General features: G+C 40.9%; 9 protein-coding genes, 1 non-coding gene and 1 pseudogene across 18 annotated transcripts; 6 read left to right on the forward strand and 5 right to left on the reverse strand.

The window, feature by feature from the left end:
- Positions 1 to 25,079: 25,079 nt before the first annotated feature.
- Positions 25,080 to 29,129, reverse strand: LOC149500400 (uncharacterized). Its single transcript, XM_089736681.1, has one exon. It carries the CDS (start codon positions 29,062 to 29,064, stop codon positions 28,441 to 28,443), a length of 624 nt encoding a protein of 207 aa, XP_089592807.1. The 5' UTR covers positions 29,065 to 29,129; the 3' UTR covers positions 25,080 to 28,440.
- A 4,541-nt stretch (positions 29,130 to 33,670) lies between these two features.
- On the forward strand, positions 33,671 to 79,139 carry MFS9 (major facilitator superfamily transporter 9). 2 transcript variants are annotated; one of them, XM_028170539.2, is made up of 11 exons: positions 33,671 to 34,026; positions 61,987 to 62,167; positions 67,680 to 67,798; positions 69,163 to 69,277; positions 69,819 to 69,993; positions 71,592 to 71,692; positions 73,650 to 73,800; positions 74,284 to 74,456; positions 75,172 to 75,275; positions 75,883 to 76,003; positions 76,925 to 79,139. In XM_028170539.2, exons 1-11 carry the CDS (start codon positions 33,977 to 33,979, stop codon positions 77,129 to 77,131), a joined length of 1,497 nt encoding a protein of 498 aa, XP_028026340.1. In that variant the 5' UTR covers positions 33,671 to 33,976; the 3' UTR covers positions 77,132 to 79,139. The 2 variants fall into 2 exon arrangements, with proteins under 2 accessions (XP_028026340.1, XP_028026339.1); XM_028170538.2 differs by lacking the exon at positions 33,671 to 34,026 and adding an exon at positions 37,681 to 37,951.
- Positions 79,140 to 80,617: 1,478 nt separating this feature from the next.
- Positions 80,618 to 83,884, forward strand: LOC114240123 (putative RNA-binding protein 46). Its single transcript, XM_028170564.2, has 4 exons — positions 80,618 to 81,555; positions 81,754 to 82,244; positions 82,651 to 82,858; positions 83,129 to 83,884. The coding sequence occupies exons 1-4, from the start codon at positions 80,899 to 80,901 to the stop codon at positions 83,291 to 83,293; spliced, it is 1,521 nt and encodes a 506-aa protein (XP_028026365.1). The 5' UTR covers positions 80,618 to 80,898; the 3' UTR covers positions 83,294 to 83,884.
- Positions 83,885 to 84,032: 148 nt separating this feature from the next.
- Positions 84,033 to 222,724, reverse strand: LOC114240171 (zonadhesin). 5 transcript variants are annotated; one of them, XM_089736677.1, is made up of 12 exons: positions 222,579 to 222,724; positions 220,904 to 221,122; positions 220,309 to 220,512; positions 169,384 to 169,572; positions 168,591 to 168,785; positions 168,116 to 168,304; positions 167,759 to 167,953; positions 167,034 to 167,231; positions 124,520 to 124,717; positions 105,427 to 105,624; positions 88,860 to 89,045; positions 84,033 to 84,409 (listed from the first exon to the last, which is right to left on the reverse strand). In XM_089736677.1, the coding sequence occupies exons 1-12, from the start codon at positions 222,634 to 222,636 to the stop codon at positions 84,156 to 84,158; spliced, it is 2,283 nt and encodes a 760-aa protein (XP_089592803.1). In that variant the 5' UTR covers positions 222,637 to 222,724; the 3' UTR covers positions 84,033 to 84,155. The 5 variants fall into 5 exon arrangements, with proteins under 5 accessions (XP_089592803.1, XP_089592802.1, XP_089592801.1 ...); XM_089736676.1 differs by lacking the exons at positions 84,033 to 84,409; positions 88,860 to 89,045 and adding an exon at positions 97,964 to 98,358; XM_089736675.1 differs by lacking the exons at positions 84,033 to 84,409; positions 88,860 to 89,045; positions 105,427 to 105,624; positions 124,520 to 124,717 and adding exons at positions 149,816 to 150,203; positions 152,373 to 152,558.
- On the forward strand, positions 89,043 to 92,883 carry LOC114240172 (aspartate--tRNA ligase, mitochondrial-like). Its single transcript, XM_089736672.1, has one exon. The coding sequence runs from the start codon at positions 90,560 to 90,562 to the stop codon at positions 92,444 to 92,446; it is 1,887 nt and encodes a 628-aa protein (XP_089592798.1). The 5' UTR covers positions 89,043 to 90,559; the 3' UTR covers positions 92,447 to 92,883.
- Positions 124,781 to 148,765, reverse strand: LOC149500401 (inducible metalloproteinase inhibitor protein-like). Of its 3 annotated transcripts, none has more exons than XM_089736684.1 (3): positions 148,609 to 148,765; positions 144,207 to 144,392; positions 124,781 to 125,139 (listed from the first exon to the last, which is right to left on the reverse strand). In XM_089736684.1, exons 1-3 carry the CDS (start codon positions 148,664 to 148,666, stop codon positions 125,033 to 125,035), a joined length of 351 nt encoding a protein of 116 aa, XP_089592810.1. In that variant the 5' UTR covers positions 148,667 to 148,765; the 3' UTR covers positions 124,781 to 125,032. The 3 variants fall into 3 exon arrangements, with proteins under 3 accessions (XP_089592810.1, XP_089592808.1, XP_089592809.1); XM_089736682.1 differs by lacking the exon at positions 124,781 to 125,139 and adding an exon at positions 142,049 to 142,442 and having other exon boundaries at positions 148,609 to 148,747; XM_089736683.1 differs by lacking the exons at positions 124,781 to 125,139; positions 148,609 to 148,765 and adding exons at positions 142,049 to 142,442; positions 148,256 to 148,411.
- Positions 159,338 to 162,399, forward strand: LOC149500402 (aspartate--tRNA ligase, mitochondrial pseudogene; annotated as a pseudogene).
- LOC114252277 (inducible metalloproteinase inhibitor protein-like) lies at positions 173,419 to 190,622 on the reverse strand. Of its 2 annotated transcripts, none has more exons than XM_089736679.1 (5): positions 190,477 to 190,622; positions 186,430 to 186,627; positions 185,789 to 185,986; positions 185,154 to 185,345; positions 173,419 to 173,582 (listed from the first exon to the last, which is right to left on the reverse strand). In XM_089736679.1, exons 1-5 carry the CDS (start codon positions 190,532 to 190,534, stop codon positions 173,434 to 173,436), a joined length of 795 nt encoding a protein of 264 aa, XP_089592805.1. In that variant the 5' UTR covers positions 190,535 to 190,622; the 3' UTR covers positions 173,419 to 173,433. The 2 variants fall into 2 exon arrangements, with proteins under 2 accessions (XP_089592805.1, XP_089592806.1); XM_089736680.1 differs by lacking the exons at positions 173,419 to 173,582; positions 185,154 to 185,345 and adding exons at positions 177,947 to 178,340; positions 179,838 to 180,023.
- A 6,158-nt stretch (positions 222,725 to 228,882) lies between the features above and the next one.
- Positions 228,883 to 232,726, reverse strand: LOC114240131 (uncharacterized). Its single transcript, XM_028170573.2, has 3 exons — positions 232,567 to 232,726; positions 230,849 to 231,037; positions 228,883 to 229,187 (listed from the first exon to the last, which is right to left on the reverse strand). The coding sequence occupies exons 1-3, from the start codon at positions 232,622 to 232,624 to the stop codon at positions 228,973 to 228,975; spliced, it is 462 nt and encodes a 153-aa protein (XP_028026374.2). The 5' UTR covers positions 232,625 to 232,726; the 3' UTR covers positions 228,883 to 228,972.
- Positions 232,727 to 242,676: 9,950 nt separating this feature from the next.
- LOC114240129 (cytochrome P450 4C1) lies at positions 242,677 to 252,383 on the forward strand. Its single transcript, XM_028170570.2, has 10 exons — positions 242,677 to 242,882; positions 243,858 to 243,947; positions 244,901 to 245,011; positions 245,858 to 246,043; positions 247,155 to 247,351; positions 248,499 to 248,565; positions 249,209 to 249,401; positions 249,978 to 250,129; positions 251,486 to 251,665; positions 252,027 to 252,383. Exons 1-10 carry the CDS (start codon positions 242,726 to 242,728, stop codon positions 252,209 to 252,211), a joined length of 1,518 nt encoding a protein of 505 aa, XP_028026371.2. The 5' UTR covers positions 242,677 to 242,725; the 3' UTR covers positions 252,212 to 252,383.
- Positions 252,384 to 257,074: 4,691 nt separating this feature from the next.
- On the forward strand, positions 257,075 to 257,191 carry LOC114240231 (U5 spliceosomal RNA). The gene has a single exon (XR_003624492.2). It is a non-coding gene; the product is annotated as a U5 spliceosomal RNA (small nuclear RNA).
- Positions 257,192 to 260,239: the final 3,048 nt, after the last annotated feature.

Consider the following 260,239-nt stretch of genomic DNA (forward strand, 5'->3'; position numbering starts at 1 on the left):
CGAACAATGTATATCGATTGTCGCTACACGAACAAAGAAGCCGCAAACATTTGCGTTCTGCCTCATACAAATATTGTCACAGACGAGTACTAAAATAACATTATAAATGTTGATTTTGGAGAGTGCCACTGTCTTACGGGAGTACGCGGCTTACGAGCATCCATTGGGAATGTAGTGTACCTACTGACAAATGACGTCACATGTCACGAGCGCTCCGAATGACATGACCGTAAAGTGATTTGTTGTGTTCTTTTATTTATAACCAGCTGACCCGGCAGAATTCGTAGTGCCTCAATCGATAAATAAAAGACCTAAACTTTTGTATAAAATAAACTTAAAACAAACTAAAGGAATCCGTCCAACGGGGGACACATCAGAGGGAAAACAAAATTGTTATTTTTATTTAATTCCGAGCATTTTCATATTTATCTACATTTTAAACCTTCTCTAGACTTCCACAAATTATAATTCAAGACCAAAATTAGCCAAAACGGTCCAACCGTTCTCGAATTTTAGCGAGACTAACGAACAGCAATTCATTTTTATATAACTAGTCACAGGTCATAAGTATTGTCACAAAGTAAAAACGTTTCTTTTAGAATCCTGGCCACAAAAAAGTTTATTGAATTCGAATTTCGAATTGTTCATGAAAATAAAAATGTATACTTTTAGAATTTTACTCATTTTTAAATATGGAGTGGACGCCTAAAGAAGACCGTGTTGCAGTTATTGCGTTGCATCGTTGCGGTTACGCGCCAATTCAAATTTTTAACATACTGAAAAATTTGAATATAACCAAAAGATTCGTTTATCAAACGATACAATGATGACTCTAGTGTAGATGACAGGTCAAGAAGTGGTCGCCCTCGGTCTGTTAGGACTCCAGCAGTGATAAAAGCTGTGAAGGCGCGAATTCAAAGAAATCCCAAATGTAAGCAGAAACTGTTGGCCCTTCAGATGGGGTTAAGCAGAACCACGGTGAAAAGGGTGTTAAATGAAGACTTAGGGCTTCGGGCATATCGAAGAAAAACAGGACATCGTTTGAATGCTCGTCTAATGGACCTGAGACTGAAGAGATGCCGCGCTTTGTTGAAGCGGTACGCGGGAAAAAAATATCGGGAAATTCTTTTTTCGGATGAAAAAATTTTTACCGTAGAAGAGAGCTACAACAAACAAAATGATAAGGTGTACGCACACAGTAGTGAAGAAGCGAGCAACCGTTTTCCGCGTGTCCAACGAGGTCATTTTCCATCCTCGCTCATGGTATGGTTGGGAGTTTCTTATTGGGGCTTAACAGAGGTACATTTTTGTGAGAAAGGTGTAAAAACGAATGCAGTTGTGTATCAAAATACAGTCCTGACGAACCTTGTGGAACCTGTTTCTCATACCATGTTCAATAACAGGCACTGGGTATTCCAACAAGATTCGGCGCCAGCTCATAGAGCGAAGAGCACACAAGACTGGCTGGCGGCGCGTGAAATCGACTTCATCCGGCACGAAGACTGGCCCTCCTCCAGTCCAGATTTGAATCCGTTAGATTACAAGATATGGCAACACTTGGAGGATAAGGCGTGCTCAAAGCCTCATCTCAATTTGGAGTCACTCAAGACATCCTTGATTAAGGCAGCCGCCGATATTGACATGGACCTCGTTCGTGCTGCGATAGACGACTGGCCGCGCAGATTGAAGGCCTGTATTCAAAATCAGGGAGGTCATTTTGAATAAACTTTAGTGTCATAAGAATCTATGTTTTGTTAAGTTCATTTTGGTATATGAATGGTTGCATAATGAATAAACTTGTTTCAATTATTTTACATTAAACATGTGACAGAATTTATGACCTGACTAGGTATATAGATTAAACTATTTTTTACCGTTTAATAGTTTCGAATATGTACATAGTTTTTGTGGCTACGGATGGCAGACGGTTAATTACTATTTTTTTTATTTATTGCTTTGATGGGTTGACGAGCTCACAGGCCACCTGGTGTTAAGTGGTTACCGGAGCCCATAGACATCTACAATGTAAATGCGCCACCCACCTTGAGATATAAGTTCTAAGGTCTCAGTATAGTTACAACGGCTGCCCCACTCTTCAAACCGAAACGCATTACTGCTTCACGGCAGAAATAGGCAGGGTGGTGGTACCTACCTGTGCGGACTCACAAGAGGTTCTACCACCAGTATTTGCACTACTCTCTATATGCTATCTTTATCTACATTTTAAATAGCTGTACGACGCTGTATGAAAGCAATTTAATGTGTATGTTTATACCATATATACTAGATCCACCGGGAATTCCCATTAAATATTAACATAAAATGTACATACGTTTGATTCAATAAAGAAGAATAGGGTGAGGCTAAGGATTTTTATCTGTACACGATTTCTTACGAAAAGCGCAAAGTGAAGGTATAATGCGCGACCATCGCTAACGAGACAATGTAATAGTACCTATGTGTAACAGAGGATTAATGTCGCTTCTGTCAGACGTAACGGATCCGCCAGAAATTTGCAGAAATAACAATAATAATGTTCCCTCTATGTACTGATTCGAGTGGTTTTTATTACGAAGTAAACAAGTAGGACGGATTCGATGTTATGAGTGTTAGTGTGATGTGAGTGCGGAAAAAATGTTTTTTGGCCTAAAAACTTTATAGCGGTGTGGATGTTTATTTTGTCAGTAAAAGATGTGTTTGTTGGTTTAATGTGTGGCGAAATATTTGCTCTATTAGAATAAAAGGGAACTTGGAAAATTATCTTTAGTTCCCGAGACGACGGAAAATCAAACTTTGTAATAATGATCGCCTTCTCGTCTGAAGATGTTGCGTTAAAAAAAAGATCTTAGACACCGAATTAGAAATGAGGAAATGCGTAAGAAAACTAAATTAACTCCAAATCTGATTTTAGGTGGTAATAGAAACATTATTCGTAGGACAACTAGGCAAGCAAGAACTGTATGAGTCCACAAAGCGGACTGACAACCAGATCAAGATCGTAGGAGTCCGCACTAAGCGCGTAGCACTGGGTAGAACTGCCATCTGTTGCAGCGACGTAGCACGTAGAAGGATTTTTTTTTAATGCATAGATGGATTAATCTATACTAATATATAAATCTAGAATCGTTTTTACGGATGTTCCGTTATAACTACTGAACCATGCATCCGATTGACTTGAAACTTGGTATCCATGTAGAAAATACATGTACTTGATGGATAGACTAATATTAATATGAGTGTTGGACTCCCTACATCAGTTGCGGGGGCATTAATGATGAGAATCTTTGTGGGGGTGAGAAATAATAATGTTAATTTTAAATGCCCAGCGAAGCGGACGTGTACAGCTAGTCTATAATATAATAATTTAATGGATCGGTGGACGAGCTCACAGCCCACCTGGTGTTAAGTTGTTACCGGAGCCCACAGACGCCTATAACGTAAATGCCACCACCCACCTTGAGATATGAATTCTAAGGACTCAGTATAATTACAAAGGCTGCCCCACCCTTCAAACCGAAATGCATTACTGCTTCACGGCAAAAATAGGCAGGGTGATGGTACCTACCTACCCATGCGGACTCACAAGAGGTTTTACCATGGTCAGTTACGCAAATTATAATTTTACGGGTTTGGGTTTTATTACACGGTGTTATTCTTTCGCCGTGGAATTCAATTGAATTTGATTGGATTGGAATTCAATGGAATTCAAAACAATCGTGAAGATTTGTTAAGTACGTATTTCATTAGATAAATTGGTACCCGCCTGCAGGATTCGAACACCGACCGCTAGATACGAATATCCCGGACGTCTTATCCTTTAGGCTACAACGACACAAGTTGGCATCTTTCAGCTGATAAACATGTATAATCGGAGTATTATTATTTTGGTAACAGTGGTTAGAAAACAAAGGAAGACCTTCTTCTTTAAATAGGGGCATAAAATGATTTCCCCGTCTGTGTACATTTTATCAACGCCTGCATGCGTGTACATGGATCGCTAGGCACACCAAAGGCAGGGAGCTCGTAAAATAAACTGAGCGATGATCACGAGCAACATACAGTACGTGACAAGGCGAAGCGTTGAGAGCGACTCCGTTTATTAAAGTCATTTCACTTTGTGCGTCCCTTTGTTTAAGCAAGGTTTTTCATCTTCATTTTAATAATGATGTTACGCATGATTCAAGTTGCTCTGCCTTACTTCTGAAGCGTTTTACGTGTTTGTAAATACTTTTGTTTGAATCAACAGAGAAAACTCAAATATAATTCATTTTCAAACAAAGAATTTCGTCTTTTATATTGTTTGAGGTAATCCCATGATTTCCTTTTACCATCAGTGAACAAAGCAATGTTCGTCTGCACTAAGTAATACATCCTCGTCTTTTTTATTTTTTTATTGCTTAAGTGTGTGGACGAGCTCACAGCTCACCTGATATTAAGCGGATACCGGAGCCCATAGACATCTACAACGTAAATGCCGACACCCACATGAGTTCTAAGGTCTCACTTTTAACTATAGCTGCTCCGCCCTTCAAACCGAAACGTATTACTGCTTCACGGCAGAAACAAGTAGGGTACCTATCCCGGGGGACTTGCAATTTTTTATTTTGCGGGACTCTGACCCTGAAACGCCTCGCTCCCTATCCAGATTCATTCTTACCCAGAGAAGTATTCTGGGGGTGCGTATGGCGCCATCTAGGTGATTTTTGGGTACCCTATCGACCAAGAAGCCCGGAGGCTGTGGCATTAAGACACCGCGGTCCAGTGTCGCCTAGGGGCAAGTTGGTAAAGCGAGATGAGTTTGACACCAAATGTCACCTCGTGCAGGCGAGGCTGATTCAATTGAGTTCTGCCTCATCCAAAGCTTGGAAACAGGTTAAAGATAAGGGATTCTGGTAGGTCCGACTTCAAATTACTCTGCCCATTACCCCCCAAATGCGTGAGTGGCGTTTCAGAGGTTTCCTCTTGACCCAAAAAATGTAAAGTATTATCCTTTTTTTTTTTTTTTTTGGTCAGGAGGAAATCGCCGGGCTTCCGCCCTCCACTGGGGACGGCGGGCGGAGCATGTCGGAGTCGAACCGACTAAAACCTCCTGTCGCTCAACAACCAACGTCCAAACCTCACATGATACAGAACTCATGAAAAGGCAAAGGGGGGAAAGTGAAGTGTTTAGTGCGGAGCACATCTCTCCCTTCACCCTCCCCCTCGGGACGCCGGACTGGCGGTCGTCGGCGCCACGACCACCAGCCCTCTCGGTCGGCAGGCTATCCGGAGCCCGCCTAGATGGCGCAGGTTAGAGTGAGCTATCCTACGGAATACCCCGCTGGGTCAGAACCAGCGTGGGTCGAGGATAGCCGGCCTTCCATCACCCGGATGCTCTTGCGTAAAACGCGTGCAGAGCAGCTTGCACGACGTCTTCTTAGGTCCCCCTCGCCGGTCCCCAGACCGACATATGAGGGGGACCCGAAACACTTAGAGGGCCAGGGCTTGGGCGATATCCGCCTCCCTGGCCCCCGCTCGACGGCGGCGGGCTTGCGCGTCTCTAACGCGCCCCGCCGCCTCCTTCTGCGAGATGGTGCACTCGCAGAAGTCGAGCATCGCCTTCCACGACTCGTCGTCGCCGAGCGTCGATGCCACAACACTCGGCAACGACAAGTCGTTTCCTATTTTTGCGACGAGGACACGGCGCCACCCCTCCCATGCGGGGCAGGCGACGAGCGTATGCTCTGCCGTGTCCAAGTCGCAATCACAATGGTGGCACTCTGCCGTCGGCTCGGCTCTGATCCGGTGCAGGAACTCACCGAAGCAACCATGCCCAGTGAGAACCTGCGTGAGCCGGAAAGTGAGGCGTCCTCTGTCACGATTCACCCAATCCATAAGGACTGGGCGAATCGCCTCGACGGTCCTACGACCAGCCGAAGGATCGGCCAGCCGCCTCGACCATGATTCCAGCACGGACCGCCGAGATTGGGCCCTCCGCGCTCTGACCACACTGGGGCTGGGACGCGCCACGCCCCGGGCACGAAGGTCAGCCCGCCACTGATAGTCAGCGGCGAGCGCCTCCGCTTCCAGAACCCAAGGCGGCGTCCCAGAAAGTATTATCCTGCCTGTTTTACGCTTTCGTTGTAAATTTCTTCCTTTTTTTTATTGCTTGGACGGGTGGACGAGCTCACAGCCCACCTGGTGTTAAGTGGTTACTGGAGCCCATAGACATCTGCAATGTAAATGCGCCACTCACCCTGAGACAAGTTCTAAGGTCTCAGTATAGTTACAGCGGCTGCCCTGCCCTTCAGACCGAAACGCATTAATTACTGCTTCACGGCAGAAATAGGCAGGGTGGTGGCTTCCTGATATTCTACCTTCTAAATGATATTCGATGTGTTATATGTGCATTTAAAACCCAAACAAGTCGACTCCTTATCCATTTGTGTCGCTTTCGTGTTTCATGTGTACTGATCTAAAAGTTGGAATAGTTGGAATAGTATGAAAATACGATAGGGACTTCCTTATCGTGTTTTAAAGAGGGCACGACATTCGCATTGTTATGTTTACGAGTTCCGGCAACTATGTATAATGTATGCCTATTTCTGCCGTGAAGCAGTAATGCGTTTCGGTTTGATAGGTGGGGGCAGCCGTTGTAACTATACTGAGACCTTAGAACTTATATCTCAAGGTGTGTGGCGCATTTACGTTGTAGATGTCTATGGGCTCCAGTAACCACTTAACACCAGGTGGGCTGTGAGCTCGTCCACACATCTAAGCAATAAAAAAAAAAAGTATTATTAAAAAAGCCGTTAGCGATAAATTAAATATTCCATATTATTTTATTTTTTTGAGCGTGGAGTGCTCTCGGTGAGCGTTCAAACTGATTTGGTAAAAATATTAACGCTACCTGTTATTATTAAAACAATAAATATTTCATAAGCTCTGCCTGTTGTTTATTATCGAAACATAAATCAAATCGCGAATGTAAATCAATCGTTCTGATCGATAAAAAGTGTTTACTGAGTAGTACTATAAATTTGTTTAACCGCTTCGGTGAGGTGTGCGTAAGTCTAATTCTTTTACAGTTTTTTTTTTCAACAATCACGGTGTTATTATTTCAACATGAAAAAAAATGCTTTGAAACTAAAAAGAAGCACTAAAAGCAAGCCGAAATAAAATATATTTTTTTATCTTGATGACCCTGGTTAGGGATATTAAGCAGATAAAGTAATAAAATTATTGTATTGTCATCGGTATTGATGAGTGTGAAAATTTTCAAGTTTATCGAACATCTTCTGTGCTGTGTGTGTGTGCGAGTATCTGTGTGTGAAAAGATAGTCATAAAATAACCTTTTTTTTGAACAGGAAAAATCGCCGGATCCTTATCCACCACCCGTGTGGGGTATGTGGAAGTTAAACCTTACTAAAAACTCCTGCCGCTCACACCCTACCCCGGACCGGGCCGGAGCCCAGTTGGGGCTATTAAGATTGAGAGGGCGGAACAGGGTCTACGCAGAGGATATTACATCCATCCTGCCGACACGACCACCGGTCCCTTGGTCGACGGGCCGGGAGCCAGCCTTGATGGCGCCACGCTGCAGATAAAAAAACCTACGCGTTTTTATTTTTACATGCCTTACGTTGAAATCACTGCTAGCTCTTGTCTTCATTTTTAAAAACGGTCCCCTTACATCTTGTTACTTAAAAAGAAATATCTCAAAGTAAATCTCCTTAGTTTGCATCATATACAATTTAATAGCACTAATCAAAGGCTAAGGTTTTCAGTTCTCCGTAAATCCCCAGGTAAAAAGGTTAACACACGCTCCGGGGCTTCGCTTCTCAATTAATCCTTCGCAGAAAAAAATACGTTCCAAGCATTAAGGGTAAGCTCGCGAGGTTTTACCGGCAAAGCTTCTGATACGGACAAAGCTCGAACACTGTTAACATTCCGTGTTTCTATTACTTTTGTACGCTTTATGTAAATTGGACAAGTATATTTGAAGCTATTCGTTTGTTATATTTCGATCGAAATTTGTAATAATTAGGCCTCAAGTACTTACGAGCGAATGACAGGGTATTAAAAATACGTATTACGTTTTTTTTTTAACATATCGACGCTTGAAAGGCAGTCGTGACTAAGCGACGATAACTGCTTTGTACATAAATGATAGGCAATAACCATATTCGATGCGTAAAAAAATATATATTTCTAGGTCTATTAAAATCATTTCAATATTACAGCTAGATTCGTTAAAATAGATTTTTTTTCGGGTATTTCAACTTTAAATTAGTCTACTGTAAAGGTCACGCATTGTCGCTTAGTCACGTTTGCCTTTCAAGCGTCGATATATTTAGGCGTTTGTATCAACAAAGAAAAGATCTTCCACTGAGTGGGTGAAACAGCTCGGTAGACCGACGCATAGATTATACACTTAATACATTTGGACCGACGGTTCGAATGTCATCCGTAACTTTGATAAATAGCATGATTCAGGCATTTGCAAAATACCTTTTCTCTTTCTCTATCTTTCTCTCTGTCTCTCTTCTATCTCTTTTGTTATTGTCTACTGTATTCAACTATGGTTTAAGAAAAACAATTTTATAGGCAGCGCATGCACAATGTCCATTGACATGGCCATCAATCATCAAGTAGATCTTTAGGCACTCTTCTTCTAAGTCTTCTTGCAGTCATTTTGTCCATTACTTTAGCAAGATTATCTGTGTGGGTTTCTTATCATTGTTAATTTAGGTTCTATGGATTACTTCATCTTTAACTTTTCTTATGGCAAGATCGTATTGGATTCTTATCATAGACTTTGTAGCATACCATGGCGCGTTCAAAATTATCCTGAGCGTTTTTGATTTAAATCTTTGGAGGATTTCAATATTAGTGTTTGAAGCGATACCCCACAGCTGGACGCCATAAGCTCAAATCGGCTTGATAATAGATTTACATAGCACTAACTTGTATTCAATCTTCTGCGATATCTTCTACTTTCATATCTCCTATGATAGCTACCGCTACAAGGATTTTTGTTGAACTTTAAAGACATGTCCGCGAAATTGATTCTGATTCTTTTAATATCATAAAATCCGTCGCAAAAACAAAATATCCCGTCCTTGTGTTTGGAAAAGCAATACTGAGTATGTCGTGTTCGTTTCCCAGAGGTGTCATTTACAGATACCAAACTTCCGATCAGGGCACATGCTCGTTTTTCTGCGAGTCACGTGTACTTAAAATGTAACGTAAAACCTTAACTGGCAATAGTCAATGTAGGCTAAATTATTCGACAACATTTAGAAATACATGTAAACCAGACATCAGGTAACATCTAGAATTCAAAGGCCTCAAGCTAACCATTTTCCTTCAATATTTTTTGAATTACCTCTTGGAATAGTATTAAGCGGTAACTTGTGGCCATACAAAAATCAATGCTGCCTTTTGGAGAAGTGAGATCAAAGTCTCAATTGTCTTCTAGAGCGACTGTATCATCCTTCGCAACAAAAAGTAGGTAGTTTATTAGGTCGTTTTATCAGGTCCAATGCTGTATGACTTTGTATTAAGACATTCAGTACTACATGCAGTGCGTTGGAGAAAATGTTATTCCACTCGGTCCTATCCAGTTCTTTTTCATTTTCTCTTCAAACTAAAAACAAATTGAAAAACATAATATTATTATGTACATTGCCATGATTATACTTTTTCAATGTTTTTTATTGCATAGATTGGTGGGCGAGCTCACAGCCCACCTGGTGTTAAGTGGTTATCGTGGAGCCCATAGACACCTATAACGTAAATCCCGCCACCCACCTGGAGATATGAGTTCTAAGGTCTCAGTATAGTTACAACGGCTGCAACATCCTTGAAACCGAAACTGCTTCACGGCCAAAATAGGCAGGGCGGTCGTACCTACCCTTGCGAATTGACAAAAGGTCCACCAAAAGGAGTTTCGTCAAGGAACCACAATCACATTAAAAACTTTAACCTTACACTGGTTTTGGGTTTATGTGACCGTATAATACACTAGTTGAAGACTAGAGACTAGATAATGCAATACTTGGACTTCGTATATCTCACGGTGGCCGGAATCCGCATATAAAAGTATCTGTTATCCAGTTAGAATCATTGATATCAGCTCGTGTATTTTCGCTCGGTGATAGTAGATCAATTGAATAGAATGACATTTGAAATTCCTGAACAAAAGGCTTAACGTCCCACGCTCATAATGTCGGCATTGACTTCATACAATTTCCGTGATTTATTTTGAAACAGAACCAACTTAAAGGTTTACACACGTGTATCTCTTCAAAAGACATTATTCAAGTATATTTCTGGATCCGCCATTACCAGATATCTAATTATGGTAAATATTAATTTTCTTTAGAGAATTGATTTATGTACAGGAGAGATGAATTATTTTGAAAACTTTTACCTTAATGATTTATCGGTTTGATATTATGGTTGTGAAAAGTTATGTATTTTTAGTTCAAAAGATGTCCTAAGAAAATATGCTTATAAATAGCCAAAGTCAAAAAATTCAGTGCCATTTTCTTCTCGGTTTGTCAATCGATTTTCTTTTTCTTTTTTAGTAACTATTGACGAGAAGTGCTATAATTGTATTATTTTTTTTCACGATCACTGGTGTAGTCAATTCCTCATTTGCTATTCTCAGTTCGCAATATTTATGAATAAATATTTTAAATCTAAAGTATATTAGATCCATAAAGTTAGGGTTGCCATATTAGTGGTGTCGTGGTTGTATTTGGCGCGATTATGAAAAATATAATATAAGCTTCGTTATTAAGATACATTTCTCTGTAATCTACTTACTCTGAATAGCGGTCACGTTTACTGATCGTTGTTGCTTAATAGATGTCGGCGACAATTTCGTTAACACTCTTGAAACAGTTATTTAAAATCCCACTTGTTTAATTCGAGCTTTTTTGTGGCATCATCATCGTAGTGCCTATAGTCTAATCTAATCTAATCTAATCTATATATATAAAAATGAATTGCTGTTCGTTAGTCTCGCTAAAACTCGAGAACGGCTGGACCTATTTGGCTAATTTTGGTCTTGAATTATTTGTGGAAGTCCAGAGAAGGTTTAAAAGGTAGATAAATATGAAAATGCTCGGAATTTAATAAAAATAACAATTTTGATTTCCCTTTGATTCCTGCGTCGGACTGATTCTTTTTCTTTGTGTCTTTTATTAATCGACTAGCGACCCGCCCTCGCTTCGCTTCGGAAACATTAAAACACACAAGAAAAAAAAAAAAAAAAAAAAAAAAAAAAAAAAAAAAAAAATGTAGTCTATGTTCATCAGGGACAATGTCGGCTTCTAATGGGAAAAGAATTTTTCAAATTGAGGCACTACGAAGTCTGCCGGGTCAGCTAGTCTAGCTATAGTAACTATAGTTTTTTACGTTTTATAAAACGCTAAAGTTGATGCGTTATCAGAACAGAATGTCAAGAAATGAAAAGTTGTTCAGGGCGAAAGCGCGTCTTTAAGTAAACCTCATTGAATTTAAAAGCAAAAGCTTTCGAAAAATTCGTTGATTTGTTTCGCTCTCATCATACAGTACGATGGTAGTCATCTTTCCAATTATTCGCAAAAGTATTCATTGCGAAATGAAAAAAGCGATATCGACTATTTTACTATGAGTATGTCATTTAAAAATACATTGTTATAAGAAACGGTTGTACATATATCATTCATGAATAATTCTACAGAATCTCAATCCGAAATTACTAACTACAATAAAGATGTATTTTATTTAAAACGACAAAAAAAACCCTCAATCATATTTCCAAATGATGTTACTGAGCAAACAAAACATCGTTGAGTTACTTCGGTTTACCAAGACTCATAAGAACACATTTCTACATACATATTCTATTAACATGTCTGGTTACATTTTCAAGCAATATCAGGTTTTGTTTTCTAATTATCACAATTGCTAGAACTATGAAATTTCAGACCGTAATTTTTGACATGCCGTCACACTATGTACGGCTTAGTTCTAGACAGGTAATAAGCTATTGAAATCGAACATATTATTTCAACGATATGAGCGTCTGTCGATTATCACTTCAAAAACTAATAGAGCCCACTATTTTTTTTCCTACCTACGCTGCTGGCCTTGAGTGGCTATTTCAGGTTCTTCGTGACGTGTGGGTGAGCTCACGGGGTTCTAACCGGGAATGTTGCTAACATTGGCCCTAGCAAAAGCAGTGCTTCGCAGAATCTACCACCGGATCGGAAACGCGACCCATTGAGAAGATCCGGCAAGAAACTCAGTGGGCAAGTCCTCTAAGTGACCAATCAAACAATTGATCCGGAAACGCATGTGGTGATGCGTACACGAGCGTCCTGTTTCTAGCCGATAAACAACTTTACTATACTATACAGGGTGCTATAAATCTGATATGGTAATACTATATTAAAATAAGGTCAGGTCTTTTTTTTTTTTTAAATATCGCTTCCGTCTACAATATCCTTTGTTTTTTTCTTGGGCTACCGTTAATTATCTTTAGATCAACGGTATAAAAAAAAATTATGCTAAAAATGTCGTATACATATCATAATATAATAGAAACAATTAGGTACAACTTGACATATTTAACTTTAAAAGTCATTCAAACTTTAAAAATAACTTTCTATTGTATCATTTTAGTGATTAACGTTTTATGAGTTATGACTGTTTAAAAAGAAAGAATTGTCATCAAGCTAATTTTCACAAGCTTCGCTACAAGTCTCGCGTAATAGGATCGATTTTTTTTTATTTAATAAATCATACTTACATTTATAAAATACTGAAAATTCTCAGTATGTCTTTCATCTCAAATTGGATTATTATCAAGCCACAAACATTTAAAGAGAAGAACAAAATAAAAGTAAAACAAACAGCCTTAGACAAATCTTCGGTAATCAGTCAATCAGCTCAGCAAAAACTTATTCAAAACATACTCAAAACTTATTTTCAGATTTCGGCTGGGTGATAATTTGTTAACACCCTGTATATATCCTTTGTGGAATAGTCAATAGTAATCAATAGTCACTCGGGCTTTGTAGTTGCTTGCTATTATGACTAACGCGAATTCGAATTATGCCAATACCACCCTAATCTAGTTTCGCCAAGCAACGATCGGGCCTACTGATTCGAACAAAAGATAGATTTCATACTATTGATACTATTATGGTCGTGTGTCTTGAGGTAGCAATTCAAAACTAAATTAGCTCTCCAAGCCAACTGACCGAATTGTCTTCCCGATCCATGAAAACATAGATATATTTAGACCATAAAAAATAAAATGTATACATTCATCCACATATGGTTAACAGCCTTTTTGTCAGCGTTTTGTGGATGCCCACTAATCTCAACAATGGTTGGACTAATTTAGACGTCTCACAGTGATAAGATAATCTCGGGATAAAATGTATTGTTTGTTTCCTTTGAAACAGTCTAAAATGTGCAAATCGGGAAAATTATAACATTTCTAAGAAACATGTTGACTGTGTCGTTAAGAAATACCATACATGAGTCGACTATTATCAAAGCCGGCAATCTGACTTTTGGACAATGATTAGTAAATCAGAAAAACGAATTATTGACTTTGTATTCCATTGGCAGTCACAAAACTCTTAGGAACGACATCTTAGATAAATAACAGGTTAACTATTAACCTTTATTTAATGCAGGTTTTGAACCGTATTCTTTGAAGGAGACGATTATATTCAAATCAATCTGTATTGACATATCAATAAAAAATTTTTGTCCAAATGCACAGATTGCCACCTTTGATAATAGACGACTCACATATGAAATGATTTAACGCTTCTCATAAAAGTAAAAAGGAAAATCTCGGACTTGTACATCGTTACTTACAAGTCTGTGTTTTTAACAAAACCGCTAAGTAGATCAACTCGAACAACCTTACTATAACTTTATTTTCAATCTGTGACATATGAGTTCATATTCTAGATAGTATCACGGTCTATTATCCTATATTTCTACCACTAGACTTTTCTCAGGTTATCATTATGATCCAAACCTTGATGAGCTTAATATCAATTTTATGACCAAATCACGTCTTCTCCAAAACCACGAGACTTCGTTTCTTAGTATTGAATCTTCGGGAATTTTTTGGCATAAGAAATACTAAACAATAATGTATTTTAGTTCGTTTTGCCGAGTGACACCATAAGCTAACTTAATTACATAGTAAAACAAAATAACGTTTGAAAAAATCAGGTTTATTTATTGTTATGTTGTTATTCAAAATTAGTATTTTGGCATGAAAGTCCTGTGGTACCAACATAAACGAATTTTTGGCAACATTTCTGATGGGCTGTATGCAGAAATTTTAATGTACTCTTACTACCATTGCCGATGTCTATGAAAAAGACTAACCACTTGCGATCACAGAAGTCATATAGTATTTTTTACGATTTTGACTTCTCGTAATAGAGTTTAAACTAGTTTTACGATTTAATCTTACTATTTTCACTAGTGATCGCCCAATTGTCGAAATTCGATCATAATTATTAATTTAAATTATGTTTCAAATTATTATGGTTCTATTGTCAAAGACTTTACTTCTTTAATTACAAATTTAGCCAAGGCTACACTATAGACAAGGAATATTAATCTATTCTCAATTTGACCACAGACTTTAACAATAAATAATAGAGTATATATTATAATATATGCGTTTGTGTGTCAAACATATGGTAGTGTGTGTAATGTGTTTTTTTATTGATATAATGTATTTTTTATGCATATTTAAAATAAAATATTAGCATTCTACACTGCTTCTCTATATAAACTATAAGTGTGGAAAATTTCATACCCCTCCGTCCACGCAATTTTCGTAAAAAGGGGTACAAAGTTTTTGCTTGACGTATTAATATATAGATTATCGTCATATCCTTGCTAACATTTCGAATATTTACAGTTTTCGTGGCCACGGACGTCAGTGGTCCTAATTAAGACAAGTGATAGTCTACTTTGCCATTGCAAAACTGAAAATTCATTTTGAAATAGTATTTCACAGTTAACAATTTTACTGCTTTTTTTTAAATGCGTCACAAAAAAGATCAAAGCCAACAACGACTGGCTTTAGATGGTGTTTTACAAAGAACAATACCTTAATATGTCTGTCTTTGAAAACTGAAACGTTCGGTTTCACATTGCAGTGACCCTTTAATCCCGTTCTGATTTTCGTGTTCAGTCTCGAATGAGAAACCAGAGTTTGAGATGTACTTCAATAAGTTCGAAGAGATGCCTATTATTAAGCTATTGCATAGCGTTTATCGCGGGCTTTGAGCGCGGCGACCGAATCAAGAAATTCCGTAACGAAAATAAAACCTTACACCCCCCACTCCGCCTACCATGTAGCTCGCGTTCAACACTTTCACACGTTGCGCTTGTGTAGTGTTTGTGAATAAGCGCGCGGCGTGACGTCGCACTGGATGCGCATCATGAAAATTCTGCCCATCTCTCTCTCGCGCGGTCTAACTTATGAGTGTGAAGGGGAAAGTTAATGTTTTGCTTTTGTTAATGTTTATAAGTATAGCGTGGTCTTATTTTATTATCTTTTTAATATTAAATTATTATTGTCTAATTATAACTGCATAAGTTTATAGAAAATGCTATGCAATAGCTTTACTGCAGCAGTCCCCGATTGCCACGCGTGTTTTTTTTTAACTGGTTTTAGGACGTTTTGTGATGCACGGACAGACACCACCGTCCTGTTTTTCTCTACCACAAAACTATCTTGAGCTCCAGTTCGATGAGTAGGACAACCGCTGTCCAATAATATCTGTGCCATCAAGCTCGAGATAGGTTTTTTTTTTTTTTTTTTATGGCTTAGATGGATGGACGAGCTCATAGCCCGCCTGGTGTTAAGTGGTTACTGGAGCCCATAGACATCTACAACGTAAATGCGCCACCCACCTCGAGATATAAGTTCTAAGATCTCAGTATAGTTACAACGGCTACCCCACCCTTCGAACCGAAACGCATTACTGCTTCACGGCGGAAATAGGCGGGTGGTGGTACCTACCCGTGCGAACTCCCAAGAGGTCCTACCACCAGTGACGGCATTCACCTCATTAAATATATAGGATCCGGTAGATCAGACTTAAAATCAGTTGGACTATGAACTGACCACTAAAAACTCACATGACAATAAAAAAAATAGTTATTGAACTTTTTGTTTTTTTTTCTACTTAAGCTGATGGTCTAGAGAGACGATGTCAGCGTCGCTGGGCTAGTAGGTGAGCTCACGGGGCTCAAACCTGACGATGTTGGTAACACGAACCCTATCAAGAGCAAGTGCTTCGCAGAGTCTACCACCGGATCGGAAACGCGACCCACTGAGAAAATCCGGCGAGAAACTGAGTGAGCTGTGTCTGTGGGTTAATTTACTCGCCGAGCCTTTTGTCGCAAGTGACGGGTTCGACGAGAACGATGACCGGTGCTTGGGGTACCTAAAAGCACCGTTAGTGCATCGAGAGGATCCGAGATGACGTGTTTTGGGCATTATTGAACAATTCAGTTTCAAATGTGTTGAATCGGGGCCAATTCTTTTTTGTCAGATTGGGAAAACTCAGCTTAGAAAGACCCTTACCTAACTCTACAAAAAAAACACCTGAATTCATCACGCCAAACCAAGCCAGCTCACATAAATAGATGGAAAAAATATAACAAGTCACTTATGACTTTATTATTTACCGTCAAAACACAATACAGTCTGGCACATCTTTCAGATTCTTGTGCATGAAGGGTATGTTAAGCGCCTGATAGATGCGACGGCGAGATTCCCCCAGAGCGATATGAATACGAGCAAGTCATGCAATGAAATTTCAAACCATAAAGTGCGATGAATCTTTATTTTCCCGGTTTCCATAAAGATTACATGAGTCACGTTACTTAAAAGTCTTTGCCATTTTTTGACAATGTAAAATACGTAATTTATGTAACTCAATATGCACACACATGCACTTATATATGTTGTGGGCTTGCTTGTTCATACGTTCGGTGTTTATTCAATTGAATTAAAATGTCTTTGGCACCTCAACAGTGGTTTCTGTCTGCGTTATTAATTTCAACAAATGGCTGCACTACATATAATAAAATATTGAACTAATAGAACCGTAGCTAGGATTTATTAGTGAGATGTAAAATATCTCTGCATCTCGACAGCAATAATGATAATTTAATTAAAAAAGTCAAACTTAGAACATGACCTAATGAGGGCAAAATTGGAACGTATCATTTTTTATTTTGGTGCGCAACAAACATTCTTTCCCGTTAGAATTTTAATTTGGTCACAGATATATATATATTTTTGGACTGTGGACTCCTTTGGGTTTGAGTAGCAGCAGACAGAAAGCAATGGAAAGAGTTGGACGAGGCCTTTGCCGAAAGGCACTCCGAGACAAGAGACATTTTGTAGTTTAAGTGTAGATTTTATTTTTTATATTTTGTTTTAATTTGTTATATTGTTTTTAGTTATTTTTTAGTCTACTTAAAATTGTTAGCTTAAAATGAAAAATTTTCGGGAAATAAAGGCTTTATTATTATTATTATATATATATTTTTAGGTAGCGGATTCAAATAAGGATTAATACATATGTAACCTTTTCGCAATAATTGTGACTAGATGGCGTTACCTGTTACGTTAAGTATACTGTAAGTATATCTTTTTTCTACTCTTAACTATTACGCTTATAGCTATTCTCGTAAACAGTTCAGGAAACTGGAAATTACAGTAGATACACTGTTTAGTCTGAGACCGAAACCATTTAGGACCGGCCTCAATCTAATTAATACTTTAGCAAAATTCTTAGTAATCAATGTCAATTATTAATGATACTATCGTGATGAAAATCGATATTGTGTCAAATCGTAATCGATCATGACCTCTATCCAATATTGAACTAATACAAATGGAAGTGTCCGCAGGGGATGAAATTGTTTGATCTCGGACCCACGTAATTACGGGTGATCAATCTTTGCTTCGTAGTTTCGTCTTACCCTAATGCTACTCGATTCGCGTTCATCGTCTCACGCAATAACTACGACTATGTAGTGTATGACTATCTGCAGTTATCGATTCTAGAAATTAATTCCTTATCATTGATGTCGAATATAAATAAGGTACATTTGAAATAATCTGTGGTGTATTTGAAACAATCCTTAGGACTTTTTGGCGGGAACACGAGAAGTGAATTTGTGTGATTTGTTTTATTTAGTCTATTTAGTGTTTCTTCAGGTTTAAATGTACAATAATGGTGGTTTATTAACTATGTATTTAATGTCTGTGAAAGTGCACAAATGTAGGAAAATGAAATAAAAGCCGCTGGATGTAGCTTCTCGTCGAGATCCTCCAAAAAGTCCACTGAAAATATCTCAGTAAATGGCCACCATTTTACTGAGATTATATTTCATCCCATTTCATTTCATTTAATTTCATTTCACTCCATATTATATTTTTTCATAAAAATAAGAATGTAAATTAAAACAAGACATGACTTAAATATATAGTTACCAGGTCATAAAATCCCTTTAAAAAAATCCTTAGTGGAACGGCCTTTTCAGAAATAAGCTGACTGACTGACTGGAGCAAATTCAAGTCAGAAAAGATCGTGTATATGACAGAAACACGTGGGCTTTTATTCCAATTCGGAAATTGCTTAGAGACACACAAAGACACATGAAAACTTTTCTAAATCACTTTGTCGATGTATTACGTTTCTTAACTTAGTAACGAAGCCAAGAAATACGAACGCTGAAAAAAAAATGCTTACGAAATACTTCCACGATGAAGTAGGACCATCAGACAATCGAATACAATGTATTTGAGCCTTCGACCTCACGTCTCAATAAGGTATTCGACGTAGGCCGTGACCTCTATTTCTTATCTGAGCAATCAGTAAAAAGAACTCGCGAAATAGGTAATGAAGTGAGTCGCGTGCTCATCTGCTTCGAAAACGAAGCAACTAGTGCTATTACTGGCAGTGTCAGTATGTCTTCTGAACCTTAGACAAATTATTAGCATTAATATCCCTTTCTGACTTCTCTTTCTGAATGTTTTAACTAAATTGGAATACTTCATCAGCTTAGAAATCCTGTGATTGTCTCGTCAACCTCTGAAAAAAACTATCTTTTCTGTGTTCTTCTGTTTTTTTCTGTCTGTTCTTTCTGTCTGTTCTGTATCTGTTTTTTTTTTTTACGGAAACCTTGGTACTTACAAACTCTTGCCAATGAATCATGCCGACAAACCGCAAACAGTCTGGTTTTGTTTATCCGGAAATTTGGCTAACGAATCGTGTTACATAAATTTTCCCGCCCTTTTAAGTAATTTTTTAAACACATTACGCAACATGGGTAATGGGTTTTAGGGATAAGTTGCCGTGGTTTTTCTTTCAACATAAAAACGTTGTAAATTTGAAAGTACTCATTTTAATATCACCACATAGCAACGACCTGACGATGCTCGTGTACACTTTACATAATATTCTGACACACATCAAGTGATATTGATAATATGTTGATTTTTATGTTACGCTGGCAAAATAAGTCCAAAACCGATAAATTTTTATGGGTTTTCTAGAAATAATACTCACTAAAAACTTTAACGCGTAAATTGATTCCATAGCTGAAAAGCAAGAAACTTTATTGTACGTAGTGCGACAAACACTACATATACTAACACTACATACACACTACATGACACACATACACACACAAACACACTACACACAAACCCACTAACACACACACACGTACGTACTATATTCTTACAGATCGCTCTTCCTGGTTAACTTACTTTACCTGGTGACCTAGCACTGAACCACTGACTTTTGTAACACAGGTTTTCCTAGCATAAAAGTCAGGGAATATTGTTATTGTATACCTCATAAAAAAAGCCATGTATATTATTATACTAGTGTTAAGAATTCTTGTACGTGTTTGTATTTTAAGAGGCTTGAATAATTATTATTATATTATTATTATTATTATATTATTAAAAATATTATTAAATTTTTTTCATTTAGAAACAGAAATATGTATGCACTAATTAGTATGAATTAAACAAGTGGCAAAAAAAAATTGTGAAATCCGATTTCCTTGATTACTAAGGCTTTGGTCTACAACAGCGGTCGGGGAACCAGGGTAAATTACCCCAAATGGGGTAAAATGAAATTTTGGGCGGTAAAAATGAAAAAAAAAGTATATATTGAAGTGAAACTTCTTTAAAATCGTTGTGATTTCAAACTCGATGAAACGAAATGAAAAAATAAGTCCCTAGAGACACAAACACATAAATGTATAGGATTCAGCCGGCGACAGAATGAGATAGAACACATTATTTGAAAACACAAAGTTCACGTGATTGACTAGTTATTGTTTTATTTTTCAAAATTATCATGGGGTCTATAATATGAAAGATGCTAAGAAGAAGCGATTTCGTTATTTTTTTGTTCTCCGCAATGGGATAATATCAACTTACATAAAAAAAATTGGGGTAGTAATTAATAAAGTGTCCCGACCGCTGGTCTACAATAACAAATTGAAAAATTTCACAATTATCAATCACATAAAATATCATACTAAACAACACATAGCCCTGTTTTAATTAAATTTTGTGTCTACGAATTCATTCTGGTAACGAAACTCGAAAGTGAAACCCTAAAGTTGCCAGTAACAAGAACAGGTAAATTAATTAGTTTCAACTTTCCGCCATAATAACTCTATTTTGCTGTAGTAAAATTATGAATTTATTTACGGCCAGAAATAGCTTTAGAACGAAATAATTGCCAACCAATATTAGAAGCCAAAGTGGTTACAAATATTTATACAGCAGAAAGCGGTCCACAACAGACTCTTCAAATGCCTCCTAGCCAAGAGTATACCGCTACATACCTGCTATATCTTTATCTTTTCCAGAATTATGAAACGGTTAATTAAACGGTAAATTAAACGGTTGTCTGGAACAGATCGCTTTTAGCGATAAGACCGCCTATTGGTACCAAGGTATCTGCTTGTTGACTTTTTATTAATAGTCATTGTAATTTGGTGTGCAATGAAGTGTATTCTCTCTCTCTCTCTCTCTCTCTCTCTCTCTCTCTCTCTCTCTCTCTCTCTCTCTCTCTCTCTCTCTCTCTCTCTCTCTCTCTCTCTCTCTCTCTCTCTCAGTGATATGAATCTAAGTGTGGCAACATGAGTACAACTGCTTTACGTTCCTTTACTGCACTGGAGGATAAAAGCTTAGTCTATTAGCTTAAAAGCTTAGACTGTTGTCTAGTGGGAGGGATTCTTGGTTACTTTTACAGTTTTTTTGCTTCACTCAGCTAAGGCCGCTTAGGTTACTTCCGTAGATTACTTAGACCCTTCTCACAAGTCATATCAAAACAAAACTCACTATTAATCGAAATAAATTTTAACATTTCCTAATTTCAATTACTATTACTATTTCGAAGTCGTCATGGCCTAAAGGTTAAGACGTCGGTGCATTCGTATGACGCGATGCACCGGTGTTCGAATCCGGCAGGCGGGTACCAATTTTTCTAATGAAATATGTACTTAACAAATGTTCACGATTGACTTCCACGGTGAAGGAATAACATCGTGTAATAAAAACCAAACCCGCAAAATTATAATTTGCGTAATCACTGGTGGTAGGACCTCTTGGGAGTCCGCACGGGTAGGCACCACCACCCCGCCTATTTCCGCCGTGAAGCAGTAATGCGTTTCGGTTCGAAGGGTGGGGTAGCCGTTGTAACTATAGTGAGACCTTAGAACTTATATCTCGAGGTGGGTGGCGCATTTACGTTGTAGATGTCTATGGGCTCCAGTAACCACTTAACACCAGGTGGGCTGGGAGCTCGTCCATCCATCTAAACAATAAAAAAAAATAAAAAAAATTATTTAAACAACAAAAGTTTTTTTAAACCGTAAAAATTTATTTTCATTATGTCTACGATTCGCGAAAACCGAAGATCAATTATTTTCTGATTAATTTAAAAAGCAAAATTTCAATGAAATAATTAGTCATTCCTATAAGAATGCGGTTTAATGCTACTAACATACTAAAAACTTAACTGTATTCACTCGTTCTCCAGAAAATCTGGAAGACCTAGTCTAAACTATACCTATACCTACACGATAATGTCGCTTCTCCTCACTCGCTCACTGACCAGTTAGTACCTTAATTACATTTTAATGCAAGCTTATCAATCGGACCATTCGCCAAGAGAAACTTACGATAAAAACCCTACTAGCGATAGGGTATCGGAAACTTTCACATGAAAGCGTCACTGACGAGCCAAAATTGAATAAAATAACGAACGTTCTCTCGATTCTCGTCAAGTTTTTTCAACAAAAACCCCTCGGACAAATCCCCATAGAGCCCTGCATGTGCGCTGTAATAAGTTGAGTAATAACTTGTGGAAAAATTAGGTCGCCCATATTTTTGGGGTCTTAACTCGATGGCAAGTGTTAAGGGTCTTACATTCTGCCACATTTGAGGCGCAGATTTATGGGTTCTAAGACTATCTGAAAAGTTAACAGAAAACAAGGGATTGTTCTTTAGAGTAGATTGTGTTATATTAAAATGTTTCAAGTCAAATACTTACAAAAGCAGCAAATTATTACCTGAGTTACTGCCAGTTTTTACCGATCCTCGCTACAAGATCTTGTAAAATAATTTGCAGTAGTTTTCTTATTTTTTATACATTTATTGTTTTTTTTTATTGCTTACTGATGTCGAGCTCACGATCCACCTGGTGTCAAGTGGTTACCGGAACCCATAAACATCAACAACGTAAATGCCGCCACCTACATTGAGACATGAGTTCTAAGGTCTCAGTTTTACAGTACAACTGTTGCCATACCTTTTAAACCGAAACGCATTAGTGCTTCATGACAAAAATAAACGTTTTAAAGGCTCCATACGTAAAAAAAGCGAATTGTGGAGTACTTCGGTCAAACTTCAAAACTTATATCAAAGTAGACCAATTTGCGGACAGCTTCATACTTAGTGTATATCAGATTTAGATTAGTTAGACTTAGCTATTTAAAAAAAATATAACGTGAATCCCAATTGAGCTCAAGTGTATCTCATACTAAGAGGCTCTGAAGACCTTAGAGAACAGAAATGTATAGAATATCTCCTGTTGACTCCACGAGTCCTAGACATAATTAAAGATACTTTTACGGTTTAATCACTTGTGTCACTACGTTTATTGTGACACATTAAATAGCGTCACTCATCATGAGGTTGAAGTCACAATTGAATTGAATGACAAAGGCTATAGTAATGTTACCCAAAGTTTTAAAGTGAACATAATAGGCAAAAAACATTACAATGTTCACTTTTTAGTTCTATGAACTATGCACTAAGAAAATAGCAGATTACAAGACTCGACGGGCCGGTCATTTATTTCTTTGACCATAAAGTAGGCATCCGTTGTGGAAAAACTTACTTTTTAAGTACAAAACTTTTATAAAATGGAAGTGCTTAAACTTAAGAAATGAAACTTGGTCTCTGGGAATAGCTAGGTTTTTTTTTACTTTCGTAGATTTTTTATAAGTTTATAAGCTTTCTTTTTCTTGTCAAGTTCCTTCATAAATGACATTATTATAACAATGTTTCCGTTTTTTACCTACTTATTTGTTCTATCGGTGATCATTTATGATAGGGATCATTTATTATTAAGAGACATGACTACTATTTCATCAAAGTAGATATCCGTTGATACCGACGGGCCTTTGTAATTAGTTGTGTTTAAATACAACTCTCTCATATCTTGTGAATAATAAGGCAAGCCTACGCCTATTGTTGATCCAAAATTAAACATCAATTTGCGATAGCGGTTTTATCGTAATTTTTCACATTAAATTAGTTTTCAATACTTCGGTGCTGTTGTAAGCGGTGTGATTAAATGCGAACTGCAGGTAGGATGTTAGGGGTAGACAAATCTGTGAACCCTCTTTTCAATCCGCTCCGTCCATAAGGTCCATTGTGATATGATCCCTATTTATACTACTGTCTGTAAAGGATCTTGTGATTTTGGAAAACTGAAGAAGCAAGACAGAAGGTGTAATGTGAAATGTATTATTTTGTGAATTTAATGGTTTTTTTTAAGTAACCCTTAATCGGGCACAGGGAACTATTTTCCCACCCTCCCAATCTAGATAAAATTTCAACCTGAAAAGTTTGATATTCTTGAAATGTCAAACTTTTCAGGTTGTAATTTTTACCGTAATACCGTACCTATATTCTTAGATAATTAGTTAATTACAAAATGATTTAACTGGCAGCCCCATCCTTACAAATGTCACGTGTAACGTCAGAATCAAATTAATGTCATTTTTGAAAAAAATTGCGCGATTTTTACATAGTGGAGACATAAATCTATAAAGTTTCTTCAAAAAATATTCTTGTAAGTAATTATTTGATTCGGTACATACTAATTTATTATATTATGTGTAACTTTGTTATGTTATTCAATGCAAAAACGTAGTGGTATTGTGTGGTTTTCATTCATTTGAAATATATTTTTGCAAGTGGGAAAATAGTTCACTTTGTCCATTCTCCGACTCCGTTTTGCGTCACTATAATATATAAAAAATGGGGATTTATTTCTGTCAACTTTTTAATTTTGTCAAGTTATTTAGTTTATTTCAAAATATTGGTTTCAAGTGTTTTAAGCGCTTGATATTACCTACTAAATCTTTCTGATTTATCTGACATCGATACTGATGATGACGATATTTATGGCGATATGGCGATTGCCTGATAAGTCCATCCTAATAGTTTTTATTGTTTATTTGATCCTTTATTTGCACACTGACACTCCACCTCACTTCTACTGCATAATTCTGTGCACATTTATTGAGGAAAATAAATTCAAAAGCAGAGTCAGGGTAAATTAGTAATCTATTTAAATTTACAGACATAATCGGGCAAAGGGAAATTATTTCCCACTTTGATTGTCCATGAACAGGCAAAGGGAAATAATTTCCCACCCGTAAAACATCATTATTTTCAGTTTCAGTAATATATATTATATATGATTTTATGTACACTGATATCCAACACGATCCAAGAGCATATACTCAACCCATGAAAAAAATTGTTCTGCCCGATTAAGGGTTAATGCTACGCAGCAATACCGTCTTTACCATAAGGGCACACGGGGCCCGTGCCCAGGGCCCCCATTCTCAGGGGGCCCCGAAGGACCGGCAATTTCTCTCACACATTTATTCTCAAAACATTTTTGTCGGGCACATTACACTTTTTTCACAAATCAGTAATCTTATCAGAAGCTATTTACAAGGCATATACTACGCCATTATATCAAAGACTGTGCTATTCCTACTGTACTAATTAATAATATTGCCGAACGCATCCTACCTAATTTACTATGTACACCATCTAGCGATCACTCACGCAATCACTCCGATTCCAAAGTCAAACTGCACCGCTTAAACAAGGCCTAACATAAATGTCGACATTGCTTATGGTTGAGGGAATCCCCGAATTATGTATTGAACTTTCAGTCTGATAGGAATGAGTGGCGTTATTTTGTTTCGTTTGATATTTAAAATTAAGTAAGATAAACAGGAGTTTTGATTTGTTCTTTTAAACATTATTTCTTTATGTCGAAAAGAACATATTTAAGTGGTTCACAAAAAAAAATTATAGCTCAAAAAGAAATAACGGAAAAACTTCCAAAGCTCACTTCGTTTTTAACGGTTGAAGAAACAAATAAGCCGAGGGATTATTCATCCTCATCACCAGGAAAAAGAGGTTACGTGTGACGAAAATGACAAACACACATTAGATGCTGAACCATCGACTTCAAGCTACTGTGAATTAATAACTGCAAGCTTAGAGAATGTATTTGTGTCTCCTGACCGTGGTACTTACTGTGACGACATTTTACCGGAAGAAGTCCGTGATATTTGGATTCGAAAAGGGCCAGAGTTTTCCAAAATATAAATAGTGACTTCTTCGAAAGTTCTTCAAGTTTTCCAGATTCAAATGGTAAAACGAAAACTAGATACTTGACTAAAAATATTTTTATTCGTAAACTGACGAATGATGAGTCTTTAGAAAGATAATGGCTCCTTTATTCACCAGCAAAGAAATCTGTATACTGTTATTGCTGCTGTCTATTTAATACTACTACTGGTACATACTGGACATAATTTAAGTTCTCCCAATGGATATAAAGATTGGAAGCATTTAAGTAACATATTGATAGAGCATGAGAACAGTTTACAGCACAGGGAATTTATGATGAATTATGTTGCAAGAATGAAAACGACTGGACGAATTGATACTGAGTTACTGTCCCAATATAATACAGAAATTAACTATTGGGAGCATGTGCTTAGGAGGATTGTTCCAGTAGTTAAATTTTTGGCTTCAAGACGTCTTGCTTTTCGTGGTGATAATGAGATATTAGGATCGGAAAATAATGGGAATTATTTGGGATGCTTAGAACTGATTAGTGAATTTAATCCTTTTCTTGCTGATCACATACAAAACTGCGTAAATCGTGGAAAAGCAAGTACATCATATTTATCGGCAAATATTTGTAATGAATTTAATGGGACAGCAAGTTTTGGAGACCATTGTCAAAGAACTTAAATCAGCAAAGTACTATTCTATTAGCGTAGATTCTACGCCAGATCTGTCCCACGTTGACTAACTGACTTTCATAGTTAGATACGTAAAAGACGGACAGCCTATTGAGAGATTTTTGCAATTTTTGCCTATGGATGAACATAATGCGCAATATATAGCAGATACCATTTTAAACTTTTTTGAAAGCCTTGATATTCCTATAAAAGATTGTCACTAGCAGAGCTACGACAATGCATCAAATATGTCTGGAAAGTACTCTGGTGTTCAGTCAAGAATAAAAGAAGTTTGCGAATTTGCGATTTACGTTCCATGTGCGGCACATTCGCTAAATTTAGTGGGTGTTTAGGCTGCTGAGTGCGTTACTGAAGCAGTAAGATTCTTTCAATTTGTACAAAAATTGTTCAATTTTTTCTCGGCTTCGAAAAAACGATGAAAAATTTTGACAGAGCATTAAGGTGCAAACAGAGTTCTGAAGTCTCTTTCGGAAACTAGATGGTCTGCACGCGCCAATGCTATTAAAGCTTTGCAAAATGGTAATTAAATATGTCTGAAACTGGGACGGTTGGGCGAGCAGGAACTCACCCAGGAGGCATAGAATTTTCTAACAGCTGCCCGTGCACTTCCGAACGATACATGGCAACTCAAGGGCAACTGTTTTACAAATGAATCTACTACCGGATCTCATTACAATACCAGAGGGCTTAGAGGTGACCAGGAAACATAATTGATGTACAAACAAAACATGAACGGGGCGAGGAAGGAGTGAAAAATGTGCACAGTAGTAGAAACTGTATGCATAGATTCAATAAAAATAGTATTATGCTATCAAATTAAAATAGACAGTGATGTTTCATGAATATCATACAATTTCAGAATGCTTAGGCAAAGACAGTCTCTTCTGTGTTCTAGTGACGGTCAAATCGATTATAAATCTGCAAATCTGGATCTGAGTGATGGACACTGAATTATTATTAATGAGGTATTTTACAGTACTGACCATAACTTTCACTCAACGAAATGCATATATTATCAGCGTTGCCAACTCTACCAACTTTTAGTGTCGTAATCAAACCTACCACTTTAACTACCAACTTTTGAAGTTTTCAAAAAGTTCAAATCCATCCTCCATGAAAATAATATTGAACAGAATTGAACTCTATATGTAACGCGATTCAATTAACAAATAACTGATTGTAATTTTTAAAACGTTTCAATTGAACACTATCAAAATGAGTGAAAGTGAAAACGAAAAAAAATCTCCTCGAAAATTAAAAAAGATGCATTACAATCAAAAATATTCTCAACTATGGGAAAAAGAAGAATATTTGGGAAATATGTTGTCAACTGTCGTCGTTGCGGATTAAACTCAAACTGCAGTATAGGAAGCACTTATTTATTCCACACGCACCTTAAAATCGTATACATTACCAATCAATTGGTTTTTATCCTTTGAACCTTTTAAAAACGTAAAACACAAATTTTTATCTCAAGACATTTTTCCCTCAATCTGACAGCCTGTCTTTCTTTTATTCCGGACGTCTCCCGTTGTTAATCTGTGTGTGAAAAACCATTCACCACACCACACCCCCACGGAGAAAGATACGCCAGATGAGAGCCCTTAATCAAAATTGTCACTATACTCTTAATATTACGCATAATTAGGTATACGTGCGAATGTATTACAAGAATAATTGTATAAAACGAAGAATTATAAGCGAAAATTACAGGTAACAAGTAACAAGTACAAGGTAACGATAGGTAACAACAGGTAACAAGATACAAGTAGTTCTTATAAATCAGTCATTTTTTTAAATCTGACACGTCTGCCTGAGCGTGTGGTATAAGGCTCTTTTGTTTTCTCACCTTGAATTTTTATTGGAATTGACAGCGGCCTTGTTGGCAGCGGCAACAGCGGCGGATTTTCCAGATCCATTGGTCGTAAGGCTTGATTTTGCTGAGAAGACAAAGGCTCAGCTTGCTTCCGTTCATCATCAATGTGATCTATGAAAGCCGGCTTAAGTCTGTCTACACTCACGACAACTTTGTTATTTTTTATGGACAGTGTGAACGTTTTCCCATCAGGGGAGCGTTCTAATACTTTAAATGGACCTGTATATGGCGGCTGCAATGACCTGCGGATGGTATCGTCTCTCAGGAAAACATGAGAAGCGCTTTCCAATTCCTTGAATATAAATGGAGAGTTTTTACAATGTCGAGAAGCAGGCACTGGGCGTATAGATGACATTTTGTTACGCAATTGTACCACAAAGTCGGTGGCATCCTCAATTTTTTCTATTGACGAGGAAGCTATTAACAGCTCTCCAGGGAGTCTTAAAGGTTCACCGTACACCGTTTCTGCGACTGTGGCTTCCAGATCTTCTTTAAAGGCTGACCGCATTCCCAGCAAAACCATGGGAAGGGATCTTACCCATGAATCTTGATGGCATATTAATGCCGCCTTGAGCTGTCTATGGACACGTTCAATCATTCCATTTGCGCAGGGATGATATGAGGTAGTCCTTATACGCTTGGTGGCGAATCGAAGCAGCAGCCGGTTAAACAAATCGGATTCAAATTGGGATCCTTGGTCTGTTGTGATTATTGACGGTACTCCAAAACGGGAAATCCACTCCCTGGTAAAAGTTTCCACCACTTCCTCTGCCGTGATGGTGCGCATAGGCCACACCTCTAGCCACCTGGAAACCCTATCAATTGCCGTCAAACAATATCGGTATTCGTTGCAAACCGGTAATGGCCCTACAATGTCTATATGCACGTGCATGAAGCGACCGGATGGTGTGTTAAACTTTCCAGTAGGAGCTGAGTTGTGTCTTGAAACTTTGCTACGTTGACATGCGTCACAGCTTCGAGACCAAATACGGCAGTCCCTTTTCATCGATGGCCAAACGAAACGTTCTGACACGAGGCGTGTGGTAGCACGGATACCAGGATGACTCAAGTTGTGCAGTTGGTTGAACGCGGTTCTTCGAAAGGAAGGGGTCAAATACGGACGCGGCTTACCTGTAGAAACGTCACAATAAATTGCCGATTTCGCTTCTGGAGGGCTGATTTTAGTTAGGCTCAGGCTAGAGCCATTTTGTAACAGATTTTTCAATTCAGAATCTGTAGCCTGAGACTTCGCGAGTGCATCGTGATCTTGATCCAGCGCGATGGCGTTGATATCGATGCGTGACATTGTGTCAGCAACGATATTGTCCTCGCCCTTAATATACTGTATGTCAGTCGTGAATTGGCTTATAAAAAACAACTGGTTTAACTGAGGAGGTGGCAGCTTCTCGCGTCTCTGTAAGAAAGCATATAAGAGTGGTTTGTGGTCGGTAAAAATTGTGGCATGCTGGACTTCTAAAATATATCGAAAATGTTGAACACTTTCGTATACCGCTAATAATTCTCTGTAGTAAGTCGGCCACTGTCTTTGCTGGGGTGTGAGTTTCTTACTAAAAAAAGATAGCGGAAACCACTTACCATTTACCTTTTGCTGAAGGCAAGACCCAATATGAACACTGGAGGCATCCGTGAACAGACCTAAACTAGAATTACTCACAGGATGTTGTAATAGCGTCGCCGAGGACAAGCTTTGCTTGCAGGCTTCAAATTGCTGAAGTAGCTCTGGGGACCAAGGAAATGGCCTGGCACCCTTGCTCTTTGTTGCTACGAGAGCCTCAATTAGCGGTGCCTGAAACTGAGCAGCATGTGGAACAAAACGCCGGTAGTAGTTCAGCATACCGAGAAATCGGCGCATACCTTGTACCGTCTCAGGAGGTGGAAAGTCCAATAAGACTTGGATGCGAGCCTGAGGAGGGCGTGTCCCTTCACTGTTTATGTGATAGCCCAAGAAGTTAACTTCATCTACTCCCAGAGTACATTTGGAGGGGTTAATTACAACTCCGTATTCTTGTAGACGTTCGAAGAGGGTTCGAAGGTGTTTCAGATGAAGATTCTCATCAGCTGAATGAACGAGGATGTCATCAACGTAGGGAAAGCAGAAATCAAGGCCCCGTGTGACCTCATCAATAAATCGCTGGAATGTCTGTCCCGCGTTTCGAAGCCCAAAAGTCATGAATGGGAATTCGAAGAGGCCAAACGGTGTAACAATTGCTGTCTTCGGCACGTCCTCCTCAGCGATCGGTATCTGGTGATAAGCTTTTACTAAATCGATGGTGCTGAAAACTTTTGAACCAGAGAGGTTATGAGCAAAATCGTGAATATGGCGCACGGGGTACCTATCTGGAACTGTTCTGGCGTTTAGGGCCCGGTAATCGCCGCATGGACGCCAGGTGTCGTCTTTTTTAATTGTCATATGCAGTGGTGATGACCAGGCACTTTTGGATGGTCGAGCTGTACCAGATTGCACCATATCCTCGAACTCTTTCTTAGCTGCAACTAGTTTCTGAGGGGCTAAGCGGCGGGGACGGCAGGCAATCGGAGGCCCATCCGTTGTTTTAATGAAATGGACCGTATGGTGCTTAACGACTCGAGGCAGCCCTGGTGGTCGTGTAATGTCTGGAAATTCTGCTAATAATTCAGTAAAAATGACCTTTCCAGATGCAACTGCTCGAACACTTGGTTGATCAATATCAGTGGTTGAGGCAATTGATGATAGTCCTGTGGTCCCATCAACTATCCTTTCATTTCTGCAATCCGGTAAAAGATTGTAAAACGCTAAAAAATCAGATCCGATAATTGCAGAGTTAATTAAGTTAATTCTTCAAACGAGGCTTGTGGAGAGTATTAAGCGGTAGGCAGCGGCTTGGCTCTGCCCCTTGCATTGCTGAAGTCCATGGGCGACGGTAACCACTCACCATCAGGTGGGCCGTATGCCCGTCTGCCTACAAAGGCAATAAAAAAAAAAAAAAAATATAAAAAAAAAAAAACGTCGGCTATGACAAATTTCCAGACAAAGTTACGGCGTAGCCCGAAGTTTAGATTTAAATTAATTGTGCCGAAAGTCCGAATGCAACTACCATTGGCAGCGCTTAAGTCGTATTTGGTAGCCTTTCGCTTTACTGGTAACCAGTGATGGGGGAAACAACATAGGTCTGATCCAGTGTCGATTAAAAAACGGTGCTTGGTCACTTGGTCAATGACAAACAGGCGGCGGCCAATACTATGGCAATCAGTTGCCGCCATTACTGACTGCTGTTTGGGTTTTCCGCCTTCCAGGTGCAAGGAGTTACACATTTAGTTGCATTATTGCCCCACCTCCGATGATACCAACAAATTTTAGGGCCGCGAGATGATGATCTGTCACGATAAGGGCGGCTCTGTCGCCTAGATAGGGCAGCAACTTGGCTACTGATCTCTTCTAGTTGTTTGGCTAATGAACCAAGGGTTAAACTGTTCGAAGATGTTGCGGTCGAACATACCATAGGAGGAGTTTGGGCCAACTCAAGAATTTTGTCGGCTAGTTCTGACAATTTGTCAAGGCCAAGGTCAGCCTGTGCTGCCAGTATAGCTTGAGCCTGATGAGGCAAGCGGCGTAACCAAAGTTGGCGTATAATATTGTCGTCTGTGAGTGTGCTTCCTGCAAGAGAGCGTAGGTGTCGGAGGAACTGTGATGGTTTTCTATCCTCAAGTTCTTCATCACTCAGAAGTTGTCGAACTCTTTTTTCTTGTGATACAGAAAGGCGCTGAATAAGTATGCTTTTTAATTTTTCATATTTTTCTTCAGTTGGTGGGTTTGTTATTATGTCTTCAACCTCTCCAGCTATTCTTTGGTCAAGGTGACCTACAACATAATTATATTTAGTAGTATCTGTCACAATATTGGCAATTTGGAATTGAGCTTCAATTTGAGCAAATCAAACAGCTGGTTTGTCAGCCCAAAATGTAGGCAATTTGACTGTAACTCTACAAACTTTTGTTTCTCTCTCATTTCCTTCAAGTTGTTTTTGTAGCGCTGCATTTGCAGCCAAGAGTTGTTGCAGTTGTTCCTGTATTTCTTGACTGGCCATTGTTAAGAAGAAAAATATAAACTTAGTTTAATAATGTAAAACTGTATAAATAATGATAACTATACCACACGCTCAGCAGGAATTATACATATAACTAATTATAGTATTATATTACAATACAAAATGGTATTAAATTTTTTTTTTAACTAAAATTAATATTGGTTAATACATTCACAGAAAAATAAAAAAATTAAAGGAAATAAATAACATTATGGTTTTTAATACGAAATTCTATTTTTTATTAGAGTCCCTAATATATAGACTGCAGCACTGATGGTGTTCGTATTAGACCTCACTAATACTTGCGAAATTGATAATTAAATTGTCGAAAAAATGTTCAGGCGTAATAAGGAAATGAACATTTGCGATTAATTTCTGTGGTTCTCCGTGGATTTATTGAAAGCAGGCTTCTATATTGCGTTATTACATCCGTTATTACGTCCGCGGCTTCAACGGGACATCTCAATTTCTCGTGTCGGGGTCACCATTTTGGGAAATATGTTGTCAACTGTCGTCGTTGCGGATTAAACTCAAACTGCAGTATAGGAAGCACTTATTTATTCCACACGCACCTTAAAATCGTATACATTACCAATCAATTGGTTTTTATCCTTTGAACCTTTTAAAAACATAAAACACAAATTTTTATCTCATGACATTTTTCCCTCAATCTGACAGCCTGTCTTTCTTTTATTCCGGACGTCTCCCGTTGTTAATCTGTGTGTGAAAAACCATTCACCACAAATATTAGCGGCCTGTAATTCTGTTTTATCATTGGATTTCTAATAAAAATAGTTCAAATATGTCTTATCCAATCGAAAAGTAAATTAAGGATGCCAGATTCTTATTGGAGGGTCTCTAAAAGACTTGAAAAGTATGGGTGGTAGATCTACCAACTTTTCATAGTAGGGTTTGTTGGAAACTACCAACTTGTAAAACCCTATCTCCCACCTTGACGAATTTCGAGTTGGCAACGCTGGCATATCTGGGCTGTGTTCCCTTTGCCTGCAAAATAGTAAAAAAAGACTTGTTTCAGTTGTTTGTTTAGTTTCATAGACATGTGTAACAATAGTATTTTTTATTTATTTATTTCTTTTTATTTACGTACTGTTTAGTTATTTAGCATTAAAAGTCTAATATGAATAAAGAATATAAAATATCACACACAGTAGTTTGAAGACAAACATTCTGAAAGTTAACGATATTTTAAAATAAGTATTAGTGAAATTAATATTACAGGGTTTAAGAGTGCTTAGTGCATCAGTAGAACATTGCAGTAAAAATAAGATTTGATCCCTGTTCATTAAAGTACAAATTTAAAATTAAAACTATTTAACAATTGTGAAAAATATGAAAAAGTACGCACATCACAGCTACACATATACACCTCTTTTGGACGCGTAAGTTTTTTTTTATGCCAACTGATTTATAGTTATGGACACCTTTACAAAACCTTCCGCAGCCTTAAAATACGTTTATAGCGTGCTGAATAGCGATGTTTTGAAAATTTCCGAACATCCTACAAACAGTTAAACATGCTGATGATCTCTGCTAACAATATTGTTCACTATTTAAAGGCTATTTTTGCAATATTAAGATCAATCAATCAATCATACAATAAAATAAAGCATGATAAAAACTGATGGACTTTTTTCAAATTAAACAATCGTCTGATAGCTCTTCTTAAAATTATAATTTAGAATTATAAAAAAAGTAGATCTAACCTTATTAATTTAAAGATCAACTTTTTGCAAAACTTCTTGTGTGCCTTACTGCCAAGACAATACACCTATATTATTCCAATCTCAATATAATTTTCTACCCTTATTTAAATAAATAAAAAATACAGAATAATTTCTTTTTTTCCATTGTAAATTCAAACTCCAAATTTTCATAATAATAGACTACTTTGCTTTTATTTTAATAGTATTAATATAATATAAATAAAATAAGTTACTTTTAGTATTTGAATTGAATAATATTTAAATCATGCAGCAAGAAATGTAACATGGGACGCCCCCCCCTAGGTGCTGTGATTACCTTCGATGGTTAGCAGGTAAGAAATGGATGGGGAGAGCTGAAGACCTGGCTCAGTGGTGTGGATTGGGAAAGGCCCATGACTGATAATGATGATAAAAATTTATAATATTTTTCAAATTAAACATCAAATATAAGTAATTATATTAAATCTAGTTTGCAGCCTAAGTGTATGACATTTGTATAGTTAATTGATAATAATTAATGACAATTATGGTATAAATTAAAAAAAATATGACTAGAAACCATCAGATTATATATAGTATAATCTAAACTGAGTCCCAGTAACTATACTGAGACCTTAGAACTCATATCTCAAGGTGGGTGGCAACATTTACCTTGTAGATGTCTATGAGCTCCGGTAACCACATAACATTAGGTGGGCCGTGAGCTCGTCCACCCACCAAAGCAATAAAAAATAATTCTGTAAATAAATAGATTACTAAGAAACATTTTTATCTTAAGCTACTTTATGCCAAATCTATGTGAGTTCATTTGTATAATGGTTTAAAAATTTCTAGCCGTAATGTAATGAGTGTATCTTTTTATATTTACTATCATTACTTTTTTGTACAATGTAGAATGCAACCAAATATTATATAAAAAAAATCTATTGAATACCACAGACAAAAAATTTAAAACAATCACTTAACAATTTCAATTCCAGGAAACCCTATGTGGATAGAAATTATTTAGCTTAATAGTGCTGAGGTGTATTGTAAAACTGTTTAAAGATGTACCACCATCCTGCCTATATCTGCTTCGAAGCAGCCATGCATTCTGGTTTGAAGGGTACAGCAAATATTATGAAACAAAATTAGTACTTTCACTACATCTGTCAAAGCAGGTTGCGGTATTTGTCAATGACCCTTTAATACCAGATGGCCTGTGAGCTAATTACTGGTGGTAGGACCTCTTGTGAGTCCGCGCGGATAGGTACCACCACCCTGCCTATTTCTGCCGTGAAGCAGTAATGTGTTTCGGTTTGAATGTGGGGCAGCCGTTGTAATTATACTGAGACCTTAGAACTTATCTAAAGGTGGGTGGCGCATTTACGTTGTAGATGTCTATAGGCTCCCGTAACCACTTAACACCAGGTGGGCTGTGAGCTCGTCCACCCATTTAAGCAATAAAAAAAAAAAAAACACTAAAATAATTAAAAATAGTAAATGATGGTAATTTTTCAGTTATGAAGTACAACATTTACAGTTTAGTTTTAAAATACTTACACAAATCCTTACCTGCATAATTTTTTTGCGTAACTACTAATTATAGAATGTGCTATTTACCCATACAGATTAGTACCACTATACTGCAATTTTTTTTCATTTTCTAATAGATCTTGTCACTGTAGATGTAACGATAGATTCTACAAAAACTAACAACATCATTTATTTATTTTTGAAAGCCTTCGTTTTTATTGTACTGCAGAAAATCACAAATCACAAAGGAAAATAATTGTGAGTAAATTTGTAAATATTAGCAGATTGAAATGTTTTACCTGAGATAAAACCCTGAGATATCATTGTTTGGACTACAAGCTGGCTAACATTACAGTGGTAATTTTTTTATGTTTGTTTTCATTATACCAACATAAATATTAATGTTAGTATGTCAATTGATTGGCCTGGACAAATTTGCCAGGTTTAACAGTGGGTATTTGGGTACATTTCTTTATTTTTAAATTTCTGGAGGCCAATTTTGCTGATTTATATCTACAAAAGAGATCCCTTTCTCATCAACCTCATGAGGTTTTAATTTCAATTTTCCCAAGAACCTTCAATTACTTAAAAGTCGCCTAAACGCAAACGTTTTTCCTGGTCTTTAGATGAGAAATTAATTGTTTCATCAACTGTGAATTGACGATTCAAACTTACAATTTTTTTCACCATGAAACAAAAAAAGTAAGATCTAGAACTAGATTTAATTCTTATTATTCAGTACTTACTGGGAAAAATAAAACTAAATCCCACCCTTTTTGAGATTGAACCAAACCATTGCTTTGTGGCGGGTAGCCATCATACAATGCAAGATATTTGACAGATGCCTGAATCTCGCTTACGTCATTTTCAAGATAAGCCTGCTTAAAATGCAAGTTCCGACAACAACATTCGGACCGTCGGTCTACCGAGCAATATCACCCGCTCGGTGGAAGATCTTCCTTTCGTTGTAAACCTCCCAAAGCTTCATGGAGAAATAGTCAAGATATTAACCCCCTCACTTCTCAGAATACACTTTAATGACTACTAGTAAAAAGTAAAAAAAAACCGGGAAACAGACTGTAAACAAATGATAATCAATCTCTTGGGTTAATGGCGTTTCCTTATAGATTTCGCCAATGTCAAGTGTATATAATACTCTGCTTTATAAAGCGGGCTTTGTGGACGAACAAGGTCACAGATCGTAACTAAGAATTAAGAGAGTAGCTAAGAATGTTTGATAACAGGATCGCTGTTGATTTACCTAAAACAAATAAGACGCACACAATATATATACAGGGGTTAGTTGGTTAAAAGATAGACAATCTAAAACAAATGATAGAACTTCACGTGCTAAATGTTTGACATTCAAATTGCCACTTCATCCTAACGACCGCTATGAACTGCTGTATAAATAAGTATTACAATTGTTTTTCAAATAATTCACATTTTTTACTTCGCACAATGAGAGCAGCTATACATGTCCGCTGTAGGAACATTTAGATTAATTTGTAATATATTCTAACATCGACTTATGGTTAATACTAATTTATTGAACTCGTTATGATGAATTCCTTCCAGAAATATTACAAGATAAAAGACTAACATGTTTCCTAAAAACAACACAAATAAAAACAAAATATAATTTGAGCATAAATCCTGTTTCATTTGAATTCCGTGTGCTCGAATAACGGTTGTTAATGGCTATTTTAATACTCCTATAGTTTAATGAGAAATAAAAATCACGTAAAGAAAAAATATCGTGTCGTCCACAACAACGAAAACACAGTATTAAATAAGCAGAGAGGGGGTGTCACACACCGCGAGTGGGTGATCCAATAGCTCAGTGCGCGGACCGCGAGCTAAAGTAAGAGGCGCGGGCGTCGGGCGTCTACTTTGCAGCCTAGAGAACCTCACCTCTAAATCCCCTGCCACGCCATTCAAAACTTTATCACACCACTAACAAAGATACTTTTTATGGAACTAAAAACGACAGTGACCCCATTGTGCAGTGCAAAATGAACGAAGAAAACACCGTCGCCGAAGACTTGAAACGTCAAGCAGCTATGTTTTATAATACAACAAGAAGGTTCGTTACAATATCCAACGCGTGTTTTACGAACGTACAATCATTTAAATAGTTTACGGCTGTTTACGTAATATGTTTATAGCTATGCGCGAAACTTAACGGATATTCCAACATGTTTTTGAACAAGAAATTAAGTATCGAACTTAGAAAACGATTCTGGAACTAACGAGAAAGTTGAAGATGAATTTTGGAAAACAAGTACTTCGTCATGTGGACTATATATAGTGTCAATGATTCCATAAAATCTCCCTAATACATAATTTATCTTATTTTGACAGATAGTCACGCAAAACAAACGTGAAATTAAAAAAAAAGAAACTCACAACCATTGCGTTCGTTTCCCAGAAAGCGTGAACATGTAATCACGGCAGAATATTTATTTCGCATAATTTTAAATGTCAAATCATGAATCTTTTATGTAACGACCTCGTTTGCTCATCATTCTTTCAAAGAAATATTATGCATATGGGTATATGTACATGTATATTAATATAATCTTCTGACTTTCGTACAAACATGAATACGACATTACGTTGATAGTTTCTCAAACGGACGTAGCATGTCATTGACAACTATTCATATCGAAAAGGCTGTTGACATTTCTATTAGGAAAAAAAAAAGAGGACTACTAGTTACTATCTGTCATTTTAGAGTAGTCAAACCGTAATAAAATTCGTCATATTATATATAGAATTTACTTATAACTTCGTTTGTGACCTGTACCTCTAGTTCGTCGGGGTTCGATCTTGATGGGTCCTGGGTGTATTCGTGACAGTATTACCCAAGAAAAATTCATATTAGTTTCGTTGGAAACTGAATCGTTAGTTAAATTAACATTTTAGTTATCAGAATCTAAGCATTGTGTAGGTTTGTGACGTTTGTGTAATCATTTCAGGCTGAACTTTAATACAAAACGCCCACGTATGTCTGTTCCACCATTGTTCATTGTACGTGCAACCACAAGCCGTGAAGACAGGGACGTATCGTGGACAGATCGTGGGGGGTAATAAAGGCCATTTGAAAAACTGAGATATTATATATTTTTGATGTTGGTAGATCATTAGGTAGTAATGAGTCCGTGTTGGGCTTCTAGACCCTATATATATGACGCATATATGCGTCATCAAGTGAAATATATAATTTGCATAATCACTTTCAGACTAAACGGGTACATATAATATTTGCAACTATGTTACTTCTTTGCCATTGTTAGATATAATGTATGTAATAAGTAATTAGCGTTAGTGCAGCAAGGCAACCATAAAACAATATACCTTATACAGTTAATTAGCAATGGCTTGACATTGTCAATAATCTAGGCGACAGTTGCATTTAAATCTAACGCATCTTCTGACTCCTACCAAAATCACTTAACTTTTGTTCTGTTGTAAATTCTTCAACGGACCGTCCCTGGAATCCATCACGTTCGTAAACACGTCTCATATTATTACTTTTACAACGCCAAAGCCGAGACCGAACTCGATAAAAACACATAAAAACTAATCATCGGAAAAGTACAGGGTATGAAAACACTATTAGTAACGACTTTGGTCGTCTAATAACGTTACATCAAATATCAATTCACTCTGACGTAATTAAACATTTCTAAATTAGGTTTCTTTTTTTCATACCTATTCTAAAGCGTTGGTAGTCAACGCTGGTAGTCTAAAAGAAATGTTTTAGCTACGCGCGAACGGGTAAGTGAGCTCGCGGGTTCAACCTCTTCGCAGAATCTACCGCCAGATCGCGACCAACTAAGAAGATCAGGCGAGAAATTCAGTGGGCATCTGGGAATCATTCAAGATGATGGTAACCACATGCGGGCTCCTAATTTGCCCTGCCATCAGTACTTACTAACTACAGAGTTACAAGATTTCCTAATCTAAAACGAAACTCCTGGACAGCCCGACTACTTCTCTAAATAAATCTAAATCGATATTTCTGAGTAGTGCATTGACTCTTTTCGGAATCACTACTTTTTTTTACCACAACTCAATCATAAGTATTATGTTCCGGTTTGAATAGTAGGGCAGCCATTATCGCGTTATGCTAATGTACGAGTAAATGCTCTAAAGTCCGACCTTGGGTCTCAAGGGTAGTGGCGGCGTTCACATTACGATATCAACATAAAATACTAGCTGCTACCCGCGGCATCGACCACGTGGTCAACGAAAATTGTCAGTATAGATTCCCATGCAAATGAGCTATTATTTCGGGATAAAAGATAGCTTATAGGTACTAGCCTCCTGGTCTAAAACTATCAATCACACAAAAAAAATGTGCTGCTTTGTTTCGATGTGAAAGAAAGACAAACAAACACACTTACACATTTACAATATCAATAAAATAAAGAAAAATATATATTGTATGGTTAAGTGTGGATACGGCTGCTGCTTCCTCCTCCTCGCGTCGTTTCCTCACTGCTGAGGGTCGTGACCATTATAATTCGACATGATTTTACTCCTTATGATGTCCCGCCAGCGCCTCCGACCATTGGCCGCATGAAGGGCTGCTGCTTAGTAACTCCTTAACTTGAAGTAATCCTTGACACAATACGAGGGCTGCACTAAAAGTATCGGGAATGGAATATTTCCACTGTTCCTGTCATATTAAAATCTTTTTAATTGAAAACTCCTTGGTTTTAAAAATCGAATACCATTTATTTATTTACAAAAAGATTCTCGGTCTTGTCACGAGGTTTTGTCAAACTTGTTTAGTCGTTGAGAACATGGAATTGACTCGAGAAAATTCAAGAGCGATGATTTATTATGACTTTCGAAGTGGTTTAACACAAAAACAGTGTGTTGACCGGATGATTTCTGCATTTGGTGATGAAGCCCCATCTAAAACCACAATTTATCGCTGGTTTGCTGAGTTTCAACGTGGACGTGTCAAGCTCAGTGATGATCCCCGTCAAGGTCGTCCAAAAACTGCAGTCACCCTAGAAAACGTTGATGCTGTGCGTAAGCTGATTGAGGAAGATCGACATGTGACATACCGCGAAATTCAGGCAACTTTAGACATTGGCATGAGTCAAATACAAATAATCTTGCATGAACAATTAGGTGTAAAAAAGTTGTTTTCCCGATGGATACCGCATTCGCTCTGTGAAGAGCAAAAAGCGGCTCGCGTTACTTGGTGCGTCAGAACTCTCGATAGATTCCACGCAGGATCCTCAAATGCTGTATACAACATTGTATCAGGTGACGAATCCTGGATATACGCGTACGAACCCGAAACAAAAAACCAGTCACGAGTTTGGGTGTTCGAAAATGAGTTAAAGCCAACAAAAATACTCAGGCTTTGTCTAAAAAAGTATAAAATATGCATTTCTAAGCAACACAATTTGGAAAAAGGAAATGTTGTCATACATGTAATATGCCGTAGTTTGATATGATGCATCGCATCGCAGTCCGCAGCCACCGACGCGTCGTCCCGTCCTCCTGGTGCCAGCGCGCTAGAGTGACGGTAGCGTGCGGCGCAGCCTCAACCCCCTTAGGTCGCCCCGTGACCATCACCGGGAGGAGACTGCCTCCTCATAGGGGCCGGAGCAGGACAAACGCCCTCCTCCGAACCCCGGCACGGCGCCGAGAGGGAAGAAGAGCTCTCCCTCTCCCGGTCCGCCGCCTCCTTCTGCGAGATGGTGGACTCGCAGAAGTCGAGCATCGCCTGCCAGGACTCGTCGCTGCCGAGCATCGTAGCCATGACGGTCGGAAGCGACAAGTCCGGAACCTAACTTAGCCTAACTTAATGTAAATTAGAGCAAAGTGACGGCAACGCGCCGCTCCTGCACTACCTGGAGTGCCGGGGCAGCGCGCGCCGTCACACCTAAGCCTTAACCTAATGTAACTTAACCTAAGATAACCCAATATGGGGGCGAGAGCGAATCCGCACTCCACGCTAGAGTCCTCTCCCCCTCTCCCCATCATTTACAATATTGATGGGGGAGAGGACTAGCGGGTATGAGAAACCCCATCCCTAAAGGGGGTGGGGGTAGGGACTAAGCCCCCAATGGAAATGAGGCTGCAGCTACGGGTCGCAGCCGTGGTCCCCATACGAGGGACCCGCCAAATGGGCAAGAGGCATGTGGGACAAGAGGCTGACGAAACTCAGCTCCGAGAGGGGCGCTCATAGGTCCTCCCCGGCCTTACAGCCGGCGAGGAGCTTTATCTCCGAACGATCGTCGGGGGTACCAGTAGCTCCCGCGGCAACGCCGTACCATCGTGTGGCCTGGTGTGTAGCGGGGCTATGTTGTGGAGATGCTCATGGGGGCCATTTTCGACTCGCTCGTATATATTACGAGCGAGCCTAGTCACGAACTCCCTGAGCGACTCCACACCTAGGTCCCGGGCGGTGACGTCATTTCTGAAGTATCGCCCGACCCCGACGATTGTACGGAGGCAAAGACTCTGCTGGGCCTGCAACCTAGATCGCTGGGACCGCGACAACAGGTGATACCAGGCCTCAGCAGCGTATGACTAACTTTTTCTCCGAATCCTCGTCTTTTGTAGCACCATAATACTTTAAAAGCGTTTCCATTGAATCAACGAAAGGGCTGGCATTTCACAATATTATTTAGTACAACTCTCTGGTATTGTACGTCAGCGGTGAAATAAGTTACAAGTTAATGTAATTAATATTCTGTGCGAAGCATGTTGCGTTAGCTGTAGCGAGATTGAGAAAAAATACGGTCGGAATTAAAAACTCCTTCAAGAGACTTAAAAAGTGAATGTGACCGTTTCAAATTTAAAATCATTGTGGATATCTGAATTTGAATTCTCTACGTCTTTATTAGATAAATTAGTAAAGCATATAAAAAAAACTCTTAAGTCGTGGTGAGTAAATGGAGGCGTTCATCCAGCTATGTGTCTATATTAATTTTTAATTAACCGGCAATTTTTGGAATAGCTAAAAAGCCGTTAATCTATACTAATATTATAAAGAGGAAAGATTTGTTTGTTTGTTTGTTTCGAATAGGCTCCGAAACTACTGACCGATTTGAAAAATTATTTTTCCATTAGAAGCCGACATTGTCCCTGATGAACATAGGCTACTTTTTTTTTTTATTTTTTTTATTTTTTTGGTTTCATGTGTGTTTTAATGTTTCCGAAGCGAAGCGAGGGCGGGTCGCTAGTGTAGTCTAATAAAGGTGGACAAATGAACGTTTGTTCTTTCGTATTCCACGCGTCAAGCATCTTTTATCCGATTGAATAGAAAAATTTCTGTCGTGAGCAATTCAGAGAAGATATCTTACTTTCATACTTAGGTTTTTTTTTTTATTGCTTAGATGTGTGGACGAGCTCACAGCCCACCTGGTGTTAAGTGGTTACTGGAGCCCATAGACATCTAGAACGTAAATGCGCCACACATTTTGAGATATAAGTTCTAAGGTCTCAGTATAGTTACAACGGCTGCCCCACCCTTCAAACCGAAACGCATTACTGCTTCACGGCAGAAATAGGCGGGACGGTGGTACCTACCCGTGCGGACTCACAAGAGGTCCTACCACCAGTAATAATTAGTACCAAATTGCGATTAGTTGCGGGCGAATTGTTTCCGCAAATACATTCAGCAATTTCATAGTCAGCGTGGAAGTTCGGCATTTATTCACTAGACAGTTTATCTTCTGAGTCGGTGTCTTTATTGCTGAAGAGCGTGTCTAGCTTGAACTATGCTTCTCCACGTCTTCCTGCCCTCGGCAGTCTTTATGTAAAGCCTCGGTTATTGGCATTTTAAAGCGATGCTCACTAAGTAAACATATTATTGATAAGTTATTCTTGACTTTTTTTTTCTCAAGTCCTGATTTAAATTCAAATTCAAATTCAAAATCATTTATTTCAACTTAGATGTCAGTATGACACACTTGTTGAATGTCAAAATACAAATAACAATGTTAACTCTACCACCGGTTCCAAAAAAAAGCCACAGTCCTGAGAAGAACCGGCGAAACAAACTCAGCGGGCTTTTTTTTTTTGTTTTTTCTCAAATATTTTCTTTTTTTTTAAATAAATAGAAATATTCACAATAAAAGAAAAAACAAGTCAAAAAAATACAATTAAATCATAATAATAATTAAAAATGAAAAGGCCAGGAGCGAGCGCCTCATTCCCACGTAGTGCCATCTAGTAAATAATCCTTAACTTTATAATACGCCTTGTTGCACAAACGTTCCTTAACAGTTTTCTTAAATCTATGAACAGGTAGTAGTTGAACGTTTAGTGGGATCTTGTTGAAAAGCTGTACACCCAGCCCCCTAAAAGAGTTGCTTATTTTCTTAATTCGAGCCGCCGGCAACGCAAGCCTATGTTTGTTCCTAGTGTTCACATTGTGCAAATCGCAGACTCTGGGGAATTCTTCAATGTTTTTACGCACGTACAATAAATTTTCAAAAATGTATTGGGACGCTAAAGTTAGAATTTTGATTTCCTTAAACTTGTCCCTCAAGGATTCCCTCGGGTGCATATTATAAATAGCACGAATAGCCCTCTTCTGCAGGATGAAAATCGTTTCGACATCGGCAGCATTGCCCCATAGCAAAATGCCATAGGACATAACACTATGAAAATAACTAAAATAAACCAGGCGTGCCGTATCTTCATTAATATACATTCGTATTTTTTTTACCGCAAACGCTGCAGAACTAAGCCTACTCGCTAACTTGCATATGTGAGGACCCCACTGCAGCTTAGAATCAACTGTTATACCAAGAAAAACTGTCGAATCCACAAGCTCCAGTGTCTCTCCACTTACAGTAATATTAGTGTCAACTTGTCTAACATTAGGTGTGGTAAATTTTATACATTTTGTTTTTTGTTATTTAATAACAGATTATTAACACTAAACCAATGTACCACGCGCGAGATAGCATCATTCACATCGTCATAATCTTCCAAATGTCGTTTAATTTTAAACAATAATGATGTATCATCAGCGAATAATACGACCTCGTGACGGGTTTCAATAAACTTAGGTAAATCATTGATATATACAAGAAATAGGAAGGGACCCAATATGGAACCCTGAGGAACACCCATATTAAGTAAGACACCGGAAGATCTGGTTCCTTTAACGTCTACCTTTTGGATTCTTCCGGTTTACTTAATATTATATAATTCCGGTTTACTTAATATTCGTCCGATTTACTTAATAACATTCAATCTTTAAAATTACTCATACATTTATTTATTATTTCAAGTATTGAACCTGTCAATGTATTATGGCGGTCAGTGCTATACTAGGGCTAATTTAGTGAAGAGAAGAAACAAACTGGAAAAGCTTTGTAGTACTTTGTAAGAATTATATATTGCTACGACAAGCTATAGGTATCACGTCAAACAATATATATAGCAAGCTATAGGTTCCGGACTTGTCGCTTCCGACCGTCATGGCTACGATGCTCGGCAGCGACGAGTCCTGGCAGGCGATGCTCGACTTCTGCGAGTCCACCATCTCGCAGAAGGAGGCGGCGGAACGGGAGAGGGAGAGCTCTTCTTCCCTCTCGGCGCCGTGCCGGGGTTCGGAGGAGGGCGTTTGTCCTGCTCCGGCCCCTATGAGGAGGCAGTCTCCTCCCGGTGATGGTCACGGAGCGACCTAAGGGGGTTGAGGCTGCGCCGCACGCTACCGTCACTCTAGCGCGCTGGCACCAGGAGGACGGGACGACGCGTCGGTGGCTGCGGACTGCGATGCGATGCATCATATCAAACTACGGCATATTACATGTATGACAACATTTCCTTTTTCCAAATTGTGTTGCTTAGAAATGCATATTTTATACTTTTTTAGACAAAGCCTGAGTATTTTAATAAATTAAAATTGATTAGTTCTGTTAGGTAAGTTAACTCTTGTTATCGAATACATTAAACTCCTTAAAATATATACCTAGGCGGCACTGAAAATTTCGGGACTTAACGAAGTGACACAACATTACTATGTAAAAATGTATTTATTGCTTTTCGAAGTATTCTCCGCGAAATTTGACACATTTTTCCATACGATGGAACCAATCATTGAAGCAACCATTCCATTCGGAAGTTGGGGTCTCCAAAATGGCCGTTTTGTAGGCGTCCACAGCTTCTTCAGGTGATGAAAATCTCTGTCCACGCAATTTATTCTTTATTTTAGGGAAAGTATAGAATCATTAGGGCTTAGGTCGGGCTGTACGGCGGATGGTCTAATAATTCTATGTTTTCTTGCTCGAAAAACTCTTTTGTTCTGTGCGCGGTGTGAGAACTCGCATTGTCGTGATGGAGGATCATGCGGCGGTTGCAGTTCTCTTTACGGAGTTCAGAAACGACCTGTGGCAAACAAATGCTAGCATACCATTCTGCATTAACCGTTCTTTGTCCCTCAAGAGGAATAGTCGTAACATAGCAAGCTACATATATTGCTACGTGGGTAGGTCTCCCACGAAGGGGACGACGATCTGTTGAGGCTCGCGGGAATCCGCTTGTCGCAGGCGGCGCAAGTCCGGTCGTTGTGGCGAGGCTTAGGGGAAGCCTATGCCCAATAGTGGACGTCTGTGGGCTGAAAGATAGATAGATATCAAGCTATTCTTACCTTGAATGAATATTAAAAAAAAAATAAAAAAAAACTATACTTAATAACATTTCAAAAAAAGACATGCCCGCTGAGTTTCTTGCCAGTTCTTCTCAGGACGGAGGCTAGTTTTTGTGAATTGGCGGTAGTTCTTTTTGACGTTCAACAAGTGTTTACTTTAATTTATGTTGAATAACTTTTTTTTATTTTATCTTTTTTATTTTATTTTTTTTATTTGTCGATTTGTTGATTTAACAACGGAGTTCATTTTTCAGACCGAATTTTCCAGAACGAAAGTGTTAAATCCAAAACACGTCCCCGCGTTTGTTATTGTGTTATAACTATAGAACATATAATTGTTAAAGGTCTATCACGTCTCTCATACATATAAATACATTATAATACAATAATAAACATACTTGTCCTAATTATAATTTTGTGACACGACCTTCTTATTTCCTGATCTCATACAAGCGGCTTCATATTATTTTTATTATTATTGCGTAAACGAACAATAATTATTGCCTCATTTTTTCAAAACAAAATCAAAATACACTAAATGCTAAAATATGTTCCAGAAACTTCGAAGAGATTGAACAATGAAAATAAAATCAAACATATACCGTTGAGAAAATTTTGATATTTCAGTATTATATTTGACATTTTTTTTTCCTTTGGGTTATCTAACGAAATAATGATTCACAGTCATTATCGTCCCATGATGCTATACATATAACAAATGACCCTAAGAATGTTACTCATTTCCGTAAACATGTTGCGGAAATTCCGCTACAAAACGTTATCATTACCAGAAAAATTCCCAGAAATTTCACGAATAACATACTTCATGTAAATAATTTATCCCGTATTAATATGCTCTTATTATTTGATTCGATTTCAATGTAACTGTGACAATGTAATTTCAACAAGACAAATGACAAATTGAACAATGTAATTTCGAATCTATATATTAATACGTGAAGCAAAAACTTTGTATCCCTTTTTACGAAAATTGCGCGGACGGAGGAGTATGAAATTTTCCAAACTTATAGAGAATATAGAGAAGAAGTGCACAATGCTAATTTTTTTTTTAAATAATGCATAAAAGATACATTAAATCAATAAAGAAAACATTACACACACTACATACCATGTATTTGACGCACACGCGCATGCATACTATTTATTGTCAAACTTTTGTTCTTGACGTCTGTTGTCAAATTGAGAATAGATTAAATATTGTTTGTCTTTGTAAATATTTTTATAGTGTAGTCTTGGCGAAATTTGTGATTATAGATGTATAAAATACAATCATAATAGTGTACAAACTTACAATCCTAATTAATTATAGTCGAATCTCGACTACTGCGGGGCCACTAGTAGGTATAAAACTGTAAGCAGCTTTCTAAGTTTACTAGGCTGCACTAAAAGTATCGGGAATGTAATATTTCCACTGTTCGTGTCATATTAAAATCTTTTTAATTGAAAACTCCTTGGTTTTAAAAATCGAATACCATTATACCATATTCGAATACCATATTTATTTAAAAAAAGATTCTCGGTCTTGTCATGAGTTTTTGTCAAACTTGTTTAGTCGTTGAGAAAATGGAATTGACTGGAGAAAATTCAAGAGCGATGATTTATTATGACTTTCGAAGTGGTTTAACACAAAAACAGTGTGTTGACCGGATGATTTCTGCATTTGGGGATGAAGCCCCATCCAAAACCACAATTTATCGCTGGTTTGCTGAGTTTCAACGTGGACGTGTCAAGCTCAGTGATGATCCCCGTCAAGGTCGTCCAAAAACTGCAGTCACCCAAGAAAATGTTGATGCTGTGCGTAAGCTGATTGAGGAAGATCGACATGTGTCATACCGCGAAATTCAGGCAACTTTAGACATTGGCATGAGTCAAATACAAATAATCTTGCATGAACAATTAGGTGTAAAAAAGTTGTTTTCCCGATGGATACCGCATTCGCTCTGTGAAGAGCAAAAAGCGGCTCGCGTTACTTGGTGCGTCAGAACTCTCGAAAGATTCCACGCAGGATCCTCAAATGCTGTATACAACATTGTATCAGGTGACGAATCCTGGATATACGCGTACGAACCCAAAACAAAAAACCAGTCACGAGTTTGGATGTTCGAAAATGAGTTAAAGCCAACAACAATTGTTCGTTCACGGAGTGCTGCAAAAAAAATGGTGGCCACGTTTGTCTCCAAAATCGGCCACGTTACGACTATTCCTCTTGAGGGACAAAGAACGATTAATGCAGAATGGTATGCTAGCATTTGTTTGCCACAGGTCGTTTCTGAACTCCGTAAAGAGAACTGCAACCGCCGCATGATCCTCCATCACGACAATGCGAGTTCTCACACCGCGCACAGAACAAAAGAGTTTTTCGAGCAAGAAAACATAGAATTATTAGACCATCCGCCGTACAGCCCCGACCTAAGCCCTAATGATTTCTATACTTTCCCTAAAATAAAGAATAAATTGCGTGGACAGAGATTTTCATCACCTGAAGAAGCCGTGGAAGCCTACAAAACGGCCATTTTGGAGACCCCAACTTCCGAATGGAATGGTTGCTTCAATGATTGGTTCCATCGTATGGAAAAATGTGTCAAATTTCGCGGAGAATACTTCGAAAAGCAATAAATACATTTTTACATAGTAATGTTGTGTCACTTCGTTAATTCCCGAAATTTTCAGTGCCGCCCTCGTAGCATTATACAATTCCACTCTTTCTTAAATTCAAATTTATAACTCACCTTTGGAGATCTAAAGCGATGCAGAGGTAGATTTTGTGAAAACCCCACAGGATAGCACCATTAGTCTTCAAAAAAGTGTATCTTGCGAAAACAAGATTGAAAATTGCTAAGCACGTCTTCAGTATTGAGTTTAATAGCAGGAATTACTTGGTGTACTGTTGGTTTTCCGCAATAATGACTTAAAATATTTGTTAACGCGATTTTATAATTTTTGAGGGTTTGGATCCTTAGGGTTTTCATGGTCACTGTATAGCCGCCAAGCCGGAAAGACGTTTGCCTTATCAACTGCGGCAATAAAAAATGAGAAACCCTTTAATTTCTCAAATTAATTAATTAATTATTTAATTAAACTACCGAATTAAATGTAAATGTTCAAGCGTTTCTTAAATTAATTAACTACGCCTAAATTGCTGAGAAAGTTTTTTGTTCTAATTTTTTTCTGTTGGTTTATTCAACAATTAACCTAAAATAATTCATCAATATGTAATTAGGCTGGTTAGATAAACATTGATATGTCACTAACACGTTCTGAGAATAATCGATACACAGATAACTTAACAGATACTTTAAAGTATTTTTGATAGTTTCATTTTTTTTTTGTAAGATATTATAACATTCTATCCTACCGTTAATCAGTGCTAGCATTGCTGTGTTCAAAATACTACTATAGACATAATACTATGCTATAATGATATAATGGCATAATACTTTTAGGATGATAAATTTAATTTCCATCAATATTTTAAAAAGCACTTCACTTATTTTTACGATAAAATTATTTTGTTCTTAATCACTATATTTTAACTTATAAAATCATCTACTTTTTAGTTGAGCATGTTAAACTGTCATTTATTTGTGATTAAAACAAGGAATAGTACGGAAATTTGTGAATAAACATTGCGGGTCCTCTGTCCCTTCGATTTTGTGGGAAACATGTATCGCAGTTGTGGCTTACAGCTCTAAAACCCTCCGTTTTGACGTCATCAAATCTAGGAAAAGGTGGAACTAATAGGAAAGCTATGTTGCAAATTAAAGTTATAGGAATATAAAAAATACAAGAGAACGATGAGAAAGTACGTACTACAATTTCAATAACTGGAAACCTAACCTATCGATCCTCCGCCATATTAAGATACACTTGATTCTGGGGCGTAATGTGGCTTTCTATTATTATACTCAGCTCCAAACGTGTCTGTGTAAATAATATTACAGACAGAAAAGTTTTGCTAGAAGACTATTTCGTCTAGTCCCTATTTTAGATTCAAGTCGTAAAAAATGAGTGTGACCTACATTATGATAAGGATAAGCTCGCCCTTCGTACAAACCCTCACGACACGCAGATTTTTCTTCTTGTTTTTATCGTTCAACTAAATTGTTTTATTCGGACAGTTAAGTAAAATGGAGTACAGAATTTCATGATACAATAAAAAAAAGGTTTTTCATTAACACAGATGGAACAATGACCTTGCGAGTAAGATTAGACAACGCAGCTTAAAGCCGCGGCCTACCTTGAGAGCCGAGTTGAGGAAGATAAAGTTATTGAAGGCTATTCTTTAACATCATTGCGTTTCCAAGGGATTGGATGGTGGTAGACAATTCTGCAGGTACACATTGTCGATTTTAGGATCCTACTAACATTGTTTTGTCATGCCAATTATATACTTAAATGACAATTTTGTTAAGCGTAGACAGCGGCTTGGCTGTGTCCATGACATTGCTGAAGTCTATGGGCGACGGTAACCACTCACCATCAGGTGGGCCATATGCTCGTCTGCCTACAAGCGCAATAAAAAAAAACGTCACTTTGTCTTGAAACTAATTACAGAGCTTACGACATCTGAGGTGGCCACTGGGAGACACTGAATGGTCCTTTAAAGGTGCGGAGAATTCAATATCTATTTCTATAATGTTTTGAATTTATCCATGCAACCCTTAATCTTTTGTCCTTCTACCGTTTAGTTCTCAACGCCACTGACTCCTACCTATAGAAAGAACTTGGATAAACTAAATTCTAAATTCAGGGCGTTACCAAAAATACATGCCTAAATCACCTGTGCCTCTCTCCTACTTACATTCAACCAACCAAGATGTAGTTTAAGTGTAGCTATTCACACGTCAGATAATGTTTCGTCTACCAGTGTAAGTTTACAGATAGGCCTATCTACTTGAGGACTTAAAAAAACTTTATAGTTTACAGAACGACTGTTCAAATAATGACATCTCAAAATCCCTTTTATGACTCAATAAAAGTAAGTCTGGTTGTAAAATGATTGTATTTTAGGTCGTTCTTATTTCGGTTTTGTGTTGTGGGATTGAAAGAGATCATTTCCAGAGTTCGTTAGGCAACTCGGTCATTTTTGATTTGAAGGTTTTTCTTATGAGTTTACTTATGAATCGAACCGATATTATTTAAAGTCACCAGTAAAACAATTCAACGGGTAGTAAAACCGAACGATTACAGAAAAGCGTCATTTTTTTTCATTCAAATATAATAATAAATAGATCGTTTCTTAAAACACGTACATAAGTATCTATTTATATTGTATTCAATTGTCAAGTACCATCTAGTAAAATATAGTTCAGTAAAATATCTAGGTACTTGTTGATACTTATTATTGAGTTCGTGAACCAAAATTTGACATATGGCAGTAATTACTTTAATACTATTAGTGTTTTTGCAACGTTTCGGTCTTTTATTAGACCTTCATCAGGCATCTGAAAATTACACATATTGATAACCAACAATATAAAAAAAAAAAACACTTATATTGTTGGTTATCAATATGTGTAATTTTCAGATGCCTGATGAAGGTCTAATAAAAGACCGAAACGTTGCAAATATAATAATGTAATTTGTTATTATGGTCCTATCTTGTCCACATTCCTAGGCGGTGTGTGTACTGGCTGGGACGCCGCCCTGGGTTCTGGAAGCGGAGGCGCTCGCCGCTGACTATAAGTGGCGGGCTGACCTTCGTGCCCGGGGCGTGGCGCGTCCCGGCCCCAGTGTGGTCAGAGCGCGGAGGGGCCAATCTCGGCGGCCCGTGCTGGAGTCATGGTCCAGACGGCTGGCTGATCCTTCGGCTGGTCGTAGGACCGTCGAGGCGATTCGCCCGGTCCTTGTGGATTGGGTGAATCGTGACAGAGGACGCCTCACTTTCCGGCTCACGCAGGTGCTCACTGGGCATGGTTGTTTCGGTGAGTTCCTGCACCGGATCACAGCCGAGCCGACGGCAGAGTGCCACCATTGTGGTTGCGACTTGGACACGGCAGAGCATACGCTCGTTGCCTGCCCCGCATGGGAGGGGTGGCGCCGTGTCCTCGTCGCAAAAATAGGAACCGACTTGTCGTTGCCGAGTGTTGTGGCATCGATGCTCGGCGACGACGAGTCGTGGAAGGCGATGCTCGACTTCTGCGAGTGCACCATCTCGCAGAAGGAGGCGGCGGGGCGCGTGAGAGACGCACAATCCCGCCGCCGTCGGGCGGGGGCCAGGGAGGCGGATCTCGCCCAAGCCCTGGCCCTCTAAGTGTTTCGGGTCCCCTCACATGTCGGTCTGGGGACCGGCGAGGGGGCCTAAGAAGACGACGTGCAAGCTGCTCTGCACGCGTTTTACGCAAGAGTATCCGGGTGATGGAAGGCCGGCTATCCTCGACCCACGCTGGTTCTGGCCCAGCGGGGTATTCCGTAGGGTAACCCACTCTAACCGGCGCCGTCTAGGCGGGCTTCGGACAGTCTGCCGACCGAGAGGGCTGGTGGTCGTGGCGCCGACAACCGCCAGTCCGACGTCCCGAGGGGGAGGGTGATGGGAGAGATGTGCTCCGCACTAAACGCTTCACTTTCCCCCCTTTGCCTTGTCATGAGTTCTGTCTCATGCGAGGTTTGGACGTTGGTTGTTGAGCGACAGGAGGTTTTAGTCAGTTCGACTCTGACATACCCTGCCCAGTATCCCCAGAAAAGGGCGGAAATCCGGCGATTTCCTCCTGACCAAAAAAAAAAAAAAATCTTGTCCACATTCCTGAGATACAAAAAAATATTTTATAATAATTATGGACGACAATATTGATAATAATATTAGTGTATTCATTTAAATTAATAAGTTTGTTATATGTGTAATTACTATATTGACTTGTGATCCAACAGTAACTGAGCTAGATATTTTTATGTATCAAAACATTGGCCCAAGATAACTAACTGCTCAATAGTGCTCACAAAGTTTGAGTGAACTTCTTAATTTTTTATGTTATAGTATTATGCTATGCTATGATAAATAATAATATTATGCTATGATAGACACGCGCACACTGCTTGAAATTTAGAAATATTTCACGAATCTGGTTTCATGAACAAGTTAAAGAGGCTTTGTTTGTACTTATTTTATTTTCGTAACTTGATTTATTGTAATAAATTATATTGCCATGGTCGCTTTCTTGTTGGTACTACCCTTGGACCGCCCCTAAGGGATTGGTTTGTTTTCGTTACACAAAGATTTTAACAGCATAGCAATATCAACATAAAATACCGATTTATTGCCAACTATTAGCTTGAAAGACTACTAAAGTTAGATATATGTTTATTACATAATTGAATTCGGCAGAATCAAAATGCAACAAATATGAAATGCGGGATTTAGAGCTACTGTCCAAAACTTATGAATTCTTGGGCTGTAGATAATAAGGTATCGAATAGTAAAAAAATATATTCTTCAATAGAAAAAATTATGGCAATAATTGTAGAATACATTTAAAAATATAAATTGCTTTCCGGAACCTATCCTCCCTGAAAAACGGATGAAAAGAACAATCGAAATTAAAATAACATTATAAAGATTTAATCGATTTTGTTATATTTCTTTTATTTTAGTAATAAAATATGCTTGCTAGAAATAAGGCTTTAGAGTGGTATGCGGAATCTGCTGCTGTTGCAGAATGGTATCGAATAAAAGATTAGCTCGAGAATGGGAGGAATCCAGGTAGGGAAATAGGTTTGTGGGCCACTTAACGCAGACGCGTTTCCTCCATAAACGACTTTTTATTAAACTTGTTTCATATTCTAGTTTCCGCATTGCTCAACCGAAGGTGGTCGCATTCGTTGCCGCAATGAAGTGCTTTGTGTGTGCAGCCTCGAATGTGAAAGGAAAATATCATACAGTCTTGTGTACGCTTACATTGTGGTATTGTCGGGTTACGTACGCCAACATAGATTGAAGGTTTCTGTAAAGAACACCACTGCGTTTGATAGAAAATTGGTACCTACATACTAGGTTATAAACATTTATTTATTGGCAATAATTGCTGTTATGCGTTCCCTGAATTTTGATAGTGTGTACCCTCTTTTTTTTTTTTTTTTTAAGAGATTTTATGACCTGGTAACTAAGACCTTTAAGTCATGTCTTATTTTACTTTATTTTCTTAATTTTATGAAAAATGATAATATGGAGTGAAATGAAATGAAGATGATTAATTTGAGACATTAATCAACTGGGATGAAATTTAATGAAATGAGATGATATGGGATGAAATATAATCGCAGTAAAATGGTGGTCATTTACTGAGATTTTTTCAGTGGACTTTTTGGAAGAACCCGAGAAGTTACGTCCAGCAGCTTTGTTTCATTTTCCCACATTTGTGCACTTTCACAGATATTAAACAGTTAATAAACCCCCATTATTACACATTTAAACCTGAAGAAACACTAAATAGACAAAATAAAACAAATCACACAACTTCACTCCTCGCGTTCCCGCCAAAAAGTCCTGTGTACCCTCTGATAAAATAGTGTTACCTTCATAAAATGAAATAAAAATATGGAAATTAAAAAATATACGTAATTAGTATTCTAAATCTAACTTAGTGGTTACCTATGTAGATAGATCGTTTGGTACGTAGATCATTTTCAAAATTACCCTCAGCAAATCTGAGCAGCAAAAGCTGCAAATAAAAATGTGAAATTCCAATTCACTCGAGCTCTTTGCTAGCGCGCGCAGACGAGTTTGAACTTAAGTTAAATAAACTTTAAACTGAATTAATATACTTGTAATTATAACACAGAAAACAATCAGGTATTCTGTCGATCAAATAAAATGAAATGTCATCAAGAATGCATTAAAACAGCAATTGGGTCACAACCTAATTAGGTCGGTTGACACTGTCGAATCTCACGGTTGCAATCAGATTAATTCAACCACGGGGAAGTTAATGACGTGTGCGTAAGAGATGAATGTCTGATAATTCTTGTCGAGTAAGACGTAATGTTTCCGTTTTAGTTCACATTGTGATGATACTGAAATGGTGATCAAAGAAAGAACTTCAAAGATTAAAGCCCAAGACACGTCATTACGGATCCTCCCGATCCATTAACGGTGCTTTTAAGTACCACAGGTACCGGTCACCGTCCTCGTCGAACCTGTCGCTTGCGAAGAAGGGCTTGATGAGCGAATTAACCTATAGACACAGCCCACTAAGTTTCTGGCCGGATCTTCTCAGTGGGTCGCGTTTCCGATCCGATGTTAGATTCTGCGAAGCACTGTTCTTGCTAGGGCCAGTGTTAGCACCACTCCGGTTTGAGCCCCGTGAGCTCACCTACACGTTAGGGCGAAGCTGAAATAGCCTCTCAAGGCTATCGGCATAGGTAGGAGAAAAAAAAAGAGTAAAATCTTTATTCAAAAAGAGATGTCATTTTATCGAACTAAAATCGAACTCGGGGCAAACGGGCGACGGTTGTCCGTTATGACGAAATTCGCAGAGGTACCTTACTCGAAATGTTGAAAGTTGAACAGCGAGATGGAGTTGACAAAACTGTTTGTGTATTTGTGGTTGTTTGTATGAACTCGAAAGATCACAAAACTTACTTTCCTTCACAGCCTTCTTTTGTCCTACCAATTGAAAGATTTTTGTAAGTTTCCAATCTACAAAATACTGATGTTCTTGACGGATCCGAAGATTCTGTACCCCAAAACACGCACCCTTTATTCTTCTCAAATAATACGACCATTCTTATACAAGGTTAATATTTTATTCTCTTTACTAGAAATCGTTAATACGAAACAAAATTTAGGTAAACACTATTTTATCTTACCCGTTTTTCTGTTGACTGTGTGACTGTTGTACTCATAACATAGAGAAGCTATTTACCGGATTATCTTCAAGTGGTCTCTTTATATTTTATGATAAAGCTGCCCATTGGTGTATCATTAAAAGCAAAGCAAAATTTTGTCGACAAAAACTACGCATTTTCCTACACATAAATGGCACCGGTGTGAGATGTCGGCCTAAATAGCAGAACCCCCTGATCTACTCCGGTAACAACTTTACAGCAGGTAGACCGGGATTAGTTATCTGCGCCAAAATATATTTAAAAAAGAACTCAATTACTAACACTTTGAATTTTAGCCGAGAAAAGTGAACTTAGTAAAACTTTATATATCAACCTATAAAAGATCGGACGCCGTTCAGACTGTACCCCCAGGGCCATTGATTAAGACTTCTCATTGTGTAAGTACCTAATGGAATGCATTACTTACATTGTATCGTAAGTTATTTCTACAGGTGGCGATCTTTGGCACCAACGTGATTTCGTACAGAGGCTTGTAAAGCCACATTTTGCTTTGTCATTACCTCTGTCTGACATGAATATACGAGTAGAAATAGGCAGGATAGTGGTGGCTACGATAAGTACGGTACAATAACTTATATTGGTTTGGTTGCGATTGATCACGAGTTGATTTCGTTAAGGGTGACCTTAGACGTAAACGTGGTGAACTCTGTGCTTAGTGCGAGTTTTTTAACGTTCTCGATAGCGTAAAAGTTAACTCAAATTTGTATGCAGTTGGAACAGCGCCCCTAGCGGCAAACGTAGGCAAAGGTTTCAACTCCATACAAAGAGTTAACTTTTACGCTATCGAGAACGTTAAAAAACTCGCACTAAGCACACCGTTCTGAAATATATTAATGTGCTGAAGAAGCATAATGGGGATTTTTTACTGGTGGTAGGACCTCTTGTGAGTCCGCGCGGGTGGGTACCACCACCCTGCCTATTTCTGCCGTGAAGCAGTAATGCGTTTCGGTTTGAAGGGTGGGGCAGCTGTCGTTACTATACTTGAGACCTTAGAACTTGTATTTCAAGGTGGGTGGCGCATTTACGTTGTGGATGTCTATGGGCTCCAGTAACCACTTAACATCAGGTGGGCTGTGAGCTCGTCCACCCATCTAAGCAATAAAAAAATAAAAATAAAACTTGGAAATTGCAAGTTGTCAGTGACTCAGATTAATAATAGGTAAACACACGGAAAAGAGTTTGTTAACTAAAAAATAATAATAATATCATAATAATCGTACATGTACTGAGCTGAAGATTTTTCTTCATTCATATCGATCAATTGTTTTTGTAAAATATTGCTTTTACCTTTTTTCAATAAATCTATTACGGAACCACGCTCTGGTGAATGTAAAAATGATATTATGTACATATTTATGCCTTTTATCTGGCGCTTAATTCAATTACAAGCATTCAATCGCCCAGAAACGAACTCGTCAAAGCTCTTAAAGAATACAAACCTACCTGCCTAGTACTTTTATTAAATACTAGCGGTCCCGCAGTAGTCGAAATTCGACTATAATTAATTGAAACTGTAAGTTTGTACACTATTATGATTCTATTTTCAAAGCCTATTATACTTCTATAATCACAAATTTCGACAAGACTACACTATAGGAAAATATTAATAAAGACAACCAATATTTAATCTATTCTCAATTTGACCGCAGACGTCAAGAACAAAAGTTTGACAATAAATAAATAGTATGCATGCGTGTGTGCGTCAAATATGTACATGGTAGTGTGTGTAATGTTTTTTTATTGATTTAATGTATTTTTAGGCATAATTTAAAAAAATATTAACATTCTGCACTCCTTCTCTATATTCTCTATAAGTGTGGGAAATTTCATATTCCTCCGTCCGCGCAATTTTCGTAAAAAGGGATACAAGGTATTTGCTTCACGTATTAATATAGATATTATCTAATATAGATAACAAAAATATATTACGCTGCACTTTGACTCTCATTTTACGTTTGTCTCAGGAAAAATAATGATACCACATTACTTTTATATTTAGATGTTCTGCTGATTTCTATAGCTACGCAATTACATTATCCGGCTGTGGATCTCAGATCACTGGGCCCGCATGAGCTTCGTACATTTGTGCGGAACCGGCATTATACCTTCAGTAATCGAACCTGCAATAACTTTTTTTTCAAGTTTGTTTTTTAACTTTTTTTCTGTTTTTATTGCTTAGATGGGTGGACGAGCTCACAGCCCACCTGGTGTTAAATGGTTGTTGGAGCCCATAGACATCCACAACGTAAATGCGCCACCCACCTTGAGATATAAGTTCTAAGGTCTCAAGTATAGCTACAACGGTTGCCCCGCTCTTCAAACCGAAACGTATTACTGCTTCACGGCAGAAATAGGCAGGGTGGTGGTACCCACCCGCGCGGACTCACAAGAGGTCCTACCACCAGTAACTGACGTTATAACGACGAATAACAGCTGTCATATCCTTCAAACCGGTAACCATTAGTTTAATCATTAAGTATATGTAATAGGTAGTAGGAAATCGTATAGTTATTATTTTTAGCATTCTTGTTAGAATTATTCATATTTCTGCCGTGAAGCAGTAATGCGTTTCGGTTTGAATGGCGGGGCAGCCGTTGTACTGTAAAAAGTGAGACCTTACAACTCATGTCTCAAAGTGGGTGGCGGCATTTACGTTATGGATGTCTATGGGCTCCGGTAACCCCTTAATACCAGGTGGGCCGTGATCTCGTCCACCCATCTAAGCAGTAAAAAAATATTTGATTTTATTAAATGTTAGTTCTAATCGGAGCCGGTAGACTCGATCCTGACAAGGACACCGGGCATCAGTGGAGATTCTTGAGGCTATAACATTTAAAAACAAATGAATTCAAATTTACTAATGCCTTTTGCGTTGCACATTTTATTTACAATTTAAATTCAGCTAACACGCGGTGTTTTCAAGGTCTGTTGTGAGTTGCAACGCGGGACCGCCTACTATTAGCTTTCGCTTTGCGGGTTTGCAAATTGAAACTTGAACAATAAATATTCTTGGGTACGCAAATAAATTTTGCAACATTTTCGTCTCCATGAACGGTTTACTTACAACCTACAGTGACTTTGCTAGTAACATCTAACACGTCGCTCTGTAAATGTTGATTCATTTGCCAGTTCACGGAGATTTTTCATTTATTTTATCTATACTATGTAGGCAGCGGTTTGGCTCTGCCCCTGGCATTGCTGAAGTCCATGGGCGACGGTAACCACTCACCATCAGGTGGGCCGTACGCTCGTCTGCCTACAAGGGCAATAAAAAAATAAATAAAAAAATACTAATATTATAAAGCTGAAGAGTTTGTTTGTTTGAACGCGCTAATCTCAGGAACTACCAGTCCGATCTGAAAAATTATTTCAATGTTACCTAGCCCATTTATTGAGGAAGGCTATAGGCTATATACCATCACAGTAAGACCAACACAAGTGGAGCGCCAATAAAGAATGTTTCAAAATATTTTCACTTTTTACGTAAATGAAGTTGGGGTAAATTTTTACGTTATGCTAAAATAACTATTCCACGCGGACGGAATCGTGGGCAAAAGCTAGTAATGAAATAAAACAATAACCTAAACATTGATTTTGACTCGATATCGATTATTGTACTAAAATCGTTCTTACGATTATTTTCTGTTTCGATTTTGTGTATTGATTTATACGTAATAGCCACAATTATTCAAATGAGACACTTGAAAAAAACACAGCATTGGAATTTATAGGAGGCGCAAAATGAAGCCGCAGTCTTTTGAGTTTGCTTAGTTTTGTTTGCCTGGTTAATGTTTAGGGATTAGCGACGCTACTAATCACGCAGATGTCCAGCTTCGATTGCAAGTTGAAGTCAGCTTCTCTGCTAATTACATTCGGTTTCCGGGTTTCCGGTTCGATCAGTTCTCGTCACATTTATTTTTGGCATCCATAACATGGGAGAATATTTTATCTTCCGTCCGTTGAATGCGTAAAGTTAGTTATTTCATTAAATTAGACACAGGAATGATATTTTCATTTTTTACGTTCTGTTCTGATAAAATTATATACGGCTAATAATGAATACATTGCGCCAGTTGATTAGGAATCTTATCAGGGTACTTGTGGCTTGAGAGTTATATTTAATCATTTGTGGCATAACTTAATTAAGCATTATTTTTTTATTGTCTTTTGTAGGCAGACGAGATTTCGGACCACCTGATTTTAAGTGATAACCGTCGCTCATGGACGTTAACAATGCCAGAGGAACAGCGAAGTCGCTGCCTACCATAAATGTATTTATTTAGTATTTTTACAAATGGTTCTTTTTCCATGAAACTACCCAGGCTTCATTTGAAACTTATAATTCTTATACGGGGTGCTCTGTAAGTACTAAGTATCTCAGATTTAAGGTGTGCACAGGAAGTTAGAATAATCTATTTGCGGGCACATTTATTGTTTTAAAATATATATTTTTTAAAACGTAATCAAATTATTTAATATTGTAATCAAAGTTTCCCACTGTCAAAAATAATCTGCTCTTCATATTTTGTAATAGTAATCGGTATCGTTTTAAAATGTACTTGTCTATTTTATGGTTTTTAGAATTTAAAATATTGTCTATTGTTATGAAAAGATTCAGAGTTTATTCACTTAAGTTTTCCAATAAGGGATATACACAATACAAATGTGTATTTAATTTACAAGTTTTAAGCAAAGATCTAGTTCCAAATAGGTAATAAAAATTTACCTTTAGGAATTAGTGAAAATAAGAAAAAGTTATTAATATTATGTTGAAATTACAAAAAAAAATATTTTTACATACCTGTTCCAATTGCGAGTCTGCTCCACCGATACAAAGTTTTATAGGCGATAAAATATTATGCAAATAGTGCATATCTGATCTGCTATCAGCCTTTCACATATCGATAATAATATAATGATAAAACGCTTCAAAATGTTCTATTTTGTCAATGTGTTTTTCAGGTATCATTTTGAAAAAAGCCGTAGGTACCATTCAACTTTTTAAAACATATTTGGTAATATTTTTAATTTACACAAATGTTACGTTAAATGTAAAGTTAATTAATTTTAATTCTGAGACTCCTACATTGATTATATCATTAATGCGATTATACATCAGGATATATGGGTCCATGATCTGGTCATCTAGCCACTGCTAGTACCTACCATATTAATCCTACACGTATCAACGTCCTATTTTAAAAAAATATGCTAAATGGGTGGACGAGCTCACAGCCCACCTGGTGTTAAGTGGCTACTGAAGCCCATAGACATTTACAACGTAAATGCGCCACCCACCTTGAGATATAAGTTCTAAGGTCTCAGTATAGTTACAACGGCTGCCCCGCCCTTCAAACCGAAACGCATTACTGCTTCTCGGCAGAAATAGGCAGGGTGGTGGTACCCACCCGTGCGGACTCACAAGAGATCCTACCACCAGTAATTACGCAAATTATAATTTTTTGGGTTTAATTTTTATTACACGATGTTATTCCTTCACCTTGGAAGTCAATCGTGAAGATTTGTTGAGTACGTATTTCATTAGAAAAATGCTCTCATTTTAAAATCCTCTAAATTCCTCGCCAAGCGAATCGTAAAAAAATCCGTTCTTTCCGCAGAGAACAAACAAAAGACCATGAGATGACGTGGCGTTTCTGGCGACGGCGGCGTTTAGTGGTAGCGCTGTTGGCATTCTTCGGGTTCTTCAACGTTTACGCTCTTCGCGTGAACCTCTCAGTGGCCGTCGTGGCCATGACGGAACCGGTGGAAACGAAACTGGAAAATGGTACTATTGCTATGGTAAGCATTTTAAAGTCGCCATTTTGTAATTTAAATGCGGGTTTTTTTTTGTTAATTGCTTAGATGGATGGACGAGCTCACAGCCCACCTGGTGTTAAGTGGTCACTGGAGCCCATGGACATCTACAACGTAAATGCGCCACCCACCTTGAGTTCTAAGGTCACAGGTATAGTTACAACGGCTGCTCCACCCTTCAAACCGAAACGCATTACTGCTTCACGGCAGAAAAAAGCAGAGTGGTGGTACCTACCCGCGCGGACTCTCAAGAGATCCTACCACCAGTAAAAACTTTCTTTACCCTTACCCCACTATTAGCGTCATCATCATCCCAGCCTGTCCACAGCTGAACATAGGCCTATCCAACTGATATCCAGTGCGGCCGGTCCATTGTCACCTGCATACAACGCTACCCAGTGATTCTCACTAGTACTTTGGGCCGTCTGGTTGGTGGCCGTCGTACACTGCGCTTGCCAGTATGTTGTCTCCACTCGCGGATCTTTCTCCTCCATCGGCTGTCCGATCTTCGCGCTATTTGGCCTGCCCACTGCCACTTAAGCTTCCTAATCCTGTGGGCTATGTCAGCAACTTTGGTTCTTCTTTGGATCTCCTCCTGTATGATTCGGTCTCGTAGAGAAACACCAAGCATAGCCCTCTCCATAGCTCGCTGCGCGATACTAAGCTTCCTTAAGAGGTCCCTTTTGAAGAACCAATAACATACATTCATTTAATGACAATAAGATAATGCAGTTGATTTAGGTAGGAAGCGAGATTTGTACACATGACTTTGGATAAGTCCATCTGCGTCAGTGATTACTAATCATTTAGCGAGCCATATGTTCGTCTATCTACGAAGGCAGTAAAGCGATTGTAAATCTATATCTTTTTTTTTTTTATGATTGAAGGATTACTGGTGGCCCGGAGGCCTTTCCAGTTTCACCAGGACAGGTGGGCGAGCAAAGGCTCAGCCAGGAGGGGTGGGATTTGCTAACAGCTACCCGAGCGCCTCCGAAGGAGACCTAACAACTCAAGAGTAGCTGCTTCGCGAATGAATTTACTACCGGATCGGAATCGCGACCCGCTGAGAAGATCCGGCGAGAAACTCAGCGAGCTGATTCATGGGTTAGGTTGCACGGCGAACTCTTTGTCGAGTTCGACGAGTACGGTTACCGAGGTCCCTAAGCCTGCTCCTAGAGCTGAAGGCGTCTAGTGCGAAGGTTATTGGATCTGATGGATCCGTAAGGACGTGTCTAGGGCGTCGACGGTGAGTGGCTCCTGCATGATCAGGATTCGGGGAGTAGTCAGCGGCGGCTACGATAAGGCGATTATCATGACGCATAGCCTTATCGAAGTACCGTTCCGACGCTGACTTCATGTATTTCTGTATAGATTCGAGGCCCAGGTCGTCGTGTAGGTCAACGTTCCTCACGAACCACGGAGCTCCGACGGCTAACCTGCAAAAGCGGGATTGTAGAGATTGAAGGGTGTCTATGTGTGTGCGAGCCGCGTGAGCGAACACCACACTCGCGTAAGTCATGACGGGTCTTATGCAAGTTTTGTAAAGTGTCACCTTGTTCCGAAGGGACATTTTACTCCGCTTACAAATCATGGGGTAGAGTCTACCGAGAATAAACGCGGCACGGTCACGGACTAATTTTATATGCGGGCGGAATGTCATCGATGCATCCAGGGTAACGCCCAGGTACTTGACCTTCCTGGCCCAGGGTATGGATTGACTAAAGAGAGTAATCGGGGGTGTGAGATTCCTCCTCCTAATACGGGAGGAAATCCGTGTGGAGCTTCCCCTCTGAAAGAGCACCGCAGTACTTTTCGCTGGGTTGATGTCTATGCGCCATTTTCGGAACCACTGTCCTAGGGCTAGGGCTGCGCTCTGAAGCTTCTTCGCGATTAGGGACTTGTTTCTACTGGAATAGTAAACAGTCGTGTCGTCGGCAAATCAAGCTAAATGGGTCGGCGGCGACCGGGGAATATCGTTAACGAATAAGCTAAATAGGAGGGGTGAGAGGACAGAGCCTTGCGGGATTCCAGCTGTGAGAGGTCGTGGGGAGGAGCGGGTTCCCTCGACTCGATATCGAAAAGAGCGGTTCGACAAGAAGTCCCGTATGATGAGCACGAGACTATCCGGCACACCCATGTTGAATAGTTTGAAAATCAAACCGTTGTGCCAGACTTTGTCGAACGCTTTTGCGACGTCGAAGAAGAGAGCTCCCGTGTATAACGGTTTTGGTCGATTAAGCCCCACAAGAATGTGCTCCGTGAAGCGGTGCACCTGTTGAACGCATGAGTGATTTGTACGGAATCCGAATTGTTCATCGATGAGAATGCCCTTGGATGAGACGAAGTCTCTGAGGCGTTTGTAGAGCAGACGCTCATACAGTTTGCCTAGAGACATGAGGAGGTTGATCGGGCGGTAGCTCGTCGGATGATTTTTTGGTTTACCGGGTTTATGTATGCCGATAACGTCCGCTTCTTTCCACACCGCGGGAAAGATACAGTTCGTCATAGCGGCATTGAAAATAGATGCCAACATCACGATGAGTTGGACGGGTAGAAGTTTAATAACGCGGTTGGATATACCGTCGGAACCGGGAGCCTTGCGAGGACGTAGATCTTTGATCAAGTCTTTAACTTCCATCGGGGTGACGGGTGGTAACGCATCAGAGGGTGGCAAGGAGGCTCTGCGTTCTACCTCACTGTCTACTAATTCTACATGAACAAGGTCCACGGATTGAGTGCTGGGCGTACACTGGGTTTGCAATGTATCGGCCAGCAGCTCTGCTTTTTCGTCATCATCGAACGCCGTGAGTCGGCCTAAGGGGCCTACGAGGGGGGGCATAGTTACTACCGTATCCGATTTGAGAGTACGAGCTAAGCGGTAGTAAGACCTTTGGGAGGGCGCGAGTCCTTCTAAGAAATCAGACCATCTGGCATCTCGGACTTCGGCGATGCGAGACTTTACGTCGCGTTGTAGGGCACGCATTCGAATACGATTTTCCGCGGTAGGATACCTGTCGTAGGCGCGTATCGAGGCGTTCTTAGCTCTAAGGAGTTCCCTAATATCGTCGGACAATTTGAAGCGGTGAAGGAAGTCCTCCGCTACAACTTGTTTCGATGACCTATCTAATGTCGAGGTGATGTGTGACGTTAAGATGTCTATGGCTTCAGCGGTATCCTGAGGAGACGGGGTAGAGTCCGGGCTAAACGGTAGCGATGGTGGATCAGATTCAGCCAGGCTGATGCCCAGCATGTGCCAATCCACCACAGTCCTCGTGACGGGAACGGAATCGGGAGCGCGACCGAGCTTCATAACGACGGGACGGTGGTCTGAATCTAACTCTGAAACTACTTCGATCGAATGTAAGCGCAGAGTTACGTTTTTTAATAACGCTATGTCGAGTATATCCGGGCGTGAGTTCCACCTGATGTGTTTACAATTTAGGTCGCCCGCCAGAATGACAGAGCTCCCCATGCCGAGCAGCGCCTCGATATCACTGCTTAGAACGATCTTATCCGGTGGAAGATAAACGGACGCGATAACGATCGGCGCGTGTCCCGTCAGTGAGATTCGGCACACTGATGCTTCGATATTAGCGAGCGCGGGAGGATCGAGTGGGACGCAATGCAGGGCTCTTCTATAGTAAATGACGGTACCACCACCACGAGCAGAGAGCCTGTCGTTCCTGACCATGTTATAGTTCGCGATTTTAGGGTCACGGCGCGCGGGCTTAAGTAGGGTCTCCTGCACTAAAAAGATATCAATTTGATGGTCACGCAAAAAGTCAGAAACCTGATCACGCTGATTTGCGAGACCGTAAGCGTTAAAAAATCCTATCGTTACGGATAGGGGCTTTATTCTACAAATCTATATCTATATCTATACTAATATTATAAAGAGGAAAGATTTGTTTGTTTGTTTGTTTCGAATAGGCTCCGAAACTACTGGACCGATTTGAAAAATTGAACATATGAATAATGAACATAGGCTACTTTTTTTAATTTTTTTTTAATTTTTTTTTTTGGTTTCATGTGTGTTTTAATGTTTCCGAAGCGAAGCGAGGGCGGATCGCTAGTTTATTAATAATTTGTAGAATTTAATTTCAAATATTTGCATGAATAATCTAAAAATAGATCGAACTGAGCAGAAATGAAACAAACTGTAATAAAAGGGGAACGTTAAGATGTCCATAAATTGTTACAGCCATCGATTCCCCGTAAATTATGGATGGTATAAAATGAGACTTGAACAATTATTCAGTGTTCCATTGATGCTGTTAAGATTAATTTGTTCTGTACTTTAATCAATTATAATAGAACAATTTCTGAGGATTACCGTTTAGGAACACGTATTTTTAATTAATATATCAATGTATCTTTAAGTAAATATACTCTGAGATATGAAGAACCTCTTTACTGGTGGTAGGACCTCTTGTGAGTCCGCACGGGTAGGTACCACCACCCTGCCTATTTCTGCCGTGAAGCAGTAATGCATTTCGGTTTGAAAGGTGATGCAGCCGTTGTAACCATACTGAGACCTTAGAACTTATGTCTCAAGGTGGGTGGCGCATTTACGTTGCAGATGTCTATGGGCTCCAGTAACCACTTAACACCAGGTGGGCTGTGAGCTCGTCCACTCGTCTAAGCAATAAATAAATAAAACTAATTAAAAATATAATACTCTTACGATATCGTATATTTGATTTCTGACTTCGAGAATATACATATTACAATTTTCTTGGCTCACGAATGTTCACGTACGAATAAAGTGTCGATATTTGAATACTGTGTTAACTAATAAAATTAAAATAAAAACGTAAAAACCGTAAAGTAGATTACATTTTGTGTACGACTCACGGAGATTGAATAAAATACTGTAAGGTAATTGTTCTCCAAAATAAAGATTGTTTGGTATTTTTAAAGTATTTGTTTTTGTAAAATCGTATTTTTTAAAGTTGATATTGTTACAAATACAATTTTAATTCCTTCAAATAACCTCATAGTCTATTAGTTGGTTACTCGATTACTTAAACATCACAAAGTCAAGCCGAAGTCTCAATAGTGTATCTATAGCCTATCCTACAGACTAAAAACAAATATAAACAGATGACGAGGTGTCATGTGGCTAATGATATCAGCCAATAAAAGTATAATTACGACTTCGGAGCGATTATTATTCTGAAAAGAGTAAAACGCCTCAGAGAAATACGCAGAAGAAATTGCGCTGCGGAAAATGGATAGATCGATTCATGAATTCTGGATGGTAACCGCTTAACCAATTAGTTGACCCGCGAACTCTTTCACCCAAATAGTAACGCTAAAAAGGAGAAGTCGGAAACCAGGGTCGTATATATTGCTCGTCAGACAAATAAAGCTTCCTCCTGGCTGAGCCTTTGCTCGCCCACCTGTCCTGGTGAAACTGGAAAGGCCTTCGGGCCACCAGTAATATTTCAATCATAAAAAAAAAACAATTAAGTTATATCATATATGTAATTTCCAGATTCCAGAATTCGACTGGAGCACGCAAACGAAAGGTCTCGTCCTAAGTTCGTTTTTCTACGGATACCTAGTCACTCAGCTCCCCGGCGGCTGGCTCGCTGCTAAAATAGGAGGTAACAGGTTTGTTCCATCTATAACAATAATATAAATAACTAGATGTAACCGTCCGCTTCGCTGGACATTTAAAATTAACATTATTATTTATCACACCCAAAAAGATTCTCATCATTAACGCCCCCGCAACTGGTGTAGGGAGCCCAACGCTCATATAAATATTAGCCTATCTATTAAGTACATGTATTTTCTACATGGATACCAAGTTTCAAGTCAATCGGATGCATGGTTCAGTAGTTATAACGGAACATCCGTAAAAACCACTGTAGATTTATATATTAGTATAGATTACAATGATGTGTCCATTCTACATTATCACGATTCTATAAACGCATGTTTAAAATCATATTATTGTATTTTTCAAGATTTATGCCGCCAGCTTTTCTGCTGATTTACGGGAATTAAAAGGTGTTTACAATTCTCTTAGACTCCTCCTCCCCCGGTAATCCGGTCTAAGTTTACCAGTCTGCGTACCATTACCATACCATATACTATTAGGATCGAAGTCGTTATGGCCTAAAGGATAAGATGCCCGAGCCCAGCGCGCGGTGCGACCGTGCCTGTGCTTGAATCCTGCAGGAAGGCACCAATTTGTTAAGAAAGTATTTAACGCATGCTCACGAACGACTTCTATGATTTCCATGATGTGAAACACCAGGAATTGGACGAAGGTCGCCACCGTAGAATAGATGTTTTGCTTGTCTTTCGATAAGATCAAGTTTGTATTATTAACAACCTCCAATAGTGAAAAGTCACCTTAAACAGTATACGAAAATTCGACTGCAGCGTTGATGTCCACGGGCGACAATAATCCCTTACTAACAGGTTAATTGTTAACTCCCACTGAGTTTCTCGCCGGATCTTCTCAGTGGATCGCGATTCGGATCCGGTCGTACATTCTGCGAAACACTGCTCTTGCTAGGACTAGTGTTAAAAGTCCAACAAGGTTGAGCCGCGTGAGCTTGCTTACCAAACCGCGCATAGTTGGACTAGCCTAGACTAGGTACCAAAAATTAGGCAGGGAAAAAAAAATTAACTCTTACAGTGACGTTCAGGAATTTGAACGAAAATGGTGCATATTAAGAGGCTTAACTCCTGGCGCACGAAGCGCGTATGGTGCTAAACGCAACCAACGAAGTTTTTTGTAATCTTCTGAACTAAAGCGGCCTACACACGACCCTAAAATCGTGACCCACCTCGTGTATAGTAGTCGTAACCCGATTTTTATTGTTTACCCTAAACTCTAAAATCGCTTCGGGCGAGCTCACGATTTAGGGACGATTACCCCCACTACCGCTGTCCCGATATCGCCACTGATTTTAGGGTCGTGTGTAGGCCGCATAAACGTGCTACATTTTGTTTATCTGCAGGGTGTTCGCTATCGGCATCGGGACCACGTCGCTGCTAACGCTGTTCACGCCTCCGCTCGCTCACACCAGCACGGCGCTGCTGATCGCCGTCAGAGTTATCGAAGGATTCTTCGAGGTGAGACACTCATGTTACTCTCTATCTCTTTATTTAAGTTGGCCGGCAAAAGGACCCTCTTTATTGACTCTCTCTATCTCGACCCACTTGTGTCGTCGTGGCCTAAAGGATAAGACGTCCGGTGCATTCGTGTTGAGCGATGCACCGATGTTCGTATCCCAGGCGAATACCAATTTTTCTAATGAAATACGTACTCAACAAATGTTCACGATTGATTTCCACGGTGAAGGAATAACATCGTGTAATAAAAATCAAACCCGCAAAATTATAATTTGCGTAATTACTGGTGGTAGGAGCTCTTGTGAGTCCGCGCGGGTAGGTATCACCACCCTGCCTATTTCTGCCGTGAAGCAGTAATGCGTTTCGGTTTGAAGGGTGGGGCAGCCGTTGTAACTATACTTGAGACTTTAGAACCTTATATCTCAAAGTGGGTAGCGCATTTACGCTCCAGTAACCACTTAACACCAGGTGGGCTGTCAATTCGTCTACCCATCTAAACAATAAAATATATATATGATATGTGTGTATATGACGGTGACAGGGCGTGACGTACCCGTGCATCCACGCGGTGTGGGCGCGCTGGGCGCCGGGCGAGGAGCGCGCGCGGCTGGCCACGCTCGCCTTCAGCGGCAGCTACGCCGGCACCGTGGTGGCCATGCCGCTGTGCTCGCTGCTGGCGCACTACACGGGCTGGCCCGGCATCTTCTACGTCTTCGGTCAGTCCTTACCTAACTAGTCGAAGCCAATATACGAGTATTTATCACTAATCAGGCGCTACACGAAATATTTTTAATGTGTCACTTTTTATTACGTACTAGAAGACGACCGAGCTTTGATCGGTTTTTTTTTAAATATTGTGTTTTTTAGAAACTATATTTTAATACGAATTAGGTAGGTACATATTGATATTACATTATATTATTTGTTATTTTCTTTCAATAAAAAAAAAGTTTATGTTTAAGTTTATTAACGACTAGCGACCCGCCCTCGCTTCGCTTCGGAAACATTAAAACAAACATGAAACCAAAAAAAAAAATCAAAAAAAAATTAAAAAAAAGTAGCCTATGTTCATCAGGGACAATGTCGGCTTATAATGGAAAAAGAATTTTTCAAATCGGTCCAGTAGTTTCGGAGCCTATTCGAAACAAACAAACAAACAAATCTTTCCTCTTTATAATATTAGTATAGATATAGATAAAGTTGATTATTGAAAACACGAATAAAACAAAATTTTCTGAAAATAACGTTGAAAATTACGTTGTAGATGTCTATGGGCTCCGGTAACCACTTAACACCAGGTGGGCTGTGAGCTCGTACACCCACCTAAGCAATAAAAATAAAAAATAAAACTGTACTGTACTATATATAATTAAATAAGTATATTCTGCTATACTACATAAAACACTATAGTATAGCATAGTCTGAAAGCAGCTTTAAAATAGATAACATAGAAGGCATATTTTTGAAACTTGACTAATGACACCACTCGTTATCTTTACACGTCATAATAATATCAGAATGCATGATTTCATATGGGTGAATCAAAAATTTTATGAAACAATTAAATGTTAAGGTTTTTCGTGATCATCAAATAACTGTCATAAATTTGAACACTTCCTAAAATTCTCCGATAGTTTGATTAAAAATAAAGCTAAAAGTTTCTCCATTGAGCAACAAAACAGACAAGGTTTTATTTTTATTTTTTTTATTGCCCTTGTAGGCAGACGAGCATACGGCCCACCTGATGGTGAGTGGTTACCGTCACCCATGGACTTCAGCAATGCCAGGGGCAGAGCCAAGCCGCTGCCTACCGCTTAATACACTCCACAAGCCTCGTTTGAAGAAGGACATGTCATAGCGCTCGGGAAACACCGTGGAGGGGAGCTCATTCCATAGCCGGATGGTACGTGGCAAAAAAGATCTCTGGAAACGCACTGTGGATGACCGCAGTGGCTCCAGGTAGTATGGATGAACTCTACTCCGGTGGCGGGCGGTGCGATGGTAAAAACGAGATGCCGGTATAATATCGAACAATTCCTCAGAGCACTCCCCATGGAACATACGGTACAAAATACAGAGGGAACCGAAGTCCCTCCGCAGACCCAGATGCTCCAAACGATCCGTTTTAGGAATCTCCGAGGCGAAAGGCCTTAATCCATCATCTCAGCCTGTCGACTGCTGAACATAGGCCTCTCCAAGTGATCTTCAGTGCGGCCGGTCCGTTGCCGCCTGCATCCAACGTAACCCAGTGGTTCCTACCAGGTCGTCGGTCCATCTCGTACCCTTAATCCGCTATAAGACAATGATGTTTCAGGTATACTGGGATTGATTTGGACGACAGTGTGGTGGATAGTTGTGAAGGAGTCCCCAGAGAAGGACCCGAGGATTAGCGCCGCAGAACTCAAGTACATACAGGTCAGTGTCGGCGCACGAGCGCCATCTGCCTACCTAAAAAGACTTTAGTTGGAACGCGAGGACCGAACTTGTGTTGTATTTTATTTTCATAATTTAGTGCAAGTCTGACCAGATAACGGCCCGTATGTTTTTATGCGGCCCGCGACGTAGGTTTTAATCAGAAAAATATTTTAGATATAAATAGTTTGGATACATTTTAGAATTCTATGTCAAAATATATTATTAATATTTGGTATAATTTCTTAAAATCCTCTTTCTTGTAATATTCTTTTTGAACTGTAACTTCTTTAGAATCGTTGTGATTTCAAACTCGATGAAACGAAAAAATAAGTCCATAGAGACACAAACACATAAATGTATAGGATTCAGCCGGCGAGAGAATGAGATAGAACACATTAGACGTTCTCAATGTAGTGTTTTTAATACAAAGCCATCTATGAGATTTTTTAATACCAACGTGTGTATGAAACCTCTTGTAGTGAATTTTATTTAGGATTATACGTGAAGTTAAAATATCAATTCACAGAGGGCGCTACCTCATACTATAAAAGCTGATTTACAATTATATTTACTAATGACAAAATTTTACATATACTTTGACATTTAGGATAATTGTATTGTAATTTTTGAAGGTTTCACTTCTACCACGTATGAATTGCACACATATTTTTTGTTTTATCCTACCTATGCTAATAGTCTTGAGAGAGTATATCAGCGTTAGCTCGCGGGGCTCAAACCGGAGGTGTTGCTAACACTGGCCCTAGTAAGAGCAGTGCTTCGCAGAATCTACCGGCGAGAAACTCAGTGGGCTACATTCTCATGACATCATTTTGAAAGTGAAGCATCTTTTACTATTATTAGGGGAATTCCGGAAAGTATTTCGTTTTTGAATATATATCTTTCTGCGGCCCTCCGGCTTTTGTAGTAAAATCAATAAGCCCGCATAGGTATGTAGTTTAGACGGTCCTGATTAAGCATCTGTCGCGGTGCACAAATGTGGGGAAAATGAAACAAAGCCGTTGGACATGGCTTCTCTTACAAATGAACCATTAATACCACAGTAAATAACCACTATTTTGTTGAGATTCCATCCTGTCTCATCTCGTTTCATTAAACTTGATGCCAATTGATTAAAGTTTTATATAAATCAAATTAATCTTGTTTCGCTCAATATTATTGTTCATATAATAGAATAATGTACCTATCTATTTAATAATTTAAGGCTTTTATGAGCTCGACAGTAGCAACAATGACGTCGTAAAAAGCTAATTGCCACACTAAGAAAAAAGAAGAACAATAATGTCTTCAAAGCTGATTTGAGATTTAAATGAATACATTGGATATTTTAATATTTTACCTTTTTGAATCCTAGCAACTTTTGCATGTACTAACTACAATACCTTATTTAACGCGCACCCTTCGATAAAAATGACACTTAAAAATGATTTTAGTTTTTTTTTTAATTCTTATGTACTTACTTCAATAAAGTTCAACAACTATAAATAAGTTCTTGCCACGCAAAAAAGTTTATTTCACAAATATTGGATTGGTGTTTGGGTGGACTCACAATACGCACGTTGCTACCGCCAATATAACTGTTACTGCCGCCAAGCAGTAATGTGTTGCGTTAAAGGGTCAGAACAAAATGGCTTCTGACATACACGTCGCTGTTATCCACACTGCGAGGTGGAGGGATACATAGTATAAAACAAAGTCGCTTTCTCTGTCCCTATATCTGTCTGTCCCTATGTATGCTTAAATCTTTAAAATTATGCAACGGATTTTGATAAGGTTTTTTTAATAGATAAAGTGATTGAAGAGCAAGGTTTATGTGTATAATAACATCAATTAAATAGTGGAGAAATCACTAATAAATTACAGTTTCCGAAGCGAAGCGAGGGCGGGTCACTAGTTTTATCTAATTCAATAAAATAATGGTTGTTCCGTGTGGTTTCAGGAGACTCGAGGCACGACCCTGACTGATGGGGCGAAGCACCCCTGGAAGGCGATGCTGACGTCGGGCCCGGTGTGGGCCATCGTGGTGGCGCACTTCAGCGAGAACTGGGGCTTCTATACTTTACTCACGTTCTTGCCTACGTTCATGAAAGGTTTCTCATTATTTGAGTCACGTCCAAAGTCTAAACAAGCGATCATTAATTTACTATTTCCTTTTAGTTTCATATTCATACATTCGTACGCTATAAGGTCCCACAACCTTCTTCTTAGAGAGTTATCGATCATCTTAAGCAGCATATTAGAGTCTGTATGGTTAGATATATGCGTTTTAGAGATCGAACTTGTAATTGTATTAAACAACCCATACACCCGTTTGGTCACCGTTCTCGTCTAACCCGTCGCTTGCGACGAAGGGCTCGGTGAGTAAATTAATCCATAGACACAGCCCATTAAGTTTCTTGCCGGATTTTCTCGGTGGGTCGCGTTTCCGATCCGGTAGTAGATTCTGCGAAGCACGGCTCTTGCTAAGGTTAATGTTAGCAACTCACCTACTTATGCTACGCTGACATAGTCTCTCAAGGTTATTAGCCCGCGGCCGTCAACTCGAGGAGACCAGAGCAGACGACTGATTGCAGATGTGTACAAGTTCGAGACGTCGGCCACGGGCTGGCTGTCGGCCATCCCGTACCTGGCGATGGCGGCCACGCTGCAGGGCGCCGGACACCTGGCCGACTGCCTGCTGCGCCGCGGCCTGCTGTCCCGGACCAACATACGGAAGCTCTTCAACTGCGGAGCCTTCCTGTCCCAGGTGCGCCCAGCATCCGAGCTACGATACAAACGTGTGCCCGGGATGAACTGACCCGTGGAAGGAAGCTCTAGAATGACTTTAGATCGGTTCGATTCCGTTGAAAGTCTTAAACGTTCGTTAAATATACGCTGTCGTATGCCACGCGGGAGGTCACCGCGATGAGACGGCGCGGTAGGACAGCACGGGGGGACATAGCGGGTACTTGTTTCTTTTTATTGCTTAGATGGGTGGACGAGCTCACAGCCCACCTGGTGTTGTTAAGTTGTGTGACTGGAGCCCATAGACATCTACAACGTAAATGCACCACCCAGCTTGAGATATAAGCTCTAAGGTCTCAAGTATAGTTACAACGGCTGCCTCACCCTTCGAACCGAAACGCATTATTACTGCTTCAGAGCAGAAAAAGGCAGGGAGGTAGTACCTACCCGCACGGACTGACAAGAGGTCCTACCACCAGTATTCGACGTGTGATCTATTCAACCCCGAACTACCCGTTTCTGTGATAAATTTCACAAATCGAATCACCAGAGGTAGCTCATTGAGACCCTGCACGGACCGATGCCGCAATCTGGTCAGCTAAAAAGCTGTGACGCGGACTGGGTGTGAGGGTGGGGCAGCGGTCGAAGCGCACAGCTGACGTCAGCAGCCGCCGCCCCGCGACCCCTCGGCTCGTGACGTCACGCCATAATAATAATATTAGTGTTAATATTTGCAGACCGTGTTCATGATAGCGGCGGCCTACTCCACGTCGGTGGTGGGCTGCGTCGTGTGCCTGACTATAGCCGTCGGCCTGGGGGGCTTCGCGTGGTCCGGCTTCAGGTAACGGACTCACTGGACATCACTGACCATTGCGGGTGAACACAGAGCCCGCGCGGTGCAGCGATGAACTGATGACGTAATGGAACAACGTAATGTTATGATGGAAATACCGTCAAAAATGCATTGGTTTCATTTTTCAAAAACTAATCCAGTGGATGATCTCACGGTTGATGATAAGTGGCTACTGAAACTCGTAGACATGTGATTGTCACCACTAACGTTGAGACATGAAGTCTCAACTGTATTAGAGCAACAGTTCCGCTGCCCAGAGCGGCATTTACTGGTGGTAGGACCTCTTATTGGTCCGCGCGGGCAGGTACCACCGCCCTGCCTATTTCTGCCGTGAAGCAGTAATGCGTTTTGGTTTGAAGAGTGGGGCAGCCGTTGTAACTATACTGAGATCTTAGAACTTGCCGTTGTAACTATACTGAGATCTTAGAACTTATATCTCAAGTGGGTGGCACAATTACGTTGTAGATGGGCTCCAGTAACCACTTAACACCAGGTGGGCTGTGAGCTCGTCCACCCATCTAAGCAATAAAAGAATGCACATAGCGGTTAGCAACATTCCGTCGCTCTAAGTAACATGACGTGTGTTCGTTCCCAGCGTGAACCACCTGGACATCGCGCCGCCGCACGCCAGCGTGCTGATGGGCGTCTCCAACACGTTCGCCACGCTGCCCGGGATCGTGAGCCCGCCCCTCGCCGGGAGCATCGTGCTCGACAAGGTACACCCGCACCAATCCGCATCTAGATAATTTTTTTTGCTTAGGTGTTTGGACGATCTCACAGCCCATTTGGTGTTAAGTGGTTACCGGAGCCCATAGACAACTATAACGTAAATGCCGCCACCCACATTGGGATATGAGTTCTAAGGTCTCAGTATAGTTACAACGGCTGCCCCACCCTTCAAACCGCACTACTGCTGCAGAGATACACTACGGCAGAGATAGGCAGGGTGATGGTACCTACCCGTGCGGACTCACAAGGGGTCCTACCACCAGTAAACCACTAGTATTTCTATTAATAGTGAGCGGTGGACAAGCCGATGGTAGCCAGCGCCCGTATAGTAACATCACAGCACCGCGCACGACCTACGATGTACTGTATTTCTCGCCGGATCGTCTCAGTTGGACCCGAGTCTGTGGTAGATTCAGCGAAGCCCTGCTCTCACTAGGGCAGATGTCTTTTTTATTGTCTTTTTTGACAGATGAGCACACGGCCCACCTGGTAGAAAGTGGTTACTGTCGTCCACGGGCCATCAGCAATCCCAGTTTAAAACCTGTTAGCGAGTTCTCTCAGGGTGAAAACCGGAGTCGCTATCTTTTCGGTGAAATCAGTAAAGTCCCGCTATAATGTACAATACTGGCAGCTAGATAGGCAAAGAAAAGCAAACGTACAGTCACAGCGTCGACTGTAATAGTGTATATTCTGCTCTTAGACACAACATGCACTAAAAGTTTTACAAAAACAAACAAAACAATATCGCGTATCTGCCGACAGCTCGGGATAATCCTTCAGTTTCATTTTTACTCCCGATGCCTTGTCGCTCTGTGCGCTCCGCCCCGTCACGCCACGTCACGCCACGTCACGCCACGCCACGCCACGCCACGCCACGCCACACCGCGCCAACGTACACTCTGTTGCAGACGGCGGAGCAATGGCGCGTCGTGTTCTTCATATCGAGCGCGATCTATCTGTTCGGCGCCGTCGTGTACTACATATTCTGCTCGGCCGAGCTGCAGCCCTGGGTGCTGCACGACCAGTCCGACGCCAGCTTCGACACGGACGGCGCCTCCGTCACCACGGCCGGCGGATACGACAACAGGGCCACGGACCACAACTCGGAAATGTAAAAACTATTTTAACTGATAAGCCAGATAGAGATTTGCCGTCTCGTTCACTCGAAACTTTCTGAACTACATACAGCTTTAGTTAGACACGGGTAATTTATTGTAAACAGCTCGAAATACATTATTAAGTAACAATAATCTGTGAAATGGTGATAAATGGACGAGGTGAAGATTCCATCAACCGAGAGAGGGCGCGCGGTGCAAATCTGCCCCCCCACAAATGAACTCAAACCTAGCTTATACTCTTATCAGACAGGCTACGACAAAACTCAACCCGAGCTGCTTACAGTGACCCCGGTCGAGCATAAAGGGAATCGATAGTTTTTAACACCACCTGTGACGTCATACGGGGCTAAAACAAGCTACGGGGACCATCGAGCAATGACGGGTACCTGCTCCATCACGGTGGCTCACGACGGCTATAAACCTATGATATAACTACACCATATTATTATTATAAAGTCTAAAACGCATAGACCATATTATGACGTCATGCATTGTATTCAGTATCAAAAAAGCGTCAGAACAATTAGATATTGTTCGGCGATTTCAAACAAAAATTGTCAATGGATTATCGAATTAACGCAATTATAATGCCGTATAAATAATTCATAGAATATTTTACGATCGGCCTGTTTATTAGAACGCTAAATAAATAAATAAAATTTAAATCGTTTCAAGTATTGTTTCATGATGCATTTAGGTAATATGGAACTATGTTGACGAGTTATCACGATTGACATTCCGTAGAGCATTGACAGTGTTAATGGTGATCACAAATTTCCTACTTTAATACCTTAGCTATGATGCAACAGGGTATTGTACTTTGTAAATAAACAATAGCGTAATTAAATAAATGTGATATATTATTTAGATGTAGGGATGCTATCTCCGTGTTTAAAGCGCCTTGCGTTTAGCACTAGCACGGTCCGCGAGTTTTTTAATTTCTCAATCGTGTAAAAGTTAACTTAAATTTCTATAGAGTCAGAACAGCGCCCCTAGCGGTAAACGAAGGGAATCTGATCTATCTCTGTATACCAGCGGTCGGGGAACCGGGGTAAATTACCCCAAATGGGGTATAATGTAATTTTGGGGGGTAAAAATGAAACTTTTGTGGGTAAAAAATATATATTGAAGTGAAACTTCTTTAGAATCGTTAAATTTTTAGTTATTGTTTTCTTTTCAAAATTATCATGGGGCTATATTATGAAAGACACTAAAAAGAAGCGATTTCTTTTTTTTTTTGTTCTTAGCCATGGGGTAATATCAACTTACACAAAAATATTTTGGGGTAATAATTAGAAAACTTCCCCGACCGCTGCTGTATACAAATTCGAGTTAACTTTTACGTGATCGAGAAGTTAAACACACCGGTGGCTCGGGTCGTTGACCCCGCCCAGTCTCACCGGACGCGCGACGCGAACGTACCACCATTTGTACCAATTTCTAATTGAATATGCAATTTCGAAAAGGGCACATGTCGCATATTTTGACAAATACGTTTTTTCATATACATGTAGTTTTGATGCTTACCTACACCCATTCTATAATAATTCCAGTAATTTTCAATTGCTAATTAACACCAAAATGTATCTCAAAAGTTAATAGGTATTTTAAATTTTACACTGCTTTATAAAACTAATCAGTTTTTTTTTCATTTCCAGAACATTTTACATTTTCAGAGATGTGCCCTTTTCGAAATTGCATATTCAATTGTTTCCGAAACATCTCACAAGGGTAGAGAAATTAAATAGAAATTTAAATTTTGTTGAATCTCACATAATTGATTAAACTGTCTTAAGTCTTAAGAAAACAGACAAATTCCGTTTTAGGTTATATAAAAGGAACGTTGGTCCAACAAAAAAAATTGTATAATTTTTGTTAGAAATATTTACAATGTATATTATATAGAAAATGTTTACATTTCGCTTTGACTGCTTTTAATTTGCCGTGTAGGTATAATACAAGTGATAAAAGAATGTATTCGATTAAAGATATATTTACACAGAAATGTTTTGATTTCACTAAAACCTGTTTGGGGGAAAGCAATAAAAGTATTATAATAGTTAAATCTGACAAAAGATATTACGTATAGTAGGTATCTACACAACTACACACATAAAGTGTTTAACAGCCAGTGCCATCTATCGGCTAAAAACGAAAATATTTATACCAGAATTGAAAAAGACTAGTTTTCGTTATTATATTATGTCCGAGTAGGTACACATTTTACTGGATATTTAACACATTTTTTATATTATACTTAGTATTCTTTTTTTATTGCTTAGATGGGTGGACGAGCTCACAGCCCACCTGTTGTTAATAGGTTACTGGAGCCCAAAGACATCTACAACGTAAATTTCGCCACCCACCTTGATGATTTCTAATGTCTCAGTATAGTTACAACGGCTGCCCCACCCTTCAAACCGAAACGCATTACTGCTTCACGGCAGAAATAGATAGTTATACGCTGTTTTCTTAAAACTCTCTTAAATTCTTACAAAAATATACTTTGCTTCTAACATCCACTGGAGATCATCCTTTAAGATTAATAGTTTTCGTTAATATATCAAAATGATATTACTCGTGGTGGATTGGGTACCAGTGACAGTGGAAAAATAAAAATTCTAATAGAATCTTTCCGTTTTTTATCGTCACCAGATGATAAGCAAAGTAGCTTGTCAACAGCTATTTAGCACAAGTTCATGGTCTGAAAATAGATTTTCACTTTTAGCCAAAGCAAGCCGTCAAACTTAGGGGTTCTTAGACCACCACTAACAAAGCGAACAAGTCTTTATTGCGTGAACAGACAAGCTCATGACCCATCTGGTGTTAAGTGTAACGTCCGGCATCCGTCCGGCTCTGGAATGAATCTACTTTCCACGGTGTTTTTGGAGTGCTATAACATGTCTTTCTTCAAAGGAGATTAACAGATGCTCAATGCTTTGATTACTCGACTCAAGATTGCTGACCTCGTCTGGGCGTAGCCTCCTAGGCTACCAGCGAAAAAGTAGGGGAAACAAATTTGCTGACGTCCTTGAACGACGGTAACCATTCACCATCAGGCGGGCCGTACTTGTGAAACTACAGGGCAATAAATAAAAAATTTGAAATTTGAAAACATTCGCCGCTTAGTATAAAAAAATGCTCAAAAATGAATTATTAAAAACCACAAGTTTCCGGGATCGATTGAAACACGTATTTCAACATAATATTATTATTTTAGTATTTTAATTTACTTGTAACTATTTTAACATCCGGTAAAGACGGTTAGTCAAGAATTTCGATGGACATTCATCTAAAATAATTATGAAACCTAAATTACTTCTTATATAATAATAAAAAATGTTTCAATATTTTATAACTTTCAACTCCTAGACGTATCAACATAAACGAAAGATATAATTAAACAGAAGAAAAATTGTTTCAAATTTGAGATCGTATCCTTTTGTCGTTTATTTCCTTTTAAATTGAAAAATAAAAATATTAATAAAGTATTATAATATAACTTTTAAAATATGTAATTAATTAAACGAATATTAAAATTATTTATAATACGAAAAACTAACAAACAGGCATCAACTAATTGAAATGGTTGTCTACGTCACAGCCGGAGAGTCGGTACTTGTTTTATGAATTTTGTCGGCAAATATAAAGGGTGCCGACACTTTGACTCGCCGACTTTTCGTCGCGCACTCCGAACGAGAATACTGCACAAAACACTTTCAAACGACGTTGAGTTTGTTGGCGACTGAGATATAAAAACTGCAATGGAACCTACGAAAAACTTGACACGGAAACTCTTGGACCTGATGCAGGAGACAGGGTATCCACTGGTGCAGCACAATGGGCAAAGAAGGTACGGGCCACCTCCAGACTGGGTGGGACCACCGCCTCAAAAAGGCTGCGAAGTATTCATAGGGAATTTACCTAGAGAGATCTTCGAGGATGAACTGGTCCCGATATTCGCCACAGTCGGTAAAATCTACGAGATGCGCCTGATGATGGATTTTTCGGGCTCGAACCGAGGTTACGCATTTGTAACTTATACCTCTCGATCGGAAGCCTACCGCGCTACAAGGGAGTTAAATCACCATGAAATTCGACCAGGGAAACACATTGGCGTCGTGAAATCTGTAGACAACTGTCGGCTCTTTGTGGGGAACATACCGAAAACCAAGTCTAAAGAGGAAGTCTATGAAGAGCTGTCTAACCGCGTTACGGGCATTGTCGATGTGATTTTGTACAAAAACGCCTACGACAGGAAACTGAACAGAGGATTTGCTTTTGTGGAGTTCACATCGCACCGCGCGGCTGCTATGGCGCGGCGCGCGCTCATCCCGGGTTGCGTTAAGCTCTGGAATGAAGATGTGATGGTGGACTGGGCTGAACCGGAACCAGACGTTGACGATGAACAGATGAAAACTGTAAGTACGAGTTTAAATTTTACTAAGCGATTTCGATATTTATTGTATGCCAGTCTGTTACCCCGAGACTGTTTATTTCGTTTATAAATAAATAGTAATCCGATAAGTGCTCCGCTGTGGTCTGCGATTCTTTTGTTTATGACTTAGTTTCCAATTGTTTACATCTTGCTGAAGTGCCTGTAACCTTTCGTGTTCCAGGTTAAAGTATTGTACGTACGTAATTTTCTTATAAAAACGACTCCGGACACGATTCAGTCAGTGTTTGAAGCTGCCATTAACGCAAAAATACAACGGATTAAAAAAATTTATGACTACGCGTTCATTCATTTCTATGAGCGTGAGCATGCAGAACTAGCAATGAGGCTGCTTCAGAATTCTGAAATTGATGGTAGCAATATCGAAATAAGATGGGCGAAACCTGTAGTGCGAGAGCTCTACCGTATTCAAAAATTGAACAAAGGCAATGCGAAATTCAATAATACTTTGGACTTCTCCCAAACGCTCTTACTTTATAAACAGCATTTGGAGAAGAAAGAATATGCGAAGTCATTGAAAGAAGACGAAGGGATTGGCTCTGCGTGTGCAGGATCAGTCTGTGGCTCTCCAACTGAAGTAAAGCCTCCAGAGTACAAAAGGATGGACACTCGGTATCCACTAGCTCCTGCCAAGCTAGATTCTATGTGCAAGAGGTTTGTGATTCTGAAAGTTAATCTTCTACTGTCTCCACCTTATCCCATTGGGTAGGGTCGGCAGTCTATTTTTCTATCCATTCTCCTCCATAAGCTGTTGTCTCAAAATTCGCTCCTCTTTCTCACATTTTCATTCGCACACTCCATCAATGTCTTCAACCTCTTCCCCCTTTACCTTGCACTACCATTTCTATACGTCTCCTAGTCACATGCATCTCATCTCTACGTGATAGATGACCATACCACTACAAAATAAAATTCTGAAAATAGTTCTGAAACTCAATGCTGAGGTGGATTAGGTAACTGTAACATCTGTGCTGATAGAGGAGTAGCTGTCATTTTGTATCTAATAACCACACTGCATGCCTTTTTTTCAATAGATTCTACTATAAAAAAAATCTTTCAGATACATGTGGGCCCCGCCATCTTATGAATACCAAAAGCACATTGATGTAGGGGGTACTGAAGTTTGGATTGCGAAGGTAGAATTGCCATATGTGGGACTGCCGTTGCTGACAGTGCCACGCTGTGTTGGACCACTGGTGACGAGAGCTTGTGTCTCTATGCAGCAAGCACAGATAGAGGCTGCTGAAGCTGCATTACATACAATTAAGGTATTTGGTTGTACCAACATAATGTACACGTAATATTTTATGCAGCAAAGAAAGACTTGGAACATTTTGAAATTCATCTACATTGCATAAACTTGAGAGCACTGGTATGCAGCTGCTAGAACCCATATTATTCAGTGTAAATGCCACATCCACAAGCTATCCTACCCTTCAAATTGGAACAACTATTGTCTCCTAGTGAGGTAGTCAGTGACTGTTAATTTTCACCATAATACTTCAGAAGCTTTAGTGTTATTACTTTCTGCTCCATAGGTTCTCCGAGCTGACGTCATTCAGCGCTCTACCATGACTGCAGTGCAACATGTTTATCCATCCATGTTGCCTCAAATGCCAAACTGTGTGCCGTACCCTGCTGTCTACCCAAGTCAGCCTCCAACGATTCCAGTAACACTCCCTACCCTCTGGCGAGCTGTTTGAACCTAGATTTACTTTATTGGTATAGTAATACTGAAATTTGTGTCTTATTCATTTGCAATGAGTCCTAAATTTCCTTGTAGGATTAGTCAGTGTAACATGTTATGTGAATGAGTTTTATTGACGAAAACTCATAACATAGTAGGTGATGGTGAAGTTTCTACATAACTTCATGACATTTAACATTTTCTTGCTTTTATGACATTTTACTGTTGTTTTAAGTTGAATATGGTTACTTTACTTGACTATATGTTTATTGGTTTAATCATTTGTGCTAGTGCAGCAGACTGGTACAACAGTGGATGTTTAAATTTTATTAACTTGATGGTTAATATAAGTTGAATATCTGTCCAGTGGGTTGATCAGTCTGTTGTGCTGGAGTGATTTGTTAAGATTAAGCGTAACAGCTTCTCTGTAATGACTACCTTGTATATCTCTTGATAGCTGTCGGGTGTTATTTACTTTGTAAAGCCGACCTGTCAGTGCTTCCTTGTGCTTATACAGAGGTATATTCAGAGCGAAAGCACTGATTTTTTTTATTTTGTTCTGTTATAATATGTATGACACTTATTAATAAAGCTGTTAATGAGAGAATTTTGTTTAAACTGATTTATTCCCCATGCTTGTGACCATTTTTATCCAGATGAAAGACTTATACTTTTGCATACAACTTAAAATCCGTAGGCTTTGCATGTACAGCAGGGGTTTCGGTATTAGTGGATATTTTATTGATATACAGGCACACGCGTTTAGATATTTATTTGCTTTACATACCAAGTAAAATACATTAATTCTCTTTCTTTAATATGCAGAAACAAAATTGATTGGCTATGGCAAAAACCACTTTTCTTTCTAAGGACGCGTCTTATGGGTATGGTACGGATATATCATTGGTCAATGTCGCACGGCACTCCGGAGTTCCCGCCATTTCTTGACACTGACACGCTGGTATGCACGACGTGTTGTTCTGTTGTCTGTAGTAGCCGGGCTTGCAAGCGCATCCCGCTTCACATGGTTCGTCAGATTTACAATTGAATTTCGCAACAATGGAAATGCACAACTCTGGAGGACATGTTCTCTTGCAATCTGTGTATTCCTCATTCGGTTCAGAGCATTTATCTAAAAAAACGTACAAAGATTTTATATACCTACTTAGTCTGGCCATAAATACTGTTACAATTAAAATGAACAAAATATTGCATTTGAATTTGGAATGTCATTTTTATATGATTGCTCATTGAGTTTTCTCATTTTGGCGCCAATACATCGTAACATATTTCACGATATTAAAATGGAGTGGGGTGATAAAGAGAACCAAATCGCTGTGATTGCATTACACAAAGTAGGTATGGAGCCAAATGCAATTTTTAGAACTCTCCATTCCATATGCTTGGTATTAGTAAAATGTTGGTGTACCGGGCTATTAATAGGTGCAATGAGACCTCCTCTGTTTGTGACACAAAAAGATCTGGCCGTCCATGGGAAAGAATTCGAAGAAGTCCCGTCCGAAAGCAAAAGATTTTATCTCGGGAAATGACGATAGCACCTAGAACCATGTTGCGTATTTTAAAAGATGACTTGGGACTTGCAGCCTATAAGAGACTTACTGGTCATTTCTTAACTGATAATTTAAAAGAGAATAGGGTGGTAAAATCGAAACAACTACTGAAGCGGTACGCAAAGGGAGGTCATAGAAAATTTTTGTTTACGGATGAGAAAATTTTTACAATTGAGCAACATTTTAATAAACAAAATGACCGTATTTATGCTCAAAGCTCTAAGGAAGCTTCCCAATTAGTCGACAGAGTGCAACGTGGGCACTATCCGACTTCAGTGATGGTTTGGTGGGGTATTAGCTATGAAGGAGTGACTGAGCCATACTTTTGTGAAAAAGGTATCAAAACATCGGCACAAGTGTATCAAGATACCATTCTTGAGAAGGTAGTGAAGCCCCTTAACAACACCATGTTCAATAATCAAGAATGGTCCTTCCAGCAAGACTCGGCGCTAGGTCATAAAGCTCTGTCTACGCAGTCTTGGTTGGAAACGAACGTTTCGGACTTCATCAGAGCTGAAGACTGGCCGTCGTCTAGTCCCGATCTTAATCCGCTGGATTATGATTTATGGTCAGTTTTAGAGAGTACGGCTTGCTCTAAACGTCATGATATTTGAAGTCCCGAAAACAATCCGAACGATTGGCAGTGAAAATTTTTCCCATGGAAAGAGTGCAACGTTTAAAGGACTGTATTGCAGCCAATGAAGACCACTTCGAATAAGCTTTTTATATTTTAAATTGTTTTATATTTATGTATTAAACTAACACACTGTAAAAGTAATAAATGTTATTTGCAATAGATTTATTATTATTTTTAATTGTAACAGTATTTATGACCAGACTAAGAACTGTGCAATAAACCTTGTATAATAAAAGTGTTTATTAAGCTCATGGAGGAATTATGGAGAAAGCTGGTGCAAAAACTAGACTAAGGTGGTCACGACCCTCAGTAATGAGAAAACGACGAAGAAGATGTTCATGTCAAATTTTTACTAAAAATACGCTGTTTTGATTCACCATAAAAATTTAACTTTTGATTAAAGGAACATTACTGGCAGTCATGATGATCATGTTCAATGTGGGTGCGGCTCAGTTGTTTAATGTCTACTCTTGATATTTTGAGGAAGTTTTATACAGTAGAAAATAAATTATTTTTATAAACAAGTTTCAGCGTAGAGTATGTACGGTACCTAAGTGGTCGCCATCATAGAGCACTGGAAATCATACGTTAAGCTGAAAGTCAGTAGGTAGGTGGAGCTCAAAAAGATTGTCTAACAAAAGACAATTAAACTTCCTAAAAGAAGTTCTTACATAGGCACTGCACCTGTTTGAACTATTTTGACGGACACGCTTAAAGAACACTATGATCTTCTAGACTGTCCGAGTTTCATCTTCCACGCCGGAAATATTCGTCGTTTCTCAGAATATCTAACTAGCAGAGCTTACTGAACTGTTGGAAACAAACCTACCTAAGGACCTCACAATAAAAAGTATTAAATACCATGATGTTACGAACGAGCCAACCAAAGATTGATACGTGGTTAGCTTATATGCTGCGAAGTAGGAGCGAGAGCTGTGGCAGCGAAATCTATAACATATTAAAAAGCTTTGGCTTGTGTTAAGTTCTATATTTAAACGAAAATCTAACGCCATACTAGCAGGTTCTTATCAAATTTGGCTTCAACTTAAAAAATTTAGAAGAGAAATAGAAAGAATGGAGTTGAGTTTAATGCTCCTTAATAGGGGATATATGATAGATAGATAGGGCCTCTTAATATTATTGACATTCGATCTTCTTCCTGACTGAGTACGTGCGCGCTTACCGCTCCTGGCGAAGCTGAAAAAAACATTCTGTCCATCGGTCTACCGAGAAATTGCAACTTCCCTGTCCATACCTCCAAACAAGGCTTAAGATTAATCGCTGAAGCGCTTTTTTTTTCCTACCTAAGCTGATAACCTTGAGAGGCTATATCAGCGTCGCCATAACTAGTAGTTGAGCTCACGGGGCTCAAGCCTGATGACGTTGCTAACACGAACCCTAGCAAGAGCCGTGCTTCGCAGAATCTACCACCGGATCGGAAACGCGACCCACTGAGAAGATCTGGCGAGAAACTCAGTGGGCTGTGTCTGAGGGTTAATTTACTCGTCGAGCCCTTTGTCGCAAGCGACGGTTTCGGCGAGAACGATGACCGGTGCTTGAGGTACCTAAAAGCACCGTTAGTGGATCGGGAGGATCCGAAATGACGTGCTTGGGGCGACGTCGACTGCTTTCCATTCTGACCGCAGGACCGATCCTGCGGTTAGAATAGCCACGATGAGAGGGTTCTCGTGTCGTGCCGCTTTATCGAAGTGGCGCATCGACGCCGACTGAAGATACTTACTGATGAACTCTAAGTCCAGGTCGTCATTGAGGTCGACGTTCCTAACGAACCATGGAGCTCCGACGGCTATCCTGCAAAAACGGGATTGAATAACTTGGAATGATTTTAAGTTAGTGCGGGTGAGCGAGAGCGAACACTACGCTTGCATAGGTCATGACGGGGCGTATGCAAGTTTTGTAGAGTGTCACCTTATTTCTAAGGGACAATTTACTTCGCCTGCATATCATCGGCGAAACTTTCTAAAACTACTCGCTCTATGGTTTCCCAATAATCTACAGTTTTTCTCCAGACAGCGCACCTAGCATGCCTTTTATTAAATGTCTTCGAAAGAAAAAGAATGACTTTCGCTGTCTCGGGTTGATTTTAAATTTAATTTTGAATTCCGGTACTCAAATTTTTTTTTAAATAGTTTTCGTAATACCAGTGGCATAGCTAGGTAACCAAGGGCCCTGGGGCAAATTAAAAAATGGGGCCCCACTGCTATGTAAACTGATTAGGTTTTATCAAATAAAAATATGAAATATACAAATACTTTAAAAATTCTAAGCTACATTAAGCTCTTTTTTGTGCACTGCAGGGCAGGTAATAAAAATATTAAACAGTAGCAACATAAATTATAATTAATACTTGGTGTAGGTTAGGCTAATAAAACGAAATAGAGAAGATTCAGGGCCTTTTTTTTCGGGCTGGGTCCGAACCTTCTACGAGGTCTCCACGCCTAGGGGGCGCGCGCGGTATGTGGGACTGGTCCGCGACTGTGAGACCAAGGATGTTTTCAGGGCCCTACCCACTAAACTACTCCCCTGCACTCTTCGCACAAGCGTCCGATCCCCTCCGAGGTCAGAACCCGGATGAGGTAGGGGGGTTACCGTGGTCACTACAACCAGACGGCGCGGCGCAGCTCAGCTCAAGGACGCCCGGCCGACGTTTCAGAGCCTTCGATTCGCCTCGAAGGCTCTGTCAGCCGTCTGGGTACGGCAGCCCGTCAGGCCGCCCTGACGGTGCCGCTGGTGTCCCGGAATGCCCCGCTGGACCAGAACCAGCCTGCCGGGTCGGGACGCGATACACTCGGTGTATCTTATCTCCTTGGCAGCGCGCTAGCGTGTTGGTAGCGCACCGCGCGGCCTCTACGAGCTTACTCCTGATACAGTATTAATTTTTTAACCGTTCTCGAAAAAAAAAACTTAACTCGAATTCAGAATAAAACGCACATCGATGAATAATAAAACGCACATATCACCATCCGTCAAATTGACAACACTGGCAACCTACAGAAAGAATTTAGGGGAATTCCCTAAACATAACATTTTAATTTATCTCAACTGAGTTGTCATGATTAAAGTGGGGTTGCAGCCTGTCATATTTATTTTGAAAATAGGTGAAATTTCCAAAAGTTCAGTTTGATCGAGATTTCTGGTAAGGAATCGAGGGCCCCCTGAGCTTGGGGGCCCCGGGGCACTGCCCCGCCTAACCCCTAGGTAGCTACGCCACTGCGTAATACTGTCTCGCCCTAAAATTGCATGCGAATTTTTGGTATCAGATGAAAATAAAAACACGCTCTCTTAGCCAAAGACCGAACGTTGGTTGAAATAATAAAAAAGGTTCTTAAAAAAAGTATTAATGGAATAAATACCACAGTTTTCCTCTTCTATACATTCGTTACTTTCGTTCCGTACGTAACCTTCGTCACAAACGCATTTCTGTTCACGTTTCTGGTCGGCGAGACAACTGAACTTGATCCCTCTGTTTTTGCACGACCGTTCGGGTGGACAATCCATCACGAATGCATGTTTCTCGTGGGGCCGTGTGCAACTCGGTACTAAAATAGTAAAGTAACAATAATTTTCCTAAAGACAGTGTTATTTTAATTGCTACCAAAGAACACTAGCCTGCTCTCCGTTTGATTTTAGTTAAATTAAAATGTCAGTAAATCATTTTTAAGAATGATCATGTGACTCATGATCATGATCAACTGACTGGATAAAAATCATACGCTATCGTCTGGCCCCAAAACATTTTTGTCTGTAATATTGGAACCAGAGACTGATTGATAGACACACGTATAAATTTAAACAAAGAGCAAATATGTGCACGTTATATTAGTGTGCTCGATGTGGGAATCGACCCTCCAGCCAGTAGTTTCCAATATTTTAACGAAATAAGCTCTTAAGTTAATAAATGTTCATGAATTACTTCGATGAAGTATGACGGAATAACATAAATAAATAAAATATAATAAAATCAAACCCGCAAAAACAATAATATACGTATTTATTATTATTTACAAGTCTCTCATCTATTTTCAAATTGTTTTGAACTATAATAAATTCCATTGATCGTTTCGGTTTTTTGGCTGTATGGGCTCTATTCCATTTGCAAAATGTTAAACAGATAACTATGAATTGCACCACAAAGCTTCAGACTTCAGAGATTGTGTACAAACTACAAAATTACAAATTCAAAACTTTAAACTATAAAAGTACCTACCTATAGTCGGATTTTTAATTAGACGAAGCCAGCTGACAGTAGCTAATGTCACTTTGTGAAATAATGTTGCTATATTTAAAGTAATAGTGATGAGTTCAGTTCTTGTTCAATCATATGAATGAACAATGAGTGTGAAGAGTTAATCATTAATTTCAAATTATAAAAGAATATAATTTATATTTTACAATAAAATTGTATTAAAGTGCTCCAATATATGTTACTAGTAGTATGTAACTACAATCAGTTTTTTTTATTTTCATTACCTACCTATAATTGTTATATTTTATACATCTATAGTTTCAACTATATGATGTGTTGGAAATAGGACAGTCTTACAAGCTTCATCGCAATGTTTTTCTTAATGTTTAAAACACTCGATATTCGGTACAGGTAAATACTATAGGAACATAATATTTCGTCGAAAAGTCGTTGGTATGTACAAAGCACGCCTAAAATTCGAACCCCGTACCCGATATCGGCAATTCGGCACACCGACTATTCACTAGACAATCGAGGCAATTTCATTAATTCAGGAGTTTTTTCAATCGTTCACTTTGTCACAACACTTTTTATTTCATCAAAAACTGACAACACAGTAAACGTCAGTTGACTTCGTCTAATAAAAAATCCGACTTTAAGTACAAATGCAATTTGAATTTTTTTTATTCAATTTAAATTTTAAATAAGCAGCCCTATATAGATAGTGAAACCCTCTCGAAAAGTGGAAAAACTAAAAAAAACCCTGTGTATTTCTAAACTATTGTAAAGTGAGGTAAACTAATATCATGCAAAATTTAACATGTCTCTTGTAAATTAACAGGTCGAGTGAAAACTGAAATTGCGACAATGTTGGGACATAAAATTAATCCAAACAAAATAAAAAACGTGTGTACACTATTACGAAGAGTAAACACTTTAAAACACCTGTGTAACAACAATAGAACAATTAACTCATTTATTAAACGAAATGAAAATGTAACCTCTAATATACCGTTTTGCCGACGCGCACATAATATTAAAAATAAACATAAAATTGACGATGGACGATTAATAATTAATGGATTCACGATTAGGACTCATACATGCGGCGAATTGAGACCTAAGAATGTCGGTGAAAGAGTCGTCATATGCGGCTGGGTGCAGTATTCACGTCTGTCCAAATTTTTACTGCTTCGAGACGCCTATGGACTCACACAATGCATTGTTGGTAGTGACGATACTGATTTATCCAGCTTACAACTAGAATCTGTAGTACAAATTGAAGGCATGGTTTCCATAAGGCCCAGAGACACAGTGAACCATGAAATGGCTACCGGTGAAATTGAGGTCACCATAATAAAGTTAAAAGTTTTAAATCCATCAGAAAAAGTAGCATTCAACTTAAGAAACTATCAGAAACCAAAAGAACAATTGAGAATGCAACATCGATACATTGCTTTAAGATTTCCCGAGATGCAAAATAATTTAAGAACTAGATCACAGATGCTGCATAAGATGCGGAGATTTCTAGTGGAAAATTATGGGTTTATCGAAGTTGAGACTCCGACACTTTTCTGCAGGACACCAGGTGGTGCTAGAGAATTTGTTGTCCCCACTCGTCATAAAGGATTGTTCTATTCTTTAGTCCAAAGTCCTCAACAATTCAAACAAATGCTTATGTCTGGTGGAATAGACCGGTATTTCCAAGTAGCCAGGTGCTACAGAGACGAGACCACTCGTCCAGACCGTCAACCAGAATTTACTCAGTTGGATATTGAACTATCTTTTACCACTCTAGAAGGAGTTCTAACATTGATTGAAGAGATGCTATATGATACTTTTACGAAACCATTACCAAGACCTCCATTTAATAGAATTACATATAAAGAAGCACTGGAAAATTATGGAAGTGATAAACCAAATTTACTGTATGATTTGAAATTTATAAACATCAAACATTTATTTGACAAAAAAGAAAATGACAACTTTGGTGCTCTCCTGCTGCCTTACCCCAGTGAGATGGGGAAGCTTACCACCAAATATAAAGAGAAAGTAAAGGATATAGCAAAAAAATATAATGCAAAGGTTGTGTTGAATGAAAATATATCAAAGGAATATACAAGTGATCTACAAGAGAGAATACAAGATGCCATTGGTCAGAATCGTGCTGCAATTATATCTATAAGTGAAGACACCGAAAATGCCTGCCTATGTTTAGGAGAAATTAAAGAAATGATAATATCAGTATTGAAATCTAAGGAGCTGCTAAAAGTTAATGACAATGTTGCACCTCTGTGGGTGATCGACTTCCCGTTATTTGTGAAAGGGGATGATGGACTTCAACCATGCCATCATCCCTTTACAGCGCCTCATCCGGATGACCTACATTTATTAGAAACGGAGCCATTGAAAGTTCGGTCATTAGCATATGATTTAGTGATGAATGGTAATGAAATAGGAGGTGGTTCAGTCCGAATACACAGTCCGCATTTACAAGTTAAAATTATGAAGATGTTGAACATAGATTCAGAGAAATTGAGGCATTTTGTGAATGCATTAAGTAGTGGCTGTCCTCCTCATGCCGGCATTGCTCTTGGTATTGACAGGCTAATGGCAATTGCCTGTGATGCAGAGTCTATAAGAGACGTGATTGCATTCCCCAAGTCTCATGATGGCCGTGACCCTCTGTCAGGTGCACCTAATGTTTTATCACATAGTGATAGAAATTATTATCATTTAAATCATATTAAATGAAAGATTAATATTATAAATGTTTTTTATAAGATATACATGTGTAGATATTAAATACCCACACAAAGACCAAACAAACCTGTTTGTCACACGAAGATTTACCAGATGTGGGAATTGAACCCAGTCGGCAACTAGGTCTGGCAGTCAACAGTGCTAACCACTACACCGACACGAGTCAGGTAAATGAGAAAATGCCAAAAGTGAAAAATGTTAATTAGATGAAGTAGATGTAATATGAATGAAATGAATCAAACATAATTGCATACAATAGCGAAAAGTATTTTTAATATGCTTTTATTAGCTTCAGACGTATGTATGTTAGTATTGTAACAGAATCTTTGAACATGATTTTGACCCCCTTCAAAACGTCGGATTAACTCAAAATTTGGTATACTTATTAAGGATGATGACAATACAATATTTTAAAAAAAAATTAAAAAGTTGAGATTCAACTAAAAAATTAAAATTAAATATGTAATAGTTAAAAACAAAAAAATACGCTTTTATAGAAAATTCAACAAAATAATGGAAAATAAATAATAGTTTAAAAAAACTAAAAAAATGTGTTTCAGGATATTACCAAAAACTATTTTTTATTTTGTAGCCCTTAACTGGGTAAACGTGCTTAGACCCCAAATGTTGTTAAGTGATAATTGAATGTTATAAACACAACATAAATAGAGGTGGCGTCAAACTAGATGTTTATCATTCTACCTTTAAAACCGAAATGTTATAGTTCGTATTGTGTTGCTCTATTTTTTATATTTTTTGTTTGTAAACTAAATCAGAAATTTCTCTTCGTATCCATTGTTCACTTTCTACACGGAATAGATAAATAAGGTATCTTATTTATCTATTAAATAAGGTATCTTATTTATCTATTCTGTGATTTTCTACCTATATTATGTGATTTTGATGGTGGAAACTTATTTGATTATTGTTTAAGCTATTTTTTAATATATGTTTGTTTTATACTGTTGGTTTCCCAAATAAATAAATATAAATAAACACGTGACAGCTTTGTGACAGATATCGACAAGACGGTAGACACGACCGGTGCGAACTCAACCCGCCCATCTGTAATTACGCAAATATTTATACATTTTGTGTGTTGTGTCGTCATTGGAAGAAAATACCCCGTAACTCTCTTTGGCCAGCCCATACCGTGGGCCTCGCAGGTCAAATACCTAGGCGTCACCCTCGACAGAAGGATGACATTCCGTCCCCATATTAAAACGGTACGCGACCGTGCCGCCTTCATATTAGGACGTCTAGCCTATGCTTTGCAAGCGATGCAAACTGTCCCTCCGTAATAAGGTAACTCTACAAAACTTGCATACGCTCCGTCATGACGTATGCAAGCGTAGTGTTCACTCACGTAGCCCGCACCCACTTGAGACCCCTTCAGGTTATTCAATCCAGATTCGGCAGGATAGCCGTCGACGCACCATGGTTCCTGAGGAACGTGGATCTCTACGATGACCTGGAGCTCGACTCTGTCAGTAAGTATCTACAGTCGGCATTATTGCGGCATTTTGAGAAGGCGGCACGAAAACCCTCTTGTCGTGACCGCTGGAAACTACATACCTGATCCTATAGACCGAAGGGTGTTTAGGTACCACAAGCACCGGTCACCGTCCTCGTCGAACCCGTCGCTTGCGACGAAGGGCTCGACGAGCGAATTAACCCATAGACACACCTCACTGAGTTTCTCGCCGAATCTTCTCATTGGGTCGCGTTTCCGATCCGGTGGTAGATTTTGCGAAGCACTGCTCTTGCTAGGGTCAGTGTTAGCAACACTCCGGTATGAGACCCGTGAGCTCACCTAGACACGTTAGGGTGAAGCTGAAATAGCCTCTCAAGGCTATCAGCATAGGTAGGAAAACAAAGGAAGAATTTTGGTTTACGATTGTATTGGATTAATTCTTGGAAGACTAGAAATTCAATTTCTAATACATACTCTTATTTCATTGAAGATCGAGGAAAACTTGTACCAAAGTCTTCGCTGTTAAAAAACAGGAAATCTTACTCTAAGAAAAACCCCGCTTAATAAGATTTTATAATTTTCCTCAATCGTTACATGTTAAATGAACGCATTCTTAACAAGACTATTTTTAGGTTCTTTTTTTTATTGCCCTTGTAGGCAGACGAGCATACGGTCCGCCTAATGGTAAATGGTTACCGTCGCTCATGGACGTAGCGATTCCAGGAGCACGTCCAAGTAGCTGCCTACCATAATAGTATCGCCATTTTATTCCACCAATAGCCTGCTCGTTTCCATTGTTAAGTAATCGTAAGGGCACTTTTAATGGTAGGGCATGTGTACCCGTTTGCCACGAAGCAGTTTCAGTCTAAATAGAAAAATAAATATATTATTTAGAATTTCACGTCACGTTCGAAGTCAAATGGGTGCAATACATATTGCTATTTAAGCACCCGGCCAATAATATTTGCATTTAAAACAATAATAGCAGTACACAATAAATTCATTTAAATAAAATGTATAATAATATAAAATATGAATAGATAATAATGAGAACGTACCGCAGCTGTACACATAATAAACACAACAGAACAATAAAACCACACCTCGCGTCTTCATTTTGCGAACTAAAGTTGAATTCTGATCAAAAACTAGCGTTACTACTCGCTTTTATATATATATATTATATATATATTTTCTTATGTTGTTACCAGAGCTTGCAAACTAGTTTAGATTGAATTACGTTACTGTTTATTGACTATTCTGCGTTAAATGTATGTTTTTATACGGGCAGCTACCACCGTCCTACCAGTTACTGTCGTATCTGTTTGTACCTAAGTGACGGTGTTCAAGCCGTAATTTCTGTAAATCATCATCTATTTCTTCTCTTCGAAGGTCATCGCTATTTTTTCATAAATTATTTTTATGGGCTCTAGAAATTACATATCAATGGGTGAGCTTTAAGCAGCCTGCTCTTCTCCTACAGGAATAAAAAAGAAAACATTTTTTTTGTTATTTTATTATTTATTTGAAGTCGTCGTGGCCTGAATAGACCAGGGTAGAAGCCTTTAAAAATACTAAAAAATGAAAAAAAATAGTAGGATGAAACCCATTAGAAAAGGAGGACAATATTATAAAAATGGAAGGAAAAATATATACCGGCGATCTGAGGTCGGGAAGGGGATGGTGGGGAGGGGGGGGGGTTAAGGGTAAAAAAAAACGGTTTTTCTCGGTTTCCGGCAAAACTAAAAGTCCTATGGAAAAAGTCATTAGGCAAAGTTGTAGGTAATAAAAAGATCTAACACTTTTGTATTTTCACTTTTTCACATAATCTCAAAATTTATGTGAAAAATTCAAAAAACCAAGTTTTTGATTTTTTATTTTTATCTTTTTCAAAAAAAAATCTTTTTTCAAGAAATTTGCTGAAAACTTACCTTTTTATGTCCCAAATACGCGGGCCGCGTGAGCGAACACTACACTTGCATAGGTCATGACGGGGCGTATGCAAGTTTTGTAGAGTGTCACTTTATTTCTAAGGGACATTTTACTTCGCCTACATATCATCGGGTACAGACGTCCTAGAATGAAGGCGGCACGGTCGCGTACCGTCTTGATGTGGGGGCGGAATGTCATCCTACTGTCGAGGGTGACGCCTAAATATTTGACCTTCGGGGCCCACGGTATGGGCTGGTCGAACATCGTGATTGGGCGAATGGCGGGGGCGGAGGTGTTGACGCGCCTAGTCGGGAGGGGCGCCCGTAAATTATTTTTCCTTTCATTTTTATAATATTCCCCTCCTTTTCTAATGGGTTTCATCCTACTATTATTTTTTTTGGTTTTAAAAATTATCGACACTGTTCTAGAATGATAACACGCCCGTTGCATTGGTATCGTATCTCACAGCCAAATACCAGTTTTTGTAATGGCATACGTACGGTACTTATCAAATTTAATGTTCACGACTGACTTCCACGGTGAAGGAATAACATCGTGTAATAATAATTAAACCCGCAAAATTATAATTTGCATAAATACAGGTGGTAGGATGTCTTGTGAGTCCGCGCGGGTGGGTACCACCACCCCGCCTATTTCTGCCGTGAAGCAGTAACGCGTTACGGTTTGAAAGGCGGGGCAGCCGTTGTAGGTACTATACTTATAGGCTTATTACACTTGGCTGAATTCAGCCAATATATCATTAAGTATCAGTAATAACATTAAGTAAGTTAGTCTACTGAATTCAGTAGCAAGGATGGTTTCTGACTGACTGAATCATTTAGAAGCCTAATTAGAAACGCATTTAGGAAGGTGTGCATTAGGTAACATTAAGTTACTGAATGGTTTCATTCAGTCGTCCCTCTCAAATATATTAAGTGTATAATCTATGTTTTAGTTTGTTTTTTGCTTCCGAATAAAAAGTATTAATTTCGGTCGCCTTTATTTAATGTGCCAGATAGTTTTTGTCATCAGGGGTTGGGATATTGAAGAACTAAATTTTAAATCTTGATACGAATTTCCTGTTGCAAGAAATCTTAATGTTACAACCAAATCTTTATTTTGGACTTATACTATCGTAGGATTAGATATCGACGCTTGAAAGGCAAACATGACTAAGCGACAATAACTGCTTTGTACATAAATGATAGGCAATAACCATATTCGATGCGCAAAAAAAATGTATTACTAGGTCTATTAAAATAATTTCAATCCTACAGCTACTAGCTAGATTCTACTACAGCTAGATTCGTTAAAATAAATTTTGTTTTCAGGTATTTCAACTTTAAATTAGTCTACTGTAAAGTTCACACATTGTCGCTTAGTCACGTTTGCCTTTCAAGCGTCGATATGTAATAGTTATATAATAGATATATAACAGACTATCGTAGGATAGTATCCTGCTTTTAAATAAACGGTGTCACAAGGTTTAATATTAGGTCAAACGAGATCGAATCCATTTATAGATCATTTTTGAAGTCTGCTGGTTCTAAATCACTCATAATGTTTATATTTGCTAATGTTTCGCACAGCAATAAATATTTCTTCACCGATATTCTTGTTTTTACTTTTTTTTATTTTGAGAATATGAAACAAAAAAAAAATAAAAAATTTTGGTTGTTGTACAATACTGGGGGCATCCTCTTACGCACACGACCGTCCTACTTCGTCGCGTTGAAACTGACAATTGGTTCAGTAACTGAATTTAGAACAGTGTAATCAGAAGCTTCTAAATTTGCTCCTGAATTCAGTCGACTAAATTCAGCCAAATGTAATAAGCCTTTTAGAATTCATATCTCAAGGTGAGTGGCGGCGTTTACGTTGTAGATGTCAATGGGCTCTGGTAACCACTTAACATCAGATAGGCCGTGTGCTCGTTCACCCTAATAACTATCATAAGCAGGTTTTGATTTTATTGAAGATTTATTATAAAATAGGGCCTCGGTTAATAACAAGGCCCTATTTTATAATTTAATTATAATTCGTAAGGCCCTACTTTATAATTGGGATTGAAGAAATTCACGAAACACAATGAAAAAATAATATCTAATAATAATTTGTCAATTTAATAACAAATAAATATTTTTGTTTACCTATGATGAGTTTTACAATATTTTAGAGCACTTTTATATGAGAATAATTTCTTAATTAACTTGAAAAAATATAGAATAATGTTTTTGAAAGCCATGCTATTATTATTATTTTTTTGTTTTATATTACAATTTTGGACAGTCAGGCGAGCTAGCCATTTGCGGACATTCGCAAATCTTAACACAGGCCGAATTGTCGTCGAGTTTCAAGTAATCTGGTTTGCAAGTGCATCCCTCTTCGCAGGGTTTGGGCTTACTACAATCAAAACGAGCGACGAGTGAATTGCAAGTACGCGGTGGACATGGGTTCGTGCAGTTGGAAAACTCTTCATTTTCGCCTGAACATTCCTCTGGAAAAAAAACTTGTTGTTTAGGTTTCGTACATGGCATCATAGTGGGTAGGTACCACCACCTGTTTCTGCCGCGAAGCGGTAATGCGATTCGATTTGAAGTTTTTTTTTCTCCTACCTAAGCTTATAGCCTTGAGAGGCTATTTCAGCGTAAGCTTAACTAGTAGATAGGTGATCTCACGGAGCTCAAACCTGACGACGTTGCTAACACAACCCTAGCAAGAGCCGTGCTTCGCGGAATCTACCACTGGATCCGAAACGCGACCCACTAAGGCGATCCGGCGAGAAACTCAGTGGGCTGTATCTGTTGGCTTAATTTACCACGAATGATGACCGGGATTACAAGAGTGGGACAGCCGTTACACTAGACCATTGAGACTTAGACTCTTATGTTTGAGACATGAGGTGGATGGTGATATTTACTTTGTGATGCCTAAGGGACCCAGTGGCAGTTAAGATCAATTGAGCTGTAAACTCGTCTGTTCGTCTATGACAGTCTTTCTCAAAGTGGGCGATAACGCCCCCTGGGGGCGTTTGAAACCTAGAGGGGGGCGTTAAGGGGCCCAGGAAAAAATGGGGGGCGTTGATGTGGGTTAGGGGGGCGCTGTAAAATTTTTAATTTTTTTACTTAATTTACCCAATACCGTCCAATGTCAAATAGTATAGTAAGCCTAAACAGCTCACTTATTGTAAACATTGTTTACTATTTTATTTCTATATAATAATACGTTGGGGAAAAAGTTTCTTCGCATTTTTTAAGAACATTCACAACATTTTTTAATATAGTTTATTCGCATTTAAGTAAAGTATGTCGGTACCATTTTGTTCGATAACTTTGTGCCATCTTGTAGGTGGGGACATGATCCCATTGCTATAGAAAATTTGGGGCTTCTGATCAAAATACCGCGACAATTGGTTTTGGCAGTCCTCTCGTGATGTTAACCTGACACTGCCTAAAGAATTCTGAAGAGACCGAAACAGGTAGAAATCTGAAGGTGCAAGGTAACACCTCCCAGCCAAGCTCTCTTAATTTTTGCTGAGTGGCTAAAGATGTGTGAGGTCTAGCGTTATCGTGATGAAAAACCTCACCCCTTCTGTTGATTAATTCCGGCCGCTTTCTCTCAACTTCTTCGTTTAATCTCATCAGTTGTTCGCAGTAGAGTTCAGAATCGATGGTCCTGCCTGGTGGTAACAGCTCATAATGTATAATGCCCTTCCAACCCCACTACACACACAGCATCACCTTGTTGCGAGTTAACCCGGGTTTTGCCAGAGTCTGTGAAGCCTAACCGGCCTTTGACCACAAACTTTCTCGTACGTTCTTGTCGTACGTGATCCACTTTTCATCACTAGTTATCAGCTTCTTTGAAAATGGTTCGGTTTCATTACGTCGTAATAAAGAATCACCAATGAGTACACGGTTCATTAGGTTTCTTTCAGTGAGCTTTTTTGTGTACCCAGTTTTTTTCAAATGCGCCATAACTATTTTGTGGACAATTCCCAGTTCTTCAGTTACGGCGTAACTACTGATATGCCGATCTTGCTCCACTTTTTCAAAAATGGCATCGATTTTATCCGTAATAAGGCGACCAGAGCGACGTGCATTTTTGGACATCAAAATTTTCGGATTGAAAACGCTTAAACCAAATTAGTGCTACTCTCACAGACACTGCACTAGGTCCATAAACATCGCAATATTTTTTCACGGCTGGCGTTGCTTTTTTACCTTTTTTGTAGTAAAATTTTAAAATGTATCGAATGTCTTCATTAAATTCACTCATCTTGACAGTACGAAAAATAAATAAAATCACACATCTGCCTAATTTTAATTTGGAATTATCTTCTTTCGAACTTAAACTTTTAATGATACCAAAATCAGCCAGATACAAATAGTATAGCCAAGGAGATTTTATTACAAGTTCATACATTTTTAAGCTCGTCGTGGCCTAACGGATAAGACGTACGGTGCATTCGTGTTGAGCGATGCACCGGTGTTCGAATCCCGCAGGCGGGTACCAATTTTTCAAATGAAATACGTACTCAACAAATGTTCACGATTGACTTCCACGGTGAAGGAATAACATCGTGTAATAAAAATGAAACTCGCAAAATTATAATTTGCGTAATTACTGGTGGTAGGACCTCTTGTGAGTCCGCGCGGGTGGATACCACCACCCTGTCTATTTCTGCCGTGAAGCAGTAATGCGTTTCGGTTTGAAGGGTGGGGCAGCCGTCGTTACTATACTTGAGATCTTAGAACTTGTATCTCAAGGTGGGTGGCGCATTTACGCTGTGGATGTCTATGGGCTCCAGTAACCACTTAACATCAGGTGGGCTGTGAGCTCATCCACCCATCTAAGCAATAAAAAAAGAAAAAAAAAAAAGAAGCTATTGCATAGCTTTTATCGCGGGCCTTGAGCGCGGCGATCGAATCATGAAATTCCGTAACGAAAAAAACCTAACATCTCTCACTCCACCTACCATGTAGCTCGCGTTCAACACATTCACACGTTGCGTTTGTGTAGTGTTTGTGAATAAGCGCGTGGCGTGACGTCACACTGCATGCGCATCATGAAAAGTCTGCCCATCTCTCTCTCGCGCGGTTTAGCTTATGAATATGAAGGGGACAGTTAAGGTTTTGCCTTTATTAAGGTTTAATATAGCGTGGTCTTGTTTTATTATTGTTTTAATATTAAATTATCATTGTCTAATTATAATGTCATAAGTTGATAAAAAATGCAATAGCTTTACCGCCGCAGTTCCCGAGTGCCACACGTTTTTTTTTTGTCAAGGGGAAATCGCCGGACTTCCGCCCTTCACTGGGGATGGAGGGCGGGGCATGTCGGAGTCGAACCGACTAAAACCTCTTGTCGCTCAACAACCAGCATCCAAACCTCGCATGAGACAGCTCATGAAAAGGCAAAGGAGGGAAAGTGAGGCGTTTAGTGCGGAGCACATCTCTCCCATCACCCTCCTCCTCGGGACGCCGGACTGGTGGTCGTCGGCGCCACGACCACCAGCTCTCTCGATCGGCAGGCTGCCCGAAGCCCGCCTAGATGGCGCCGGTTAGAATGGTCTATCCTACGGAATAACCCGCTGGGTCAGAACCAGCGTGGGTTGAGGATAGCCGGCCTTCCATCACCCGGATGCTCATGCGTAATCTGCGTGTGCAGATCAGCTTGCACGTCGTCTTCTTAGGCTCCCTTCGCCGGTCCCCAGGCCGACATGTGAGGGAGATCCGAAACACTTAGAGGGCCAGGGCTTGGGCGAGATTCGCCTCCCTGGACCCCGCTCGATGGCGACGGGCCTGTGCATCTCTCACGCGCCCCGCTGCCTCCTTTAGCGAGATGGTGCACTCGCAGAAGTCGAGCATCGCCTTTCACGACTCGTCGTCAACGAGCATCGATGCCAGAACACTCGGCAACGACAAGTCGTTTTCTATTTTTGCGACGAGGACACGCCGCCACCCCTCCCATGCGGGGCAGGCGACGAGCGTATGCTCTGCCGTGTCCAAGTCGCAACCCCAATGGTGGCAATCTGCCGTCGGCTTGGCTCCGATCCGGTGCAGGAACTCACCGAAGCAACCATGCCCAGTGAGTACCTGCGTCAGCCGGAAAGTGAGGCGTCCTCTGTCACGATTTACCCAATTCACAAGAACCGGGCGAATCGTCTCGACGGTCCTACGACCAGCCGAAGGATCGACCAGCCGCCTGGACCATGACTCCAGCACGGACCGCCGAGATTAGGCCCTCCGCGCTCTGACCACACCGGGGCTGGGACGCGCCACGCCCCGGGCACGAAGGTTAGCCCGCCACTGATAGTCAGCGGCGGGCGCGTCCGCCTCCAGGACCCAAGGCAGCGTCCCAGCCAGTACATACGCCGCCTCGAAAGAGATGGTGCGAAACCACGGATGATTCTGACCGCGATGGTGCGTTGCGGCCGTTGCAGCAACTTCGCTACCCCCACGGCCAGTGACTTGCCCCACGCGGGTGCCTCGTATAAGGCGCGTCACCTGGTCAGGCCCCCCGATGTTGGGAAGAAGCCAGCTTAACATGCCGGCCACCCCCAACAAACGAGGGACCAGGTTCTGAAAGTGAACACGGAAGGTCTAACGACTGTCCAGAATGAGGCCGAGGTACTTCAACTGCACCCCGACCCGATACGGACGCCTCCAACCACGATATGGGCATCGACAGGTGGCACTCTCCGCGGCCTGTGGAACCACATGGCCTCGGTTTTACTGAGTGTCACGTCGAGGCCTAGTCTCCTGATTTTGCCGATGACATGCGCCACCCCAGCGGTGGCAAGACGAGCAAACTCAGCAAAACTCCCCCCCGGGACATGACCAGCGTGTCGTCTGCGTAACAGATTACGCTTAGGCCCGGGAGGAGGGCACCTCTCAGTACCCAGTCATACCCGGTATTCCACAAAAGGGGGCCGAGCACCGACCCCTGTGGAACACCGCGCACGACCGGGAACCTGTGCACGATCCCACCGTGCTCGGTACACGTGACCGATCTGTCCTCCAAGTAGGAAGCCACCAGTCGGCGAAGGTAGGGGGGCACTCCGTGTCTTACCAGGGGCATTTTTTTAAATAAAAGAACACTTATTGCGGCATAACTATAATAGTTAGACATATGCTGTCGCGACACTTTTTGTAAATAATAATGTTTTTTACAAAGTCGTGGTACATGATTATATTCTATCATCAATAGTTTTCGTAGGGCACGCGACGTAAATAATATTTTAGGTAAATTTTTTTTACACCTTGGGTTATTGGAGTTTTAGTAAGGATACCTAATTTTTTCCAAAAAAGAATATGGCCTATGTCACTCGGGAATAGTGAAGCTTCCAAATAGTGAAAGAATTTTTCAAATTGGTTTAGTAGTTTCGGAGCCTATTGAATACAAACAAACAAATCTTTCCTCTTTATAATATTAGTATAGATATTATTTATTACAAACGCTGACTTAGGCGGCGGTTTTTATTTGAACCAGTTCTAAATTATAAACTAAAATTCTATGAAAAATTACCCATATTTATCTATAATACGAAATGATATTAATTTATTTTTCGTAGTTTCCTTCCTTCTTGCGTCGATAATCCTCAGTGCTGAGGGTCGTGGCCTCCTCTAATAACTTTCTCCTGCATCATCTTGCGCCATTCCTGCCTGTCCTCGGCTGTGTGGATAGCAACGTGGACTGAGGTATTGAGAGTGGAGCGTATTTGGTCCGACCAGCTCATTGGATTTCTGCCTCTGTGCCTTCTCCCGCATACCTTGCCTGTTACCAGCAGCTTTTCCATATTGTCACCTCTCTTTCTGGCGATATGTCCAAAGATCTCGAAACTCCTCCGCGCGCATGTAGTGCGGAGGTGCATTGGAATCTTTAGCTCGGTAAAAATGGATTCGTCGGTTCTGTGTTCTGTCCAACGAATCCCGAGCATTTTCCTCCAGCACCACATCTCAAACGCGTCGATGCGTTGGCGGTCGGTTTTCTTGAGGGTCCAAGTCTCGGTGCCGTAGAGAAAAATGCCACCCAAACACGGTCCATTTGGGACATAGCTCTCTTTGCCATACTGATTCGCCTTCTGAGGTCCTTTTCGGAGGATCCATTACTAGCTATGACGGAGCCCAGATGAATGAAATCCTCTACGACTTCCAGGTTTAGCTTATTCGTAGTTTAATAAGTTATTATTGTTAGTAGTGTTGTTTGCTAGTCGAAATATAAATTTTTAATTATCTTATGATGAGAATCTTATATTAATGAGAAAGATATTCAACAAAAATAGTTTCGTTCTAATAAATTAGCATAGTAATAGTACAGTGAACTAGCAATTTATTTTGGTAATTCTGAATTTAAACAAACATATTGATGAGAAGAATCCATTTTTACTTTGCAAATTTGTAAATACACGCTCGTAGCAATGTACGGACATATAATAATATGAAGAAACAATAATAGCATCTACAAATATATATGTACTACGTGGTACTACATTTACCAAAATTAATACAACATTTATTAATTAAATTAATGAAATTGTGGTTTTAAAGTTTTAGGGGTGTATAAAAAATGGGGGGCGCTGAAAAATAATTGATTTTCAAAGGGGGCGGTAAAAGAAATAAGTTTGATAATCACTGGTCTATGATAACGAATATTAAATTAAATGAATAAGAGGCCATTCGTAAAGCATAGAGCAACAGAGTATCTCTTTGACACCAGCAGATAGGTTGCATATCAGTTTCGAGAGACCGGATGATTTTGTATGGTAGGTATATTCTTGTTTTTAGTCAAAACACAAACGCAGCATCTTTTGTACCTGAGACTTTGTAACTGAGACCTCCTCTAACTTTATCTTAGGACAATATTAGTGGGATTTTTTTATTGAACCCTTATGGATGAGTTCAGTTGAAACTCATGTTTCAGTCTAGAGACAATATTCATTCTTTTTCGTTTATGGGCTACGGTAGGAATTAGAACTAGGCGGCTCTTCTATCTAAAATTAGAAACACACTGAAATTATTTGACTTTCATTGTACTTACTATCGCAGTCGCTAACCGTTATACAAGTGCCATTCAAGCCCGCGCGTCGCGACCCTAAAATCGCGAACTTTAACATGGTTAGGAACGACAGGCTGACTGCTCGTGGTGGTGGTACCGTCATTTACTATATGTCAAGGTGTGTGGCGCATTTACGTTGTAGATGTCTATGGGTTCCAGTAACCACTTAACACCAGGTGGGCTGTGAGCTCGTCCACATACCTAGGCAATAAAATAATAAAAAAATAAAATAGAGTGTTCAGTTTCAAATCGAACCTTGCTTCGAGACATAAAAGAGAAAATAATGGTACCGACCGGCATGGACATAATTAAAGGCCCTACTACCTGTAATTAAAACTGAAACAAAGGGTTTCGGAATCAGGTAGTTTTTTTAAATAAGTAAGAACTCCTAACGGAGCAGGACGTCTCAGACTCGTTTGTCATGAGTCAAACAGACCTCTGTCGTTACAATCCTCTGAACTCTGGCTTTAAAAAACACGTCAACTTAACGAACGGAGGTACTTACAATTTGGGCAGTTTTCTCGGGCGACACATTTACCGCTATCGTCTTTCAGATATCCCTCTTTACACACGCATCCGGCTTTGCAGTACTCTTGCCTCACCAATGGGCAGGGCATAGGTAAGTCCTTCGTTGAGCACGTCTTTGGGCCGCACTGTGCTTGGACACATTTCGCGTATATTTCATTTTCAGAGCAGAGGTCAGCTGAAATTTTGCAAATTTGACCAGATTTACCTTTAAGGAAACGTGTGGTACGCGTTAACCTATACCTACTATAGACGAGTTTCAAATTAAATGAAAGAATAGCTATTATTCCAATCGATTCTACTATGTAATTCGGTGTGGTAGGAGTGGCAGCATTATAGCTGTGGTGTATAGTCTGTACCATGCGGTCCATGCAACCCATGAACGAACGCTATGGAGGAACGTCACATGTGGTCGCGATCCTCAGCAGTGAGGGAACGATATAGAAGAAGAAGTATATATGACACATTAGCCATCAAGCAAGTGAGTGAATCGTGAGATCTTCTGTCAACCTAGGCCACGAATTCCGAAAGTGATTAATATCGGCCTTCGATGTCCATCCGTAAGGATTTTAAATGACAAATCCTAAACCATGAGAAAAGAAAACCAATCTTTACTCACCGTCACAATCACTGAGCTTAATACAAGTGTCATTCTTAGCTCGCAAGTAGTTGTCCTTACAGACGCAGCCACCGACGCATTCCCTTTCCGACACCCCCTTGCAACTGAGGGATCCCCCCAGGTCTGAACACTTCTCGAACCGACAAGCAGCTTGGATGCAACTTAAATACTGTTCATTTACTGAACAAAGCTGGGCTGAAAACAATAATTAGATACTTGGAGTAGTTATATTATCTTGGACGGCCGTCTGGTGTAGTGGTAAGTGACATGGTCACTACACAAGGGGGTCGCGGGTTCGAATCCCGCCAAGGGAAGATATTTGTATGATAAATATAAATGTATTTTCCAGGGTTATGGATGTATATTAAATATTAAATATATGTACGTGTATAATAAAAATCTTACATTTTTTTCCGTTAGCTGGTACCTGTAACACAAGTTCTTTACGAACTTACCACGGGACCAGTTAACGTGGCGTGATTGTTATTAAATATTTATTTATTTATTATTATTATTTATTATTTCTTGGACCTAATTACATCAAGATTTATCCGGGATTATTGGATCTGATAACCTGGATGATTTGTAACAATATTAAAAATACTGTACAATAATTAATGTATGTATATTGTACTATGTTAAAGTTTTGGCTTACATTCACAATCTCTTGCATCGACACAGGTGCCATTGTCAACCCTAAGAAAATCGTTTTTACAAACACAACCGGATTCGCAGGGTTCGTCCGAGGGGCACGACCGCCGCCTGTATTTGTGCTCGCATTTATCAGAATCACAATTGGGCTGTCGCCAGCTCGAGTACACTTCGTTCACGGGACATGGTTCACCTGAAAAGAATATCTAATGTTATTAAAGTACCTTAGCAGCCGTACGTCGTAAAGATTGATTTACCTACAGAATAATACAAAATAATTCCCAGTACACTGCAGCTATGTAATATTGCCCTTTTTCTCATGAAACTTAAACTTGACCTTATATTAAGGATATGCTTTAACGTACCCCTGGTACTGCCCTCGTCTATCAGCAACACAAATTTACCCACCACATACCTACTTACTATTTTTTTGGGAGAAAAACTACTATCATTATTTAATAAACTTACACATCTGCAGATCGTCAAGTCTCACATACCCCGTGCGCCCCTTAGGCGCGGGGACCTCGTAGGAGGTTCGACCCCGGCCCGAAAAAAAAAGCCGCTTAGGCTACCAACGATTTTCTACATGGATACCAAGTTTCAAGTCAACCGGATGCATGGTTCAGTAGTTATAACGGAACATCCGCAAAAACCACTGTAGATTTATATATTAGTATAGATATAGATTGAATCGCGGTACGGTTCTGTTGTATGATTTTATTAGGCCCACGTCGAGGAAATTGCGTAACACATTGGATACATAATAAAACTTGTCGGACTCTCATACCTAGCTCTTGAAAGACCTAGGAAAGACTTTCAGGGTTCAGAATTTATTTTTACGACTTACTTGGACACTTTTCTTGCGGTATACAAGTTCCATTTTTGTCTCTCAAATATCCTAATTTGCAGGCACATCCAAATTCGCATATCTCCGGATCAACTAATCGGCACACGGGGGCATGTTCTTCGATGCACTTCTGAGGCCTGCATAAACTTTGAAGGCAGGAGAGTTCTTCGTTTTCTCGACAAGTAGCTGAAATTTTTAAATTCATTGAGAAATTTACTTCTGATTATTTTCACAAGACGACTTGGTGGCATCATAACTGTTGTGATATCTGTGGATTTCATAATCGCCTAAATACTAATGCGGAGTTTACATTACGAAATTAGTGTCATGCACGTTGAACTCAGTTTCACGAAAGTAGTTTCGATATATGCGAAAGTAATTTCGTAAAAAAATTAGTGTCGCGAAATCCACAGTATCGCAGTAACCATGGCGCCTTCAGCATCAAAGCTATATTTTGCTATATTCAATGTAGCTAAAGAAATGCTTATATACCTATGAACTTAAAAAAAGGCTATCAAGAAAAAAAAAGTTGGTAGATTCGAGGATGGTCAACAAGAAGGCATTTAGGTGCAATGAAGTTAGTCTCTAAATTAGCAGATGAAGATCCTGAGAGTAATAAAAACAATTTTCGAATGAGTGAAGATAATTTTGATTTTTTACTGTAGGTGTTTCGGGTCCCATAGACACCCTTGTCGCTGATATTCATTAATAAGATCTATTTTATTTTTCTGTACTCCATCGTTGATTTGCCATTTTCAACGCTTGAAGCGCGTCCGAACTAACAATACACACGTCCGCACAACGCAGACCCTTTCGCGACATTAGTTTCACGTCGCGTCTGCACTATGAAATTAGTTGCATGACACTAATTTCACCAAAAAATCGCGCAAGGCACGAAACTAATTTGCATGCTTGAAATTAATGCATGCATTACGAAAGTATTAAATTACACGTGAAACTGTTTGTAAAACTAATGTCACGAAATTAGTTTCATGCCACTAATTTCGTAATGTAAATTCGCCTTAAGTGCTTGCTTGCCTATTTATTTCAATAATAAGTATGTACCTACATAATACCTACAGAAAAAAATCCAGAGCACAGTAATAAAAATAATGTATTTAATGTAATAAAGACTCGTGTCTTTGATACAGGGCCAAATTTTATAGTCCGAATAGGGACGCCTCCATTTTGGTGAAAATTACGTTGAAAGATTCCGTTACATGGATATATTGGAAGTAGAAAATATAGGTCAAGCTAATAAAATCGTGTGAAAGGGCCAATTTGTTATTTACATTATACCTACAAACATTAAGTTGATTAATATTTCACGTGCGGATTAGGAGTACATCATTTCTTACATAGCGGCGGTAGCGTTGTGTTGTGATGACATTCGTGACCTTTGGCATATTATATACAGATAATGAATGGCTATGGCTCACAACATGTTTTTAAAATTACATAATAACTGATGATGTAGGTACACCTAACTGCTCGTTTAATAAAAGTATATTAAAATACATATATTGTTTTTAATCTGAAATAGCGACTTGTTTTAAGTAGATTAGGATGATCTTTAGTGCAAGCTCGAGCTTTATATGATCTTTAGCCACGTTTCCAAAATTTATCCATACAATTTTTCATTCAAGTACGGCAAAGAAGACGGCGTATAAGCTGCTAATTGCTATACACGTGTCTTGCGGAAGAGCATCCGAGAGACATGACCTCAGATCCCGACCCATGCTGATTCTGATCCAGCGGGATATTGCGAGGGAATGAGCCGTCTAGACGTGCTTTGGATATCCCCTTGCCCTAGTCCCGACAGACGCCGAACCGGCGGTCTTCACTGCCATGCCTAGTAGGGACAGGGTGGTGGGGAGACATGAGCTTCGCGCGAATCGCGTCACCTGGCTTCGCAATAGATTTAGTCGGTTCAACTTCCACACAGTCAACGCATCGGCGGTTTTTTTTAATGTGTAACTTTACGTCACATTCAAAAATTGGGCGTGCATTAAAAAAAGCGAGCGAACAAAAACAAAAAAATAACACATTATTTGGGAACATAATCATCAAATATTCAGATTATTTGTACCGAGACACTTCGCTAGACCTTGAGGTTATTGATAGATGAAGAGCGAGCGAGATGCTAATAGATTTAATATTTGTGATACAGTCGTGATCGTACACAAGTACCGAAACAATTAAGTTTCTAAGGCAAGCAACTTGATAATATAGTCATTTAAATTTGGCAGCTTTTTACATAAATCATTTCTCTACTCGATAATTCCACAGCGCTATGCGTTTTCCTTCTTGTGGAGTCTCTATCGGTAGCTAGAGACTCGAAAAAGCTAATGCAATTGCCGATGTCCATGAGCTATTAAACTATCAACAGTGGTCATTCAAATATAGCATTATTTTACGCTACACTCAAGGAGAATCTAAACAAGTCACTTTCACACATTCACTTCCGATTGCATTTTTTTTTCAAACTTATGACCTTCATTACACAGAGTAGATAGTATAAGAGACTATAGTACCTACAAGGGACATTATCTCAGATCGCAATTTTTGTCGGATGATAGTTTATCGGAAAAACTAAACTAAAAATAACGGAAAAACGTTACTTCAAACACCGAAATACTCGAAATGCTTAGAACAAAACTGGTCTAAGCTGAAATGCAGTCGTGGCGTCGATGCTTGGCGGCGACGAGTCTTGGAAGGCTATGCTCGACTTCTGCGAGTGCACCATCTCGCAGAAGGAGGCGGCGGCGCGAGTGAGGCAAAGCTCTCCTCACTATGCAGAAACCAGCCGCCGCCGAGCAGGGGGTCGGGACCGGGGTCCCGTCCGTAACCCGGCCCCCTAAGAGCTTCGGGCTCCACCCGCTTTGTGCGGGGAGGAACCTAGGCGTGGGGCGGCGTGGCAGGTCGCGTTCCCCCGACCGCTCCGGGTCAAGGTGTAGCGCGGCACTATCAATCGGGCTCTTGGCCCGTCGACCGAGGGAACCGGCGGTCATGTTGCTGGCGGCCGCCGGTCCGGTCTGGGGGACGGCGGGATGGATGTAATGTGCTCTGCGTCAACCCTGTCCCGCCGTCTCAATAGCTCCGACTGGGTTTCCGCCCGGTCCGGGGAAGGGCGCCGGCTGTGAGAGGCAGGAGTTTTTAGTGAGGTTCGACTCCCACATACCCCACCTGCCGTGCGGGTGGGGATCCGGCGATTTTCTCCTGTGGTAAAAAAAAAAAAAAAAAATTCTGAAATGCAACAAGAATGTTTGTTTTAAGAGAAGAAAACTGATTCAATCACCTGTACAGAGGACGATGATGTTGACGAACGCTAACACTACGATCCAACTAAACGACATCGCGGCTGATATTCAAATAACCCGTGTGTTAGTTTTTATCACTATTTATAAGCCGTTTTTATCACTATTTATTTTCCGTGAACTTGTTTTTTTGTTGATTCCGTGAAACGAAAGTTCAAAGTGTCTCTTTTTTTTATTTATTTTTTATTGCCTGTCTGTAATGAGTGATGACGAACGTGCTACAAACCAATGTTTATTAAGATACTAGATTTGCCCCGCGGTGAGACGCGCAATTTGCAATTTAAAAAACGGATGTAAAACTTCGTATTTTTGATGTACAACATAGGTAATGTTTTTTTTTGAATACATATTACAGTAACATTCAAAATGACATTTTGACGCCAACTGCTGCACCCGGAATTCGGTGAAATCAACAGTCCGAAAAAACCGAGATCCAGATCTAAAAAACCTGATTTTCTCTATGTTGTGCCCTTTTTTTTTAGCGAATCGATGTAACAGACATCTAAATAAGGAAATCAAAAGAAATATACAGATTTCTGTGGTTACGAATGGTTCGATTTTTCTCTTTTCACAGAAACTTCCAACACTCAATAGTGTGGGGTGTAAAGTTTTTTTTTAAGATTGAAGGGTTACTGGTGGTCCGGGGGCCCTTCCAGTTTCCGAGACAGGTAGGCGAGCAAAGGAGAGCTCCCGTGTATAACGGTTTTGGTCGATTAAGCCCCACAAGAATGTGCTCCGTGAGGCGGTGCACCTGTTGAACGCATGACTTATTTGTACGGAATCCGAATTGTTCATCGATGAGAATGCCCTTGGATGAGACGAAGTCTCTGAGGCGTTTGTAGAGCAGACGCTCATACAGGTTTCCTAGAGACATGAGGAGGCTAATCGGGCGGTAGCTCGTCGGATTATTTTTTGGTTTACCGGGTTTGTGTATGCCGATAACGTCCGCTTCTTTCTACACTGTAGGAAAGATACAGTTAGCCATAGCGGCATTTAAAATAGATGCCAACATCACGATGAGTTGGACGGGTAAAAGTTTAATAACGCGGTTAGATATAACGTCTGAACCGGGAGCCTTGCGAGGACGTAGGTCTTTGATCAGGTCTTTAACTTCCATTGGGGTGACGGGTGGTAACGCGTCCGAGGGTGGCAAGGAGGCTCTGCGTTCTACCTCACTGTCTACTAATTCTACATGAACAGGGTCCGCGGATTGAATGCTGGGCATGCACTGGGCTTGCAATGTATCGGCCAGCAGCTCTGCTTTTTCGTCATCATCGAACGCCGTGAGTCGGCCTTAGTGGCCCACGAGGGGGGGGCATAGTTACTACCGTATCCTATTTGAGCGTACGAGCTAAGCGATAGTAAGACCGTTGCGAGGGTGCGAGTCCTTCTAAGAAATCAGACCATCTGGCATCTCGGACTTCGGCGATGCGAGACTTTACGTCGCGTTGTAGGACACGCATTCGAATACGATTTGCCAGGGTAGGATACCTGTCGTATGCGCGGATCGAGGCGTTCTTAGCTCTAAGGAGTTCCCTAATATCGTCGGGCAATTTGAAGCGGTAAAGGAAGTCCTCCGTTACAACTTGCTTCGATGACCCATCTAATGTCGAGGTGATGTGTGACGTTAAGACGTCTATGGCTTCAGCGGTATCCTGAGGAGACGGGGTAGAGTCCGGGCTAAACGGGAGCGATGGTGGATCAGATTCAGCCAGGCTGATGCCCAGCGTGTGCCAATCCACCACAGTCCTCGTGATGGGAACGGAATCTGGAGCGCGACCGAGCTTCATAACGACGGGACGGTGGTCTGAATCTAACTCTGAAACTACTTCGATCGAGTTTAAACGCAGAGTTACGTTTTTTAATAACGCTATGTCGAGTATATCCGGGCGATGCGCGATTTTTAGCGGGTAGTGAGTCGGGGTTAGCGGAGCGACGATATCGAAGGCGAGATCATCGACTAACGCGTCAAGCCGCCTGCCATTCGGGGTTGTGGTGTGTGAGTTCCACCTGATGTGTTTACAATTTAGGTCGCCCGCCAGAATCACAGAGCTCCCCATGCCGAGCAGCGCCTCGATATCACTGCTTAGAACGATCATATCCGGTGGAAGATAAACGGACGCGATAACGATTGGCGCGTGTCCCGTCAGTCAGATTCGGCACACTGATGCTTCGATATTAGCGAGCGCGGGAGGATCGAGCGGGACGCAATGCAGGGCTCTTCTATAGTAAATGACGGTACCACCACCATGAGCAGAGAGCCTGTCGTTCCTGACCATGTTATAGTTCGCGATTTAGGGTCACGGCGCGTGGGCCTCCTGCACTAAAAAGATATCAATTTGATGGTCACGCAAAAAGTTAGAAACATGATCACATTGATTTGCGATACCGTAAGCGTTAAAAAATCCTATCGGTACGGATAGGGGCTTTATTCTACTTATATACGCCATTGATTACCAGCGGAGTGAGGGGAGGACGTACGTATTTAATGACACGTATACGTCGGCGTATTCCTGCACAACGGCGATAAAGCGTTGTGCAGTGGATGCAGCGCGAATGGCGTTGCCCAAAGCGTTAACGCGCTCAAAGTTGATCAGTCGCTAAAGCGAGATTGTTGGACGCGGTCGGAGGGCAAGTCGCGGGAGAGGGACGAGTCGCAGGGGCGGGGCAAATCGCGGAGGAGGGAGTTGTAGCCGCATTCGTGTACGGCAGCGGTTTTGCCCAGGCCGAGACACTGGGCACCGGCGCCGCAACGAACGCTGGCTTAGCCTGCGACACAGAGGGTGCCGAGGCTTTGATAAGCACGGAGGCGGTTTTGGCGGGCGACGCGGCGATTTGTTTTCGGGGCCCGTATAATTGACAGTTATGGCACTGGTTAGGTGTGCCTTTCTTGTGTGGGGTTTCGACGGCGATTCCGGAAAGGCTACAGACCGTTCGGATGTTGAATATTTGCTTACCCTCGGGGGTAGGCTGGAGGGCGACAAGAACCATGTTATATGGCTCCCTTCCGCGGCCTGTGTGCATGCGGTGTACGGAGTTAACCGGTAGGCCTTGTTCGAGAAGGTCGGCCTTGACGAGCTCGGCATCAAACTCTTTAGGGATGCCACGTATGACGGCACGGAGTTCGCGCTCCTCCTGGGAGCGTATACGTGTGGAAACTTATACGCTCCTTACGGAGGTAAGAAGAGAGGGCCCTATGGTCGTCGGGTGTTCGAACCTTAATTTGAATGCCGTTCGCGAGGTTACGGGCATTCGTGAAATTGATATTTTTGGCCTTAAGGGCCAGGGAAACTCGATCCCAAGCTGCCTTCTCTTGAAGGATTACCGGGGGAGGGGTCTGGGTTTTATTTTGTGCCACCGGACGCGGCGACGGAGTGGCACGGGCTGGAGGCGCAACAGAGGAGTCTGAGGGCGGGGGCGCGACGCGTTCGCGGCTTTGCTAATTTTAGCGGCCGCGGGAGCTCGAGACTCCGCGGTACGCTTCTTACCCTTTTGTACCAGGGTGAATCCATCCGTCGATGAGGCGGGGGCGAGGTCGACCTCTACCTCAAAGTCAGAGTCGGAGGACGAGGAGGCGGGCGCAGGTGACCTACGAGCAGGTGTTTTGGAGGGCGCGACGGAGGCCGCGGCTGATCGCGCAGCTGGAACGGTGGCCACGGCGGACGACGCGGCAGTTTTACTCGCCAGTATAGGCGACGCGGAAACGGCAGGCACGACGGAGGCTGCGGTGCTCGATGCAGAAGCTTTGCACGCAGGTACAGGCGACGCAGGACCAGCGAGCTCGTCGGAGTCCACGAGAGGGCTCGCGGTGTGATCGGCCTTGAAGGCCAGAAACTCGGAACGGTAGATTCTGCGAAACACGGCGTTTGCTAGGGTTCGTGTTAGCAACGTCGTCAGGTTTGAGCCCCGTGAGCTACTAACTACTACTACTAGTTAAGGTTACACTGAAATAGCCTCTCAAGGCTCTCAGCCAGGTAGGAAAAAATATGTAACTGTGGTGTAAATAAAACTTGTCAAGTTAAAATAACATAGAAATATTTATTTGCTCGTTACAATTGATCGAACCAACTTTTACATTGTACGTGATGTTGACGAACGCCAACACTATGAACAAACTGAACGACATCGCGTTTGATATTCAAATAACCCGTGTATGATTATTTTATCATTATTTTTAAGCAGTATTTTTCGTGAACTTGTTTTTTACGGGCGGTTCCGCGAATCGATAATTCCGAAAATTCCGATTTTTATGTTCGTTTTAAAACTCGAATTATTTAACTGCCCTAATTGTGTAGTGACAAATTAATTAATTAAGACTATGGACAATAGTTTGCCAGTATCACCTCGACATTAGATAGGTCATCGAAACAAGTTGTAGCGGAGGACTTCCTTCACCGCTTCAAATTGTCCGACGATATTAGGGAACTCCTTAGAGCTAAGAACGCCTCGATACGCGCCTACGACAGGTATCCTACCGCGGAAAATCGTATTCGAATGCGTGCCCTACAACGCGACGTAAAGTCTCGCATCGCCGAAGTCCGAGATGCCAGATGGTCTGATTTCTTAGAAGGACTCGCGCCCTCCCAAAGGTCTTACTACCGCTTAGCTCGTACTCTCAAATCGGATACGGTAGTAACTATGCCCCCCCTCGTAGGCCCCTCAGGCCGACTCGCGGCGTTCGATGATGACGAAAAAGCAGAGCTGCTGGCCGATACATTGCAAACCCAGTGCACGCCCAGCACTCAATCCGTGGACCCTGTTCATGTAGAATTAGTAGACAGTGAGGTAGAACGCAGAGCCTCCTTGCCACCATCGGATGCGTTACCACCCGTCACCCCGATAGAAGTTAAAGACTTGATCAAAGACCTACGTCCTCGCAAGGCTCCCGGTTCCGACGGTATATCTAACCGCGTTATTAAACTTCTACCCGTCCAACTCATCGTGATGTTGGCATCTATTTTCAATGCCGCTATGGCGAACTGTATCTTTCCCGCAGTGTGGAAAGAAGCGGACGTTATCGGCATACATCAACCCGGTAAACCAAAAAATCATCCGACGAGCTACCGCCCGATTAGCCTCCTCATGTCTCTAGGCAAACTGTATGAGCGTCTGCTCTACAAACGCCTCAGAGACTTCGTCTCATCCAAGGGCATTCTCATCGATGAACAATTCGGATTCCGTACAAATCACTCATGCGTTCAACAGGTGCACCGCCTCACGGAGCACATTCTTGTGGGGCTTAATCGACCAAAACCGTTATACACGGGAGCTCTCTTCTTCGACGTCGCAAAAGCGTTCGACAAAGTCTGGCACAATGGTTTGATTTTCAAACTATTCAACATGGGCGTGCCGGATAGTCTCGTGCTTATCATACGGGACTTCTTGTCGAACCGCTCTTTTCGATATCGAGTCGAGGGAACCCGCTCCTCCCCACGACCTCTCACAGCTGGAGTCCCGCAAGGCTCTGTCCTCTCACCCCTCCTATTTAGCTTATTCGTCAACGATATTCCCCGGTCGCCGCCGACCCATTTAGCTTTATTCGCCGACGACACGACTGTTTACTATTCTAGTAGAAATAAGTCCCTAATCGCGAAGAAGCTTCAGAGCGCAGCCCTAGCCCTAGGACAGTGGTTCCGAAAATGGCGCATAGACATCAACCCAGCGAAAAGTACTGCGGTGCTATTTCAGAGGGGAAGCTCCACACGGATTTCCTCCCGAATTAGGAGGAGGAATCTCACACCCCCGATTACTCTCTTTAGACAACCCATACCCTGGGCCAGGAAGGTCAAGTACCTGGGCGTTACCCTGGATGCATCGATGACATTCCGCCCGCATATAAAATCAGTCCGTGACCGTGCCGCGTTTATTCTCGGTAGACTCTACCCCATGATCTGTAAGCGGAGTAAAATGTCCCTTCGGAACAAGGTGACACTTTACAAAACTTGCATAAGGCCCGTCATGACTTACGCGAGTGTGGTGTTCGCTCACGCGGCCCGCACACACATAGACACCCTCCAATCCCTACAATCCCGCTTTTGCAGGTTAGCTGTCGGGGCTCCGTGGTTCGTGAGGAACGTTGACCTACACGACGACCTGGGCCTCGAATCAATTCGGAAATACATGAAGTCAGCGTCGGAACGATACTTCGATAAGGCTATGCGTCATGATAATCGCCTTATCGTTACCGCCGCTGACTACTCCCCGAATCCTGATCATGCAGGAGCCAGTCACCGTCGACGCCCTAGACACGTCCTTACGGATCCATCAGATCCAATAACCTTTGCATTAGATGCCTTCAGCTCTAATACTAGGGGCAGGCTTAGGGACCCCGGTAACCGTACTCGTCGAACTCGACAAAGAGGTCGACGTGCAACCTAACTCATGCATCAGCCCGCTGAGTTTCTCGCCGATCTTCTCAGCGGGTCGCGATTCCGATCCGGTAGTAGATTCATTCGCGAAACAATTGCTCTTGAGTTGTTAGGTCTCCTTCGGAGGCGCTCGGGCAGTTGTTAGCAAATCCCACCCCTCTTGGCTGAGCCTTTGCTCGCCCACCTGTCCTGGTGAAACTGGAAAGGCCTTCGGGCCACCAGTAAAGTTTCAATCATATAAAAAATAAAAATAGTTTGCCAGTGCAGTGGTTGGCAACTCGTGGCGAACTGCATGAGGCTCTTTGACTTTTCAGTTACGTCTCTTCCGCGAAATGCTTAGTTCAGGCACGGAATATCTTATTATTTTGCCTTGTAAGGAACGACTAAACATTTTTAAACACAAGGCTATAAAAATACGCGTTAAAAAAGGGTATTTTTGTCAATTTCATTTGTGTGATACCTATCTATCTTTGGCCGAGTTTCTGATCACTTTACTAGCGTGAAGTGTGAACCATGTTTGAATTTCAATGTGTAATGTTACTTGTACGTTGTTCTTCTGCCGCAATTGCCTCAGTATACGACTTGGAAACGTTGTAGGCGTCAAAGATTAACTTAAGAAAACTTAACTTATTTTAGGCAAACAAAAAAGTAATGTATGTCTTAAGAACGCACCGGCAACTAACAGCGAAACGAGTTTTAACGAGATTCACGCTATTTTTTTCCTACCTATGCTGATAGCCTTGAGTCTTTTTCAGCTTCGCCCTAACATGTATTCGCTTGTCGAGCCCTTCGTCGCAAGCGACTGGTTCGGTCAGGACGGTGACCGGTGCTTGTGGTACCTAAAAGCACAGATTCACGTCAACATTATGTGATGTGATATGTGATAGTCGGGGAGTCCCCTGTCGGAATCTAATAATATTTTAGGCAATGCAAGTACACACAGTTGTGGCAAATATATACTAAAACGTTTAAATGGTTCTGTGTTCGGCCTACAAGAGCTCCGTTACTAGTTGAAGAGAATTTGTTGCCAATCATTGTTATGTTATATAATATAACTTACTGAAACGCGGAAGTATATCGAGGGGTGAAAGGATATTTTGTTTAAGCGACATTTCGCTTAATACGCTATTTTTATCTTTGTAAGTAATTGTACGTTTTATTTGGTATAAGCATCAACAGTTCGATGTTTTTAATTGAACTTCAATTAAATTTACTCTCTTGTAATAGGTGAAGAATGATATATATTTTCTAATTTTAAACTTTAAATTGCTACCCTGTAAAGTTGCAAAAATGTCGCTTAAACCAAATAGCCTTTCACCCCTCGATATATAAATATTTGTATATTTATATTTATCTTTTTTATTGCATATATGTATTTAAAAATTCATTTTATTGGCCATAGTTATGTCACAAAAATGTGCCAATATTAAACTTTCAGCACAGCAAACTTACAGCAGCCCTCAATTTATTTTCCTTTAACACCTAGTAAGAGAAAAATAAACATTTTTCGATTACTATGCTAGACGAACTTGGACCCCATCACCTAGCGATTTCGATTCGGTAGTAGATTCAGCGAAGCACTGCTCTTGCTAGGACTAGTGTTAGCAAATTCTCGCAGGTTGAACCTGTGAGTTCACCACCCATCCGCGCGAAATTTGTATACATGTCTCTAGACAAACTGTATGAGCGTCTGCTGTACAAACGTCTCAGAGGCTTCGTCTCATCCAGGGGTATTCTCATCGATGAACAATTCGGATCCGCGCAAATCACTCATGCGTACAGCGGGTGCACCACCTCGCGGAGCACATTCTGATAGAATTTTTTTTTTTGCATTTTGGGTAGGCAACGCACTGGCGTAAACGCTGGTGACCGTGGGCGGCGGTGAATCACTTACCATCAGGTGACCCGTCTTGCTCGTTTGCCTCTTACTTGTTATAAAAAAAAAAAAAAAAAAAAAAAAAAAAAAAAAAAAAAAAAAAAAAAAAAAAAAAAAAAAAAACTTATTCGACCAAAACCGTTCGTTAATACGGGAGCTCTCTTCTTCGACGTCGCAAAAGCGTTGGACAAAGTCTGGCACAACGGTTTGATTTTCAAACTATTTCACATGGACGTGCCGGATAGTCACGTGCTCATCATACGGGATTTCTTGTCGAAACGCACTTTTCGATATCGAGTCGAGGGAACTCTCTCCTCTCCGCGACCTCTCACGGCTGGAGTCCCGCAAGGATCTGTCCTCTCGCCGCTCTTATTTAGTTTATTCGTCAACGATATTCCGAGGTCGCCGCCGACCCAGTTAGCTTCATTCGCCGACGACACGACTGTTTACTATTCGAGTAGAAACAAGTCCCTAATCGCAAGAAAACTCCAGAGCGCAGCCGTAACCTTAGAACAGTGCTTCCGAAAATGGCGCATAGACATCAATCCCGCGAAAAGCACTGCGGTGCTATTTCAAAAAGTGATGAAGTTAACAATAAATTTGTTAGTTGAATCGTGTATATGGCATAAAAATAAAATTTAATATTAATGTTAATGTTTTCGTGCATTTTTTTTATCGCTTAGATATGTGGACGAACTCATGGCCCACCTGGTGTTAAGTGGTTACCGGAGCTCAACGGTCAACTCATCTACAACGTAAATGCCGTCCAGTAAGTACATCAAAGGCTGCCGCCCCATCCGTCAAATCGAAACGCATTAATTACCGCTTCACGGCAGAAATGAGCAGCGGACTCACAAGAGGTTCTACCACCAATAATTACGCAAATTATAATTTTGCGGGTTTGATTTTTATTACGCGGTGTTATTCCTTCACCGTGGAAGTTAATCGCGAGCATTTGTTAAGTACGTATTTCATTACAAATATTGGTACCCGCCGGCGGGATTAGAACGCCTTACATCGCTAGATACAATTGCACTTGGCGTCTTATCCTTTAGGCCACGACGACGTATACAATTTCGACATAAACATCTCCAACAACACAATGATTTTGAAAGAAACAGAAAAGCCATTTCGTCTTAATGTCATGGCAAAACGTACGCTCGCGGTAATTAGAGATGTGAAGCCATACGTCAGGGGTGACAGGCGAAGTAGATACTGTGCAATAAACTTCGTCAATCCATGTGTATTATAAGTGTTTATTATGCTCATGTCAGATTTTTACTTAAAAAATACGCTCTGCTTTAATTCACCATAAAAATTCAACTTTTGACTAAGGGAACATTACTGGCAGAATCATGATGATGATCATATTCAATGTGGGTGGGGCTCAGTTGATTAATGTCTATTCTTGATATTTTGAGGAAGTATTTTATGAAGTAGTTTATTTTTTGAAGTCGTTGTGGCCTAAAGGATAAGACGTCCGGTGCATTCGTATGTAGCGATGCACCGGTGTTCGAATCCCGCAGGCGGGTACCAATTTTTCTACTGAAATACGTACTCAACAAATGTTCACGATTGACTTCCACGGTGAAGGAATAACATCGTGTAATAAAAATCAAAAGAAAAATAAATTATTTTTATAAACAAGTTTCAGCGTAAAGTAAGTACCTACCTATCTATACTTTTATAAAGGCAAGTGGTCGCCATCATAGAGTAGGTAGTGGAAATCATACGTATAAAGCGGAAAGACAGTAGGTGGAGTTCAAAAAGGATTGTCAAAAAAAGGGAAATTAAACTCCACAAAAGAAGTTCTTACTAAAACCAACAACAATCATAGGGACTGCACCTGTTTGAACTATTTTGAAGGACGCGTATAAAGAACACTATGATCTTCTTGAGTGTCGGAGTTTCATCTTCCACGCCGGAAATATTCCTAGTTTCTCGGAATATCTAACTAGCAGAGCTTACTGAACGGTTGAAAACAAACCTACGTAAGGACCACACAATAAAAAGTAACAAATACCATGATGTTACAAACGAGCCAACCAAAGATTTTAGGCAGCGGCTTGGCTCTGCCCCTGGCATTGCTGAAGTCCATGGGCGACGGTAACCACTCACCATCAGGTGGGTTGTGTGCTCGTCTGCCTACAAGGGCAATAAAAAAAAATTGATACGTGGTTAGCTTATATGCTGCGAAGTAGGAGCGAGAGCTGTGGCAGCGAAATCTATAACATATTAAAAAGTTTTGGCTTGTGAAGAACTTCTTAACTTCTATATTTGAACGAAAATCTAACGCCATACTAGCAGGTTCTTAACAAATTTGGCTTCAACTTAAAAGATTGCGAAGAGAAATGGGAAGAATGGAGGTGAGTTTAATGCTCCTTAATAGGGGATATATGATAGATAGATAGGGCCTCTTAATATTAATGACATTCGATCTTCCTCCTGACAGCACGTGCGCGCTCACCTCTCCTAGCGAAGCTGAAAAAAACATTCTGTCCATCGGTCTACTCGGTAGATTGCAATTGCATCTTTCCTATGTCCATACCTCCAAACAAGGCTTAAGATTAACTGCTGAAGCGCGCGAAGCTTTCTAAAACTATTTACTACATGGTTTCCCAATAATCTAGCTTTTCTCCAGACAGCGCACCTAGCATGCCTTTCATTAAATGTCTTCGAAAGAAAAAGAATGGCTTTCGCTGTCTCGGATTGATTTTAAATTTAATTTTGAATTCCGGTACTCAAAAAAAAATTTTTAAAGTAAATAGTTTTCGTAATACTATCTCGCCCTAAAATTGCATGCGCTTTTTGGATCTCAGATGAAAATAAAAACACGCTCGCTTAGCCGAAGACCGAACATAAGTTGGCTGAAATTATAAAAAAAGGTTCTTAAAAAAAGTAATAATGGAATAAATACCACAGTTTTCCTCTTCTATACATTCGTTACTTTCGTTCCGTACGTAACCTTCGTCACAAACGCATTTCTGTTCACGTTTCTGGTCGGCGAGACAACTGAACTTGATCCCTCTGTTTTTGCACGATCGTTCGGGCGGACAATCCATCACGAAGGCAAGTTTCTCGTGGGGCCGTGTGCAACTCGGTACTATAATAATAAAGTAACTCAATAATATTCCTAAGTTAATCGTTAAAAACAGTGTAATTTTAATTGTTACCAAAGAACACAAGCCTGCTCTGCTCTGCTTTGATTTTTGTTATATTAAAATGTCAGTAAATCATTTAAAAAAAATATCACGTAACTGACTGGGTAAAAATCATACATATCGTCTGGCCCCAAACTAATTTTGTCTGTAATATTGGAACCAGAGACTGATATACATACGTACCTAGTCAGGTCATAAATTCTGTCACATGTTTAATGTAAAATAATTGAAACAAGTTTATTCATTATGTAACCATTCATATACCAAAATGAACTTAACAAAACATAGATTCTTATGACACTAAAGTTTATTCAAAATGACCTCCGTGATTTTGAATACAGGCCTTCAATCTGCGCGGCCAGTCGTCTATCGCAGCACGAACGAGGTCCATGTCAATAACGGCGGCTGCCTTAATCAAGGATGTCTTGAGTGACTCCAAATTGGGATGAGGCTTTGAGCACGCCTTTTCCTCCAAGTGTTGCCATATCTTGTAATCTAACGGATTCAAAGCTGGACTGGAGGAGGGCCAGTCTTCGTGCCGGATGAAGTCGATTTCACGCGCCGCCAGCCAGTCTCGTGTGCTCTTCGCTCTATGAGCTGGCGCCGAATCTTGTTGGAATACCCAGTGCCTGTTATTGAACATGGTATGAGAAACAGGTTCCACAAGGTTCGTCAGGACTGTATTTTGATACAAAACTGCATTCGCTTTTACACCTTTCTCACAAAAATGTACCTCTGTTAAGCCCCAATAAGAAACTCCCAACCATACCATGAGCGAGGATGGAAAATGACCTCGTTGGACACGCGGACTACGGTTGCTCGCTTCTTCACTACTGTGTGCGTACACCTTATCATTTTGTTTGTTGTAGCTCTCTTCTACGGTAAAAATTTTTTCATCCGAAAAAAGAATTTCCCGATATTTTTATCCCGCGTACCGCTTCAACAAAGCGCGGCATCTCTTCAGTCTCAGGTCCATTAGACGAGCATTCAAACGAAACAGACCGAGGGCGACCACTTTTTGACCTGTCATCTACACTAGAGTCTTCATTGTATCGTTTGATGGTACGATAAACGAATCTTTTGGTTCTATTCAAATTTTTCAGTATGTTAAAAATTTGAATTGGCGCGTAACCGCAACGATGCAACGCAATAACTGCAACACGGTCTTCTTTAAGCGTCCACTCCATATTTAAAAATGAGTAAAATTCTAAAAGTATACATTTTTATTTTCATGAACAATTCGAAATTCTAATTCAATAAACTTTTTTGTGGCCAGCATTCTAAAAGAAAAGTTTTTACCGTGTGACAATACTTATGACCTGACTAGGTATATATCTATATGTTACCGGAAATGTATGAAATCAAGGAATTGTATACAAATCCTAGGAAATGTGTACAATTCCGATACTATTTAGGAAAGGTATAAAATATTGTTTGAAAAACTATTTAATGCATAGATATCCTAGGAAATGTATAAATTTCCTCGGAATTGTATATAATTCCAATATCGTATTAGGAAATGTATAAGGTAAATGGTTTCTGTAATAAAACACGTTGTTAATAATATTTTTTTATTATAACACTTATTGAGACAATCGGGTAACAGTCATACCGTAAAATAATAATAATATATTCATATTATCTTACTAATTAAAACTTCTAAAATCAACTATCTATTAACTTTTAACGTATCACAAAATCAACTTAGTAAGTCCTTCTCTGAGCACGTCTTTGGGCCGCACTGTGCTTGGACACATTTCACGTATATTTCATTTTCAGAGCAGAGGTCAGCTGAAATTTTGCAAATTTGACCAGATTTACCTTTAAGGAAACGTGTGGGACGCGTTAACCTATACCTACTATAGACGAGTTTCAAATTAAATGAAAGAATAGCTATTATTCCAATCGATCCTACTATGTAATTCGGTGTGGTAGGAGTGGCAGCATTATAGCTGTGTATACACCACAGCTTACTATTTTTTTGGGAGAAAAACTACTATCATCTATACTAATATTATAAAGAGGAAAGATTTGTTTGTTTGTTTGTATTGAATAGGCTCCGAAACTACTGAACCGATTTGAAAAATTCTTTCTCTGTTTGGAAGCTACACTATTCCCGAGTGACATAGGCTATAATCTTTTTTGAAAAAAAAAATAGGGATTCTTACTAAAACTCCAATAATGTAACCCAAGGTGTAAAAAAACACGTCAACTGAACGAACGGAGGTACTTACAATTTGGGCAGCTTTCTCGGGCGACACATTTACCGCTATCGTCTTTCAGATATCCCTCTTTACACACGCATCCGGCTTTGCAGGACTTTTCCTCCACCAATGGGCAGATCCTAGGACCGTCCTTCTTTGAGCACGTTATTGGGCTGCACTGTGCTTGGACACAGTTCACATATATTTCATTTTCAGAGCAGAGGTCAGCTGAAATTTTGCAAATTTGACCAGATTTACCTTTAAGGAAACGTGTGGTACGCGTTAACCTATACCTACTATAGACGAGTTTCAAATTAAATGAAAGAATAGCTATTATTCCAATCGATCCTACTATGTAATTCGGTGTGGTAGGAGTGGCAGCATTATAGCTGTGGTGTATAGTCTGTACATGGACACCAAGTTTCAAGTCAACCGGATGCATGGTTCAGTAGTTATAACGGAACATCCGCAAAAACCACTGTAGATTTATATATTAGTATAGATATAGATTGAATCGCGGTACGGTTCTGTTGTATGATTTTATTAGGCCCACGTCGAGGAAATTGCGTAACACATTGGATACATAATAAAACTTGTCGGCCTGCATAAACTTTGAAGGCAGGAGCGTTCTTCGTTTTCTGGACAAGTAGCTGAAATTTTTAAATTCATTGAGAAATTTACTTCTGATTATTTTCACGAGACGAGGTGGTGGCATCATAACTGTTGTGATTGATATCTGTGGATTTCATAATCGCCTAAATATTAAGAGCTTGCTTGCCTATTTATTTCAATAATAAGTATGTACCTACATAATACCTACAGAAAAAAATCCAGAGCATAGTAATAAAAATAATGTATTTTAACGAGTCTTTGATACAGGGCCAAATTTTATAGTCCGAATAGGGACGCCTCCATTTTGGTGAAAATTACGTTGAAAGATTCCGTTACGTGGATATATTGGTGGTAGAAAATATAGGTCAAGCTAATAAAATCGTGTGAAAGGGCCAATTTGTTATTTACATTATACCTACAAACATTAAGTTGATTAATATTTCACGTGCGGATTAGGAGTACATCATTTCTTACATAGCGGCGGTAGCGTTGTGTTGTGATGACATTCGTGACCTTTGGCATATTATATACAGATAATGAATGGCTATGGCTCACAACATGTTTTTAAAATTACATAATAACTGATGATGTAGGTACACCTAACTGCTCGTTTAATAAAAGTATATTAAAATACATATATTGTTTTTAATCAGAAATAGCGACTTGTTTTAAGTAGATTAGGATGATCTTTAGTGCAAGCTCGAGCTTTATATGATCTTTAGCCACGTTTCCAAAATTTATCCATACAATTTTTCATTCAAGTACGGCAAAGAAGACGGCGTATAAGCTGCTAATTGCTATACAAGTGTCTTGCCGAAGAGCATCCGAGAGACATGACCTCAGATCCCGACCCATGCTGATTCTGATCCAGCGGGATATTGCGAGGGAATGAGCCGTCTAGACGTGCTTTGGATATCCCCTTGCCCTAGTCCCGACAGACGCCGAACCGGCGGTCTTCGCTGCCATGCCTAGTAGGGACAGGGTGGTGGGGAGACATGAGCTTCGTGCGAATCGCGTCACCTGGCTTTGCTATAGATTTAGTCGGTTCAACTACCACACAGTCAACGCATCGGCGGTTTTTTTTAAAGTGTAACTTTACGTCACGTTAAAAAATTGGGCGTGCATTAAAAAAAGCGAGCGAACAAAAAGAAAAAAATAACACATTATTTGGGAACATAATCATCAAATATTCAGATTATTTGTACCGAGACTTTTTTTTTTTCAAACCTGACGACGATGCTAACACGATCCCTAGCAAGAGCCGTGCTTCGCAGAATCTACCGCCGGATCGGAAACGCGACAAAATAAGAAGATCCGGCGAGAAGCTCAGTGGGCTGTGTCAAGCGACGGGTTCGACGAGAACGGTGACCGGTGCTTGAAGTACCTAAAAGCACCGTTAGTGGATCGGGAGGATCCGAGATGACGTCAGAACCGAGACACTTCGCTAGACCTTGAGGTTATTGATAGATGAAGAGCGAGCGAGATGCTAATAGATTTAATATTTGTGATACAGTCGTGATCGTACACAAGTACCGAAACAATTAAGTTTCTAAGGCAAGCAACTTGATAATGTAGTCATTTAAATTTGGCAGCTTTTTACATAAATCATTTCTCTACTCGATAATTCCACAGCGCTATGCGTTTTCCTTCTTGTGGAGTCTCTATCGGTAGCTAGAGACTCGAAAAAGCTAATGCAATTGCCGATGTCCATGAGCTATTAAACTATCAACAGTGGTCATTCAAATATAGCATTATTTTACGCTACACTCAAGGAGAATCTAAACAAGTCACTTCCACACATTCACTTCCGATTGCTTTTTTTTTTCAAGCTTATGACCTCCATTACACAGAGTAGATAGTACGAGGGCTGCACTAAAAGTATCGGGAATGGAATATTTCCACTGTTCCTGTCATATTAAAATCTTTTTAATTGAAAACTCCTTGGTTTTAAAAATCGAATAGGTACCATTTATTTATTTAAAAAAAGATTCTCGGTCTTGTCACGAGGTTTTGTCAAACTTGTTTAGTCGTTGAGAAAATGGAATTGACTCGAGAAAATTCAAGAGCGATAATTTATTATGACTTTCGAAGTGGTTTAACACAAAAACAGTGTGTTGACCAGATAATTTCTGCATTTGGTGATGAAGCCCCATCCAAAACCACAATTTATCGCTGGTTTGCTGAGTTTCAACGTGGACGTGTCAAGCTCAGTGATGATCCCCGTCAAGGTCGTCCAAAAACCGCAGTCACCCAAGAAAACGTTGATGCTGTGCGTAAGCTGATTGAGGAAGATCGACATGTGACATACCGCGAAATTCAGGCAACTTTAGACATTGGCATGAGTCAAATACAAATAATCTTGCATGAACAATTAGGTGTAAAAAAGTTGTTTTCCCGATGGATACCGCATTCGCTCTGTGAAGAGCAAAAAGCGGCTCGCGTTACTTGGTGCATCAGAACTCTCGAAAGATTCCACGCAGGATCCTCAAATGCTGTATACAACATTGTATCAGGTGACGAATCCTGGATATACGCGTACGAACCCGAAACAAAAAACCAGTCACGAGTTTGGGTGTTCGAAAATGAGTTAAAGCCAACAAAAATTGGTCGTTCACGGAGTGTTGCAAAAAAAATGGTGGCCACGTTTGTCTCCAAAACCGGCCATGCTACGACTATTCCTCTTGAGGGACAAAGAACGGTTAATGTAGAATGGTATGCTAGCATTTGTTTGCCACAGGTCGTTTCTGAACTCCGTAAAGAGAACTGCAACCGCCGCATCATCCTCCATCACGACAATGCGAGTTCTCACACCGCCCACAGAACATAAGAGTTTTTAGAGCAAGAAAACATAGAATTATTAGACCATCCGCCGTACAGCCCCGACCTAAGCCCTAATGATTTCTATACTTTCCCTAAAATAAAGAATAAATTGCGTGGACAGAGATTTTCATCACCTGAAGGAGCAAGAAAACATAGAATTATTAGACCATCCGCCGTACAGCCCCGACCTAAGCCCTAATGATTTCTATACTTTCCCTAAAATAAAGAATAAATTGCGTGGACAGAGATTTTCATCACCTGAAGAAGCTGTGGACGCCTACAAAACGGCCATTTTGGAGACCCCAACTTCCGAATGGAATGGTTGCTTCAATGATTGGTTCCATCGTATGGAAAAATGTGTCAAATTTCGCGGAGAATACTTCGAAAAGCAATAAATACATTTTTAAATAGTAATGTTGTGTCACTTCGTTAATTCCCGAAATTTTCAGTGCCGCCTATGTATAAGAGACTATAGTACCTACAAGGGACATTATCTCAGATCGCAATTTTTGTCGGATGATAGTTTATCGGAAAAACTAAACTAAAAATTACGGAAAAACGTTACTTCAAACACCGAAATACTCGAAATGCTTAGAACAAAACTGGTCTAAGCTGAAATGCAACCGGCGGGGCGAGTGAGGGAAAGCTCTCCTCACTACGCAGAAACCCGCCGCCGCCGAGCAGAGGGTCGGGACCGGGGTCGTATCCGTGACCTGGCCCCCTAAGAGCTAGGGGTCCCACCCGTTTTGTGCGGGGAGGGACCCAGACGTGGGGTGGCGTGCTCTGCACGCTCACCCGCAATAGGAAGCCGGGTGATGGTAGACCGCGTTCCCCCGACCGCTCTGGGGGAAGGTGTAACGCGGCGCCATCAAAGCGGGCTCTCGGCCCGCTGAACGAGGGAACCGGTGGTCGTGTCGCTGGCGGCCACCGGTCCGGCGTCCGTGGGACGGTGGGATGGATGTAATGTGCTCTGCGTCAACCCTGTCCCGCTGTTTCAATAGCCCCGACTGGGCTCCGGCCCGGTCCGAGGTAGGGCGCCGGTTGTGAGCGGCAGGAGTTTTTAGTGAGGTTCAACTCCCACATACCCCACCTGCCGCGCGGGTGGGAATCCGGCGATTTTCTCCTGTGGAAAAAAAAAAAAAAAAGCTGAAATGCAACAAGAATGTTTGTTTTAAGAGAAAAAAACTGATTCAATCACCTGTACAGAGGACGATGATGTTGACGAACGCTAACACTACGATCCAATTAAACGACATCGCGGCTGATATTCAAATAAACCGTGTGTTTGTTTTTATCACTATTTATAAGCCGTTTTTATCACTATTTATTTTCCGTGAACTTGTTTTTTTGTTGATTCCGTGAAACGAAAGTTCAAAGTGTCTCTTTTTTTTAAAAATTTTTTTTATGCCTGTCTGTAATGAGTGATGACGAACGTGCTACAAACCAATGTTTATTAAGATACTAGATGTGCCCCGCGGTGAGACGCGCAATTTGCAATTTAAAAAACGGATGTAAAACTTCGTATTTTTGATGTACAACATAGTTAATGTTTTTTTTTTTTAATCCATATTCCCAAATGAAATTAAAATTTAATACTATCAGTATTTGGTTTTCACGCACTAAGCGTTTTCGAAATGACGAGTAGTGTATTGAGAACTTCTTTCTTTGCCGACAAAAGCACCCTCTAAATACTATTAGTCGTATCAGGAATTAATCTGAACAAACTGACGGGCAGGTAAGCATAGCGTGTATTTTAATTTCATTCAATTCCAAATCCAAATTTGAGTTTATTTTACCAACTTCAAGAGGTTTTTTTTTATTGCCCTTGTAGGCAGACGGGCATACGGCCCACCTGAAAGTGAGTGGTTATCGTCGCCCATGGACTTCAGCAATGCCAGGGGCAGAGCCAAACCGCTGCCTACCGCTTATTACTCTCCACAAGCCTCGTTTGAAGAAGGATATGTCATAGTGCTCGGAAACACGTCCGATTAAATTGAAAATGTGCACGCGCCTTTAGAGCCGACAACATAATAATTTTATATCTTCGCTCTAATATCCTGACCGGTATCAACAGACAAAACAGATGAAATTAGTTGTTAGTTCGATTTGCTACATTTGAACAGTTTGAATTATTGGCTATACATAGATTATATTTTTATAAGCATTGTGTTGTGGCCTTTTTTTTTTTAGCGAATCGATGTAACAGACATCTAAATAAGGAAATCAAAAGAAATATACAGATTTCTGTGGTTACGAATGGTTCGATTTTTCTCTTTTCACAGAAACTTCCAACACTCAATAGTGTGGTGTGTAAAGTTTTTTTTAAGATTGAAGGGTTACTGGTGGTCCAGGGGCCTTTCCAGTTTCCGAGACAGGTGGGCGAGCAAAGGCTCAGCCATGGGCTCAACCTGGGAGGACTTTTTAACATTTATCCTAGAGAGAGCAATATTTTGCTAAATCTATTATACCACAAGATTGGGTTTCGAAAAATGGGAGTTAGATAAATAAGTAAGAATGCAAAATGTGCCGCTAGGGTCCACTGACCTATGACCATAATGGACTAGGTACCACCTATACATAAAACAGGAGTAAAGAGTTTCGGAATAAGGTAGTCGTTTAAATAACTCGTAACTCCTAGACGCATGGAAAGTAACTATAATATACCTACATACTTCTTCTCAGTATACTATATGTTCTCGGCATACTATATTTTATGTAGTATGCCGAGGAGGCCTGAGGTCTCAGACTCGTATAACAGTAGATCAAACTTCTGTCATTAAAATCCTACTGAACTCTGGCTATATCAAACAGATCACTTATTGAATGTACCTTGTAAGTACCTATACTTACAATTTGGGCAATTTTCTCAGGCGACACATTTACCGCTATCGTCTTTCAGATTATCCCTCTTCACACACGCATCCGGCTTTGCAGGACTCTTGGTACACCGATGGGCAGTACATAGGACCGTCCTTCTCTGAGCACATTATTGGGCCACACTGTACTAGGACTGAAAAAAAAAAAAGAATCTCCCGCCGGATCGGAATCGCGACCCGCTGAGAAGATCCGGCGAGAAACTCAGCGAGCTGATTCATGGGTTAGATTGCACGGCGAACTCTTTGTCGAGTTCGACGAGTACAGTTACCGAGGTCCCTAAGCCTGCTCTTAGTGTCAGAGCTGAAGGCCTCTAATGCAAAGGTTATTGGATCTGATGGATCCGTAAGGACGTGTCTAGGGCGTCGACGGTGACTGGCTCCTGCGTGATCAGGATTCGGGGAGTAGTCAGCGGCGGCAACGATAAGGCGATTATCATGACGCATAGCCTTATCGAAGTACCGTTCCGACGCTGACTTCATGTATTTCTGGATAGATTCGAGGCCCAGGTCGTCGTGTAGGTCAACGTTCCTCACGAACCACGGAGCTCCGACGGCTAACCTGCAAAAGCGGGATTGTAGAGATTGGAGGGTGTCTATGTGTGTACAGGCCGCGTGAGCGAACACCACACTCGCGTAAGTCATGACGGGCCTTATGCAAGTTTTGTGAAGTGTCACCTTGTTCCGAAGGGACATTTTACTCCGCTTACGGATCATGGGGTCGAGTCTACCGAAAATAAATAAATAAATAAATATTTACTAACAATCACGTGTCACAACTTGTGTTACAGGTACCAGATAACGGATATAAATGTAAGATTTTTATTATACACTAGGTGTATTTAATATACATCCATAACCCTGGAAAAGACATTTATATTTATCATACAAATATCTTCCCTTGGCGGGATTCGAACCCGCGACCCCCTTGTGTAGTGACCATGTCACTTACCACTACACCAGACGGCCGTTAAACGGCCGTTAAGAATAAACGCGGCACGGTCACGGACTGATTTTATATGCGGGCGGGATGTCATCGATGCATCCAGGGTAACGCCCAGGTACTTGACCTTCCTGACCCAGGGTATAGGTTGTCTAAAAAGAGTAATAGGGGGTGTGAGCTTCCACCTCCTAATCCGGGAGGAAATCCGTGTGAAGCTTCCCCTCTGAAATAGCACCGCAGTACTTTTCGCTAGGTTGAAGTTTATGCGCCATTTTCGGAAGCACTGTTCTAAGGTTACGGCTGCGCTCTGGAGTTTTCTCGCGATTAGGGACTTGTTTCTACTCGAATAGTAAACAGTCGTGTCGTCGACGAATAAAGCTAACTGGGTCGGCGGCGACCGGGGAATATCGTTGACGAATAAGCCAAATAGGAGGGGTGAGAGGACAGAGCCTTGCGGGACTCCAGCTATGAAAGGTCACGGGGAGGAGCGGGTTCCCTCGACTCGATATCGAAAAGAGCGGTTCGACAAGAAGTCCCGTATGATGAGCACGAGACTATCCGGCACGCCCATATTGAATAGAATGTGCTCCGTGAGGCAGTGCACCAGTTGAACGCATGAGTGATTTGTACGGAATCCGAATTGTTCATCGATGAGAATGGCCTTGGATGAGACGAAGTCTCTGAGGCGTTTGTAGAGCTCATACGGTTTGTCTAGAGACATGAGGAGGCTAATCGGGTGGTAGCTCGTCGGATTATTTTTTGGTTTACCGGGTTTGTGTGTGCCGATAACGTCCGCTTCTTTCCACACTGTGGGAAAGATACAGTTAGCCATGGCGGCATTGAAAATAGATGCCAACATCACGATGAGTTGGACGGGTAAAAGTTTAATAACGCGATTAGATATACCGTCGGAACCGGGAACCTTGCGAGGACGTAGGTCTTTGATCAGGTCTTTAACTTCCATTGGGGTGGTAACGCGTCCGAGGGTGGCAAGGAGGCTCTGCGTTCTACCTCACTGTCTACTAATTCTACATGAACATGGTCCGCGGATTGAATGCTGGGCATGCACTGGGCTTGCAATGTATCGGCCAGCAGCTCTGCTTTTTCGTCTTCATCGAACGCCACGAGTCGGCCTAAGTGGCCTACGAGGGGGGGCATAGTTACTACCGTATCCGATTTGAGAGTACGAGCTAAGCGGTGGTAAGACCTTTGAGAGGGCGCGAGTCCTTCTAAGAAATCAGACCATCTGGCATCTCGGACTTCGGCGATGCGAGACTTTACGTCGCGTTGTAGGGCACGCATTCGAATACGATTTTCTGCGGTAGGATATCTATCGAACCCACGGATCGAGGCGTTCTTAGCTCTAAGGAGTTCCCTTATATCGTCGGGCAATTTGAAGCGGTAAAGGAAGTCCTCCGCTACAACTTGCTTCGATGACCCATCTAATGTCGAGGTGATGTGTGACGTTAAGATGTCTATGGCTTCAGCGGCATCCTGAGGAGACGGGGTAGAGTCCGGGCTAAACGGGAGCGATGTTGGATCAGATTCAGCCAGGCTAATGCCCAGCGTGTGCCAATCCACCACAGTCCTCGTGACGGGAACGGAATCGGGAGCGCGACCGAGCTTCATAACGACGGGACGGTGGTCTGAATCTAACTCTGAAACTACTTCGATCGAGTGTAAGCGCAGAGTTACGTTTTTTAATAACGCTATCTCGAGTATACTCGGGCGATGCGCGATATTTAGCGGGTAGTGAGTCGGGGTTAGCGGAGCGACGATATCGAAGGCGAGATCATCGATTAACGCGTCAAGCCGCCTGCCAATCGGGGTTGTGGTGTGTGAGTTCCACCTGATGTGTTTACAATTTAGGTCGCTCGCCTGAATGACAGAGCTCCCCATGCCGAGCAGCGCCTCGATATCACTGCTTAGAACGATCTTATCCGGTGGAAGATAAACGGACGCGATAACGATCAGCGCGTGTCCCGTCAGTGAGATTCGGCACACTGATGCTTCGATATTAGCGAGTGCGGGAGGATCGAGCAGGACGCAATGCAGGGCTCTTCTATAGTAAATGACGGTACCACCACCACGAGCAGAGAGCCTGTCGTTCCTGACCATGTTATAGTTCGCGATTTTAGGGTCACGGCGCGCGGGCTTAAGTAGGGTCTCCTGCACTAAAAAGATATCAATTTGATGGTCACGCAAAAAGCTAGAAACCTGATCAAGTTGATTTACGAGACCGTAAGCGTTAAAAGATCCTATCGTTACGGATAGGGGCTTTATTCTACTTATATACGCCATTGATTACCGGCGAAGTGATGGGAAGACGTACGTATTTAATGACGCGTATACGTTGGCGTATTGCTGCACAACGGCGATAAAGTGTTGTGCAGGGGAGGCAGCGCGGCCACGGGGGGCACGCCACCGCGTTGCCCGAGCGTTCCCGCTGCCGAGGTGCCCCCTCCCCCTATCACGGGGGCGGAGATCCATGCGGCCGTGTCCAAAATGAGAGCGAAGGACGCGGCCCCCGGCCCTGACGGCGTTCACGGCCGGGTCTGGAACTTGGCCTTCGAGGCCCTAGGGGACCGGCTCGGGGGGCTGTTTGAAGCGTGCCTCGAGTCGGGACGGTTCCCGTCGAAATGGAAGACGGGCAGACTGGTCCTGTTGAGGAAGGATGGGCGCCCCGCGGACTCACCCGCGGGCTATCGCCCCATCGTGTTGCTGGACGAGGCGGGCAAAATGTTGGAAAGGATCGTGGCTGCCCGCATCGTCCGGCACCTGACCGGATGGGTCCCGATCTTTCGGCGGAGCAGTACGGCTTCAGAGAGGGCCGCTCAACGATCGACGCGATTTTGCGCGTGCGTGCCCTCTCTGATGAGGCCGTAACCCGGGGCGGGGTGGCAATGGCGGTGTCCTTGGACATAAGGAACGCATTCAACACCCTGCCCTGGTCGGTGATTGCGGGGGCGCTGGAGTATCACGGCGTCCCCGCGTACCTCCGCCGGCTGATCGGCTCCTATCTCGAGGACAGATCGATCGTATGCGTCGGACACGGTGGGGCGGTCTACCGCTTCCCCGTCGAGCGCGGTGTTCCGCAGGGGTCTGTCCTGGGCCCCCTGCTGTGGAACATCGGTTACGACTGGGTCCTGCGGGGCGCCCTGTGGGGTTCCCTCCCCGGGCTAAGTGTCGTCTGCTATGCTGACGACACGCTGGTCGTAGCCCCGGGGAGGGACTACCGGGAGTCTGCCCGTCTGGCTTGCGCAGGTGTGGCAAACGTCGTCGCAAGGATCCGACGGTTGGGGCTCGAGGTGGCGCTCGAAAAAACCCAGGCCCTCTTATTTCACGGGCCGGGACGGGCGCCGCCTGCGGATGCCCACCTCGTGATCGGAGGCGTTCGCATCGGGGTCGGGGTGACCGGTCTCAGGTACCTCGGCCTCGAACTGGATGGTCGTTGGAGCTTCCGCGCTCACTTTAAGAAATTGGGCCCTCGGCTGATCGCGACAGCCGGCTCTTCGAGCCGGCTTCTTCCTAACGTTGGGGGTCCCGATGAGGCGGCGCGCCGCCTATACATGGGGGTGGTGCGGTCGATGGCACTATACGGTGCTCCGGTATGGTGCCAGGCCCTGACCCGCAAGAACGTCGCCGCGCTGCGACGTCCGCAGCGCGCGATCGCGGTCAGGGCCATCCGAGGATACCGCACCGTCTCCTTCGAGGCAGCGTGCTTGCTCGCCGGGGCGCCACCTTGGGACCTGGAGGCGGAGGCGCTCGCTGCCGATTACCGATGGCGTAGCGACCTTCGCTCTAGGGGGGTAGGGCGCCCCGGCGAAGGAGTAGTTCGAGCACGGAGGCTCCAATCTCGGCGGTCGGTACTGGAGGCGAGGTCTCGCCGCTTGGCGGACCCGTCGGCCGGCCTCCGTACCGTCGAGGCGGTCCGCCCGGTTCTCGCGGACTGGGTGGGCCGCGACCGCGGATGCCTCACCTTCCGGCTGACGCAAATGCTTACCGGCCACGGATGTTTCGGCCGGTACTTGCATAAGATAGGCGGAAGGGAACCGACGGCGCAGTGCCACCACTGCGCGGACCGCGACGAGGAAGACACAGCGGAACACACGCTGGCGCGTTGCTCTGGATTCGACGAGCAACGCGCCGCCCTCGTCGCGGTCATAGGAGAGGACCTCTCGCTGCCGGGCGTCGTGGCTACGATGCTCGGCAGCGACGCGTCCTGGAAGGCGATGCTCGACTTCTGCGAGTCCACCATCTCGCAGAAGGAGGCGGCGGAGCGAGAGAGGGAGAGCTCTTCCCTTTCCGCACCGATCCGTCGCCGTCGAGCCGGGGGCCGGAGGCGGGAATACGCCCGTACGTCCCGGCCCCTGTAGGTAGCGGCCTCCCCCCGGTGAAGGTCAAGGGGCGACCTGAGGGGGAGAGGCCGCGCGGCGCGCTACCAGCACTCTAGCGCGCTGCCGTGGAGTGAATAGAGCGACCGGTCGACGGTGTATCGCGTCCCGACCCGGCTGGCTGGTTCTGGTCCAGCGGGGTATTCCGGGACACCAGCGGCACCGTCTGGGCGGCCCGACGGGCTGCCGTACCGAGACGGCCGACGTTTCAGAGCCTTCGATTCGCCTCGAAGGCTCCGTCGGCTGGACGTCCTTGGGGTGAGCCGCGCCGTCTGGTTGTAGTGTTGACCGCGGTAGCCCCCCTACCTCATCCGGGTTCTGACCTCGGAGGGGATCGGACGTCGGGTGTAAGAGTGCAGGGGAGTCGTTTAGTGGGTGGGTCCTAAAATCCTTGGGCCCGCGGTCTGCTCACAACACCATACAGATCGTTGAGTCTCACATACCCCGCGCGCCCCTTTTGCGCGGGGACCTCGTAGGAGGTTCGGCGCACTACCCGAAAAAAAAAAAAAAAAAAGGGGAGGCAGCGCGAATGCCGTCGCCCAAAGCGTTAACGCGCTCAAAGTTGATCAGTCGATCGACTTCTTTCAGTCGAAAGAAGTCGATTGCTAAAGCGATATTGTTGGACGCGGTCGGAGGGCAAGTCAAGGGAGAGGGACGAGTCGCAGGGGCGGGGCGAATCGCGGAGGAGGGAGTTGTAGCCGTATTCGTTTACGGTAGCGGTTTCGCCCAGGCCGAGACACTGGGCACCGGCGCCGGAACGAACGCTAGCTTAGCCTGCGACACCGAGGGTGCCGAGGCTTGATGTCTAGTCCGGAAGCTCGGAGGCGGTTTTGGCGGCGACGCGGCGATTTATTTTCGGGGCTCGGAGGCATCCGCGGTAATTTGCGGGGTGACCCTGTGTTCGACACAGGACGCAGCTAGGCGGTTCCGTCGCGGTTTTTTGATCGCGAGTGCATAGGGCCGTGGCGTGATCGCCTAAACACTTGACGCATCGGGGGCGCGCGTGATAGTTACGGGAAGAATGCCCGTATAATTGGCAGTTATGGCACTGGCTAGGTGTGCCTTTCTTGTGTGGGGTTTCGACGGCGATTCCGGAAAGGCTACAGACCGTTCGGGTGTTGAATATTTCCTTACCCTCGGGGGTAGGCTGGAGGGCGACGAGAACCATGTTATATGGCTCCCTTCCGCGGCCTGTGTGCATGCGGTGTACGGAGTTAACCGGTAGGCCTTGTTCGAGATGGTCGGCTTTGACGAGCTCGGCATCCAACTCTTTAGGGATGCCATGTATGACGGCACGGAGTTCGCGCTCCTCCTGGAGCGTATACGTGTGGAAACTTATACGCTCCTTACGGAGGTAAGAAGAGAGGGCCCTATGGTCGTTGGGTGTTCAAACATTAATTTGAATGCCGTTCGCGAGGTTACGGGCATTCGTGAAATTGATATTTTTGGCCTTAAGGGCCAGGGAAACTCGATCCCAAGCTGCCTTCCCTTGAAGAATTGCCGGGGGATGGGTCTGGGTTTTATTTTGTGCCACCGGACGCGGTGACGGATTGGCACGGGCTGGAGGCGCAACAGGAGTCTGAGGGCGGGGGCGCGACGCGTTCGCGGCTTTGCTAATTTTAGCGGCCGCGGGAGCTCGAGACTCCGCGGCACGCTTCTTACCCTTTTGTACCAGGGTGAATCCATCCGTCGATAAGGCGGGGGCGAGGTCGACCTCTATCTCCAAGTCAGAGTCGGAGGACGAGGAGGCGGGCGCAGGTGACCTACGAGCAGGTGTTTTGGAGGGCGCGACGGAGGCCGCGGATGATCGCGCAGCTGGAACGGTGGCCACGGCGGACGACGCGGCAGTTTTACTCGCCAGTATAGGCGACGCGGAAACGGCAGGCACGACGGAGGCTGCGGTGCTCGATGCAAAAGCTTTGCACGCAGGTACAGGCGACGCAGGACCAGCGAGCTCGGCGGAGTCCACGAGAGGGCTCGCGGTGTGATCGGCCTTGAAGGCCAGAAACTCGGAACGGTAGATTCTGCGAAACACGGCGTTTGCTAGGGTTCGTGTTAGCCACGTCGTCAGGTTTGAGCCCCGTGAGCTCACCTACTAGTTAAGGCTACACTGAAATAGCCTCTCAAGGCTCTCAGCTAGGTAGGAAAAAATATGGAACTGTGCTGTAAATAAAACTTGTCAAGTTAAAATAACATAGAAATATTTATTTGCTCGTTACAATTGATCAAACCAACTTTTACATTGTACGTGATGTTGACGAACGCCAACACTATGAACAAACTGAACGACATCGCGTTTGATATTCAAATAACCCGTGTATGATTATTTATATGATTATTTTATCATTATTTTTAAGCAGTATTTTTCGTGAACTTGTTTTTTACGGGCGATTCCGCTAATCGATAATTCCGAAAATACGATTTTTATGTTCATTTTAAAACTCGAATTATTTAACTGCCCTAATTGTGTAGTACCAATTAATCAATTAAGATTATGGACAATAGTTTGCCAGTGCAGTGGTCGGCAACCCGTGGCGAACTGCATGAGGCTCTTTGACTTTTCAGCTACGTCTCTTCCGCGAAATCCTTAGTTCAGGCACGGAATATCTTATTATTTTGCCTTGTAAGGGACGACTAAACATTTTTAAACACAAGGCTATAAAAATACGCGTTAAAAAAGGGTATTTTTGTCAATTTTGTTCATTTGTGTGATACATATCTATCTTTGGCCGAGTTTCCGATCACTTTACTAGCGTGAAGTGTGAATCATGTTTGAGTTTCAATGTGTAATGTTACTTGTACGTTGTTCTTCTGCCGCAATTGCCTCAGTATACGACTTTGAAACGTTGTAGGCGTCAAAGATTAACTTAAGAAAACTTAACTTATTTTAGGCAAACAAAAAAGTAATGTATGTCTTAAGAACGCACCGGCAACTAACAGAGAAACAAGTTTTAACGAGATTCACGCTATTTTTTTCCTACCTATGCTGATAGCCTTGAGTCTTTTTCAGCTTCGCCCTAACATGTATTCGCTTGTCGAGCCCTTCGTCGCAAGCGACGGGTTCGGCGAGGACAGTGACCGGTGCTTGTGGTACCTAAAAGCACAGATTCACGTCAGCATTATGTGATGTGATATGTCATAGTCGGGGAGTTCCCTGTCGGAATATTTTAGGCAATGCAAGTACACACAGTCGTGGTAAATATATACTAAAACGTTTAAATGGTTCTGTGTTCGGCCTACAAGAGCTCCGTTACTAGTTGAAGAGAATTTGTTGCTAATCATTGTTATGTTATATAATATAACTTACTGAAACGCGGAAGTATATCGAGGGGTGAAAGGATATTTTGTTTAAGCGACATTTCGCTTAATACGCTATTTTTATCTTTGTAAGTAATTGTACGTTTTATTTGGTATAAGTATCAATAGTTCGATGTTTTTAATTGAACTTCAATTAAATTTACTCTGTATGTCTCTATGTAATAGGTGAAGAATGATATATATTTTCAAATTTTAAACTTTAAATTGCTACCCTGTAAAGTTGCAAAAATGTCGCCTAAACCAAATAGCCTTTCACCCCTCGATATATAAATATTTGTATATTTATATTTATCTTTTTTATTGCATATATGTATTTAAAAATTCATTTTATTGGCCATAGTTATGTCACAAAAATGTGCCAATATTAAACTTTCAGCACAGCAAACTTACAGCAGCCCTCAATTTATTTTCCTTTAACACCTAGTAAGAGAAAAATAAACATTTTTCGATTACTATGCTAGACGAACTTGGACCCCATCACCTAGCGATTTCGATTCGGTAGTAGATTCAGCGAAGCACTGCTCTTGCTAGGACTAGTGTTAGCAAATTCTCGCAGGTTGAACCTGTGAGTTCACCACCCATCCGCGCGAAATTTGTATACATGTCTCTAGACAAACTGTATGAGCGTCTGCTGTACAAACGTCTCAGAGGCTTCGTCTCATCCAGGGGTATTCTCATCGATGAACAATTCGGATCCGCGCAAATCGCTCGTGCGTACAGCGGGTGCACCACCTCATGGAGCACATTCTGATAGGACTTAATCGACCAAAACCGTTCTTCTTCGACGTCGCAAAAGCGTTGGACAAAGTCTGGCACAACGGTTTGATTTTCAAACTACTCCACATGGACGTGCCGGAGTCTCGTGCTCATCATACGGGACTTCTTATCGAAACGCTCTTTTCGATATCGAGTCGAGGAAACTCTCTCCTCTCCGCGACCTCTCACGGCTGGAGTTGCGCAAGGATCTGTCCTCTCGCCGCTCTTATTTAGTTTATTCGTCAACGATATTCCCCGGTCGCCGCCGACCCAGTTAGCTTTATTCGCCGACGACACGACTGTTTACTACTCGAGTAGATACAAGTCCCTAATCGCGAGAAAACTCCAGAGCACAGCCGTAACCTTAGAACAGTGCTTCCGAAAATGGCGCATATACATCAATCCAGCGAAAAGCACTGCGGTGCTATTTCAAAAAGTGATTAAGTTAACAATATATTAGTTAGCTGAATCGTGTATATGGCATAAAAATAAAATTTAATATTAATGTTAATGTTTTCGTGCATTTTTTATCGCTTAGATATGTGGACGAACTCATGGCCCACCTGGTGTTAAGTGGTTACCGGAGCTCATAGACATCTACAACGTAAATGCCGTCCAGTAAGTACAACAACGCCTGCCGCCCCATCCGTCAAACCGAAACGCATTAATTACCGCTTCACGGCAGAAATGAGCACCGGACTCACAAGAGGTTCTACCACCAGTAATTACGCAAATTATAATTTTGCGGGTTTGATTTTTATTACGCGGTGTTATTCCTTCACCGTGGAAGTTAATTGCGAGCATTTGTTAAGTACGTATTTCATTACAAAAATTGGTACCCGCCGGCGGGATTAGAACGCCTTACATCGCTAGATACAATTGCACTTGGCGTCTTATCCTTACGGTATACAATTTCGACATAAACATCTCCAACAACAACTACAATGATTTTGAAAGAAACAGAAAAGCCATTTCGTCTTAACGTCATGGCAAAACGTAAGCTCGCGGTAATTAGAGATGTGAAGCCATACGTCAGGGGTGACAGGCGAAGTAGATACTGGTAGTATGACGTCAACTGAGTGGGTGATCCAGTGGGTGATCAGTCTGTTGTGCTGGAGTGGTTTGTTAAGATTAAGCGTAACAGCTTCTCTGTAATGAGTACTTGTCTTTTTTTTTTCATTGGTTTGATGGGTGGTCGAGCTCACAGTCCACCTGGTGTTAAATGGTTACTGGAGCCCATAGACATCTACAACGTAAATGCGCCACCCACCTTGAGTTGTTACGTTGAGTTGTACGATAAGTTGTAACGTCTCGGTATAGTTACAATGGCTGCCCCACCCTTCAAGCCGAAACGCATAACTGCTTCACGTCAGAAATAGGCGGGGTGGTGGTACCTACCCGCGCGGACTCATAAGAAGAGGTCCTACCACCAGTTCAATAATTGTCTATCCCTAGATAGCTGTCGGGTATTATTTACTTTGTAAAGCCGACCTATCAGTGCTTCCTTGTGCTTATACTGAGGAATATTCAGAGCAAAAGGACTGATTTTTTTTTAATTTTGTTCTGTTATAATATGTATGACATTTATTAATAAAGCTGTTAATGATAGAATTTTGTTTAAACTGATTTATTCCCCACACGTCTCTTGAAAACAGTCAATACCCGCTTGTAGCCATTTTTATCCAGATAAGACTTTCATACCTACTTCTGCACCTACTTCTGCATACAACTTAAAATCCGTAGGCTTTGCGTGAAATTGCGTGTACCCATAGATTATACACTTAATATTTGAGACATCTACAGGGGTTTCGGTATTGGCGTGGATTTTACTGATACACAGGCACACGCGCTTAGATATTTATTTGCTTTATATACCAAGTAAAATACATTATGCAAAAACCTTGATGTCTTAATTCTCTTGCTTTAATATGCAGAAACAAAATTGATTGGCTATGGCAAAAACAAGTTGACGTTGTAAGGTCGCGCCTTGTGCGTGTGCGTTTGTCATTGCTCGATAGTCGCACGGCACTCCGTAGTTCCCGCCATTTCTTGACACTGACACGCCGGTATGCACGACGTGTTGTTCTGTTGTCTGTAGTGACCGGGCTTGCAAGCGCATCCAGCTTCACATGGTTCGTCAGCTTTACAATTGAACAACGCAATAATGGAAATGCACAATTCTGGAGGACATGTTCTCTTGCAATCTGTGTGTTCCTCGTTCGGTTCCGAGCACTTATCTAAAAAAACGTACAAACATTCTATATACTGTGCAATAAACTTCGTCAATCCATGTATATTATAAGTGTTTATTATGCTCATGTAAGATTTTTACTTAAAAAATACACTCTGCTTTAATTCACCATAAAAATTCAACTTTTGACTAAGGGAACTGTTAACGAACGAAGTGGTGCCCCCCCTCTACGGGACGCGCGCGCGCCGCCGCCATCCCATTCCGCCACCGACCGGCCGTGCGATCGCGCGCGCCCGCTTCACATAATTTTTGTTGGCGCATCCATTACAAAGGAGCCTCCGTGATTCAACAAAACACGCGCGGCCATCACAAGTTGCTGCCGCGTGTTATATATATCAAGAAGCCTCGTTAACAGGAACATTACTGGCAGAATCATGATGATGATCATATTCAATGTGAGTGGGGCTCAGTTGATTAATGTCTATTCTTGATATTTTGAGGAAGTATTTTATGCAGTAGAAAAATAAATTATTTTTATAAACAAGTTTCAGCGTAAAGTAGGTACCTATCTATCTATACTTTTATAAAGGCAAGTGGTCGCCATCATAGAGTAGTGGAAATCATACGTATAAAGCGGAAAGTCAGTAGGTGGAGTTCAAAAAGGATTGTCAAAAAAAGAGAAATGAAACTCCACAAAAGAAGTTCTTACTAAAACCAACAACAATCATAGGCACTGCACCTGTTTGAACTATTTTGAAGGACGCGTATAAAGAACACTATGATCTTCTTGAGTGTCGGAGTTTCATCTTCCACGCCGGAAATATTCCTAGTTTCTTGGAATATCTAACTAGCAGAACTTACTGAACTGTTGGAAACAAACCTACCTAAGGATCACACAATAAAAAGTAACAAATTCCATGATGTTACAAACGAGCCAACTAAAGATTGTAGGCAGCGGCTTGGCTCTGCCCCTGGCATGGCTGAAGTCCATGGGCGACGGTAACCACTCACCATCAGGTGGGTCGTGTGCTCGTCTGCCTACAAGGGCAATAAAAAAAATTGATACGTGGTTAGCTTATATGCTGCGAAGTAGGAGCGAGAGCTGTGGCAGCGAAATCTATAACATATTAAAAAGTTTTGGCTTGTGAAGAACTTCTTAAGTTCTATATTTGAACGAAAATCTAACGCCATACTAGCAGGTTCTTAACAAATTTGGCTTCAACTTAAAAGATTACGAAGAGAAATGGGAAGAATGGAGGTGAGTTTAATGCTCCTTAATAGGGGATATATGATAGATAGATAGGGCCTCTTAATATTAATGACATTCGATCTTCCTCCTGACAGCACGTGCGCGCTCACCTCTCCTAGCGAAGCTGAAAAAAACATTCTGTCCATCGGTCTACTCGGTAGATTGCAATTGCATCTTTCCTATGTCCATACCTCCAAACAAGGCTTAAGATTAACTGCTGAAGCGCGCGAAGCTTTCTAAAACTATTTACTACATGGTTTCCCAATAATCTAGCTTTTCTCCAGACAGCGCACCTAGCATGCCTTTCATTAAATGTCTTCGAAAGAAAAAAAATGGCTTTCGCTGTCTCGGATTGATTTAAAATTTAATTTTGAATTCCGGTACACAAAAAAAAAATTTTTAAGTAAATAGTTTTCGTTATACTATCTCGCCCTAAAATTGCATGCGCTTTTTGGATCTCAGATGAAAATAAAAACACGCTCTCTTAGCCGAAGACCGAACATAAGTTGGTTGAAATTATAAAAAAAAGGTTCTTAAAAAAAGTATTAATGGAATAAATACCACAGTTTTCCTCTTCTATACATTCGTTACTTTCGTTCCGTACGTAACCTTCGTCACAAACGCATTTCTGTTCACGTTTCTGGTCGGCGAGACAACTGAACTTGATCCCTCTGTTTTTGCACGATCGTTCGGGCGGACAATCCATCACGAAGGCATGTTTCTCGTGGGGCCGTGTGCAACTCGGTACTAAAATAATAAAGTAACTCAATAATATTCCTAAGTTAATCGTTAAAAACAGTGTAATTTTAATTGTTACCAAAGAACACAAGCCTGCTCTGCTTTGATTTTAGTTATATTAAAATGTCAGTAAATCATTTAAAAAAAATATCACGTAACTGACTGGGTAAAAATCATACATATCGTCTGGCCCCAAACTAATTTTGTCTGTAATATTGGAACCAGAGACTGATATACATACGTACCTAGTCAGGTCATAAATTCTGTCACATGTTTAATGTAAAATAATTGAAACAAGTTTATTCATTATGTAACCATTCATATACCAAAATGAACTTAACAAAACATAGATTCTTATGACACTAAAGTTTATTCAAAATGACCTCCGTGATTTTGAATACAGGCCTTCAATCTGCGCGGCCAGTCGTCTATCGCAGCACGAACGAGGTCCATGTCAATAACGGCGGCTGCCTTAATCAAGGATGTCTTGAGTGACTCCAAATTGGGATGAGGCTTTGAGCACGCCTTTTCCTCCAAGTGTTGCCATATCTTGTAATCTAACGGATTCAAAGCTGGACTGGAGGAGGGCCAGTCTTCGTGCCGGATGAAGTCGATTTCACGCGCCGCCAGCCAGTCTCGTGTGCTCTTCGCTCTATGAGCTGGCGCCGAATCTTGTTGGAATACCCAGTGCCTGTTATTGAACATGGTATGAGAAACAGGTTCCACAAGGTTCGTCAGGACTGTATTTTGATACAAAACTGCATTCGCTTTTACACCTTTCTCACAAAAATGTACCTCTGTTAAGCCCCAATAAGAAACTCCCAACCATACCATGAGCGAGGATGGAAAATGACCTCGTTGGACACGCGGACTACGGTTGCTCGCTTCTTCACTACTGTGTGCGTACACCTTATCATTTTGTTTGTTGTAGCTCTCTTCTACGGTAAAAATTTTTTCATCCGAAAAAAGAATTTCCCGATATTTTTATCCCGCGTACCGCTTCAACAAAGCGCGGCATCTCTTCAGTCTCAGGTCCATTAGACGAGCATTCAAACGAAACAGACCGAGGGCGACCACTTTTTGACCTGTCATCTACACTAGAGTCTTCATTGTATCGTTTGATGGTACGATAAACGAATCTTTTGGTTCTATTCAAATTTTTCAGTATGTTAAAAATTTGAATTGGCGCGTAACCGCAACGATGCAACGCAATAACTGCAACACGGTCTTCTTTAAGCGTCCACTCCATATTTAAAAATGAGTAAAATTCTAAAAGTATACATTTTTATTTTCATGAACAATTCGAAATTCTAATTCAATAAACTTTTTTGTGGCCAGCATTCTAAAAGAAAAGTTTTTACCGTGTGACAATACTTATGACCTGACTAGGTATATATCTATATGTTACCGGAAATGTATGAAATCAAGGAATTGTATACAAATCCTAGGAAATGTGTACAATTCCGATACTATTTAGGAAATGTATAAAATATTGTTTGAAAAACTATTTAATGCATAGATATCCTAGGAAATGTATAAATTTCCTCGGAATTGTATATAATTCCAATATCGTATTAGGAAATGTATAAGGTAAATGGTTTCTGTAATAAAACACGTTGTTAATAATATTTTTTTATTATAACACTTATTGAGACAATCGGGTAACAGTCATACCGTAAAATAATAATAATATATTCATATTATCTTACTAATTAAAACTTCTAAAATCAACTATCTATTAACTTTTAACGTATCACAAAATCAACTTATATTTATTCTTATAAAATCAAATTTTCATTTGGCAAGTAATCAGTCTGATAATTAAGTAATTATAAATGTCAAAGTATAAAAGTAAATCTTTATATTATAATACTTTATCAGTCCATATAGCTATTTATTTTTGCAGGGTAAGCTCGAATGGCATTTGGAAGTACATAATATTTTGTTTTTAAAACACAGACATCTTGATGTAGCACAGTTTTTCGGATGACATCGTGGATTCAAGCATCATGAATCATCTACAAACATGCGTTCAACCCGCGCTTACTATTTTGAAGTTGTCGTAGCTTAAAAGATAACATCCCATGAATATCGACCGATATTAATACACCGGTGCCAATGTTCAAATCCCGCAAGTAGACTTCAATATTTTAACGAAAGAAGCTCTTATGTTAATAAATGTTCATGAGTTATTTCGATGAAGTATGACGAAATAGCATAAATAAATAATATATAATAAAAATCAAACGCGCAAAAACAATAGGTACTTATTTAATTTAAGTATTTACTAGTACTTACAAGTCTCTCAACTATTTTCAGTGTTTTGAGCTATAATATATCCCAATCATCCTTTCAGGTTTTATTTGGCTGTATGGGCTATATTCCATTTGCTTGCGTAATGAAAGAGCCAAACAGAAAATTATGCCTTAATAAAAATTATACATTTAACGCAAAATAATCGATAAACAGTTAAGTCATTCAAATAAGGATATCTTCATAGCCATGGGGATCTGCGGCTTGGTGATGGTGCAGTGGTAATCCCTTACACCCCTCCCTCCACAATTCAAAAATAATGGACCATAATTGAAATTTTAACCCTATGTTGACTAAATAGTGCTATTCTAACCTCAAAACATTAACCGTGAATATTTTCATAACCATGGGGTTCCGCGGGGTGGGAATGGTGCGGGGAGTAAACCCTTACCCCCTCCCACCCTCCCACCCCCACCCCGACCCAAAAATCGACGGACCCAAAAGGAAAGTTTAACCGTGAAACCCTCTCGAAAAGAGGAAAAACTAAAAAAAACCATCGTGTATTTCTAAACTATTGTAAAGTGAGGCAAACTAATATCATGCAAAACATAATGTCTCTTGTAAATTCGAGTATAAACAGAAATTGTGACAATGTTGGGACATAAAATTAATCCAAACAAAATAAAAAACGTGTGTGTTTCGAAGTGCAAACATTTTAAAACACCTGTGTAACAACAATAGAACATTTATTTAACGAAATGCAAATGTAACCGATCAACTTAACCCTCAGACACAGCCCACTGAGTTTCTCGACGGATATTCTCAGTGGGTCGCGTTTCCGATCCGGTGGTAGATTCTGCGAAGCACTGCTCTTGCTAGGGTCAGTGTTAGCAACACTCCGGTTTGAGCCCCGTGAGCACACGTTAGGGTGAAGCTGAAATAGTCTCTCAAGGCTATCAGCATTGATAGGAGAACAAAGGAAGAGTTTTGGTTTACGATTGTATGGATTAATTCTTGGAAGACTAGAAATTCAATTTCTAATACATACACTTATTTCATTGAAGATCGAGGAAAACTTGTACCCAAGTCTTCGCTTTTAAAAACAGGAAATCTTACTCTAAGAAAAACCCCGCTTAATAAGATTTTATAATTTTCCTCAATCGTTACATGTTAAATGAACGCATTCTTAACAAGACTATTTTTAGGTTCTTTTGGAACGAAGTTTTGGAACGAAGTTCCTTATCGCGCGTTGTGAAAGGGGGCTAGACGGAAAAAATTCTTACGAAAAGTTGTCACGACACTTTTTAGTTCCGTCATTCTGACCAATCAACGTGTAGGCGCTTATCGCGTGACATTGCTCGTATCCGATTGGTCCGCGTAATGAGTACAGTTTCTCGAGATAGCGTTTCAACAATAGTAATTTAGTTCATAGTATTGTTTTTTTCTTCTTCATAATGCCGTAATTTATTATTATAACTTAAAAAAATAATTACAATTCCTTCACTAATTAATCGAAAGGAACTTCGTTCCATCCGGGTGTCCCTTGACACCTCTGAAGTTTTTTTTTATTGCCCTTGTAGGCAGACGAGCATACAGTCCGCCTAATGGTAAGTGGTTACCGTCGCTCATGGTCGTCAGCGATTCCAGGAGCACAGCTAAGTAGCTGCTACCATAATAGTATCGCCATTAATATCGCGCTGCCTGCTCGTTTCCATTGTAAAGTAATCGTAAGGGCACTTTTAATGGTAGGGCATGTGTACCCGTTTGCCACGAAGCGGTTTCAGTCTAAATAGAAAAATAAAAATATTATTTAAAATTTCACGTCACGTTCGAAGTCAAATGGGTGCAATACATATTGCTATTTAAGCACCCGGCCAATAATGTTTGCATGTAAAACAATAATAGCAGTACACAATAAATTCATTTAAATAAAATGTATATAAAATATGAATAGATAATAATGAGAACGTACCGTAGCTGTACACATAATAAACACAACAGAACAATAAAACCACAACTCGCGTCTTCATTTTGCGAACTAAAGTTGAATTCTGATCAAAAACTAGCGTTACTACTCGCTTTTATATATTTTTTTCTTATGTTGTTACCAGAGTTTGCAAACTATATAGTTTAGTTTGAATGACGTTACTGTTTATTGACTATTCTGCGTTAAATGTATTTTTTTATACGGGCAGCTACCACCGTCCTACCAGTTACTGTCGTATCTGTTTGTAAGTGACGGTGTTCAAGCCGTAATTTCTGTAAATCATCATCTAAGTATTTCTTATCTTCGAAGGTCATCACTATTTTTTCATAAGTCACTTCTACGGGCTCTAATATCTACATAACACTAAGTGAGCTTTAAGCAGTGTGCTCTCCGACAGGAATAAAGAAGAAAACATTTCTTATTGTTATTTTATTAATTTGAAGTCGTCGTGGCCCGAATGAAAACACGCCCGGGCATTCGCATCGTATCCCACAGATAGGTAACAATTTTTCTAATGAAATACAAACTTAACAGATGTTCACGGTTTACTTCTTCATACGGTGAAGGAATAACCTCGTGTAATAAAAATTAAACCCGCAAAATTATAATTTTCGTAAATACTGATGGTAGGATGTCTTTGTGAGTCCACGCGGGTAGGTACCACCACTCTACCTATTTCTGCCGTGAAGCAGTAATGCGTTTCGGTTTCAAGGGCGGGGCAGCCGTTCTATACTGAGACCCTTCGATCAACAATAGTAACCTGAGACCTTAGAACTCGTATCTCAAGGTGAGCAGCGGCGCGGCGGCATTTACGTTGTAGATCCTCTTACGCACACGACCGTCCTACTTCGTCGCGTTGAAACTGACAATTGGTTCAGTAACTGAATTTAGAACAGTGTAATCAGAAGCTTCTAAATTTGCTCCTGAATTCAGTCGACTAAATTCAGCCAAATGTAATAAGCCTTTTAGAATTCATATCTCAAGGTGAGTGGCGGCGTTTACGTTGTAGATGTCAATGGGCTCTGGTAACCCCTTAACATCAGATAGGCCGTGTGCTCGTTCACCCTATAATTATGTAACTATCATAAACAGGTTTTTATTTTATTAAGGTTTATTAAGGCTTCGTTATTAAACGATAAGGATTTTATAACTGGGATTGAAGAAATTCCTGAAATACAATGAAAAAATAATATCTAATAATAATTTGTCAATTTAATAACAAATAAATATTTTTGTTTACCTATGATGAGTTTTACAATATTTTAGAGCATCTTTATACGAGAATAATTTCTTAATTAACTTGAAAAAATATAGGATAATGTTTTTGAAATCCATTATCATTAATTTAACTTTGTATTATAATGTTGCACAGTCAGGAGAGCTAGCCATTTGCGGACATTCGCAAATCTTAACACAGGCCGAATCGTCGTCGAGTTTCAAGTAGTCTGGTTTGCAAGCGCATCCCTCTTCGCAGGGTTTGGGTTTACTACAATCAAAACGAGCGACGAGTGAATTGCAAGTACGCGGCGGACATGGGTTCGTGCAGTTGGTAAACTCCTCATTTTCGCCTGAACATTCCTCTGGAAAAAAAACTTGTTGTTTAGGTTTCGTACATGGCATCATAGTGGGTAGGTACCACCACCCTGTTTCTGCCGCGAAGCTGTAATGCGATTCGATTTGAAGTTTTTTTTTCTCTTACCTAAGCTGATAGCCTTGAGAGGCTATTTCAGCGTAAGCTTATCTATAGTACGTGATCTCACGGAGCTCAAACCTGACGACGTTGCTAACACAACCCTAGCAAGAGCCGTGCTTCGCAGAATTTACCACTGGATCCGAAACGCAACCCACTGAGACGATCCGGAGAGAAACTCGGTGGGCTGTGTCTGTGGCTTAATTTACCTACTCGTCGAGCCCTTCGTCGCAAGTGACGGGTTCGACGAGAACGATGACCGGGATTACAAGGGTGGGACAGCCGTTACATTAGACCATTGAGACTTAGACTCTTATGTTTGAGACATGAGGTGGATGGTGACATTTACTTTGTGATGCCTAAGGGACCCAGTTGCAGTTAAGATCAATTGAGCTGTAAATTCGTCTGTTCGTCTATGATAACGAATATCTTAAATGAATAAGAGGCCATTCGTAAAGCATAGAACAATAGAGTATCTCTTTGACATCAGCAGATAGGTTACAAATCAGTTTTGAGAGACGGGATGATTTTGTACGGTAAGTATGTTCTGGTTTTTAGTCAAAACACAAACACAGCATCCTCGGGCTTGTATTATTCCTCTGCATTGGTCGTCAAATTTGACCAGATTTATAAGGAAACGCGTGGGGCGCGTTAAGCTTCTCTAGCAGAGACGAGTTTCAAGTTAAATGAAAGAATAGCTATTATTCCAATCGATTCTACTATATTCGGTGCGGTAGTAGTGGCAGCAATGGAGCTGTGGTGTAAACAAAACTTGTCAAGTTAAAATAACATAGAAATATTTATTTGCTCGTTACAATTGATCGAACCAACTTTTACATTGTACGATGATGTTCACGAACGCCAACACTATGAACAAACTGAACGACATCGCGTTTGATATTCAAATAACCCGTGTATGATTATTTTATCATTATTTTTAAGCCGTATTTTTCGTGAACTTGTTTTTTAGGCGATTCCGCGTGTCGATAGTTCCGAAAAACTATTTTTATGTTTACTTTAAAACTCTAATTATTTAACTGCCCCAATTGTGTAGTGACACAATAGGTAATTAATTAAGACTATGGACAATAGTTTGCCAGTGCAGTGGTCGGCAACCCGTGGCGAACTGCATGAGGCTCTTTGACTTTTCAGTTACGTCTCTTCCGCGAAATGCTTAGTTCAGGTACGGAATGTCTTATTGAGCCAACCAAAGATTGTAGGCAGCGACTTGGCTCTGCCCCTGGCATTGTTGAAGTCCATGGGCGACGGTAACCACTCACCATCAGGTGGGTCGTGTGCTCGTCTGCCTACAAGGGCAATAAAAAAAAATTGATACGTGGTTAGCTTATATGCTGCGAAGTAGAAGCGAGAGCTGTGGCAGCGAAATCTATAACATATTAAAAAGCTTTGGCTTGTGAAGAACTTCTTAAGTTCTATATTTAAACGAAAATCTAACGCCATACTAGCATGTTCTTATCAAATTTGACTTGAACTTAAAAAATTTAGAAGAGAAATGGGAAGAATGGAGGTGAGTTTAATGCTCCTTAATAGGGAATATATGATAGATATATAGGGCCTCTTAATATTAATGACATTCGATCTTCCTCCTGACAGCACGTGCGCGCTCACCTCTCCTAGCGAAGCTGAAAAATTCTGTCCATCGGTCTACTCGGTAGATTGCAATTGCATCTTTCCTATGTCCATACCTCCCAACAAGGCTTAAAATTAATTGCTGAAGCGCGCGAAGCTTTCTAAAACTATTTAGGTACTCCATGGTTTCCCAATAATCTAGTTTTTCTCCAGACGCGCCCCTAACATGCCTTTCATTAAATGTCTTCGAAAGAAAAAGAATGGCTTTCGCTGTCTCGGATTGATTTTAAATTTAATTTTGAAATCTTTTAAGTAAATAGTTTTCGTAATACTACCTCGCCCTAAAATTGCATGCGCTTTTTGGATCTCAGATGAAAATAAAAACGCGCTCGCTTAGCCGAAGACCGAACATAAGTTGGTTGAAATTATAAAAAAAGGTTCTTAAAAAAAGTAATAATGGAATAAATACCACAGTTTTCCTCTTCTATACATTCGTTACTTTCGTTCCGTACGTAACCTTCGTCACAAACGCATTTCTGTTCACGTTTCTGGTCGGCGAGACAACTGAACTTGATCCCTCTGTTTTTGCACGACCGTTCGGGCGGACAATCCATCACGAAGGCATGTTTCTCGTGGGGCCGTGTGCAACTCGGTACTAAAATAATAAAGTAACTCAATAATATTCCTAAGTTAATCGTTAAAAACAGTGTAATTTTAATTGTTACCAAAGAACACAAGCCTGCTCTGCTCTGCTTTGATTTTAGTTATATTAAAATGTCAGTAAATCATTTAAAAAATGATCATGTAACTGACCGGATATAATTCATACACTATCGTCTGGCCCCAAACTAATTTTATCTGTATTATTGAAACCAGAGACTGATATACATACGTATAAATATATACAAAGAACACAAAGAGTTACATTATAGTGTGCTCGATGTGAGAATCGACCCTCCAGCCGAATAGTCAGAGATGCTAGCTACTGTAACACAAAGTTCATTACAAAATATTTATACACTTGCTAAGAAAAACCGTACAATGTAACTAACAAATAAACAGTAAACAATTCGATATAAATTGATTTCTACTGTGGTAGAGGTAGCCATTTTTACGCAAATAACAAATATTTATTCTATTAGTTTAAAATATAGATGAATTCCTCCTCCTTGCGTCAATAATCCATATTGATGAGGTTCGTAGCCTCTTCTAATAACTTTCTCCTGGATTATCCTGCGCCAGCCCTGCCTTTCCTCAGCTGCGCGGATGACATCGTGGATTCAAGCTTAAATAAATCATCTACAAACATGCGTTCAACCCACGCTTACTATTTTGAAGTCGTCGTAGCTTATAGGATAACATCCCATGAATATCGACCGATATTAATGCTCTGGTGCCAATGTTCAAATCCCGCAGTAGACTTCAATATTTTAACGAAATAAGCTCTTATGTTAATAAATGTTCATGAGTTATTTCGATGAAGTATGACGAAATAGCATAAATAAATAATCTAATATATAAAATTCTCGTGTCACAGTTTTCGTTGCCATACTCCTCCGAAACGGCTTGACCGATTTTGATGAAATTTTTTGTGCTTATCCGGTATCTATGAGAATCGGCCAACATCTATTTTTCATCCCCCTAAATGTTAGGGGTAGTCCACCCCTAAATTTTTTATTTATTTTTTAGACAAAATTTTTAATTCCAATTTTTTTATGATACAACATACAAAAATACATACAATCCTCAATTTTCACCCTTCTACGATCAACCCTTATTTTTTATTTGCTAATTAAAAACTTTAAATTTTTTGGCAAGATTTTCATTTTTATTTTTATTTTGTCATGAATTACAATAAAAAATCTGATGTTACTCTCAATTTTTCATCCCTCTATGATCAACCCCTATTTTTTGTTAATTATAAACTTTAATTTTTTTGGCAAGTTTTTTATTTAGTTTTATCATGACTTAAAATAAAAAAAATCATATTACTCTCAATTTTCACTCTTATACGATCAACCCCTATTTTTCCATCCGCAATAACATTGCAAGATGGCAATCAAATATTATAATTGTAGTACGATAAATTCTTATTCAGAGTTTATAATTTCAAGTTCCTTTAATTATGATTTTTTTTAAATTGAATTTGATCTCCCGCGCTCGCCGGTCGACTACTGATCAACTATCAATCGATCAGCTATCCCCACCAGGTGTCACCACTGATCCAGCAAACATCACGTAGTAGGGATGGGGACGAAGCCGGTCTCCTGTCTTACTTACTCACTATACATCATAGATTATACACTTAATATATTTGAGAGCTATACAATACTATACATTTTTCAGCCATGTTTTGTTGGTTTTATTTGTGTATCAATAGTATGTTCAGTAGGTCTGAGAATCGGCTACTATCTATTTTTCATACCCCTAAGTGAAAAGGGTTGTCCACCCCAAACATTTATTTTTTATTTTAATTTTTTGGATAATTTTTTTTGTTTATAATGAGGTATTATGTGGTTAAATGAGGTTTTTATTTGTACAGTAGAATTTCCCTAGAAATCTTATTTAAGGCAACACAACGTTTGCCGGGTCAGCTAGTATATAATAAAAATCAAACGCGCAAAAACAATACTTATTTAATTTAAGTATTTACTATTATTTACAAGTCTCTCAACTATTTTCAGTGTTTTGAGCTATAATATATTCCAATCATCCTTTCAGGTTTTATCTGGCTGTATAGCATATACTCCATTTGCTTACGTAATGAAAGAGTCAAACAGAAAACTCAGAAAAGCCACAAAGTTCACAAAGCTTCAGTTAATGTGAGTTAATGTGTACAAATAATATGTACAAATATGTAACATACTTAATGTTATGTTTGTAAGTAAGTATTCACTTCAGTGTGTCAATAAACGGTGAACGCAACGTACGTGTCTATTATTTACTAGTGGCGAACGCGGAAAAAAAAATCAATTTGTGGCTTGTTTGTTTCTTGTTTGGACTAATTAAAATTATATGAACATAATGTCGGTGGGACAGTTGAAAGAATTCGCGGTAAACAGTGGAAACTGGTCCTCATATGTTGAGAGATTGGAAATGTACTTTTTGGTGAATAAAGTGACTGACGATTTAAAATTACCCACATTAATTTCCATTATGGGTGAGGAAGCGTACGACTTATTATCGACATTAGCCAGCCCTTCGAAGCCGTCACAATTAACATATGCTAATGCTGTGGCGATGTTGGCAACTCACCTGCAACCGAAGCCCTCAATCTTGGCGGAAAGGTACAAGTTTCGACAGCGTCGGCAGCTGAATGAGTCAATAGCTGACTACGTCACAGAATTAAAAAAATTATCAAAAAATTGTGAGTTCGGCTCGTCGCTGGATGAAAATTTGCGTGATCAAATGGTTTGTGGATTAAAGAGCGAAATCATACGGCAAAGGTTATTTGCCGAGGAGAAATTAGAATATAAGCGTGCAGTTACGTTAGCTTTGTCATTAGAAGCTGCGGAGAGGGATGCGATTGCAGTGGAACGTACGCCAATTGAGGAAGTTAACAAAATTAACTTCAATGAATGTTCAAGATGTGGAGACAGGAGACACCGAGCAAACGATTGCATATACAAAGACTACGTGTGCAGTTCATGTCGTGAAACCGGCCATCTACGAAGAATGTGCCCCAAAAAAGGGCTTAAGAACCAGGCGGAGGCAGCCGGGGGTTCACCACGCACCGGGCGCCGGGGGAACCGGGGTGCAGGGAACAGGCGATCGTGGCGCGGGCAGCGCGGTGCGGGACGAGGAGGCCGAGAGCGGGCTCCTTTGCACTTATTATACGATCAAAACAACGATGACACATACAACAACTTCAATAATGAACAGGACGGGTGTGGAGAAGAAAATGAGCCTATGTACCAAATGACATTGAGTAATTATAAACCGGTGTGTATTAAAGTTAAAGTCCAAAATTGCTTGCTCAAGATGGAGGTCGATACTGGATCGGCGTTATCTTGTATTAGCAAGAATGTTTATGATAAATATTTTTCTAAGGAGAAGTTACAGTCATGCTTATTAAATTTAAAATTTTACGATGGCTCAATCATTCGGCCTTTAGGGTTTATAAACACTATAGTGAAGTACCAAGGTGTTTCAAAAATGTTAGACTTGTATGTCATAGACAAAGGAACGACTAATCTATTGGGCCGACAATGGTTAGCTGAATTGAATATTCCTATAAAAATATCAAAACCTACGAGTTTTAAAATACAACACAGTAACTTTGTAACCGAACACGCACGAGACTATAATAAATTAATTAATGAAATTGTTTCTAGACATAAATCCTTGTTCGACGGCACATTGGGTAAATATACGGGGGGCACAGCAGAGTTAATCGTGCGGCCGGATGCGGTGCCTATCTACTGCCGCGCGCGACCGCTGCCGTATGCGCTGCGCGAGCGCGTCGATGCCGAGCTCGACGCGATGCTGGCCGCGGGCGTCATCAAACCGGTGGACCACTCCGACTGGGCCACGCCACTTGTCGTAGTACGCAAAGCGGACGGCGGTCTGAGAATATGTGCGGACTATAAGGTAACCCTTAACAAAGTATTAGCAATCGACAGATTTCCGGTTCCAAAAATGGAGGACTTATTCAGTAATCTCAGCGGAAATAAATTTTTTACTAAGCTTGATTTATCTCAAGCTTATAATCAAATAGTCTTATCAGAACGTTCTAGCGAGTACACGGTTATCAATACACATAGAGGATTATTTAAATATTCCCGTCTCGTCTACGGGTTAGCTTCGAGCCCGGGCATTTTTCAAAAACTAATGGTAAATATGTTTAAAAATGTCCCAAATGTAGTAGTTTTCTATGATGACATATTGATTAGAAATCAGGACCTAGACAGTCATTTAAAGTCTATAAAAGAAGTATTAGATATATTAGAAAGGTATGGCTTAAAAATTAAAAGGAGTAAGTGCGAGTTCATGGTAAGAGAAGTGAGGTATTTAGGGTTCATAATAGATCAAAATGGGGTTCGTGTAGACCCAGAGAAAGTCAAATCAATAGCAACAATGCCACACCCAAATAACGTGACAGAATTAAAATCTTTCATCGGTATGGTAAACTTCTATTCGAAGTTCATACAAGATTTGAGTGCACATTTATCACCTTTATATGCCCTTTTAAAAAAAGGTAAGCACTGGATGTGGGGAAATGAACAGAATGCTGCTTTCCTGAATGTTAAAAAGTTTTTGTGTAGTACAAAAGCACTCGCACATTTTGATATGTCTTTGGAGTCGGTGTTGACTGTGGATGCGAGCGCGCGTGGCCTGGGTGCCGTGTTGGCGCAGCGCGGGCCAGGATGTGAGGAGCGCGTCGTTGCATACGCTTCACGTGCACTCACCACTCATGAATTACACTACAGTCAGATTCATAAGGAAGCATTGGCGATTGTTTTCGCGATGGAAAAATTCCATCAATACTTATATGGGAGAAAGTTCATACTACGGACCGACCACAAACCTCTGGTGAGCATTTTCGGGCCTAACATAGGTATCCCGAGCGCGGCAGCTAGCCGCTTGCAACGCTGGGCTATCAAACTATCAGCATATGACTTTGAAATCGAGTACGTTAGGACAGATAAAAATGTAGCCGATGCACTTTCACGGTTAATCGAGTCTCAAAAAAATGACGTAGCTTCCGAGGAAACAGACTTACCCGAGCAAACCTACTTACACTTCTCAACAGAAGCTCTGTTAATAGATTATAATGTTCTTAAAAAACAAACTAGTAGTGATCCAATCTTAAGTCGCGTGTTAAGTTATATAAGGGACGGATGGCCCTTAGACATAGAAATTAATGAATTAAAACCATATTATAATAGGAAAAACGAACTTTATATTGAATTAGGATGTATAATGTGGGGTCATCGTGTGGTTATACCCTCTTCATGCAGAAACAAAATAATAACGGAGCTTCATGATCCGCATATGGGCATAGTGAAAACAAAATCGCTAGCACGTAGTTACGTTTGGTGGCCGGGAATCGACGAAGCGCTCGAGACGGAATGTCGCGCTTGCACCGTGTGTGCTGCCGTCGCAGACGCACCTTCTACACACGCGCCCCGCTCGTGGCCCTGGCCCTCACGCCCCTGGTCCAGGTTACACTTAGACTTCTTAGGCCCCATAGGTGGAGTCACTTATCTAGTTGTAGTGGATTCATGCTCCAAATGGATAGAGGCAATTAAAATGCAGAGGACAACGGCACAAGCGGTTATATCGGTACTGCGGGACTTGTGGTCAAAATTCGGCCTGCCAAAGCAAACGGTCAGTGACAATGGACCGCCTTTCTCGAGCTCTGATTTTCAGAAGTTTCTGATTCATAATGGCATAAAACATATTTATTCAGCTCCCTATCATCCCGCCTCTAATGGGGCCGCTGAAAACGCAGTTAAAATTTGTAAACGTGCGATTAAAAAGGCATTAAAACAGAATTTAAACGTAGATACAGCTCTGTGTAGATTTTTATTAGCCTATAGAAATACAGAACATGCAACTACCGGCGATAGTCCAGCCAATATATTACAGGGTCGAAGTCTCCGTATGAGATTAGATAATTTAAAACCAGAAAGGCAATCTCGAGTTATCGCGCAACAAGAGCGGAGCGAGCAAAACGCAGGGGGTGTGCAGCGACAACTCGAGCCGGGCACTAAGGTGTGGTATCGGGATTATCGAAGTCTGGATAAATGGGTACCTGGGACGATCCTCAAGCAATTAGGTAGTCGTGATTACTGTGTACGATCTAGTTTTGGAACCGAGAATCATAGGCACGTCGATCAGCTAAAATTAAGGGTTACAAAAAATATAGATAAAGTTGATACCTTTGCGTCGATTCGTAAAAATATAAGTCCCGAACTGATCGCGCAAAATTTAGACTTAAGAACACAATCACGTAAGTCGCTATCATTTCCCATGACAAGTGGCCAGGAACCAGTGGCGGTGGTCAACGATTCGGGGAAGAGTAGTTCACCACCAAAAAATAGCACACCGGCACAGGATGCTGTATCGCCTATTCGTGGCAGCCCTATGAGACCCGCTGTGCCGATAGACAAGAGAGCATGTAGTACTGGTGGTAAGAGTATCAATGAAAATGTGACACCCAAACGTGAACGTCCTGTAAGAATACGCAAGCCACCAGTTAGATATGGATTCGAGGAAATAGATTAAGTATATAGTTATAGCCTCTCTTTGTTTTTTTTTACTTTAGTTTGTTATGTACGCTTAGTTAAGATATATATATATTAATTGTGCTTATAATGTGTAGTAAATAAGGGTGGAGGTGTTATGTTTGTAAGTAAGTATTCACTTCAGTGTGTCAATAAACGGTGAACGCAACGTACGTGTCTATTATTTACTACTTAATACTTATTTCAATACTTTTGCATGCAATTTGAAAAAAATATTCAGCTCAAATTTAAATAAGCAACTCTCGAGTACATTTCACTCTATATAGATAGTGAAACTAAAAAAACCATCGTGTATTTCTAAACTATTGTAAAGTGAGGCAAACTAATATCATGCAAAACATAATGTCTCTTGTAAATTAACAGGTCGAGTGTAAACAGAAATTGTGACAATGTTGGGACATAAAATTAATTCAAACAAAATAAAAAACGTGTGTACACTATTTCGAAGTACAAACATTTCAAAACACTTGTGTAACAACAATAGAACAATTAGCTCATTTATTAAACGAAATGCAAATGTAACCTCTAATATAACGTTTTGCCGACACGCACATAATATTAAAAGCAAAGATACAATTGACGATGGACAATTAAAAATTAATTGATTCACGTTTAGGACTCACACATGCGGCGAACTGAGACCTAAGAATGTCGGTGAAAGAGTCGTCATATGCGGCTGGGTGCAGTATTCACGTCTGTCCAAATTTTTACTGCTTCGAGACGCCTACGGACTCACACAATGTATTGTTGGTTGTGACAATATTGATTTATCCAGCTTACAACTAGAATCTGTAGTACAAATTGAAGGCATGGTTTCCATAAGGCCCGGAGACACAGTGAACCCTGAAATGGCTACCGGTGAAATTGAGGTCACCATAATAAGCTTAAAAGTTTTAAATCCGCAGAAAAAGTAGCATTCAACTTAAGAAACTATCAGAAACCAAAAGAACAATTGAGAATGCAACACAGATACATTGATTTAAGATTTCCCGAGATGCAAAATAATTTAAGAACTAGATCACAGATGCTGCATAAGATGCGGAGATTTCTAGTGGAAAATTATGGGTTTATCGAAGTTGAGACTCCAACACTTTTCTGCAGGACACCAGGTGGTGCTAGAGAATTTGTTGTCCCCACTCGTCATAAAGGATTGTTCTATTCTTTAGTCCAAAGTCAATTCAAACAAATGCTTATGTCTGGTGGAATAGACCGGTATTTCCAAGTAGCCAGGTGCTACAGAGCTACCACTCGTCCAGACCGTCAACCAGAATTTACTCAGTTGGATATTGAACTATCTTTTACCACTCTAGAAGGAGTTCTAACATTGATTGAAGAGATGCTATATGATACTTTTACGAAACCATTACCAAGACCTCCATTTAATAGAATTACATATAAAGAAGCACTGGAAAATTATGGAAGTGATAAACCAAATTTACTGTATGATTTGAAATTTATAAACATCAAACATTTATTTGACAAAAAAGAAAATGACAACTTTGGTGCTCTCCTGCTGCCTTACCCCAGTGAGATGGGGAAGCTTACCACCAAATATAAAGAGAAAGTAAAGGATATAGCAAAAAAATATAATGCAAAGGTTGTGTTGAATGAAAATATATCAAAGGAATATACAAGTGATCTACAAGAGAGAATACAAGATGCCATTGGTCAGAATCGTGCTGCAATTATATCTATAAGCGAAGACACTGAAAATGCCTGCCTATGTTTAGGAGAAATTAAAGAAATGATAATATCAGTATTGAAATCTAAGGAGCTGCTAAAAGTTAATGACAATGTTGCACCTCTGTGGGTGATCGACTTCCCGTTATTTGTGAAAGGGGATGATGGACTTCAACCATGCCATCATCCCTTTACAGCGCCTCATCCGGATGACCTACATTTATTAGAAACGGAGCCATTGAAAGTTCGGTCATTAGCATATGATTTAGTGATGAATGGTAATGAAATAGGAGGTGGTTCAGTCCGAATACACAGTCCGCATTTACAAGTTAAAATTATGAAGATGTTGAACATAGATCCAGAGAAATTGAGGCATTTTGTGAATGCATTAAGTAGTGGCTGTCCTCCTCATGCCGGCATTGCTCTTGGTATTGACAGGCTAATGGCAATTGCCTGTGATGCAGAGTCTATAAGAGACGTGATTGCATTCCCCAAGTCTCATGATGGCCGTGACCCTCTGTCAGGTGCACCTAATGTTTTATCACATAGTGATAGAAATTATTATCATTTAAATCATATTAAATGAAAGATTAATATTATAAATGTTTTTTATAAGATATACATGTGTAGATATTAAATACCCACACAAAGACCAAACAAACCTGTTTGTCACACGAAGATTTACCAGATGTGGGAATTGAACCCAGTCGGCAACTAGGTCTGGCATTCAACAGTGCTAACCACTACACCGACACGAGTCAGGTAAATGAGAAAATGCCAAAAGTGAAAAATGTTAATTAGATGAAGTAGATGTAATATGAATTAAATGAATCAAACATAATTGAATACAATATCGAAAAGTATTTTTAATATGCTTTTATTAGCTTCAGACGTATGTATGTTAGTATTGTAACAGAATCTTTGAACATGATTTTGACCCCCTTCAAAACGTCGGATTACCTAAAAATTTGTTATACTTATTAAGGATGATGACAATACAATATTTAAAAAAAAAAAAAAAAAGTTGAAATTCAACTAAAAAATTAAAATTAAATATGTAATAGTTAAAAACAAAAAAATACGCTTTTATAGAAAATTCAACAAAATAATGGAAAATAAATAATAGTTTAAAAAAACTAAAAAAATGTGTTTCAGGATATTACCAAAAACTATTTTTTATTTTGTAGCCCTTAACTGGGTAAACGTGCTTAGACCCCAAATGTTGTTAAGTGATAATTGAATGTTATAAACACAACATAAATAGAGGTGGCGTCAAACTAGATGTTTATCATTCTACCTTTAAAACCGAAATGTTATAGTTCGTATTGTGTTGCTCTATTTTTTATATTTTTTGTTTGTAAACTAAATCAGAAATTTCTCTTCGTATCCATTGTTCACTTTCTACACGGAATAGATAAATAAGGTATCTTATTTATCTATTCTGTGATTTTCTACCTATATTATGTGATTTTGATGGTGGAAACTTATTTGATTATTGTTTAAGCTATTTTTTAATACATGTTTGTTTTATACTGTTGGTTTCCCAAATAAATAAATATAAATAAACACGTGACAGCTTTGTGACAGATATCGACAAGACGGTAGACACGACCGGTGCGAACTCAACCCGCCCATCTGTAATTACGCAAATATTTATACATTTTGTGTGTTGTGTCGTCATTGGAAGAAAATACCCCGTAACTCTCTTTGGCCAGCCCATACCGTGGGCCTCGCAGGTCAAATACCTAGGCGTCACCCTCGACAGAAGGATGACATTCCGTCCCCATATTAAAACGGTACGCGACCGTGCCGCCTTCATATTAGGACGTCTCTACCCTATGCTTTGCAAGCGATGCAAACTGTCCCTCCGTAATAAGGTAACTCTACAAAACTTGCATACGCTCCGTCATGACGTATGCAAGCGTAGTGTTCACTCACGTAGCCCGCACCCACTTGAGACCCCTTCAGGTTATTCAATCCAGATTCTGCAGGATAGCCGTCGACGCATCATGGTTCCTGAGGAACGTGGATCTCTACGATGACCTGGAGCTCGACTCTGTCAGTAAGTATCTGCAGTCGGCATTATTGCGGCATTTTGAGAAGGCGGCACGAAAACCCTCTTGTCGTGACCGCTGGAAACTACATACCTGATCCTATAGACCGAAGGGTGTTTAGGTACCACAAGCACCGGTCACCGTCCTCGTCGAACCCGTCGCTTGCGACGAAGGGCTCGACGAGCGAATTAACCCATAGACACACCTCACTGAGTTTCTCGCCGCATCTTCTCATTGGGTCGCGTTTCCGATCCGGTGGTAGATTTTGCGAAGCACTGCTCTTGCTAGGGTCAGTGTTAGCAACACTCCGGTATGAGACCCGTGAGCTCACCTACACACGTTAGGGTGAAGCTGAAATAGCCTCTCAAGGCTATCAGCATAGGTAGGAAAACAAAGGAAGAATTTTGGTTTACGATTGTATTGGATTAATTCTTGGAAGACTAGAAATTCAATTTCTAATACATACTCTTATTTCATTGAAGATCGAGGAAAACTTGTACCAAAGTCTTCGCTGTTAAAAAACAGGAAATCTTACTCTAAGAAAATCCCGCTTAATAAGATTTTATAATTTTCCTCAATCGTTACATGTTAAATGAACGCATTCTTAACAAGACTATTTTTAGGTTCTTTTTTTTATTGCCCTTGTAGGCAGACGAGCATACGGTCCGCCTAATGTTAAGTGGTTACCGTCGCTCATGGACGTAGCGATTCCAGGAGCACGTCCAAGTAGCTGCCTACCATAATAGTATCGCCATTTTATTCCACCAATAGCCTGCTCGTTTCCATTGTTAAGTAATCGTAAGGGTACTTTTAATGGTAGGGCATGTGTACCCGTTTGCCACGAAGCAGTTTCAGTCTAAATAGAAAAATAAATATATTATTTAGAATTTCACGTCACGTTCGAAGTCAAATGGGTGCAATACATATTGCTATTTAAGCACTCGGCCAATAATATTTGCATTTAAAACAATAATAGCAGTACACAATAAATTCATTTAAATAAAATGTATAATAATATAAAATATGAATAGATAATAATGAGAACGTACCGTAGCTGTACACATAATAAACACAACAGAACAATAAAACCACAACTCGCGTCTTCATTTTGCGAACTAAAGTTGAATTCTGATCAAAAACTAGCGTTACTACTCGCTTTTATATATATATATATATTTTCTTATGTTGTTACCAGAGCTTGCAAACTAGTTTAGATTGAATTACGTTACTGTTTATTGACTATTCTGCGTTGAATGTATGTTTTTATACGGGCAGCTACCACCGTCCTACCAGTTACTGTCGTATCTGTTTGTTGAAATTATCTGTGGGATACGATGCGAATGCCCGGGCGTGTTTTCATTCGGGCCACGACGACTTCAAATTAATAAAATAACAAAAAGAAATGTTTTCTTCTTTATTCCTGTCGGAGAGCACACTGCTTAAAGCTCACTTAGTGTTATGTAGATATTAGAGCCCGTAGAAGTGACTTATGAAAAAATAGTGATGACTTTCGAAGATAAGAAATAGATGATGATTTTTCATAAGTCACTTCTACGGGCTCTAATATCTAGGCGAGCTTTAAGCGGTCTGCTCTCTTAGATGAATAAAAAAGAAAACTATTTTTTCTTATTTTATTATTTATTATTTATTGGAAGTCGTCGTGGCCTGAATGATAACACGTCCGTTGTATTAGTATCGTATCCCACAGCCAAATACCAGTTTTTGTAATGACATACGTACTTATCAAATGTTTACGATTGAGTTCCACGATGAAGGAATAAAATCGTGTAATAAAAATTAAACCCGCAAAATTATAATTTGCATAAATACTGGTGGTAGGATGTCTTGTGAGTCGGCACGGGTAGGTACCACCACCCTGCCTATTTCTGCCGTGAAACAGTAATGCGTTTCGGTTTGAAGGGCGGGGCAGCCGTTGTAACTATACTGAGACCTTAGAATTTATTTCTCAAGGTGGGTGGCGCATTTACGTTGTGGATATCTATAGGCTCCAGTAACCACTTAACACCAGGTGGGCCGTGTGCTCGTTCACCCTATACATAACTATCATAAACAAGTTTTGATTTTATTAAAGCTTATTATAAAATAGGGCCTCGTTGAATAACAAGGCCCTATTTTATAATTTAATTATAATTCGTAAGGCCCTATTTTATAAATGGGATGGAAGAAATTCACGAAACACAATGAAAAAATAATATCTAATAATAATTTGTCAATTTAATAACAAATAAATATTTTTGTTTACCTATGATGAGTTGTACAATATTTTAGAGCACTTTTATATGAGAATAATTTCTTAATTAACTTGAAAAAATATAGAATAATGTTTTTGAAATCCATATTATCATTAATTTAACTTTGCATTATAATTTTGGACAGTCAGGAGAGCTAGCCATTTGCGGACATTCGCAAATCTTAACACAGGCCGAATTGTCGTCGAGTTTCAAGTAGTCTGGTTTGCAAGCGCAACCCTCTTCGCAGGGTTTGGGCTTACTACAATCAAAACGAGCGACGAGTGAATTGCAAGTACGCGGTGGACATGGGTTCGTGCAGTTGGTAAACTCCTCATTTTCGCCTGAACATTCCTCTGGAAAAAAAACTTGTTTAGGTTTCGTACATGGCATCATAGTGGGTACATGGCATCAATGCGATTCGATTTGAATTTTTTCTTTTTTTTTTCTCTTACCTAAGCTGATAGCCTTAAGAGGCTATTTCAGCGTAAGCTTATCTATAGTAGGTGATCTCACGGAGCTCAAACCTGACGACGTTGCTAACACAACCCTAGCAAGAGCCGTGCTTCGCAGAATCTACCACTGGATCCGAAACGCGACCCACTAAGGCGATCCGGCGAGAAACTAGGTGGGCTGTGTCTGTGGCTTAATTTACTCGTCGAGCCCTTCGTCGCAAGCGACGGGTTCGACGAGAACGATGACCGGGATTACAAGGGTGGGACAGCCGTTACACTAAACCATTGAGACTTAGACTCTTATGTTTGAGACATGAGGTGGATGGTGATATTTACTTTGTGATGCCTAAGGGCCCCGGTGGCAGTTAAGATCAATTGAGCTGTAAACTCGTCTGTTCGTCTATGATAACGAATATCTTAAATGAATAAGAGGCCATTCGTAAAGCATAGAGCAACAGAGTATCTCTTTGACACCAGCAGATAGGTTGCAAATCAGTTTCGAGAGACCGGATGATTTTGAATGGTAGGTATATTCTTGTTTTTAGTCAAAACACAAACAGAGGATCCTCGGACTTGTATTATTCCTCCGCATTGGTCGTCCCCACTATATTCTCACTCGACTTTGTGACTGAGACCTCCTCTAACTTTATCTTAGGACAATAATAGTGGGTTTTTTTTTATTGAACCCTTATGGATGAGTTCAGTTGAAACTCATGTTTCAGTCTAGAGACAGCATTCATTCTGTTTCGTTTATGGGCTACGGTAAGAATCAGAACTAGGCGGGCTCTTCTATCTAAAATTAGAAACACACTGAAATTATTTGACTTTCATTGTACTTACTATCGCAGTCGCTAACCGTTATACAAGTGCCATTTTTAGCCCTAAAGTAGTTATCTTTGCACACACATCCACCGGTGCAATCACTCTCCGACACTCCCGTACACGTTAATGAACCACCCAGATTTGAACATTTCTCCGGTCGACAAACAGACTGTACGCAATTCGAATATTGTTCATTTACCGCACAAGTTTTGAATGAATCAGCTAGAAGTTGTGAAAAGTCCATGAAATATAGTATGTGGATGAGCATGCGAACTCTCGGTCCACTTGGTGTTAAGCGATTATCTCAGCCTAAAAACACCACATGAAGCTGTCGAACTTGGGCGCGGGATAAGTGCTTTGCTGCAATGGCGGTCCTAGAGTGTCCTGTTTGAAATCGAACGTTGCTTCGAGACATAAAAGAGAAAATGGTACCGACCGGCATGGACATAATTAAATGCCCTATTACCTGTACTTAAAACTGGAATAAAGGGTTTTGGAATCAAGTAGTTTTTTAAATAGCTAACTAAGAATTACTAACGATGTCTCAGACTCGTTTGTCAATAGTCAAACAGACCTCTGGCTTTAAAAAACACATCAACTTAACGAATGAAGGTACTTACAATTTGGGCAATTTTCTCGGGCGACACATTTACCGCTATCGTCTTTTAGATATCCCTCTTTACACACGCATCCGGCTTTGCAGGACTTTTGGTCCACCGATGGGCAGTACATAGGACCGTCCTTCTCTGAGCACGTCATTGGGCCACACTGTGCTAGGACACAGTTCACGTGTATTTCATTTTCAGAGCAGAGGTCAGCTGAAATTTTGCAAATTTGACCGGATTTATCAGGAAACGCGTTAAACTCCTCTACTAGAGATAAGTTTCAGATTAAATCAAAGAATAGCTATTATTCCAATCGATTCTACTATGTAATTCGGTGCGGTAAGAGTGGCAGCATTATAGCTGTGGTGTATAGTCTGTACCATGCGGTCCATGCCACCCATGACCGAACACTGTGGAGAAACGTCACATGTGGTCGCGATCCTCAGCAGTAAGGGAACGATATAGAAGAAGAAGCATATAATATAACACATTAGCCATCAAGCACGTGAGTGAATCGATTAATATCGGCCTTCGATGTCCATCCGTAAGAATTTTGAATGAAGTCGTAAGAACTAGGCGGCAAATCCTAAACCATGAGAAAAAAAAACCAATCGGTAGGCAGCGGCTTGGCTCTGCCCCTGGCATTGCTGAAGTCCATGGGCGACGGTAACCACTCACCATCAGGTGGTCCGTATGCTCGTCTGCCTACAAGGGCAATAAAAAAAAAAAACTCTACTCACCGTCACAATCACTGAGTTTAATACAAGTGTCGTTTTTAGCTCGCAAGTAGTTGTCCTTACAGACGCAGCCACCGACGCATTCCCTTTCCGACACCCCCTTGCAACTGAGGGATCCCCCCAGGTCTGAACACTTCTCGACCCGACAAACAGCTTGGATGCAACTTAAATACTGTTCATTTACTGAACAAAGCTGGGCTGAAAACATTAATTACATACTTGGAGTGGTTATGTTATCTCGGACCTAATTACATCAAGATTTATCTGGAATTGTTGGATCTGATGATGGATTTGTAAGAATATTAAAAATACTGTACAACTAATTAATGTATATTGTATTATGTTAAGGTTTTGACTTACATTCACAATCTCTTTCATCGACACAGGTGCCATTGTCAGCCCTACGAAATCCTCTTTTACAAACACAACCGACTTCGCAGGGTTCGTCCGAGGGACACGACTGTGACCTGTATTTGTACTCGCATTTATCAGAATTACAATTGGGCTGTCGACAGCTCGAGTACACTTCGTTCACGGGACATAGTTCCCCTGAAAATAATAGGTATCTAATGTTATTAAAGTACCTTAGCAGCCGTACGTCCTTAAGATTGATTTACCTACAGAATAATACAAAATAATTCCCAGTACACTGCAGTTATGTAATATTGCCATTTTTCTCATAAAGCTTAAACGAGACTTAATTATTATTAAGGATATGCTTTAACGTAACCCTGTAACCCTGTAACTGCCCTCGTCTATGAGCAACACAAACTTATCCACCACATACTTACTATCTTTTTGGAGATAAACTACTATCATTATTTAATAAACTTACTATGGCATTCATCGATAGATACACACGTTCCGTTTTTTGATCTCAAGAAGCCCCCTTCACAAACGCAGCCCGGCTCGCACAGCTCTGTCGATTGCGTTTTACATTCAGACAACTTGCCCAGCTCTGTGCAGTTCTCCTGACGACACATGCCCTTAGCGCAGTTCGTGAAGTATTCATTCACTGGACAAGGCACAGCTACAAATAGATATTAGGTAAATTAAGCTTAATGGAACTACCGGACCATGAGTAGTTGGAATAGCCCCTTAGGCTAGCGCTGCCGTACCGCGGAGACCGGCGTCGTTGGTCGTCGACTATCGCCTCGACGACCCGTCGGTCGGGCGTCCGCGGGGGGCGCCCCGAGTCTGGTTGTAGTGTTGACCGCGGGAATCCCCTCACTCTGACTGGGTTCTGACCCCGGGCGTTTAAGAGTGCAGTGGAGTCGTTTAGTACGGTAGGGCCCTAAAAATATCCTTGGGCCCGTGGTCTGCTCCCAACATCTGCAGATCATCAAGTCCCACATACCCCACGCGCCGTTTAGGCGCGGCGACCTCGTAGGAGGTTCGGCCCCGGCCCGAAAAAAAAGCCCCTTAGGCTACTAACGATTAGGTTACAAAAATGGCGTTATTAAACTATATAGTGTATTGAATCGCGGTTTGGTTCTGTTATATGATTTTATTAGGTCCACGTTGACGAAATTTGCATGCACATTGGTTACATAATACACAGGTCTTGAAAGCTAGGACTATACTTTTAAATATACTTTTAGGGTTCAGAATTTATTTTTACGACTTACTTGGACACTTGTCTTGCGGTATACAAGTTCCATTTTCGTCTTTCAGATATCCTATTTTGCAGGCACATCCATATTCGCACTTCTCCTCATCAACTAATTGACAGAAGATGATATCATTTTTTTCGATGCACTTCTGAGGCCTGCATAAACCTTGAAGGCAGGTGCGTTCTTCGTTTTCTGGACAAGTAGCTGAAATTTTTAAATTCATTGAGAAATTTACTTCTGATTACGTTCACAGGACGACTTGGTGGCATCATAAATGTTGTGAAATCTATGGAATTTGATAATCACCTAAATGCTAAGAGCTTGCTTGCCTATTTACTTCAATAATAAGTACCTACATAATACCTACAGAAAAACATCCAGATCACAGTAATAAAAATAATATATTTTTTCTCCTACCTACGCCGAAAGTTCGGTTTTCCTCCCGCTGTACAGGGAAGAAAGTCTAACTTTTCCTCCCGCTGCACTGCGGGAAAAAACTAGGACATCTCATCCAGCGTGTTTGCCAATTTTCCACGCGGGAGGAAATTTCCTACTTTTCTCCCTTGGTGCACAATGTACATTCATGTGTCTTTGATACAGGGCCAAATTTTATAATCCGAATAGGGACGTTTCCATTTTGGTGAAAATTACGTTGAAAGATTCCGTTACATAGATAGATTAATAAATATAGGTCAAACTGATAAAAGCGTGTGAAAGGGCCAATTTGTTATTTAATTTACATTATACCTATAAAGATTAAGTTGATTAATATTTCACGTGCGGGTTAGGAGTACATCATTCCTTACATAGCGGCGGTAGCGTTGTGTTGTGATGACATTCGTGACCTTTGGCATAATATATACAGATAATTAATGGCTATGGCTCACAACATGTTGTTATAATTACATAATACCTGATGATGTACTACAACTAACTGCTCGTTTAATAAAAGTATATTAAAATACATATATTGTTTTTAATCAGAAATAGCGACTTGTTTTAAGTAGATTAGGATAATCTTTAGAACACGCTCGAGCTTTATATAAACTTTAGCCACGTTTCCAAATTTATCCATACAATTTTTCATTCAAGTGCAGCAACGAAGACGACGTATAAGCTGCTAATTGCTATACACGAAAAAGAAAGAGCATCCGAGAGAAACGACCTCAGATCCCGACCCATGCTGATTCTGATCCAGCGGGATATTACGAGGGAATGAGCCGTCTAGACGTGCTTCGGATATCCCCTTGCCCTAGTCCCGACAGACGCCGAACCGGCGGTCTTCACTGCCATGCCTAGTAGGGACAGGGTGGTGGGGAGACACGAGCTTGGCACGAATCGCGTCACTTGGCTTTGCTATAGGTTTAGTCGGTTCAACTTCCACATTACCTCGTATCAACCTCAACGCATCTGCGGTTTTTTTTTAAAGTGTAACTTTACGTCACATTCAAAAATTGGGCGTTCATTAAAAAAAGCGAGCGAACAAAAACAAAAACATAACACATTATTTGGGAACATAATCATCAAATATTCAGATTATTTGTACCGAGACACTTCGCTAGACCTTGAGGTTATTGATAGATGAAGAGCGAGCGAGATGCTAATAGATTTAATATTTGTGATACAGTCGTGATCGTACACAAGTACCGAAACAATTAAGTTTCTAAGGCAAGCAACTTGATAATGTAGTCATTTAAATTTGGCAGCTTTTTACATAAATCATTTCTCTACTCGATAATTCTACAGCGCTATGCGTTTTCCTTCTTGTGGAGTCTCTATCGGTAGCTAGAGACTCGAAAAAGCTAATGCAATTGCCGATGTCCATGAGCTATTAAACTATCAACAGTGGTCATTAAAATATAGCATTATTTTACGCTACACTCAAGGAGAATCTAAACAAGTCACTTTCACACATTCACTTTCGATTGCATTTTTTTTTTCAAACTTATGACATCCGTTAGAGTATATAGTATAGAGTAGATAGTATAAGAGACAATAGTACAAGGGACATTATCTAAAATCGCAATTGAATTTGTCGGATGATAGTTTATCGAAAAAACTAAACTAAAATTAACGGAAAAACGTTACTTCAAACACCGAAATACTCGAAATGCTTAGAACAAAACTGGTCTAAGCTGAAATGCAACAAGAATGTTTGTTTTAAGAGAAGAAAACTGATTCAATCACCTGTACAGAGGACGATGATGTTGACGAACGCTAACACTACGATCCAACTAAACGACATCGCGGCTGATATTCAAATAAACCGTGTGTTTGTTTTTATCGCTATTTATAAGCCGTATTTGCCGTGAACTTGTTTTTTGGTGATTCCGTGAAACGATAGCTCAAAGTGTCTGTAATGAGTGACGACGAACGTGCTACAAACCAATGTTTATTAAGATACTAGATGTGCCCCGCGGTGAGACGCGCAATTTGCAATTTAAAAAACGGATGTAAAACTGCGTATTTTTGATGTACAACATAGGTAATGTTTTTTTTTGAATACATATTCCCAAATGAAATTAAAATTTAATACTATCAGTATTTGGTTTTCACGCACTAAGCGTTTTCGAAATGACGAGTAGTGTATTGAGAACTTCTTTCTTTGCCGACAAAAGCACCGTCTAAATACTATTAGTCGTATCAGGAATTAATCTGAACAAACTCTCAGGCAGTCAAGTATAACGTATATTTTAATTTCATTCAATTCCAAATAAAAATTTTGAGCTTAATTTTACCAACTTCAAGACGTCTGATTAAATTTAAAGTGTGCACGCTCCTTTAGGCCGACAACATAACAATTTTATATCTTCGCTTTAATAAGGTGACCGGTATCAACCGATAAAGAAAGATGAAATTAGTTGTTAGTTCGATTTGCTATATATGAAATCAGAGACGAACAGTTTGAATTATTTCCATTGCTATATATAGATAGTTATATTTTTATAAGCAATGTGTTGTGGCCTTGTTTTTTTTAGCGAATTGATGTAACAGACATCTAAATAATCTAAAAAATATAAAGATTTCTGTGGTTACGAATGGTTCGATTTTTCTCTTTTCACAGAAACTTCCAACACTCAATAGTGTGATGTGTAAAGTTTTTTTTAAGATTGAAGGGTTACTGGTGGTCCGGGGGCCTTTCCAGTTTCCCAGACAGGTGGGCGAGCAAAGGCTCAGCCATGGGCTCAACCTGGGAGGACTTTTTAACGTTTATCCTAGAGAGAGCAATACTTTGCTAAATCTATTATACCACCAGATTGGGTTTCGAAAAATGGGAGTTAGATAAATAAGTAAGAATGCAAAATGACACATGACACATGGAAAGTAGGTAGCAATATTAAGCCAAGGAGACCTGAGGCTTCATACTCGTATGTTACAGCCCTAACAGCATCCTGAAGGCATTAACAGACCGTTATGACTGTCGGTACTTGAACCATTGTACCATGGTACACTTGCGGACTAAATAATAATAATAATAACGGTTGGTTCGAAGTAAGTATCAGTTGAAGGGAATATTTGAAATGTATTCAACTGATAATTATTTTTAATAAATGTATCTTTTTTATTTGATTGGTTTTGTTAATCTTGAGTATGTTTCAAAGATACTATGTACATATATGGACTTATTGTTGTCTGAAATAAAATAACTCATTCATTCATTAATGGTCAAACAGGCCGCAGTGTGCCGCTAGGGTCCACTGACCTATGGCCATAATGGACTAGGTACCACCTATACGTAAAACAGGAATAAAGGGTTTCGGAATAAGGTAGTCGTTTAAATAAGTAAGAACTCCTAACTCCTAGACGCATGGAAAGTAAGTATAATATACCTACATACTTCTTCTCGATATACTATATGTTCTCGGCATACTATATTTTATGTAGTATGCCGAGGAGGCCTGAGGTCTCAGACTCGTATAACAGTAGATCAAACTTCTGTCATTAAAATCCTACTGAACTAGGCTATATCAAACAGATCACTTATTGAATGTACCTTGTAAGTACCTATACTTACAATTTGGGCAATTTTCTCAGGCGACACATTTACCGCTATCGTCTTTCAGACTATCCCTCTTTACACACGCATCCGGCTTTGCAGGACTCTTGGTACACCGATGGGCAGTACATAGGACCGTCCTTCTCTGAGCACGACATTGAGCCACACTGTGCTAGGACACAGTTCACGTGTATTTCATTTTCAGAGCAGAGGTCAGCTGAACTTCCCTCAGACACAGCCCACTGAGTTTCTCGTCGAATCTACTCAGTGGGTCGCGTTTCCGATCCGGCGGTAGATTCTGTGAAGCACGGCTCTTGCTACGTCGTCAGGTTTGAGCCCCGTGAGCTCACCTATTATGTAGTTAAGGTTACACTGAAATAGCCTCTCAAGGCTCTCAGCTAGGTAGGAAAAAATATGGAACTGTGGTGTAAACAAAACTTGTCAAGTTAAAATAACATAGAAATATTTATTTGCTCGTTACAATTGATCGAACCAACTTTTACATTGTTCACGAACGTCAACACTATGAGCAAACTGAACGACATCGCGTTTGATATTCAAATAACCCGTGTATGTTTATTTTATCATTATTTTTAAGCAGTATTTTTCGTGAACTTGTTTTTTACGGGCGATTCCGCGAATCGATAATTCCGAAAATACGATTTTTATGTTCATTTTAAAACTCGAATTATTTAACTGCCCTAATTGTGTAGTACCAATTAATCAATTAAGATTATGGACAATAGTTTGCCAGTGCAGTGGTCGGCAACCCGTGGCGAACTGCATGAGGCTCTTTGACTTTTCAGCTACGTCTCTTCCGCGAAATCCTTAGTTCAGGCACGGAATATCTTATTATTTTGCCTTGTAAGGGACGACTAAACATTTTTAAACACAAGGCTATAAAAATACGCGTTAAAAAAGGGTATTTTTGTCAATTTTGTTCATTTGTGTGATACATATCTATCTTTGGCCGAGTTTCCGATCACTTTACTAGCGTGAAGTGTGAATCATGTTTGAGTTTCAATGTGTAATGTTACTTGTACGTTGTTCTTCTGCCGCAATTGCCTCAGTATACGACTTTGAAACGTTGTAGGCGTCAAAGATTAACTTAAGAAAACTTAACTTATTTTAGGCAAACAAAAAAGTAATGTATGTCTTAAGAACGCACCGGCAACTAACAGAGAAACAAGTTTTAACGAGATTCACGCTATTTTTTTCCTACCTATGCTGATAGCCTTGAGTCTTTTTCAGCTTCGCCCTAACATGTATTCGCTTGTCGAGCCCTGGTTCGGCGAGGACGGTGACCGGTGCTAGTGGTACCTAAAAGTACAGATTCACGTCAGCATTATGTGATGTGATATGTGATAGTCGGGGAGTCGCCTGTCGGAATATTTTAGGCAATGCAAGTACACACAGTTGTGGCAAATATATACTAAAACGTTTAAATGGTTCTGTGTTCGGCCTACAAGAGCTCCGTTACTAGTTGAAGAGAATTTGATGCCAATCATTGATATGTTATATAATATAACTTACTGAAACGCGGAAGTATATCGAGGGGTGAAAGGATATTTTGTTTAAGCCACATTTCGCTTAATACGCTATTTTTATCTTTGTAAGTAATTGTACGTTTTATTTGGTATAAGTATAAATAGTTCGATGTTTTTAATTGAACTTCAATTAAATTTACTCTGTTGTAATAGGTGAAGAATGATATATATTTTCAAATTTTAAACTTTAAATTGCTACCCTGTAAAGTTGCAAAAATGTCGCTTAAACCAAATAGCCTTTCACCCCTCGATATATAAATATTTGTATATTTATATTTATCTTTTTTATTGCATATATGTATTTAAAAATTCATTTTATTGGCCATAGTTATGTCACAAAAATGTGCCAATATTAAGCTTTCAGCACAGCAAACTTACAGCAGCCCTCAATTTATTTTCCTTTAACACCTAGTAAGAGAAAAATAAACATTTTTCGATTACTATGCTAGACGAACTTGGACCCCATCACCTAGCGATTTCGATTCGGTAGTAGATTCAGCGAAGCACTGCTCTTGCTAGGGCTAGTGTTAGCAAATTTTCGCAGGTTGAACCTGTGAGTTCACCACCCATCCGCGCGAAATTTGTGTACATGTCTCTAGGCAAACTGTATGAGCGTCTGCTGTACAAACGTCTCAGAGACTTCGTCTCATCCAGGGGTATTCTCATCGATGAACAATTCGGATCCGCGCAAATCACTCATGCGTACAGCGGGTGCACCACCTCACGGAGCACATTCTGATAGGACTTAATCGACCAAAACCGTTCGTTAATACGGGAGCTCTCTTCTTCGACGTCGCAAAAGCGTTGGACAAAGTCTGGCACAACGGTTTGATTTTCAAACTATTCCACATAAACGTGCCGGATAGTCACGTGCTCATCATACGGGAGTTCTTGTCGAAACGCACTTTTCGATATCGAGTCGAGGGAACTCTCTCCTCTCCACGACCTCTCACGGCTGGAGTTGCGCAAGGATCTGTTCTCTCGCCGCTCTTATTTAGTTTATTCGTCAACGATATTCCCCGGTCGCCGCCGACCCAGTTAGCTTTATTCGCCGACGACACGACTGTTTACTATTCGAGTAGATACAAGTCCCTAATCGCGAGAAAACTCCAGAGCGCAGCCGTAACCTTAGAACAGTGCTTCCGAAAATGGCGCATAGACATCAATCCAGCGAAAAGCACTGCGGTGCTATTTCAAAAAGTGATTAAGTTAACAATAAATTAGTTAGTTGAATCGTGTATATGGCATAAAAATAAAATTTAATATTAATGTTAATGTTTTCGTGCATTTTTTTTATCGCTTAGATATGTGGACAAACTCATGGCCCACCTGGTGTTAAGTGGTTACCGGAGCTCATAGACATCTACAGCGTAAATGCCGGCAAGTAAGTTCCAAGGTCTCAGCTTTTACAATACAACGGCTGCCGCCCCATCCGTCAAACCGAAACGCATTAATTACCGCTTCACGGCAGAAATTTGTTTGATTTTTATTACGCGGTGTTATTCCTTCACCGTGGAAGTTAATCGCGAGCATTTGTTAAGTACGTATTTCATTACAAAAATTGGTACCCGCCGGCGCCGCGGCGGGATTAGAACGCCTTACATCGCTAGATACAATTGCACTTGGCGTCTTATCCTTTAGGCCACGACGACGTATACAATTTCGACATAAACATCTCCAACAACACAATGATTTTGAAAGAAACAGAAAAGCCATTTCGTCTTAATATCATGGCAAAACGTACGCTCGCGGTAATTAGAGATGTGAAGCCATACGTCAGGGGTGACAGGCGAAGTAGATACTGGTAGTCTAACTAACTTTTGGCTGACTTTCATGTATATTTCATATATTTCAAATACCTTTTGATGTGCTAAAATTTTTCGTAGGTCACTCAGGTATATAAGTTATCTAAAAATAGTTATAAATAGGCATCTACGCATATAATTTAAAGAAGATTCGACAACTTTCTCCAAATATTGTAAATGTCTTATTAAATATGAATTTTATTAACTTATTTGTTTGTTAATTATAGTATTATATTTTGATTTGCATTTTTTTTTCTATCAATGTAACATGTAATCTTATGTTTTTCGAGTAATTAAAGTGTAAATTTTAAAATAAAAAATGGTATATAATAATTAAAAAAATATATTCGAATTCGAGTTTTTTTTCGATTTTTTGCATTTTCTGAGAAGATTTACTATAGTAACATTTATTTTTTTTTCACCATCGGAAAGTAGAGATTTCAACGAGCAGAAAACATACCAACTTTTTGAAAAAAACTGATATTTTGACGGGTGAATTTTCGATTGAAAATTAGGGTCCTTTTTCGATATTAATTCAAAATAAGGTGAAAAAATAAATATTTCTAATCAAATAAATTACAGCGTATTTGGGACATAAAAAGGTAAGTTTTCGTGAGAAAATATTTTTTTTGAAAAAGATAAAAATAAAAAACCAAAAACTTGGTTTTTTTAATTTTTTACATAAATTTTGAGGTTATGTGAAAAAAGTGTAAATACAAAAGTGTTAGATCTTTTTATTACCTACAACTTTGCCATTTGACTTTTTTCCATAGGACTTTTAGTTTTGCCGGAAATCGAGAAAAACCGTTTTTTACCCTAAACCTACCCCCCCAATCCCTTCCCGACCTCAGATCGCCCGTAAATTATTTTTCCTTCCATTTTTATAATATTCCCCTCCTTTTGTAACGGGTTTCATCCTACTATTATTTTTTTTGGTTTTAAAAATTATCGACACTGGTCTATATGTATGACATTTATTAATAAAGCTGTTAATGAGAGAATTTTGTTTAAACTGATTTATTCCCCACACGTCTCTTGACGTCAATACCCGCTTGTAGCCATTTTTATCCAGATAAGACTTTCATACCTACTTCTGCACCTACTTCTGCATACAACTTAAAATCCGTAGGCTTTGTGTGAAATTGGGTGTACCCATAGATTATACACTTAATATTTGAGACATCTACAGGGGTTTCGGTATTGGCGTGGATTTTACTGATACACAGGCACACGCGTTTAGATATTTATTTGCTTTATATACCAAGTAAAATACATTATGCAAAAACCTTGATGTCTTAATTCTCTTGCTTTAATATGCAGAAACAAAATTGATTGGCTATGGCAAAAACAAGATCACGTTGTAAGGTCGCGCCTTGTGCGTGTGGATGTGTCATTGCTCGATGGTCGCACGGCACTCCGGAGTTCCCTCCATTTCTTGACACTGACACGCCGGTATGCACGACGTGTTGTTCTGTTGTCTGTAGTGGCCGGGCTTGCAAGCGCATCCAGCTTCACATGGTTCGTCAGCTTTACAATTGAACTTCGCAACAATGGAAATGCACAATTCTGGAGGACATGTTCTCTTGCAATTTGTGTATTCCTCGTTCGGTTCCGAGCATTTATCTAAAAAAACGTACAAAGATTCTATATACTGTTCAATAAACTTCGTCAATCCATGTATATTATAAGTGTTTATTATGCTCATGTCAGATTTTTACTTAAAAAATACGCTCTGCTTTAATTCACCATAAAAATTCAACTTTTGACTAAGGGAACATTACTGGCAGAATCATGATGATGATCATATTCAATGTGGGTGGGGCTCAGTTGATTAATGTCTATTCTTGATATTTTGAGGAAGTATTTTATGCAGTAGAAAAATAAATTATTTTTATAAACAAGTTTCAGCGTAAAGTAGGTACCTATCTATCTATACTTTTATAAAGGCAAGTGGTCGCCATCATAGAGTAGTGGAAATCATACGTATAAAGCGGAAAGTCAGTAGGTGGAGTTCAAAAAGGATTTTCAAAAAAAGGGAAATTAAACTCCACAAAAGAAGTTCTTACTAAAACCAACAACAATCATAGGCACTGCACCTGTTTGAACTATTTTGAAGGACGCGTATAAAGAACACTATGATCTTCTTGAGTGTCGGAGTTTCATCTTCCACGCCGGAAATATTCCTAGTTTCTTGGAATATCTAACTAGCAGAGCTTACTAAACTGTTGGAAACAAACCTACCTAAGGACCACACAATAAAAAGTAACAAATACCATTGGCTCTGCCCCTGGCATGGCTGAAGTCCATAGGCGACGGTAACCACTCACCATCAGGTGGGTCGTGTGCTCGTCTGCCTACAAGGGCAATAAAAAAAAAATTGATACGTGGTTAGCTTATATGCTGCGAAGTAGGAGCGAGAGCTGTGGCAGCGAAATCTATAACATATTAAAAAGCTTTGGCTTGTGAAGAACTTCCTAAGTTCTATATTTCATCGAAAATCTATCGCCATACTAGGAGGTTCTTATCAAATTTGGCTTGAACTTAAAAAATTACGAAGAGAAATGGGAAGAATGGAGGTGAGTTTAATGCTCCTTAATAGGGAATATATGATAGATAGATAGGGCCTCTTAATATTAATGACATTCGATCTTCCTCCTGAAAGCACGTGCGCGCTCACCTCTCCTAGCGAAGCTGAAAAAAACATTCTGTCCATCGGTCTACCGAGAAATTGCATCTTTCCTATGTCCATACCTCCAAACAAGGCTTAAGATTAATCGCTGAAGCGCGCGAAGCTTTCTAAAACTATTTACTCCATGGTTTCCCAATAATCTAGCTTTTCTCCAGACAGCGCACCTCGCATGCCTTTCATTAAATGTCTTCGAAAGAAAAAGAATGGCTTTCGCTGTCTCGGATTGATTTTAAATTTAATTTTGAATTCCGGTACTTAAAAAAAATTTTTTTAAGTAAATAGTTTTCGTAATACTATCTCGCCCTAAAATTGCTTGCGCTTTTTGGATCTCAGATGAAAATAAAAACACGCTCGCTTAGCCGAAGACCAAACATAAGTTGGTTGAAATTATAAAAAAAGGTTCTTAAAAAAAGTAATAATGGAATAAATACCACAGTTTTCCTCTTCTATACATTCGTTACTTTCGTTCCGTACGTAACCTTCGTCACAAACGCATTTCAGTTCACGATTCTGGTCGGCGAGACAACTGAACTCGATCCCTCTGTTTTTGCACGATCGTTCGGGCGGACAATCCATCACGAAGGCAAGTTTCTCGTGGGGCCGTGTGCAACTCGGTACTATAATAATAAAGTAACTCAATAATATTCCTAAGTTAATCGTTAAAAACAGTGTAATTTTAATTGTTACCAAAGAACACAAGCCTGCTCTGCTCTGCTTTGATTTTAGTTATATTAAAATGTCAGTAAATCATTTAAAAAATGATCATGTAACTGACCGGATATAATTCATACACTATCGTCTGGCCCCAAACTAATTTTATCTGTATTATTGAAACCAGAGACTGATATACATACGTATAAATATATACAAAGAACACAAAGAGTTACATTATAGTGTGCTCGATGTGAGAATCGACCCTCCAGCCCAATAGTCAGAGATGCTAGCTACTGTAACACAAAGTTCATTACTAATATTTATACACTTGCTAAGAAAAACCGTACAATGTAACTAACAAATAAACAGTAAACAATTCGATATGAATTGATTTCTACTGTGGTAGAGGAGCCATTTTTACGCAAATAACAAATATTTATTCTATTAGTCTAAAATATAGATGAATTCCTCCTCCTTGCGTCAATAATCCATATTGATGAGGTTCGTGACCTCTTCTAATAACTTTCTCCTGGATTATCCTGCGCCAGCCCTGCCTATCCTCAGCTGCGCGGATGACATCGTGGATTCAAGCTTAAATGAATCATCTACAAACATGCGTTCAACCCACGATTACTATTTTGAAGTCGTCATAGCTTAAAAGATAAGATCCCATGAATATCGACCGATATTAATACACCGGTGTCAATGTTCAAACCCCGCAAGTAGACTTCAATATTTTAACGAAAGAAGCTCTTATGTTAATAAATGTTCATGAGTTATTTCGATGAAGTATGACGAAATAGCATAAATAAATAATATATAATAAAAATCAAACGCGCAAAAACAATAGGTACTTATTTAATTTAAGTATTTACTAGTACTTACAAGTCTCTCAACTATTTTCAGTGTTTTGAGCTATAATATATCCCAATCATCCTTTCAGGTTTTATTTGACTGTATGGGCTATATTCCATTTGCTTGCGTAATGAAAGAGCCAAACCAAAACAGAAAATTATGCCTTAATAAAAATACATTTAACGCAGAATAATCGATAAACAGTTAAGTCATTCAAATAAAGATATCTTCATAGCCATGGGGATCTGCGGCTTGGTGATGGTGCAGTGGTAATCCCTTACACCCCTCCCTCCACAATTCAAAAATAATGAACCATAATTGAAATTTTAACCCTATGTTGACTAAATAGTGCTATTCTAACCTCAAAACATTAACCGTGAATATCTTCATAACCATGGGGTTCCGCGGGGTGGGAATGGTGCGGGGGGTAAATCGGAAAGTAGAGATTTCAACGAACAGAAAACACACTAACTTTTTCAAAAAAGCTGATATTTTGACGGGTGAATTTTCGATTGAAAATTAGGGTGCTTTTGCGATATTAATTCAAAATAAGTTGAAAAATAAATATTTCTAATCAAATAAATTACAGCGTATTTGGGACATAAAAAGGTAAGTTTTCAGCAAATTTCTTGAAAAAATATTTTTTTTTGAAAAAGATAAAAATAAAAAACCAAAAACTTGGTTTTTTGAATTTTTCACATTAATTTTGAGATTATGTGAAAAAGTGTAAATACAAAAGTGTTAGATCTTTTTATTACCTACAACTTTGCCTAATGACTTTTTTCCATAGGACTTTTAGTTATGCCGGAAATCGAGAAAAACCGTTTTTTACCCTTAACCATCCCCCCCCATCCCCTTCCCGACGTCAGATCGCCCGTAAATTATTTTTCCTTTCATTTTTATAATATTCCCCTCCTTTTCTAATGGGTTTCAGCCTACTATTTTTTTTTTGGTTTTAAAAATTATCGACACTGTTCTAGAATGATAACACGCCCGTTGCATTGGTATCGTATCTCACAGCCAAATACCAGTTTTTGTGATGACATACGTACGGTACTTATCAAATTTAATGTTCACGATTGATTTCCACGGTGAAGGAATAACATCGTGTAATAATAATTAAACCCGCAAAATTATAATTTGCATAAATACAGGTGGTAGGATGTCTTGTGAGTCCGCGCGGGTGGGTACCACCACCCCGCCTATTTCTGCCGTGAAGCAGTAACGCGTTACGGTTTGAAAGGCGGGGCAGCCGTTGTAGGTACTATACTTATAGGCTTATTACACTTGGCTGAATTCAGCCAATATATCATTAAGTATCAGTAATAACATTAAGTAAGTTAGTCTACTGAATTCAGTAGCAAGGATGGTTTCTGACTGACTGAATCATTTAGAAGCCTAATTAGAAACGCATTTAGGAAGGTGTGCATTAGGTAACATTAAGTTACTGAATGGTTTCATTCAGTCGTCCCTCTCAAATATATTAAGTGTATAATCTATGTTTTAGTTTGTTTTTTGCTTCCGAATAAAAAGTATTAATTTCGGTCGCCTTTATTTAATGTGCCAGATAGTTTTTGTCATCAGGGGTTGGGATATTGAAGGACTAAATTTTAAATCTTGATACGAATTTTCTGTTGCAAGAAATCTTAATGTTACAACCAAATCTTTATTTTGGACTTATACTATCGTAGGATTAGATATGTAATAGTTATATAATAGATATATAATAGACTATCGTAGGATAGTATCCTGCTTTTAAATAAACGGTGTCACAAGGTTTAATATTAGGTCAAACGAGATCGAATCCATTTATAGATCATTTTTGAAGTCTGCTGGTTCTAAATCACTCATAAGGTTTATATTTGCTAATGTTCCGCACAGCAATAAATATTTCTTCACCGATATTCTTGTTTTTATTTTTTTTTATTTTGAGAATATGAAACAAAAAAAAAGAACAAAACAAAAACAAAATTTTGGTTGTTGTCTAGACAATACTGGGGCCATCCTCTTACGCACACGACCGTCCTACTTCGTCGCGTTGAAACTGACAATTGATTCAGTAACTGAATTTAGAACAGTGTAATCAGAAGCTTCTAAATTTGCTCCTGAATTCAGTCGACTAAATTCAGCCAAATGTAATAAGCCTGTTAGAATTCATATCTCAAGGTGAGTGGCGGCGTTTACGTTGTAGATGTCAATGGGCTCTGGTAACCACTTACCATCAGATAGGCCGTGTGCTCGTTCACCCTATATATAACTATCATAAGCAGGTTTTGATTTTATTGAAGATTTATTATAAAATAGGCCCTACTTTATAATTGGGATTGAAGAAATTCATGAAACACAATGAAAAAATAATATCTAATAATAATTTGTCAATTTAATAACAAATAAATATTTTTGTTTACCTATGATGAGTTTTACAATATTTTAGAGCACTTTTATATGAGAATAATTTCTTAATTAACTTGAAAAAATATAGAATAATGTTTTTGAAAGCCATGCTATTATTATAATTTTTTTGTTTTGTATTACAATTTTGGACAGTCAGGCGAGCTAGCCATTTGCAGACATTCGCAAATCTTAACACATGCCGAATTGTCGTCGAGTTTCAAGTAATCTGGTTTGCAAGTGCATCCCTCTTCGCAGGGTTTGGGCTTACTACTTAATACCAGCGATGAGTGAATTGCAAGTACGCTGCGGACATGGGTTCGTGCAGTTGGAAAACTCTTCATTTTCGCCTGAACATTCCTCTGGAAAAAAAACTTGTTGTTTAGGTTTCGTACATGGCATCATAGTGGGTAGGTACCACCACCGGTTTCTGCCGCGAAGCGGTAATGCGATTCGATTTGAAGTTTTTTTTTCTCCTACCTAAGCTTATAGCCTTGAGAGGCTATTTCAGCGTAAGCTTAACTAGTAGGTGATCTCACGGAGCTCAAACCTGACGACGTTGCTAACACAACCCTAGCAAGAGCCGTGCTTCGCAGAATCTACCACTGGATCCGAAACGCGACCCACTAAGGCGATCCGGCGAGAAACTCAGTGGGCTGTATCTGTTGGCTTAATTTACCTACTCGTCGAGCCCTTCGTCGCAAGTGACGGGTTCGACGAGAACGATGACCGGGATTACAAGAGTGGGACAGCCGTTACACTAGACCATTGAGACTTAGACTCTTATGTTTGAGACATGAGGTGGATGGTGACATTTACTTTGTGATGCCTAAGGGACCCAGTGGCAGTTAAGATCAATTGAGCTGTAAACTCGTCTGTTCGTCTATGATAACGAATATTAAATTAAATGAATAAGAGGCCATTTGTAAAGCATAGAGCAACAGAGTATCTCTTTGACACCAGCAGATAGGTTGCATATCAGTTTCGAGAGACCGGATGATTTTGTATGGTAGGTATATTCTTGCTTTTAGTCAAAACACAAACGCAGCATCCTCGGACTTGTATTATTCCTCCGCATTGGTCGTCTCCACTATATTCTCAATCGACTTTGTAACTGAGACCTCCTCTAACTTTATCTTAGGACAATATTAGTGGGATTTTTTTATTGAACCCTTATGGATGAGTTCAGTTGAAACTCATGTTTCAGTCTAGAGACAATATTCATTCTTTTTCGTTTATGGACTACGGTAGGAATTAGAACTAGGCGGCTCTTCTATCTAAAATTAGAAACACACTGAAATTATTTGACTTTCATTGTACTTACTATCGCAGTCGCTAACCGTTATACAAGTGCCATTCAGGCCCGCGCGTCGCGACCCTAAAATCGCGAACTTTAACATGGTTAGGAACGACAGGCTGACTGCTCGTGGTGGTGGTACCGTCATTTACTATATGTCAAGGTGTGTGGCGCATTTACGTTGTAGATGTCTATGGGTTCCAGTAACCACTTAACACCAGGTGGGCTGTGAGCTCGTCCACATACCTAGGCAATAAAAAAATAAAAAAATAAAATAGAGTGTTCAGTTTCAAATCGAACCTTGCTTCGAGACATAAAAGAGAAAATAATGGTACCGACCGGCATGGACATAATTAAAGGCCCTACTACCTGTAATTAAAACTGAAACAAAGGGTTTCGGAATCAGGTAGTTTTTTTAAATAAGTAAGAACTCCTAACGGAGCAGGACGTCTCAGACTCGTTTGTCATGAGTCAAACAGACCTCTGTCGTTACAATCCTCTGAACTCTGGCTTTAAAAAACACGTCAACTTAACGAACGGAGGTACTTACAATTTGGGCAGTTTTCTCGGGCGACACATTTACCGCTATCGTCTTTCAGATATCCCTCTTTACACACGCATCCGGCTTTGCAGACCTTCACCATTGGGCAGACAGTAGGAAAGTCCTTCTTTGAGCACGTTATTGGGCTGCACTGTGCTAGGACACATTTCACGTATATTTCATTTTCAGAGCAGAGGTCAGCTGAAATTTTGCAAATTTGACCAGATTTACCTTTAAGGAAACGTGTGGTACGCGTTAACCTATACCTACTATAGACGAGTTTCAAATTAAATGAAAGAATAGCTATTATTCCAATCGATCCTACTATGTAATTCGGTGTGGTAGGAGTGGCAGCATTATAGCTGTGTATACACCACAGCTTACTATTTTTTTGGGAGAAAAACTACTATCATCTATACTAATATTATAAAGAGGAAAGATTTGTTTGTTTGTTTGTATTGAATAGGCTCCGAAACTACTGAAACGATTTGAAAAATTCTTTCTCTGTTTGGAAGCTACACTATTCCCGAGTGACATAGGCTATAATCTTTTTTGAAAAAAAAATTAGGGATTCTTACTAAAACTCCAATAATGTAACCCAAGGTGTAAAAAAACACGTCAACTTAACGAACGGAGGTACTTACAATTTGGGCAGTTTTCTCGGGCGACACATTTACCGCTATCGTCTTTCAGATATCCCTCTTTACACACGCATCCGGCTTTGCAGGACTTTTCCTCCACCAATGGGCAGATCCTAGGACCGTCCTTATTTGAGCACGTCATTGGGCTGCACTGTGCTTGGACACAGTTCACATATATTTCATTTTCAGAGCAGAGGTCAGCTGAAATTTTGCAAATTTGACCAGATTTACCTTTAAGGAAACGTGTGGTACGCGTTAACCTATACCTACTATAGACGAGTTTCAAATTAAATGAAAGAATAGCTATTATTCCAATCGATCCTACTATGTAATTCGGTGTGGTAGGAGTGGCAGCATTATAGCTGTGTATACACCACAGCTTACTATTTTTTTGGGAGAAAAACTACTATCATCTATACTAATATTATAAAGAGGAAAGATTTGTTTGTTTGTTTGTATTGAATAGGCTCCGAAACTACTGAACCGATTTGAAAAATTCTTTCTCTGTTTGGAAGCTACACTATTCCCGAGTGACATAGGCTATAATCTTTTTTGAAAAAAAAATTAGGGACTCTTACTAAAACTCCAATAATGTAACCCAAGGTGTAAAAAAACACGTCAACTGAACGAACGGAGGTACTTACAATTTGGGCAGTTTTCTCGGGCGACACATTTACCGCTATCGTCTTTCAGATATCCCTCTTTACACACGCATCCGGCTTTGCAGTACTCTTGCCTCACCAATGGGTAGGGCATAGGTAAGTCCTTCTCTGAGCACGTCATTGGGCCACGCTGTGCTTGGACACAGTTCACATATATTTCATTTTCAGAGCAGAGGTCAGCTGAAATTTTGCAAATTTGACCAGATTTACCTTTAAGGAAACGTGTGGGACGCGTTAACCTATACCTACTATAGACGAGTTTCAAATTAAATGAAAGAATAGCTATTATTCCAATCGATCCTACTATGTAATTCGGTGTGGTAGGAGTGGCAGCATTATAGCTGTGGTGTATAGTCTGTACATGGACACCAAGTTTCAAGTCAACCGGATGCATGGTTCAGTAGTTATAACGGAACATCCCCAAAAACCACTGTAGATTTATATATTAGTATAGATATAGATTGAATCGCGGTACGGTTCTGTTGTATGATTTTATTAGGCCCACGTCGAGGAAATTGCGTAACACATTGGATACATAATAAAACTTGTCGGCCTGCATAAACTTTGAAGGCAGGAGCGTTCTTCGTTTTCTGGACAAGTAGCTGAAATTTTTAAATTCATTGAGAAATTTACTTCTGATTATTTTCACGAGACGAGGTGGTGGCATCATAACTGTTGTGATTGATATCTGTGGATTTCATAATCGCCTAAATATTAAGAGCTTGCTTGCCTATTTATTTCAATAATAAGTATGTACCTACATAATACCTACAGAAAAAAATCCAGAGCATAGTAATAAAAATAATGTATTTTAACGAGTCTTTGATACAGGGCCAAATTTTATAGTCCGAATAGGGACGCCTCCATTTTGGTGAAAATTACGTTGAAAGATTCCGTTACGTGGATATATTGGTGGTAGAAAATATAGGTCAAGCTAATAAAATCGTGTGAAAGGGCCAATTTGTTATTTACATTATACCTACAAACATTAAGTTGATTAATATTTCACGTGCGGATTAGGAGTACATCATTTCTTACATAGCGGCGGTAGCGTTGTGTTGTGATGACATTCGTGACCTTTGGCATATTATATACAGATAATGAATGGCTATGGCTCACAACATGTTTTTAAAATTACATAATAACTGATGATGTAGGTACACCTAACTGCTCGTTTAATAAAAGTATATTAAAATACATATATTGTTTTTAATCAGAAATAGCGACTTGTTTTAAGTAGATTAGGATGATCTTTAGTGCAAGCTCGAGCTTTATATGATCTTTAGCCACGTTTCCAAAATTTATCCATACAATTTTTCATTCAAGTACGGCAAAGAAGACGGCGTATAAGCTGCTAATTGCTATACACGTGTCTTGCCGAAGAGCATCCGAGAGACATGACCTCAGATCCCGACCCATGCTGATTCTGATCCAGCGGGATATTGCGAGGGAATGAGCCGTCTAGACGTGCTTTGGATATCCCCTTGCCCTAGTCCCGACAGACGCCGAACCGGCGGTCTTCGCTGCCATGCCTAGTAGGGACAGGGTGGTGGGGAGACATGAGCTTCGTGCGAATCGCGTCACCTGGCTTTGCTATAGATTTAGTCGGTTCAACTTCCACACAGTCAACGCATCGACGGTTTTTTTTAAAGTGTAACTTTACGTCACGTTAAAAAATTGGGCGTGCATTAAAAAAAGCGAGCGAACAAAAAGAAAAAAATAACACATTATTTGGGAACATAATCATCAAATATTCAGATTATTTGTACCGAGACTTTTTTTTTTCAAACCTGACGACGATGCTAACACGATCCCTAGCAAGAGCCGTGCTTCGCAGAATCTACCGCCGGATCGGAAACGCGACAAACTAAGAAGATCCGGCGAGAAGCTCAGTGGGCTGTGTCAAGCGACGGGTTCGACGAGAACGGTGACCGGTGCTTGAAGTACCTAAAAGCACCGTTAGTGGATCGGGAGGATCCGAGATGACGTCAGAACCGAGACACTTCGCTAGACCTTGAGGTTATTGATAGATGAAGAGTGAGCGAGATGCTAATAGATTTAATATTTGTGATACAGTCGTGATCGTACACAAGTACCGAAACAATTAAGTTTCTAAGGCAAGCAACTTGATAATGTAGTCATTTAAATTTGGCAGCTTTTTACATAAATCATTTCTCTACTCGATAATTCCACAGCGCTATGTGTTTTCCTTCTTGTGGAGTCTCTATCGGTAGCTAGAGACTCGAAAAAGCTAATGCAATTGCCGATGTCCATGAGCTATTAAACTATCAACAGTGGTCATTCAAATATCTTTCTAGGAGAATCTAAACAAGTCACTTCCACACATTCACTTCCGATTGCTTTTTTTTTTCAAGCTTATGACCTCCATTACACAGAGTAGATAGTACGAGGGCTGCACTAAAAGTATCGGGAATGGAATATTTCCACTGTTCCTGTCATATTAAAATCTTTTTAATTGAAAACTCCTTGGTTTTAAAAATCGAATAGGTACCATTTATTTATTTAAAAAAAGATTCTCGGTCTTGTCACGAGGTTTTGTCAAACTTGTTTAGTCGTTGAGAAAATGGAATTGACTCGAGAAAATTCAAGAGCGATAATTTATTATGACTTTCGAAGTGGTTTAACACAAAAACAGTGTGTTGACCAGATAATTTCTGCATTTGGTGATGAAGCCCCATCCAAAACCACAATTTATCGCTGGTTTGCTGAGTTTCAACGTGGACGTGTCAAGCTCAGTGATGATCCCCGTCAAGGTCGTCCAAAAACTGCAGTCACCCAAGAAAACGTTGATGCTGTGCGTAAGCTGATTGAAGAAGATCGACATGTGACATACCGCGAAATTCAGGCAACTTTAGACATTGGCATGAGTCAAATACAAATAATCTTGCATGAACAATTAGGTGTAAAAAAGTTGTTTTCCCGATGGATACCGTATTCGCTCTGTGAAGAGCAAAAAGCGGCTCGCGTTACTTGGTGCGTCAGAACTCTCGAAAGATTCCACGCAGGATCCTCAAATGCTATATACAACATTGTATCAGGTGACGAATACTGGATATACGCGTACGAACCCGAAACAAAAAACCAGTCACGAGTTTGGGTGTTCGAAAATGAGTTAAAGCCAACAAAAATTGTTCGTTCACGGAGTGTTGCAAAAAAAATGGTGGCCACGTTTGTCTCCAAAACCGGCCATGCTACGACTATTCCTCTTGAGGGACAAAGAACGGTTAATGTAGAATGGTATGCTAGCATTTGTTTGCCACAGGTCGTTTCTGAACTCCGTAAAGAGAACTGCAACCGCCGCATCATCCTCCATCACGACAATGCGAGTTCTCACACCGCCCACAGAACATAAGAGTTTTTAGAGCAAGAAAACATAGAATTATTAGACCATCCGCCGTACAGCCCCGACCTAAGCCCTAATAATTTCTATACTTTCCCTAAAATAAAGAATAAATTGCGTGGACAGAGATTTTCATCACCTGAAGGAGCAAGAAAACATAGAATTATTAGACCATCCGCCGTACAGCCCCTACCTAAGCCCTAATGATTTCTATACTTTCCCTAAAATAAAGAATAAATTGCGTGGACAGAGATTTTCATCACCTGAAGAAGCTGTGGACGCCTACAAAACGGCCATTTTGGAGACCCCAACTTCCGAATGGAATGGTTGCTTCAATGATTGGTTCCATCGTATGGAAAAATGTGTCAAATTTCGCGGAGAATACTTCGAAAAGCAATAAATACATTTTTAAATAGTAATGTTGTGTCACTTCGTTAATTCCCGAAATTTTCAGTGCCGCCTATGTATAAGAGACTATAGTACCTACAAGGGACATTATCTCAGATCGCAATTTTTGTCGGATGATAGTTTATCGGAAAAACTAAACAAAAAATTACGGAAAAACGTTACTTCAAACACCGAAATACTCGAAATGCTTAGAACAAAACTGGTTAAGCTGAAATGCAACAAGAATGTTTGTTTTAAGAGAAAAAAACTGATTCAATCACCTGTACAGAGGACGATGATGTTGACGAACGCTAACACTACGATCCAACTAAACGACATCGCGGCTGATATTCAAATAACACGTGTTTGTTTTTATCACTATTTATAAGCCGTTTTTATCACTATTTATTTTCCGTGAACATGTTTTTTTGTTGATTCCGTGAAACGAAAGTTCAAAGTGTCTCTTTATTTTTTTTTGTTATTGCCTGTCTGTAATGAGTGATGACGACGAACGTGCTACAAACCAATGTTTATTAAGATACTAGATGTGCCCCGCGGTGAGACGCGCAATTTGCAATTTAAAAAACGGATGTAAAACTTCGTATTTTTGATGTACAACATAGTTAATGTTTTTTTTTTGAATACATATTCCCAAATGAAATTAAAATTTAATACTATCAGTATTTGGTTTTCACGCACTAAGCGTTTTCGAAATGACGAGTAGTGTATTGAGAACTTCTTTCTTTGCCGACAAAAGCACCCTCTAAATACTATTAGTCGTATCAGGAATTAATCTGAACAAACTGACAGGCAGGTAAGCATAGCGTGTATTTTAATTTCATTCAATTCCAAATCCAAATTTGAGTTTATTTTACCAACTTCAAGAGGTTTTTTTTTATTGCCCTTGTAGGCAGACGGGCATACGGCCCACCTGAAAGTGAGTGGTTATCGTCGCCCATGGACTTCAGCAATGCCAGGGGCAGAGCCAAACCGCTGCCTACCGCTTATTACTCTCCACAAGCCTCGTTTGAAGAAGGATATGTCATAGTGCTCGGAAACACGTCCGATTAAATTGAAAATGTGCACGCGCCTTTAGAGCCGACAACATAATAATTTTATATCTTCGCTCTAATATCCTGACCGGTATCAACAGACAAAACAGATGAAATTAGTTGTTAGTTCGATTTGCTACATTTGAACAGTTTGAATTATTGGCTATACATAGATTATATTTTTATAAGCATTGTGTTGTGGCCTTTTTTTTTTAGCGAATCGATGTAACAGACATCTAAATAAGGAAATCAAAAGAAATATACAGATTTCTGTGGTTACGAATGGTTCGATTTTTCTCTTTTCACAGAAACTTCCAACACTCAATAGTGTGGTGTGTAAAGTTTTTTTTAAGATTGAAGGGTTACTGGTGGTCCAGGGGCCTTTCCAGTTTCCGAGACAGGTGGGCGAGCAAAGGCTCAGCCATGGGCTCAACCTGGGAGGACTTTTTAACGTTTATCCTAGAGAGAGCAATACTTTGCTAAATCTATTATACCACCAGATTGGGTTTCGAAAAATGGGAGTTAGATAAATAAGTAAGAATGCAAAATGTGCCGCTAGGGTCCACTGACCTATGACCATAATGGACTAGGTACCACCTATACATAAAACAGGAGTAAAGAGTTTCGGAATAAGGTAGTCGTTTAAATAACTCCTAACTCCTAACTCCTAGGCGCATGGAAAGTAAGTATAATATACCTACATACTTCTTCTCGGTATACTATATGTTCTCGGCATACTATATTTTATGTAGTATGCCGAGGAGGCCTGAGGTCTCAGACTCGTATAACAGTAGATCAAACTTCTGTCATTAAAATCCTACTGAACTCTGGCTATATCAAACAGATCACGTATTGAATGTACCTTGTAAGTACCTATACTTACAATTTGGGAAATTTTCTCAGGCGACACATTTACCGCTATCGTCTTTCAGATTATCCCTCTTCACACACGCATCCGGCTTTGCAGGACTCTTGGTACACCGATGGGCAGTACATAGGACCGTCCTTCTCTGAGCACATTATTGGGCCACACTGTGCTAGGACTGAAAAAAAAAAAAGAATCTCCCGCCGGATCGGAATCGCGACCCGCTGAGAAGATCCGGCGAGAAACTCAGCGAGCTGATTCATGGGTTAGATTGCACGGCGAACTCTTTGTCGAGTTCGACGAGTACAGTTACCGAGGTCCCTAAGCCTGCTCTTAGTGTCAGAGCTGAAGGCCTCTAATGCAAAGGTTATTGGATCTGATGGATCCGTAAGGACGTGTCTAGGGCGTCGACGGTGACTGGCTCCTGCGTGATCAGGATTCGGGGAGTAGTCAGCGGCGGCAACGATAAGGCGATTATCATGACGCATAGCCTTATCGAAGTACCGTTCCGACGCTGACTTCATGTATTTCTGGATAGATTCGAGGCCCAGGTCGTCGTGTAGGTCAACGTTCCTCACGAACCACGGAGCTCCGACGGCTAACCTGCAAAAGCGGGATTGTAGAGATTGGAGGGTGTCTATGTGTGTACAGGCCGCGTGAGCGAACACCACACTCGCGTAAGTCATGACGGGCCTTATGCAAGTTTTGTGAAGTGTCACCTTGTTCCGAAGGGACATTTTACTCCGCTTACGGATCATGGGGTCGAGTCTACCGAAAATAAATAAATAAATAAATATTTACTAACAATCACGTGTCACAACTTGTGTTACAGGTACCAGATAACGGATATAAATGTAAGATTTTTATTATACACTAGGTGTATTTAATATACATCCATAACCCTGGAAAAGACATTTATATTTATCATACAAATATCTTCCCTTGGCGGGATTCGAACCCGCGACCCCCTTGTGTAGTGACCATGTCACTTACCACTACACCAGACGGCCGTTAAACGGCCGTTAAGAATAAACGCGGCACGGTCACGGACTGATTTTATATGCGGGCGGGATGTCATCGATGCATCCAGGGTAACGCCCAGGTACTTGACCTTCCTGACCCAGGGTATAGGTTGTCTAAAAAGAGTAATAGGGGGTGTGAGCTTCCACCTCCTAATCCGGGAGGAAATCCGTGTGAAGCTTCCCCTCTGAAATAGCACCGCAGTACTTTTCGCTAGGTTGAAGTCTATGCGCCATTTTTGGAAGCACTGTTCTAAGGTTACGGCTGCGCTCTGGAGTTTTCTCGCGATTAGGGACTTATTTCTACTCGAATAGTAAACAGTCGTGTCGTCGACGAATAAAGCTAACTGGGTCGGCGGCGACCGGGGAATATCGTTGACGAATAAGCCAAATAGGAAGGGTGAGAGGACAGAGCCTTGCGGGACTCCAGCTGTGAAAGGTCACGGGGAGGAGCGGGTTCCCTCGACTCGATATCGAAAAGAGCGGTTCGACAAGAAGTCCCGTATGATGAGCACGAGACTATCCGGCACGCCCATGTTGAATAGTTTGAAAATCAAACCGTTGTGCCAGACTTTGTCGAACGCTTTTGCGACGTCGAAGAAGAGAGCTCCCGTGTATAACGGTTTTGGTCGATTAAGCCCCACAAGAATGTGCTCCGTGAGGCGGTGCACCTGTTGAACGCATGAGTGATTTGTACGGAATCCGAATTGTTCATCGATGAGAATGGCCTTGGATGAGACGAAGTCTCTGAGGCGTTTGTAGAGCTCATACGGTTTGTCTAGAGACATGAGGAGGCTAATCGGGTGGTAGCTCGTCGGATTATTTTTTGGTTTACCGGGTTTGTGTGTGCCGATAACGTCCGCTTCTTTCCACACTGTGGGAAAGATACAGTTAGCCATGGCGGCATTGAAAATAGATGCCAACATCACGATGAGTTGGACGGGTAAAAGTTTAATAACGCGATTAGATATACCGTCGGAACCGGGAGCCTTGCGAGGACGTAGGTCTTTGATCAGGTCTTTAACTTCCATTGGGGTGGTAACGCGTCCGAGGGTGGCAAGGAGGCTCTGCGTTCTACCTCACTGTCTACTAATTCTACATGAACATGGTCCGCGGATTGAATGCTGGGCATGCACTGGGCTTGCAATGTATCGGCCAGCAGCTCTGCTTTTTCGTCTTCATCGAACGCCACGAGTCGGCCTAAGTGGCCTACGAGGGGGGGCATAGTTACTACCGTATCCGATTTGAGAGTACGAGCTAAGCGGTGGTAAGACCTTTGAGAGGGCGCGAGTCCTAAGAAATCAGACCATCTGGCATCTCGGACTTCGGCGATGCGAGACTTTACGTCGCGTTGTAGGGCACGCATTCGAATACGATTTTCTGCGGTAGGATATCTATCGTACCCACGGATCGAGGCGTTCTTAGCTCTAAGGAGTTCCCTTATATCGTCGGGCAATTTGAAGCGCTAAAGGAAGTCCTCCGCTACAACTTGCTTCGATGACCCATCTAATGTCGAGGTGATGTGTGACGTTAAGATGTCTATGGCTTCAGCGGCATCCTGAGGAGACGGGGTAGAGTCCGGGCTAAACGGGAGCGATGTTGGATCAGATTCAGCCAGGCTGATGCCCAGCGTGTGCCAATCCACCACAGTCCTCGTGACGGGAACGGAATCGGGAGCGCGACCGAGCTTCATAACGACGGGACGGTGGTCTGAATCTAACTCTGAAACTACTTCGATCGAGTGTAAGCGCAGAGTTACGTTTTTTAATAACGCTATCTCGAGTATACTCGGGCGATGCGCGATATTTAGCGGGTAGTGAGTCGGGGTTAGCGGAGCGACGATATCGAAGGCGAGATCATCGATTGACGCGTCAAGCCGCCTGCCAATCGGGGTTGTGGTGTGTGAGTTCCACCTGATGTGTTTACAATTTAGGTCGCTCGCCTGAATGACAGAGCTCCCCATGCCGAGCAGCGCCTCGATATCACTGCTTAGAACGATCTTATCCGGTGGAAGATAAACGGACGCGATAACGATCAGCGTGTGTCCCGTCAGTGAGATTCGGCACACTGATGCTTCGATATTAGCGAGTGCGGGAGGATCGAGCAGGACGCAATGCAGGGCTCTTCTATAGTAAATGACGGTACCACCACCACGAGCAGAGAGCCTGTCGTTCCTGACCATGTTATAGTTCGCGATTTTAGGGTCACGGCGCGCGGGCTTAAGTAGGGTCTCCTGCACTAAAAAGATATCAATTTGATGGTCACGCAAAAAGCTATAAACCTGATCACGTTGATTTACGAGACCGTAAGCGTTAAAAAATCCTATCGTTACGGATAGGGGCTTTATTCTACTTATATACGCCATTGATTACCGGCGAAGTGATGGGAAGACGTACGTATTTAATGACGCGTATACGTTGGCGTATTGCTGCACAACGGCGATAAAGTGTTGTGCAGGGGAGGCAGTGCGGCCACGGGGGGCACGCCACCGCGTTGCCCGAGCGTTCCCGCTACCGAGGTGCCCCCTCCCCCTATCACGGGGGCGGAGATCCATGCGGCCGTGTCCAAAATGAGAGCGAAGGACGCGGCCCCCGGCCCTGACGGCGTTCACGGCCGGGTCTGGAACTTGGCCTTCGAGGCCCTAGGGGACCGGCTCGGGGGGCTTTTTGAAGCGTGCCTCGAGTCGGGACGGTTCCCGTCGAAATGGAAGACGGGCAGACTGGTCCTGTTGAGGAAGGACGGGCGCCCCGCGGACTCACCCGCGGGCTATCGCCCCATCGTGTTGCTGGACGAGGCGGGCAAAATGTTGGAAAGGATCGTGGCTGCCCGCATCGTCCGGCACCTGACCGGATGGGTCCCGATCTTTCGGCGGAGCAGTACGGCTTCAGAGAGGGCCGCTCAACGATCGACGCGATTTTGCGCGTGCGTGCCCTCTCTGATGAGGCCGTAACCCGGGGCGGGGTGGCAATGGCGGTGTCCTTGGACATAAGGAACGCATTCAACACCCTGCCCTGGTCGGTGATTGCGGGGGCGCTGGAGTATCACGGCGTCCCCGCGTACCTCCGCCGGCTGATCGGCTCCTATCTCGAGGACAGATCGATCGTATGCGTCGGACACGGTGGGGCGGTCTACCGCTTCCGCGTCGAGCGCGGTGTTCCGCAGGGGTTTGTCCTGGGCCCCCTGCTGTGGAACATCGGTTACGACTGGGTCCTGCGGGGCGCCCTGTGGGGTTCCCTCCCCGGGCTAAGTGTCGTCTGCTATGCTGACGACACGCTGGTCGTAGCCCCGGGGAGGGACTACCGGGAGTCTGCCCGTCTGGCTTGCGCAGGTGTGGCAAACGTCGTCGCAAGGATCCGACGGTTGGGGCTCGAGGTGGCGCTCGAAAAAACCCAGGCCCTCTTATTTCACGGGCCGTGACGGGCGCCGCCTGCGGATGCCCACCTCGTGATCGGAGGCGTTCGCATCGGGGTCGGGGTGACCGGTCTCAGGTACCTCGACCTCGAACTGGATGGTCGTTGGAGCTTCCGCGCTCACTTTAAGAAATTGGGCCCTCGGCTGATCGCGACAGCCGGCTCTTCGAGCCGGCTTCTTCCTAACGTTGGGGGTCCCGATGAGGCGGCGCGCCGCCTATACATGGGGGTGGTGCGGTCGGTGGCACTATACGGTGCTCCGGTATGGTGCCAGGCAAGAACGTCGCCGCGCTGCGACGTCCGCAGCGCGCGATCGCGGTCAGGGCCATCCGAGGATACCGCACCGTCTCCTTCGAGGCGGCGTGCTTACTCGCCGGGGCGCCACCTTGGGACCTGGAGGCGGAGGCGCTCGCTGCCGATTACAAGTGGCGTAGCGACCTTCGCTCTAGGGGGGAAGGGCGCCCCGGCGAAGGAGTAGTTCGAGCGCGGAGGCTCCAATCTCGGCGGTCGGTGCTGGAGGCGAGGTCTCGCCGCTTGGCGGACCCGTCGGCCGGCCTCCGTACCGTCGAGGCGGTCCGCCCGGTTCTCGCGGACTGGGTGGGCCGCGACCGCGGATGCCTCACCTTCCGGCTGACGCAAATGCTTACCGGCCACGGATGTTTCGGCCGGTACTTGCATAAGATAGCCGGAAGGGAACCGACGGCGCAGTGCCACCACTGCGCGGACCGCGACGAGGAAGACACAGCGGAACACACGCTGGCGCGTTGCTCTGGATTCGACAAGCAACGCGCCGCCCTCGTCGCGGTCATAGGAGAGGACCTCTCGCTGCCGCGCGTCGTGGCTACGATGCTCGACAGCGACGCGTCCTGGAAGGCGATGCTCGACTTCTGCGAGTCCACCATCTCGCAGAAGGAGGCGGCGGAGCGAGAGAGGGAGAGCTCTTCCCTTTCCGCACCGATCCGTCGCCGTCGAGCCGGGGGCCGGAGGCGGGAATACGCCCGTACGTCCCGGCCCCTGTAGGTAGCGGCCTCCGCTCGGTGAAGGTCAAGGGGCGACCTGAGGGGGAGAGGCCGCGCGGCGCGCTACCAGCACTCTAGCGCGCTGCCGTGGAGTGAATAGAGCGACCGGTCGACGGTGTATCGCGTCCCGACCCGGCTGGCTGGTTCTGGTCCAGCGGGGTATTCCGGGACACCAGCGGCACCGTCTGGGCGGCCCGACGGGCTGCCGTACCGAGACGGCCGACGTTTCAGAACCTTCGATTCGCCTCGAAGGCTCCGTCGGCTGGACGTCCTTGGGGTGAGCCGCGCCGTCTGGTTGTAGTGTTGACCGCGGTAGCCCCCCTACCTCATCCGGGTTCTGACCTCGGAGGGGATCGGACGTCGGGTGTAAGAGTGCAGGGGAGTCGTTTAGTGGGTGGGTCCTAAAATCCTTGGGCCCGCGGTCTGCTCACAACACCATGCAGATCGTTGAGTCTCACATACCCCGCGCGCCCCTTTTGCGCGGGGACCTCGTAGGAGGTTCGGCCCACTACCCGAAAAAAAAAAAAAGGGGAGGCAGCGCGAATGCCGTCGCCCAAAGCGTTAACGCGCTCAAAGTTGATCAGTCGATCGACTTCTTTCAGTCGAAAGAAGTCGATTGCTAAAGCGATATTGTTGGACGCGGTCGGAGGGCAAGTCAAGGGAGAGGGACGAGTCGCAGGGGCGGGGCGAATCGCGGAGGAGGGAGTTCTAGCCGTATTCGCTTACGGCAGCGGTTTCGCACAGGCCGAGACACTGGGCACCGGCGCCGGAACGAACGCTAGCTTAGCCTGCGACACAGAGGGTGCCGAGGCTTTGATGTCTAGTCCGGAAGCTCGGAGGCGGTTTTGGCGGCGACACGGCGATTTATTTTCGGGGCTCGGAGGCATCCGCGGTAATTTGCGGGGTGACCCTGTGTTCGACACAGGACGCAGCTAGGCGGTTCCGTCGCGGTTTTTTGATCGCGAGTGCATAGGGCCGTGGCGTGATCGCCTAAACACTTGACGCATCGGGGGCGCGCGTGACAGTTACGGGAAGAATGCCCGTATAATTGGCAGTTATGGCACTGGCTAGGTGTGCCTTTCTTGTGTGGGGTTTCGACGGCGATTCCGGAAAGGCTACAGACCGTTCGGGTGTTGAATATTTCCTTACCCTCGGGGGTAGGCTGGAGGGCGACGAGAACCATGTTATATGGCTCCCTTCCGCGGCCTGTGTGCATGCGGTGTACGGAGTTAACCGGTAGGCCTTGTTCGAGAAGGTCGGCCTTGACGAGCTCGGCATCCAACTCTTTAGGGATGCCACGTATGACGGCACGGAGTTCGCGCTCCTCCTGGAGCGTATACGTGTGGAAACTTATACGCTCCTTACGGAGGTAAGAAGAGAGGGCCCTATGGTCGTCGGGTGTTCAAACATTAATTTGAATGCCGTTCGCGAGGTTACGGGCATTCGTGAAATTGATATTTTTGGCCTTAAGGGCCAGGGAAACTCGATCCCAAGCTGCCTTCCCTTGAAGAATTGCCGGGGGATGGGTCTGGGTTTTATTTTGTGCCACCGGACGCGGTGACGGATTGGCACGGGCTGGAGGCGCAACAGGAGTCTGAGGGCGGGGGCGCGACGCGTTCGCGGCTTTGCTAATTTTAGCGGCCGCGGGAGCTCGAGACTCCGCGGCACGCTTCTTACCCTTTTGTACCAGGGTGAATCCATCCGTCGATGAGGCGGGGGCGAGGTCGACCTCTATCTCCAAGTCAGAGTCGGAGGACGAGGAGGCGGGCGCAGGTGACCTACGAGCAGGTGTTTTGGAGGGCGCGACGGAGGCCGCGGATGATCGCGCAGCTGGAACGGTGGCCACGGCGGACGACGCGGCAGTTTTACTCGCCAGTATAGGCGACGCGGAAACGGCAGGCACGACGGAGGCTGCGGTGCTCGATGCAAAAGCTTTGCACGCAGGTACAGGCGACGCAGGACCAGCGAGCTCGGCGGAGTCCACGAGAGGGCTCGCGGTGTGATCGGCCTTGAAGGCCAGAAACTCGGAACGGTAGATTCTGCGAAACACGGCGTTTGCTAGGGTTCGTGTTAGCCACGTCGTCAGGTTTGAGCCCCGTGAGCTCACCTACTAGTTAAGGCTACACTGAAATAGCCTCTCAAGGCTCTCAGCTAGGTAGGAAAAAATATGGAACTGTGCTGTAAATAAAACTTGTCAAGTTAAAATAACATAGAAATATTTATTTGCTCGTTACAATTGATCAAACCAACTTTTACATTGTACGTGATGTTGACGAACGCCAACACTATGAACAAACTGAACGACATCGCGTTTGATATTCAAATAACCCGTGTATGATTATTTATATGATTATTTTATCATTATTTTTAAGCAGTATTTTTCGTGAACTTGTTTTTTACGGGCGATTCCGCGAATCGATAATTCCGAAAATACGATTTTTATGTTCATTTTAAAACTCGAATTATTTAACTGCCCTAACTGTGTAGTACCAATTAATCAATTAAGATTATGGACAATAGTTTGCCAGTGCAGTGGTCGGCAACCCGTGGCGAACTGCATGAGGCTCTTTGACTTTTCAGCTACGTCTCTTCCGCGAAATCCTTAGTTCAGGCACGGAATATCTTATTATTTTGCCTTGTAAGGGACGACTAAACATTTTTAAACACAAGGCTATAAAAATACGCGTTAAAAAAGGGTATTTTTGTCAATTTTGTTCATTTGTGTGATACCTATCTATCTTTGGCCGAGTTTCCGATCACTTTACTAGCGTGAAGTGTGAACCATGTTTGAATTTCAGTGTGTAATGTTACTTGTACGTTGTTCTTCTGTCGCAATTGCCTCAGTATACGACTTTGAAACGTTGTAGGCGTCAAAGATTAACTTAAGAAAACTTAACTTATTTTAGGCAAACAAAAAAGTAATGTATTTCTTAAGAACGCACCGGCAACTAACAGAGAAACAAGTTTTAACGAGATTCACGCTATTTTTTTCCTACCTATGCTGATAGCCTTGAGTCTTTTTCAGCTTCGCCCTAACATGTATTCGCTTGTCGAGCCCTTCGTCGCAAGCGACGGGTTCGGCGAGGACAGTGACCGGTGCTTGTGGTACCTAAAAGCACAGATTCACGTCAGCATTATGTGATGTGATATGTCATAGTCGGGGAGTCCCCTGTCGGAATATTTTAGGCAATGCAAGTACACACAGTCGTGGTAAATATATACTAAAACGTTTAAATGGTTGGTTCTGTGTTCGGCCTACAAGAGCTCCGTTACTAGTTGAAGAGAATTTGTTGCTAATCATTGTTATGTTATATAATATAACTTACTGAAACGCGGAAGTATATCGAGGGGTGAAAGGATATTTTGTTTAAGCGACATTTCGCTTAATACGCTATTTTTATCTTTGTAAGTAATTGTACGTTTTATTTGGTATAAGTATCAATAGTTCGATGTTTTTAATTGAACTTCAATTAAATTTACTCTGTATGTCTCTATGTAATAGGTGAAGAATGATATATATTTTCAAATTTTAAACTTTAAATTGCTACCCTGTAAAGTTGCAAAAATGTCGCCTAAACCAAATAGCCTTTCACCCCTCGATATATAAATATTTGTATATTTATATTTATCTTTTTTATTGCATATATGTATTTAAAAATTCATTTTATTGGCCATAGTTATGTCACAAAAATGTGCCAATATTAAACTTTCAGCACAGCAAACTTACAGCAGCCCTCAATTTATTTTCCTTTAACACCTAGTAAGAGAAAAATAAACATTTTTCGATTACTATGCTAGACAAACTTGGACCCCATCACCTAGCGATTTCGATCCGGTAGTAGATTCTGCGAAGCACTGCTCTTGCTAGGGCTAGTGTTAGCAAATTCTCGCAGGTTGAACCTGTGAGTTCACCACCCATCCGCGCGAAATTTGTATACATGTCTCTAGACAAACTGTATGAGCGTCTGCTGTACAAACGTCTCAGAGGCTTCGTCTCATCCAGGGGTATTCTCATCGATGAACAATTGGGATCCGCGCAAATCGCTCGTGCGTACAGCGGGTGCACCACCTCACGGAGCACATTCTGATAGGACTTAATCGACCAAAACCGTTCGTTAATACGGGAGCTCTCTTCTTCGACGTCGCAAAAGCGTTGGACAAAGTCTGGCACAACGGTTTGATTTTCAAACTATTCCACATGGGCGTGCCGGAGTCTCGTGCTCATCATACGGGACTTCTTATCGAAACGCTCTTTTCGATATCGAGTCGAGGAAACTCTCTCCTCTCCGCGACCTCTCACGGCTGGAGTTGCGCAAGGATCTGTCCTCTCGCCGCTCTTATTTAGTTTATTCGTCAACGATATTCCCCGGTCGCCGCCGACCCAGTTAGCTTTATTCGCCGACGACACGACTGTTTACTACTCGAGTAGATACAAGTCCCTAATCGCGAGAAAACTCCAGAGCGCAGCCGTAACCTTAGAACAGTGCTTCCGAAAATGGCGCATATACATCAATCCAGCGAAAAGCACTGCGGTGCTATTTCAAAAAGTGATTAAGTTAACAATATATTAGTTAGCTGAATCGTGTATATGGCATAAAAATAAAATTTAATATTAATGTTAATGTTTTCGTGCATTTTTTTATCGCTTAGATATGTGGACGAACTCATGGCCCACCTGGTGTTAAGTGGTTACCGGAGCTCATAGACATCTACAACGTAAATGCCGTCCAGTAAGTACAACAACGCCTGCCGCCCCATCCGTCAAACCGAAACGCATTAATTACCGCTTCACGGCAGAAATGAGCACCGGACTCACAAGAGGTTCTACCACCAGTAATTACGCAAATTATAATTTTGCGGGTTTGATTTTTATTACGCGGTGTTATTCCTTCACCGTGGAAGTTAATCGCGAGCATTTGTTAAGTACGTATTTCATTACAAAAATTGGTACCCGCCGGCGGGATTAGAACGCCTTACATCGCTAGATACAATTGCACTTGGCGTCTTATCCTTTAGGCCACGACGACGTATACAATTTCGACATAAACATCTCCAACAACACAATGATTTTGAAAGAAACAGAAAAGCCATTTCGTCTTAATGTCATGGCAAAACGTAAGCTCGCGGTAATTAGAGATGTGAAGCCATACGTCAGGGGTGACGGGCGAAGTAGATACTGGTAGTATGACGTCAACTGAGTGGGTGATCCAGTGGGTGATCAGTCTGTTGTGCTGGAGTGGTTTGTTAAGATTAAGCGTAACAGCTTCTCTGTAATGAGTACTTGTCTTTTTTTTTTTTCATTGGTTTGATGGGTGGTCGAGCTCACAGTCCACCTGGTGTTAAATGGTTACTGGAGCCCATAGACATCTACAACGTAAATGCGCCACCCACCTTGAGTTGTTACGTTGAGTTGTACGATAAGTTGTAACGTCTCGGTATAGTTACAATGGCTGCCCCACCCTTCAAGCCGAAACGCATAACTGCTTCACGTCAGAAATAGGCGGGGTGGTGGTACCTACCCGCGCGGACTCATAAGAAGAGGTCCTACCACCAGTTCAATAATTGTCTATCCCTAGATAGCTGTCGGGTATTATTTACTTTGTAAAGCCGACCTATCAGTGCTTCCTTGTGCTTATACTGAGGAATATTCAGAGCAAAAGCACTGATTTTTTTTTAATTTTGTTCTGTTATAATATGTATGACATTTATTAATAAAGCTGTTAATGATAGAATTTTGTTTAAACTGATTTATTCCCCACACGTCTCTTGAAAACAGTCAATACCCGCTTGTAGCCATTTTTATCCAGATAAGACTTTCATACCTACTTCTGCACCTACTTCTGCATACAACTTAAAATCCGTAGGCTTTGCGTGAAATTGCGTGTACCCATAGATTATACACTTAATATTTGAGACATCTACAGGGGTTTCGGTATTGGCGTGGATTTTACTGATACACAGGCACACGCGTTTAGATATTTATTTGCTTTATATACCAAGTAAAATACATTATGCAAAAACCTTGATGTCTTAATTCTCTTGCTTTAATATGCAGAAACAAAATTGATTGGCTATGGCAAAAACAAGTTGACGTTGTAAGGTCGCGCCTTGTGCGTGTGCGTTTGTCATTGCTCGATAGTCGCACGGCACTCCGTAGTTCCCGCCATTTCTTGACACTGACACGCCGGTATGCACGACGTGTTGTTCTGTTGTCTGTAGTGACCGGGCTTGCAAGCGCATCCAGCTTCACATGGTTCGTCAGCTTTACAATTGAACAACGCAATAATGGAAATGCACAATTCTGGAGGACATGTTCTCTTGCAATTTGTGTATTCCTCGTTCGGTTCCGAGCATTTATCTAAAAAAACGTACAAACATTCTATATACTGTGCAATAAACTTCGTCAATCCATGTATATTATAAGTGTTTATTATGCTCATTTAAGATTTTTACTTAAAAAATACACTCTGCTTTAATTCACCATAAAAATTCAACTTTTGACTAAGGGAACTGTTAACGAACGAAGTGGTGCCCCCCCCTCTACGGGACGCGCGCGCGCCGCCGCCATCCCATTCCGCCACCGACCGGCCGTGCGATCGCGCGCGCCCGCTTCACATAATTTTTGTTGGCGCATCCATTACAAAGGAGCCTCCGTGATTCAACAAAACACGCGCGGCCATCACAAGTTGCTGCCGCGTGTTATATATATCAAGAAGCCTCGTTAACAGGAACATTACTGGCAGAATCATGATGATGATCATATTCAATGTGGGTGGGGCTCAGTTGATTAATGTCTATTCTTGATATTTTGAGGAAGTATTTTATGCAGTAGAAAAATAAATTATTTTTATAAACAAGTTTCAGCGTAAAGTAGGTACCTATCTATCTATACTTTTATAAAGGCAAGTGGTCGCCATCATAGAGTAGTGGAAATCATACGTATAAAGCGGAAAGTCAGTAGGTGGAGTTCAAAAAGGATTGTCAAAAAAAGAGAAATGAAACTCCACAAAAGAAGTTCTTACTAAAACCAACAACAATCATAGGCACTGCACCTGTTTGAACTATTTTGAAGGACGCGTATAAAGAACACTATGATCTTCTTGAGTGTCGGAGTTTCATCTTCCACGCCGGAAATATACCTAGTTTCTTGGAATATCTAACTAGCAGAACTTACTGAACTGTTGGAAACAAACCTACCTAAGGATCACACAATAAAAAGTAACAAATTCCATGATGTTACAAACGAGCCAACTAAAGATTGTAGGCAGCGGCTTGGCTCTGCCCCTGGCATTGCTGAAGTCCATGGGCGACGGTAACCACTCACCATCAGGTGGGTTGTGTGCTCGTCTGCCTACAAGGGCAATAAAAAAAAATTGATACGTGGTTAGCTTATATGCTGCGAAGTAGGAGCGAGAGCTGTGGCAGCGAAATCTATAACATATTAAAAAGTTTTGGCTTGTGAAGAACTTCTTAAGTTCTATATTTGAACGAAAATCTAACGCCATACTAGCAGGTTCTTAACAAATTTGGCTTCAACTTAAAAGATTACGAAGAGAAATGGGAAGAATGGAGGTGAGTTTAATGCTCCTTAATAGGGGATATATGATAGATAGATAGGGCCTCTTAATATTAATGACATTCGATCATCCTCCTGACAGCACGTGCGCGCTCACTTCTCCTAGCGAAGCTGAAAAAAACATTCTGTCCATCGGTCTACTCGGTAGATTGCAATTGCATCTTTCCTATGTCCATACCTCCAAAAAAGGCTTAAGATTATTTCTGAAGCGCGCGAAGCCTTCTAAAACTATTTACTCCATGGTTTCCCAATAATCTAGTTTTTCTCCAGACAGCGCACCTAGCATGCCTTTCATTAAATGTCTTCGAAAGAAAAAGAATGACTTTCGCTGTCTCGGATTGATTTTAAATTTAATTTTGAATTCCGGTACTCAAAAAAATATTTTTTAAGTAAATAGTTTTCGTAATATTATCTCGCCCTAAAATTGCATGCGCTTTTTGGATCTCAGATGAAAATAAAAACACGCTCGCTTAGCCGAAGACCGAACATAAGTTGGTTGAAATTATAAAAAAAGGTTCTTAAAAAAAGTAATAATGGAATAAATACCACAGTTTTCCTCTTCTATACATTCGTTACTTTCGTTCCGTACGTAGCCTTCGTCACAAACGCATTTCAGTTCACGATTCTGGTCGGCGAGACAACTGAACTCGATCCCTCTGTTTTTGCACGATCGTTCGGGCGGACAATCCATCACGAAGGCAAGTTTCTCGTGGGGCCGTGTGCAACTCGGTACTATAATAATAAAGTAACTCCATAATATTCCTAAGTTAATCGTTAAAAACAGTGCTATTTTAATTTTTACCAAAGAACACAAGCCTGCTCTGCTCTGCTTTGATTTTAGTTATATTAAAATGTCAGTAAATAATTTAAAAAATGATCATGTAACTGACCGGATATAAATCATAAACTATCGTCTGGCCCCAAACTAATTTTATCTGTATTATTGAAACCAGAGACTGATATACATACGTATAAATATATACAAAGAACACAAAGAACTACATTATAGTATGCTCGTTGTGAGAATCGACCCTCCAGCCCAATAGTCAGGAGGCTAGCTACTGTAACACAAAGTTCATTACAAAATATTTATACACTTGCTAAGAAAAACCGTACAATGGAACTAACAAATAAACAGTAAACAATTCGATCTAAATTGATTTCTACTGTGGTAGAGGTAGCCATTTTTACGCAAATAACAAATATTTATTCTTTTAGTTTAAAATATAGATGGATTCCTCCTCCTTGCGTCAATAATCCATATTGATGAGGTTCGTGGCCTCTTCTAATAACTTTCTCCTGGAGCCCTGCCTATCCTCATCTGCGCGGATGACATCGTGGATTCAAGCATCATGAATCATCTACAAACATGCGTTCAACCCACGCTTACTATTTTGAAGTCGTCATAGCTTAAAAGATAACATCCCATGAATATCGACCGATATTAATACACCGGTGCCAATGTTCAAATCCCGCAAGTAGACTTCAATATTTTAACGAAAGAAGCTCTTATGTTAATGAATGTTCATGAATTATTTCGATGAAGTATGACGAAATAGTATAAATAAATAATATACCTAGTCAGATCATAAATTCTGTCACATGTTTAATGTAAAATAATTGAAGCAAGTTTATTCATTATGTAACCATTCATATATAAAAATGACCTTAACAAAACATAAATTCTTATGACACTAAAGTTTATTCAAAATGACCTCCGTGATTTTGAATACAGGTCTTCAATCTGCGCGGCCAGTCGTCTATCGCAGCACGAACGAGGTCCATGTCAATATCGGCGGCTGCCTTAATCAAGGATGTCTTGAGTGACTCCAAATTGGGATGAGGCTTTGAGCAAGCCTTTTCCTCCAAGTGTTGCCATATCTTGTAATCTAACGGATTCAAATCTGGACTGGAGGAGGGCCAGTCTTCGTGCCGGATGAAGTCGATTTCACGCGCCGCCAGCCAGTCTCGTGTGCTCTTCGCTCTATGAGCTGGCGCCGAATCTTGTTGGAATACCCAGTGCCTGTTATTGAACATGGTATGAGAAACAGGTTCCACAAGGTTCGTCAGGACTGTATTTTGATACACAACTGCATTCGTTTTTACACCTTTCTCACAAAAATGTACCTCTGTTAAGCCCCAATAAGAAACTCCCAACCATACCATGAGCGAGGATGGAAAATGACCTCGTTGGACACGCGGAATACGGTTGCTCGCTTCTTCACTACTGTGTGTGTACACCTTATCATTTTGTTTGTTGTAGCTCTCTTCTACGGTATAAATTTTTTCATCCTTAAAAAGAATTTCCCGATATTTTTTTCCCGCGTACCGCTTCAACAAAGCGCGGCATCTCTTCAGTCTCAGGTTCATTAGACGAGCATTCAAACGATGTCCGGTTTTTTTCGATATGCCCGAAACCCTAAGTCTTCATTTAACACCCTTTTCACCGTGGTTCTGCTTAACCCCATCTGAAGGGCCAACAGTTTCTGCTTACGTTTGGGATTTCTTTGAATTCGCGCCTTCACAGCTTTTATCACTGCTGGAGTCCTAACAGACCGAGGGCGACCACTTCTTGACCTGTCATCTACACTAGAGTCTTCATTGTATCGTTTGATGGTACGATAAACGAATCTTTTGGTTATATTCAAATTTTTAACATACTGAAAAATTTTAATATAACCGCAACGATGCAACGCAATAACTGCAACACGGTCTTCTTTAAGCGTCCACTCCATATTTAAAAATGAGTAAAATTCTAAAAGTATACATTTTTATTTTCATGAACAATTCAAAATTCGAATTCAATAAACTTTTTTGTGGCCAGCATTCTAACAGAAAAGTTTTTACTGTGTGACAATACTTATGACCTGACTAGTTATAATAATAATCAAACGCGCAAAAACAATACCTAATTAATTTAAGTATTTATTAGTATTTACAAGTCTCTCAACTATTTTCAGTGTTTTGAGCTATAATATATTCCAATCATCCTTTCAGGTTTTATCTGGCTGTATGGCCTATACTCCAGTTACGTAATGAAAGAGTCAAACCAAAACAGAAAATTATGCCTTAATAAAAATACATTTAACGCCGAATAATCGATAAACAGTTAAGTCATTCAAATAAGGATGTCTTCATAGCCATGGGGATCTGCGGCTTGGTGATGGTGCAGTGGTAATCCCTTACACCCCTCCCTCCACAACTCAAAAATAATGGACCATAGTTGATTAGTGGTGGTAGGACCTCTTGTGAGTCCGCGCGGGTAGGTACCACCGCCTTACCTATTTCTGCCGTGAAGCAGTAATGCGTTTCGGTCTGAAGGGTAGGGCAGCCGTTGTAACTATACTGAGAACTTAGAACTTATATCTCAAGGTGGGTGGCGCATTTACGTTGTAGATGTCTATGGGCTCCAGTAACCACTTAGCACCAGGTGGGCTGTGAGATCGTCCACCCATCTAAGCAATAAAAAAAATATTGAAATTTTAACCCTATGTTGACTAAATAGTGCTATTCTAACCTCAAAACATTAAACGTGGATATCTTCATAACCATGGAGTTCCGCGGGGTGGGGATAGTGCAGGGGATTAGCCCTTACTCCCCTCCCTCCCGACTCAAAAATGGATGGACTCTAATCTAAATTTTAACCTTATTTTGACTAAATAGTGCTATTCTAACCTCAAAACATTAACCGTGAATATCTTCATAACTCTGCCGTCGGCTCGGCTGTGATCCGGTGCAGGATCTCACCGAAACAACCATGCCCAGTGAGCACCTGCGTGAGCCGGAAAGTGAGGCGTCCTCTGTCACGATTCACCCAATCCACAAGGACCGGGCGAATCGCCTCGACGGTCCTACGACCAGCTGAAGGATCAGCCAGCCGTCTGGACCATGACTCCAGCACGAACCGCTGAGATTGGGCCTTCCGCGCTCTCACCACACTGGGGCTGGGACGCGCCACGTCCCGGGCACGAAGGTCAGCCCGCCACTGATAGTCAGCAGCGAGCGCCTCCGCTTCCAGAACCCAAGGCGGCGTCCCAGCCAGTACACACGCCGCCTCAAAGGAGATGGGGCGATAACCACGGATAACCCTGACCGCGATGATGCGTTGCGGCCGTTGCAGCAGCTTCGGCACCCCGTATAGGGCCATTGATCGCACACCCCCGTACAGAGACGGCGCGTCACCTGGTCAGGCCCCCCGACGTTGGGCAGAAGCCGGCTTAACGCGCCGGTCACCCCCAACAAACGAGAGACCAGGCTCTGAAAGTGAGCACGGAAGGTCCAACGACTGTCCAGAATGAGGCCGAGGTACTTCAACTGCACCTCGACCCCGATACGGACGCCTCCAACCACGATATGGGCATAGACAGGTGGCACTCTCCGGGGCCTGTGGAACCACATGGCCTCGGATTTACTGAGCGCCACGTCGAGGCCCAATCTCCTGATTTTGCCGACGACATGCGCCACCCCAGCGGTGGCAAGACGAGCAGACTCAGCAAAACTCCCCCCCGGGCCACGACCAGCGTGTCGTCTGCGTAGCAGATTACGCTTAGGCCCGGGAGGAGGGCACCCCTCAGTACCCAGTCATACCCGATATTCCATAAAAGGGGGCCGAGCACCGACCCCTGTGGAACACCGCGCACGACCGGGAACCTGTGCACGATCCCACCGTGTCCGGTACACGTGACCGATCATCCCACAGATAGGTAACAATTTTTCTAATGAAATACAAACTTAGCAGATGTTCACGGTTGACTTCTACATACGGTGAGGGAATAACGTCGTGTAATAAAAATTAAACCCGCAAAATTATAATTTGCGTAAATACTGATGGTAGGATGTCTTTGTGAGTCGGCACGGGTAGGTACCACCACTCTACCTATTTCTGCCGTGAAGCAGTAATGCGTTTCGGTTTCAAGGGCGGGGCAGCCGTTCTATACTGAGACCCTTCGATCAACAATAGTAACCTGAGACCTTAGAACTCGTATCTCAAGGTGAGCAGCGGCGCGACGGCGTTCAGATAGGCCGTGTGCTCGTTCACCCTATAATTATGTAACTATCATAAACAGGTTTTGATTTTATTAAGGTTTATTAAGGCTTCGTTATTAAACGATAAGGATTTTATAACTGGGATTGAAGAAATTCATGAAATACAATGAAAAAATAATATCTAATAATAATTTGTCAATTTAATAACAAATAAATATTTTTGTTTACCTATGATGAGTTTTACAATATTTTAGAGCATCTTTATATGAGAATAATTTCTTAATTAACTTGAAAAAATATAGAATAATGTTTTTGAAATCCATATTATTATCATTAATTTAACTTTGTATTATAATGTTGCACAGTCAGGAGAGCTAGCCATTTGCGGACATTCGCAAATCTTAACACAGGCCGAATTGTCGTCGAGTTTCAAGTAGTCTGGTTTGCAAGCGCATCCCTCTTCGCAGGGCTTAGGTTTACTACAATCAAAACGAGCGACGAGTGAATTGCAAGTACGCGGTGGACATGGGTTCGTGCAGTTGGTAAACTCCTCATTTTCGCCTGAACATTCCTCTGGAAAAAAAACTTGTTTAGGTTTCGTACATGGCATCATAGTGGGTAGGTACCACCACCGGTTTCTGCCGCGAAGCGGTAATGCGATTCGATTTGAAGTTTTTTTTTCTCCTACCTAAGCTTATAGCCTTGAGAGGCTATTTCAGCGTAAGCTTAACTAGTAGATAGGTGATCTCACGGAGCTCATACCTGACGATGTTGCTAACACAACCCTAGCAAGAGCCGTGCTTCGCAGAATTTACCACTGTATCCGAAACGCGACCCACTGAGACGATCCAGCGAGAAACTCGGTGGGCTGTGTCTGTGGCTAAATTTACCTACTCGTCGAGCCCTTCGTCGCAAGTGACGGGTTCGATGAGAACGATGACCGGGATTACAAGGGTGGGACAGCCGTTATACTAGACCATTGAGACTTAGACTCTTATGTTTGAGACATGAGGTGGATAGTGACATTTACTTTGTGATGCCTAAGGGACCCAGTGGCAGTTAAGATCAACTGAGCTGTAAACTCGTCTGTTCGTCTATGATAACGAATATCTTAAATGAATAAGAGGCCATTCGTACAGCATAGAGTAACAGAGTATCTCTTTGACATCAGCAGATAAGTTGCAAATCAGTTTCGAGAGACCGGATGATTTTGTATGGTAAGTAGGTATATTCTGGTTTTTAGTCAAAACACAAACACAGCATCCTCGGGCTTGTATTATTCCTCTGCATTGGTCGTCAAATTTTACCAGATTTATAAGGAAACGTGTGGGGCGCGTTAAGCTTCTCTACCAGAGACGAGTTTCAAATTAAATGAAAGAATAGCTATTATTTCAATCGATTCTACTATATTCGGTGCGGTAGTAGTGGCAGCAATGGAGCTGTGGTGTAAACAAAACTTGTCAAGTTAAAATAACATAGAAATATTTATTTGCTCGTTACAATTGATCAAACCAACTTTTACATTGTACGTGATGTTGACGAACGCTAACACTATGAACAAACTGAACGACATCGCGTTTGATATTCAAATAGCCCGTGGGTATTTATATTGTTATTATTTTTAAGCCGTATTTTTCGTGAACTTGTTTTTTAGGCGATTCCGCGTGTCGATCGTTCCGAAAAACTATTTTTATGTTTATTTTAAAACTCTAATTATTTAACTGCCCTAATTGTGTAGTGACACAATAGGTAATTAATTAAGATTATTGACAATAGTTTGCCAGTGCAGTGGTCGGCAACCCGTGGCCCGCGAACTGTATGAGGTTCTTTGACTTTTCAGGTACGTCTCTTATGCGAAATGCTTAGTTTAGGCACGGAATGTCTTATTATTTTGCCATGTAAGGGACGACTAAACATTTTTAAACACAAGGCTATAGAAATATACGTTAAAAAAAGGGTATTAGTGTCAATTTCAATTGTGTGATACCTATACCTATATTTGGCAGGGTTTCCGATCACAGGCCCCGACGGCCTGTCGAGTCGGGCATGGGCTCTCGCTCTAACTTAGGATGGTTTGGGACCTACACTTTGAAGGCTGTTTACTAGGTGCCTCCGCGAAGGCAGGTTCCTAGAGCCGTGGCGTACGGGTCGGCTGGTGCTTATCCCGAAGGTCGGTCGCCCTAGAGACGAGCCCTCCGGGTATCGCCCGATAGTAGCGTTGGACGAGGCCGGTAAGCTCCTTGAGCATGTGGTTGCCGGGCCTCTTATTCCGCACCTGAAGAACATTGGGCCGGATCTCGCGTCCAACTAATATAGCTTCCGGAGAAGTCGGTCGACCGTGGACGCGGTCTTGCGCGTCCGCGATCTTTCCGACCAGGCGTGCTCTGGGGGCGGGGGGGGAGGTCGTGCTGTTGGCTGTGTCGATTGATATTGCCAACGCCTTCAACACGATCCCCTGGAGCACGATCGTGGAGTCATTACGGTTTCACCGTGTCCCCACCGGTCTCCGTAACCTAATCTAGGATTATCTCTCAGGGCGGGCGGTGATCTTCCCCGAGCGGAGTGGGTGGGGACGAAAAACAGTGTTGCGTGGGGTTCCAAAGGGGTCGGTACTGGGTCCACTCCTGTGGGATATAGGCTTTGACTGGGTCCTCCGCCGGGCTTACCTGCGTGGCGTCGAAGTGGTTTGCTACGCTGACGACACGCTGGTGACGGCTCGCGGAGACGACTACCGGTCAGTGGCCGTCCTGGTTGTAGCTGCAGTTGCAACTGTGGTAAGACGAATAAAGAGACTCGGCCTCGAAGTGGCCCTCCAAAAATCCGAAGCAGTGTGCTTCCACTCAGCTCGGGAAGGGCCGCCTCAAGGCGCGAATCTCGTAGTCGGGGGTGTCATCATTGCTGTCCAGCCGAAGCTCGAGTATTTGGGCCTCGTGCTGGACAGCAAATGGAGATTCGACCACCATTTTAAAGCGCTGGCTCCGAGGTTCATGGGAGCGGCGGGTGCGCTGACCCGTCTTCTTCCCAACGTCGGAGGATGCAGCGTCGGCACCCGGCGACTGTACCTTGGGGTGGTGCGCAGTATGGCCCTGTACGGTGCTTCCGTGTGGTCGCCCGCACTCTCCGCGCAAAACGCGGCTCTGCTGCTCAGAGCTCAGCGGGCGCTCACGGTGAGGGTCATCAGGGGGTACCGCACCATCTCTCAGGATGTGGCCTGCGCCCTCACTGGATCCCTACCCTGGGTCCTCGAGGCCGAAATCTTGGTTGCGGTATATCGGCGTAGGGCACAGGCCTTGAGTCGGAGACGGTCGCCCGGCCCGTCAGCTGTCGGTCGATGGAAGCGTGCTGCGCGTCATGTAGCGTACGCTAAGTGGAGGGAGCGATTGCTGAAGGAACTAGGCCATCCGCCGGCGCACCCTTGAGGCCCTGGTGCCCGTGCTGGAGGCATGGTCGGATCGGCGTCACGGCGTACTCTCCTTTCACCTTACGCAGGTCCTCTCAGGACATGGCTGTTTTCGGGAGGTACCTGTGGAAGGTCTGCAGGAGAGAGCCACATCCCGGTTGCCACCAGTGCGGGCATCCGGACGATGACGCACAGCTCGAAACGTGCCCGCGTTGGGAGCACTCGCGGTGAAATCTCGTCGTGGTGCTGGGGAGAGACCTCTCCCTGCGGGCTGTCGTCGCCCGCATGTTAGACGATTAGAGCTCGTGGGAGGCCATGGCCAGGTTTTGTGACGTGGTAATGGCGTCCCGTGAGGGCTGAGGAGCGCGAAAGGGAGTGGGATCCCTCTTCAGCACCTCAGCGCAGAAGGTGGGGTGGGCGGCGCGGTCGTGAAGCTCCCGCTCAGCCCCCGTAGGGACTATCAGGTGGCGGGTCCGGGGGCCCCCGGTACTCGACTGTCGGTCCGGTGGTGGCGCGGTGTAAGGTGGCTCCTGTGTGCCGCCCACGGTGTGTCTCCCGAGATGACGTCCTTCGGGATTTTCCCGGAGATGAAATCCCGTCTTATCATCAGGACGGGTACCGGCAAAGGTGGACTTTTGGCGCGCACTGCGGTACTGTTGGTCTGCTGTAGCCGATGTGGTGGAGCTCGATGGGGTTTAGTCGGTAGTTGGTTTTGCGGGGCGAGCGCCTCGCGCGCCTGTTCAAGGCATAGTCATGCGAGGAATTCGGGGAGGTGGAGGACCTTGGCCCTCCTCCTCCCCCTATTCCTCTCAGGAGGCGCCGGCGTCCGACATAACCCGGTTCGTTACCCCCCGGACCGGGTACCCGTAAATGGATTTCCCAGCGTTAAAAAAAAAAGGGTTTCCGATCACTTTACTAGTGTGAAGTGTGAATAATGTTTGAATTTCATAAGTAATGTTACTTGTACGTTGTTCTTATGCGGGAATTGCCTCAATATACGACTTCGAAACGTTCTAGGCATCAAAGATTAGCTTAAGAAAACTTAACTTGTTTTAGGCAAACAAAAAAGTAATGTCTTAAGAACGTACCGACTAACAGAGAAACAAGTTTTAACGAGATTCTCGTCAGCATTATGTGATCTAATAGTCGGGGAATCCCCTGTCGGAATATTTTAGGCAATTCACACAGTCGTGGTAAATACATACTAAAACGTTTAAATGGTTCTGTGTTCGGCCTACAAGAGTTCCGTTACTAGTTGAAGAGAATTTAATAATAATAATTTATTTATTAACCTTGAAAAACATTTACACGTAACAGTTTGCTAAAAACTCTCCACACTAGGCACTGCCTGTCTCGTGGAGAGTTTTTTACAGGAGTATCTTAAAACTAGTAATAACGGTGCTGAATATACGAGAAAATCAAAATAGGTAAGCGAATATTATGCATGTATATATACACACATATATATATATATTTACATACATACACACACCCACACATACACATATATATAAAAAGAAAAGGAACAGGTCTAATGATTTTTACCATAGGTACGTGTTTAGGGTCACTTAATGCATTTCAGAAACACCTCCGAAAAAGAGTAGAACCAATTAAGCAGTTCTTTTGTTAATTTTCTTTTAACTTCTTCGTAATTTAGGTTAAGAATTTTGTATTTTTTGTTGAGTCTGTTATATTATAAGTGTGGTTTCATGTAGGAGCTAAATCGGCGAGCAAAAGCCGTCCTAACTGAGGGCGTCGGGATTATAAGAGTACGTTTTGTAGCAAGAACTTTGAAGTTGGTAATTTTAGGAACTTCTCTGTGGTAATCAAGGGCTGCCCTAAGGATAAAGGATTTGTTGCTAATCATTGTTATGTTATATAATATAACTTACTGAAACGCGGAAGTATATCGAGGGGTGAAAGGATATTTGGTTTAAACGACATTTTGCTTAATAGGTACGCTATTTTTATCTTTGTAAGTAATTTTACGTTTTATTTGGTATAAGTATCAATAGTTCGATGTTTTTATTTGAACTTCAATTAAATTTACTCTGTTGTAATAGGTGCAGCAGCTTGTTGGTTATGTGATATGTTTCTAAATTTTAAACCTTAAATGGCTCTTATGTAAAGTTGCAAAGATGTCGCTTAAGCCAAATAGCCTTTCACCCCTCGATGTACTATAAATATTTGCATATTTATATGTATCTCTTTTTTTATTCCATATAATATATGTATTTAAAAATTCATTTTATTGGCCATAATTATATCACAAAAATGTGCCAATATTAAACTTTCAGCACAGCAAACTTACAGCAGCCCTCAATTTATTTTCCTTTAACACCTAGTAAGAGAAAAATAAACTTTTTTTTTTTGCTTAGATGGGTGGACGAGCTCACAGCCCACCTGATGTTAAGTGGTTCCTGGAGCCCATAGACATCAACAACGTAAATGCGGCACCCACCTTGAGATATAAGTTCTAAGGTCTCAAGTATAGTTACAACGGCTGCCCCACCCTTCAAGCCGAAACGCATTACTGCTTCACGGCAGAAATAGGCAAAGTGGTGGTACCTACCCGTGCGGACTCTCAAGAGGTCCTACCACCAGTAATTACGCAAATAAAAATTTTTGCGGGTTTGATTTTTATTACACGGTGTTATTCCTTCACCGTGGAAGTCAATCGTGAACATTTGTTGAGTACGTATTTCATTACAAAATTTGGTACCCGCCCGAGATCCGAACACCGGTGCATCGCTCCTTTGGGCCACGACGACTCCTAAACATTTTTCGATTACTATGGTAGACGGTCTTGGACCTCATCATCTAGCGATTTCGCTCCGGTGGTAGATCCTGCGAAGCACCAGCCCTGGCAAGAGCGCTTGCTAGGGTTAGTGTTAGCAAATTCTCTCAGGTTGAGCCTATGAGCATGAGCTCACCTACCCATCCGCGCGAAATTGGAATAGCCCCTTAGGCTACCAGCGAACTAGGGGGAAAAATATAAATAAACTCAGTAGAAGCTTCAATTGGATTCTAATAACAGATATAACAGGTCATATTGAAAGTAATACACGCAACACATAACAAAGTTAATCGTGACAAAAAATTTCTACAAAAAGTGATTAAAGTTAACAATAAATTGGTTCAGTTAATCGTGTCTAAGGCATAAAAATAAAATTTACTATTAATGTTATTGTTTTCGTTTTTTTTTTATCGATTAGATATGTAGACGAACTCGTGGCCCACCTGGTGTTAAGTGGTTACCGGAGCTCGTAGACATCTACAACATAAATGCCGTAACCTACCTTCAGACATAAGTTCCAAGATCTCAGCTTTTACAGTACTGGTGGTAGGACTTCTATCACTGGTGGTAGGACCTTCATCACTGGTGGGAGGACCTCTTGTGAATCCGCACGGGTAAGTACCACCACCCCGCCTATTTCTGCCGTGAAGCAGTAATGCGTTTCGGTTTGAAGGGTGGGGTAGCCGTTGTAACTATACTGAGACCTTAGAATTTATATCTCAAGGTGGGTGGCGCATTTACATTGTAGATGTCTATGAGCTCCAGTAACCACTTCACACCAGGTGGGCTGTGAGCTCGTCCACCCATCTAAGAAAAAAAAAAAAAAACAACGGCTGCCCCATCCGTCGAACCGTAACGCATTAATTACTGCTTCATGGCAGAAATGGGCAGCGGACTCACAAGAGGTCCTACCACCAGTTATTTCGCAAATTATAATTTTGCGGGTTTGATTTTTATTACGCGGTGCTATTCCTTCACTGTTGAAGTCAATCGCTAACCATTTATTAAGTACGTTTTTTATTGCAAAAATTGGTACATCGGTACATGGCAAGATACGAATGCACCTTCTTCGTCTTATCCTTTAGGCCACGACGACGTATACAATTTCGACATAAGCATCTCCAACAACAACAATGATTTTGAAAAAAACAGAAAAGCCATTTCGTCTTAACGTCATGGCAAAACGTACGCTTGCGGTATTTAGAGATGTGAAGTCATACCCCAGGGGTAACAGGCGAAGCAGATACTGGTAATATGACGTCTATTGAGCCGCCGTCCAGCTTAGTTCTGACGCGGGCTCCTTCTAGTTTGAAAGGTGGGGTAATCGTTGAGACTTAAAACGCTTCTCTCGGGGTGGGGAGCGCCGTTGACGTGCCAACCACGAAATACACATATACACTATATTTGTGGTACTTTGTATGCCCAGTGATATTTTCTCTTCGGTTTTCGGGACACGACTAAATATATTTAACCGGTCAATCTCGTGTACATCTCCAATACGTTACAGTTATGTTGTTGTCACATGTTAAAACAAGGCATTCTCAACTGCGCTATCACCGTTATTGTCAAACACATTTCCTTTTATGCTCTCAGTTTCAAGAGCGCTCGAACTTAAAAATAAAATAAAAAAAACCTGTTTAAGTGATATTGCCACAATTTTTATTTTATTTTAAAAGGTCTTCGATGACATTATGTATGGAATAAAATTTCAGCCAAATGGCCGCCGCGACCGCAGGTTGTGTATCTGGTGGACCGATTTTGTATGACATCTTCGCATAAACGGGGCTCAATTTCACGAAGAGCCCGAGTTATTTTGGCCTTCAGGGCATGCGATAGACTGTGGTTTGTCTGCGTAGACTAAATATTGCGCCCATAAAGTAGTCGAGCCTACGAAGCCTTCGAATTTCTCATTCAATTAATTTAATGTTTCCCGTGCTGTATGGCAAGTGGTGCCGTCCTGTTGGAACCACGTGCTTGTGATATCTATACCATCTATTCCAGGCCACAAAAAGTTTGTTGTCATCATCCGATATTGGTTGCCATTGTCGGTGAGCGCGGCTTCTTGCGCATCTTCGAAGAAATAAGGGCCGATGATGCCGCTGGAAAAGCGTGTAGGGTTCCATGGTGACGTGTGTCAAATTTGACAGCTATCGCTTTACCAAGATAGCCGCTATGAGCTGTCAAAATTCGAGCGTCTCTATTGAAAAACCTTGTTATCAGGCGCATTGCTGCCAGCGCCTTTCCTCCGGAGCATTTTATTGACAATTTATGGATATTTGTTGAAATTTCAAACATAGTTTCCGAGACGAAGCAGAAAGATTTTCAATTAAAGGATTTTAGCCCTGTTCCTCGTAGTGGAATACGCTGCTTTATACTTCGAGCGGTGCCCTAGACACGTTCTTACGGATCCATCAGATCCAATAACCTTTGCATTAGACGCCTTCAGCTCTAACACTACGAGCAGGCTTAGGGACTCTGGTAACCGTACTCGTCGAACTCGACGACGCGCAACCTAACCCATGCATCAGCTCGCTGAGTTTCTCGCCGGATCTTCTTAGCGGGTCGCGATTCCGATCCGGTAATAGATTCATTCGCGAAGCAGCTGCCCTTGAGTTGTTAGGTCTCCTTCGGAGGCGCTCGGGCAGCTGTTAGCAAATCCCACTTCTGGCTGAGCCTTTGCTCGCCCACCTGTAATGGTGAAACTGGAAAAGCCTCAGAGCCACCAGTAATCCTTCAATCATAAAAAAAAAACTTCGCGCCGTCCGACTTGAAACCATTGAAATAAAATTATAAAGTGCGATGGATTTTAGACAAGGACGCTTATAATTTATAGTAATTCGGGTATGGGCGCCCAGATTTGCCTGCAGCCAACTTGATCTTAATTGGTTACAATTATTATTACAATTATTCTTATTTTTGGAGTCTGTGTTAGCCGCGGCTCGCCTCCCGCCTCGTGAAGTCGTGCTTGCGACACAAGCAAATATGTCCCCTACATATAACTATGTATCAAGTGGCGAAAGGCTATTAGGTTTAAGCGACATTTCGCTTAATACGCGACATTTATCTTTGTAATTAAAGGTGCGTTTTATTTGGTATTAGCATCAACAGTTCGATGTTTTTCTTCTCCATTCTTTAAGGTGAAGAAGTTTTTTTTGTATTTGTGCAGAAGTTTTTTTTTGTTTTTGTGAAGAAGCTTTTTTCGTATTCATATCTTTTTTAATTTTAAATTTTAAATGGCTCTCTTGTAAATTTGCAAGAATGTCGCTAAAACCAAATAAATAACCTTTCACCTTTCGGTATGTATTTACAAACCTACCTTGGCTGACACCGACTCCAAAAATAAACATAATTGTAACGTCATTATATTGATAATATTAATTAAGTTATAGAAGAATACACAATATTTTTTTAACTTTTTACTGCATATTAATTACTTTAAATCGATTTTGTTGACGAACACCGGCTGTACGCACGAGAAAGTGTCACGTTCCGTCTGAGCCTGAGCGTGCAAGCGAGAGCGCGGAACAAGCGATAGAGAGGCACAATCGGCCCAAGCATTGGCTTCTGACACATTTATCTCTCTTCTCGCGTGACGTCAAAGCTAGCAGTTCGAATATTTCTGCTACTGACGTTATCACGTAAATCTTGTCCGTAAACCGACTTCACAGACAACCATTATTTCATTTTGATAATGATTGGAAATTGTCGTAAATGTAAGGATTTGATTCGAGCCCTACACCCCAGCAGAGGGTAATAGGAAAGAATGATGAATGATGATGATGTCGATGATTGGAATTTCAAAATTAAATAAACGGTATTTTTGCCGACGAAGTTAGATGAGTTTACGGATTTTTAGTATCAAAATAGTTACCATTTAGTAAAGGTTACGTCTTAAAAAAGCTACTTTTAATATAAATGTTTATTCATATTAAGCGGCTACACCTAATTCAATACCCATGACCCATAAAAAATAAATTCTTATTACTGACTACATTGTTCGTATGGCACACAGACTCCGTCCTGTCTCCAGAAGTACTTTTTACATCTACAGGCTGGTTTGCACGGCAATACGATGCCTATTCTTCCAACAAGATGGCACTCCCCATCCTCCGTCGCCTGCGAACAGCTCTCACCGGGGCAGAAAGGAGGGCAGGGATTGTACTCTTCATTATCACCGTCACAATCGAAGGGAGCTGCGAATCAGAATTCGAACATGAAATATATACAATAGAATATCATTTCCCCAAAAACAAAACGCGAAACTACGAGTATACCGGTGGTAGGACGTCTTGTGAGTTCGCACGGGTAGGTACCCTCACCCTGCCTATTTCTGCCGTGAAGCAGTAATGCCTTTCTAGATACACGAGTGGACGAGCTCACATCCCACCTGGTGTTAATGTAAATACCGCCTCCCACCTTGAGATATGAGTTCTAAGGTCTCAGTATAGTTAAAACGGCGGCCCCATTCTTCAAACCAAAACGCATTACTGCTTCACGGTTGAAACAGACAGGCTGGCGGTACCTACCCGTGCGGACTCACAGGAACTTCTACCAGCAGTAAAACAGTGAACGATTGGAGCTTACGGCACTCTCTAGTCGGTATGCACGTTCCGTTGGCTGCGCGTCTGTAGTTAAATCTACATTTGCAGGCTGGCGCTGGACAGTCGGCGCTCGCAGGCTTCGGACAGCTTGACTGGTCATCGCATCGGCTCGTTGGACAGTAATCAGAAGGACAGTCCACGGGGCACTTGTCTAATATCTCGCTGTCCGCACAAGGAGGCTCCGTGACGTCGTCAGTCGCATCTTCGAATGAGAAATAACGTAATCAGTGACCTGTGCTCATTCAGGGTGTCCAGAAATGATCCCTGTGCCGAAACGGGAATAAACTACTAAAGTATGTATATTTAACGGTGCTTTTAGGTATCCATTAACGGTGCTTTTAGGTACCACAAGCACCGGTCATCGTCCTGGTCGAACCCGTCGGTTGCGACGAAGGTCTCGACGAGTAGGTAAATTAACTCATAGACACAGCCCACTGAGTTTCTCGCCGGATCTTCTCAGTGGGTCGCGTTTCCGATCCGGTGTTAGATTCTGCGCAGCACTGTTCTTGCTAGGGCCAGTGTTAGCAACACTCCGGTTTAAGCCCCGTGAGCTCACCTACACGTTAGAGTGAAGCTGAAATAGCCTCTCAAGGCTATCAGCATAAGCAGGAAAAAAAAAGCGTAAAGTGAATGGAAAACAATAGGTTACTGTCGTAGGGCGTAAAGCGAACGCACACGGATATTTATCACCATCCGTACAGGTCGATAACTGTAATCAAACTGCGCAATAGTCGATATTCCGACGCTCCACACTTTATACACATTAGTAGAGAGTCGATCTCCCGATGGTTCGTGCTTTAAGGGTTAAACATACATAGTTGAGAATTATGTTCGTTATACTATGGCTTTGATGTCATTGAGAAAATTTAGTTTTATTACAAACATATTTATTTGCATTATGTTTTTGCTTTATTTGTTGTGCTGCTATGACTCACGTAATGTCGTGTTTTATCACGTAATAACCCTGGAAATGAGCGATTTATCATTGTAATGTCGACGATTAATGCCTCATTTTTTATAAAATAGGAAATTATATTTTGCTATTTTTTTTACTTTTTTCTTACCTATTTGCTGGTAGTCTAAGTGGCTATTCCAGCTACGCCCGGTGAGGCGTTCACGGGCTCAACCTGAGAGAATTTACTAACACCAACTCTAGCAAAAGCAGTGCTTCGCAGAATCTACCAGACCTTCTCAGCAGGTCGCGATTCCGATCCAGTGGTAGATTCATTCGCGAAGTAGCTGCTCTTGAGTCGTTAGGTCTCCTTTGGAGGCGCTCGAGCAGCTGTTAGTAAATCCTACCAATCCTGGCTGAGCCTTTGCTCGCCCACTTGTCCTGGTGAAACCGGAAAGGTATCAAAAAAGGCAAGGAAAAAAGAAACTACCAACTTGAAAGGTTACTAGTGTCCCTAAGGCCTTTCTAGTTTCACCAGGACAGGTGGGCAAGCAAGGTCTCAGGAGCTATTTTTTATTGTACTAGGTGCGTTGCTACTGTAACTTTAGAATGGCATTCAGTGTCTGAATACATTAAGTATGTGTTCCGTATCGGTACGTTAGGAAATTGGGGCCTTTGAATTTGCAACGTGTGGAACGATTGAATCTCGATTACCCGTTGCCTCGCTGTGTTAGAGACCCGTATGGTAAAAATGAAACTAACTTACCTGCCTTAGCGACGACGAGCCACGCTGCAGTTAATACGATAAAACAAAAACGTCCCATTTCAACGAGATATTTGTCAGTTGTGTTCAATTCAGCGTTGCGCACTTGTATTTAAAATGTATCGCGCAAATAAGTACCGATAAAGTTTTAAAAAATTTATTTGTTCAGGTGAACGAAAACGTAATTAATTCCCGTTTAATTGTTCATAAAATACATTATGTTTTATTTATGTAGTTTAGTGCTTACTGTGACTTTTATTGCTTCGTGTATGATTTATTTTTTTAATTATCTTCAGAGACCGAGTTGAAAAGAAGATATTTATCGATATTGAAGGTTTTTTTAATGTTACTTACTCATACTGGTCAGGATTTTTTTTCATTGTCTACATGAGTAAACGACCTCACGCCCCTCCTGATGTTAAGTGGTCGCCGGAACCCATAGACAAATCACAACGTGAATTCCGCCACCCACATTGAGAATTGATATCTGTTTCAATTGTCTACTAATTACGCATATTACATTATTTTGCGGGTTTGATTATACTATGCTATTTCTTCATCGTGAATATGCATCAGGTACGTATTTCATTAGAAAAACGGGTACTTGTCTGCGGGATTCGAACACCGGCACTGTCGCGATGTCGCATCGCTTGATACAATTAAAACGGGCGTCTTATCGTTTAGGCCATAATGACTTCAAAAGATATTAAGTTGAAGTAATAAAATTATTGAATTGTCTTTCTTATATGTGGAAACTATAAAGTTAATTGAGTTTTAAATTGATGGCTCAACTTACCTTGACACATTCCGTTACACAGATAGAATGATATATTATGTAAGCATGTACGTCTAGCTAATAGGAGCATATTAATATTAGATAATAAAGGTTACTTATAGGTCGACGCTTTATTAGCAAATAACAAGTATTAAATTCTATAGCAGTTCTGTCACCTTTAAAATAAACAACATGATTGTAATGCGTTCTGTAGGTGTTCTGAGAATTAAATAGAGTTTTAATTTGTACTTTGATGGAAGTTTTATTTATCCCAAATCCCAACGCGTATTAGTATTTATCACTGGTGGTAGGACCTCTTGGGATTCCGCACGGGTAGGTACCACCACCCCGCCTATTTCCGCCGTGAAGCAGTAATGCGTTTCGGTTCGAAGGGTGGGGTAGCCGTTGTAACTATACTGAGACCTTAGAACTTATATCTCAAGGTGGGTGGCGCATTTACGTTGTAGACGTCTATGGGCTCCAGTAACCACTTAACACCAGGTGGGCTGTGAGATCGTCCACCCATCTAAGCAATAAAATAAAAAAATAAAAATAGTACTAAATAAATCAATTTCGAATACCGGCAACATTAATCGGTTAACCTCTGTGCTGTTCAGGCAAGTGAATTGAAGTACACTTTGGTTTTACAGAAGATACCTGTTTTTTTTAGGATTGCAGGATTACTGATGGCCCAGAAGCCTTTCCAGTTCTACCAGGACAGGTGGGTGAGCAAAGGCTCAACCAGAGCAAAGGCTCAGACAGCTTTACAGGTAGCGTGAAACTACTGGTAGCAGGAGAAACATACTAACTAAAGGATGTTGATTTAAAATGTCAATCTGTCGCTTCCTTGCCGCATAAAATGACAGACTAAATGTCAGTTACGAGAAGGTTCAAATAAAAGTATTATTAAATGAGGAAGATGATCTACAAGCGCCACCGCAAATCTATAGTTAAAGTTTGTTGATACCGAAAAAAAAAAACTTTGGAATTTTTCATGGGTAGTCAATTAGTAACGCCGAATGGATATTATTTACATTAAAAAAAAACACATTTTTATAATTTATGTCTGTTGTATTACGTATAATATTTATTCAAATAAAATAACATTGAAACGTTACACGTAATTCAAATAATTTACAATCAAATAGTCAGTTCAAGTGTATGAGTACATGAAAAATACTTCGAAGTTAGTAAAAATGTGTTGAAAAATTATTCTGAGCGCTCTGTTGGATCCAATGTTTGAGAATTGTGGAAACGAAAATCATAAATACTCAACGGATAAGAAAAAAAAGGATGTATACAATCGGACTCGACGAAATTTAGCTGCTGTCCATAGGCGACGGTAACCGTTCGTTATCAGTAGAATTTTATACTCGCCTGCTTAGAAAGGCTAAATATATGACAACCGGTCTGTGTGCTTAGTGCGAGTTTTTTAACGTTCTCGATAGCGTTAAAGTTAGCCCAATTTTGTATGCAGTTGGAACAGCGCCCCTAGCGGCAAACGTACGCAAACGTTCCCATTCCATACAAATATGAGTTAACTTTTACGCTATCGAGAACGTTAAATAACTCAAACTAAGCACACGGGTCTCCATGCTCTCAAAAAGCATTGAATATTAACCCGTTGGCTGCCATGTAATCACCGGTGCCTTACGTGGTGCTCTGAAGTAATTTGGTCCATTTTTGCTACTAACCACTTACGAAATAAAAAAGGGATATAATAAATATAATTTAGATATGTTTCTAATGTCCTTTTTTCTGTATACAAAAAAGTAAAATGAAGAACTAATGTTATTTGTTGGTGTTTGGTAGGTCGGTAGGTTAAGTAGATGTAGACTTGGTTGGGGGTTGATTGCTTCCCGCTTTGGGGGTTGATTGCTTCCCGCTTCCGTAGGTTTAACCCGCGATTCCCTACAAGTGACCCCTGGGTGGTGCAAAACGGGAGCCGAATACATAATCGGTGGTAGGACTTGTCCGACTGGCTGGCGACCACCCTCCAACTAGAGTCCGCCGCCAAATAGCCTAGCTGTGTTCCGGCGTGTGGGTTGGAGAGCCAGTGTTATTCCTTCCCTTTCCTCTTCCTTGTTGGGGGTGAATCTTGGCGATACCTGGAACATGCGGAGCAGACGTGCGTGTGAGCTCGCGGGACGTGATTGTTTGACGGGGGTATAGGGAGACCCAGTGAAACGGTGTTCGCCGCCGCCCGCCGGTCAGTTGGGGACCTGAACCCGGGTGTCACTACTAAACTCCGCCCCGGGAAGCTGTCCCGCCAACCGGTGTAAAATCCTGTCGTGCGGTCGTCGTGCCGGAGTCGGAGACCGGAGTGGATCCCGGCGATCGCACGCAGGGTGGACTGGGGGCCCTTCCATGCCCTGCGTCAGTCGCTCACGCAACCCGTGGTCGAGCACGTACTGTGCTCCGCGCTTTATTCAGGTATTGTCAGGATTTCGCCTCGAACATCCTACCCCACCCAATCCCACTCTCCAAAAAAAAAAAAAATAATAATGAAAGTTCGAAAAAGGAAAAGGGTTTTGTCGGCGATTCCCCATTCCACATTTAATGTGGATTTCAGCAATGTAAGGGGTCTACATAGCAACCTCGACGCCGTACACCACCATCTTGAGACGGCGCAGCCTGCCCTCCTTTTTCTGACGGAGACGCAGATATCTGCTCCGGATGATACTTCGTACCTTGAATACCCCGGCTACGTATTGGAGCACAACTTCCTGCGTAAAGCCGGGGTGTGTGTATTCGTCCGGGCTGATGTCTGTTGTCGCCGTCTACGAAGCCTCGAACAACGGGACCTGTCCCTCTTGTGGCTGCGCGTAGATCACGGGGGTCGTACCCGAGTCTACGCGTGCCTGTACAGGTCCCACAGCAGTGATGCAGGTTCAGCTCTGATAGAGCATGTGCAAGAGGGGACTAACCGCGTGCTTGAGCAGTACCCATCTGCGGAGGTGGTGGTTCTTGGAGACTTTAACGCTCACCACCAAGAGTGGTTGGGGTCCAGAACCACTGACCTCCCGGGTCGGGCTGCCTACGATTTCGCCTTGGCCTACGGCCTCTCCCAGCTGGTGACACAGCCCACCCGTGTCCCAGATATTGAGGGGCACGAGCCTTCTCTGTTGGACCTTCTGCTGACCACCGATCCAGCCGGATACAGTGTGGTGGTCGACGCTCCACTTGGATCGTCTGATCACTGCCTTATCCGTGCTGCCACACCACTCTCTCGTCCTGGTCGTCGAACGACGACCAGGTATCGAAGAGTTTGGCAGTATTTGTCAGCAGATTGGGATGGATTGCGTGAGTTTTACGCATCCTACCCATGGGGACGGTTCTGCTTTTCCTCTGCTGATCCTGACGTCTGTGCGGACCGTCTTAAAGACGTGGTGCTCCAGGGGATGGAATTGTTTATCCCCTCCTCTGAAGTGCCCGTTGGGGGTCGCAGCAGACCCTGGTATAACAATGCCAGCAGGGATGCTGCACACCTCAAGCGGTCCGCATACGTTGCATGGGATGATGCTAGGAGACGTCGGGATCCTAACATCTCAGAGGAAAGGCGGAAATATAACGCCGCTTCCAGGTCCTACAAGAAGGTTATTTCCAGGGCGAAATCGGAGCACGTTGCTAGAATTGGCGAGCGACTGAAGAGCTATCCCTCTGGGAGCCGTGCTTTTTGGTCGCTCGCCAAAGCTGCAGAAGGTAACTTTTGCAGGTCTAGTCTCCCACCACTACGCAAGTCCGATGACAGTCTGGCCCATAGTGCGAAAGAGAAAGCTGACCTTCTGGTCAAACTCTTCGCCTCGAACTCGACTGTGGACGACGGGGGTGCCACACCACCGAACATCCTCCGGTGTGATAGTTCCCTGCCGGAGATCTGCTTTACACAGTGTGCAGTCAGGCGGGAACTCCGACTCCTGGACGTCCATAAGTCGAGCGGGCCAGACGGCATCCCTGCAGTGGTTTTGAAAACGTGCGCCCCTGAGCTGACGCCTGCGCTAACGCGTTTGTATCGCCTCTCTTATTGCACTAACAGGGTTCCGTCTTCATGGAAGACTGCCCACGTCCACCCTATCCCCAAGAAGGGTGACCGGTCGGACCCATCGAGCTATAGGCCTATCGCGATAACTTCCTTGCTTTCCAAGGTGATGGAGCGAATAATTAATATACAACTCCTGAAGTATCTGGAGGATCGCCAGCTGATCAGTGACCGACAGTACGGTTTCCGTCACGGTCGCTCAGCTGGCGATCTTCTTGTATACCTTACTCACAGGTGGGCTGAAGCCTTGGAGAGCAAGGGCGAGGCTCTTGCTGTGAGCCTTGATATCGCGAAGGCCTTCGACAGGGTCTGGCATAGGGCACTTCTGTCGAAGCTACCATCTTACGGAATCCCCGAGGGTCTCTGCAAGTGGATCGCTAGCTTTTTGGATGGGCGGAGCATCACGGTCGTTGTAGATGGTGACTGTTCTGATACCATGACCATTAACGCTGGCGTTCCACAAGGTTCGGTGCTCTCCCCCACGCTTTTCATCCTGTATATCAATGACATGCTGTCTATTGATGGCATGCATTGCTATGCGGATGACAGCACGGGGGATGCGCGATATATCGGCCATCAGAGTCTCTCTCGGAGCGTGGTGCAAGAGAGACGATCAAAACTTGTGTCTGAAGTGGAGAACTCTCTGGGGCGAGTCTCCAAATGGGGTGAATTGAACTTGGTTCAATTCAACCCGTTAAAGACACAAGTTTGCGCGTTCACTGCGAAGAAGGACCCCTTTGTCATGGCGCCGCAATTCCAAGGAGTATCCCTGCAACCTTCCGAGAGTATTGGGATACTTGGGGTCGACATTTCGAGCGATGTCCAGTTTCGGAGTCATTTGGAAGGCAAAGCCAAGTTGGCGTCCAAAATGCTGGGAGTCCTCAACAGAGCGAAGCGGTACTTCACGCCTGGACAAAGGCTTTTGCTTTATAAAGCACAAGTCCGGCCTCGCGTGGAGTACTGCTCCCATCTCTGGGCCGGGGCTCCCAAATACCAGCTTCTTCCATTTGACTCCATACAGAGGAGGGCCGTTCGGATTGTCGATAATCCCGGTCTCACGGATCGTTTGGAACCTCTGGGTCTGCGGAGGGACTTCGGTTCCCTCTGTATTTTGTACCATATGTTCCATGGGGAGTGCTCTGAGGAATTGTTCGAGATAATACCGGCATCTCGTTTTTACCATCGCACCTCCCGCCACCGGAGTAGAGTTCATCCATACTACCTGGAGCCACTGCGGTCATCTACAGTGCGTTTCCAGAGGTCTTTTTTGCCACGTACCATCCGGCTATGGAATGAGCTCCCCTCCACGGTGTTTCCCGAGCGCTATGACATGTCCTTCTTCAAACGAGGCTTGTGGAGAGTATTAAGCGGTAGGCAGCGGCTTGGGTCTGCCCCTGGCATTGCTGAATTCCATGGGCGACGGTAACCACTCACCATCAGGTGGGCCGTATGCTCGTCTGCCTAGAAGGGCAATAAAAAAAAAAAAAAAAAAAGAGAATTTAGGTAATTTAGTCGGTCTACATAAAATAAATAATGACATTAAATGTACACAATTATAAGAATTTATATTAATTAAACTTAATTTAGGTTTTGGGGCACTTATTATAAGGAACGCAAACTCCCTTGTTCCTCCAAAATCCTTCAATGCAACGGCAAGAAGGTCTACATTCCACTACAAATAGAATGCTCCAAAAATAACGACAGTGACCGTCAGGAGTGGCTTGGGAACAGTCGTCTGTGGGGCAGTATGGTGGACAGGCCACGTACTCCTCGTTCGGTCCAGTACAATTAAATTTGGCTGGAAAAAATAAGTTACATTGAATACATATATCAGGTATATTATTTATTTATAATTTTTTTACTTATAATACTGTTACGCCGGTAAGAGTAACGCCATCTGCTGCCGAATAGTCTAACGAATATCGAAGGATCTAGTAGCACCTAGAACACTCGGGAAGTACAACGCCATCTATTATCAGATAGCGGAAACACAATACTAGAGATATGTGGAATATTCTCGATAATTCTAGAGATGTGACATCGGCTATAAAAGCGTTGCAGAGATGGCACGCAGTCAGTAATCGGAATTACTCGAAGCGAAACAGCGAACGGATCACCTGAAGCGAAGCGGAAGAAGCGAATTGAGAGTTGAAAAGTGTTTTAAGTGTTGAATATAGTGTTAACTTGTGATTCGGTAGAATTTTTATTTATCCCGAGCCCCAGCGCGTAACAATATTGTATACGATGAGCGTATACTTATGTTTAACACGTTGACTGCCATGTAGGTCACCGACGCCCTACGTGGCGCATTGAAGTTGTTATGTCGACTTCTCTCTTCGATCTGCTTACTAAGGCGCCAGAATATCTAGTAGAATCTGGGAAAGACGAATCCGAAGATACTGAGAGTGAATCTATTTCTAAGACACCTAAAAGACCCAAATATACATTAACAAACAAAAGAAGGCAAAGGCAACACACACTTAGTAACAGAAATCGACATAATTACTTTACAGCCCCACGTAGGGTACCCATGCTCATGATCTGCATGGCAGTTGACGTGTTAAATTGCATTCGGATGCATACTAGTATAAGGTCAAATACAAGAATAAAATACAAATACAAGTGGTTACCACCGCACAACCAAGCCGTTGCCTATCCAGAGAAATAATGTAAGGTAGCTACTAACTACTACCTGACTATTTCTGCCGCGAAATACTCATGTTTGGACAAGGGGGAAACCAGGGTCAATCAGTTGTTTTTCAATTTAACTAAAACTCCCGTTCCTCTGATGGATGGCGATTTTCAGGATTTCATGAGCTCCAATAACCACTAATTAACACATGGGCCGCTAGGAAGGTTATAACCCTGTTGTTGTACATGTATTTATGAGGAAAATAGCTTGTTAGGCAAAAGGGCAGTAGATTTCACGATAATATATTACGCGGCTACTAATTAAAACTTGGGATCAAGGTCACCGCGTCTGCAGTCCATGGCTTGTTTTCTTATCACAATTACTGATGGTACCACCATCCTGAATATTTCTGTCATCAAAACAAATTGCGTTTAGGTTTGAAGGGAAACTTCGTTCTCATGCTTTAACGTGACACTTTTCACAGTCTAGTAGTGTACAAGTTCAGCTGTAGGTAGTTCAGCTGTAGCAGTTTCGGTAGGCAGCGGCTTGGCTCTGCCCTTGGCATTGCTGAAGTCCATGGGCGACGGTAACCACTCACCATCAGGTGGGCCGTATGCTCGTCTGCCTACAAAGGCAAAAAAAAAAAACCGATAATGGTAAAGTTTTTTAAGGTCATTGTCAGTACAGCTTTGGCCTGATATCTCACTAATAAAAGCTCATGCATGCAGCATGCAGCTTAGCTTTCAATCTCTGGAGTACAATCTCATAATTTTTCCCAAGCAACAAGCCAAGTGGTGGGCATTGTCGGGGCTTAAATAAGCACTTACGGCAACTGGCTATGGGTATACAAGTGTTGTTCGCCGCTCGTCTATAGTTGAATTGGCAGTCGCAACGGCTTTCGAGGCATGTGCCTCCGTCGGAGCAGTTTTTAAATTCGTCATGGCTCTCAGGACATCTGCCAGTAGTACAAGCAGACGGACATGTATTCAACTGTTCACTAGGACCGCACTGTTTATCTGTGAAACAAGTTATATCGGTTATGTTGTGCATGGACCAACAAAGTTTCGTTGTGTTAATCATTCTCAAAAATGCTGCATTAGCAATTGCTAAAGTGTATCAGTGTTTACGGCGGTAGTTATAATAGCGGGGGATCGAAAATGGTCATTCTTATTACCCTCAGACGCAGTACACTGAGTGTCTCGCTTTGATCTTCTCAGTGGATCGCGATTCTGTTTCAGTACACGATTCAGCGAACCACTGCTCTTGCTAGGTCTAGTGTTAGCAACTCTCTGGGGCTGAGGCGGTGAGCTTACCTACCCGTTCGGTGAATCTAGTATGGCCCCTTGAATTTACTAGAATAGGTAGAAAAAAAAAGTAATTCCCCTAAGAGAGATACTATTTTTGAGTGGATATGTGAACGGGCTCATGGCCCACCTGGTGACCACGCAACAACAATACTCCCAACAACCTTGAGACATGAGGTTAAAGTTTCATTTATTGTATAACAGCTGTCTCAAACTTCCAACCAGAATGCATAATTACTTTGCGGCCAAAATAGACAGAACGGTATCTACCCCTGCGAGCTTACAATACGCTCCACCACCTGTAAATCGCAGACACAGAAAAGCTGCGTCTCACTATCTGGTAAATCCCTGACCTGACTTTTACAACTCTCACTGGAAGAGAATCTAGGATAGAGAATCTAGGATCTAGGCCATACAGATGAAGAATATGCCCACTACATAAAAAAACTCATATATTAAATAAAAATAAAATTTCCGAGCTCCTTAACCAACCAGATCAATTAATTAATGTACGTAATATATTCTGTGTAAGCCGGGGCCGGGCCAACCGACCGTCGATCGTCGAGGCGAGCGTTAACGACTGACGACCTTGGTCTTCGCGGTACGGTGGCCAGTACGGTGCCGCTGGTGTTCCGGGATACCCTGTGACCATCACCAGGAGGAGACTGCCTTCTCACAGGGGCCGAAGCTGGATGAACATCCTCATCCAGACCCGGATCAGCGGTGCCGTACTGCCACAAGAGCTCTCTCTCTCTCTCTCTCTCTCTCTCTTCTATGCCGCCGCCTCCTTCCGTTAAGTCATTCGACTCGCAGAAGTCGACCATCACCTGCCAGGACTCGTCGCTGTCAGGCATCGTAGCCACGACGGTTGACAGCGACAGGTCGTGAAGAGGTCGCGGCGCTGCCTCTACAGTGGTAGCAGTCCGGCGTCGGTTCCCTCCGGACGACGAGGTGCGGGTAGCGGCCGAAGCAGCCGTGTCCCGTGAGCACCTGCGTCGCCCGCAGGTGGCGAGACCACGCCTATTCTATGTTAGATGCGTTATATCGAAGATCTCGTTGTATCCTAACACATATGTTATTACGCTCACAATAACACAATGTCTCAAACAACTAACGGGCTGTCGCTTAGTAGTTTAATGGTTCCAGGCGTTAATGGTCTCAGTACCACTGAGTTTTTTAAATGACAACGAAAAAAATCTTAATCTTAACTCAAAATTTACTAATTGAATTGAATAACTTACCTCCAAAACAATGACCGATTAAAACAATGAATATTAAAAAACACATATGACGAGTCATTTTCTCAATACCTTGTAGGCACTTGTGTGAATTCAACGGAGAATTAGCAATAAATGACGTAAGCACGAGAACATAGAATAAACACAAACAGAACGGTGACTGCGTCAATGTGATATTAACGATTCCGATCCAGTTGTAGATTCAACGAAGCACTGTTCTTGCTGGGCCGATGTTGGCAATGTCCCAGACTGAGCCACCAGAGCTCGTTGTCTACACGCCCGGTGAAGCTAGCAAAACATAAGCTTAATTAGTAAAGCTTAATAGAGCAATACGTAAGACAAACATATATTTAGCATACGAGCGTTATTAATATCAAATCGTTACCTAATACGTAGGTATTACTATTACTTTATTACTACCTATTACTTTTATTTCATATTTTTTTGTTAACTTGGACAAATTTGATCTTTTAACCGGTTCTCATAGATGCCACTTAACATTGGGCGGGCTGTGAGCTCGTTCGCCCGTCTAAGAGATAAGAAATATAAATAATTTAAGCGCGATTAATTTTTTTATATCACGATGTTATCGAGGAAAATACTCTTCGTCGAGGTAGTCATTCGTGAACATACGCTATGTACGTCATTCATTAGAAGCCTTTGTACAAGCTGGGAGATATTTAGTAACATCGCTCGACACAAGATATCTTAAACGTTAGACCAACGGCTCTCAACCACATTGTTGTATCGCGATATCCTCTCATCAATATTTACAAATACGATAATTTTCGATATGTGGAAAATATGCCTGTTTACTAGATGATAATTGTACAATTACGTCTAATAGCATAATGAACTATAATTTAGAGAATGTACCGATACTATTGATCACTGCAACTATAATATAGAACATTTTGGATATACATACGTATGTGTAAGGATGTCGTGAATTTGTGCAGAATATGCGTGCAGAGTAAAAAAGGTTGGGACCCGCAGCTTCAAGCTTGACTTCATTTTTTGACCCATAACCTTACGACATCTCAATTGAGATTATATTTTTCAGTGCAGCTTCCAGAATCTTGATACAAAGAGGACTGATGATGTCGGTCAAGAAGGAACATGATCGCTCAATATACAAACAGCTACGAGTGATTTTTATGACACGAATGAAATTTCAGATAGGCTTTTACCACAAAAACCCATGACTTTACCCCAAAAAAAAAGAAAAAAGTATGGTTTGTAGCAGCGGCCAGCGAGCGTCCGAAGGATCAAGTCCGATGAAGACAAAAACAAGAAAACTTGTTTTTCTCCTTGGACATCTTCGAAGAAATAAGGGCCGATGATACCGCCGGACAAGCGTGTAGCGTTCCATTATGAAATGTCACAACGACAAATGTGTTCGTGCCAAATTTGACAGTTGTCGCTTTAACAAGATGGCCGCTATGAGCTGTCAAAGATTGAGCGTTCCTATTGCAAAACCCTTGCACACCATTCATCATAGACAGTCTCCTGTAATAATTACTACACTTCTTGACTTCTTGTAATAGTAATTTACTTAGAATTTCACAGCATACAAACATCGGTAAATCCAGTCATCTTAAGCACGCATCCTTTTTCAATACTTCGCGATAATGTAAGTGACATCCACTTTATCTAATATTCTATCTAAATCTAATAATTATGTTAATTTTGTGAAATCTAAGTAAATTACTATCACAAGAAGTCGTGGATATATTAATATCCGGAATCCTCGGAATTAGTATCCGAGAATAAACAAGTGATTTTTTTAAATGTTTCATGATGATTTAATATAGTAATATAAATTTCAATGTAAATTTTCTATAATATTATTTTAAATAAATAAGGTTCCTTACTTTTCCCTACCGAATCGCTCTCAACCTGAGAGAATTTGCTAAAACTAGCCTTAGCCAGAACAGTACTTCGCGGAATCTACCACTGGATCGGAATAGTGGCTCACTGAGAAGATCCGGCGAGAAACTCAGTGGGCTGTATCTAAGGATCAGTTCGCTCGTCGAACTCTTCGTTCTACGAGGTTGGTGACCGGTGCTTGAGAGTGAATCCGGGGGATCCGACAATACATGTTTCGGACTTTGCATTACCCAGCAGCGCTCGGATAAGATAAAGTTGCTGTGTTGTATTAAAACAGACTTCCAATAAATTAATACTTAAAAAAACTACATCTCTTAAACATTCTGTTTACGTCAAACCCACTCATAATTAAGATTTAAAGATATTTTGAAAACATTTTTTTTTGCTTCAAGCAATATAAAGTAATGGTCTTTTATAGAACAATAAGACGAACAAGTGTTCTCAAAGTTGGGAATTAAGTTTTTTAAATTCAAGAGTTCGCATCCGCATTAATTCTCTCCAAGTCATCGAGCTGCCGCCTATCGGATCCTCCCGATCTATTCTCGGTACTTGTAGGGATTCCAAGCACCGGTTACCGTTCTCGTCGAACTTGTCGAATACGATGAAGAGTTCAAAGTTCAACCTAGCTCACAGACACAACCCACTGAGTTTCTTGCCGGATCTTCCCTGTAGGTCGCGATTCTGTTCCAGTACTCGATTCAACAAAGCCCTGCTCTCTAGGGCTAATGTTAGCAAATCTCTCGAATTGAGGCCGTGAGCTCACTTACCCGTCCGGAATAGCCACTTAAGACTACCAACGATTAGTTAGGGAACTAAGAAAAACAGGCCGAATTTATATTAAAAAAGATTGATATCACAAATTTCACGCCTAAACTGAATCGATTTTGTTATTTTATTATTTGTATTTTCCATTTTCGGTTCCGTTTCCGGTCGTTGAAGTGTAAACATCACTGTGATTCTATTTGTAACAAATCGTATTTAAAAAATAGTAAAAAGTTGGTTTAGTCGTCAACACTGTTAAAAACCACTTAATTGGTGCTTCGAGGGACGCAGAAGAAATAAATCTTTGGAATATTAACAGGATCTGTTCAGAAAACTGCAGAAGAAAATCCACAACAACTTTCACAAAACCTGCCAAGTAGAATACGATTCTACCCTACAACTAAAAAAATACTTAATGTCAGTTTGTTGGGTTGGCATTGGTTCTAGTGTTGCCGGTGCATGAAAAGTAGTGTCACCTACTATACTGCGTTCCATTCCACGTTACTTCACAAAAATATGGAAGAACAGTTCCAACTGTTATTTGATAATATGAAGATGGAAATGCAGAAACAAACAGCTGAACTAACTGAATCACTTACCAAAAACTTAATGGATAGGATGGATGAGAAACTTACTCCTATCATTGAAGAAAACGAACAATTAAAACAAAAAGTTAGCGATCTAGAGAAAGAGATGGAATATTTGAAAAGAGAAAAGAAATGTAACAACATAATTATTTTCGGGCTAGAAGAGAGGGAAAATTCAACATTGGAGCTATTTAATAATGTCAAGATGACCTTCAAAGAAGCTCTTAACATAAATATAGAGCAATCCGAAATAAACAAATTATACCGCTTGGGAAAAAATATAGTTCAGAATAAATCAAGGCCGGTGCTGTGTTCCTTTACAAATGCATGGAGAAAAGATGAAATTATGAAGAATAGAAAGAGCTTAAAGAACATTTATGTATCGGAGGATTACTCAAAGGAAATTTTGGAGAAAAGAAAAGCACTGCTACCACGGTTGAAGGAAGAGAGAGAAAAGGGAAATATAGCTTTTCTGATTTACGACAAATTAGTAGTAAAAGAATCCAACACTGAAAAAAGGAAAAGGGAACCAACTATCTCACCGTCACCTTCCAAAAGGCAACCCAGAAAACAGCAAACACTATGCTCTGCGAAAGTTAGCAGGATAAATGCCTTCGATGCAATGCGACCTAGATCGAACTCCTTTACCAACAAACCTACACTCAATAAAAAATAGCAATTAACCGGTAAACGGAAAATCCAAACAAACTACGAAAACAAACAAACAGAAGAAATACCTCTTCCCCCAAGCCGACTGGTCCTCGTGGGGGATAAAGACCACAACCCTCCAACAATACAAAAAAACAACTACAAAGATACAAAAATATACGTCGCAGCCCTTAACGTACTCACGTTGAAGAATGAAGAAAATCTTATAGAATTAACAAATGCCTTAAATCAAATTAAATGGGATATCGTCGGCCTCAGCGAAGTAAGAAGAATGGGTGAAAGAATTATTTTTCAGCCAGACTTCCTCCTATACCATATTGGAACGACGCCAGGACACCATGGCGTTGGTTTCATCGTCAAAAAATATCTTGAAAAATCTGTAGAAGAATTTATAGGAATCTCGGAGCGCATAGCAATGATGAATTTAAAGTTACCGGGATATAAAGATTCATGGTCTATTGTACAAATATATTCACCAACAGAACAATCGGACCTGGAAACAATTGAGGAATTCTACCTTGACTTAAATAACACTATCCAAGAACGTGCCCACAATAACTTAATCGTCATGGGAGATTTCAATGGCCAAATTGGAGCTAAACGTCCAGGAGAAGAGACAATACTGGGACCATTCACTTACAGTAATAAAATTAGAAGTAGAAATGGAGAAAAACTTATAAATTTTACACTAGAAAATAACTTAACCATTTTAAACTCAGTATATAAAAAAAACACAACGAAAATGTGGACATGGATTTCACCAGATGGAAAAACCAAGAACGAAATAGATTTTATAATGACCAATACAAAGAACTGCTTTACAAATTTCGACGTCATTAATAAATTTAACTTCAATACGAATCATAAACTAATTAGAGCTGAAATAAAATCAGTACAACCAAAGAAACCTAGACCGAGACAGGAACTAACAATCGGTAAGCTCAGCAAGCACCAAATGGCACAACTCGTGGCCAACCTAAGAGATAAATTCACAGACTTCAAAAAGAACACAAATACCAAGGGAACCCAAGAAAAATACAACTGGATAGAGAATATTATTAACGATCAAGTACGATTAGATCTGAACCGAGAAAATGGCTAACATCTAATACCATGAAATTACTAGAGCAAAGAAACCAGCTAATCAGCGCAAAAGAAGGAAAAGACAGAAGAAGGTATTTAGCGAAAATTAGTAAAGACATCAAAGAAAGTATAAGGACGGACAGGAAAAAGAGTAGAATGGAAATTATTGAAAAGCATATAGCCAAAACGGGAGGCATTAAAAAAGCTCATAGAGAATTAACAATTTCAAATGACTGGATCGCAAAGATTAAAAACAACAGCGGAGAATGGCACCATAATAGAACAAATATATTAGGAATTGCTACGTCCTACTACAAAAAAATCTACGAACACAACACCGCTCAGGACAATATCTACCTAGCAGAAACCTCAAGTATCCCTAATATCATTCAAACTGAAGTAACAAAAGCTATAGATAGTCAACACAGAGACAAAGCACCAGGACCCGATGGCATAAGCAACGAAATTCTAAAAGAAAGTAATGAAATTATAACACCAGTTCTCACCGACATGTTTAATGAGATATTAAAAACCGAAATTATCCCACGGCAATGGACAGAATCAAATATTTTACTTCTATATAAGAAAGGAGACAAATATGACATTGGGAACTACCGCCCTATTAGCCTTATGTCCAACATATACAAGGTATTCGCCAAGGTCATACTTAATCGGATTGAAAAAATATTAGACGAACACCAACCCATCGAGCAGGCGGGATTTCGTAAAGGCTATTCAACGATCGACCACATTCATGTAGTACGCCAAGTAATGGAGAAGTTTAAAGAACACCAATGCACCTACTATATCGCATTTATTGATTATAGCAAAGCATTCGATTCTTTGTTTCATGAAAAGGTATGGGAGTCATTAAAAGAACAAGGAATTGAACACAAATACATCCGGTTAATAAAAAATTTTTACAGCCAGAATACTGCGAGAATACAATTAGAAAAGAAAGGTGAACCTTTCAGAGTAGGCAAAGGCGTACGACAAGGAGATCCCCTGTCACCAAAAATATTCTCGGCGGTACTAGAATCCATATTCAGAGCTCTAAATTGGGAAAATCTCGGTATCAATGTAGACGGTGTCTCATTGACTCACTTGAGATTCGCTGATGATATTGTGTTATTTGCAAAATCGTCGGAAGACATCACAAGAATGATAAACGAATTATCAACGGAGAGCGAGAAGGTAGGGTTAAAACTGAACCTGGAAAAAACAAAAATAATGACAAACGGAGAGAGAATTCCCATAAACTTAGGAAACAACCAAATTGATTACACCGATGAATATATTTACTTGGGACAGCTAATAACAGATGATAATCCGGTGCTCAAAGAAGTTGAACGAAGAATAACTAATGGCTGGAGAAGGTACTGGAGCTTGAAAGAAATTATGAAGGACAAAAATCTTCATATGAACATTAAAAGCAAACTATTTAATACTTGCGTACTACCAGTTCTCATGTACGGCAGTCAAACATGGGCTTTATCACAAAACACGATTAGCAAGCTTGCATCATGCCAACGCGCAATGGAGAGGAGCATGATGAACGTGAAAAAGTCAGACCGACTGAGTAACCGTATAATAAGAAGCAAAACAAAGGTAATAGATATAGGGTGCAAAATTAGAAGGCTTAAATGGCGTTGGGCAGGGCATATGGTTAGAGGTAAAGAAAAATGGAGCAAAGTTGTGACACAATGGTATCCTAGAGAAAGTAAAAGGAAAAAAGGTAGACCGCAAAAAAGATGGGATGACGACATACGACAAGTGGCAGGCGTCACATGGAACAGAGTGGCTCAAGAAAGACATGAGTGGAAAAGGTTGGAGGAGGCCTTTGTCGATTGGCAAACAGATCTGCAGAAAATAAGAAAAATTCAAATAATAGACTAGATTAAGGTTTAAATAAAATTTAAGTTTTATATATTATATTTAATTTTAGTCATATAATTGTAATATGGATCTGAATAAAAGGCTATATATTATTATTATTATTATTATATTTCCCATTTTCATTTAGTTTTGTTGAATAATCCGCACGAAAATCACTAAAATTATTTGTCACGATGAAGACACGCGGAAAATAGAGCCGATAAAATAGAGCGTCATTTTAAACTCATATGAGGTTTACATGAATTATATGAATAAAATTTATATCAAACAACACATTTTGTATTAATGTGGCGGGATGAATAAGAAAGCTATCCACGGGCCCCGGAGAGCACCATCTGTATATAATCACATCGATATTGGAAATGTACTCATTTCTCTCGTTTACTGTCAGTGTACCCATGTAGCAAGACGGTAGAGGTTTTTACCATTTCCCCGCCTGCCAGCTGAGTAAGTCATCCATACCACCTGGAGCCACTGTGTTCATTCACAGTGCATTTCCAGAGATCTTTTTTGCCACGTACCATCCGGCTTTAGAGTGAGCTCCCCTCCACGGTGTTTTTCGAGCACTATGACATATCCTTCTTCAAACGAGGCTTGTGGAGAGTACTTAACGGTAGACAGTGGCTTGGCTCTGCCCCTGGCATTGCTGAAGTCTATAGGCGACGGTGACCACTCACCATCAGGTGGACCGTATGCTCGTCTGCCTACAAGGGCGATAAAAAGCCAGAAGAAGATGCATTGTCACATTTGTGACGACACCCACTTGAATATATGAGTCGCTCCAATTCTAAGCCGAGAATAGACAACTAGGATATGTGGTTCAACCCATATTTTTCGGACTTGCGATTCTGTAATCAATGGTTAAAATGATGAATGATAATAAACAGTAAACAGTAATAAACAGGAAATGTTAAAGAAATACGTTTATTTGAGGCGGTTAAGAATTTAAGGGATCAAAACATACCATTAATACTGGTATTTAAAATCTTAAAAGCTAAATTAAAATCATTTACTTCACAGCCGTATTATTAGTTCAAGAGCTAGCTAACGTTTATAACTACTAAGATGTACATAATTTTTTATTTTATATCTGTTATTTCCGACGTATCGGATACTTTACAGTTTTCGTGGTCACGGAAGGAGTTGTTTTAATTATATCTATGATTCATGAAATTGCAGTAAATTCTATAACAGTTTTCTATAACAGTATTTTAATGATTCCTTGAATCTTGCTGGAAAAGAGCACATAGAGAGCTCTCAACAAAATCTTCTTCTTCTTTGTCGTTTCCTCATTACTGAGGGTCGTGACCACCTTGGTCCAATTTTTGCACCAGCTTCCTCCAATGTTGCCTGTATTCGGCCTGCTTAATGGCGCCCTGGACGCTGGTGTTTGTGGCATCCTTGACAATGTCCGTCCACCTGGTTGGCAATCGACTTCTCTTTCCTTCCGCGTGACCTACAACTATTATTTTTTCCAAGTTCTCAGGATTTTGTCGGGCCACGTATCCGAAGTACTTGAGGAGACGCTGCATACAGATTGTAGATAAACGGGTCTTGACGTTTAGCTCCTCTAGAATTGACACATTTGTTCGGCGCTCCGTCTATGATACGCCCAACATTTTGCGCCAACACCACATTTCAAATGCGTCAATTCTCGATCGGGTACGGGCCTTGAGGGTTCACGTCTCAGAAGCGTACAAGAATATGGAGAAGCTAAGGGTTCTCATGAGCTTTATCTTAGTTTTTTTGTTTATGCTGCGATTTCTCCAAATCTTCTCCAATCGCTTCACGGCTGATTTTGACATCTGAGCCCTCCTGACCACCTCCCTGTCACAATCACCGTCACTGGATATTAATGACCCCAAATACACAAATTCCTGCACCACGTCCAGATCACGCAGTTCGTGAGTGCGTGTCATTGTGCCAGCTCTATCGACAAACATTAATTTCGTTTTGGATTGGTTGATGCAAAGTGCGCAATCTTTGCTAACGACTTCCACTCTCCCCAGAAGCTCATGCAGCTCTCGTTCCGAGGTACCGATTATAGTTGTATCATCAGCGAAACGAAGATTATTAATTTGGTGGCCTCCTACACGAATACCCCCCCCCTCCCTCCCAGTTCTCCAGAACGAGCCTCATAATGTGTTCACCGATGAGGTTGAAGAGTTGTGGGGAGAAAATACACCCCTGTCTGACTCCACGTTCGGGCTTAAATGGATGGGAAAACTCTTTGTCCATTCTGACTCTCGTAATTCCATCCATATATAGAGTCTGAACAACGGAGACGAGGTGGTCCGGTATTCCCATCTCTTGCATCACGTCGAACATTTTCTTCCAGTTGATGCAGTCAAAAGCCTTGGCGTAGTCAATGAAGCAGAGAGCCATCGGGACGTTGAACTCCCTTGCCTTTTCGATCAACTGCCTCAAGTTTAAGATCTGCTCTCTGGTTCCTCGACCCTTAACAAAACCCGCTTGCTCTTTGCGATTTGCCTACCGATAAAACCCTCCAGTCTTTTATTGATAATATGTAGGAGAATTTTACTGGCATGCGAGATTATGGAGATAGTCCTGTAGTTCTTACATTTCCGCGTGGACCCTTTTTTATGGAGAGGAATTAATATTGATTCCGTCCAGTCTTCAGGCCACTGGCCAGTACGCCATACTTTCTGGCAAATGGAGTGTATAATCTTGGTACCATCCGAGCCTAGGCTCTTTAACATTAGAGCGGTTACGCTGTCCCTCCCGCATGCTTTTTGCTTCAGCCTATTGATTGCTGCCTCAACTTCTTAAAGAAGGATATCTGGCTCATGTTGGTTATAGTCCACCGTTTCTTCGATATCATTGCAGCCCTTTTCGCAATATAGCTGTTCGCTGTACAAAATACTTGATTGAAATTGAAGGCTACGAATGCACACCTACGTTGATTCCCAGTAATCACTTAATGCGCTCAGTACTTATAGGATAATCAAATATTTTGGTCTCATACTTAAACTTGTTTTACAAAAATACACAGATGAGTTTTTTTTAGTTTTTTTTTCAGTGTCCTCCCTCCGATACTTAAGTGTGTGGTATAATTAGTAGGAATAGCGTCTTCTAAAGAACATGCAAAATTTCCTCAAACGTGTTTTAAATTTATTATATTTACTAAAAGATGTCAGCTCTCGGGCTACATTAGAAATAGACACATGTATAAATATGCAGAATATACTTCAGAATTTTATTTCTTAGATCAAAATAGTAAGTAGTAAGACGCATCGATTTAATACGTATTCAAAATGATATGGAACTTACTTTTGCTAGTAGTTTTATTCTTATTGTGGTTAAGCAGAAGAAGTAACAAAAATATCATGAAAGTATACAAAGAAATTGGTTCGGGATTTAAAAAAATGCCTTTGGTAGGCCACACTTATTTATTACTAGGAAATGATGAAGGTAAGTATTGTTAAATTAAATACCGAATGTTATTTATTAAAATACTGTCTATGATCAAGCGAGTCCCTTGAGATACACGAAGTCTGCATTTGATGCATAACAATGGTCCCATAAAAAAAGAGTTGGTGGTCAATCCACCCGTATGGAGATGGGACAATCGTACTTTGGGCCGGTACCACAAATCTAAATTGTGTTTTTGTCTTTTTCTTGGCTTTAAAACTCGACCTCTTAAATACAACTTTTAAATGAAATAGAACATTAGTAATAATATCATTCTATCCAAACACAAATTGTATTATTTTGTTCGAAATCCTGGTAATTCGACGTTATTCGTCTGTTGTCGATAGTATTTTAGAGAACAGATGCTAAAAACCATAAAGCTAATTATTCCCCGAGCTTCCAAGGGTGGTTTATACTGCCAAGATAAAGATGCATGGAACGATGATAGCAATCTCGAGATGCTCATCGTGACGTAAGGTAGATGGGAAAAGACCTCGGGGGCGCAGCCCAATACGTGGGTTCGATACGATCCGCACCGCTCTTGATTTTACATTTCACAACGCCCTCCACACCGCCATAGACAAAAATAGATGGAGAAAGATCGTGCGGGCGAAGGTGATACAAAAGGGTGGTCACGACCCTCAGCAGTGAGGAATACGACGCAAGGAGCCAAGATGTTAATTGTCACACACTAAACGACTCTCCTGCCCTCTTGCCCGAACGTCCAATCCTCGCCCGATACAAATCCTTGGAGGCAGAATGGGTTACCGCAGTCAATGCTGGAATCAGACGCGATGCACGGTCCTTGTGGCCAAGTTGCTACTAAGTTCAAATTCATGGGCAGTATTATATTAGTGCCTCCAATCGCCTTGACATGAGTTCAAAGGCTCAATTGTATTAGAATACCGGGTGTTTAAATTTTGTAGTTTTTTTGTAATAATACAACCATTCTGAAATATTATTTTTTTGTCACAGACAGAATGAAAGGGTTTCAGATGATCGGCAACGATGCCATCAAACGTGGCGGCATGTCGTGCTATTGGCATGGGAATAGATTGTTTGTTGGTAAGCTGAATATCACTAAAACTCCTTTGGCTCAGTGAAATAGTTTATTCATAAACTCCAAACCAAGTTCTGCTGACTCGGACTACGTCGCTCAACGCCAAAAATCACCTTTGGAGGGCACAAAAGAAATACACATGCAGTAGTAAATTGAGATAACTTAGTCAGTCAATTGTGCAACGTTTATCTTGACGACATGACATATTTTTAGGGACAAATGACATTTACCTCATAGCATCTGGGCATATGCTCCAATTTTACTGAAAGTAGACTTGTTGTGGTCACTCCATGACTACCGTGACCTGGTTCTCTTTTCTGGAACTATTTTAAAACACCGGCTATTCTACACTACTATGTTGATGTGAAACATCTATAGCCGCACGTAAAACCGATTTCTGGCGTGGCGACGCATGCCGTGGCGACGCGTCGCCATTTAAATTTATTTTTTCGTAATATTTTGTTTTATCATTATGACATATTTAGTTCCTATCACAATCTGTTCTTTTCTGCATATTACTTTTACAAAATAATGTCGATGTTTCACATCTGCCAGGCGTCCCGTGACGGCTCACATTCTTTTTTATTGTATCGGACCCGGATTGAAGCGGCTTCAAGAACCTACCAAGCTCACACTCCACCTGGAGTGAGGCAGCTTCCGGAACCCATATACGTCACCCTGTGATCACTGGTGAATACTGCCATCCGCCTTAGGACCTAATGCGTGATGTGGTGCACTTGTTAATGTTTTCTTAACTATTAAATTGGTTTTCCTGTCATTGAGTACTACGCAGTAATGACCCTACCATAAGTTAGCGCTAACTTTACCGAGTCATGTAGTTCAAGGGAGTGTTACCGCAAGTTGTGGGTCAGGCCACAAATCACACGTTGTAAATACGTTACAGTACGTGTTGCTGTGAAATCAGTGATCATAAAAATGATAAGTACCTGAATTTCAGTTTCAGTGGATCCGGTAGAATTAGATGTAATTCTGAAAAACTGTCTTGAGAAAGACGACTTAATGAAATTCTCCCGAATCCTGACCGGCAACGGAAGCATTTTTGCTCCAGGTTTGAATGTTAAACTAAAATTTATGAAGTAGCTTGGTTTGTTCATCCTCATTTATTTCAAATAATTAAGTTTCATTTTTTTATTTTTTAAAAGTTAAGTGTTAAGTGGTTACCTGTCGGGGCCCATGGACATCTATAATGTAAATGCCGCCCCCACCTTGAAATATGAGTTCTAAGGTCTCAGTATAGTTGCAACGGCTGTCCCACCCTTCAAACCGAAACGCATTACTGCTTCACGGCAGAAATAGGCGGGGTGGTGGCACCTACCAGTGCGGACTTACAAGAGGTCCTTAACCAGGAAGTTGTTTCTTATTTCTTAGATAGTACTGTTGCTGTTGTTCATGAACAGATTATGAGATAGCGAGATTGTTCCGTGACCAAGAAAAGTAACACACCGAGCGAAGTAACACAGGTGTTTACTAACGATGTGATGTGAATTCACGGGTGCTATCTCGCCTTTTCTGCCGCTATTTCATTCCTGTTCTCGTATGGAGGATGAGAGAGGCGTTATACTTTATATAAAATGCATTACTGCTTCACGGCAGATAAGGCAGGGTCACCCGTGTGGACTCACAAGAAAGTGATTCCATTTCATCTTGTTTGATACCAATCAAGATTCCCCATAGGTCCGCCCTCGTGGCTACGGAGCGTGACCAAATTGGTGCCATTTGCTACAGTGAGCTCCATTACCACTCCTTTACCTTCATGAATATCTTAAATTCAATGAAATAATAAAACAAACCGCTATATTCTTCATATTCTAACGCTATTACAATATTGATTATTGCAATATGTTTGCGGGATACTACAGATGAAACTTATATTTTTAATCCATAAATGTTTTAGTTAACATCTGGCATCGACGTCGCAAGTTATTGAATCCTCATTTTGGTACGAAGAACCAGAATAACTTTATGAAGACCTTTATAAAGCAGAGCGCTTTGCTTGTGAACAACCTCAGAAAGGAAGCAGATAATGGCACATTCTCTGTTTGGGACTATCTCACGGCTTACACCCTGGATTCGGTTTGTGGTAAGTCGGAGTGAGTGCGTAGGTCAAATAATGGATACGCAGAGGTTTTTTTATTTACATACGATCAACTGCTTATTTTTACGTAATCCGGTTTATGAAGAAAACTTAAAGCTTACATACCTAAGTGGTTGATCCACGATGGCTTGAAGTCCTGGTGGTAAGACCTCTTGTGAGTCCGCACAGGTTGGTACCACCACCCTACCTATATCTACCGTGAAGAAGTAATGTGTTTCGGTTTGAAGGGCGGGGCAGCCATTGTAACTATACTTGAGACTTTAGAACTTATATCTCAAGGTGGGTGGCGCATTTACGTTGTAGATGTCTATGGTCTCCAGTAACCACTTAACACCAGGTGGGCTGTGAGCTCTTCCACCCATCCAAGCAATAAAAAATAACAAATAAAAAAACGCCGATTTGCTGATAGAGAATGCGTAATCCCAGCTAATTAGTAAAGCGAACTACAAATTTAAACGGTTGCTGCCAAATTGATATCTATTACGACGTGAAATTTCATTAAAATGAATCAAATTTTAGCAATGTGCCAGTAGCCATCATAGAACATAAGATATTTGACAGATGTCTGAATCTCGCATATCCATATTTGTATATAAGTTCCAGACATTCGGACCGTCGCTGCGTCGCGTCGTTTCACCGAACAATAATTTACCCACCCGATGGAAGATCTTTCTATAATACCAGATTACTTGCAATTCTTTTTAGCACGATTCATCTTTTTGTCAAAAGAAACGTTACAATATTCTACAGTCTTTGTTGTCTTTTAGTCGAAAACTCAAATTGAACAGGGGCTTTTAGGTACCTCTAGCACCTGTCATCGTTCTCACGAAGGCTCGGCGAGTAAATTAACCCACAGACACAGCCTACTGAGTTTCTCGCCGGATTTTCTCAGTGAGTCGCGTTTCCGATCCGGCGGTAGATTCTGCGAAGCACGTCTCTTCCTAGGGTTCGTGTTAGCAACGTCATCAGGCTTGAGCCCCGTGAGCTCAATTACTCGTTCAGCCAAACTGACATAGCCTCTCAAGGCTATCTATCAGCTTAGGCAGAAAAAAAAATCAAATTTATATAATTTTTCAAATAATATTTCGATTCACAGAAGCTACTCTCGGTGTACAAATGAATAGCCAGGCCAACTCCAGCCTCGAGTTCTTGAGGTCGTTTGACGTATGCTCCACGTTGGGAGCCGCTCGTATTTGCCAGCCATGGCTTCATAGCGACATAATCTATCATAGACTGCAACGCTATAAGACTTACCAGAAGAATACAGAGTATGTCCTCGATTTTGTTAAGCAGGTTAGTATTTTTTGTTTATAAAAGCCTTACCATAGACTCAAACAAATACTACTGATTGAGAAAACAAATTATTTATCGTTAAAATGCGCGGGGCACTAAATGTCAATCATTATAATTATTTTTTGAAAGATATTGTTAAAAGTACAATGATTATAAAATAGTTTAAAAGCCGGTTTACGCTTTTTCTCACTTTAAGATAATTATTTTCTACGTTTTCGTTCAGCTAGCTACAAAGCGAACACGCTTTAAAGCTCACAAAACAAAAAAATAAAACATTATTTTTTATTGTTTTAAACTATTATGAATTTTGGCTTATTTATTCTTTATACATTAAAATTTTGTAATAAAGAAAAATCGGCTTTTTAGCGTATCTAATGTGGAACTCGGTTATTAGGTTGTTCAATTATGTATTTCGTACTCTAAGCATTTTATCCAATGCATCACCATTACATGAGACTCTCCTTGTCAACTTTGAGCAATCGAGTTCTTCTATACCTGACCTTCTAAAATGAGTTCCTGAGTTTTAACGAGGAATTAGGGCTCGGTGAAGGAGCTTGAGAAACCGTTATCGTATCCAAAGAAGGCGACAGGTGTGTACGTGCCTCGGGACCATCGTTACTCCTGACGATCCCGACGATAGATATTCGCAAAATTTTATTGTATTCTTCTTTTATGGTCGGTCCTTAATAAGTATGCGAAGTTTCAATCCAATCCGGTACTTTAAAGTGAACGAATATCAAGTTCAAAGATTCGATAACATTGAAACATACCAAGATAGTAGAAGCACGTTAAAAGTGTGTGCGTTAAAAACGCAAAGTGTATTTATTAACCTTCAAAATACACTTATATATTGTTTGAAAGTATACAAGGTCTACGAAGCAGTCCGTTGCACTGAAGATTTTAGCGTGAACTGCGAAGCTTGAAGTCACTTATGCTTTTTTTTTCTACCTATGCTGATAACCTTGAGAGGCTATTTCAGCTTCACCCTAACATGTAGGTGAACTCACGGGGCTCAAACCGAAGGTGTTGCAAACACTGGCCCTAACCAGAGCAGTGCTTCGCAGAATCTACCACCGGATCGGAAACGCGACGCACTGAGAAGATCCAGCGAGAACACTGATGTTAACATTCATCATTTTATTTATAGATAGTGCAATCGAAACGTCCGCAAGTTGAAAGTGAGCCGGATTCCAAAACCCAATGCGACAAACAAAGTGAGTTCGTATTAAAAAGTGACTAATGAGTTAGTTACCTTGCTTTTTATGCGCAAATATTTAACGTTTTACCGAATTTATTTTTTTATGTTTTTATTGCTTAGATGGGTGGACGAGCTCACAGCCCACCTGGTGTTAAGTGGTTATTGGAGTCCATGGACATCTACAACGTAAATGCACCACCCACCTTGAGATATAAGTTCTAAGATCTCAGTCTAGTTACAACGGCTGCCCCACCCTTCAAACCGAAACGCATTACTGCTTCACGGCAGAAACAGGCAGGGTGGTGGTACCTACCCGCGCGGACTCACAAGAGGTCCTACCACCAGTAAAATACTAGAAGTGTGTCGACAAAATTGAAAATGGTGATAAAAACTTGTAACTGTTGATAATTGTTTAACAATGGCGCACAACAATTATTTCCCTATTTCGAAAAATCAACATTTTTTTTTTTAAAAAAAGCATTTAAAAAATGATGACGTGACCGGTCCGTCAATAATTTTGTTAGAACAATAATTTCTGATGTAATTAACTTGTAACCGTTGCCTGTGACGCATCACGATGATACGTCAATAATTTCATTAATAGTTGAAAATCGTACACACAGTTCATATTGTAATATAGAACGCCCTGTTATCAACAGTACCCACAAGTGACGATGGAATGAAAACGGTCCTAGAACTTTTAATTTTAAATAAAACTTTCAACGACGTGGAACTTCAAGAAGAAGCGTTCGTTATGATCATCGCCGGCACCGATACTTCGGCCATCGGTATATCCTTCACGTTACTCATGCTGGCCCGATATCCTGATGTACAAGAGAAAGTCTACCAGGAGTAAGTGTCTTTTGAAGATCTTTGAAGTGAAAATTTAATAAACACGGTTGTGATTAGAAACGCAAGGAAACGAAAAAGCGCTACTAAAAAGAGACAAACTTGTATATTTATTACCCTGTGCGGGAATGAGATAGACTATTTCTGAAGGTTTCACTTTGTTTGCGTGTAAGCTACACACATGTTTTTTAATGACTAAATTTATTGCAACAAAAGTATCCCGACCTACTAGAGGTATCAATACTTCCCACCGTCTATTGGTAGATACTCCGGTCACCGTCCTCGTCGAACCCGTCGCTTGCGACGAAGGGCTTAACGCTCGAATTAACTCACAGCCCACTGAGTTTCTCGCCGGATCTTCTCAAGGGGTCGTGTTTCCGATCCGGTGGTAGATTCTGCGAAGCAGTGCTCTTGCTAGGGCCAGTGTTAGCACCACTCCGGTTTAAGCCCCGTGAGCTCATCTACACGTTAGGGCGAAGCTGATCTAGCCCAAGGCTATCAGCATAGATAGGAAAAAAAAAGTTGATACTCGCACATTTTTCCTGTCTCCCTTATTCCTACTCTAAAATTGTATTTTAGGATCCAGGAATTGTTCGGTGACTCAGAGAGGCCGCCCGAAGTGGAAGACATCCATCGTCTTCTGTACTTGGATGCAGTGATCAAAGAAGCGATGCGATTATATCCTCCGGCGCCAGTCATCCTAAGGAAAGTCGAAAGAGAAACTAAACTGCGTATGTTGTTTTCTTTTATTTTAATCAATTTCATTTTTGCGTAGCAACGAATTTGTAATAGTGCGCAAAATAATAATGAGCTGAGTACCACATCAACTTTATAATTATTTAATAAATCACCAGGTTTTAATGAATATGAAATGACTCCAGTTTATGGTCCAATGTACTAAATATTTTAGTATTATTAAACTTTATGGTGTAGAATTATTTTATACAGTTGTTTTTTGGAGTGAAAACAGCTTTCGCACTCTTATGATAAAAAATTTGATGAAACGAAAATGGGACAAGAGACTAAAAATACACAATCATACATGTACATATCTATGCGGTTAGATACTGGTGGTAGGACCTCTTGTGAGCCCGCGCGGGTAGGTACCATCACCCTGCCTATTTCAGTCGTGAAGCAGTAATGCGTTTCGGTTTGAAGGGTGGGGCAGCCGTTGTAACCATACTGAAACCATAGAACTTATATCTCAAGGTGGGTGGCGGCATTTACGTTGTAGATGTATATTGGCTCCGGTAACCTCTTAAAACCAGGTGGGCTGTGAGCTGATGAGAGATATAAGAAATAAAAAAATAATTAATAAAAAGATAGAGAATGAGATCAAATGGTACCAAACGTGGAGGCTAAGAGTGAATGCATTTGGTTCTACAATTATAATATAATATTCAAACGTTGCTACAACGGTAGAGTTAAAGGAATGTCATAAGAAATACTCACTGTGACGTTCACAACAACTTCTCAACCCAAAACAACGGCTGGCGACCCTGATAGGAAGATCGACGCTCACCCATAGACCAATATGTACCTATCCTATGCGCCACATTCAGAATTTCGTTTAGTTCTCGCTTGGTGAAAAATGTTTTCGACTATTTAGTGACAGCCACTACCTAGAATTAGCCGGGCTAGCAAGCCATTTTCTAATCTATTGCTGACGGTGAGCTCAGATTAGGATACTTCACTTTGTACGTTTGAGTTTATGTACTAAGTCTAGAAGCTGCGCATAAAACCGTCGCAAACAGATCTCCCTCCGATTGTTATTGTCCTTCATCTGTGCTTCTAGTCAGGGTCTCCATCATCATCATCATTTTCCTGCCCTTCCAGTCACCTCGGGTCGGCCCAAATGTTGCTCTAAGTTTTGTCAATTTTTTTATGATCGGCCGCCTGCCTGAGGTTAACTCCCCTTGGGAATGTTTTTGTTGACCATGAGCCTAGGATGTATTAGATTTGGTCAGGTTTTGGCTCTTAGCCACCTTCAACGGCACCCATGAGCTAAGTTTGGATTTGGGATATTCTTAGGCGTCCACCACGCACAATTCAGGGTCTCCGTCGTAATCGAAAATTTCAATTCGCAGCATCCGGATTAATACTGCCGCGGGACATTGGGATTTTAATACCAATCTGGTCCGTGAACCGCAATCCTAAGTACTGGGGCGACGACGCCGATGTCTTTAGACCCGAGCGGTTTTTGGATGGTACCAAAAGACATCCAACAGCATTCATGACGTTTAGCCAGGGACCGAGAGCTTGTCTAGGTATGGTATCAATCTTTTAAATAAATAAAAACATATTAACGGAGAATACAAAATATAAGTGGTAGCCTGTTATAAGTGGTGGTTGGATGTCTTGTGAGATCGCACGGGTAGGTACCACCACCCTGCCTATTTCTGTCATGAAGCAGTAATACTTCTCGGTTTGAAGGGTGAAGCAGCCTGTGCAGTAGGTTAAGTACGTGTTTCACTAGAAAAAGTGATTTCTGTCAGTATTATGCCACCACCAGTATTATAACACCAACACAGTTGCATCACTCGATAATAAACGTCTCTAAACAGTAAAAGGAAACAGAAAAGTATCCTAAGTAAGCTGTATGTTTCTTACAAAAACGTCTTGTTTCAGGCTTTAAGTTCGCTATGAACTCAGCTAAGGCGGCTCTGGCTTCCATCCTTCGCCACTACCGTATCAAACCACCGTCAGAACTGACTTCAATATCCCCAGGACAATACCCTCCTATCAGGGTCAAGTTTGCCCTAATGACGAGGGAGGTTGATAATTTCAGGATACAATTAGAATCTAGATCGTAATTGTATGTTCTTAAGGCTTAATGTCCCGATTATTATTTTGAATACTTTACTTTATGCTAACTACCTTCAGTCGATGAATAAAATCTAAGTCGTCGGTGATCACAAAAACCGGTAAAGTGTTCGAAAGCCGGAAATAATAAACCATAGATTATACACTTACACCCGTATCTTAATGCCCGTATCTTTAGACGTTTCGTAAAATAGTCCTCCACTCTTAACTCATCCGATGATGCTCGAGAATCCCCTCCAAACTTACTCGAGTTTGGTATTTTTAGTCGACCATTACAATATTCCTCAACTGTCCTCGAGTGAGGTAGAAAGGTGCTATTGCGTCACCACGACAACATCAGTTTGAGGAAAATTTGATCAAGCTAGCATCAAACCTATAGAGTTCTGTAGTTTATGGTCATTGTTTAATGTCAAAGTCAAGCTACCACTGTCTGTTTGACACTAGATGAACTTGTTTGATGTTTTGGTTGCTGAGTTATTCGTAAATATGTGTGCGTGCGGTAAATCTGAAAGTGTATTATTTATTTTCTAACTTATTATTATTTTAGATTTAGGATCCGGCTTTGTATTTTTATTCGCCGCTTTTGTGTGATTTTGGTTGCATCGTGTTGTTGAAGTGCTTTTCCACAACCACCAGTTTATTATTATATAAATAAAACTTATAATCGCATTGACTTTATTTATCAGGTAGTAAGCAAAATATGTCTCTTATGTAGGTAAATAAAATAAAGAGTTTCAAATGTCTAACCTCGAACTATTTACTTTATTAATAAATATTATCAAACTTAAATTATCAAAATATGCGGGAATCATGCACAGATCCAGGCCATTGCACAACAATATCATATATTTCCATTTGCGGTCCACCGGGTCCACATACTATTTGGACATCGATAGAAAACCAGCCTTGAGGATAGTTCAAGGTACGTCGCGACGTACCTTAACTTGACAGTTCGGTCACTTCACTCCGGTTAGGAAATTTTTCCAAGGACGTTTGAGTGGAGTTTATTTTTACGACTAATCATACCAAAACGCGTGTTGGAGGTTGAGTCGAGTCGAGTTAAGCTCGTGTAAACGACTAAAGATACGGGTGTTAGTCGTTCACACGAGCGTAACTCGACTCGACTTAACCTCCAACGCGCGTTTCGGTATGCTTAATTATTATAATATATAATTATTATTTAATTTTAATAATATTTATTAATAAAGTAAATAGTTCGAGGTTAGACATTTGAAACTCTTTATTTTATTTACCTACATAAGAGACATATTTTGCTTACTACCTGATAAATAAAGTCAATGCGATTATAAGTTTTATTTATATAATAATAAACTGGTGGTTGTGGAAAAGCACTTCAACAACACGATGCAACCAAAATCGCACAAAAGCGGCGAATAAAAATACAAAGCCGGATCCGAAATCTAAAATAATAATAGGTTAGAGAATAAATAATACACTTTCAGATTTACCGCACGCACACATATTTACGAATAACTCAGCAAGCAAAACATCAAACAAGTTCATCTAGTGTCAAACCATAGACCTATATAGTAGGGACACGACATATTGTTCTATACGTACAATTGCTTATATAAATAGCACCCATTTTGAAGGCACATACATAAACATATATCTATCTCGTTTTTACTCAGCACTTTAACTCGCAGGAAAACAATATAACAGTATTTCAGTGCGTACATAAAATGAAACATGAATATACGTAAATATCTCCGTCTCCGTCTAATGAGGCCGAAAATCCGCCATGTTTAGCGCGCCAAATGTCATTGTCACGTCAGTTCGGCCGTCTGTTTTGGGTTGTACATTATTTATTGACTATGATATCGATTTAATATGATTGATTATACAAAATTTCATAATTTATCATGCTTAAAACATACAAAAATAATAATTAAAACGTATTTTATAGGATCTCAAGAAAGTCGATGTCCTAAAACTATTATTTATATATATTTAAATTCATTTTGGAGCCCTCATCCGAAAAATCCATTTTTCGGTCGGAATCTATTGATCATGACACTAATCATAAATACCACTTTAAAATATGTCATCAAAACATATTTAGACATTCTGTTTAGATATTTCGGGAAAAAGGCTACCGACAAAATCTCTTCGGAACTATTTAAATAAAATAGTTTTATTCCGCAGTGAGTAAAACACTATTGTAAATTTGTTAAATATTTAATAATTAAGTGATTTTAGAGAGGAAGTCCCAAGGAATGACGTTTGTAATTAATGAATAAATGTTCTGTAGGTGTTTTTTTTTTCACGCGGTCCCTTGATAAGTTTAAAATTTGAATCACTCTCAAGCGAAAGTGATTCAAATGGTGCGGCGCACCTTCCTTGGGGTGCGCTGCGGTAGTATGTTACGGACTTTAGAGTCAGCAAAACAATTAAAATAGATTGTAATAGTCTAAGAAAAACACGTACTCAAAATACGATAACATTTAGCATGCTAGAAATGGGCTGATGGCTTTGAACTACGCCATATCTTTATGTTTTGCGACAAACGACAACTTTATAAAATCAGTGTAGCAACTTTTAAAAATCATCATATCGTTTACTTGGCAAATTCGAAGGACGAACTTGTCTTAGATTTCACCCATCTAAATCATATCATATTTGCACATAACAATATACCTACTTACTTCCCATTAAAGTATAAATTCTACAAATAAATAATACTCAACAATATTTAAAATAAAATGAGCCAAGAACGTTTATCGATAAAACCTGATAACATTGAAATCTTTTGTACAGCACTAAAGCCGCCATGTTTTGTGGCCAGATGACGTCACAGCGGCACGAAATTTTGGTTGACGTTTCATTTCCATAGGTTTCCTACTTCATTGTGTCAAACAGACAGCGGCAGCTTGACTTTGACATTAAACAATGACCATAGACTACAGAACTCTATGGGTTTGATGCTAGCTTGATCAAATTTTCATCATTATTACCTCACTCGAGGACAGTTGAGGAATATTGTAATGGTCGACTAAAAATACCAAACTCGAGTAAGTTTGGAGGGAATTCTCGAGCATCATCGGATGAGTTAAGAGTGGAGGACTATTTTACGAAACGTCTAAAGATACGGGCATTAATATATTCGAGATAATAAACTGTAACTGTTCACTCGGGCATCATCGGGGGCAATCGGAATTCCCGAACACACGAGACGCGCGACGCGGCGACGAAGCCACCCGAGAACAGCGCGAGCGAACTCATCGCTTACATAAAAATAATACCAAATAACATATTTTGTTATCTTCTAGCGTCTTATATATCTACTATTATTTATTCGTTTTTACATGTTACTACTATCATTTTCTTTTCGCCGGTATACGTTATAAACATTTTGTGTGAAAGTGTTTGTAAAATATTATGTTTGACTTATCTATGTAATCTGCCCGCTATTTTGGTAGGTAAATGAATTTTAATTTAAGTTAATAATTGGTGAGTTACTTAATAAAAACTCTTAAAACTGTGAAAAGTGTATGCTCCTCACTTTCCAATTAAATTTCAAATGCTTAGCTTTAGGAAGAAAATCGAGAATTATATATTTTATGGATTTATATTATGTATAATGAAAGAAACATTTATATATCAATTTACATTACGTTTTTTGGAATAAAAAAAACATTAAAATCAAATAAATAAGTTTTTTTTTATGTTTGAGAAGTTACTGGTGGCCCGGAGGCCTTTCGAGTTTTACCAGGGCAGTTTGGCGACTTGACGATGGCGAGCAAAGGCTCACCCAAGAGGTTTTTAAGATGTGGGGCATTCGTTTACTAGATTTTAAAGTGAAACAAATAAAAATACTATTGACAATATTAAAGTTTTATTAACTACTTTTTAATTGTGAATGCTGTACATACTTTACACTGTACTTTCGCGTTTTCTTTATTATTAATTCACTCATTAGAAAACCTAACTTTGTCACGTTATGTTGTGTATCTACCTAAGTCATTAAGTTAAGTTTATATTATAATAACAGGGTTTCTATTAGTATAATATAAACTACGACAATACATAACAAAGTAAAAATGTAATAAAATATATACAAATAAAAAATTAAACACATAATCTAAATAAGATAACCCACATTTTTTTTAATAAATAATGTAGCTACTACAAGTAGGTATTCAAAATAAACAATTCGTAGGTAACTAAAATTCCTTTAACTTTTAGCTTTGATGCATAAAATTCATACTAACAATAGCGCTAAATATGTACAATGCCGGTCACAGTTTAACCTACATAGTGAGCGTTGCATAGCTACCCGAACTTCTACGAATGCTTACGAGGATTGTCGAAGTTTTTACGTTTCCATACACTGGCGTTTTGTTGACGTATGTACTCCCAATACGTCAGATCATTATAAATTATCTTTTAATATTTTTAGAACATATTTATTTTATTTGTTTTGATGTAATTTGAGTCACGTAACTGGTGACACTACGCAAATATTATTTGTATTCTATACTAATATTATAAAGAGGAAAGATTTGTTTGTTTGTTTGTTTCGAATAGGCTCCGAAACTACTGGACCGATTTGAAAAATTATTTTTCTATTAGAAGCCGACATTGTCCCTGATGAACATAGGCTACTTTTTTAATTATTTTTTTTATTTTATTTTTTTGGTTTCATGTGTGTTTTAATGTTTCCGAAGCGAAGCGAGGGCGGGTCGCTAGTATATTATAAGGACTCTCCTACAACCAACTAAATTAGATTTGTTTTCTCTGAACGTCAATAGATGGCGCAGTCTATATATCTGAACCGCGCTATCTACTTGTGTAACGGTAAAGTATAAAAATCTTTCAATTACAATTTCTTGTATCTCTGGTTTCCCTTCAAAACGTATAAATCTTTCGCCTTTTACTAAAGATTTCCGTGGAGGGGAACACTCAAATGAGTCTATAATATTTTTGGTGGTCTATCTCTCGAGGTAGACCTTATAAATTATTGTCCTACAAACTAGACTTGCGCAAAACATCACTTGCCAATGTAATGTGATATGACATCACTTTTACGGACAGGTGATATTACTCGAAAACATTACACATCACTCATAACATTACTCGGTGCGTTCAATAGATACTGTGACGAATACATTGTATCTATACACCCGAATCATTACTTAAGTGACGTGTTCGTACTTTGTATTGTAATACACTGTTATATTACTTGATAGAGATTGACTTACTTAATAATATAATAATTTTATTTTTTACTTAATATACTTTATTGTGGGATGAACGGATTTCATATGGCGACTTAGACTGCAAATTGAGCTCGACGATAATGTTAATATACGAGAGCAGTAGACACCATTCTTTCTTTCATTTATTAAACACGCATTAAAACAAATAATACAACTATCTTCAAACAAGTGCTTAAGTAATTCAAACACAAAAATTAATATGAAATATGTATTACTAAACAATTACGAGCGACTAGCGATTTTATAAAAGTTGCGAATAAAAAATTAAGTAACTACTTGCGAGGAACTACCGGCTGGCCGCATGAAATATATAAACACAAATACTTATTAAATATTAAAATTCAGACGTACCATAGGTATAAAAATGTACCTAGCGGCCAGGGCATACGGTTCAATATCACTATGAATAATTCCGTGTCGCTTGTTCATTTTGCGTAGATCGGTCTGTCTCGCTCGCTCGGTTCCGTTCGTGTATTAAGCAACATTACACGACAAAGAAAGAAATATGTTGGGTGATAGCTTCGCTAGAAGTAATAGTGTTCTGTGGGTGATAGTGTGATGTTTGTTTCCTTCGCGTAATGTGTGATGTTGCATTACATCGTAGAGTAATATTACCAAATTCAAATTCAAATTCAAATTCAAAATCATTTATTTCAACTTGGATGTCATCAAAAACACACTTGTTGAATGTCAAAATGTAAAAGAAAATGTTAACTCTACCACCGGTTCCAAAAAAAGCCACAGTCCTGAGAAGAACCGGCGAAACAAACTCAGCGGGCTTTTTTTTTTTTTGTATTTTCTCAACTATTTTCTTTTTTTTTAAACAAGAAAACATATTTAAAGTATACAAAAAAACAAGTCAAAAAAATACAATTCAAATAAATAATAATAATAATGAAAAATGAAAAGGCCAGGAGCGAACGCCTCATTCCCACGTAGTGCCATCTAGTAAAAAATCCTTAACTTTATAATATGCCTTGTTGCACAAACGTTCCTTGACAGTTTTCTTAAATCTATGAACAGGTAGTAGTTGAACGTTTTGTGGGATCTTGTTGAAAAGCTGTACACCCAGCCCCCTGAAAGAGTTGCTTATTTTCTTAATTCGAGCCGCCGGCAACGCAAGCCTATGTTTGTTCCTAGTGTTCACATTATGCAAATCGCAGACTCTGGGGAATTCTACAATGTTTTTACGCACGTACAATAAATTTTCAAAAATGTATTGGGACGCTAAAGTTAGAATTTTGATTTCCTTAAACTTGTCCCTCAAGGATTCCCTCGGGTGCATATTATAAATAGCACGAATAGCCCTCTTCTGCAGGATGAAAATCGTTTCGACATCGGCAGCATTGCCCCATAGCAAAATGCCATAGGACATAACACTATGAAAATAACTGAAATAAACTAGACGTGCCGTATCTTCATCGGTATACGTTCGTATTTTTTTTACCGCAAACGCTGCAGAACTAAGTCTATTCGCTAACTTGCATATGTGAGGACCCCACTGCAGCCTGGAATCTACTGTTATACCAAGAAAAACTGTCGAATCAACAAGCTCCAGTGTCTCTCCACTTACAATGATATTAGTGTCTACTTGTCTAACATTAGGTGTGGTAAATTTTATACATTTTGTTTTTTTGTTATTTAATAACAGATTATTAACACTAAACCAATGTACCACGCGCGAGATAGCATCATTCACATCGTCATAATCTTCCAATTGTCGTTTAATTTTAAACAATAAGGATGTATCATCAGCGAATAATACGACCTCGTGACGGGTTTCAATAAACTTTGGTAAATCATTGATATACACAAGAAATAAGAAGGGACCCAATATGGAACCCTGAGGATCACCCATATTAAGTAAGACACCGGAAGATCTCTTTCCTTTAACGTCTACCTTTTGGATTCTTCCGGATAAATAAGATTTCATAAGTTCTAATGAAACGCCCCTCAAACCATAATGGTGTAATTTCCTCAACAATGTATTATGCTCAACACAATCAAAAGCTTTAGATAAGTCGCAGAATACCCCAAGGGCATTATGCGATTCCTCCCAAGCCTGAAAAATATTTTTAATAAGATCTACACCTGCATCAATAGTCGAACGGCCTCTAGTGAATCCATATTGTTTGTTATGAAGCAGGTTATTGGAATAGAAATGGTTCAAAAGCTGTTCCAAAATAATTTTTTCAAAAATTTTACTCAAAGTTGGTAGTACTGAAATGGGTCTAAAGTTAGTGGGGTCAAAAGTACTACCAGATTTAAACAGAGGTATTATTTTACTATATTTCATTAGATCAGGAAACACACCACTATCAATACAGTCATTAAATATTGTAGCAAGGTAAGGTGCGATTATATCAATAATGGATTTTATAACCTTCATTGATATTCCCCATAAATCACCAGTTTTTTTAATATTAATGAGCTTGAAATTATCAATTATGTCCTTTATAGCAATATTTGTGAACTTAAAGTTAACACTGCATTTATCAACATGATCTTGCAGTAATGATTCGGCGACGGTAGGAGATGAAATTAAAGATTTTGTAGTAGAAGCTGGGATATCAGCAAAGTAGCGCTCAAAAGCACTGGCCACTTCTTGATGAGAAGTTATTATTTTATCATTGATTTTCAAAATTGATTCAGCATTGCTGTTTCTGACATTCCCAGTCTCCCTATTAATGATATTCCAAGTCATTTTAATTTTGTCAGGTGCATTTTTTATAAGATTGCCTAAGTGCAATGACTTGGCCAATGTACATACTTTTTTAA

This window comes from Bombyx mandarina, chromosome 22, assembly GCF_030267445.1.
Source record: "Bombyx mandarina strain Sakado chromosome 22, ASM3026744v2".
NCBI lineage: Eukaryota > Metazoa > Arthropoda > Insecta > Lepidoptera > Bombycidae > Bombyx > Bombyx mandarina.

Coding starts and splice junctions, on each gene's coding strand:
- LOC149500400 (XM_089736681.1), bottom strand. CDS start 29,064: ATGGTTTTGCTGGGAATGCGGTCAGCCTTTAAAGAAGATCTGGAAGCC.
- MFS9 (XM_028170538.2), top strand. CDS start 37,881: ATGAACGAAGAAAACACCGTCGCCGAAGACTTGAAACGTCAAGCAGCT. Junction 62,168..67,679: donor AAAATGGTACTATTGCTATG/GTAAGCATTTTA, acceptor TGTAATTTCCAG/ATTCCAGAATTCGACTGGAG. Junction 73,801..74,283: donor CTTGCCTACGTTCATGAAAG/GTTTCTCATTAT, acceptor GACTGATTGCAG/ATGTGTACAAGTTCGAGACG.
- LOC114240123 (XM_028170564.2), top strand. CDS start 80,899: ATGGAACCTACGAAAAACTTGACACGGAAACTCTTGGACCTGATGCAG. Junction 82,245..82,650: donor CTAGATTCTATGTGCAAGAG/GTTTGTGATTCT, acceptor AAAATCTTTCAG/ATACATGTGGGCCCCGCCAT. Junction 82,859..83,128: donor CTGCATTACATACAATTAAG/GTATTTGGTTGT, acceptor TCTGCTCCATAG/GTTCTCCGAGCTGACGTCAT.
- LOC114240172 (XM_089736672.1), top strand. CDS start 90,560: ATGTTGGGACATAAAATTAATCCAAACAAAATAAAAAACGTGTGTACA.
- LOC149500401 (XM_089736682.1), bottom strand. CDS start 148,666: ATGAAGACGCGAGTTGTGGTTTTATTGTTCTGTTGTGTTTATTATGTG. Junction 144,393..148,608: donor TTATTATGTGTACAGCTACG/GTACGTTCTCAT, acceptor TTATTATTTTAG/TACCGAGTTGCACACGGCCC. Junction 142,443..144,206: donor TATAGAAGAGGAAAACTGTG/GTATTTATTCCA, acceptor ACGTTTTTTTAG/ATAAGTGCTCGGAACCGAAC.
- LOC114252277 (XM_089736680.1), bottom strand. CDS start 190,534: ATGTCGTTTAGTTGGATCGTAGTGTTAGCGTTCGTCAACATCATCGTC. Junction 180,024..185,788: donor CCGAGAAAACTGCCCAAATT/GTAAGTACCTCC, acceptor TTATTATTATAG/TACCGAGTTGCACACGGCCC. Junction 178,341..179,837: donor TATAGAAGAGGAAAACTGTG/GTATTTATTCCA, acceptor ACGTTTTTTTAG/ATAAATGCTCGGAACCGAAC.
- LOC114240171 (XM_089736677.1), bottom strand. CDS start 222,636: ATGGGACGTTTTTGTTTTATCGTATTAACTGCAGCGTGGCTCGTCGTC. Junction 220,513..220,903: donor CATACCGACTAGAGAGTGCC/GTAAGCTCCAAT, acceptor TCTGATTCGCAG/CTCCCTTCGATTGTGACGGT. Junction 167,232..167,758: donor TAAACTCAGTGATTGTGACG/GTGAGTAGAGTT, acceptor GCAAAATTTCAG/CTGACCTCTGCTCTGAAAAT.
- LOC114240131 (XM_028170573.2), bottom strand. CDS start 232,624: ATGACTCGTCATATGTGTTTTTTAATATTCATTGTTTTAATCGGTCAT. Junction 231,038..232,566: donor AATCGGTCATTGTTTTGGAG/GTAAGTTATTCA, acceptor CTTGTTTCACAG/ATAAACAGTGCGGTCCTAGT. Junction 229,188..230,848: donor TATACCCATAGCCAGTTGCC/GTAAGTGCTTAT, acceptor TATTTTTTCCAG/CCAAATTTAATTGTACTGGA.
- LOC114240129 (XM_028170570.2), top strand. CDS start 242,726: ATGATATGGAACTTACTTTTGCTAGTAGTTTTATTCTTATTGTGGTTA. Junction 245,012..245,857: donor CGGAAGCATTTTTGCTCCAG/GTTTGAATGTTA, acceptor TAAATGTTTTAG/TTAACATCTGGCATCGACGT. Junction 250,130..251,485: donor CGAAAGAGAAACTAAACTGC/GTATGTTGTTTT, acceptor TTCAATTCGCAG/CATCCGGATTAATACTGCCG.